The following is a 243,793-nucleotide window of genomic DNA, read 5'->3' as shown; positions in this document are numbered from 1 at the left end:
TCCCTAGCAGAGTGCAACTCCTTTGATAGACAACTACTAGTTAATTTGGTATTCCCTTCATTTCCATGGTCTATTGCTAAGTGCAACTTCTCTTTGTTGGCAATGCTAGCTCAGTGTCAGCAATGGATGGATTGTTTGCAAGATGTCATGAGAACTTTAGATGTCTGTTTCACTGATACTGTAAACCAGAGGATGTGCCAAGTAAGATGCTGACAGGTGGAACTTGCATTTTGATGGAAACAACACCAGGAAGAGGAAGAGGATAAAATAGGAATGGAACACCAAGAGTACAAAAAAAAACACCTTAATCTCTTGATACTGACTCCATACACGTAGAGAACTGTTTTTCTTCACATGCTGCCAACTTCCATGTGAGGTATAGACCCCTGTCGGCCCAACTTCATTTTGTCTTAGCTAGTATAGTTACCAAGAATGAAATGGCATATCTTTGAAAAAGATAATCTGAGCAAAACTGATATAACAATTCCTTCCTTGAATGAGTGAATTGGTGCAAATTAGTGTTTCTTTTTCTTTCAAAAGAGTTTGAAACAGTCAGATCTCTTTCTGTTTAAAAGCATATAGACTTAAATTCCTTCTGCAGTCTGCTGTACGTATCATTATATGATATTTCCTAATGTAGACTGATAGTATAAATCTTTTCACTGATACGCATGTTGATATCATCTGGTGAGTATTCCTACAATTCTACAATAAATCAGACAATAACAGCACTACGCTAGACTGAACTGAGCGAAGTGACAGTGGACGCATAACATAAGAAATAGGAGCGCATGGTGCGTGTGACCAAGTAATGGACATATAAATTATAATATTATAAGTTTTCCACCTATTCAATACATTATTTACAGTGCGTGTATTTACATTACATGGGCCTACAGTAGTTTCAACCCTACTCGGGGTCATCATCAGCCATATTTAAACAATACACAATATTTGATGAAATCCTAAAACGTTTCTATGCAGTAAGAACATTATGAATATATAATTAACACTATGATGTGTGGTTGAATTAGGCAAAGTGCTATGGTGCTCAAAATGTTGCAAATGAAAGTGAAATACAGTATTACAAGTGACATAGGTGAGCAATATATAATACAAGTACACCAAACCTGTTGAAGAGTCTGGGTATAAAAGTACAAATGAGATGCTCTATGTTGTAGATCAACTTGAGTAAAATTTTAGACACATGGTGTTTCAGATAGAATTCAGTAGGTCCTGGTAATACATTACAGTTGTGGACCGAGTGCTATGGTACTAAGACTGAGCACAATATAACGTGACACATGTAATAAAAGTATACAAGTATGTACAAATGTTTGAGTAACAAATATGTAGATGATACTGTCTAGAAGAATCTGTGAGGAGTTGATTATACACTGTACCAGCTTAAGCAGAAAATTTGATAAATGGTTTATCAGGTAACCAAGGTATGTTGATATGGCTGCAGGGTTAATTGTTGGAACTGTGTAGACTGAATACGAAGTTTTAGAATTCTTCTGGAGTTGTAAGTAGACACTGCGCGTGGTGATATTAATGGGTGGAACTCTCAGTTCATAGCGGAACAAATAGGACCTATTAAAATTGAGAAAAGCCAGGTAAAAACGCAAAGTACATGGAAAGAAGAATAGATGACAACAAAGCAAATGGACACTCACCTTGTGCGGCAGTGTGTGCAGCTTAGCTGGTAGTGTGCGACTGGTGGCAGAAGGAGGGTTTCTATCTGAAACACCATCTGTCTAAAATTTTCCTCAAGTTGATCTACAACATAGAGCATCTCATTTGTACTTTTATACCCAGACGTTTTAACGTGTTTGGTGTATTTGTATTATACATTGCTCACCTATGTCACTTGTAATATTTCACTTTCATTTGTAACATTTTGAGCACCATAGCACTTCACCTAATTCAACCACACATCATAGTGTTAATTATATATTCATAATGTTCTTACTGCTTAGAAACATGTTTTAGGATTTCATCAAATATTGTGTATTGTTTAAATATGGCTGATGATGACCCCGAGTAGGGTTGAAACTAGGCCCATGTAATGTAAAGACACGCATTGTAAATATAACTATGTATTGAATAGGTGAAAAACTTTTCTGTTTATAATTTATATGTAATCTCAGTTCAATACGGACCAACAACATGAAATTCATAACACTTGAAGTAATGGACAACAAAAGATACCAGAGTACAAGCCCTCTTTCTCATGAACTAATCGTTCCATTAACCTTGGAGTTGTGCTAAGTAAATCTTTGAACTAAAGAAAGTAAACTCGTGTCTTCATCCCGAGGTGGTGCAGCTCTTTTTAGTCACCCCCCAGTGGAGGTGAGCTGCATGTACCATTTCAACCACAAATCAGCCCTCCTGCCATTCTTAAATTTCTGGCAGTACCCGTAATTGAACCCGGGCCCCTGACGACAGCAGCTAATAACACTCACCGTTACACTTTGGAGATGGATAATCTTTGAACTACTGTTCCTGGTTCTTCCACTCAAAGTTTCCAAGGCAGTTTTCATTGCATTGTGAAACAAGCCATTCAAATACAAGAATGTCACTTTCATTCCGTATAAAATTGGAAGGTCTCTTCTCCATTAGTAAACTATGAGGTAAATACAGTCAATGAGTGTTAACTACATTCTTTCGAGTCTCTACTGTAAATGTTAGGAAATAATCCGAGCAAAACTGTTGTAACTGTGAATTTTTAAAGACATCCTTGCATTTTCTCAAGGCTCACACCTGAATTGCCTCCATCCACTAGGTAAACCAAATTTTACAGTAAATTATAATTTGGTACCAGTACTGGTGCACATTATTGCGCTTCTGACCTGGTTTGTTTAGGAAATAAGTATAAGAATAATAAGTTTATATGAATTGGTAATGATAATAATAAGAAAAAATAATTTGGTTCTATTGTAATTGCTGGATTAGGTGTTTGTGGCAGATGATCCTTCCCTTTTGTGTGTAATACCATGGCTGAGGTGTTAATTTGATAAATTTATGTCCCAGCGGCAAGGTTAAAGTCTGAATCGTGATCCATCCAAACAATGACCACGCCCAATGTAACTTAACTATTTGTGGACCTTGCCACTGGTTTGGTAGCAAGAATATTTAAATTCTATTCTTGTGTGTTGGTCTTTGTGACACAGGTATTACTTTAGAAAACATTATGTGGAAATTTGCAGCATCATGGTTTTTTACGTCATTGTGTTCCGCCTCGGCTGTACACGGGGTTCCAGTGCTTCTGTGGTGGATTCTTAATAGAAAACGAGAACTTTTAATGTGTCTTACTGGCTTGTTAAGCAGCACTCAAAGGATGGTACACTACGGTCATCAGTCCCAGTTCTGCTACACCCATCTGTTTGTTTCTGCTTCCCATCTTCATCAGGAGGCTGGGCATCAACACTTGGTAAGGGCCACCTTGACACATCTTCAGTCTTGATGTGGGAAGGGTAGGATAAAACGAAAGCTGGGTAAATATAGGAGAGGGGAAGAAATATAATCTTTGCTAATGTTCAGCCTAGCTGTTCAATCACATCAGCTCCTTCTCACAGTACATGTTCAAACAATCTTAATTAACTTATGAGCATTTTCTTTTCATTTTCTGCTGAATTGACCCAACTTTTGTCTACACTGAAGACACATTCCAGTCCATAGCTCATTCCATGTTATGAAAACTGTATTGCTCTTATGGATATATAAAACACACCACCTCTCAGGCACTCATAATTCCTCGTGATTAAGGAATATTATAATGCACTTTATATTGTATTATGAAAGAAAGAAAATGGATGGGGCATGCTTTTGTCAATGAGTTATTCAGATATCTACTGAAGCTTTTCTATTTCATAAATACATTTGCAGGGAGGAAGCACAATGGCAGGAACAGTAATCGCTTTGTTGCCTTCCTTACTTTTCCTTCTGAGTTGCTCTGGTACATGCAACGCATAATCCGTTATGCTGTGAATTGCCAACATCTTATCACTGTTGTAGAAAGCAGTGTACAAGTGGGGAGTGGTGACTGAAACATTTTATACAAAAAAAAGAGTCTGAAGCAACGAAGTGCATTGTCACCATTATCGTTTATTATATTGATGGATGAAATCATAAAACGTGTAAAACAGAGTATCAGTACTGATAAAGTGAATGCTTTGGTATTTGCAGATGATGTGGTGATTTGGGGAAAGGGAGAAAAGGAAGTACAAAGGAGACTAGACATTTAGAATGAAAATCTGAAGGAGTTTGGAATGTAATTAGTAAAAAAGAAAACTACAGTCATGCACTGTAGAAAAGAGAAAAAGAGAAGCAAAGTGAACATAGATGGAGAACAGTTAGAGAATGTAGAACAGTTTACATATCTGGGTAGCATTATTAATGGAAGTAATGGAATCAACCCTGAAATTAATAACAGACTAAGTAAAGGTACAGGATGTTATCATCAAGTCAGAGAGCTTTTATGGGATGACAAAGTAGTCAAGAGAACAAAATTAACATTATATAAACAGTATTTCATACCAATTGTAGCATACGGACTAGAAACACTGGTAACCAATAAGAGATAAGACAGTAAGATCCAAGCAGTAGAAATGAAAATTTTAAGAACATCAGTTAAAAAGACAAGAGGACATAGAATTCAAAATATTAAAATCAGAGAAGGGCTAAATATAGAACCGTTAGTACAGAACATACAGAAAGCAAGACTGAGATGGTTAGGGACATGTAAAAAGAATGGGAAAGGAACGTGTAGCAAGAAGGGAATTGGAAAGAAAAGTTAAGGGAAAGAGACCAGTTGGAAGACCGAGAAGAAGGTGGATGGATCAGATTTGGAAGGACATTAGAGAAGCTGGATTGGATGTGGCAGAAGTAATGGAGCAAGAAAAGTGGAAAGACAGAAAGGAGTTGAGGAGGCTTGTTAACCATGCCTAGGTGACTGGAGTGGCACATTGATGATGATGATGATGATGACTCCTTAACCAAGACCATGTTCATACCATTCAGCAATTTCTCCAGATCTTCCGCAGACTCTTTCCTCTTCTTGTATTATGACTTATTTTCCAAATTCTGCCTTGATTTCCTTAATCACCTGTTCTGTGTAAATACTGAAAAGGAGAGGGGACAAACTGAAGCCTCAGCTCACTCCTTTTGGGATTGCTGCTTCTTTTTCATGCCTTCAATTCTTATCACTGCAGACTGATTTTTGTACAGATTGTAGATAATTCTGATAAGCGGTCAGGGCTGTGTCATCTTCGTATTGAAAATGTTGACAACCATTGATGACAATGCCTTGGTGAAACCCTCCCAAAGCTTATTATTAAATTAATTGAAATGAATTAAAACTCACCTATCAGAGATCTGTTCCTTTGCCATGTGGTGGAGTAAAACAAATCATTGAAACTGACATGCAGGCAGTCTAAAGAGTTTCAAATTAAAATTCCTGCACATATGGCTGCAACCTTCAATGGGAGAGGATGCTAGGAAATATAAAAACAGAGATGTTTAATATATATAGTTGAATTTTATTTACAGAAATTGCAGGCGAGATAGAACTTGGAGCAGTCTCCTAGACGTACGCTACTACTTGCGGTCCCAGACTGTACTCCAGCTCTTGGTTGTTGTACAACATCATCAGCTGAAAAGAAAAAAAAATGTATATAATATTTCATCCATACCATGTTTACATATTTTTTATTTCATACTATGATGTAATTCTAAATACTTTCCACATTGTTTGATTAGGAATCATCTAATCAAGAAGTAAGTATAAATAACCACCTAATCCTGTTACATGTCCTGTAAGTGTTAATTTATATTCAATTTTGCCTGAGGCAATGATAAAGTATCTATTAGGTGGTTATTTATACTTACTTCTTGATTATAATCATCGATACGGTCATGAAATGGACAACTTGTAATAGGAATCATCTCCTATTGGTTGGAATTCACTTCACTGTAATGTGAATTATCGAGCACGTTGCTGAATTTTATCTCCACCTGACTGCAGCATCGTACCTATCTACACACAATAAATGATGTCTCTGCATTTCCAGATCAAATGTAATAACTTTCCAGTCGCTCAGACACACAACAATTTCAAATGCAAATTAAAACACTATAAGCATACCCGTAAAAATTACATATATACAAAGAATGCCGTTTCATTACATGGTGTTGGTCATTTCCCATGCAATCAGTTTTTACTCACATATGGTTCATATTATCACCTAACTCCATTTCATTGACAAGTTTACAATATGGAAATTCTAAGTTCCCATGGAGGGAATCAGATTCTTTTCCACCAATAGAGCATATAAAAAATCAGATCAAAAATTAGATGGATGGCTTTTCCGGCGTTTGCTCTATTAACCAGCGTTTCGTCTTAGGTCTGACACTAGACTCTTCAGAGTGGGATGTGTCAGACCCTACCCACTGACGCTGGGGTGTATGCAGGTGAACTTATCAGAAGCTTATTTATGAAGCACAGTCTGATAACTGCATACGGGAGATAAAACTCCACAATGGAATTAATGCCCGCCTAGCAATTCCAAATGGAAATTCTAAGTTCCCATGGAGGGAATCAGATTCTTTTCCACCAATAGAGCATATAAAAAATCAGATCAAAAATTAGATGGATGGCTTTTCCGGCGTTTGCTCTATTAACCAGCGTTTCGTCTTAGGTCTGACACTAGACTCTTCAGAGTGGGATGTGTCAGACCCTACCCACTGACGCTGGGGTGTATGCAGGTGAACGTCCGTCCGTCGTCCATGAGGTCATTTCATTCCTCCCGAAGGGGAGGCGGGCCATCAGCTGAACAAAGCAGCTCTTCGGCCATGAGAAAGAAGAAAATGTAACTGTAAGACATAATAAGAGAGTATGTATCGTACATACGTAAAGGACCGGGTTATAGCTGTGGCGCAGGGGGCCGTGAACCGCAAAGGGGCCCACAGGGCAGACCCACACCACACACACCGGGGCGGACCCCAACTGGGTACATATTTATTGAGGGAGGAGGTGGTATATCTCGGGCGCGCAATAGCAGAACATAAAAGTGTTACAGAAAAGAGACAAATATTCACAAGTATTGTGGAGGAATAAGGAGGGGGTTCGAAAAGGAGGCATAAGGAGAAGGACAGGGGTAGTATTGAAGAAGGAGGTAGTACAGATTAGTCGTGAGATTCGTAACGGAAGTGGCCAGGAGACGAAGAAGGTCTAAGATGGAGAGTGGCGGAAGGCGGAATGGAGACTGGGGAATTGGGGGAGGGATGGGTGTTGGCGGGGGGATGGGTGGCGGCGGGGGGACGGTTGGAGAGGGAGAAGGAGGAGACGTGGAACGAGTAAATCCAGCAAGCCGCGGGGGGGAGCGAGAACGCTCCACCCGATGGAGACGTCCCCGAAAACGGACGCCGGTGGTGAGAAGTCGGTCGACATCAGCAGGGGAGGCGAGGCGAAGGCGTACCATAAACGTCGGGCCATCGGCGTTGAGGATGCGAAATACCCGGCGGACAGGGAGTCCCTCCTGTTGCAGTTCTTGAAGAATATCCTGGTCCAAAACGTCAGGTGCAATCCCACGGACGACACAGCTCGGTGGGACAGATGGCGGAGAAGTCGATGTAGAATGGGCGGCAGGGCCTTGAGAGACAGACGAAGCTGCGAGAGTATCATCCAGGTGAGTTGCAGGTGACGAGTGAAATGTAGGAATGGACGGAGTGCAGGAGGTCGGGGCGGTGGACATGATAGGGGAGGAGTGACTGTATGTGACGGTAGAGGGAGAAGTAGACGGAACACAAGAAGGGACAAAAGAAGGGGAAGAAGAAACGGAAGTTATGGTGGTAGTGGCGACAGTAGTGACGGGAGGAGTGGTGGACACGGGAGAACAAACGGTGGTTGTGGGAGGCTGCGCTAGGGAGGGAAACTTAGTTAAGAAATCAGGATCGGAGGCGAGTTGCTCAAGAATATGGGCCGGAGTAGGAAGAACGGTATGATCAGAATAGAGGAGGTATAAATAGCCGGAGCGGAGAGCGCTATGCGCACAGGCGGATGAACTGAAGAACACCACGATGTCCGGTGAAGGTTGTCCCGAAGAGGCATCTTGAAGGCGCAAGACCACAGAAGTGGGAGTATTGTTATCACACAGCCATTGGCGAAGTTGAGCCAGAGTATAATGAGTGTCCACATTTTTAACTAGACAGGAGTTAGACAGCATGGTGAGGGAAGGCGACAGCCAACGAGGCGTCTGCCCATGTGATTATTCTTGGGCCGACTAAGCCGCAGCAAGAAAGAGCGCCACCCAGCCGAAAAAAATATGTGGACATGCGTAGTGCTGGAGTATGCAGGTGAACTTATCAGAAGCTTATTTATGAAGCACAGTCTGATAACTGCATACGGGAGATAAGACTCCACATTGGAATTAATGCCCGCCTAGCAATTCCAAATGGAAATTCTAAGTTCCCATGGAGGGAATCAGATTCTTTTCCACCAATAGAGCATATAAAAAATCAGATCAAAAATTAGATGGATGGCTTTTCCGGCGTTTGCTCTATTCTGATTTTTGATATGCTCTATTGGTGGAAAAGAATCTGATTCCCTCCATGGGAACTTAGAATTTCCATTTGGAATTGCTAGGCGGGCATTAATTCCATTGTGGAGTTTTTTTAACTCCCGTATGCAGTTATCAGACTGTGCTTCATAAATAAGCTTCTGATAAGTTCACCTGCATACACCCCAGCGTCAGTGGGTAGGGTCTGACACATCCCACTCTGAAGAGTCTAGTGTCAGACCTAAGACGAAACGCTGGTTAATAGAGCAAACGCCGGAAAAGCCATCCATCTAATTTTTGATCTGATTTTTGATATGCTCTATTGGTGGAAAAGAATCTGATTCCCTCCATGGGAACTTAGAATTTCCATTTGGAATTGCTAGGCGGGCATTAATTCCATTGTGGAGTTTTTTTAACTCCCGTATGCAGTTATCAGACTGTGCTTCATAAATAAGCTTCTGATAAGTTCACCTGCATACACCCTAGCGTCAGTGGGTAGGGTCTGACACATCCCACTCTGAAGAGTCTAGTGTCAGACCTAAGACGAAACGCTGGTTAATAGAGCAAACGCCGGAAAAGCCATCCATCTAATTTTTGATCCAAAGTTTACAATATGTAAACTATACTGTACATATATGCACGTAATTTGTTGATTTATTTATTGATGTCTTTATTTGTGGCGAAGTTAGGGCTCTTGGGGCCTCTCTTACACTTAGCCACATTATGCGGCTTGATAATGAATACAAACTTAACATTCAAACTTAATACACTGTATATAATATAATAACATTACTTAATATAGACTAAAACTAAAAGAACTACATCCTAAGTCTAAAATGAGCAAAAAAGTTCAATATTAACTACTCTATGTGGAATTCATATCATTTAAGTGATTTGATAGAATCTGAGGATGTTCTTGTAGAACAAAACATGTCATTCTTTGTACATAAAATGTTAATTTTACAGGTATGCTTATAGTGTTTTAATTTGCATTTGAAATTGTTGTATGTCTGACAGACTGGAAAGTTTTTATTACATTTAATAAGTCAACAGTGGAAAATATGGTTTCTTTCTTAACAAAATAACAAATTTCCAGTTCAAGTAATCTGCCATCATCACCGTGTTGACTAATGTATAGGGTAATCCACTTACTACAGAAAAGTGTTGCATATATTACAGTTTCAACTTTTGATTAAGTTCCCACCTTTCAATACTTTTATTTTGCCCTACACATATATAGGACTAAGACATTATACACATATGCAAATTTAGGATGTTTCCTCTCATTATGAGAGATCTTCAGCTAAAAAATATGTCTAAAATGGCTGTGTTAGTTGTTTCAAAAATAGTTCCACTTGCGTATGTTATTGCTGGTTGTGTAACTGTTTTATAGTGTTTTAATTTTCTGGCTATTGAGAGACCTAATTTTTTCACTCAGGGAGTTAATGTAAAAGTTTTGGAAAAAGCAAAAAACTTGATAATAGTGTTTTTGGATTTGGGAAAATCATATGACAGGGTGGAGAGAGGAAAAATATGGGAATGTTTAGAATAACATTACATCCCAGAAGCACTAATTAAAAAAGTTTAGATGTTGTATGATGGTTGCGAAATTAACGTGCAAGTAGGAGTTCTCTTTCCCCATTTCTCTTCATTTCACTCATGGATACTGTTATAAAGAAACTCAAAGAAATAGATAAGGAAGATCTTAATGCATTTCTTTTTTTGCTGATAATGTTGCCATTTGGGGAGAAACTGAGAGAGATGTTCAGGGGAGTTTGGATCTTTGGAACACCAAGTTTAAAGAATATAACTTAAATGTGAGCAAGAGAAAAACAGTGGTAACGAAAGTTAGCACGACAAATACATCTTGTACGCTCACCCTTAAGGGTGAGAAGATTGAATGTGTGAATAGCTTGACATATCTGGAGAGTACAATATCAAATTACAGAAGTGCCAAGAATGAAGTGTTGAACAGGGTGCAAAAAGGATCCAACTTCTTCCATCAAGTACGGAACATAGTATGGGACAACAGAGCTCCTCAGAGGACTAAACAGGCAGTGTTTAAGACTTATCTTCTGGCCAACATGACACAGAGTCTGGAGTGTTGCATCATAAAAAGAGAAGTAAGTCAACTGCAAGCTGTTGAAGTTCCTTAGATCAGCTGTACAGAAAACAAGGAAGGACAGAATCACGATTGATCAGATATAAAGCGACCTGCAGGTCAAACTGACCTGGGAAGAAAGGCTGAGTGTTGCAAGGCTGAAGTGGCTAGGACATGTTATGCCGATGCAGGCAACTCGAACACCAAGGAAGTATTTTGAAAAGATTGTTCTGGGACAAAGACCAATTGGACGCCCTAGATAAGGGTGGTTAGATCAGATAAGAAAAGAGAGAAGAAACATGGGATGCCCTAGAGAGTAATGAAGCATACCAGGACCATAATAAATGGAGGCACATTGTTCTTAAACATTCTACCGAGCTTGCTGGAAGAAATTCATGATGATGATGATTATGATGAGGGGTCTTTTTTACTTTATGTGTTCTTGGTGATATATTGTGCGCTGGTCAGTTTATTTATTCTATAATGCCATGTCTGCTTTTCATTTAGGTTATGCCTCCGTAGCATAATGGTTAACACTATTACCTGCCATTGTCGGGGGCCAGGTTCGGTTTCCGGTACTGCCAGAAATTTAAGAATGGCAGGAGAGTTGGTATGTGGTTAAAATGGTACATACAGCTCACCTCCATTGGGAGTGTGCCTGAAAAGAGCTGCACCACCTCGGGATGAGGACACGAGTTTGTCTGGCTCTCTTGCTGAATGGTCAGCAAAGTTGCCTTTGGTTCAGAGGTCCCTGGGTTCAATTTCTGGACAGTCCAGAGTTTTAATCTTAAAATGGTTAATTCCATTGGCCTGGAGACTGGGTGTTTGTACTGTCCCCAACATCCCTGCAACTCATACACCACACACAATTCTATCCTCCACCGCAGTAACAGGCAGTTTCCTACACACAGCAGATGCCACCCACCCTCGTCGGAGGGTGTGCCTCACACCGGTTGCACCAGGCTAGAAATTGTAGGATATTCTGAGGTTGAGTAAATGGAGTGTCTAGCAGTTCCAACTTCTACAGCCTCATAAGACATCTACTTTGGGATAACAAAATACCCGTGAGAACAAGATGACTCCGTATAAGTCATACTTTGTGCCCATTCTCACATACAGTTTAGAAACATGTACCCTGGAAGAGAGAGAAGTTAGTAAATTGCAAGCATGTGAAATGTTCTATGAACTACCCTCCAAAAAACACACAAGGACCATGTAAGGAATGATGACATCAGAATGGAATTGGAAGTAGACTCGATAGAAGAGAAGCTAAGTACTTCGAGATTAACATAGTACGGAGATGTAAAGTGAATGCCTGGCACAAGAACAGTGCATTCATGCTTAGAAAGAACAGTTGAAGAAAGAAGGCCAGTGGGAAGACCTAGAAAGAGATGGCTACACCAAATGAGAGAGACTGTGTAGAGAAGAGGAGGGAACTGGGAGTCAGTGGTGACAGAGAAAGCATTTCTGGACAGACAATGATGGCGAAGGCTTGTTCAACACCACCCTACCCGGTACGTTCGAGAGGTTCTGTGACGATGATGATTCTGAGGTTAATTTTCTGCGCTACAGTGAAACCTTGATTCTCCATTTTGAAGGGACCGCTGAGAAAAACGTACAATAGGGGAAAATGGAAAATCCAGGAACGAATTAAAACAATCAACAATTAAACTAAACAACATAAAACTGAAATATGTATAATTATAATCTTATAAACACCCCTAAACAAACCAAACCAAACCAAACCACATCAAACTTCAGCCGTAATGGACCCTTGCCTACCAAGCGATCGCTGCTCAGCCCGAAAGCCTGCAGATTATGAGGTGAGAAATCCTCTTGGCCATTATTCCTGGCTCTTTACACTGGGGTTGCCATCCCACCATTAGATAGTTCCTCAATTAACAGTAACCATGGAGGCTGAGTGGACCTGGGACCAGTCTTCACATCCAGGTAAAAAATGCCTGACCTGACCAGCAATCGAACCTGGGGTCTCTGGGTGAGAGACAGGCAAGCTAGACGGCAGTGCTGGCTTCAAACATTAATTACCGGTACATGAGTCAAAAATCTTGATACTTCACATTCAGTGTTACCGGAGAAACTTCATCAGTTTTCTGTGAAAACTTATTTCAGGTCAGCAATTTTAATCAGCCAAACTCATTTAAAAAAAACCTAACAATGCCCAGCCAAACAATAATTGACCACAGGTAGTTTTTAATTCTTTAATCTAACGAAATAAAGCACATTAGATACAAAAACACCCAACACGATGGCAAAAATCCCTTCTTTGTTTATCTCCCATTGTAATTTGGTCACCAGTATACTGTTAGTAGTAAGTCTCTGGATATCTTGTGCTACATAAATTAAGCCTACATCAATTTTTAAAGGTTATGTTGAACTCAAGAATATGGTTTCGAATTCAACTATCGATTCTCAAAAGTTCTCGAATGCATTGTATTCCGTTCTGCCTGTTACTTATCATAAGCAAATTGGAAAGAGAAAAATATCATCAAAACTCCAGAAATTTTCGTTATTCTCGACCTTGAGCTCAGCTGGAAAGCATGCTCATTGCACAAGCTAGTACAAGTAGAAAATTATACTATATAAACATTTTAAATGTTACATAGCACATATAAAACTACTGTAGTTTTTATAACAACATTTTAATGCAAAAATGTAAATGTCTTATATTGGGATCAAAAAGAGTAATAGGCAATCCCAAGACCTCCCATGGCTTTATGTATATAATGTGCAACATCTATTCTGGTCTCGAGAACATTATCGTGTCTGATCATATTAAAATACTAGATTTGTGTAAAGAAGGAGCAATTTCAATTCCTGTCTGAAAGCCCAGTCACTTTATAGTGCTCTGAGAGAAGTGCCGAAAAACTGTTTTGGCGATACAAACGAAAAAAGTCAAAAATAAATTTTTTTTTTTTTTTGCTATTGGCTTTACGTCACACCGACACAGATAGGTCTTAATGCGACGATGGGACAGGAAAGGGCTAGGATTGGGAAGGAAGAAGCCGTGGCCTTATTTAAAGTACAGCCCCAGCATTTGCCTGGTGTGAAGATGAGAAACTACGGAAAACCATCTTCAGGGCTGCCGACAGTGGGGTTCGAACCCACTATCTCCCGAATACTCTATACTGGCCGCACTTAAGCGACTGAAGCTATTGAGCTCGGTAACATAAAAATCTAACCATAGACGTAATGTAGATGTTTACAAGTACGAACATTTGACAAAATTCATTCCATCTTCAAGTAGAGCTGTCAAAATGTGCTCTGTCTCCTACCAACTGTTGTGGCCACTCTCTGCTTTATGATTTCTGAGAATTTCTTAAACAATATCAGCGAAATGCGATACTAAGATGGTCCCTTACGCAAGTTCACTGCGATTGCTTTTCCAGTAAGCTACAGTACTTGCTCCAATTATTGCAATGACGGGACGTTGATGCCAAGATCCATAGGTATGCTGTAATCATCCTTCCTTGAGACACTGTTCCTTGAAAAACACTTGAACAATGATTTAGCATTGATGGTTCTGAAATTTTTGGACGGTTGATCTGGGAAATGGTTTCTTCAAGGAATGGATAATGCAGGATTTTTACGACATGATTTACTTACGATAGTCACAGGACTACGCGATTTCATCAAATAACCCGGGAAAATGTAGTTTGGGAGCAGATAATCAAGGTTCCACTGTATTTCCTGTAGTGATTTAATTTCTTGTCAGATTTCCTGAACAAAATAAGCCTCTTGCAATAACCTCTGTGGACTTTAAGAGGCCTATGACTGTCTCCATGGACCTTCAATATTGAAAATCTTAAGAAATTTTGTACTCCACCTTAACCAGCACAAAATCAAAAGGCAAGTTCAGAGAGGAATTTCCTGAGCCATTCCTCATAAAATCAGGGTTACGACTGGGAAATTGCCCATCACCACTGCTGTTCGACTGTGTCTTGGAATGGAAAATTCTAAATTCCCATGGAGGGAATTAGATATTTTTCACCAATAGAGCATGTCTTGGAATACATAATCAGAGAATGGTACAAGGATAATCCGAAGAACATAAAAATTGGAAGATCCGAATGAAACATAAGTTTAAAAATTTTTTAATGATTATCTAAAAATATTAAAATTGTAGATGTATAAAGAAAGTGGTAAATAATGGTTCAGGTGATTTTTTGTTTGTGGAGCCAAGTAATATACATGACACTGAATATCTCGAATTTTTTATATCACGAAGTATTTTCAGTTCGACAAGCACTTTGAGATAGTGAAGTTCAACTGCAGTGCTCTCCCTAGGACCTTGCTGTTTTAACAGGCTGCCCAGCTAACATAGCCTAGATACATGCTAGTCAACGATATTAATACATATTTGAGTCATTGCGTGTTCCAAATTAAAATATAAATACTGTAAAACTGTTTATTTAAATGACAAATCTTCATTATTGTCATCATTATTGCATCGGAGTTCAAATGTTTAGCTTGACATAGTGGTGTGCGCGAGCGGTGTCTGGATTAGCGTGGAATCGCACAAGAGCACTTGATTCCTCATAACGTCACAAACCTGTATGGCATTCCACAGCAACCAAGTGGTACTCCGGTTGTTACATGATTATGAACAAGCAGTAGAACACTAGAAGTTCATAATACTCTGTTATGTCTTGTTCGTGATAACACTAAAATCAATTTTGCAATTAATGTTTACCTGCTGCCTGATATTACTGCTAACGCCCTCTGTGGATCAGTGGTAGTGTGTCAGCCTTCGGATCCCAAGATAGCAGGTTCAAACCCGGCAGACGTAGCTGGATTTTTGACGGGCGGACCGAAGTTCATTCGACACTTCATGTCGTACGATGTCAGCAAGTAAAAGATCTCTGGTGAAATATTTGGTGTTTACCCGACAAAATTCACTAAAATTCAGCCTTAGATCCTCAAGAGAAATTTGGTTTACTCTGCCATTTAGTGGGCTTAGAGTAAGACGGAACGTTGAAATTGATGTGCAGACAGGCAGATGGCATCAATTTGAAATGCTTGCACACGGTAGCCAAGGCTATATTATAATAATAATAATAATAATAATAATAATAATAATAATAATAATAATAATAATAATAATAATTATATATATATATATATATATATATATATATATTTATTTATTTTTTTACGAGGGATTGTGGAAAATCTTCAAAAAGACACTTGTGAAGGGTCCGCACTCCACAAGTGTGTGGGATTCTTACCCACTAAAAACCACACACCCTTTTCCCACGATGTGAGTCATCACCCCGGAACCGCTCTCGCATTACTTCAGGGTGATATCATGCTTTGTCTTTCAGACGTCTTCTTTCTTCATTTCTCCTTTATGAACGTTCGTATGCTTCCAAATCCTTCTTCTTCTGACGAAGGATGTCCTCCACATGTACTGCCACGCGATCCCAGGATTCCTGGTTTTGCAGCATCACCGAAATAACATTATCTGTTGTCAATTCTCCTACTTCAGTTTCCACACATCTTCTCTGAATCGTCCGATGGCCGCAAAAAAAAAAAAAAACCACATCATCATCATCATCATTATTATTTTTCATCGTTAGGAGCTCGATTGAACCAGCTTAGCTGATGTGTTAGCCCTCTTCTCCTCCCAAAATCTCTTCATCCTCTCACTGAGCTTCTTCCTTCATTCTTCTGTACAAGTTATAGTGGCTCTGGTGTTGTGTTTGTCTTCAAATTGGTGATTGTTGATTTTGGTTCTGAATTTACACCTGTCCTGTACAATGTCTTCCGAAATGTTGATTTCCTGGAGATCTATTTCAATTTCATGAAGCCAGCTGTTCTTGGTTTTAGATGACAGGGCCAGGTTGAAAATTCTTTGGTTAAGTCTGTTACTGTTCATTCTGATAATGTGTCCATAAAATTTCAATAATGTTTTCTGAAAAGTGAGAGTTCTTTTCAGAATGACAGTATATTTCCTGGGATGATTTTTCCCTCCATATTTCTCTATTCAAACTGGGCCACAAAGTTTTCTTAAAATTTTCCTTTCCTGTTTCTCTATGTCTCTGATTAGAGACCCACCACCTATGATTTAAGGTTTCTGAAGCATATTACGATTATTATTACTATTATTATTATTAATGCCCTGAGGAGAATAAACTGAAATTTTATCATATTCATTTTTTACATATTATTCCCTGCCCAGCCACTCATTCCTGCCACCCTGACAAAAATTTCTGGGGAGAACACTGAACTGTAATTCTCATAATCTTGTTATAAAAGTCCTTTGCTATGCTTTTGAGATGTGCCTACAAATGGCAACTCCCTCTCCCAGATAGGTCTGTTTTTTTTACTCTCACCATTAGAAAAAGAAAAGAGTGAATGAGAACATGACCGAGCTCGAAAGCTGCTCGCTTAAATGCAGCCAGTGTCCAGTATTCGGGAGATAGTATATTTGAACCCCACTGTCGGCCGCCCCGAAGATGGTTTTCCGTGGTTTCCCATTTTCACACCAGGCAAATGCTGGGGCTATCCCTTAATTAAGGCCACGGCCGCTTCCTTCCCAGTCCTAGCCCTTTCCTGTCCCATCGTTGCCATACGACATACCTGTGTCAGTGCGATGTAAAGCCAATAGAAAAAAAAAAAAAAAAAAAAAAGAGAGAACACGAACGGAAAATCTACTTGTAAAATTAGAGCACATCAGTGTTATGTCTCATATATGAAGTATCACATTCCAGGTAAAGTACAGTCAAATGAGTGACTGAATACTCTTAACTTACGTAGTTCATTTCAGCTACACAAGCCTCCCGTTGCTTGGCATGCTCGATCTTCAGTCGTTCACGTTCTGTGTCTTGTTTGATGAGCTCAAATCGTCTCTCTTCTAGGAATATCTTGGTGTTGCTATGTTTACGCTCCCGAAGTTTCCGATCTATTTCCAGCTTAGTGTTCTTATCCTTTGTGTTGGCTAGTTCTTTCATCGACTCCACAGACAATTTTGCTTGGTTGGATTTAAGAGCTTGCATCTCCCTGGAAAGGAAGCAAATCATAATTAAGATTGTTATGTCCATTTACATATAAATATACCAGCAGTTCTTATTGTTCAGCATCATGACATTAGCCACTCCAGTTTTAAAGTGGCTCAGTGCTGGTCACCTATTTCTCACACCTTTCCCAGCACCTAAAGGCCAGGATGTCACCTGCAGGGGATGCTCTAACCTTTCACAAGGCACCATATTTAAATTCATCATATAGGCTAGGGTAGCAGTACAATGGGATCACCACTCCTAAAGGCATGTTAGAGTAAGTGCCAGCAATTGTTCAGGTTGTTCCTACCATAGAGTACAGACGCCTCTCGCAGCCATCTCTGGCTGGAAACAGATGCCATTTAATAGGGAGGAACCATATTTGCCCCTATACAGCCATAGGTGGAAAATGGGAACGATGATGATGATGATAATGCCAGCAGTATTCATGTACAAATTGCAGGGAGTTTTAAGGGAAACATTAAACAATAATGCCTATTAACAATGGAATAGACTGTGTTACACATTAATATTAATTAACACATTGAGCGTTGCTTGGGTTACCATATTTACTACCATATACAGTGTGTCAGCAGTGCTCAGGCTTCGTTACCTTAACTAATAAATCATCACATGCTGGAAATACATATGCCTCTCTTCTGGTAAACATGAATGATACTTCCCAGATAGAATACAAACATTTGTTTTGAAGAATTGCAAACATGTGTTCTGTGCACTTTGTTTATCTGCTTGTTCCTACAATGGCATCATGATGTCTTGAATCTTTGAGCGATAGAACGATAGAAACCCTCATAAACTGGATTTCATCATCCGAACGGAATGACAGTGAGGATGATGAATGTTCTCTACCTTCCGTCAGTAATTCAGGTAATGATACATAGCCAGTTATAAGGAAATGAAATGGCATATGGCTTTTAGTGCCGGGAGTGTCCGAGGACAAGTTCAGCTCACCAGATGCTGGTCTTTTGATTTGAAGCTCATAGGCGACCTGCGCATCGTGATGAGGATGAAATGATGATGAAGACGACACATACACCAATCCTCCGTGCCAGCAAACTTAACCAACTATGGTAAAAATTCCCAACACTGACAGGAATCGAACTCGGGACTCCTACCGCCTGTGAGTGGAGGTGGCACCCACGGTAACCCCTGCCTGTCATAAGAGGCGACTAAACGGGCCCCCAGGTGTTCGTAATTTGGGAGCGTGGGTAGGCGATCATGGGGCCCTCAGCTGAGTCCTGGCATTGCTTCCACTTACTTGTGCCAGGCTCCTTACTTTCATCTACTCTATTCAACCTCCCTTGGTCAACTCTTGTTCTTTTCTGATCCCGACAGTATTAGAGGACTCGCGGCCTAGGGAGTCTTTCATTTCCACGCTCTTCGTAGCCCTTGTCTTTCTTTGGCCGATACCCTCATTTTTCGAAGTGTCGGATCCTGACCATTTTTTCTCTCTGATTAGTGTTATATAGAGGATGGTTGCTCAGTTGTACTTCCTCTTAAAACAATAATCACCACAACTACCACCCGTGACCCCTGTGACCAAAGGCCAGCACACTAACCATTTATCCATGGAGCTGGACACAAATTATAATGATGACAGCAATACACCTTTCTGTTCATCCAAATGTTTTTAACATTACCACACAAAGTCAAAATATTCTTACCTTTCTACCAATCACATTTTGTCTTTCAGACAGCATATTAATACTAATGTAAAATTTAGATGTGAATATGAAAAAATTAATTACAGGCATGGTTTAAAATAAATGGAAAAAATAAAAATCTCAAAAACATGATAAATTAATTTGTCGTATTTCATATTTTAGTGTCAAAGATAAAAGAACCAAATGATTTCAGTGCTAGACAGATAATTATAGTTTAGGATGCAAAAAAAAACAAAAAAAAGAATAATTAATTTAGTTCAAAAAGAGTTGAAGTTATAAAGTCTCAAAATATGGCAGTTAACATGCTACAAGTATTACCTACATAAAATAAGCTTCATGGTCCGTATCGCACTTCAATAGATTCACAACTTTTTCTTTCTTGGGAAAGTCTTGTGACTATGAAATATATCAGTTGATGCTACTGTTCGTGAATGATGATATGATGTAATAGAGTCTAAAACTGGGTGAGTTTAATTGTACATATCTTGCGTGTGCTTTCTTCTTGTAGTTGTCGTGCTGTTAATCATAGATTTGCATTGGTTAATACTATGTTTGTAAGCAATGATGAGTTTCTATGCCTGAAACAGAACACTACCCAACCACAACAACAGCAATAACCATAATACCAGACACGATATAGACAAGAAAGGAACCACCACTTCTGTCAGAATTTGAATGATACAAGACTACCGTCTTCATCTTATGCTTCTAACTCAAATAAACAAGATTTTATCTACCATGAAGCCAAAGTGGACCTTTTAACAACAAGTGTTTTATTACAATACACCTAGCTATTAACCAACTAAATTACAATACATCATAAAAACTCATCATTGCTTACAAACATAGTATCAACCGATGCAAATCTATGATTAACAGGGGCCGATGACCTTCGATGTTAGGCCCCTTAAAACAACAAGCATCATCATCATCATGATTATCAGCATGACAACTACAAGAAGAAAGCACACGCAAGATATGTACAATTCTCAACTCGTACTATGGCTGCCAAAAACACAAACGACGATCGACTACTTTTAGAGTTTTGCGAGCACAGAACACATTTATTCATGTTTCTTCACATTTACAATAATAGGCAATGAATTGCCTTGTTACATGAAATTACATCTTGATCATGGCTTGTTGGATTCCTATTTCCAAACAACAGGCAATGAGCTGCCTAATTACATGAAGCTCCTAGCAAGAAAGGTCCTTCATAAAACATGGTGGTGTGTTCCCATCCTCCTATATACGGCAATTCTTACCAGACTATAATGTTATAGCATCAGTCGTTGTTGCCTAGTGACAATCTGTCCTTCAAGTTTGATTCAATCTTGGTGCAACTTTGTAATTAAATTAATTCCACAAAATTTCTATCCTATCCAATTTTGTTCAAACCACTTCCTAAACATTGTATTTGAATGCAATGCTGTGTCAAAATTTCAAGTCAATCGACCTACTACTTTTAGAGTTTTGTGATGACAAAACATACGCAGGCTGAATTTTTATATATAAAGATAAGTATTTTGCACAATATGACTATTACAAAGTAATGCATGTCTTACTAGTATACACAGAGGATAATTAATATTAGTGCATGTAAAGAGGAGGAGGACCAATTATTAGGTTCGTCACCATAAGACCTATCAGTGTCGGTGCGACGTAAAGCCCCTAGCAAAAAAAAAGTTTTTGGGTTTTATAGTCCACATCAACACTACGTTATTGTTAGTCTTACTTGTTATGTATGAAATTCAGCTCATTGAACTGCGCAACCTGTGCTAATTCCAGAAGTCGAATTAGGGTTTCCGTCCTCTCCATCAATTGCCGCCGTCCCAGCTCCCACTCCTCCTTAGCATGCCGCGATAAGATCTCTGACCACTCTACTATCTGGTCCTGCACCATCACACGAACATCCCAGTCCGACAGCACACTCACTGGACTGTGAAGGAACAAATGAGAATTTTAGACAGGGTCTTAGAAACAAGGTCTCTTAAAATAAATGACTACCTTCGCATGGAACACAAACTAATTAAACAAGATTTGATGTACAAGAGAAATGAAGTTTAATAAAAAAATAAGAATGTCATGTTTATCCATACTGATTATGTTAACACCAAACAAAGTTAGAACAGATTTATCACGCCAGTACTTTTTCCTAGAGTTTAATAAATTTTGTTAAAATATTAAAATAGGTAGGAAAATCCACACAAATTGCCTTGGTTTTGCAGATGACATAGTGTTACTAGCCAAAGATTTAGATGAAGCAAAAACTCAAAGATCAGAGCTTCACACCATTGCACATAAAATTAGCCTTAAAATATCATTTGAAAAAACAGAAATTATGCTCTAAAAGCCAACATCATTAAAAGAAATGCATATTAAGGGTACTAAAATCAAAATTGTAACACAAGTAAAATATTTAGGTGAGTTAATAAGAAATAATTTAAATGAAAACCTTCAATTCAGATAAGGGCAAACAAGTTGTCTAAGGCACCAAAATTAACATGGGGAACTTACGAAAAGAAATGCTTATCCATTCATGCAAAAATCAAACATTACAATACAGTCATAAAGACAGAAGCCACATATGCCACAGAAGCGTTATTCCATCTAAACGAAACAATCCAAAACTGACAGATTACAGAAGTTCGAAAGACGAATTGGAAGAACTTGTATCAATAAAAGCTGTCAAAAAGATGGGCAATGGCGAATAGTACCTAATAACATTGTATATCAGAAGTTAGAACCCATTACTGATACCATGCGTAAGAAAAGACTAGGGTACTTTGGCCACATCCTGAAAATGCCAAATTCGTGAATTCTGAAACAGTTAGTGCAGTACAATCTTGTTTCCAAAAATACTACAACTGGATGCACATGGTTAAAAGAAATTAGGGAGGATTTTAAAGAAATTGGCCTTAAACCAGATGATACTATGGATAAGAAAAAAGTAAACTCAACACCTAAAAATATAACTTTCCATTCATACAAGTTTAAAAAAGTAAACTCAACACCTAAACATATGACTTTCCACTCGACACTCACAAAGAACCAATTAGAATATTCTCTACACAAGAAAGGGCAAGAATAGCAACACATATGAAGAAGTACTGGGAGGACCGCAAGGCTCGGACAGTTCCTACCAACAAATTGACAAACCACAGGGTTGATTAAAGAGATTCAATGTGATCTCAAAAGAAGAAGAAGAAAAATTATAGTCATTTCATCATATAATAGTTTTCATAGATGTGTTGACCTTATTAAGGGCTTTGTCACTAAACAAATCTTTAATTGAAATCAACATATCATCATCATCATCATCATCATCAGTGTTCTGCCCAGCAGCAGGTTTCCATTTGATTCCCCTCCATTCTTTTCTGTCTTCTGCCTTTCTCTTCACTCTTTCATAGCCTCCTTCTGGTTTGCTTATATCATCTAACATCTCATATCTTCTTCTTCCTCTGACTCCCTTTCCTGGTACCAGTACTTCGAGTATCTCCACTAGCAAGCATCCCCTTCTTAACACCATGATGCCGAACTCCATATGTCATACAGACCATTTTTTTCTCACAGGCTGCAGAACTCCATGTGTGGTATAGGCACTTCATTTTCTCCCAGCTTGCAAAGTTTTAAAGTTGTCTTTTTCCTAATGAAAATTATCACACATCTAAGACACTTTAGCATCTAAGGAAACAGGTGTTTTAAATGGGAAAGTCGGGCAGAGAAGATAAAGCACAAGAGAAAATAAAATTGGTCTTCATTGTGAGACCCTAACAGGTACTTACTCTCTTCCTTGAATGAGCTTCTCAATGGCCAAACACTGGCGTTTCTGTACTTTCACTTGATCCTTGTGCTGTGTCTTCTTGAGGATGTGGTACTCTTTCAGTTGCCTACTGAGCATCCTATGGAAGTTCTTGTGACCTTCTAGGTGTTTGTTGGTGATGGGAGAAAGGTTGAGATCTTCAACTGCAACACAAGACAAATTTTAATTTCATTTCTACCAAGATCTAAACTCTTCTTGGATGGCAGATATGGAAGTGGGCAATTCTTATGATCAGGATGAAATTAAATAACATATGACTGTTATGTCTTTTACTGTTCAGTCTGCAAGTCTCAGTGAATAAACTCTATTTGCAGCTAGCACTGTGACCTCATCTAATTCTATACCTCTTAGCTTACAAATTATTAAAAACTGAGTCTAACCACTATCACCTTGGTCCAGGGTCAGCTTGAGGCCTGTGTGACTCAGGAAACACCCCTGGGCACTGTGAAGGTCGGGGCACAAAGGCAACAAATTAAAAAAATGTTTTACATTGGTGATTTAGAATAGGTTTATTATGTTTTAGTACTTTGTATTCAATAACCAACAAAAAACATTTTACCTAATTGTAGCTAATCAATGGATTACCACAAAACCAAATTTAACACTTAGTCAATTGTAGCTTTTTTACCAAACCCATTTGCTCTTCCTGAATTTGATTCAATTAAAATACAGTGAAACCCCAGTTAATGAAACTCGGGTTAACCAAAACCCAGGTTTTCCGAAGTGCTTCCAAAACCACAAATCCAAAAGGACATGTAATGGGCTGCACAGGAATAATCGCAAGGGCGAGAGCACCCTGGGCTGTGTTTAGTGGAGAGGAGAACACCCAAGCTTGAGTTGATTCCCCAACCACTGACTCCCCAGTCCAGTGACAGCTGATGATGGTTTTAGAGTATTAGAGGTAAGCCTAAGTTATGAATTTGTTACGGCTCTCAATAACCTACTCTGCCAGCCCCACAGTGTAGGGTAGTGCACCTGCTTCTTACCCGGAGACCCCAGGTTCAATTCCCAACCAGGTCAGGGATTTTTACCTCTATACCTCCATCTGAGGGCTGGTTTGAGGTCCACTCAGCCTACGTGATTATAATTGAAGAGCTATCTGATGGTGAGATGGTAGCCCCAGTCTAGAAAGCCAAGAATAACAGCCATGAGGGTTCGCCATGCTGCCTACACAACACCTCATAATCTGCAGGCCTTCAGGCCGAGCATTACGACTGTGGCACCCAGCCCCCATAAAACATAAAGCTAACGGGAATACATTATTAAGAATAAAAGTGAGTGAGAAAATAAATTATTCACAGCTAAGGGATGGCACAGGAAGGAAATTATGGCCTACAAGGAAATACTCCACTGATCTCACAGTCACTTTCTTACCACTTGACCTTCCCGAACTACAATCACACACGGTACACACCGTCGAACTTGATACACTAACCAACAAGGATGTAAATAAAACTACAGCCACACTGAATCATTCATCATCATCATATTCTAAAGGCTAAGCCTTGTCGCTGCAGCCACAGTTGTCTATCTTGAGCCAGTCTTTTCAACTCAGCGTAGGTCTTGCACTTCATCCTCAGAAGCAGGTTCTTGAAGTAAGACACTCTAGGTCGTCCTCTTCCTCTTTTTCCAGCAATTTTTCCTTCCATGATATTACAAAGGAACTCCTCATGCCGCAGAATGTGACCAATAATTTTATTTTCCGCTTTTCAATGTCGGTTATCAGACTCCGTTCTTCTCTTATCTCTCTGAGGACTTTGGTATTGCTCTTCATTTCAGTCCAACTTATCCTCTGCATTCTTCTCCAGATCCACATTTCAGCTGCCTCTAGTTTTTTATTTTCTTGCATTCCTAATGTCCAGCTTTCGCAACCATACAGAAGCACGCTCCATACAAAGGTTTTTGCAAAGGCCTTCCGAGTTTGAATATCTATATGTTTGTTGGCCAGCAGATGCCTTTTATCTTAGAATGCTCTCTTTGCCATGGCTATCCTCTTCGAGACTTCTGATATGCTCTGATTATCACTCGTGATCAGGGTTCCTAGGTAGAAAAACTGTTTCACTTGTTCTATTTTATCAGGGCCAATTTTTAAGTATGTTACAGGTGTTTTCTTGTCTTTACATATTGTCATGGTTTTTGTTTTTCTGAGGTTCCATTTGCCTAAAGTTTCTGCTAATATGTTGATCATTCTCTGCGTAATTTTACCTGTTTCTGCTAGTATGGCAATATCATCAGCAAATCTTATAGAGTGTACTTGTTTGCCATTAATTTTGATCCCCGTTGTTTTCTCCTTCATGACTGCGATGGCCTCTTCGATGAACATATTGAAGAGATAAGGAGACAGTGGACATCCTTGCCTAACTCCTCTCCTTATTTTGTCATTTTTCTTTGTTCCACTGATTTCTAAATCAGTGTTCTGCATTCTGTATAAATTTAGTATGAGGCGTCTATCCTTCCAATCAATTCCTGCTTTTTTCATGGTAAGGAAAAGTTGTTCCCAGCTTTCTCTAAGTCGACAAAGGTCACATATACTTTCCTATTCTCCTCAATTCTTCTCTCCAGAATTAAACGTAATGCCAGAATCATTAAACATATAAAAACTATAGGCTATTGTATTCACTTATGCTATACCAAACTGTAAACTATGCAATAGCAGAGAAATAAAGACAAGAAATAACATTATGAACAAACACAAATTTCTGAAGAGAATGCAAAAGATCGCGACCCATACCAAATACCACACACGCCGAGTGACGTAGCTTAAGCACATGGTGAATGTACACAATACAGTTGGTAACAAGGTTCGGATATCATGCTCAGCAGATATAAATCAATATGAACTGCAGATTGGGATTGGTTGGATGGCTGTGTTTCCACGCACAACCACCAGACAGAGCTAAAACTGGCCATAAGGTCAATTTAGAAGCATCAATATTCAGAGTATAAGTGAGTCAACACTGGAAAGTGCAGCTTCCTTCTTAATAAACCTCCCTGAATAGTCATTTTAGTTTGAAGAACGCCGACAAGCCGCCACAGTATTTTGAACTTTTTGTGGATGAGAACACCTTAACGAATTCTATAGACAAAACCAACAGATTTTATAAAAAGCCAAAGTATCCATCACTGGGGGTGCACGACCTCATCTGAGAATTGAGGAGTGAAAGGGTTAACTTTTCAGTAGACACACTCATACATAGTAACTACCGTTCAGTTGTACATACTTCTCCATTCCAAACAATCCCTTTTCATTCTGCTTTGCCCAGTAACCAACATCCTAGTGCCAATATCCACTTACATCATGGAGAAATACCTCGTAAACTCCGCCACTGTTTATGGGTTGTCAGTGGGTGCAAGAAGTACCATACTGGGAATGATCACTGAGCTGTGGAAGAGATTTCCCCTCAAAGAAAGCTACTTAGCTACAATTGCCATGCGTTGGTCCATGCTTCTTGTAACGAACAATTTATATTCTTTAAACAGATAATAATCTTACAATACTGTGTCCTTTTTGTTGCAGATATTCCCTCAATATTGATAGATATCATTGCCGAATTTGGTCTTGAAAAAGACCATTTAGAGCAAGCAAGCAAGCAAGCAAGCAAGCAAGCAAGCAAGCAAGCAAGCAAGCAAGCAAGCAAGCAAGCCTGGCATACCCATAGAGGGCCATTTTTCTGAATAAAGGATTAAATATACATGGAACATTATCCCATCAAAACAATATTTAACAATTACACAGGCAATTTTTTGGTGAAGTGAAGTTATCTGCACTCCTCTCATACTTCACACAGACGAGTATGTCTCAATAATTTTTAACATCTCCCACCTCTGATATTACTCTTTCTAGACCTTACCACGTCGCACTTCCTTGCTGATCTTGCCAGGCTTCCAAGGTATGAATGGAGTTGACGATGGTATCTCTTTGAGCGTTTGGTCATTGGAGAGAGGATCTGAATCATCCAAATCCATTTGTTTTATCTTTTGTAACCGGTATGCTCGTGGATCAAATAAAGCTTTTGTTATATCTGAAAAAAATAAAACCTTATGTTAACAGACATTAAAAGAAAATACAGGCATAATAATAATTTATTTTATTTATTGTATGGGTTTTAGTGCCAGGATTGTCCGAGGATATGTTTGGCTATCCTGGTGCAGGTCTTTATATTTGACCCCCATAAGGCCGACCTGCACGTGTGGGTCTGAGATGATGATGAGGTAGGGAGTGGGTGGGTGGCCTCACAGGAGCAATAACCTGCAGCTATTTCTCGACCATCTCAACTCTATTCACATGAATATTCAGTTCACCATGGAAATCGAGATAGACGGAAAACTACCATTCTTGGGTGTCCTCGTAAAACGCAACACCAATTAGACTCTGAGTCATGCAGTATATAGGAAACCCACACACACAGATACGTACCAACACACCTCTTCTCACCACCATCCATCACAAAAGCAGGCTGCTTAAAATCACTGATTAACAGGTGCCACACCGATATTGGGTACAGAATACCTCGAAGAAGAGAAAGAACACCTGACCAGAACCCTCAGGAGAAATGGCTACTCACTCAATAACACCCGAGAAGTTTTTAGAAAAACAGAAGAAAACAAAGAAAAGGCCGCCATAGAAGAAAAGAAAGGAGAGGAGAACTGACCCGCCCGAAAACAGTGATACTTCCTTACAATAGAAACACTGCAGACAGGATTGGCAAGATACTGGACAAATATGATATAAAAACCATCTGTAAACCACACCAGAAGTTAGCCCGTTATCTACTACCAATAAAAGACATAATAGGACTACAGGCTACTGGAGTCTACCACACTGAATGTACCTGCAGAATGTGTTATATTGGTGACACAAAATGTCTGATATCTACCCGTCTTAAAGAACACATCCGGCACACCAAAAACCAAGACACAGATATTTCAGCTGTAGCCAAGCATTCCTACAAAACAAGACACAAAATATAATTAGCAGCGATCCCTTGGAACCTTAAAAGGAAAATCCAGGAGGCTATCAAAAGAAACACCCGAACAATATGAATTTAGAAGACGGATACAAAATCAGCAATTCTTGAATGCCTATCATACATAGATTAAGACATACAGACCACAACATGAACACGCAGGACAAACCTCTAGTTAGATAACAGCGTGGGCAAGTCCAACAACCTTGCTGTGACACACAACATTCCAGAACTCTCAAGAGACTGACAGGGGGCTTATGTCAGACAGAGAGGGTAGGATAGATAAGGCCAAGGTCAGGAACTACTCTTGTAATGTGATTCCTGCCTGGAAGACTGATTACCTCAGATCGAGTAGGGGTAATTAGAGTGCCTGGACAAAGAAAACTGCAATGTACTTGAAACATCGGCAAACTGTACAGAATGTAGAGAAAACAACAACACGGTTCAACCCAGAAGAAGAACTAAATAAAGTATTAAATTGCATAGGTTAGCCAATAAATTTAAGTATCGGAAGGTGGAATCTTCTTTTCATACCTAAGCTTAATAACTTGATATTGTTAGAATGCCTGCAGCAGTCAATTAGGTTGAACAGCATTCCTGTAATGGATAGGAATAAGTCAAAATATTCAATTATGCAGCAAGTTTTGTCAGTAATTATTGCAGTACTTTATTTTTAATTATGAAGTTACTGTATGCCATCTGAGTTTTGCTACATACCGTATTTCACGGCATAATCGTCGCATTTTTATACCAAAATTTTCGAAAAAAATTGTAGGGTGCGACCATTATACGATGAATATTTAATACCAGTATTTGTATTACTCAAAAAATGTCTTTATAACTAAATTGTATTTGATACAAATTTAAGATGCACGTAATACTCGCGTTTATACATCAAAATAATTAAAATAGTCTAAAACAAAATTCATAATTTTTCGCAACAATTCGGCGAACGTTTTTCCAACCTGAAAATAAAAATGAACGTATTAAGTTAATTTGTCATTAATTTTAGTATTAAAGTTAAAATATTACACTTGCAAAAAATTATCGCTTTGTTGTGAAATGCGGACTTACCGGTACGCAATTTATTCCAAATCTTCGGTGTCACTATCGCAGGTTTCCCTATCTGATGCGCCGTCCTCGCCTCTGTTAATACCAGTATCAGATTCTTCATCTCCCTGCCACACTGCGTCATCTTCGGAACCGTCTAGTGCATTCGAAATCCCAGTCCTTTTGAAGCTCTTGGAGACTAGTTCAGGTGGTATAAGATCCCAACTCTTCTTCACCCACGAGCATAACAAGTCCATGGGTGGACGCCTGATATTTCCGGCGGGCGTCAATTGCTGATCGCCGCTCATCATCCACTCGTTGTAAAATCGACGTAAGTGGTCTTTAAAGGGTTTATTAACACATACGTCTAGTGGCTGCAAAGCAGATGTTAGGCCACCAGGAATGACTATCTGTCGTGTCTTATTTGTAGTGAGAATTTGCTTCACTTCGTTCACGAGGTGACCTCGGAAACTATCTAAAACAAGCAGAGCTGGTTGTTTTAGTAGTGCACCAGGTCTTCTATTCCACACAGTTTTAACCCAGTCCAGCATGAGTTCTACGTCCATCCAACCCTTTGGTTGCACTCGTACATGAATTCCACGGGGAAACTGTATATTCTTAAGCATCGTTTTCCTCTTGAAAATGATGTAAGGCGGCAACTTTCTCCTGTCAGCTGTAATGGCTAGCATTGCCGTGCATCGCAACTTCTCACTACCGCTGGTTTTCATTAATACACTCCGTGATCCTTTTAGCGCAATAGTGCTGTTGCGAGGCATATCAAAAAAGATTGGAGTCTGATCGGCATTACCGATTTGAGAAAGCAAGTACGAAGTTTCCTTGCGCAAACGTATGACAAATCGGTGAAAATTTACAATCTTGTCCGTGTAATCAGCAGGCAACTTTTGGCTTAGTGTTGTTCTCCTTCGCACTGACAGATTGTGTCGTCGCATGAACCCCTTAATCCACCCACGAGTCGCCTTAAACTGAGTTACCGGTATGTTGTGTTTGCGCGCTACCCCCTGTCCCTTAATTTGTAACATTTCATATGATACACTGCAGCCATTGTTACGTATTTCACTGACGTACCTAAACACTTCTTCGTCAATTATAGGAAACTTCCCTGTTTTAGGACCTCTAAACGCGCGTCTAGAAGGGTTTGTGCTTTTTAGCTTTTTTTTTTACTTTCCGCCAGTCACGCACCAACTTTTCACTCACAGAAAATTTTCTTTCTGCAGCTCTGTTCCCGTGCTGTTCAGCGAAGGCAATTACGCTTAGCTTGAAGCCCGCAGAATAGTTTCTATATTTACCCATAATCACTTATAAATGCTTCACACGTTAATGTTTTGCGATATAAATGACTTTCCATAATTGTTCACTATTAAAACAAATTATTTCTGCAAACACCCAAAACACAAATTAAAAACTTAAATTTTCACGCACACATGTCTACAGTAATCACGTAAATCTGAAAGAAATAAATGCATCTGTGATCTGTCCATTCCAGAGCAGCCAATACTGTTAGGCAGCAAGGAAGCATGCAACAATTTATCAGTTTAGCTCGTTGGTTGCGACACACTACTGCGCTTAAAGATAAAAATTTCATTGTTCCGTATTGAAATTATTGATGTTAAAAATTAAATACTGATTTGCATCGTATATTTTTATATACGTTCTTAACTTCCTGCAACCGTGACAAATTCTGGACCTTCAAAACATTCTCCACTCTACTTTGGCGTTCGACCGCAGCGCATGACCTTGAATGTGCCGCGCTGATCACCAGGAGCTGGCGGCTTTCTACTACAAATCTATTCGTCTGCGACTTCAAGTTATTTTTGACCTTCGTATATTATTTGATATTGTTGTGACTTTGTGCATGACAGAATGTGGTGTCGTGTCTTTGTGCCTATCAGAGTGTGAAACTGACCTCCAATATTCATAAACATTGTACATGTTTTTACGGCTGATGATGACCTGGACTAAGGTCGAAACCGGTCCCATTTAAATAGGAATGTGATTACTGCATTTCTTTCTTTTAAGTATTGAATAGGTTGAACCTCCTTTTCAATTATTTAATTTTTAACACTACTGCGCTTGCGCAAAGCTCGCAAACCGGAGCTCTAGCTAGCGCGGTGTAAATCTACTGTATAGTTGACTGTATTCCGAGACGTCAGTAACAAACATTCATTTTTTTCAATTTCTTTTAAACATACGGTAATTAGGTTAATATTTCTTCCCAGTTATTGATGATTTTACATTACATTACTGACGAGTTTATAAAATAAAACTTTAATAGCATTGGATAATAATTATCTTGACTGCTTGGATAAAAGTTTTCATCCCATGCCCGGACACTTATGACGTAGTAGTAAGATAAGAGTCTAGCGATGACAACTGAGACATCGTAAATAATTCGGCTGAATAATTCCGTGGAAATCTGCGTTATCGTCTTGGATTTCACTTCGTGTGCAATAACACAGGAGCTGGCCCCATGGTGTAGGGGTAGCGTGCTTGCCTCTTACACGGAGGCCTCGGGTTCAATTCACGGCCGGGTCAGGGAATTTTACCTGTATCTGAGGGCTGGTTCGAGGTCCATTCAACCTACCTAGCCGGTATTTCCTGGCGACGTTGCCGATAAGCGATAACTTACAGCCTTACGTATTTCAAATGGGAACTCATAATATGTAGGTGGTGAATAAATAGTACACTGTCTCGCGACCACGTTGTCAAACTGCCGATAGTCTACCGGTAAGCCATGCGTCGTACATATACCGGTATTATTTATTTATACGTTGTGCAACATGTCGCAAACGGGACTGTGTTGCCAAATTGTCCATAAACCATACACGTATTTAAATTGCGCATTCATGTGCAACTTACGTTGCAGTTCCATTTACCTTTTAACCAGATTAGTGAACAAAATTTGGACGTGCGACGATTATGTAATTAAAGGTTTAAAGTCCGACTTTTGTATTGAAAATAAAGGATGCGACGCTTACGCGGTGGCGACGATTATGCCGTGAAATACGGTAAGTTAAACAGCTGATGCCAGTTATCAATCATTTGTTTGTAGAGAGACCATCAATGTGTTGTTTGTACAGTGAGTTGGCCGGCAGGTGCACCCAGCTTATCTGCCTCCCTTTGACTCATCACTCCCCGCTCCGCGGCATAGCAACAAGAACAGCACTTCACTCAGTTTATAAGTCATGACATGAGATAACAATTAAAATTAAATAAGAATTAAGAAATTTAGTAATGAAGAATTAAGAAAATAAGCTTGTACCTTATGACAGGACATGTTGGAAATTTTCTCCTCCTGCATCTATACATTTGGGGCATCGTCTCAGGAAACTCCGATTCACACCTTGTGTGGTTTCAGTTTTAACATTTTTGTAGCCCGCCATGTTGAGCTCTTCGAAACACTGGTTTCTTGTCTAAGTCATCTTAGAGGTTTTGTAGGTATATGTTCTAATCTTTCTGTGATTTCATTTACTTTTTCCTCATTAAGTACACGCAATTTTAATACTTTGCTTCCTTTCGAGTAAAGAACCAGTTCCTCTCAATTTGGTTAAGAGCTTCTGCATGGTCTCTCTACGTGGAGGATATACACCTGGAAATTGTGTAACAAATCGCCTAACGACTTCCCTGCAAGACGCTTGTTTTCACACAATTCTCGAAGATAACCCTTTTCTCTGTCGTGTACACATGTGGAGGTATTATGAGAATTATACCCCGAAGTAACACTTCACAACTCGAGAACAGCTGGAGCGACAGATCAACATTTAATACACCGTCTACGCACGGACCTGAACTGCAAAGTGCGGGCATTCTCGTGCTGTCGCTGCGCTGTGTAACGGGAAGTAATGAGTCCACGGGAGGCAGATAAGCCGGGCGTGACTGCTAGCCAACCAACGAGAGAAACTCACTGTAGATGCTATTGGTTTGCAATACTGCTATGGATGTTATCAATTAATTCACACCCAAGATGTAGTGTATTTTAATATGTCAATTTTTTCATTACATATTTACTCTTGCATGATAGATGAACACTAGATTTTTGTTATAAAAATTGGAAAATGAAAAGTGTGTTACGTGGATAAATTTTATATTTGCCTGGAGGGAGAGCACTTAACAGAAACCAGACATAAATATGCCCAGAGAGATTAACAAAGCTTTAAAAAATTGTGGACTGACAACCCTAGTAACAACTGAATATTGTAGCTGACTGTGTTACCTTCCAGAATTTCAGGTACGTAGATCTGGAGTTTAATGCAGCAAAACAGCATGGCGAATGGTAAAGGAAGGCTGTCCTCAGATCGAAGAGGAATGTGACGGTAACCAGCTTGCAGACCATCCAGAGGTAGGATTCGCTGACCGAGCAGCTTTCCGCTCTCCTCATATACCGCAAACCTAAGAACTGCCAGGTCAGGAAGCACCACCTGAACATCAGTATCAATTAGACCATATAACGATTCTCAAGAAGGACCAGATTTCATTTTTTATTGCAAGTACAGGGAACTCCCGAATCACATTTCTTCTTTAACATCCTCCTGCCTCTCATGTGGATCTCATTTCTCCAGTATTTTATTAACCTCTTAACATAGCAATTATTTACAAAATTGTGATTCTTTTTTGCCTAATTTTTTATTGTTAAAATGGACTCTTTATTGAAAAACAGTGACAGTGGTAACAACAAAAGTAAATTTCGCAAACTTAACAATGAAATATAAGCCGCTGAAAAGTTCTTGTTTTAAAATCCAGAGTATACTCGTGATATTTTTATGGGTTCGTCTTTAACTTACATATAAAATAAATAGCACAGCACTAAACAGATGGCAAGTAAGATAACATGACACTCAGTACTGTAAAGGAAGACATTGTTCATATGTTTGTGGCAGTGTGAAATGCCCTAAAACAAGGATCAATACACAGTGCTACATCGCACTCCTTACACATGTACCTGGACTCCCTCTGTGCCTTCTTCCCTCTAGCATCATGCACACAGAACTATCAGACTCACTAAACTCATTGTCAAACCCTTCTTTACTTTTCATTTTCACCTAACAGACGCAGAACACTTAGATAGTAATAAATATGGAAAGCCCGCAAATCGAGCTGCCTGAGTCATCGACATCCATTACGGTTGATTCAGAGACATCTTTTGGCAAAAATAGGAACCTGAAGTAATAATTTTATAAATATCTGGCAGAAATACTGAAAAACAACAAGAAACAAGTATATTCAGGCTTTAAATTAGGTACCGATAAGTGAGTGACATTCCCAAGTATACTCGGGTTTTTATTTTATATAAATATATAAAAGCCTGAGTACTCAGGCTTTTATGCTAAGAGGTTAACAATCAAGATCATGAAATTCAAATGATATATTATCATAGATGATGAGTTTTCCAACATTGAGAGGTTGGCAAGTGTTCAATAGAAATAAGATAATACTACTTACTTTTCGAAACAAGAATGGATCTTCATTGTAGACTGGATTTAGGCCATTGCAAGGAACTGTACGTGTGCGGAATTCTTTGCGAATGATGTCTGTCGGCAGCCCGTACATATCTACTTCAACGTACGTACCAACAGCTCTGTCCGTCAAGAACTGGCCAGATATCACCTGGAATGCGTCAAATGTATCATTTTATAATGAAACAGAGTAAGCAGTTCTTCAATCATCAGTGTAGTAAAATCAAATCAAATCAAAATCTTTATTTGCAAATGAGGTGTCTACCTCGGTGGCAAATGGTAGACTAAAATACATTATTGTCAAGCACTAAATAGTAAATTAACAAGAGAAGAAAATTTTCCTATAATACAATATTATAGGTTTAGTAATGACAGGATTGAGATCTGGATAGTTAACTCAGTATTGGAAGCCCTTCCGGGTAGAAAACCAGAGAATTACTAGGGACTCACAACAGTTTCAAAGAAATTTCTGATAACATTGCATTTTGCCTCTTTTTCTTCCCGATTATTCAACCTCCCTTGAACTATTGCTCTCTGATTTGGACAAAAGTCCCCCCCTTCCCTCCAATATTAACCAGTTAGACAGAGCAGTGCCCTTCTTTGCTGTCATTGTAAGGAACATACACTTCTTCTTTTTTTCAATTTGTTTTAATCAAACTGACACACATAAGTCTTAATGGTGAGGATGGGATAGGAAAGGGCTAGGAGTGGGAAGGAAGTGACCTTAAGGTGCAGTCCCAGTATCTGCCTAGTGTGAAAATGGGAAACCATGGAAAACCATCTTTAGAGCTGCTGACAGTGTGGTTCGAATCCACTATCTCCTGAATGCAAGCTGATAGCTACAGGACCCAAACCGCAAAGCCTCTTGCTCGGTGAACCACATACAGTAATAAGAAGGAACTTTGATTAGTATACAATTGAGGAGCAGGCAAAGGTGATTGGATAGAGTGGCAAGGTGCTCTTAATGCCCCTGTCTGGTTGGAACTGGAAAGGGGAAACTGAACAATAATCATCAGCATCATCTGCCAATCAAGTATTAGGCCGGGTAGCCTGTTCGGTCTTAATCCATCTTTTAGCTGGACGTCCACTAGATCATGCTCCCCTAGGTTAGTATCTGTAACGGTTAATTAAGTCCATTACACAAAATAGGAAATTAAAGACCATGTGGTAAAATTTAGAAATGTTAAAAAATCAAATTTAAATGAGGTTAGAAAACAATAACATCTAAGGTCAGGATGCGGGTAATGGCAGGAACCATACGAGGCGGTGGAATGAAGAATTCAATGGCCGAAACTTCAGAAAGAAAAACAATCTTCTTAAGAGTCCTGTTTATTGTATAAAAATATAGTTAAAAAATCAAAACAAAAACAACATTTAAGGAAAATCGGAACTGAATGACATAAAATAAAAGATTATTTAAGTTTTACCAAACAAATAAACCGTGCTTTATATCCACATGAGTGGAGAATAACATTTTGGTTCTAACAGCTCTACCTTAAAATGGAGGGCAAATCCCCTTACCTATTAAAGAAAAGATACTTTAAAATGTTCGAAACGTTTAGTTTAGATCACCAAGAACCTGATAAATAAAATAACGAAGTCACATACTTCACAAAATAGTGCAAAGTTGAAACACAAGTATGGAGGCAGTGTCATGAGGTAGGTTAGTTTTACAGTTTATATAAAAGGCTAGAAAAGACACTATCCTTATCACAATTAGGATAGAGGTAATTGAAAAATTACCCTGTCGACAATAAAACTTGGCCAATAGACCTCAGTGGGAAAATGCCTGCACATTTGAAATTAATTAATGTTACTTTAGCAATACTAACAAAAAACTAAGTCCCAAAAAGAAGCGAAGGCTTACCCCATGTGGAGTGGGACAGGTCACGAACCACATCCGCCCTCTACAAGAACCAGATCAGTAAGAAGACACACAAACACATGCCTCATGGCAGGTACGCTCGTGAGGCAGAAGAAAGGAAATTACCTCCAATCAAAAGTGCAGGGTTATCCTCCCTTCACATATATTGACCAATAACACAAGTTTTTATTTTGACCAATATGAGAAATCTTCTCTTTACGTTTTGCAGAGAACTTGCTCTCTGCCTTCAGAAGAAAATCTTGTTTGTTCACGAGGGAGATTTCTCTAATCATGAAGGTTTGAATTTAAGTTCTCTGCAAAACGTAAAGTATTTCACCTTGTTTTCTTGACACAGCAAAAGCCCAAAAGCTTATTATCATGTCTATAATAATAATATAAATCATCAATGAAGGAGCACTGAGCAAAGATCAAAGCCCAGAGAAGACAACTGAAATAACATGGTCCTCAGCAGGCCGATACGAACAAAGAAGAAGAAGAAGAAGAAGAAATCATCATCTTCTTGACGTGATTACAGGATGGTTTTGTGCTGTTTTGCAGCTACATAAATGACTGTATAATACTTACTTTAACTTCGCACTGAGCCGCTATCACCCCATCCACTGGAGATTCTGTGCAAGGATCAAAGTTACGATCTCTTCGCCTCATAACGTCTGGTTTAAGAAGATAGCCGCAGTTACCATTGTACTCAAATTTTCCTTGGTTAAGCTGCATAGGAAGATCTGGTGTCTGGAAATTGAGGGACACCATCTGGCAACCCGCATTCCAAAATATCTGAACAACAGAAAGATAATTCAGTATAGCAGTTTCAACCATGTAATGGCTATCCTAATAAATATGTCTGAAATTTGAGATGCACCATTAACACCATAAATAGCTACACTTAGTAGTTTTCATTTTCATCAGAAATATGTAATTAATAGGGAGCGGATTTTTATGTGGTAAAAATGTGAAAAATATTTATTTTTTATGTGCTGAAAAACTTTAAAATATGTGATAAAAAATAGACATTATTTTCGTTTAAATATCACATAACTAGTCGCGCTCAAGAAGTAAGTAAGTATAATGTTTTGTATTAGAATATGGTGCTACCAAACGTGCTCCTTAAGGCAAAATGATGTCTGTGTATGGAAACGGGCTGTATGGTATATTCATTTTTGATATGCCAGAGTAGATATTATGAATTGTTAAATTTTTAAAGGTAATGTTTTGTTTAAATATGGCAAAAGCAACCAACCTATCATCTTTGAAAAAATAGTACCAGTTCGTACTCACCCATCACACGCTGGAATATTAGTTGCTAGAAGTAGTCTCAGAATTGCAGTGAACAACAAAGGTCATCTCCAAATTGTCCATCACAAATGCATGCCGATTATCTCTAAAGAACGTCTTATACTGCGAAAACGATCGCTCCACATCACAGGAAGTCAGACGAGCTTAGTTAAAGAGCGGAATGTCACCAACAATAACGCCATCAATTTCGCCAACATGAGCACCTTCTAATACATTAGAAATTTGGCACATTGTTTGAAATCCTCTGTTTTTCCTGAACAAATTTTGATATTTGACCTTTAACAGTCTCTGTACCTGCGAAGCCGGGAGTGAATCTAATTTATTTTCAACAGCGCGCACTTCCTTCACTGTTTCGGACAACAGGTTAGTGGATTTTTCAAGTATGTCTATAGTTTTACACAAGAAGCTTAGATTGGCAGATATAAACGCCAAATCATTTTTCAAAGAGCTGTCATTTAGTATCTCTTGAAGAATATCAATTGACGACGCATCGTTTTTATCTAGTACCTTCACAACGGATGCAAAACTTTCGAAATTGTCTGCGTAGTATACCACAGCGCTAAGCCAGGTACCCTACCGCGTAACAATAGGCAGAGGAGGAAGCGCAAGATGCGGGTTTTTCTCTTTAAAGAGATCGATTCTTGAGGGTGCTTTCACGAAGACTTTCTTGCCATTAGACACTAATTTATCCACCTCCCATGTCGTAACGGAATTACGTCACCTTATCTCTCCGTGATTGCCTTTCGCTGATATTCTATAAACAAAACCCGAGAGGGCTGACTCATAAAGAGTTGGAATGACATCATGCAAAGAAACATCTTGTGCAGCAAATCAAATCGCTGTCTAAATGTAACGACGTAGCCAGCGACCAGCAAGTTTTAGAACTTATGGAGGGAAGTCCATAAATAGCCGAAACATTCAGATACATTGTATTAAATACACTGTTAAAAACAATACCGTAATTGTAAAATGAAAATATGAGCATTGTTTTATAACACAGAAGCATTTTAAATTTTATTGATCAACAAATATTGCCGATTTATGTGCTTATTATAGATTTTCTTAAAATATGTATTTACATTTAAAAATGTGAAAATATGTGTTTTTATGTGAAATAAGATTCAGTTTTTACACCTGGGGATGCACAATAGGAATAATGAACTTCGTAACTTGCGTTAAAACTTACGCAAAAAAATAAAAAAATAAAATGTAATTACATAAAAATCCGCACCCTAGTAATTAACTAGTGCAACAGTTTCCTCTTGAATCAGTGGTAAAGTGTCAGTCTTGAGATCCCAAGACTGCAGCTTCAAATCCAGGAGAGAAATTAAGATTTTTGAATGGTGGAAAGTCAAAATTCATGCAGAGGAAGTGTTTCTATTATTTACCATGTAAAATGAACCAATATCTCATATTAATAGTGTGTCACATATTAATAGTGTGTCAGGAAAAGGAAGAGAAATAGAAAGAACAATTAATAAGGATGTGGGCGCCTATCACGAAACTTTATATAAAAAACTTGCGAGATTGAGACACTGGTATTTTAGAAAACAACATTAATTAAATGAAAGATAAAACTGGGGAGACATACAACAGGGTGCAAAGAAATAAACAGCTTGAAATTCTCGTACGCACTAGTACCATGACTGTGCTCCTACGAATAACATGACCCCATGTTGTTGTTTGAGTCATCGGTTCAGACTATTCTCCGCATGGCTTTACTTCTAAATTGATGTTTTGCAAAACAAAAGAGCCTTACCTCTGTTGCCAGCGCACTTCTGCCACAAGAACAGCTGATACAATACGACTGCAGTAAACATCCCTCGTAAAATGTAATAACGTACTCAGAAATCTAATGAATCAGGATTGAAAACAACTTCATAAAAACTACACCTACTAACAACATCCGACACTAAAAAGAGAATACATTATTGAGAACGAGGAAATAACACATCAATCACCGCTAATGGTTGACACTGGAAGGAGGTTATGGGCTACAAAGGAAACACTCCTCTGATCTCAGAGTCACTTTCTTGCCACTTTTTTTTTTTTTTTTTTTTTCTAGTTGCTTTACGTCGCACTGACACAGATAGGTCTTATGGCGACGATGGGACAGGGAAGGGCTGGGAGTGGGAAGGAAGCGGCCGTGGCCTTAATTAAGGTACAGCCTGGTGTGAAAATGGGAAACCACGGAAAACCATTTTCAGGGCTGCCGACAGTGGGGTTCGAACCTACTATCTCCCGAATACTGGATACTGGCCGCACTTAAGCGACTGCACCTATCGAGCTCGGTTTCTTGCCACTTGTCCTTCCCAAACTACACTGAGACATGCTAAACACACACGAACCAAGTACACTACCAATACACAGATGTAAATAAAACTACAGCTATTAAACCTGTATTGTACTAACTTAGAGTATGCTAAAGTGTAAACTATGCTGTACTGTATAGTACAGAGATAAAGACTAATATGAAAAACACTAATTACTGAAGAAAAATGCAAAAGATTGTGAACCGTACCGAATACCAGACATGCTGAACGGGGCAGGTTAACCACGTGGTGAATGTAAATACTGTATGAGAGTTGGCGACTAGGTTTTTTAGATCGCACTCTGCCTATATAAGTTGATATGAATGGCAGCTTGGGATTGGTTGGATGTCTATGTTTCAGAACATAACCACCAGACAGAGCCAAAATCGGCCAAAACGTCAATTTAGAAGTAAAGCAGCGCAGAGTATAGTTTGATGCAGCCCTCCATGCCACCCTACCCTGTGCTAATCTTTTCATTTCTATGTAACTTCTACATTCTACATCTGGTCTAATCGCTTTGTCTATTCATTCCTTGGTCTACCTCTGGCGTTTTTACCGCCTACACTTCCCTCAAAACCTAACTGAACAAGTTCTGGGTGTCCTATCATTCTTTCTCTTCTTCTCATCAAATTTTTCCAAATCATTCTCCTCTCACCAATTCGATTCAGTATCTCTTTATTCGTGATTCGATCTACCCATCTGACTTTCAGCATTCTTCTGTAACACCACATTTCGAAAGCTTCTATTCTCTTTCTGAGCTAGTTATTGTCCACATTTCACTTCCATACAATGCCACACTCCAGGTGAAAGTCTTCAGAAACATCTTTCTTATTCCTATATCAATGTTCAAAGTGAGCAAACTTCTTTTCTTAAGAAAGGCCTTCCTCCTTACTTCTGCCATCGTTAGTTATTCAATATTCATCTACTTCCTTTAAGACTTTACATTTCCTGTACCACCTGACTTCATTTGACTGCACTCCATCACTGTTGTTTCGGATTTATCTATTTTTGTCTCCTACTCCTTCTCCATACCATTCAAAAATTCCTCCTTATCTTTTTGATCTTCTGCAGACTCAGATAAAATAATATTATCAGCAATCTTACAGTAAATTTCCTCTCCATGGATTGTGATTCCTCATGATACCACAACAAACAGAAAATTGAAACGCCATAAGGGCGGAAGAACGAACAACTCCCAATGAGGACATAAAATGTAAGATATAATTTCAAGGGAATTTACAACATACAACAATAGCAAATAGCATGACCACCGTGAGCTCATGATTCAGTATGAACACGATCATAGTTTTGACCCTAATTTGGAATGTAATTCCAATTCATATAAGGAGCTATTCCCCATGCTAAATCAGTCAGTGAAAAAAATAAAAGTTAACCCATTCTAGTACCATTTGTTGGAATAAATATGTGACTTAGAATACCATAAAATGAAATTCCAGCACCTTTATACAGTGGATTGAAACACTTATATTTACAACAAAATAACAACAGAAAATGGGTACCCTGTTCTCAAGTTTACTTTGATAAGTTCTTAGCTGTATGAAATACCATAAAACAGTTCTCCACATGTAGGGCCACCTTGCATTTATGGCATTCAAAAGACGATTCCTTCCACAACCCACGGCCAGTGAAGACTTTGCATTTCCTTGATGGAAATTTTTAATTCCTACCAGCATTGAGAAGGTAATGAATAACACTAGCATTCAATAGGGCCATATCCAACATATAATAGTACAGTTTCTTGTATCCTTTTACGTATTTCCTCATCAACAGGAATGTTGCTAGCCACTGATAGTGAGAATCTACCCCACCTATTCCACAATTGTAGTCAGTGATAAGATTGGATATTAGCTTCTTTCTACCATCATGCCTTTTCACCTCAACAAAATCTGGCCTATCATGAACTGTAGAAAGCATATGAACTGCCTTCTTGTCTGCCCATTTCACTGCTAAATTACCATTACTGGATAAAAATGTAAGCTCTCCCCTTCTCAGTCTTGTGTCACCAAATTTCTTAGGCATGAACGTACTGTTCCAACTGCATTAGTCTTGTTATCCAGCAGCTGTCTAGACAAGTGTGGGATAAGTATTCCAGTTGTCTCCAACTACCTAGAAGTTCTCTGCACATTTCCATTACTACTTTCTCATTTGCAAAACCAAACCAAACCAAACCCCATGGTACTACAGCCCTTGAAGGGCCTTGGCCTACCAAGCGACCGCTGCTCAGCCCAAAGGCCTGCAGATTATGAGGTGTCGTGTGGTCACCACGACGAATCCTCTCAGCCATTATTCTTGGCTTTCTCGACCGGGGCCGCCATCTCACCGTCAGATAGCTCCTCAATTCTAATCACGTCGGCTGAGTGGACCTCGAACCAGCCCTCAGGTCCAGGTAAAAATCCCTGACCTGGCTGGGAATCGAACCTGGGGCCTCCGGGTAAGAGGCAGGTATGCTACCCCTACACCACGGGGCCGGCTTTCTCACTTGCAAGAACAACAAAAACAACAACAACAACAGTAACCTGTCAGAAAGAGAGGCACACTTATCAAGAATCAACAAGATGAACTTGGCATATAAAGTAACTATGAACACCTACAAGATGATATCTCTATCAATGCAAAACTCAGACACTACAGACAGTGATCTGCTCAGAGGTTTTATATGCAACTGAATGTTTGAACCTGATAAAAACAGGATTTGTCAGGAAGTTGGAAATGGTGGTGAGAAAGATTCTGAGGAAGATACTGGGACCCAAAAGAACAGAAAGAAAGGAAACCAAGAATTATATCTCAAGATGGAAAAGATCTCTGATACCATCTGGAAGAGGAGAGCCATGTTCTTCGGACATATCTGCAGAATAAACCCGGGAAGACTGACCAATCAGATAATAAGGTTTTTTGAGATCAGGAAAATTACAGTGCGGTGGTATCAGGAGGTGAAGAAGGACCTGGAAGAAGAGGGAATACAAATAATAGAAATCAGCAACAGGGATGCTTACAAGTCCAGGATCAAAGCCACAAAGAGGTTTCAAGAAAAAGGTAGATCCCGTACCCAAGTGCCATGAACAGAAGAAAGGAGGAGATTGCAGACTGAAAGGATGAAGGAGAATTGGACGAGGATTAAAGTCCTGAAATAGATGAAGATGAATTTGAATTAACATGGTTCATAGTCAGCCAAAATGAACGAAGAAGAAATAAAATAAGTTAATACATAGTAAAACTGAAGTTAAACACTCAATGATACCAAAATTCAGCTTACCTTAATGGCCAAGGGAACCCAGTCCCCAGAACATGTTTACTCTCAATCAAATGGTGAAACAGAGTAAACCTGGCTACCCACATTGGGAGAGCAAAAGACTCATGGATAAGTACAAAAGACTAATTGGCAGAGAACCAATCAGTAATTAGATCACTCAAGCTTATTCCCCTCCATAAAAAAAAAAAAAAAAAAAAAAAAAAAAAAAAAAAAAAAGAAATAGTAAGTATTGATTATTTCGAGAACTCGCTTTAGTTGTTTTAAATGCACATTTGGCCCTCATAAGTTACTAGAGTGTATGGCACAGGATGCCTCAAAAGCACCATAGGGCCTACACACATTTAAACAAGGACATTATAAATAGCATTAAATATTGCCATGTTGCATACATCTGCGTTACTTCCTCATAATGGCCTATCATTTATCCTTATGCATGTTTTGAACACAGATTCATATAATGTTTATAGTATAGACTAGAACACGGTTCTTACTAGTTTCACTCTGAACAAGAAAAATAGAACAGATTATACCTCTGCATAACAGTCATGGGACCTCCAGTTATGTATGATATCCAAACTACAGGCACATGACATGACATTTCACTTCAAGAATTCCACGAGTGTTGGTTGATTTGGTGAGAAGCCAGCAACAATGTCACTCACTATCACATCCCCCTCAGCTTTGAGAGTATAAAAGTGATGAGGAATAATCAGTGTTGGCAACACCATTTCTTATGAAGCCAGTCCTTGTTTCTTGAATGGTCAGGTCGGATGGTAAAGAGCAGAAGCAAGCAAATTTGAAGAGCTGTTTTCTAAAATATGTTTTACTCTGGGGGTAACACGCAAAATGTCTAGTTTTATATTTGAATTTTCATCTCCTACTTATGTAGGCTGATTCTGTATGATGGAATTAGTCATCGAGTGTTAACATTGTTCTGTTATTTAGTGCCTCCTTATTACATTGCTCCTCATACTGTAATATGAAGCAAATATGGTCCCCTTGTGGGTAGAGCCAGAATAATATGTCTACGGTATCCCCTGCCTGTCACAAGAGACGACCACGGGACCCTTAGCTGAGTTCTGGCATTGCTTCCACATTCTTGTGCCAAGCTCCTCCCTTTCATCTGCCCTATACAACCTACTTTGGTCAACTCTTGTTCTTTTCCAAGCCCGACGGTATTACAGCATTCCAGGCCTAGGGAGTCTTTCATTTTCACACCCTTCGTTGCCCTTGTCTTTCTTTGACTGATACCTTCATTTTTCAAAGTGTCGGATCCCTTCTATTCTTTCCCCTTGGATTAGTGTTAATAGAGGAAGGTTGCCAACTTGTACTTCCTCTTAAAACAATAACTTTGTGAACCTATTTATTAGAGATGAGTTGGGAACATAAATATTTTAAATGTGATAATTAGAGCCCGGAAGTTAGGCAAACTGCCTTTTTTATCTAACTAGATATATTGAAGAATCAGATAGAGATAAATATGTTTTTGTGCATGTAGGAAGTGTAGAGACAATTTTTATTTTGCCTTTTTTGCCTATTTTGGCTTCCGTTGCCTATTTTAAGATTTAAAGCCCTTTTTTGCCTTTTTTGATCATTATGCAATTTTTTTTTCTGCGATTTACACATTTTAAAAAGCACATAATGAATGTCCATACATCGAAAAAAAAGTTGCACAAATTAAATTACATATTGCCTTCACAAATATCTATTTAGAATATTGTTCCCTGTAAATCGTTTATTTGTTTTCAGGCATTTGAAAGCTTATTTTCTTAACTCTAGAAGTGCCAAGTGTTCTTCCCTAAATGCCAGGCCATTTTCGCATGTATTACACATTTATGTTTTTAACAAATTTAAGCATGTTTAGATACAGAAATGTTAGGCATCCAGCACACCATATTACTCAGAAAGCTTTATTTAAGATGCTTATATAAGTATTAGATCATTCACTAGCTTATCTGGTGCATATCAGGTGATAAAAAATTTGGAAAAACTAAAAAAAAAAAAGTTTTTTATATTTTCAAGTTTACCATTAGTACTAAATAACCACTCATTTAAAAAAATCACTGTACATAAAACATGCAAAATTTCTTCTAATTTTTAAAAATGTTAAGTTCCTAAAAGTAAATACAGAAATAAAATCACAAAAGAATAACAATTTCCGGGCTGCACACAGTTCCGTCAGCCGCCGAGCACTACTGGGAGTCATTCTCGGAGAGTTTTCTTTTCCTGCCATGCCTCATAGGCCTCTAGAAATGCTGCAATTTATAAAAATATTCACTGCGCACCCTATATTTATTAGAATGACAATTTACTTTTTCATTTTGGAGACAATTACATCAAACCAGGTTTGCATACGAGAAAAGGCCTTCATTTCTCAACAATGTCTTTTAGCTTTTTTTCGCCACATAGTCATTACTTTCTTTCACCAAGAGCTTCTGAATCAAATCCGTAAAGAACAAGTAGAAATACATAATAGGTGTACTGTTTCGGGGCGGACAGATCCTAATGCCAGGATCCCTTACGTGGAACTTCTCGGAAACATTGAACTCCGCTTCAGGTGGATAAACCCTGCAGCTCTTTGGTGTTACAGAAACAGTATCATTCATTGAAACGTCGGCTGGCCTGCTCTCTTCATCGGAATCACTTTCAACTTCAGATTCTGGAATAAATTCTTCTCCACTCTCAGAAAAATCATCACGTAAAGAAAATATATCGCTCGAAGAGGAAGCATCCAAATCATTTCAAGAACATTGTGAATATGACTTGAATCACTTAGCTCATCATGCATGATGAAAGTTTACACTTCAAAAGAAACAATTTAAGAATAAACTCTATCTGTTGAAAGATAATGAAATATATTCACAGAAACTAACTGAAACAGCGAGCAAGCGCGAAGTTACATAGCAACTGAGATCACAGGGGGATGATGAAATAGTAGCTCATTTTATACCTACCCTGACCTTGACTGAGTCTTTTCCGGCTAATAAGGAATGTGTGATGGAAGACTTGAAGCTTCCTCTTCAATGACTTATTAAAATAGCGTAAGTGAAAGATAAACGATGTTATGACTGATTAAGCGAATGCATGTACTATGCGTCGCGTGTGCGACGTTGGCATTGTAGTGACATACTATTAAGTTGCAAGCGTCCGACTCGTTGACTGAATGGTCAGCGTACTGGGCTTCGGTTCAGAGGGTCTCGGGTTCGATTCCCGGCCGGGTCGGGGATTTTAACCTTCATTGGTTAATTCCAATGGCTCGGGGGCTGGGTGTTTGTGCTGTCCCCAACATCCCTGCAACTCACACACAACACATAACACTATCCTCCACCACAATAACACGCAGTTACCTACTCATGGCAGATGCTGCCCACCCTCATCGGAGGGTCTGCCTTACAAGGGCTGCACTTGGTTAGAAATAGTCACACGACATTATTATTATAAGTCGCAAGCGCGACCTTTGGCAGTTCTAGGGTTAACCCATTCATTTAACCTCTGTAAATAGCAGAACCTTCATTAGTGAAAGGAATGCACAAGCATAATGAATACCAGGAAAGAGAGAGGCTGAGAGAAGTACGTCTCTTCTCCTTTCTCACGCCCCTTTTGCTGTGACAAAGCGTAATTACCCGGTATTCCCGATTTTGAAATGATAAGATAATGCAGAGGAAGGGAGGAAATCACTTCTGTCTAACAGGTCAAACATAAAAGAAGCTGTTAGTCTACTGTTGAACTTGTTAAAGGCAACTCTGGTGTTCGCGCTGTCTTATTTATCATTCCGAAATTTTCATCGTTGTGTGGTAAATTACATAGCTATGTTCGCGAATTTGGTTCGGATACACTTTCTACTGATGGAGTTATACTCTTTTGCAAAATCTGAGAAAAATCTATTAATCACGAAAAAAAGTACTTTATAACTCAACATTTTGCAACAATGAAACATAAGTCTACGTAAAATATTGTTGGCCCTAAGATCAATTTAATATCAACAGCAGTTACAACATCCAGCAGGCAATCTCAGTTTTCCCTGGTTCTATGTAAAGCTTTCTTGGACTCCGGAATTCTGTTCTGGAAACTGGAAAAATCAATCCCTCAGGACATTTCTGCAGAAGTACACTAAAGAAGAAGTTCCATCGGAATCCACATTAAGAAAAACATATTTGAATATCTCCTTTGAAGAGGCCCTGCAGAGGATTCGAAGCAGAGTTGCAGAAAAGAAGATCTGGATCCCCACTGATGAAACTACGGATGCAATGGGACGTTACATGGCCAACGTCATCATTGGAACTATGGAAGCAAAGCAAACTGACCTATCATCAGTATTTCTTTCGACGACAGAAGAGATGGAGAGAGGAATTGGTTTCACAGTGGCACAGTTGTTCACAAATTCATTAATGTTACTCTGGCCGGATGGAATACGGCATGATGATGTCCTACTTTTTGTCACAGATGCGGCACCTTACATGAAAAAAGCAGCTACAGCCTTGAAAATTCTCTTTCCTAAAATTCTCCACCTCACATGCCTAGCCCATGAACTGCACAGAATTGCTGAAGAGATAAGATGTTTGTATCCTCACGTGGATAAGTTAGTTTCAAATACCAAGAAAATCTTCCTAAAATCACCCTCCCGAATCTGGGTTTTCGAGGACGTGGCACCAGAACTCCCTTTACCTCCACAGCCAGTTCTCACGAGATGGGGAACCTAGATCTCAGCAGTCATATATTACAGCAACAATTTGGACAAGATACATGAGGTACTTCATGCCGTATCAGTAGACGAAGTTGCTTCAGTTCGTGAGGTAAAAAAGTTGTTGGACCATGAAGAGCTTAGCAATGATCTGGCATTTATAACAGCACATTATAGTGTGATACCGGAAGCAATCTTGAAGTTGGAGAAAAGAGATGATTCGCTGGTATCATCTATGGTGATCTTCGAAGGTGCTGCAAGCACCAGGAGAAACAGGAAGCAGTGTTAGTGAAAATTGTAAACAGGTTCTGAGTGCTAATGTGGACATTGAGAAAATGAAAAACATTCTTGATGTTCTGAAAGGTGAAAATTCTGTTTTAACTGGCATGTGTCCTTCCGAAATAGCTTGTTTCAAATTTGCGCCAATCACTTCAGTGGAAGTAGAATGTTCTTTTTCCATGATGAAAAACATTCTTTCTGACAAGTGTCTATGAGAGTTGATACTTTGAAAATGCACCTTGTTGTTGCATGTAACCGAGGAGAACAAGAGTAAGTACACTAATTATGTGATAAATTGATAATAAAGAAATGAATGAGTATTTAAAATACATATGTTCATTAATAATGAGTGAGATTCCTCTTTGCTTTCACTCCTAATAAATGCCTATTTTCAGTATTTCAAGTTCCTTTTTGCCTGCCTATTTTAACCAAAAATAAATGCCTAACTTCCGGGCTCTAGTGATGATGATGATGATGATGATGATGATGATAATAAGAACCCATGTCACAACAGCTCCGAAGGATCCCGTTGTTCAGCCCAAAAGCCTCCAGATTACAAGGTGTCGCGTAGTCAGCACAACGAATCCTCATGGCCATTATTCTTGGCTCTCTACACCGGGGGTGCCATCTCACCATCGGATAGCTCCTCAATTGTAATCACGTAGACTGAGTGGACCTCGAACCAGCCCTCAGATCCAGGTAAAAATAACTGACCTGGCCGGAAATTGAACCCAGGGCCTCCAGGTAAGAGGCAGGCATGCTACCCCTACACTGCAGGGCTGGCTAATAATAATTTGCTGATAACTTTACTCTCCAGTCCAACAATGTACAGGAAGCCCGACAACAAATTAAATCACTACAGAAAATAGTGTAGAAAATTAGCCTCAGAATACCCTTTGAAAAGACAGAAATCATGTTAATTGATCCATCACCTGTAAATAAAATCACAACAGAAGAACAGGAAATCAAAATCATTAACAAATTTAAATATTTAGGAGAAGTGATAACATATACTGTAACCTCAGCAAAAAGCAGATATGGCATTATATGATAAATAAACTGACCAGAGCACAATAGAACACATACAATAAAAAAGTCCTCTTAATAGCCACAAAATTAAAACACTATAAAACAGTTACACAACCAGAAATAACATGCACAAGTGACACCATTTTCGAAATAACTAACTCTGCAGAAATGGACAGAATATTAAATATTGAAAGAAGAATTAAAACATAGAAACATCAAGAAAATGGTCAACTGAGAGTAGCTTCTAACAAAACAGTCTACAAGGAAATTGAACCAGTAATGAGCAGAATCAGGAAGAAACAAATCTCATTCTTTGGACATCTATTCAGGACACCAGAAAACAGGATCATAAGGAGAATTACATAAAAATTATGGAACGGTAAGAGAATCATTAGATGAATTACATAAATCAAGGAAGATATGAGGGAACTACAAATTACAATAGAAGATTTAAAAAACAAAACAGACAAAAGCAAACGGACAAGGTGATTGGTGATTTCAGGGAGACATTGAATTCAAACCCTGAAGATGGTCTCCTATTTCTACACCATGCAAATGCTGGAGCTGAAGCTTAATTAAGGCCAAGCCCACTTCCTCCCTATTTCTAGCCATTTCATGTCACATTGTTACCAAAACCTATCAAAACTGCAACGTTAAAAGACTAGCAAAAAGAAACCACCACCATCACCAAGAAATTTTTACTCTGGTAATGAGAATCCTTTACAGTACCTGAGGCAGATAGTTGGAGGAATCGACCCGAGCTCCTTTAGGGTAGATGCGACTCATCTGTCTCTTGTTATAGTTGACAAAATTGATGGCCTCTGTCTTGAGATAGTTTAGCCCAGTGTTCTCAGCAAACGATGACAAATTATGATGAATATTTCTTTCTGGAAAAAAGAAAAAGGGCAGCATATTAATTAATGATGATAATATATGTATAACAACAATAGCTGTGATGGGGATGATAATGTCACCAATATAATGAACATATAGTGCACTAACCGTGGTTTGGACAAACATTTCTGGGAGTCACGATGCATCCAACAGGGCCATAGGCCATGTAATGACTGCCTACCATTACTGTTAGTGACTTAACGATGTCATGTGGCCTCCAAAGAGGCCTGGTGTAGGTCTTTCTATAGATCATTCCATGCTAGGAAGACAGTATTGCTCTTAGGACAACAGGGTTGCCATATTGAAAGGCTCTGCTTAACAGCATCATGGGAAAACAATGGCAGGTAAATTTGTGAAACTCAATATTCGAGTTCAAGATAAAAGAAACTAAGGTGACAGTTATATATATGAAATCTAGGCGATTGGTGGTGGGGTGGGGGGTGGGGGGTGGGGTATATATAATTTCGTGTGGCTATTTCTAGCCGAGTGCAGCCCTTGTAAGGCAGACCCTCCGATGAGGGTGGGCGGCATCTGCCATTTGTAGGTAACTGCGTGTTATTGTGGTGGAGGATAGTGTTATATGTGGTGTGTGAGTTGCAGGGATGTTGGGGACAGCACAAACACCCAGCCCCCGGGCCATTGGAATTAACCAATTAAGGTTAAAATCCCCGACCCGGCCGGGAATCGAACCCGGGACCCTCTGAACCGAAGGCCAGTACGCTGACCATTCAGCCAACGAGTCGGATGGGAGTGGGGTGGGGATAAGAGGTTAGGGGGTCATTTTAATGCTTACAGCATAATGGAAAAACAGCAGAACATAAATTCGGAAAACTGAGTAAGTTAAGATACACGAGGGGAGAGAATACGCTGCAAATTAAGCAGTTTATTTTTGTTTCTTCCTCAGCTTCATCCATAAAGTAAATAAATCACTGTATTTTTTTTTTTTTTTTTTGCTACTTGCTTTACGTCGCACCGACACAGATAGGTCTTATGGCGACGATGGGACAGGAAAGGGCTAGGAGTGGGAAAGAAGCGGCCGTGGTCTTAATTAAGGTACAGCCGACAGTAGGCTTCGAACCTACTATCTCCCCAAATCACTGTATTAATGTTAAAGAAAGAATTAGTAACTAAACACTCACTCAACACAAGACAAGTATGCACTGATATAAAGACAAATGAACATACACAAGGGAGATAGTTGGTTTGAATCCCACTGTTGGCAGCCCTGAAGGTGGTTTTCCATGGTTTCCCATTTTCACACCAGGCAAATGCTGGGGCTGTACCTTAACTAAGGCCATGACTGCTTCCTTCCATCTCCTAGGCCTTTCCTATCCCATCATTGCTATAAGACCTATCTGTGTCGGTGCGACGTAAAGCCACTATAAAAAAAAAGAACATACACAACACATAAATAGATAACTTCTGTACAACAGTAATAAGCTGCCAGGATTCACAGAGTAAAGGACGGAAGTCAACAAAGCGATGGCTGTTTTGTGCTTCCTCACTGCAAATGTGTTTATGAAACAGAAAAGCTTCAGTAGTTATTTTAATAACGCATGAGCAAAAACTGCCTGATCCTTTTTCTTTCATTTATAATAAATATAATTACATTATAATATTCCTAAATCACAAGGAATTTTGGGTGTCTAAAACGGGGTATGTTTGCTCCTTGCAAGCCCATAAGACCAATACTGTTTACTTCACATTGAATGATCTAGAGTTGACACCGTATAGGTGACCTGCGTCTCTTTGAGGGTGGGGCCCTACCATTGATCATACCTAACGATGAAAGATGGCATACATACCTAGCCCTTGGGACCCACTGGACCAAAGGCCAGCACACTAACCATTTAGCCATGGAGCTTTTACGTCCCACTAACTACTTTTACGGCCTTCGGAGACGCCAAGGTGCCAGAATTTAGTCCCGCAGGAGTTCTTTTACGTGCCTGTAAATCTACCGACATGAGACTAATGTATTTGAGCAGCTTCAAATACCACCAGACTGGGCCAGGATCGAACCTGCCCAGGCCAGCGCCTCAACCGTCTGAGCCAGTCTCAGCCCGACCTATTTAAAGCAATTTTATATTTTTGTTCATATTGAGATGTTGTTTTTAACAAGGTACATGTTATCTGCATCGAATTCAAACACATGATTTCAAAATACTGTAGTAGATGTACTTTCTTTTCCTTTCTAGAAGGTGATAGGTAGCAGGTTCAGAAGACATGATTCCAAGAAAGACATGCTGTACAAACGTACATCAACAGATACCAAAAAGCATGCTAATACTTCATTTAAAAAAATTGTTTTTAGGAAAATAGAGTGAGAACTGCACCTAAGGGCTATGATACTGAATGAATCTATAGAGTTTTAATTTACCTACTGCAGCTCTGTCACTTTGTATGATTAAATATGTCTGGTGTGTTATCGCTAATCACTTTTTGCCATGTTTAATGTTAGTAACACTTGCTACCTATCCCTAAAATGTTTAAATTATATTTCACCTTTCTTATGTCATATTTAGCTCAATTTTAGGGCATATTTGCTTGCATATTTTGTACTTCTTTAGGTCATAAACTTCCAAACCCTAGTCATTGCATTATGGGAGTGTACGTTAGATCATGGAAATTTTCAGTTACTTGCTTATTTAATTGCTGGTCACTTTGCCAAAAGTATCTGGGTTATATTACCTCAATTTTGTTTCACGTCGGTTTTTCTTCTTTTTTTTTTTCCATTTCTGTTGATTTCAATAATTTACTTAAGTGTTTTTCTTATTTGTTTGTACAAAAGCAGTACCGAGCTCGATAGCTGGAGTCACTTAAGTGCGGCCAGTATCCAGTAATCGGGAGATAGTGGGTTCGAGCCCCCCTGTCGGCAGCCCTGAAGATGGTTTTCCGTGGTTTCCCATTTTCACACCAGGCAAATGCCGGGGAAGGTCACGGCCGCTTCCTTCCAATTCCTAGGCCTTTCCTATCTCATCGTCGCCATAAGACATATCTGTGTCGGTGTGACGTAAAGCAAAATAGCAACAACTGTACAAAAGCAGTGTTGCCAGGTCTCCCAAAATTTGAGATCTCCTGATCTTTTTGGCAACACACCAAAAAACCCAAAAACAAAAAAACAAAAAAAAACAAAATCCCCCCAAATTTCTTCTGATCCATATTTAAGGGAAATGAATAATAATGATTAATGGTACATAATATATTTGTGCCGAAAAACTCTTTTCTCGTCTCACTGCGTGATGTTTTATTGATAACATCACTCGTTAGGTAGTTCCCCGCATTATTTTAGGCTCGAATTACGTAATCTCTCCCCTCTTATTGAACTCAAAACTCACGCTTGACTGCATCATTCGAAGGAAAATCACCGACCCGCATATAGAATACAAAATCTGTATCCTGTGACGACAGTTTCTACGCCTGTTGAATAACTTCATCTACAGGAAGAGTGGGGAGAAAAAGAAGAATAGAGTATCCAGAGAGTGCCGGTGAGTGAAATTGTATATTTTTCTCATAATAACTTCAAATGACTATTGCATTATAACATTTCAGTGCTCGAGAAACTACCAAAATTTTCATTAAAACTCCCAAAATTTTTACGTACAATCTACCAATTTTTTATTTGTAGACCTGACAACACTACAAAAGTATGTATAGATGGGTAGAAGCATATAGTCAGCTCCAAGGGGAGGGTTACATTCACCACAGTGTGAAATATTCTCTTGAATAGAACAGAACAGCACAACAAATCCTGTAAAAAGTGGTGAAAATTATGGGATTTTTTAGCAGGAATCTAAAAGGCTTCATTTCAAGGGCCCTATGAACAGCGTGTCTCAGTATGGTGAGATCCATATTAACCAATGATTTTCCTGCCTGGAGTCCCACCACAGTCATAAATTTCAATAAGTTTCAGAGAATACCGCACAGAATACGCTCCTATCTTCATTCGGCTAATCTCCCCTCAATAGAAACTACGTGTTGTCAAAAGAAGTGACTTGATCTTCCTTTGAAAATCCCTCACAGGTTCCATTAACCTTGACCCTTATCTTCGTCTTTCCCTATCTTTTCGCCCTCTCCACAGAGGCATTAACCTTGTCCCTCCATTTGTCTGTACTACCTCCTACCAATCTGGTTACTACAGCCGCACCTTATAATCCTGGAATGGAGTACTGACTAAAATAAAAGTCTTGCCTCACCATAGTTTTATAGTACACATAAAAAAAATGTCATCAATCTCTGTGTGTACATGATAGGGAGTGAATTTCTGTAGGAGAGTAAATATGTGAATAATGAATTTTTTTAAAATATTAGCTTAGTGGGTCTGTGAGGCAGCTAATAAAATGGGGCTCACCCTTTTTTTCACCAGACCATCCATAAACTCTACAGGATTTATGGTAAATAAATAATAATAACAATGTTTAAAAAATCAGATCATAGTTTTACAAGAACATATGTGTTTGATATTCTTTAAGATACTTACGCTCTGCGGTGTCAAACCCCGGAAACTTGACAGGCTGTGCGTAGTTCACGATGGAAGACAACAGTGGGTGTACGTGAGTGGTAGATCCAGTATGCTGAATCAGTGGAACCTCTTCATCCTCCGGGGAGGTGGGGATTGTAATTTCATCAGTTGGAATCTGCTGAGTCAAAATGTAACATCATTTGCTATTCACACAACTCTTGGATGGCAGCTGAAATTTGCCGTTAAAAGACTCCTTAAAAGACTCCTTCTCTCACAAGTTCAGAAAAATGGAAATACACTGTAGGAATGTCAATACACACATGCAAGGTAATTTGGAAACCTATAAAGGCTTTTACCTTTTTATTTGATATTTAGAAAGTTATTTTAAATTATATTAATTTCTATGTCTAGCTGCATGTATAAGACTGATAATGAATACAGGAATGAACATTGAAACTTACTTTATTAAGTTTTGAATAAAAAATGAAATTGTGCCTCAAGTTATCCCCACCCTCTTCTTCTCCCTGTCGTTTATCTCGCACAATTGCAGGGTCTGCCCCCCCCCCCCTTTTTTTCCATGCCGCTTTCCATTGCTTTTGATCCTTGTATGCCTACTAAGCACACGTCCTCCCATGATATGGAGATATTGTTCATGTCTTTTTGTGACTGGCCAGCATTACGGCCCATATAGTGCTACTGGACAAATGACTGATCTCTAAATCTTTCATTTTAAGTACAATGGGAAGCCATCTCTTCCTCGTCTGCCTCCATGGTCGATGGCCCTCAGGGTTCAAATCTAGTGCCACCTTCGCAACTGAGGTACCAGTGCCACACAATACGTGACCTTACGATCTCAGACAAGTCTCCCGCATTTTGTCAGTAAGTGGAGCCATTCCACATGCCGTTCTGATATCCTGGTTACTTATGTGGACCAATTTACCGAGTCTGGAGGCCATCAAAGTATCCTCATTTCCATGATATGGAGATATTGTTCATGTCTTTTTGTGACTGGCCAACATTACGGCCCATATAGTGCTACTGGACAAATGACTGATCTCTAAATCTTTCATTTTAAGTACAATGGGAACTTCCGGTCAAAAAAAAACTCCCGTGACTTGGCGCCCCTTCATCCAGGCTGCATTTACTCTGTTCCTTGTACCTGGCAGTGTATCATAATCTGAAACAAGGACTGATCCCAAATATTTAAGCTGATTTGTTTTAGGAAGATAAACGCTGTCGATGTTAATGGACTCATTTCATTCCTGTCCATACTCCAGGTATTCCGTTTTCCTGGCGTAAAGTTTCAGTCCATATTTACCTAAGTGACTTTTCCAGTGTTGGACTAGCTGTTGTAATTTTTGCTGAGATTCGCAGGAAACCATGATATCAATCAGCATAAACAAGAGTTCAAGGATATGGTGTCTGCAACTCTGCAGTGATGGTGTCCAGACGTAGCATGAACAAAAACGGAGATAATGCCGATCCCTGATCCACGAAAACATTGATATTAAATGGTGCAGAGATTCCTGCAGCACATCGGACAATGCCGGTGACATTCTGATGTAGAAGCTGGATCCATCAAACATAAACTTCTGGTACAATGTGCGATCTGAGTGCATACCAAATAAGATCATGTGACACTTCGTCAAATGCCTTTTCAAGATCCAGGAATGCTATGTGAAATGCTTTCCATTTCTCTTGGTGGTGTTACATTACGAGATGTGCATCCAGAACACATTCTAAAACCTTCATAGTGTGGCAAACCGGGTGGACTGGGCTGTAACTGGATCATTTGCTGACATCACCGTTACCTTTCCATATTGGGACTGTAATGCTGGAAAGCCAGATAAGTGGGGCTTCATTTTCATCACTGATTTGATTGAACAGATCTGCCAGAAACCGAGTTGCTTCAGGCTCAAGCAGCTTCCATACTTCAGCCGGAAGGTCATCTGGTTCAACCACAGGTTCCCCCGTTGGTATTGGTGAATGCAGAAATTCTTTGTTACAAATAGCCTCAAAATGCCTGTTCCAACAGATAAGGATCTCATCTGAACTCCACAGTAGCTTCTGGTTTTAATCCTTTATGGTCATGACGTGCTCATCATCCTGCGCAGAGCGATGGCGATTCTTTGCTATCTGATAGATCTTTTTAGCACCCTCCAGCTGATCATAGACAGCCTTGTAGTGGTCGTCTTTTGCCATTACCACTTCTGTTTTTGCCATCGACTTTAACTGTCTGTACTTCTGACAATTCTCGTCGAGTCTTGTAGGCTAACTTCTTTGATTTAATGCTATCTACGTCTGATGAGAAATCGCAGTAGCTTGTAGGTACGGTACGAGTAACAAATACTACACTCCTAGCTACAAACATTAGTCATGATAGACAATCAATGCATATTAATTATGAAACTGTTGATTGTGGAGTACTTACAGTAAATGTGTAACTAAGGCATGATTGCGCTACCACTTTGAAACTTCATGACAGCACCTCACTTTGCAAGAGTCATAGCAGGCCTTGAGACATGAGATAGGTGCATGCGCGGCAGCCATGCTGACCCCTTGCATCACTTACCCTGCATGCACGCAACTTCTCATCATAGTAGTGTCTTGCACATGTTCATTCCACCAGCAAACCTCCTTGTTGATGAAACGACAACCAGGTCTCATTGTGCCCAAAGACTGCTGCACAGGTTTTTAAAATCCTGGTCACTACTGTCCAAACCATAACAGTATTTTTGAATATGGAGTAGATTATCCAAATAACCAATAGAGGTCTTCAGCGGTGTGCTATACTGGTTGAATTTCCACCACTTAATTTGCTTGTCTATAGACTTGAGAATTTTTAAGTAAATATCCAGGTGAATCCTGAAATATTAGGAAAAGTAGATGATATTGGAGTGTGATGATGTCTGATGGAATAACTTTTGTGTCAATGACTGTCTTCTTACCAACCAGTAACCAATCTGTGTATTTCTTCCATCGCTGCTGTAGGTTTATTTATTTATTTATTTATTTATTTATTTATTTCTATCAGAAGCATACATTTTATATAACATAATGGTACTTAATGACATACATATCAAATAGTGTCTGCCCAGAATTTTGCCAAATCACAGGCATTAGGTGTCGCAGCCAAAAGTCCTCCATTGTGCAATTTAAAGGACACCTACTACAGTTCATGAAATGGGCTGCGGTTTGCTCTTCACCACATTCACATAGCCTGGATGTGCCAGGAAAGCCCCACTTTACTATATTGATTCTTGATCTACCAACACCAATGTAAAGCCTGTTCAATGGCATCCAAGTAGACCAATGTTCCTCATGTCCTCGAGGGAGATTTTCAATTGGTAGCATCCAACCAGCAAGTTGGGGATTTCTAATTCTCCACAATTTCAACCTTGTAGATTGACCATATTCGTTTAAATTTTTTGTTGTATTCAGGAAACTACTCCTAGACATCAGTGGTTGGTGAGCAGGTTCATATCGATACAATGGGTGTGCACATAAGGCAAGTGCTTTAGATCTCTCATTCATGGATGTAACTTCTCTTCTAATATCTGGTGGGGCGATTCCAGCTGCTGTAGGTGATTAGATGCAACAGATATTTCTTGAAAAATGTGATGGTGAGAGCTAAATCATATGCTTCGACACACTCCAAGATTCAGTTTTTGTCCTAATTCCTCAATACAAAGCCCTGATCGGCAAGTATTCTATCATAACTGTCTCAACTTTGTTTGATGGGTCCATGAGGTTGCCACCAACAAATAAGAGGGATTGCAGATAGTTTTCAAGGCTAAATCAAAATTCCCCTTTTTCATTATTGGCACAGCTAGTTTGTGGAGCATATCAGACCACATGCAGGGCATTTTTTCCACTATCGACCTTAATAGACAAAAGTAGGTCAGATAAGCAGATGACTTCAGTGACACTGATCTCTGAGCTTCGAACTCACAGCAATGACTACGCCATTCTGGTTGGATGTCTTTCCATGGTAGAATAACTTACATTCTTCTCCTATTTCTATAGCCTTTGAGCCGGTGGTTTCTTGAATACAGGCTATGTACTTCAAGACATCAGCTAGTTTACAACTGTAACTCGTAAGAGTACCAATGGTGATGGTGGCGAATCACATTTGTTGGACTCGCTTCTTCAGCCCATACCACACTTGAGAGGATAGCCCTTGCACATTTCTCGCATTTGAGTGAAGATCAGTAGCAGCGATTGGGGGGGGGGGGTGAGAGGGGGCAGATGCTGCCCCAACCCCACTTTGTGGAGAAAATATTACATTTTAATTCCATTTTAGCCAGCTTAAACTAGGAATTATTAAAAAAAGCAATTTGTACAAGCCCTCTTGTCTTATCAGCTAATTCTTTCCTTTATTTTCTTAAATTATTAACAAAATTATTAGCAGAAATATGCACAAAATGTCGTTCATCCCACATAACCGATTTGTATAGCACTACAACAAGCAGTGGACACTTTGTATGTGCTGTAAGGAAGGGAAGCAGGGTATATTTTTTTGCCAAGGTCATTCGTTAGTTTGCAAGTCTCTTTAGTGTCGTTGGTTTTTAGTGTGTAGTCAAATACTAAATTATTTTAATTGTATAATCACGCCGTAAATAAATGTGTAATATTGTTGCTATGGTGAAAGTTTTTAATTGTTATAGCATTGAATCAAAATCTCACAAAACTATTATTACCGCATTTAAGTTGGTAAACTGTTAACCTCTACTTCTTTGTAGAAATTCGCTCAAAAGGCTTGCCATTTCGTAGCATTTTTTTCTTCAGTAATGATGAAATCCCCCCACCTTCCATCCGCTATATCCCGCAAACCCGGGTACTGATTGTTGTCTGTATTTGTTTTGCCCCCGCACTTTTAATCCCCATTCGCCGCTAATGGTGAAGAAGTTGCTCAATGTGGGGAACACCCTATCATCATCATCATCATCATCATCATCATTATTATTATTATTATTATTATTATTATTATTATTATTATTATTATTATTATTATTAAAATATACACTGAGGTGCAGACTAACCTGATGATCTGGAGGCAGCACGATGGTAGCTCTGGCATCTTCCTTCACTTCATCTCCTATGACCAGCTGACCTTTCTGAAATAGATCCAACTCTTGTCGCTCTACTTCTGGAGGGAGACGGACGTTCTTTACTAGGATCTTGTGCCGAAGTTGATTTGGTGATGGCATGGCCACGCCTGCCTCCAACTACACTTGACGAAAATCAGATTATTAGCGTTATTTGACAGTTACCTGTTAAAACACGTTTATTCACTTTGTATGACAGAAGTTCAGTAAAGCTCTTTCAGAATAAAGAGTGTCAGAATGATGGAACTTTAGCACAAGTATTTTTTAATTACTCAAACAAGACCTGAACAACAGGATCAAAGGGTGGAAAGAACTTCACAACTAAAGAATGTAAAAAATTTGGGCACAAAGGAAGGCAAATATTATTATATTATATTATATTATATTATATTATATTATATTATATTATATTATATTATATTATATTATATTATATTATATTATATTATATTATATTATATTATATTATATTATATTATATTATATTATATTATATTATATTATATTATAATTTTTTTTTAAACAAGGGATTGTGGAAAATCTTCGAAAGACACTTGTGAAGGCTCCGCACTCCACAAGTGTGTGGGATTCTTACCCACTAAAAACCACACACCCTTTTGCCACGATGTGTATCATCACCCCGGAACCGCTCTTGCATTACTTCAGGGTGATATCGTGCTTTGTCTTTCAGACTTCTTCTTTCTTCATTTCTCCATTACAAACGTTCGTATGCTTCCAAATCCTTCTTCTTCTGATGAAGGACATCCTCCACATACACTGCCACGTGATCCCAGGATTCCTGGTTTTGCAGCATCACAGAAATAATATTATCTGTTGTCAATTCTCCTAGTTCAGTTTCCACGCATCTTCTCTGAATCGTCCAATGGCCGCACACAAAGAAGGTGTGAAATACTACGTCAATGTCATCACAGTATATGCATTCTGCATCACTCGCTCTGCCCACTTTATACAAGAATTTCCGGAAATATCCATGTCCTGTTAGAAGCTGTGTGAGGTAGTAATTTACTTCACCATGGACTCTTTCAACCCAGATATCCAAACGTGGTATCAGTCGCTTGGTCCATTTGCCTCGAGAGTAACTTTCCCATCTGAGTTGCCATTGCCTCATCCATTGACTGAAGGCATGCTTCTTTGCACATTTTTTTCCCAGTTCTCCTCGGGTACGCCAGATTTCATGTCACTCCAATGCAAATAGGTCTATTGGGGCTATTGCTGCCACCGTGAGGACTGCAGGTTCGGAAACCGTGCAGTATGCACATGCAATACGTAAAGCTGCTCTCCATTGTACGGCAGCTATCCTTCTCCGATACCAAGCAAATCTCAAGGATTCAGCCCAGATTTCAGAGCCATATAGGAGCACTGACTGAACCGTCGACATGAGAAGACATCATTTGCTGGATTTCGAACCTTTAATATTTCCCATCAGTCTGTTAAGTGCAGTGCATTTTACTGCCTTGTCTGTCGCTCTCTGAATAAGATACCAGAATGTGAGCTTGGAGTCAAGTGTCACTCCTAGATATTTTGTGCTCGCATATGTTTCAATCACTAGCTCTCCAACAAGAGTTTCGATCCTTTTCCTCATCAGAAGAACTATGTCCGTTTTGTGTTCGGCTAATGTTAGACTGTGGCTCATCATCCATTCTTTTATGCGCTGCATCACCTGGTTCAGTTTGATTTGAGCCATTTCAACATTACGAGCTACTATCAAGGCGGCCACATCATCAGCGTAGCCCACAAGCTTCGTGTCCTCTGGCATCTCCAAACATCACAAGCCATCATACATTATGTTCCAAAGATCTGGACCAAGGATCGAACCCTGCGCTGCACCAGCCATCAGACGTTTTGTCTTTTGTCCATCTGCCGTATCATACAGCAAAGTGCGATCTTTGAAGTAATGTCTCATTATATGCATAAGATATTGTGGTAGCTTGAAAGTTTCTTCAAGAGCTACTAATATGTCGCTCCACCTTGCCGAATTGAAGGCATTCTTCACATCCAGGGTCACAAGAAGTGTCAATTTACAGGAATGATGGTTGCCCGTTTGTGCTCTTTCTGCTGTATTCATGACCTCCCACACTGCATCTACCGTTGAGTGTCCTCTCCGAAATCCATGTTGGCGAACAGATAGATCTCCTGCTAGTTGAAGTGCTGAGAGGATTCTGGGCTTCAGAAGTTTCTCCAGGCCTTTTCCAGCTGTGTCCATCATACATAAAGGTCTATAACTACCAAGTTTTCCTTTGCTGATCAAAACCAAACGAGCCATTTTCCATCGGGGACTAAAAACACCCGCTTGCAGGCAATGATTGTACATATTCAGCAACAGTTCTGGACAAAGTTCTAATATTATCTTTAGCACTTCTGTAGGTATACCATCTGGTCCTAGAGTTTTCTTGTTTCTAAGAGAGCTAATAGCTCTATTCAGCACTTATACTGTAAGAGGGGTATATCATCCAGTTATTTTTCATCGTCACAGTCAATCCTCTCTGGATGGTCTGGGAATAGTGTATCCACAATTTGTTTAATGGTTTGCGGATCCGCACTCGGGGTTGAAAATGTCCCGAGTTTCTTCATTACAATCTTATAACCTAGTCCTCATGGACCATCTTCTATTTCTTTAGGCAGTGCCAACCATTTATCGGCTTTACTTTTTCTAATTGCATTACGGAGTTCCTTCTTCACTGACTTGTACTCCACTGTGACTGAGGTATTTTCTGGACTACCTCTCATCCTCTGAGCCCTGCGTCGAAGTCGCAGACAATTCCTTCTCAGTTCAGCAATCTCTTCGGTCCACCAGTATGCTGGGCGCTTGCTATTTCGCGGTCTCCTTCAGGACATTGAGGCGTTGCATGCTTGATGGATTAGCTGCATAGTGAGTTCAACACATACACCAGCTGCTTCTTTCCCTCTACGAGCAAAACATTTTTCAGTTATGTTCTCCATTCCATTCCGTATTACATCAATGAACTTTTTCTTGTTGATACTGGCTATGTTCCAACGTGCTGGCCTGCGCAAGATGTTTCTTTCTTGAGGAGATTCTTGGAGCAGTCGACAGATGATATATTGATGATCACTCCCCATGTAGTTCTCGATCACTTGCCATTCAGTAATCTTATGCGTTATATCCTCTGATGAGAAGGTTACATCCGGTATTGTTCCCTGGCATCCTGGCCGTCGAAATGTTGGCACATTTCCAAAGTTGTTGACCACCAAACCCGTTCTGGCTGCCATCTCCATTATACGCCATCCTCTGGAGTCTGTTTGTGGCATGCCCCATTCTGACGCTTGAGCATTTACGTCACCAGCGACCACTAGTTTCTTTTCCATTCTGCGTATTACATCCTCAAGTTTCATCTGAAAGTTGGAAACAGATTCATTTGGCATAAAATAACAGCGTACAATAGTGATTCCCCCAGTCTGTACCCAGACAAAACCGTCATCGCATCCATGCTGTGTTACTGGAACTTTTCCTAGATCTGGTATCCAAATTGCAGCTGTTCCGAGGTTATCCACAAACCACCCTGGATGCTCCCTCTCTTGATATGGTTCGCTAATAATAATGATGTCTACTTCCAGCTCATAAATCAGCTGTTTCATAAGATCATTAGCTGTTTGACTCCTGTGCATGTTTGCTTGAAGTATTTGCATCATTTACTGTGATTTTTGGCCTTTTCCAGAGCTTCACAAAATATTGCACATGCTCCCAATCCAGGAATATGATTTCGTTTAGCTTCATTGACACCCTTGTCTGTACAAAGCATGCATCATGGATTGTTCTTTTTACAGTCTACTGTCTTGTAGCCAGATTCTCCACACTTAAAGCAGAGCTTACTTTTGTCGGAGCCTGTGCAGTTTCTTGCCAGGTGTCCATATGATAGGTATCGAAAGCAGCGAGGTAATGTGGTTCTAGTTCGTACTCTGCAGTATAGCCATCCTATCTTCATTCTTCCTGCTTCCAGTAGTTTCTGAGCATCCTCGTCTTTGGTTACAAAGATGGCAAGTTTCTGTCCCCAGCTGTTTAGTTTCGAGACCAATATTTTCAGCTCTCCATGGGGATTTCCGGAATCTTGTCTTACAGCTTCCTCCATGTCTGTAGCAGTAATGACGCCATCCATGTCTCGAATCTCCAATGTAGTTCGGGGGATTAAAGCCTTTACATCGCCATCTCGTCCGAGGATATCTCTCAGAGAATTACTGAATATCTTCCTGTCTTCAACCTTTGTTTTTTTATTGAATTCAAGAAGAACAGCTCCAGCTCTTGTTTTACAGATAGATCGGATGTCTGCTCCACTGTCTTCTGGCTTCACCCTGTTCCTGATATCCTTCAAAACATCAGCGAAAGTCTTACCATTCATTGGTTTGATGATTACGGCTTCTGAACAACTCCTAGATTTAGAATGAGGTCGTTTCCCACTTTCGTTAAACGCTGTACTTTCAGGATCATTACTGGCCTGTTTCGTTGGAATATCTTCATGCTTCCTATCCTCACTCTTCTTCTTTCTCTTCTTCTTGGACAGAAACGTTTCCCATTTTCCTTGATCTTCCTCCGAATCATTTGTCACTGGTGATGTGTTGGACAATTCCTTATTCTCCGTGGTAGTTGATCTCTGCTTTAGTTCTTCTGCAGATTTCTTCCATGACATCCTGCATGTTGCTCCAGCCTCTAAAGCTTCTTCCAGCTTCATGAGGCCATTCTTTATTTCCGTTTTTAGGTTCTTGAGAGGGATAGCCATTATGTTCTTCAACAGTGACCTTGCAGTCTCAGGATGCACCTCTTCTTTATGTTGATTCTCCATTATCTGCCGACTAATACCATCAATCATATTTAGGTCAATACTCCTACCGTTTCGGCCATTGTGGATGTTTTCCCTTCATACTCCAGGGAGCTCCACTGTATCACACAGAATGTCTGCTTCTGCCATTATGAAAATGAAAGAGTTGAGTTGGCCGTGTCTTGAGTCAAGGGGATGAAGATGTGAGTGGGCGCTGGGAGCGCTTACACTAGAAAACGATCGTCTATTTACCGCAGTGTTCCTTCTACGTGATTTTGATCTTTGGCAAGATGGCTGAACAGGATTATTTCACTGCAAACTTTTCAATATTTCACTCAATTTTCTGTCGTTCCAGTTGTAAACAAGCACATCTACCATGCAACAGCGTTTAAAATAACCATACAAGCTTGTTTCGGTAAGCACCTTCACAATATAAACCCACTTTCTTGAGCTATCTTGTAGCTGCGAATATCACGCATCCTTTCATGTCCAATAATCCCAAGGGAAAAAATAAAAATAATAATAATAATAGTAATCATCATCATCATCACTAGTTGTATTTTCAACTTGTAACCCTGGCATGATGGAACACACACTACCAATGCAACTACTCCAGGCCCCAGACGCATGTCCAGTTTCTCCCAATCGTTGGATTCTGGGGGATCGGGAACATCGTGCTTCAGAGAACGATTGGAGCTTCTCAAAATCTCTTCACCCCAAAAAAAGGAACTTCCTTGGTACTATTAACATCAACACCCTGCTGAAAACTGGAAAGCTTAAACAACTGACTGACACCCTGGACAAATTTGATATTCAAATCCTAGCAATCCTAGAAACCAGATTCCAAGATGAGAATCACTTTGACTCTGAAAACTTCAGGATATTTAAGGGTAAACCAGCCATAAATATTAAAGGGAATTTATCAATACTCGGGACAGCCTTTGCAGTAAGGAAAACCATCTTAGATTCAGTTACAGACTTTACATCACCATGTGAAAGAATCTCAGTGCTTACAGTGAAATCAAGCAACAAAGCTTATGCCTTGATAAATGCCCATGCCCCCACTAGCATAGACAATAAGAAAAATCCACAGAAAGTACAGGACTTTTGGGAACTGCTTGAAGAAACTACTAGCAAGATCCCTAAACATCATGTTAAAATCGTATTAGGGGATTTCAATGCATGAGTTGGCAGAGAGAAGAAATACAGATCAATCGTAGGACTTCATCTTGCACATCAGTGGACTAATAAGAATGGAGAACGTCTAATAAGCTTTTGTACATCATTCATGCTGAGACTCGTGTCCACGCACTTTATGAGACCATTACATAAAAAGAAAACTTGGAGATCACCTAACCCATTACTAGGGGAATTCCAGATTGATCATGTTGCTATTTCTGTAAAGAATATGCTTGAGGTTCAGAATGTTAAAGTACGGAAGGAAGTTGTCGATTCAGGTCGCTACCTTACGCAAATCAACCAAACAGATCCAGACCTAAAGGCAACCGATTTCCAAGAGTGGATCCGGACTGCCTGAGGAAGAATGCTGATGTTTTCATACGTGGCATACATGATCAAGATCCTAAGGTGTGGGCAGACATTTGCAACACATTGCAGTCATCAGCAATGACATTCCGACAACCACCCACAGATGGTGGAACACAACCTGTGATGAAGCTATCAATGACAGAATCACAGCATGGAATCAATGGAATGGACACCGAACATTCGAGGGATGGGAGAATTTTCAGAAGCTCAAAAACTGATCTCAAAAACAATCTACTGCAGAAAACGTACATATGAGAAAAACAGACTTGCAGAGATAGGATAGGATTTCCAGAAAAACAACACTCAGAATTTCTACAAGACATTATGTTAGGACTTATCAGGGTACAAACCACAACATTAAGTTTTTGTTGACCTAACGGATCACCAGAGACAAACAGTAAAGGGAACTGCAAGATACTGGCTGACCATTTCCAAAGTCTACTGAACTGCAATCCACCAATTGAAAGACTACAGTTTGAAAAACCACTACCAAACCCAGACTCACAGTCCCCAACAACTCAAGAAATAAAAGAGATAATTCAATCACTCAAAAATAATAAAGCCCCTGGGAACGATGGCATAACTGCTGAGATGTTGAAAATAGGAGGAGATGACCTCATCAGAAGAATTCATACACTCTTAACAAAAATATGGGAGATCGTGATGATTCCGAAGGACTGGAAGAATGCCATTATCCATCCGTTGCATAAGAAATGTGATCAAGTGGACCCCAACAACTACAGAGGCTTATCCCTTTTACCAGTTATATACAAAATTCTATATAAAGCGCTATTAAACAGAGTTGAACAACAAACAGATCATTTGATTGGTGAATACCAAGCAGGCTTCAGAAAAGGTAGATCGTGTTCTGAGCAAATTTGGAGTCTGAAGACGATATTAAGGACACGCCGCAGTACCACCACATTTGTCACTTTAAGAAGGCGTATGACTCTATCGACAGACAAACTGTTGTCGACATCCTAGGAGAGCTAAATGTGGACAAGGAGACCACAGAATTAATCCGCCAGACTCTCACAGACACAACATCTCAAGTGAAGTTTCTAGGTGAACTATCAGAGCCTTTTGAAGTGCATACAGGAGTTCGACAAGGAGATGGCCTCTCTCCAATCCTTTTTAACTTAGTGTTAGACAAAGTCATCAGGGAATGGGGAAAAGAAATCGAAGGTATAAACATTGGTACTCGGGGACAAAGAATTAACGTGAAGTGCCTAGCTTTTGCTGATGATCTAGCTATCTTTACCAAGACTAGTGAAGAAACCAGGTATGCCATAGAGAAGTTACATGAGATAGCATCAAAGACAGGCCTCCAAATATCGTATGAGAAGACCCATATCATGGCTAATGGACACCAGGATATCCAAAGATCCCCACTACAGACAAATTATGGAATAATCACACAGGTCCCTTCCTTCAAATATCTAAGGGAAATCATTGTACCATCCGGATTGGACAGGAAAGCTACTTTAGAAAGAGCCACCAAACTCCTAAAAGCATACCGAATAACATGGAATCACTACAATAAAAGAGTGATGTCACAAAATGCAAAACTTCGGCATTACAGGACTGTTGTTCTTCGGATAGCTTTGCATGCCTCAGAAACCACATCTCTAGGAGGCCACTGTAAAATTGATGAAATTGAAAAACAAGAACAAAAAGTTCTTAGGAAAATATATGGCCCCGTTCATGTAAATGGTATATGGATCAAAAGAAAAACTGTAGATTTGTACAAAGCAATTGACAAGTTCACTGATACCATACGCAGGAGACAATTGAAATTCTATGGCCGCATCTGTAGAATGGACAACACTAGATATGCAAAAATACTGCTTGCTTAATTCAAAGAAGGTAAAAATCAGCTGGTTAGAGGAAATAAAGCAGGACTTAAAAGAAATGAACATCACAAAATATACCATCATGGATCGCAACGCTTTTGGAACTCTGGTTGCAAAGCACACATTCACGGAAAAGGCTAAATGAACTACAGGGAAACAATGGACGGAAGAAAGCAAAAGACAGCATAGCGAGTTCATGAAGAGATTTTGGGAGGAGAAGAAGAAAGGAAAACCATCATCAAGATAACAAGTTCCAACACACTCTGTAAATAATAATAATAATAATAATAATAATAATAATAATAATAATAATAATAATAATAATAATAATAATAATTTTTTTTTTTTTTTTTTTTTTTACGAGGGAAGTGTGGGAAATCTTTCATTAGACACTTGTGAGGGTCCGCACTCCACAAGCGTGTGAGATTCCTACTCACTAAAACCCACACACCCTTTTCCCACGACGTATATCTCCGCCCCGGAACCGCTCTCGCATTACTTCAGGGCGGTGTCGTGCTAATTTGTTAAGTTTCTTCTTCCTTATTTCTCCTTACTGCCGTTCATGAGCATTCATATCTCTCTTTTTCTGACGCAGGATGCCTTCTACATATACTGCTATCTGATCCCAAGATTCTTGGTTTCGTAGCATCGCCTGCACAATAGTTTCTGGCGTCAACTCTCCTTGCTCAGTATATAAACATCTTCTCTGAGTTGACCAATGATAACATACGAAAAATGTGTGAAATACATCGTCTATATCATTGCAATAAATACACGCCGAGTCGCTCGCTCTACCTACTCTATGTAGAAATTTACGGAAGTATCCGTGACCCGTCAATAGTTGCGTAATGTAAAAGTTAACCTCGCCATGAACTCGGGCAACCCAATCAGTTAGGCGTGGTATCAGCCGCTTAGTCCATTTTCCTCGAGGATCTTCCTCCCATCTTTGCTGCCACCGCTCCATTCGTTGCCTATAAGCTAGCTCCTTAGCGCGCTTCTTTCCGAGCTCTCCGCGAGTTCGCCAGACTTCCTGTCTCTCTAAGGCAAGTAAATCAATTGGTGCTACCGCTGCTATCGTAAGGACCGCAGGTTCGGATACTGTGCGATATGCGCTTGTAATACGCAAAGCTGATCTCCGCTGTACCGCGGCTATCCTTCGCCGGTATTTTTCAAACTTCAGAGATTCAGCCCAGACTTCGGCACCATATAGAAGTGTCGAGTGAACTATCGACATCAGAAGTCGTCGTTTGCTAGACTTCGGACCTTTAACGTTGCTCATTAATCTACTCAGCGCAATCGTTGTTTTCACCGCCTTATCTGTCACCCGTTTGATATGATCCCAAAAAGTAAGTTTGGTATCAAGTGTCACTCCGAGATACTTTATACTTTTGGATGTTTCAATTTCTGTTTGTCCAATATACATTGGAATGACGGTCGTGATCCTTTTTCTTGTCAAGAGAACAATCTCTGTTTTATGATCTGCAAGCTGTAATCTGTGATTCGCCATCCAATCTTTCACCCGTCGCATTACTTGATTTAGCTTAAACTGAGCCAACTCCAAATTTCGAGCAACTATCAAAACAGCTATATCATCAGCATAGCCCACTAGCATTGTGTCTTCCGGCATCTCTAACCTCAACAATCCATCATATACTATATTCCACAGATTTGGGCCAAGGATGGACCCTTGTGCTGCACCAGCTGTGAGCCGTTTAACTCTCTGCCCATCTTCTGTGTGATATACTAGATTACGATCTTTCAAATAATTTCTCATTATGCGCATGAGATACTCCGGTAGTTTGAAAGTATTTTGAAGCGCTTCCAATATGTCATTCCAACTGATCGAGTTGAAAGCGTTCTTAACATCAAGGGTCACAAGGAGTGTCACTTTACGAGAGTGATGATTACCCGTTTGTGCCCTTTTAGCTGTATTCAACACTTCCCATACTGCATCGATTGTCGAATGCCCTCCTCGAAAACCATGTTGACGATCAGAGAGGTCCCCAGCTAGTTGAACTGCTGAAAGTATTCTTGGCTGCAAAAGTTTCTCTAATCCTTTACCAGCAGTATCCAGCATACATAAAGGCCTATAGCCCCCAGATTTTCCTTTGCTTATTAAAACTAGCCGAGCTGTTTTCCAGCGAACACTGAACACCCCCGATAGCAGGCAGCTATTGTACATTTTCAGCAGTAGTTGTGGACAGAAATCTGCTATCAGCTTTAATATCTCTGCTGGAATACTATCTGGTCCTGGGGCCTTTTTATTTCTAAGGGACCTAATCGCTCTCATCAATTCTTCTCGTGTAAATAGTGGCACATCATCTATGAATTCATCATCATCATCATCATCAGCAGACCTCTCAGGATGATCTGGGAATAATGTATCCACAATATCCTTCATTGCATTTGAGTCCATAATCGGGTTCGAGAAATTTCCAAGTTTCTTCATAACGATCTTGTATCCTAAACCCCATGGATCGTCATCCACTTCTTTAGCCATTTTCCACCATTTGTCGACTTTACTCTTTTTGATAGCATTTCTCAATTCTTTCTTCGCCGACTTATACTCAGCTGTAAGTGAGGTGTCTTCTTGGCTGACTCGCGCTCTCTGTGCCTTCCGTCTAAGTTGCAGACAACGTCTTCTCTGATCAGCAATATCTTTGGTCCACCAGTACGCTGAACGCTTCTTGTTTCGTGATGTTTTACGAGTCATGGAAAGATCACATGCTCTCCGAATAAGCTCCATAGTGAGCTCAACACATTTCTCAGCGGCTTCTTTCCTTTTATAACAACATATTTGTTCTGTTATACTATCCATTTCATTTCTTAGGATAGCAAGAAATTTGTCTTTGTCCATACTTTCTATATTCCACCGCGTTGGTTGATACGATCTAATATTAATCTGTGAAGTTTCAGGAAGAATACAAAAAGTAATGTACTGGTGATCACTTCCCGTGTATTCTTCAATCACCCGCCAGTCATTGATATTCGACACGATGTCCTCAGATACAAAAGTCACGTCCGGTATGGTTCCTCTACAGCCCGGTCGTCGAAAAGTTGGCACATTTCCAATATTAGTGACCGTCAAACCCAGCCTAGCGGCCATCTCCATAGTTCGGCGCCCTCTAGAGTCATACTGTGGCATACCCCATTCTAGTGCTTGGGCATTGAAATCACCAGCCACGATTAAACCGTTGTCAAAACCTTGTAATACGTCCTCTAGGCCGTCCAGCTTAGCCTGAAATTCAAATACTGACTCATTTGGCGTAAAGTAACAGCTCACTAAAGTATATCTACCAGTGCGGACCCAAACAAAACCGTCTCCGCATCCTTGGTTGGATACTGGGCATCTACCCAAATCTGGTATCCAAATTGCAGCTGTGCCACAATTATCTACGAACCATCCTGGGTGGTCTCTGTCTTGATAAGGTTCACTGAGAAGAAATACGTCTACTCCTATCTCAAAGGTCATCTGCATCAAAAGAGCATTGGCAGTTCTACTCCTATGCATATTTGCTTGAATAACCTTCATCATTTACTGCTAGTTTTAGCCTTTTCGAGAGCTTCACGAAACGCTGTACAGGCTTTTGAGCCAAGTACATGACTTCGATTAGCTTCGTCAACGTTAATGTCTGTGCAAATTATGCATCTCGGATTTGCTTTGCAACCTACCGCCCTATGCCCGGCTTCTCCGCACTTGAAACAAAGTTTGCTTCTATCTACACCTTTGCAGTTTCGTGCATGGTGTCCATACGAAAGACATCGAAAGCAGCGAGATACCACGATCCTTTTTCGGATTCTACAATCCAACCATCCTATTTTAATTTTACCCATATCTAAAAGTTTCTGGGCCTCCTTATCTTCTATCTCAATGATAGCAAGTGTTTGCCCTCTGCTGTTCGGATTATTAATTGACACTTTCAGTTCTCCTTCGAAATTCTGAAGATCCTGTCTTACAGCTTCCTCTACATCTAAAGCAGTGGTGATACTGTCCATGTCCCGAATTTCCAAGGTAGTGCGGGGAGTTAAAGTCTTCACATCGCCATCCGTTCCAAGGACATTCCTTAAAGATTTATTAAAATTGTCCCTGTTCTCGTTTTGCGTGTCTTTATTAAAAGCGAGAAGAATCGCCCCGGTCTGAGTTTTGCGAATAGATCGAATACTCACACCGCTGTCTTCAGGTTTTATTTTACTCCGAATACCCTTCAAAACATCTGCAAAAGTCTTGCCGTTTGTTGGTTTGATAAGGACAGCATCAGAACGATCCCTTGATTTTAAATGGGTCCGTTTATCTGGTTTTTTCCCACCATCAATGACCTCCATTCTGCCAGAATCTACCTTATCTGTTAAAGGTTGGATATCTTTATCCTCCTTCATTTCCTTCTTCTTGTTTTTTTTCTTATAGGAAATCTCGACCCATTTCTCCTTATCTTTCTCCTCCCCGTTCGTCACTAACGGTGTCGTAGGCAATTCATTTATCTCTACGGTTGTTTGTTCCCGTTTTAGATTTTCACTAGCTCTCTTCCAGGATGTCCTGCATGCTGCTCCAGCATCGAGAGCTTCCTCCAATTTTCGCAATCCATTCTGGATTTCCAGCTTAAGGTTCTTAAGCGGAATAGCTAGAATGCTTTTCACCAATGCCCTAGCGATCTCAAGATGTTCCTCCTCTTTACGCTGTTCCTCCATTATTATTTCCTCACTCCTCCCATTAAGTACTTGCGTCATATCCTGTGTCCCAATACTGGCACATTCAAGTACGTTTGCACTCCTATTCTGATGACACGAAAGAGAGAGCTCTACCGAATCTTTCTGAACTTCTGCCTCCGTCATCATGCAAGAAAGGAATCTAACTGGCCGTGACTGAGCCGCGGCGGCGAACGATCCTTTCTTTGATGTCGTATATTCCTTGAAAGCAACTTATAACCTAAATCCTGAATGATGAAACACTAATCTACAATTAATTTGTCTACAAGTCAACGAAATAATTTGATGAAGTTGTAAAACAATACTACAGGTGCTAGAGGAATATTCTAGTTCAACTTCTAATGGCGCATGTAATTAATTACTTACGAATTCAACATAAGAAGTACACACACATATTCACCCATCTTTCCATCACGCAATAATAATAATAATAATAATAATAATAATAATAATAATAATAATAATAATAATAATAATAATAATAATAATAATAATAATAATAATAATAATAATAATAATAATAATAATAATAATAATAATAATAATAATAATAATAATAATAATAATAATAATAATAATAATAATAATAATAATAATAATAATAATAATAATAATAATAATAATAATAATAATAATAATAATAATAATAATAATAATAATAATAATAATAATAATAATAATAATAATAATAATAATAATAATAATAATAATAATAATAATAATAATAATAATAATAATAATAATAATAATAATAATAATAATAATAATAATAATAATAATAATAATAATAATAATAATAATAATAATAATAATAATAATAATAATAATAATAATAATAATAATAATAATAATAATAATAATAATAATAATAATAATAATAATAATAATACCATGGCTGTGGATTGCCTGGTACTTTGCATGACTTCCTCTAGTTGGTCCTCTTGGTCTGACACTTACTGTGTAACATCCTTGAGATGAACAAGTCGCCCTTTCTTGGAACACTGCGTGGTCAGTTTCTTCCTGTCTAACAGCTTTCTTAGTGATTGATCACTTGCCTCTTCTTATTAAATGTCCATGTCATCTGAGGGTGCATACATTATGCAGTGGTGTCTCTTATGCGAATAAATACTTCAAGTCTCTCTTCCCCATTATTTTCCCCTCTTCCCATCTCGATTTATTTACTGGTCGAACTGACTGCTGGATGATCACAACATGAAAATACTCACTGGTATAGATGACAAAGGTTCCTTCAGCAGTAGATCTCCCAAAATCTCCTGACAATAGGTGGCCATCTTCAGCTGCTGAGCCTTGCAGCAATGGTTCTCGAAGGACAGAATGACAGGGAAGTCTGATGTTATGAATGCTGTGTCTCGAATGGCACAGATGACGTCCTGATAAATACAGAGAAAGAGTTTTCATTTATTAACACTTGCAGATAAAGACCTGCATATTTATACAACAAAATATCATCATTGTTATGAATACATTCCTTTTTTAACATTACATTGATGTAACTTAGTAAAATTCTAATAGTTTATGAAATGGACAAGCCTAAAATTCCAATTTTACATGAGACATTCTCTGATAGAAAATATTAGATTAGGACAATACAAATCACACAACAAATTATAATTAACTGTATATATGTCTAGCCCTTAGTCCCATTTTGCTGATACGGGGTTGGAGATGAGGAGAGATGAAATTACATGGCATGTTTTTACAGGTGGCTGCCCTTCCTGGTGCTATTGTCAGCTGAAGAGGAACTGTCCTGACATTAGCGAGGAAAGGACAGAAAACCATTCTCAGGACAACTGACGGTGGGGTTTGAACCCACTCGCTTCCCAAATGCAGAGTTTGGCTGGCTCCAGGACCATAGTGCATTAACATGCATGGCCACTTAGCTCATGATTCACTCAGGTAAACGATATAAAGGGTTAGGTGTTTTTAGAGCAAGCTGGGAAGCCTTGCTTTAGCATATAAACAGCTGCAACATTCTGAAATGGGAGGGGAACCATTATATTGAAGCTGCAGAAGATGCAGCGAGACTAAAACTTTACCTCACATCTTGGGTTCCTGTGCCCTTGGTGAACCTGTTTGAAACATCAGACATCACAACATCAGGTCGTCCATAGCGCAGTCGGTCCCTAAGAAAGGATTTCAAGCAAGTGAGGAAGTCCATGGCACTGGAATAAATAGCAGCATGAAAAGGATAGATATGATCGCCATTAAAGGGGAAGAAAGGATACATATTAGACCTCACAGTGAGATTTGAAATACTCTCTGACCAACCAGATGAAGTAGACAGAGAAAAGAAGTCTATCTACCTGCCTACAGCACTGTGTTATAAGAATAAATACGAGCTGGACGATGTAAAAATGAGGAGTCTCAAGATGGGCAAAAGAGCTGATGAAAACCTTCAACACAATACCAAGGAGTTCACCGACTGGGGGCTGAAAGTGCTCAGAGGTTCCATTCTGATACCCAGACACCAGTTGTATTTGTCTGACTGAGATCATGGACTCAAATTTATTTTTAATTTCTTTACTTTTCAATGACATTGTTTTAATGTATTTTTGTCTTAGGCAGACTCCAAGTGGAGGAAGATTTTGAAAATACAATAAAATATCTGTATATACTGTATATGTCCAAAATTAAAACATCTTGTGTACAATTGTGACTCTTGATTCAGAATTTGTTGGCATGACATGCAGAATTATATGTTACTGGTTTATGGTGTCAAGGATGGACAATGAAGGCTTCATCAATGAACCAACTGTAGGCCTTTGAAATGTGGGTGAATCACAGAGTGTTCAAGGTCCCATGGGCAGACTACTCCACCAACAAGGAAGTAATCCACTAGACTGGAAAATTATATGAAGTCTTAATCCTTGCAAATGCAGTAAAGCAGCCTAGTTTGTTTGCATCCTCCAAAATACGGACTGATACAACTAACCATAGAAGGAATACATGGGTGTGGGTGCATTTGATTATCCTGGGCGCAGAACATCTGCCATTAGTTCTACGTCCACAACCCTGTCGACGTATTATTATTATTATTATTATTATTATTATTATTATTATTATTATTATTATTATTATTATTATTATTATATATTTCTATCTACTGATGGGGAAGATAATTTATTATTTATTTAGTATATAAGTACATTTGACTTACTTTGAGTATTAGGATTTGTCTTCCTCTTCCCTATTGGTGGATTAATAGGAGTTGTATTAGCCAATTCCTCAATTGATATTACTTTACACGACACATATTATGTTGTTGCCCATTTCCACTACATTTTAATTCACCTCTTATTCCTTCATCAAACAGGATCAAATAACCCCTTAGGTCTAAACAGAAATTCAGATAAAATTCCATTCCACCCTTATTTCTCCTTCAAGGACATTTTTGGACACAAAATAGGGAAAAATACTGCATTACACTCACCAATCTTATGTGAGGAGATGACACTACAAGATTATGCATACTTCATTAGGAAATTAACAAGACCAAAAATCCCAAGGCACTACCCAACCTGAGGGGCGTTTCACCTACCAAGTGACCACTTCTCAGCCTGAAGGCCTATAGATTATGAAATGACACATCGCCAGCACTACAAATCGCCTCGGCCGTTAGACAGCATGTCTATCTCATCATCAGATAGCTCCTCAATTTTAATCATATAGGCTGGGTGGACCTCTATTCAGCCCTCAGATCCAAGTGAAAATTCCTGACCTGGAAAGGAATCAAACCCAGGGTCTCAAGGTCAGAGGAAGGCATGCTACTCTACACCATGGGGCTGGCTAGAAAATTAACAATGCAGTCAGAAAGGTAACAAATGACAACAAAAGATCAGATCTTTGTTGATTTTTAATAACTTGTTACAACAACAAGAGAGAAAAGGAAGTTTGACAGTGGAAAAGTGCTCCATTCGAAATTATTATTTCTGAACACTCATTTATTTAATTGTATTGAATCTCTCAACTTTTGGGTTTGATATAAACCCTTTGAATTATGCTGTTTCCAAATAGCATTGCATCCGGTTTCATCAGACTGCACTTTTTGAGAAAATTTTTAATTAACTTGTGTCAGCAAGAGAGAAGATTGATCCAATTGGGCGTAGTAAGACTAATTGATATTGACTGAAAGTCCTTTGTGAGGTCAATCCTGCATGCTTATTGGGTATTAAATTTTTATGTGCTAATTTCCTGATTGCTGACTCACTGAGGATGCGCATTCTCTCGCTTATTTCTCTCGGATGATGGACATGGTCTGAGACCACTTCCTCTCATGTTCAAGCATTCCTAGCGTAAGCACTTGCTTCTTTTCAGTCTTTGTCTTTAAATCGTGGTAACTTCAAGTGCAGACGTTTTCCCCCCAGAGGTCTATCGACCAAGTCTTTTAATATAAATGTCAAGGGAGTAATTTGACAATTACTGCCATCCTCTCTTTGTGACGAGGCAAGTCTTTTAAAACAACTTAGCAATTGTAAATGTAAATTTTCCTTATGACTTGGCCTCAGTAATTGCTCTCTAACCTTTTAAGTATGTTAACTAAAAAGATGTTTACCTTCGTCTTTCAACTTTGTTTACGATGTAAACTGTAATAATCATTTTGCAATTTTAAACATGATAATGAGACTAGCCTACTGAAAAATATATATTAATCATTTAAATAAGGTTTCTGATTTTGTGTGAGGACCACATGATTTTACTGCCTAAAATGTAACTTGTAACCAACCTATTTACACTTGTTATTTGGCAAAACTTTGTAGGTTAAGCGAGACTCGCACAGCATTTGTTCTAGGATTATGTCAGTTTTACCTTATCTGTTTATCCTTGCTTTCATTTTTTAGTTTCATTATTAATTTAATTTTTACACGGTTCTTTATGTCCTAATTTAGTATTTTTATAGAAATAAATTGTTCTCTTAGATAATTTCTTTTCTTGAAGTGCAATTCACAAAAGTCCTTCGATTCATGCCTCATAGGGTCCTTTCTGCCTTCCACATCCTGGCTTTTACTTGTCATTTGATTTTACCGATTTGATCTTTCAAATAATTTCTTTTAACTTTTCTAAAACAATACATTTCCATTCATTTCATTTTAATGTTGCTGTTAAACACTCAAGGTTACAGAAAAAAAAAAAACAGAGCATAATGAACAGCATAGTCTTCTTGGTTAGTGCAGGTTTGGCTCAAAGTAATCTGCTTCATCTGATGTAGACATCTGAGCTCCATGAAGTAATGAACATGCGAATTGGGGCAGGAATATGTCCACGTGATCTGCAGCAATGGTAACTCCCCCTAACAGTTGCACATAGACAACACTTTTAAAGTGGTTTCACAGGTTTCTAGGGGCTGCCCAACCAAGGTGGTCCATTATGGGTCCGTTATTAGACATTATAAATTTTCAGGCCAACTCATTCCGGTTGCCAGTGTTTTGCCCCAGTGTGTTAATTTGGGCTTGTCAGTTGCTACATAGCACACCTACCAAGATAAAAGCCATTGCATAGGCCGTTACAGAAGTTGAGGCTTGCCAGGCTATCAGATGATATAGATATATACAGTATTCATAATACCATTATATTGGTATTATAAATTTACTCATTCGGGATAAATAACGCAGGTTCCCTAAGGGAATCTATATCCATATCAAGGTGGTAAAGATGTGCTTGGTTCATCCAGAAGGCTGTGGATTCGATTCCCCATCAGGAAGTAGAAACATTTGATTTCTACTTCTGGAGATGCACATGGCCCTCAGCCTACACAAAAAATGAGTAACAGGTTAATTCCTGGAGGCAAAGGTGGCCAGACGTAGAGTTAGCCATTTAACCTCAGCAAGCGCCAAGGTTATGGATAGTGGAAGCCTTTTCCTTTCACCCCTCCAAGGGCCTTCATGGGCTGTACGGAGATGAATTTGCTTTGCTTTACAGGTAAGAATCTAAGGGTGAGAGATCCAGAGAACTTGGAGCCTAACACTGAAGTCCACCATAATTTGATTAAGGATTTGGATACCACCGTGGTTACATGTTTTATTTATTTATTGAAATGCTTCACAATTGTGGAAAAAGCAAGGGTCCTTTCTAGTGGGTTAGTCTCATCATGAGAAGAGAAGGCAATTCCATGGCTCAAACAGCAATCCAACTTTGTATATGAAGACTCTGACCCTGTGGCAAACCATTGACACGAAGGATGACATGTAGGTTGTATGTAGATCTCAAGTATGAAGATGCCTATGACAGAACCCTGTGGAAGAGACATAGCAGAATAGTGGACCCTGTGCAATGGGATAAATGCTAAGAAATAAGAAATATTTGTGTCCTTATCACAAAAACTGTCATTTAAAGTTCACACACCTTAAGGCTTGTCTATCTTGTAAATTATTACAATTCATACTATATACATCGGGTTAATTCAATGTCAATTTCAACACAGAATATGACCTTAAAATATTGTACAATAAAATTCCCGACATATGGATGTGAGGTTCGAATGACAAGAAAAGGTGTGAGGGAAAGAACTGACATAACAGAAAGATCCACAATATTATGAAGAAGATATTTGGACTACCATTTCACACTTAAACTAGAGAAATGCAGTCACTCTGTACAGACAGACAGGACTACAATAGTTAGTACTGTTCCAGAATAGGAAACAACAGACTAACCATGAATTGATCGCTGTAGCAGTTGGAAGAGAGCTGTGCCACATGGCTGGTGGACTGCCATAGCAGTCGTGTGTTGTTTGGCTTTTCTGTGCTTTTTCAGAGTAGAGTGCTGAAGAAGTTCACCTTCATGATACCTAGCAGTTGCCTTGTGAGTCGGTAGTTACTAGTAGAGTACCAGATGTCAGGGGGGAATCAGTTAGAACGTAAGGGTTTGAGTGACCTTCACTCTAATCATTTGTCACATAACTGCTCTTCACTGCCAACATATTAGCGCTTCTATAGGTAGCTTCAACGCATTGTAGTACCGTACTTCACAATGCATGAGCGACTGTTTACTGCAAATGAAGCTCTTATACTCATATCAGACAGTGACTTTGAAGAAAATGAAGACGGGAAAGATTTAACTCTGCAAATGCTGTGTCCAAAGCCAAGGATCTAAAAGAAGGATGGGAAGCTTTGCATGAATGAAAATAAGCCAAAATATATTTGAATGAACTGTATATAGTTTTTAATAGACAACCCGTCATATCTTAACAATGTGAACAAAGGTAAGTGAGAAGAACAGAAAGCATCCCATATAGCTGGCACGGCCAGCCCCCATAGGTACTCCTCCCCAAGGCCATATACCTGCTCTCACTTCGCCTGAGTGAAAAGGTTATTAAGTATTACAAGATCTGGAGGCACTGAGAGTTGCAAACTGGGAAAAAACTGCTAGGTTCAGAAACAGATTGTTGATCAATTCAAGTGGTCAACTGGGCCTTATCGTATTATGACTATTATTGGGTTCCTTCTCTCCTCCCACATTCCATTCTGTGTTGCAAGTCCTCTACTAGTGTTTTACCTTGAAGAGAATGTCAGTACACATTGCCATTCCATGTGTGATGATGGGCTCGTCCTCATCTCCAGCTTTGCCATCCCAACAGTCCAGCTCCACACACCTGTAACCAACAGCTAAATGTTAGAACTAAAAGGGTGAGAAGCACTCTACACAGCGAGAACAAACTGAACTACAAATGGTACAGTACTGTAGGTTTTTCCTGTATGAAAATAAATGAAGTGAAAAGCATATGGCTTTTAGTGCCGGGAGTGTCGGAGAACAAGTTCGACTCGCCAGATGCAGGTCTTTTGATTTGACACCCGTTGGCAACCTGCGCGTCAGGATGATAAAGACGACACATACACCCAGCCCCTGTGTCAGCAAAATTAACCAATTATGGTTAAAATTCCTGGACCTGCCAGGAATCGAACCCGGGACCCCTGTAGTCAAAGGCCAGCATGCTAACCATTTAGTCATGGAGTCGGACTCCTGTATGAGAACATGTGTCTATTGCAATAATAATAAAAATAAAAATAATATTAATAATAATAATGGCGTGTGGCCTATGCAGAGGCCTGATGCAGGTCTTTCAAGTTGACACTCTATAGGTGACCTGTGCATCGGTGAGGATGGGGCCCTTTCTAAGATGATACCTAATGCTGAAAACATTGCAAAAACCTAGCCCTCGAGCCATAGGAATTAACTAATGAAAGTTAAAATCCCCGACCCAACCAGGAATCGAGTTCAGGACCACTTGAACCGAAGTCCAGTATGCTAACCATTTACACATTATGATGTCTAGGGACTATTTTGAGAGAAACTTACTTTATATTTTTTTGTTTCTGTAACAAAGGTTGTACCATGCGCTATGATATGTATGCACCTTCCATCATCTATCTGTACATACAGGGTGACTGTAATTATCTTCTTCCTTAGTACCCATTCGCAGTTCTCTGCTGGGTAAGGTTATGAATAAAAGATTTCCATTGTTGCCTGTATCTCCACCATGTCATATGTACACTATCCTACTCATAACCTAACTCTTGTATAATCTTCAATTATTATCTATATATTTAAAAAAATTATTAAAACTAAAGTCAGTCAGTCCAGCCATTCTATCCAGTCGATTTCCTTCATTCTATTTTTTTTTTAACTGAAAGGTATTCATGCACAGATTTGTCATCATGTACTATAAATCACTTAACTTCTGCCTTCCTGAAATTATTTTATTTTTTCAATTTTTTGTCTCTTTGAAGGAATCATATCTTTGGTTCTAATTCAGGTACGGAGTTTGTTTTGGACTAAGAACACTCAGTGGATCAAGCTCTTTCATTTCAGCTCTTAACTAAATTGGTTGATTCTGAGGAAAGTTATGAGTGCACATTCAATTTGATGTCTCATTTCTTCAACATTTTTTCTCATTGAAGCAATCATATCTTTCGTTCTAATTGAGGTACGCAGTTCGTTTTGATCTAAAAACACTCAGTGGATCAAGCACTTTCTTTTGAGGTAATAACTACTTAAATTGGTAGATCCTGAGAAAAGTTATGAGTACATTTGTCTCTATGATAAAGATCTTTGAAGGACTTTTTAACAGTTCGGCATGTAGTGTTTTTCCAAGGAACGTTTCATTCAATTTCTTTGTGTGATGTATTTCCAAGTGTTTTGTTGACATAATATTACATTCTATTACCACAGCAGATCATGTGCTTTATTTCGTTAACTCGAAACTTTGCAAATACATCCGTGAGGATAGTAATGAACAAAACCATGCTTTGTACATTCGGGTGGAGCCGGCGGGAAACTGCTAGTTGTTAATATATTTTAATTATCTTTTATTAAATACTAATTGTGACTATATCCTGTAAATATGTACTGTACACTTGTATAACCTCAAATAGGTATTGTGAATACGGCTAACCTCAAAATCTGTGTAGTCAAAAACGGTAGAAGAGTCTGTAATATTCATATATTGTGTATAATCCACTATCATTCTGATACATATGGAGGTTTTGGAAACTTACTGTAATAATTTATTATTCAGATACCTGTAGAAACACAAGGAATTTTGTAGATTGTGTCACTGTGGTTTCTGTATACGTAATCAAACATTCGAGTTTGATCTACTCCACTCCAGAGGCAGGTTGATCGATCATTCCTTGTATGTTCAGATGTGTTCCATTTCAAGTGTTGCAAGAACATTTCCAGAAGTTAATATTTCTAAACTGTTTGTTGAACATGTAGGCTCTTTCTCTTTCCACTTACGTGGTTTTCTCCTGACCCTTAATACCATGCCTTAACACCACATACCTAACACAAACTCTGGCCTTGGTAGCATGTTTGACATGGAGACAGGCAGATACTCCTTGTATCACTTCCCACTCTTCCCTGCTATCTCTTTCTTCTCAGAAATAATAGCATGTCGGAGGTAATGTAGAATGAGTCTATTGCCACACGGGGTGTGCGGGCTTTGGCGGGCCCCCGAATAAAATTAAAAAAACCTGAGAAGAGTCGATCAGTGAGACAGTGCAGTAAGAGAATGTAGAGTGTGGGTTAGAGTGAGTGTAACAGTGAGCTGAGGAGTTGGCTGATATCTGTACTTTTCAGAATCGACTTTAGTGAATTAGAGGGTAGTCAGTCTTGCCTTGTAATGGCAAAGTGAATAATATTCAGTGCAAGAACTTGTTGATATCTGTACTTGACAGAATTGAAAGTAAATTGCTTCATTGTAGTTCTCTTAATAGTGCAGTGTTGTGTATAACTGTGTGTTGTTAAGGAATAGACATAGCAACAATAAAGTGGTTTTATGCAAGGAAGTGAACGTATCTCATGTGAAATTTATTTACACCAAAATAAAATCGCACTGAGAACGATAACCACTCTTTTCCTGCTTCCAATATTTCTTCTTTCCTCCTCGCTTCTCTATACTCTTTCCTCCACAGTATCCATCCACTTCTTTCAAGGCCTTCATTGAGGTCTCTTTCCTGGAACTCAGTCTTTTGCTATTCACAACAAGTGTCCATACAATTTCAGTTGATTGTTCCTAATTCTGTCCTGTATACATAAAACTCCAGTCAATTTGATGGCATCTGGCTGTCTGCTCATCAATTTCGACGTTCTGTTTTACTCTAGGCCTACTAGATGGCAGACCGAGTAAACCAAAACTCTCTTGGGCATCTAAGGCTGAAATTGAATGAAGTTTGTTGGTGAACACCAAATGTGTCATCAGAGATCTTTTACATGCTGACACTGTACGACATGGAGTGTCGAATGGACTTTTATCTGCCCTTCAAAAATCCGACTACCTCAGCCGGATTTGAACCCACTATCTTGGGATCCGAAGGCTGATACTCTACCACTGATCCACAGAAGCAGCTTACCCTATAATAATAAATAAAGTATATGATGAACATCAATGATGAACCAGGGAGGATGAAAACTGACCACGGAAGAGTCAAGAAATTTAAGTACCTGGAAGTAATCTTAGAGAATGGCCTAGAACAGTATCTGGATCTGGAAATTACAGCGGGTATACCAACTGACTAAAAATGTCTATAATAATAAGATGATGAGTATAGGAGCCAAACTAAGACATTACAGCAGGGCTGTAAGGCCAGAAGGTTTGTATGCTCCAGAGACCATGCATGAATTGAAAAGGACACTTCGACTAGTTAAAAGAAAATGCATGCTACTATGAAAGATCATGGGCAACAGATAGATTGACTGGCACATTTGATTAAGGTCCAACAAAGATGTATACAGCAAGATAGAACCTATAACAGCAATTAAAAAGAGAAAATTGCTGTTCTACGGGCACATCTTCTGTATGAATAACGAGTGGCTCACAAAGAAAATCTCAAATTTTCTGAATCTAAAGGCATCCAGGTTAAGATGGTTTCAAGAGTGTGAGAGATAGGCATTGCAGAGGATTAAATCAATGACCGGGATAGTTTCAGGGGGATTATAAAAAGTCATCATGGCTTTACGGCAGAGTCAGAACCCAGAAGATGGAGAGGGCCTTTACTAGAAGAGCAAAAGAAAGTGCTGATTGATGGGTTCAAAAGATACTGGCAGCAGATGAAAAAGATCTAATAGACACTGAAAATGAGACTGGTCATTAACACACAGTCTACAAAGGATCGATTTGAATGTTTATAGAAACAATAAACAAGAGAACTTCTTGATTCTACAGTATTTAACTCACTTCAAAACCTCTATTGGTTTTCCACCTCCTTCCTATCTCTTTCCATCACTACTGTTTTACTTTTCTCTATGCTTATTCTCATTTGAATCTTTTCTCTCCTTCCTATCTCTTTCCATCACTACTGTTTTACTTTTCTCTATGCTTATTCTCATTTGAATCTTTTCTATCACCTGATTCCATATAGCAATTTGTTTTTATATTCAATTCAGTTTTCTCCCCATACCACTAAGCCATCTGCAAACTGTAGGGCCTTTGCTGCATTTCTTCCCCTCTTCCATGTTATACACTTATGGATTTAATCCATGCCTATGATGAAGATTATGGGGTTCCCTACTGAAGTTCTGTTGTCACATCAAACTCTTTGGTTTCTCTTGTCGTTACCAACACATGTTTTGTACAAAGCACTTATCATTTGCATGTCTGCTCTACCTGCTTGCTTTTCCTCATTGCATCCCAAACTGCCTGCCTGTAACTTAATCATCCTCCTCCTTCCCCCTTATCCAGCTTATGCCGGGTTGGGGTATTTATAGTACTTCTCCACCTTCCTCTCTCCTCCCACCATTCCTCTTCCATCATTTTGTCCAAGATAAGGTTTCTTCTTCTTGCACTCCTCCTTATTCAATCCATCCACGTTGTTCTAGGTCTTTCTCTCACTCTCTTTCCCTCAAACTTCATCTCCATCAACTGTTTTGGTATTCTTTCCTCCTTCATCCTCTTTACATGTCCAAACCATCTTGGTTCACTCATATCAACTCTCTCATTTAGGTTTTGCATTACGACCTCTTTTCTCACATCTTTGTTTCTGAATCTCTCTTTCCTATCATACTTCTTAGGTATTTCATTTCGCCGGCTTGAATTCTATTCTCCTCCCTACTTGTCATTGTCCAGGTCTCAGTCGCATAAGTCAGTAGGCCTATGGGTGCATAACACATTTCGTACATTATCTCTTTACACATCGTTATTCCAGACAAGGTTTCTTACACTCTTTTGCCCCTTGCACCCTCATTCTAATCTCTACGTCCAGCCTTGTATTCTCAATTAATTCAATCCCTATGTATTTGAAACTGTCAACAATTTAAAGGCTTTGACCACCAATTTTAACAACGCTTTTCTGTTGCCCTTCTCCTCTTGATATCACCATGCTCTTGCTTTTCTCTGCACTGATTTTCATACCATACTTTTCAATTTTTTGTTCAGTGCATCAAGTTGTTCCTGTACTTCTCTGCTGCTTGTTCCCCAGATCACAATATCGTCTGCCTGTTACTTAATATTTTCCCCTGTGAGTGGGGGTGGTAGAATAACACTCACGGTAACCCCTGCCTGTTGTAAGAGGTGACTAAATGGGGCCCCAAGGGCTCTGAACTTTGGAGCGTGGGTTGGCGACCACGGGGCCCTCAGCTGAGTTCTGGCATTGCTTCCTCTTACTTGTGCCAGGCTCTTCACTTTCATCTATCCTATCCGACCTCCCTTGGTCAACTCTTGTTCCTTTCCGACCCCGACGGTATTGCGTATGGAGGCCTAGGGAGTCTTTCATTTTCATGCCCTTCGTGGCCCTTGTCTTCCTTTGGCCAATACCTTCATTTTTCGAAGTGTCGGACCCCTTCCCTATTTTCTTTCTGATTAGTGTTATATAGAGGATGGTTGCCTAGTTGTACTTCCTCTTAAAACAATAACCACCACCACCACCACCACCACCACCACCACCACCACTACTGTTACTTAATACAGTAAAACTTTGAATTACGTGATTTTGAATTAACCGCCAACTCCTAATTCAGAAGTGTCAACCCTTGCTGCGTCACAAGGTATTCCAAGAGCCATTAATGCATGCAATCTCCTTTATTCACAGTTTTAACCTTTTAAATGCCATGGTATAAACTATTTCTGAAATGTATCCAACAAGGTGCATTTACATCATTCAAATAATGCACTCGAATAAATCACTGGCAAACATATCCTCACACAACAAAAGAAAAAACTATTCAAAGATGAGGAAAAATTATCCTGGCTCCCTTGTACAAATGCTTTATTATTTTGGATTAATGTACTGTTTGCATTTTTTTAGATGCCTTGTACTTGCACGGAAAGTGCCCGATGCCCTTAAAATATCATGGCTTATCAAACTTTCCTATTACAAGGGAAGGAAGTCTCTAGCTTCTGTGTGCATTGCAACACAGTACAATGACTACCACCTTTGTACGATTTCCGAGCTGGCACTTCTCTCCTTCAAAACCAAGTTCATTTGGGCTCGGCATTTAAAAAAACAATGCAGTTTCAACGGCAATGACAATATTGTTCGGTGCATACGAACTGATTACACGAGCCACTGTCCGCATTGCCAGTGTTCGCGGATTCTGCTTCTCCGCACACTACTTGCTATGTGATATTGTGGCATTCCTTAAAACGCTGAATACAAAAGTATTATGATTTTACTTGAACTTAGCACACTGTAGACACACCGAAGTGAGTGAAAGTACGGAAAGCTACCCCAGCACGTTCTGGAAGATGTGTTCTATCATGACACGGAGAAATTTTGAATTTAAATTACTCTGAGAAATACTTAAATGTAAAGGCAGTTTTGAATTAAAAGTCTGAATTTCGGTAATAGGACTGACATTGTTCTTTGAATGACAAATTACCCGTATTTCAAATTAAACAATTTAAATAACATTCAAAACTGTACTTCATGCTTCCGGGAATGAGAGCTTCTTCGAATGAGGCGGAATTTTGAATGAATCGATTTCAAATTATCGAGGTTCTACTGTATGCATCAATAAACATACAGTAATTTCAGTATAACCTTCACAAATCGATTCTATTTCACCAAGTAATTCATATTTATCTCTCGGAATTCATATTTCTTCTTCATGTTCTTGTGTCGGGCCTTTCAAACATCTTCACTTCTCTTACATATTGTCTCTTAATGATTTGAACTTACTCATGTGGCTTATTAGACCTACAATGAACCAGCAATGAACCAGTTTCGTGCAGGGGCCTCCAGACTTGCTGGAGCTATTCTTTCAGGCGCCTCACCCTTAGCCTTCAGATGTTATCCTAACCACAGCGCAGTGGCCGTCGGTTTTTCCACCTCCTCATGCACTGGATAACAATGCAGTAATTTCAATATGACCTTTCAAAGCCTGTTGTCCTTCCACCAGGACCCTATTTACCATCCATTTTCAGCGTTCCTGTAGGGCCTTCATTGTTACTGTAGTGGTGCACACTGTTGTACTTCACACCTACAGGAAGTCCTATACTTCATGCCATTGCCCACCCCTCATGAGATGGATGAAGTGTTCAATTTATGGGGAACAACTTCATGTGGCCGGTATTGCTATATTCCACTTCTGAGAGGCAATTATCAAGTTTTAGGGCCTTATAAATGTATCAGAAGCAATAACAGAGGACTCACCGACAACCTGACAGTAGCACCTGCCGGTACATCTCGACAGACGACCTGCCACCCCACTGTCGGCCTGTCAAGTATGTGTTATGTGAGCTGTTAATGTAGTAGTGAGAGAGAGGCTGGTCCATATCCATGTAGATGTCCAGGCGATCCAAGCAGACAGGAGCACTGTCGTCTGACAGCAGGTAGCGGATCAGCCCATCTTTACTCAGTTTCCCTGCAACATAGAAAAGTGAAGTAAAATAAAGGAATTACCAATGTATTTCTTATCCTTTCTTCTAAGTTATTTATTTATTATTATTTATTTCCCCACATCACTCAAAGCAAACAAGCATATGATTTATGCCATTTATTTAATGTTGCATTATGAGGAAAGTTCACCAAGGGTCAACAGCAAATGATTATGAAAGTCATAACATGTGCAGATAATGTGATGACATGGGAAGAAAATGAACAAAAATTGGAAGAACAACTAAATACCTGGAAGAGGGCAATTGAAGAAGCAGGTATGGAAATAAGTTTAATGAAAAGTCTTCTTCTTCTTATAACGCCATCTCCCTCTGAAGGTTGGCGATCCAATTGATTATGATTACACGCGAAACAGCAGCACGGAAGATTTCTATCGACGTATGTCCATACCACCGCTGCAAGTCTTTCAGCCAGGAATGTCTCCATCTTCCCACAGATCTTTTCCAATCAATCTTCCCTTGAATGATCAGTCGGAGATGTTCGTATCGTTCACCTCTCATGATGTGCCCGAGGTAGCTGAGCTTACGCTCCTTGATGGTTATGAGAAGCTCTTTTTTCTTGTTCGAGATATTGAGGACTTTTTCATTTGTCTCCTTTTCTACCCAAGATATCTGGAGTATTCTTCTGTATAAGTACATTTCAAAAGATTCAATTCGCTTCTCCAATAAAGGGCTAAGCATCCACCCTTCGAAACCGTACAGAAGGACAGGAAAGACAAAACAACGTAGCATTCGAACTCTGAGCTGGAGGATGAGTTCTCGGCTGTTGAATAAGGTCCTTATGGTATTGAACATATTTTTTGCTTGTCCAATCCTGGATAAGATTTCACATTTTGAATCACAATGCTGGCTCACTAGAGTTCCAAGATATTTGATGGAAGATACTTGTTGGACGATGTTGTTGTTGATGTAAAGGGAGGCCTGTTTTGGTGTTTTCGAGAATACAATCAGCTTGGTCTTGTTAATATTGAAGGATAAACCATAGGTTTCACTGGTCCTCACAATGTTGTTCATAATGATTTGAAGATCACTAGGTTTGCTGGCTAACACAATCGTGTCATCAGCAAATCGGATGTTATTAATGACATAGCCATTGATCTTGATACCTAGATTAACATCTTTCATAGCCTCTCTGAACACAGCTTCAGAGTAGACGTTGAAAAGGAGTGGGGACAGGACACATCCCTGGCGGACACCTCTTCATATATCTGTGTCCTCAATAGTAGTTCTTTCTATTTTGACCTCTGCAATTTGATTCCAGTACAGATGGGTAATGATACGAAGATCACCAACATCTATACCAGTAGATTTTAAAATCTCAACAAGTTTTGCATGAGATACGCAATCGAAAGCTTTTCGGTAGTCGATGGAACAAGCGTGCACATCTACATTCATATCTAGGCATCTCTGGGTCAAAACATTCAAGGAGAAAAGAGGCTCACGAGTACCCAGTCCATTCCTAAAGCCAAACTGAGTATGTCCAACTTGGCGTTCGCATTTGAGGTAGATTCGAGTGTGGATGATACGCAGAAATACCTTTAGCATATGGGACATTAGGCTAATCATACGATAATAATCACAATGTGATGCACTAGCCTTTTTAGGTATGGTGACAAAAGTAGACCAGTCAGATGGAATTCTACCAGATTTATATATTGTGTCGAATAACATAGTTAGCAGCTCTAGTCCTCTGCCATGGCCTTCAGCAATGAGTTTGAGAGTTTCTGCATGAATCTTGTCTGGACCTACAGCTTTTCCATTCTTCTGGTGTTTGATTGCATACAGTACTTCCTCTTGGGTTATATTTGGACTTGTTTCGCTGCCTTCGCCAATAAAAGGTGGTTTGTCTGGCCTTATATCGCCAAATAGTTTCTCAACATATTCTTTCCAACACTTCAACTTGCCCTCAACTCCTACCAAAATGGTGTCATTGGCATCCCTCAGTACAGCTTTACATGGCCTGTGATATTTCCCTACAAGTTCCTTGATCTTCTTGTGGAGATTAAACAAGTCATGTTTCTCTTGGAGAAGTTCTATTTCACTGCATCTCTCCACGAGCCATAGTTCTTTTGCTTCCCTACACTTCCTCCTCACTGTCCTGTTTAGTTCTTGGTACTGGACTTTACTTACATGTTTCACTTTCCGTCTTTGGTCCATAAGCTGTAGAATATCTTCTGTCATCCATGGCTGTTGTTTTGAACTGTTCGAATGTCCTATATCATTCTCTTGAGTATCGGTGAGTATGTTCTTTAGTGCAGTCCATTGTGATTCAATATCCTCTGTTTCCAAGTTGTTTATTGTATTCATACGTTCTTCGAGCTTCAAGGTTGTTTGAGCTCGAAATACGGGGTTGTCAAGGTTCTTTGTATCGATGTGCTTAGGTCTGTCAGAGCGTATGTTCTTGACAAAACGATGAAGTGTTAAGTCCATGACAACAGGATTATGGTCGCTGTTAACATCCGCCCCAGGGTAGGTTTTGACAGCTTTCACATATCTTTTTAGATGACTTTTGATAAAAATGAAGTCTATCTGATTCCTGACAATATGACCTTCACAATCTGCAGGAGATATCCATGTATACAAGCGCTGGGGATGTAGCTTGAAAAGGGTATTAATAACAGAGAGCTGTTGTTCTGAACGAAACTGAACTAGACGATCACCTCTGGCACTCTTCTCACCAAGGCCATATTGTCCAACAATTTCATCCTCTGCACCTATCTTAGCATTGAAATCACCAAGGACAAGGGTTGCATCCCCTTTCTTTGTAAGGGACATTGCCTCCTCTAGAATCGAATAGAATTCTTCAACTAATTCGTCATCCTTATCGCCGGTTGGAGCATAGGCCTGGATAATACTCACGGGATGATGGAAAGTTTGCAGTTTAAGAAACATGACACGCTCTCCAAAGGGAATGAAATCGATGACAGACTTCACCAGATCAGATGAGAGGAGCACAGCTACTCCATATTGATGTTGAGGATTGTTACCACCAGAGTAATACAGAACTCCATGAATAGTTTGTTGTGTTCCTGACCCAGCCATCAAACTTCACTCAGGCCCATAATCTTGATTTCCAAGCGTTGCATTTCTGATTCAACATTTGCAAGTTTCCCAGCCATATATAGACTTTGCACATTCCATGTGGCGATTCTTCTTTTGTTATAAATTTGAAACTTATCAATACTTGACCTCGGTGGGATTCTTAGCACCCTCTCCCCACTTAAGGGGTGCCCCGGACTGAGGGCCATTTCTTTAGTATCTGTAACCACAATCATATTGAAAGATTTGGAAAGATAGCTCCGTAGGACTTCCGTTTCCTTTCTGTGCCACAGTGTGAGAACCGTGGAGGCTGTTACAGCTGCACTCTCACATCCAATGTAGTACCACTAATGAAGTCCTTCTTCATGTGCTACTACATGGTACTGTTGGAGCTGCTGCACTCCAACAGGAGATGTCCATTTAGCCCTGGACAATTAGGTTGCCTCTTCTGCCATCTATCCTGTACCGAAGGCTATTTTCTCCACCATAGCTGTCATTGAGGTCTTCACCGTAACCCTGGCAAGGGACCCTTACCAGATGCTGCACACCAGGTCAGTGTGCTCTGGGACTCACATAGGCAGGGGCACCACTCCCTAGGTAGGGCTGCCTCCAAGAGGGTCCCTACCTGCTACAAATGAAAAGTGAGGTAATGAAAATCAGCAGAGAAAACAGAAAAATGAAGGATGTTACTGCAGGTGTAATGGAAAAATTCATAAAGAAGTAGATGCTTTTACGAGGGGGGGATCAAATATAAATGACATTTTATGTTTTATTTAAATTCTTTTATTGAAAAACACAATTCAATTACAATTTATTTTTCCACATAGTTTCCTGCTTTGGAAAAGCATTTGTCCCAGGGCATGGGCAGCTTTTCAATGCCCTCATCGTAAAAAGAACAGGGTCGTATCACCAGCCAGTTGCACACAAAGTCTTCCATACTCTCTTCATCTTCAAATCATTGCCCTCCTAGAGCTTCTTTAAGTGGTCGGAACAAATGGAAATCACAGGGTGATAAGTCCGGGCTGTAAGAAGGATGATCAAGTGTAGTTCAGTGCATTTCCTGTAGCTTGGAGACAGTTGGAGCTGCATTATGGGGCCGCACATTGTCGTGGAGGAGGATGACCTGTCGAATTGGTTGGTCTTGTCTTTTGTGGCGATATGCAACCCTGGCCTTGTTCAACAGCTCGCAGTAGTAAGCAGCATTGATTGTGCATCGCTCGTGCAAAAAATCAATCAGCAAAATGCCTCGCCAATTGAAAAAAACGGTTGCAAGAACCTTGCCAGTTGACAGTCGAGTCTTAGCTTTCACTGGTGCTGCCTCCCCTTTCCTCTGTCGCTCCTTACTGGCTTGTTTGGATTTGAGAGTGTAGTGATGTACCCATCTTTCGTCGCAGGTGATGATCTGACTCTTCTTCCCCAAACCTTGCTGTAAGCCTCTGACAGACTTCTAAACGTCTCAAATTCAGATTTTTGGTCAAAAGGTGAGGGACCCATCTGGAACACACTTTATGGAACTGTACGTTGTTTGTGATGATTGCTTGACAGCTCCCATAACTTATTCTGATTTGTTCTGCAATTTCTGATACTCTCGCCCGTCGATCGTCATCAATAATGTCTTTAACCGCACAAACATTTTCGTCTGTAATGCTGGTCCTAGGACAGCAATTGTGTTGCTGATTTTCCACATGTTCTCGTCCTTCCTTCAACTTTTTATGCCAGGCACATGCGTCCTTGACAATGTTTGATCACCGAACTGTGCAGTCAATCTCTGGCAAATTTCTGCCGCTGTAACTCCTTCACGAGCACGAAATACACTTTTATCATTGAAAATCATTTATTCAAACATGTTTTGGGAACAAAATATATTCCCTTCATCAGCACACAGCATACTGTGAAAAATATAAAATTAAGCAATTTTCTCAATTGCGCTGAACACTGAAGGGCTAAAGGGCCCAGAAAGGTTTCAAATTGTGACTCGGGATACGTCGCACCGACACAGATAAGTCTTACGGCGACGATGGGACAGGAAAGGCCTAGGAGTTGGAAGGAAGCGGCCGTGGCCTTAATTAAGGTACAGCCCCAGCATTTGCCTGGTGTGAAAATGGGAAACCACGGAAAACCATTTTCAGGGCTGCCGATAGTGAGATTCGAACCTACTATCTCCCGGATGCAAGCTCACAGCCACGTGCAAAAAAAAAAAAAACGTAGAATTTTTTTTTCAAAAATCAGTTTTGGTAAAACAGCCTAAAGTTACTTGTTTCTTTACTCTTTTTCTTTTTGATTCAAATCCTAGAAAAATTAACTTATTTACATAGTTATTTCTGTAATGGGTTTCTTGGTTCAATACCCTCAAGTGATTTTTTTTTTTTTTTAAGTCCACACCGCTGAAGGTTAAAGTTGTGAATTCACTTTTTCTTTTCTGTTTCTCTGATTAAGTAGGATGCAGGTTTGTGTTTGACTTTATAAATTATTTTATTGATGAAAGCACTATTGAAACCATTCTGGTTTTTTTTTTTGCTAATTGTTTTACATCGCACCGACACGGATAGGTCTTACGGCGACGATGGGACAGGAAAGGGCTAGGAGTGGGAAGGAAGCGGCCGTGGCCTTAATTAAGGTACAGCCCCAGCATTTGCCTGGTGTGAAAATGGGAAACCACGGAAAACCATTTTCAGAGCTGCCGACAGTGGGGTTCGAACCTACTATCTCCCAAATACTGGATACTGGCCGCACTTAAGCGACTGCAGCTATCGAGCTCGGTAAAACCATTCTGTTTGACTATTGACATGATGACCTTTAGTTCATTCTGTAAATCTACTCTTGACACTTGGTGGGATCTTTAATTTCAGAGGCATGTTCAAAACACACAAACAAATATAAATACGGGTGAATGCTTCTGTAATGATGTTTATGGCTAGCCTACAGATGTACGTACTGAGCGCGCATGCTCTGAACTCCTGCAGTGGCCATATTACTTACTTAAAAAACATGCTTTGTAAATAATAATAATCAAATGGCCTCAGCTACCACGTACACACCTTATAATTTGACACCATCTGGCTGTCTGCTCATCAATTATGATGTTCCATTTTACTCTAGGCTTACTACATGGCAAATAAACTGATTCTCTTGGGCATCAATGGCTGAAATTTAATAATGAATTTTGTTAGGTAAACACCAAATGTGACATCATACCAGACATTATACGCATGGAGAATCGAATGGACTTTCGCCCTTCAAAAACTATCTCTGCCGGATCTGAACCTGCCATTTTGGACACGGAAGCCGACACTCTACCACTGATCCACAGAGGCAGTTTCCACAGCCATACCATCCATCAACTCAGAGTACTTTCCATCCCACACTAAACAGCAGTGATCAATACTACTGGCACCACCTTACCTTTCTTACGAATATCTTCATCCTGTTCATACGCATTGATAATCTCGGTTGTTCTTTTTTCATCATACTCAGGAAAAAGGATTTCGTTGAGTCGTGGGTCCCTCTGCTTCTTATTTAGAAAAGTTTTTAACTGTTCCACATTTATTGGTTTTCCTTTACCATTTCCTCTGAAAATAAAATAAAATAAAATAAAATAAAATAAAATATCAAATCATCATTATCATTAAATTATCATCAAAGTCATAAAATCTGTTCTACCCATCAATGCCTTGTTCTCCCTGTGCATATCTTACCCTCCATGACCGAGTCCACTATTCCCCTAGTTAACCTATCCTCTTCCATTTGCCTTACATGACCTCACAATCAAAACTGGTTTATGCGTACAGCTTCATCAATCATGTTCATTCCTAACTTCTTTCATCATCCCCCTCTCTACCTTCCTCTCTCCTTCCACCATTCCTCTTCCATCATTTTCTCCCAGTCCAGGTTTCTTCTTCTTGCACTCCTCTTTATCGAATCAATCCACCTTGTTCTAGGCCTTCCTCTTTTTCTCTTTCCTTAGAACTTTGTCTCCATCATCTGTTTTGGTATTCTCTTCTCCTCCATCCTCTTTACGTGTCCAAATCATCTTAGTTTATTCCTATCAATTCTCACATTTAGGTTTTCCATTCCGACCTCCTTTCTCACATCTTTGTTTCTCAATTTGTCTTTCCTGTCATACCTCTTAGGTATTTTACAGTATGCACCAAAATATACAGTATTGGAAATTATGTTAGTCATATTGTCATTACCTTACTTATTGAGATGATAGTGTAAATGTTCAAAATGTGCTCCATTGCGCTGTAGGCAGTGTTCATAACGATCACGCAGATTTTCCAACATATTCTGGAACATAGGTTGCTGCAGAGCCCCAAAAGACGAGACGATCTTCTGACGTAATGCAGGCACAGTTTTGGATGGATCTGGACAATTGAATATTTGCTCCTTTTACATTCCCCACACGTAAGCATCAGGTGGTGTGAGATCATGAGAATGTGATGGGTGGGGGAACTCAGCCCGTGGGAAATTACTCGTCCTGGAAAGGTTTCTTGCAGCATAGCCATAATCTGTCGAGCAGTGTGGCAGGTCGCCCCGTCTTGTTGGAACCACTGTCTATTCATCTGCATGTTCCTGGCACGACAAAACCTTCTTAGATCCTGAATAAAGGGCCTGATCACCATGTTCCTATAGCATTCCTGGTTAACAGTAAGAGGTGCACGATCATCTCATCATTCTCTTTGAAATACGGACCTAGCACACCGTTTCCTGGCACTGCACACCAAATCGTCATACGCACACTATGTAGCGGTTTCTGGACTATAGTGTCTGGCCTCTCGAAACCAAGAAAGCGAGTTGTTTGGCAATTGATAAAACCGTCCAAGTGAATGTGACTTTCGTTGGAGAACCACACGTTGAACAAGAAATCTGGATCCTTGTACATCATGGCCAAAAATCGTGCAAAATATTCCACCGACATGCCTATCGTGCTCCATCAATCGTTGCCCAACCTGTATTCGGTACGGAAATCCACCTATGTCTTTAAACAATCGTCAAAGTGTCGTAGGGCTGATGTTTAATTTCAGGGCTGTTCGCTGAAGACTTTGCTTTGAAGACTGCAACATCTGATTGAGGACACATCCATGATTTTTATTTGTGGACACAGTTACTGGCCTACGAGACCTTTCCTTGTGTTGACACAATACACTACCCGTACGACAAAATTTTTTAACAATAGATAGCATAACTGTGTTGCTAGTTGCTGGCTTATTGAAGTGTACATGATATTGTTCCGCCACTAACTTTAAACTCGGCCCACCTTGATAACCGTTTCCATACGAGCGAAAATAATACTCCACTATAAACAGTTTTTCCTCCGTCGCGAGATCCATTGTCACTTCCAATCACAGAGCACAATGTTCTTTACACAACTAACAATTCATCATGGCGATGTAACAACACGCAGACGCTCAGGCGTGCGATGCGAACTGCGTGAAAATGAGTACTGTATATTTTGGCGCATAATGTATTTCACTGGCTTGAATTCTACTCTCCTCCCTACTTGTCACTGTGCAGGTCTCAGCCACATTGGTCAATATGGGTGCGTAATATCCGTCACGTGAGGCTATGCACTAAAAGGCAGATATCACCGACCTATTCTTGCTTTTTTATCTTAATGGCTCATCACTTCTGCCTGTTTTAGCAAACATTGCTCCTCCAGATCTGAGGAGAAAGGCAGCAAAAGTACAGTTGCTCAAGAAGACCTTTGCACACAGGAACTCACTTTTGTTCAATGCCTTACGAGATCCACCTGTGATGAGGTTAAAATCCAGGAATCCACTCTGGACTGATCTACACTCCTATGAAAAATTCAGTGTAACAGCAGAATGGAGACAGCGATGGGAACAATGTCCACCCACCAACACCCTTCTGATTAAAGACCCAACGAAGTGCCAGGTTTCGATCTTCCTCGACATGAGTGGTCAAAACTCAACCGTTTCAGAACAGGCCACGGCAGGTGCCGATATATGATGAAAAAGTGGGGATATTGTGAAAGTGCTGCGTGTGAGTGTGGTGCTGAGAAGCAGACATTGCTTCATGTTGTTGAGAGCTGTCCACTGTTAGCATTTAAGGACGGTTTACGGACTCTGTATGAATTGACACCAAGTGCAGTGGACTGGTTGTCGAAGCTGGACATTCTAGTTTAATTACCTCTATATTTTAATTTGTATGTTAATTGTATATTTTTACAGATTATGCTTGTAAATGCCATACGATAATAATAATAATAATAATAATAATAATAATAATAATAATAATAATAATAATAATACCTCAATAAAAGTGTCAATAATGGAGGTTCCCATACCCAAGTAAATGATAACAAATTATCAATCAAGATATTCATAATTAAGTCAGTTTTCAAGCTTAATGGGGAATTAAAGAAATAAACACACTCTCTCCCACTTTATTTTTATATATACATTACTATATACAATATCTCGAGATACACTAGCCAGAAAGGAGGTGGCAAAGAGAGTGCAGAAGAGCTCTCACTTTTACCAGCAAGTACGAACACTCCTCTGGGATTCCAAAGTAGCAACAAAATCAAAGCTGGTGATGTTCAATCAGTACTTCATAACAATCTTAACCTATGGTATTGAAACCTGCACTCTCACTCATCAAGGTTGCAGGCATCTGAGATGAAGTTCCTTAGGTCCACAATTCAAAAAACCAAACTGGACAAGTTAAGGAATGATGTGGTTAGGAAGAAAGCTGGGATTGAGACATCATTGTTAGATCGGGTCAGCATTTCCAGATTGAGGTGGTTCAGGCAATGAGGATGAAGCCAACAAGGACAGCATATGTTAACTTGGAGCGACATGTGGCAGGGAAACGGATGGTGAGAAGACCAAGAAACCCACTGGGTGGACATCGTAATGATGGACATTGCAGATCGGGGAAGGACACTGGAGGATGTCGTTAACAACAGAATGTATCTCAATAAGACAGAATGGAAGAGGCTCACCAACAGTAACCGGGAAACAGGAACTGTAAAATGATGATGATGATGATGATATACATTACTATAACCGTACTGTTCTGTGTTTGCTTTGTGTAGCCTAAATAATTCAGCCCCCTTCTTGAAATTTGTTATTATTTGTTGGAATGAAGAGAAACCATGCTCTAATGATGATGATGATGATGATGATGATGATGATGATGATGATGATGATGATGATGATGCTTGTTGTTTAAAGGGGCCTAACATCGAGATCATCGCCCCTAATGATATGAAATGAAATATTAAAAAAATCAAATTCATCCACTGACCAAAATAAAATAAAAAATGTCATGAAGAATGAATGGATGGACATGTACCCTACCAAAAAACCAAAACCAAAACAAACAAACAAACAAACAAACAAACAAACAAACAAACAAACAAACAAACAAACAAACAAACAAATAAACAGACAAACAAACAAACAAACAAACAAACAAAAACAGTGGATCAGACTCATAAAGAAGGTAGTTAATTAGACTATTACTGACCAAGGGACCATTTATAAAGCACAATGATGCTTGATGTCTGAATGGGTGCTAAATTCACGTCTAAGGCGAGTAAAGTACAACCATGGTATTTGTCATATTGGGGTACTGATCAAAAGTAGCGAAGACTCACGGTGGTCCACACAAGATGGTACTACTCACAAGTATTGCAATTCATGCAGGGAACACAGACCTATGGTGTTTCTCACACAATGGCACCACTTATAGCCAAAGGAAATCGGTAAGTTTCCTCACCTAGGTGTACTAGTCACGGGCGCCAGTATTCCCGTGGTGTTCCTCACATAGTGGGTACCAATCACAGGCAACGCTGACCCACAGTGCCGCTCATATAGCGGTACAACTCACAGGCTACGCCCAGATCCGCGGTGTTGCTCACATGGGTACAACGCATGGGTACTGGAATCCACCAGGCCAGGCTTTTACTGCAACTAATCACAAACCTATTTCGTACCAATTTAGTGATACTACTCGCAAGTACATGCAACCCATGGTGTTCCCCGCATGATGGTACGAATCAAGAGTAGTTTCATGGTTCTAATTCAATCATCCCTTGGTCGCCCCTTCTAGTCGCCTCTTACAACAGGCAGGGGATACCGCGAGTGTATTCTACATGTGCGTCCCCCACCCACAGGGGGTAGTGTGTTTGGTTCGCGAAAGGTATTTTATTTCCCTCAAGTCCGCCGGCAAGCCGGTTAGGAACCCCCTATCCGCCACCTGGGACGCGTCACGTGGGAGTATCACCTCTCCCCCTGCTACCCCTGCGTACCAGGTTCGTGGTGCTCTAATAATACACCCGAGCAAATATATTACATGTACATATGCCATTAAGTCAATAAGAATACACAAAGGCTAAGTTAGGTTGACAACAAAAAAATTTTCCATTTGAACTGAACTAATCATTACAGAGGAGGTAATGTTGCTTTCCTTTTCAAAGGAGTTCTTGCAGATTTTTCTTCCTTCCTAGACATCCTCATCAAAGTCTATACGTAAGTATTGGACAAAATAAAACCGTAATTAATAAAATGCTCCGTTCATCATTTCACACCAACTACATTATTAAATGTATTATTCAAACATGCCACATTTCTAATTACCTGGTATTACCCAAACAGATTTACAATCCCACCAGAAAAGAAAATATGCTTTATTTATACCTGCAAATGTAACACTGGTGATTTTAACAATACGGCAGTGACAATATGTAATTCTTGCAAGTCGCAAAATAAACCATGACTATACTGCCAACCTGCAAGATGTTCTGTCAGCAAGTAGGGTCCCTAAATTGTATGGTTAGCGACACAGGGAAGAAGGAGTAAGGTTGTACCATTAGTGTATATGCTTACATACCAGGGAGAATATCTCTTTACACTTCCTTGGTACTTCCTTATTCCAGACGAGGTTTTTTACACTCTGGTAGAATTAATTGCCTTGTTACACCCTCTTACTAATCTCTACATCCAGCCTTGTATTCTGCATTAATTCACTCCCTCGGTAATTGAAACTGTCAACAATTTCAAGGTTTTGACCACCAATTTTCACAATGCCTTTCTTTCCCTTGTCTTTCTACTCTTGATATCACCATGGTTTTGCTTTTCTCTGCACTGATTTTGATACCATACTTTTCAATTATCAGTCAACTTTTTTTTCCCTCATTTTTTTTTTTTTTTTGCTAGTTGCTTTACGTCGCGCCGACACAGATAGGTCTTATGGCGACGATGGAACAGGGAAGGGCTAGGAGTGGGAAGGAAGCGGCCGTGGCCTTAATTAAGGTACAGCCCCAGCATTTGCCTGGTGTGAAAATGGGAAACCACGGAAAACCATCTTCAGGGCTGCCGACAGTGGGGTTCGAACCTACTATCTCCCGAATACTGGATACTGGCCGCACTTAAGCGACTGCAGCTATCGAGCTCGGTTTTCCCTCATTTTGAGTACCCTGTTTGTACCAGTGATAATTCTCACAATTTTCGTGCCTGTTACTTCTAACTTATGAATAAGATATCAGGGGTTAACCCAGTTTTCACTCCCGAACAGTAAAGATAGTTACATCCAAGATCTGACTTCCATCTTGCAGAAGCCGTTCATCACAACTGCAAGCTCACTGCATTAGCTTTGCTGTACCTTGATCCAATTTCACTCACCCACATCCTATATACAGTAAAACCTTGTTAAGACGTTTCTGCAAGGGACAAGGAAAAAGAATGTTTTAAGCAAGAAAACATACTACTGAATACACAAATAAAAACTATTATATGGAAGCACTAGATACTGTTTTTTTTTTTGACATGACGCCATTTTACGTCATGTATCCGCGGGTACAGTGAAAACTATATCTACCATTTCTAAAGATGAGAGGAGAACATTAAAAGGTGTGAAAAAACATAGCGGAACAAATATGAAAACCTTTTCTGCTGGGGATGATAACATAACAACAGTGCATTGAAAGGTGTGAAAAACACCAAACAACAAAAATATGAAAACATTTGCACGGAGGCCAGTAAAAATGAAGTATTATTGCGGATCACACCCTTTCTAAAATAAATGTTAGTAGAAGCCTTTTATTTTGCAGCAGTGAGCTATTAAGCATTATTTTCTGGTCAATCTCATAGACAATGAATTGTAGGTTACACTCGACCATGTGCAAATGCAACTTGGACTGCCATTTTGAAACGGACAAAACTTTGATTCAACTAACTTTAATGATCAATTCAAAACTCGAAGGTGCAAGTTTCAACATTCGCGCTACCTCTACATGCTTGAAACCAGAAACATTCCATCCCAATCTAGCGCGTGTGGTACAGATTGTTTGCTAATTATTACATCTTACTTTAATTTTTCACAACAACCAAACCATCTTAAAGCCATATCAAAATTAAATAATTCCAAAATTCATACACAGAACATATATACCATAAATAAATACATGATATAAAATTCCCCAATTTTCATTTCCAAACAATCACTACAAAGTACATTATTTGAGTACAGTAAACACACTTTGTTGGATAAATTTTGGAAATAGATATTTGCCATGGCATTTGAAAGGTTTAAACTGTGAATTAAGGTTAATTGCATGCAGTAGAATATTTTGTGATGCAGCAGGGTTGGCATTTCTGAATTACAAGTTGGCACTTAATTTGAAATTACGTAATTCGAAGTCCGATTTTTGAGTCTCAACAACTTTGAATTAATGAGGTTTTACTGTATAAAGGTGAAAGATTACAGTTTGTCTAACACTCGTAACTACGTTGAATAAAAAAAATGACATTGTGCAATATTTTTAAATGAACAATATTAATTGCTTCAAACCTAAAATTAATTAATAATTAATATTTTTTAATTAAAAATATTAATTCTCTAGTATACATCTTATGAGTATAGTTTATGAAAGACTGAATACTGGTTATACTTACATTGAATTAAACAGTTCATCAATCTCCTTCCTCGGACAGACCTTGTGATACAATTCGTAGAATTTCTCAAAAGTGAAGTCAGCAGGTGCAACAACATCACTCTTCGGATAAAACATAAATAATAGAGTTAAAATTAATTTTTAGTACATGAAGTTATAATTTTCAGCAAACTAGACACACCTTTTTAAATCCTTATTATGGTTTAAAAGAATATCATGTAATTATTAGGCCTATACAAAACTGAAGAACTGAACATAAGAACGGATGACTGTCATTCAATGGACGACCAGGGAAGGCAATTAGTTGATGAAGAAATGGATAAAGAAATTACAATGAATGAAATTGAAATGGCAGTAAGAAAGATGAAGAATGGAAAAACTGCTGGAATAGAGATGAAATTTCAGTGGAGATGATAAAGGCAGCTGGAGCTGTAGGCCTGCAGTGGACATATTGGGTTCTCAGGAATGTCTAGGAGAATAAGGAGGTCCCTGAAGATTGGCAAAAAGGAATAATCATCCCAATTTTCAAGAAGGGTGATAAGAAAGTTTTGAAGAACCACAGGGGAATTACTCTAATATCCCATGTTGCTAAGATAATGGAAAGGATACTGGAAAGTAGAATAAGGTTGAGGGTTGAGAATCAGATACAGGAAAATCAGTTTGGTTTCAGAAGTGGAAGGTCAACAATAGAGCCCATTTTCATTATGAGACAACTAATGGAAAAGCATTGGGAGTACGGGAATGATATGGTGATGACATTCATTGACATTGAAAAGGCATATGACAGTGTCCCCAGGATGAAAGTTTGGGACAGTCTGGTGCAAAAAGGAATTGGACAGGGATTAATAAAAATGATCATGGCATTGTATAAGGAATGTTGTAGTTGCGTACAAACACAAGTTGGCAGGACAAGTTGGTTCAAAATAACTAGTGGGCTGAGAGAGGGAAGTGTTCTATCACCAATCCTGTTTACAATAGTAATGGATGACATCATGAGAACAGCAAAAGCAGCATATGGAGGAAGAGAAATGAACATGATGTTATTTGCAGATGATATTGTTATTTGGGGAGAAGACGACAGGAAGGTTCAAGAACAGTTGAATGTGGTGAATGGGAAGATCGAAGAATGTGGATTGAAAATAAGTGTAGAAAAGAGTAAAACTCTTGTTATGACTAGAGGGGAGAAAGAAGGGAAAGGTCAGATTAGACTTGCAGACAAGCCCCTGGAAGTAGTGGAAACGTTTAAATACCTGGGGAGTGAATTAATGGAGAATGCTCGACTGGATACTGAGATTAGTAAAAGGATTCAAGCTGGAAGTTGTTTCTATCATAGTGTAAGAAACATGTTATGGAACAAAAATGTGCCAACGGAAGCAAAGGATACTATGTACAAGATGTATTACGTACCCATAACAACTTACGGAGCAGAAACTTGGACAATGACAAAGAAGGATGAGAGTCGAATACAGGCAGCCGAAATGAAGTTCTTGAGGAGTATGGTACAGAAGAGTAGAAGAGACAAAATAAGGAATGAGAAAATCCGGGAAAAAATTGGAGTGGAAAAATTGAATGATAGAATAGAGAAGAGCCGACTAAGATGGTTTGGGCACATAAAGCGAATGAGCGACGAAAGAATGCCAAAAAAAGTGATGGAAATGCAAATCCAAGGAAGGAGAGGCCGTGGACGATCACGATTGAGATGGAAGGATACCATCCAATGCAGCATTATAGAAAGAAACCTGGACTGGGACACAGTGTTGGAGGAGGAGTGGTGGAAAGACCGAAGAAAGTGGAGAGGAACCATATTTGCCCCTACCCGGCTACAGCTGGATAAAGGGAAATGATAATGATGATGATGATGATGATGACAAAACTGACTCATAAACGGACAAGTCATTACTAAAGGTAGGAATATTTCAACAGTGAAAAAAGCAATGAAAAAGAGAAAGCATTTTCTTTTTGTACCGTATCTCACGTATCTTAACATCTTGTCATAATTACAATACTTCATAGACAAATCCATTTTTGTGAATTAATTCTAAAAGTGGATATTACAGCAAAAAACTGTTTTTTAAGTAAAATGCAAGCAATTTTGAAGAATATTAAATGAATCTTTTAATTAAATTTGAAAAATAGTTTTCTGACAATTTGTTTTTTGATATGACATGGGTGAAAACTATCATGAAGTCAGCTGATGCTACAATGGATGCTAGAGAGCACATGGACCAGAGATTTTAACTCTGATGCTCTTACTCTCTGTGATGGAATTCATACCCTTGGAGGGATGAAGGCGGGCGCCAATGAGAAGGTGTACGCTGTTTGTAATTTGTAATATTTTGATTGTTGATTTTTAAAAATGCTGGTTATTGTTATGTATGTATGGTGAGTGCTCAGCCTGAGGGCTGGTTTGGACCTCAACAGCTCCGCCATCAGCCCAGCCATCTCTGAAGAGGCGTACTAGGAAAATGAGGAGCGAGATAGTTTCCCGTTGCTTTCCTCACTGAGCCAGATGTTGCTATTACGTATCAGTCTGCCAAGCCCACCGAAATACCTGCACCAACTGACCCTATGAGCAACATTTTCAAACCATTCATAACAGGGACTGGCTGCAGAAGGAATGGTGCTCATACCTTGAATCACTTTCATGTTGTCAAAGCCAAGGATGAGACTGTGACCAGTCAATGAAAGTAACAAATTTGTTCTAGCCCACACCTGAAGACATAGTGCACTGTAAACACCAGATCATGCCAGCAAAATCAAGGTTGTTGTTAATTTAAATACAAATGCTCATTCTGTGTTATACTGGAAAGCAAAATAAGTTGTCCACAACTTATAACTCTTCACAGAACCAAATTAAATTACTGCAACAACTCTGGGCACAATTTTGAGCCTCCCTCCCTTAAAGTTGAAAAGAGAAAATTGCAGTTACTATTACTTTTATATAATGAATGAAGCAATACAGTAAATGCCTCCAAGGTAAAATATCAGACATTAATCAACAACAGTAATAATTCCAACTGAGATAGCAGACAGCTGTCAACTCTGCTCAATTCACTACCCTGTCTTTTAAACATCAACATGTAACCATGATGACATTGGAAATTCTCATGATCCGTTAACCGCTGATTCCTGTGCTTCCAATCATTGAAACTAGTTGTTACAAATTGGGATGTCCTTCCAAAAAGTTCACAAGGGGCACAAAAAAAAAAAAAAAAAAACAGATTGTAGGCTGCAGAAATAAAACCAGATATTCACGTTTCATAATGTCTCCATTTAAAAGCTTCCTTTCAAACAACACTTTCGTCAGATATTGCTCACTGTCTGGATAGAATTACAGAAATTTTTATGTCTGAGAGAACAATTTACTTTCCTCTGGTTCTCTTCTGCTAATCTGCAATCATTTGTGCCACTTACCGTAATTGTTTTTGACCATCCATTTTGTGTATGTAACATGAAAATCACTTAATACAGCTCTCAAAAAACCAATAAAAATGGGTTTCACTTTCAAGGAGTTCCCCAGAACTCTTGGTATTATGGGATATTAGCGGCCTTCTAAATCCACTCAGCACCATATGGTTGTCCGGCTCCATGGCTAAATGGTTAGCGTGCTAGTCTTTGGTCACAGGGGTCCTGGGTTCGATTCCTGGTAGGGTTGGGAATTTTAACCATAATTGGTTAATTTTGCTGGCATGGGAGCCAGGGAAGAGCAGGCTCAAGATCGAAAAGGATGGAAAAGGATTGTGAGATCGGCACGGGAACTTCATGTCTCTCAGAAGCCTATGGAGTGAGTGAGTGAGCGAGTATGGGGGCTGGGTGTATGTGTCGTCTTCATCATCATTTAATCCTCATCATGATGTGCAGGCCGCCTACAGGAGTCAAATCAAAAGACATGCATCTGGTGGGCCGAACATGTCCTCAGACACTCCTGGCACTAAAAGCCTGAGTCATCTTGATACCTACACCAAACCAAGAGGGCTGTGTTTCAAAATTGTGGTGGTATTTATAATATTATTACCAACAGCTTTCATGTAAGTGGCATGAAAATTCCATTCTTTATATTGGAGATTTTGCTTTTTCATTACGTACTATGAAGGGGCATGCATTCTAAACACTCGTTTTCATCCCATTAGACCTCATTTTTACTGCCCCATAAATTTTCTGCCCTGGTTCCGGGCATATAAGGCCCATGTCTAAATATGGCACAGGACATAAATTTTATTTGAGTGATAGTATCATTTTTAGCAACATAACTACTACAGTTTTTAATATCTGGAGCCACCTCTTTTCAGTTTAGACTCGGTTAATTTATAACTGTTAGGTTCTTCAGTCTGATGAAACTAATTTTGACTAATAAATTTATTAACATCTGCCTCTGTGGTGTAGTGGTTAGTGTGATTAGCTGCCACCCCTGGAGGTCCGGGTTCGATTCCCGGCTCTGCCACGAAATTTGAAAAGTGGTACGAGGGCTGGAACGGGGTCCACTCAGCCTCGGGAGGTCAACTGAGTAGAGGTGGGTTCGGTTCCCACCTCAGCCATCCTGGAGTGGTTTTCCATGGTTTCCCACTTCTCCTCCAGGCGAATGCCGGGATGGTACCCAAGTTAAGGCCACGGCCGCTTCCTTCCCTCTTCCTTGTCTATCCCTTTCAATCTTCCCATCCCTCAGCAAGGCCCCTGTTCAGCATAGCAGGTAAGGCCGCCTGGGCGAGGTACTGGTCATCCTCCCCAGTTGTATCCCCTGACCCAATGTCTCACGCTCCAGAACACTGCCCTTGAGGCGGTAGAGGTGGGATCCCCTGCTGAGTCCGAGGGAAAAGCCGAACCTGGAGAGTAAACAGATGATGATGATGATGATGATGAAATTTATTAACTACATGAAAAAGAAATCATATGGTAACAGAATTATACTTAAAAAACAATTAAAATAGAATGACATCATCATCATCATTTCCCAACTCCAGTTTCCCGGATGTGGTGTACAAGCGCTCGCCATCTCCTTCTGTCTTCATATGTCTGTTCCAGTACATCCTCCCATTTGTGTCCTCTCTCCTCCACATCTGATCTTACCTTCAAAGAATGCTTCCAGTCACTATGTATTACATTCAGAAGTAAAACTTATAACATACGCTTGTGATAGTACATACATCACACCCTCGCACTATATGTAGAAGTGAGAGATATTATTATAATATTATTTCTTTATGACACTGGTAATAGGAACCTCAATACAAGCTACTTTCCTATTCACTTCATTTCTGATCTTGTCCTTTCTGGTAGTTTGGTTAATGGTTCTAATGAATCTCATTTCAGTTGCTTGCATTCTACTGAAGTCTTTGTTTAGTAGGGTACATGTCTCTACCGTACATGAGGATTGGTACAAAGTAAGTGTGGTACATAATTGTTTTTGCTTTTTGTGGTATTTTTCAGTCCCAGAGAAGATTTCTGACTTGACTGTAGAAGTTTGATGCTTTGTGTGTCCTGCTGAGTATTTCCTGCTGAACAGTGTTGTCTTTCGAGATTGTGCTTCTGAGGTACTTGAAGTGGGAAGCTGATTCGATTTTTACTCCTTCCAGAAATATATTTGAGCTTGTTCCTTCCCTATTGATTGTCATTTCCACTGTCTTTGTTTTGCTCATCTTCCGTCCAAAATTTTTGAAAGTATTGTTCCATTCGTTAAGTTTCTTCTGAACTTTAGCTTCTGTCTCTCCCCATAAAAGCACATCATCAGCAAATACCAGGGCGTTTGGTTCACTGTCCATTTTCATAAGTTATGAATGAAAAACATATATCCAAGTATCCCTATAAAAGAAAGCATAGATATAATATACAATAATTTAAAAAATAAAATTATCCATACGAGAAATTCAGGAATTTATGTCCATTCGGAAATTGGTTCTGAAAAACAACTACTTCAGTTTTAATAATGTTATTTACCAACAGAATTGTTTGGCCATGGGATCACCAGCCTCAGGGATATTGGCAGAAATTGAATTAGATAATTTAGAATACACAAAGATCTTAAAAAAACCGTATTCAATAATATCTGTTACTGGGCTCGCTATGTGGATGATGTTCCAGCTATATTAAATCAAGACCTTGGAAATGTGGCCTATACACAATCCGCTTTAGATGCCCTAGATCTGCATATCAATTTTACACTGGAATCTGAATCCCAACAGAATCTACATTATTAAATTTAAGTATTACTAGACATCCCATCTTTAGACATCGTATCTTTAGAAAACCAACTCAAACGGTTAGTACAATCCAATATGATTCTCTCCATCCCCAATCCCATAAAAAAAAAAAAAAAAAAAAGCAGCATACTATAGTAATAATAATTCCATGCAGCTATTTCTAGCCAAGTGCAGCCCTTGTAAGGCAGACCCACTGATGAGGGTGGGCAGCATCTGCCATGTGTAGGTAACTGCGTGTTATTGTGGTGGAGGGTAGTGTTATGTGTGGTGTGTGAGTTACAGGGATGTTGGGGACAGCACAAACACCCAGCCCCCAGACCAGTGGAATTAACCAATGAAGGTTAAAATCCCCGACCTGGCCAGGAATCGAACCTGGGACCCTCTGAACCGAAGGCCAGTACGCTGAACATTCAGCCAACGAGTCGGACAGCATACTATAGTATGGTATATAGTCGTAGAGCATTCACGATCGCCTTATCCAAAAGAGACCTTCAAAATGAACTAAATGTTATGCAATCAATAGCTAAATCAAACGGGTATAATGCACAATTTATCAATAAAATCATCAACATGACTAAAAGAAGTCATATTTCTACTTTAACCAGAGAATCAATAGACAAAAAGAAACGTATTCCTCCTTCTTGTTCAATAATATAAACATATACCAAATTACTAATATTTTCAAGAAGCTTGGAATTCTGTGATAGATACCATATTGTAAAATGCAGGAATAGACAGAAATCCATCGTAGCTTATAGCAAAGAAAAGTAATGTGTATATAATGTAAATGTAATGTAATGTAATGTAATGGTATTCTGCACGGCATGTGCGCATTTTTCAATAATAATAATATTTTCAAGAAACATAACCAACAAATAGCTTTTAAAACTAATTAATACAAATTTTCCCCGTTTCTTCAATACATGTACTATCAATCAAACTAATACATTTTCTCAATCAGATGTCTACAAACTACAGTGCAATAGCTGTGAAAGTACATACCATATTTACACACTGGCTTTTTGAGACAAAGAAAATGAAGAAAATGAAGAAAATAAATCTTGCATACAAGACCCCCCCAGCGTAATTCGTCAGAGAAGAACAACGATTCTGCTTTGAAGCGGGTACCAGCCTTACTGCAGCTCTGATGACATTGCACAAATTTGTGAATAGTTTCGTCCGTACAACCCACGCAATGAAAACACTTCTCAGTACATCTGTGTTTCGCATTTAAGAAATGTCGGCCTCTGTAACTTAAGCCTACTGCAGCTCCAATGGTGTCTCACAAATAGGTGAATAGTTTTGTGTCTGACCAGCGCATTGCAAGCACGCATCATTTATGAACTGTATTTGTGTCTGTGTTTTGTAGTTAAGAATGTCTGCCAGCGTAATGGTTAGGACAACTAGCTGCCATTCTCAAGAGCCTGAGTTCAATTTCCGGTACCATATTGCCAGAGATTTACGAACGGCAGGAAGATTGATATGCGGTAAAAATGTTACATACAACTCCCTTCCACTGAGGGCCTGTCTAAATAGAGCTGCACCACCTCAGGATGAGGAATGAGTTTACCTTAGTTAAGAAATATTCACAGATGTTGCTATTGATATAGCAGCTGAGATCATTAACAAAGTGATTGTTTAATCTCTCGTAACTCGGGCCAATATAGGTTTTTTTTGGAGAGAAGTAGGTTTAAAACGTGATAAAAATAATCCAACCATAACTGTTGTTTTACTCGCCAACGTACCTCACAAATAATAATAATAAATAATAATAAATAATAATAATTTTCCATCCCCACTTAACGATTTTTGGAGATGCCGAACACAACATACTATGCATTAATTATAAGAAATGGAGACAACAATCATATGAAATTAAACAGTATGATAATAAAATGCATTACCACCACACCCATAGATATCCATAAATGCGGTAAACTTTCCTGTTATTTATTTTTGATCTTCCTGTTGTGGAACTTCTGACACTATGCGGGCATTTGATAGCATACCTAACCTAAACAATGCGATCTCTCTTATCTCATTTACAGCTATTTAGGTAAATCCTGATGTGATAAATGTGGAGAACAAGCATGAAATATGCTTAAAAATAAGGGTTTAGCTTTCAACAGCCACAGTTATGCAAAGATGATATCATCATCATCATCATCATCATCATCATCATCATCATCATCATCATCATCATCATCATCATCATTATTATTATTATTATTATTATTATTATTATTATTATTATTATTATTATTATTATTATTATTTCATTTGTATATTTTGTCTTTTATATTTGTAAGCTGGGAGGTCTCCATATGTGGTATGAGTAATTTGTTTTGTATAACAGCTGGTAAAACATTGCTATATTGAACTCAGGAAATTTGGATGAGTCATGTGTACCGGTATGTGTTTGATGAGATGGACTTCTTGTTGTAGTCGGGAAGTTCTACGAATCATGTGAATAGCCCAGAATTACATGAGCTTGTTGATGTTGTAGTCGGAAATCTCCGATGAGTCATGTGAAATACCCTAAAGTTTGCTGATCTTGTGATTTCCTTGTGACACTGGAAGAAATTCAGGGTGTGATCTTGACATGTGGATCTACTCATGATTGAATGGCCAGGATGAATCCAGACATATCATGTGAGTGAAGGGGCAGGCTGAGGTCTATATATACTTCGACATTACAGCAGAAGGGAACTGGACACACTGTACGGGGATGAAGTAGTGCAGACACACGATATGGGAGTGAAACTGGATATACGGTACTGGAGTGACACTGCTGTACTATACTGGACTGGACTTCCAACTTTAGTGGAACGTAGTCTTTTTATGTTTGTGAAAAGTGACTGACATACAACCAAGTATTGTATCACTTTATGGCAGCCTGGTATTACAGGGTACTGAAAGCTGGAAGGTGCTATATCTCAGACTTTCCATAATTTATGTTCAGGAACGACAAGCGTGTGTTGCTCAAATGTATATATCTTTACAACAAGTGTTAAAGTCAGTGAACACAGTATTACGAGGTACAGTATCTGTGTGATATTATAAGTATCGATTATGGGATTAGGCAAGTCGTGTTGATACAGAGACAGTGAAGGGTTCTTATATATGTACATTGTTCAACAGACTTACAGCAAATGGTGTCTTAGTTCTCGCTTTCATTTTCCCACTGTTTTCTTTGTTGTTGTTGTAAATATAGAGTCTTCCAGTAATATTTTGTTTGTGTATTATAAGTGTATTTTGGTGTGTTGATGAGGTGCTCATGCACGGATTTTATTCAGAATATAGGTAGTTATTTTAGAATCAGTGGAGTTATTGATGAACCTAGGTGCTATTTCTACCTATTTAGTTGTTTTCAGAAGGCTAGGTAAGGCCTGAAGCAGATGTACCACTACGCAGCATTATGTACACGCCCTGGGATATAAAGAATTATCATGCTCTATCTAAATTCGAGAGATCCATTCTGGTGAACTATGGCGCCCATACTACGGACATTTTGATTGATTATTTTTATTAATTTAATTTATTTCAAGTATTTTATTAAGTTTTTGAGTAATTTTATTTATTCAGTTATTTATTTTTTAGTATTCACAGTAAAATTATAAATTGCACCCAAGTGTGGGACAACGAATATAGTTAATATTTATATATTATTGGTATTTTTATCAAACAGTTACACGCTAGTTATCAGCTGGTAGTTTGGCACGCTTTCTGCAGCATGTCTTTATTCAGGAGTGGCTTCTGCTATACATACATAAACTCTTCAGAAACAATTTGGGAATAGATTCTCACTGTTTGGACTCTATAGTCAGGAATTAAATTATTTTTAAAAGTTTCAAAAAAACGGGACCTCGAATGCTCTTGATGGCAGTGAAGATGACATCATTTGGAATAACAACATGCCGGTAGGAGCGAACTTGGCGACACAAGACGATAATTCAAATTAAAACAGTGATTAGATTTACTCAGGTTTAGTATGCGGTAGGCCTACTGCTCAACTGACAGAGACAAATGACTGGCCATTAGTTTTTTTCTATCAATATTGCATAATATGATAATATGATACCCTTATCCCTTTTCTCTACAGGATCGAGTATGAAGTGAGACGAATCTCGTAGCGAGTTTTTACGTTAGTATGCCCTTCCTGACATCAACCTAATCAAAGGAATTAATGAGATGAAACGAATGATGTAATATGAGTAGGCCTAACTACAACTGACTATATTTACTTATTATGTAGGCCTAAAAACCGTGTTCACCATTTATTGTCTTTTTACATTTAGAAATACTGCCTTCCAACAAAAATAGCCAGTATACCTCAAACACATTCACAAGTTTGTTAATGAATATTGTAGAATGTTTACATGCATATTTTATAGCTCCTTATAGCCTAGAAGCCATGTGTTCACTACATAAAATTTGAGGTTATTGCATATTGGACTCCGCTTACTTTCTTTTTGGCTGTAAAAGTGGAAGAAAAAGGGGTCTAATACATGAGTAAATATGGTATATAGGACAAACAGGACATAATTTTTCAATAAGATACATGGAACATGGCAATACTTCAAGATACAATTGTTTCTCTGCCATGGCACAACACATGACAGACTTAAAACATATTTTTACATCAACTGGCCAAGATTTAAGCATATTGAAAGTGGATAAGAAGGGCACAATGCTCAACATATTGGAGAACTGTTACATTCATTTAGAACAGTACTTAAACCCTAACCATAATATTAATGAAATAAATGAAAAACCTAATATTCTGTTTGATATAATCATTTCCATATACGCAAAGTATAAATAGAAAAAAGACACGTTAAGTCCACCTATCTACCCGGCCCCAACCCGCCCCTCCTCAAATCCCTCCTCCTACCCCTGCCACCATCCTGCTCCCTCTTAACAGTCAATATGGTGTTAGTGTCCATGCCCACGTTTCTACAATATGATGATCCATGAGGAAAATATTCCTGCTGTCTATAAAACTGTTACTTTTACTAAGAGTCAGGTACAAATGGCTGCTGCTAGACGCACGTCTCGCTTGCCGGCTTTAGCCGACTTCAGTGGCTAGTGATGTATAATAAAGATATGGACGTTGAAGGTCAACAAGTTTATTGTGCCATGGTATGGCTATTCCGCCCTTCCTTTTTTCACACAAATACCTTACAATTTCATCTTCGACGTCTTTAAAGTGTCTTTGTTGCTGGCCACTGAATGCATTTTTTGTACATTACGCATTTTTAAGCTATCTTTGTCTTCATGCAAACGCGGAACATTGGCTTTAGTTATGCCGTATTTTCTTGCGGCTGCACAATAATCCTTCTTTTCCTCGTGTTTTATTACCATTAACTTAAAATTTTCATAATAATATCAATGAGAACCTGTTGAAAATTTGCTGGCAATACCTGTTCCACGTGTCTTTACAATACGATGATCCATCACGAAAATATTCCTGCTGTCTGTAAAACTGTTAATTTCACTGACAGATGTGTTTTAACTCTGCCACTGAGTAGCCATGGCTTTTCTAAGAATTTGAAAGCACGCATGTTTTGATGCCATTCTGCAGATTCGAGAAATGTTTTTTTAGAGGCTAATAGAATGTAATTTTCTCTTCACTATTTCCCGAAAACCAGTGACATTGCACAGAGGCACTGTACAATTGGTTGCCATGGCTAGGGATGTATAGGCCTGACACAGATGCATACATTGATAGTTATCGAGTTTTGTGTGTGCAGGGAGTGAAGGGAAGCAGTGTGGTTACCATGGTAGCAGCCAGTGGTGTCCATTACTGTTAGGTTGCGAATGCAAGACGGCCCTTGATTTTTCACATGAGATACTGAGGAAAAAAAATGTTGTCTTGGATACAGAGAAATACGGTATATATTTTAACCCACTCGATCATTTGACATGATGTTCACGCAAGCACTGACCAGACCTTCAACTCAAATGATGAGACATTCACGTGCCTTACTGAGTCGTATATATTTTGATGACCCCGTGCAAGGGTTTCCCTTTTGAGAACGTTTATGAATAGAATAAGAATGTGGCTTCTTTACAGCTGTCCTCATGTGAACTTGTACCATAATTTATTGCCCAATTATAGCCTCTGAAAGTAGAAACATTTTGTCAGGTGTCCTGGCCATGGCTCCGGGCATAGTAAAGGCCAGTGACAGCAATGCTATCGCTGAGTTAATTGAAAGTGTTTTAGACAGTGATTTGGAGGACAGTGATGGTGATTATGACAATATTGAAGGAAATTTTGAGTGAAAGTGACAGTTCATCTGATACGAATGACTGTGAAATCGTACCTAAAGCACCGCGTGTGAAAGCAAAACATGGTGACTGGGTGTGGGTTAGTAATAGTCATAACCAACCAATTATTCATCACTTTACAGGCTTTCCATAGGTGGCAGGAGAACTGAGAGACAAACATTTAGATAATTCTGCATCAGACTTTTCTGTGTTTTGGGAGTTTATGGGCTCATTGTTTTCCCACATTGCGTAGGAAACAAATATGTACATTAGTTAGTTTGTCCAACCCTTGTCCCGTTTCCCTATGGGGTCGGGTATGAGGTCAGATGAATCTGTCGTGGTGGGTTTTTATGACCAGATGCCCTTCCTGACGTCAACCCATCAGAGGAGTTAATGAGATGATTGAATGACGTGATATATGATAGTAGGGAGAGGGTGAAACCCAGTGCCAGCACATAGCCTACTCCTGTCGAATAGCACGAAGGGGTCTGCTCAAGGCTTAACGTCCCTATCCGTTGGACGAATCACCATCAACAGTGTCATATACCCTCACTCCATATGGACACTTCGGAGAGGTTTGGAATTTAATCCAGGCTTTTGGCACGCAATCTAGTGATTCGAAATTGTATACTACCACCTCCCCTACCCTGTCGGCCAACATTCTGATGGTGAATTTTTTTTCGATCAACGGGACTCGAACCGGCTAACCTCGGTGTCAGGCCATTTAGACTTCAGCGCCTTAACAATCATGGCCACAGGACAATTATTGGGCACAGATAGAAAAAAAATGAATGGACAAAGACATGTAATTTGACACTAATGAGTATGAAATTAAATTCTACTTTGCCCTCTGCATTCTGACATCCCAGGTTTGAAAGCCTCGCATCCAACTGGAGCAAAGATAAATGTATTGAGACCCTAAAACGTGTGAAGCGCTTCTACATTCTGAAATGTTTTGAGATTTACCACATACAGTACTTGTTCTGATGTCATTGTTGGTGAGTACAATTATTTTTAATGCTTCACTGAAAACTGTGCATGAAAGTTCTGATTGCTGTTCCATTTATGACATTTATTTTGAAGCAGTGCAGTTGTTCTGACCAAGTGTTTACTCATGTTGAGAGCAATTAAAATCTCATTTCTAACCGAGCGCGTGAGACCATCAAACCTGAAGCAACTGAGTTAAGTACAGCCTTGAGCCGGTAAGGTTCTCTGTGTGCTGAGACCATATGGTGGGTCTTGTCATATACAAGTACTACCTGGGGTTGGCACGCACTCTGTGACCCAGCCAGTGACCTCACTGATAATGATGTATTGTTTGTTTCGATCAAATGTAGTCTCATAAAGACACTCAAAGGACTAATTAGTAATGAAATCATTAATCTGATATTGGTGGAAACAAATAGCAATGGATGATATCTTTAGCTTATTCTTTTATATTCATTATCAATTTGTAGAATTCTTACCTTCTTACCAACAACCTTGAGCTCTGCCAGGTACTGGTGCACCAATTTCTCGTTCTTGCCCGACGTGAATGTCCTGGCGATAGTCTTCACTGGAATTTTCCCGTCTTGATTCACCAAGAATCGTAATCTCATCCATCTGAACAACACACAAGTGACTACTCTTCATTTATTTGCATCAGTTCCAAGCAGTTTTCATAGAATGACAACAAACACAGGAGTGGGTGATGTTTTCTAAACTAAAACATGTAACTACATCCTGTCATCAGTAGGCGTACACAGCCCCAAGTCAGCAACGTGGTAAAGCAGAAGCTGACTGAGGGGAAGATAACTTCTTTTTAATCGAAACCGACTTTCAACCTATTAGGTCGTATTACGTACATTTAGTACGTGTTGAAGAGATGTTAAGTACAGAACAAAAATGGCCAACGTAACACGACCTAATAGGTTGAAAGTCGGTTTCGATTACAATGTGGTCGTGAAAATTCAATATTCAATAACTTCTTTCTGTTATTTTTTAAATTTTGTTTACAATTGGCTTTATGTTGCACCGACACAGATACAGATAGATCTCATGGTGACAGTGGGACAGGAAAGGGCTAGGAATGAGAAAGAAGCGACCATGGGCCTGGTATAAAAATGAAAAACCACAGAAAATAATCTTCAGGGTTGCCGACAGTAGTATTTGAACCCACTATCTCCTGAATACAAGCTGACAACTGTCTCCTCCTTCCTGTTCACACAAAGTGATACTCACTGTTTCTTCAGGTTGTTGTAAACACACAGATTCTTCATCTTGTTGTTGTGAGTGATCTGCAGCAGTCCATGCAGCCAGTCCTAACAACAATAAAACACACTCTATTATTCAACTTTTGAATTACTCCTACATCAGAGAATTTACAAGAATTTACATGTATTTTCATATGTTTACAATGTCACAAATACTAGTGAAATTACAAGGTGGTTTAAATATAAGTGGGAAAGAAGTGTGGATACAATAAAATTGACTGACATTACTTTCTCAATGGCTCATCATTTTAAAAATTGTTGTGAAAGATATGTTCTCTGCAAATAACCTCAGCCTTTGTGGGTGGGGTTAACTTCCAATAAGTAACCGGGAACCTAACCCCTACAGATCGCGTCCCCAGGGGGCGGATGGGGGGTCTCTACAGTACGTAGGGCTGGTTGAAATACCCAATACAACCCGTGCACCAACAGGTATCCCAATTGCTGCGGGCTTTAAAATACTGGGACACCTTCTCTCCAGGGGTCATAAATATGAAGGGCCCTTGCCCTGGGTTATGGGTGAAAAACTCAACGGCATCTATGATGGAGAAGATGGACTTTGGTATGGTAGAGATGGCGGAAGGTACAAACCTGTAGCGTCTGTACCCCAGAGGAGCAGCTACAAGAGGTTCCTGACTCCATGTTAGGGGTGGCCCAATTTGAACCTGGCAGAAAGTAATAAAATGCTTTTGGGAGTAGCGAACCCATCGTACAGCCTATAAAATGAGTGTGAGTGAATCGAGGCCTCGGAAAATGCTAGGGCATCACCCTGAAGTAACGTGCCGTTCCCGGTGCTCTGGGGGAACTGTAAGAAGTGGGCTATCAGACATCACAAGAATCGGTATCATCAATGTCATGACTTTGAATGGCAAGGTAGAAGAACTGATAGAGTATATGGAGAAGAAAGACAGAGCAATGATGAGAATAAGTGAGACAAAATGGAAGGGGAAAGGTCAAAAAGAATTGAAGAAAGGGTATACTGGAGTGGAGGAAAGATGGCAACAAATGGTGTTGGTGTTATATCGAGAGAAGACCTAGCGCAATATGTGGACAAAATTGACCAGATCAGTGACAGGATAATTAAAGTTAGACTTGGACTTGAGAGCAGAATCAAGAATTTTATACAGGTCTATGCACCCCAATCGAGGAATGCAGATGAATGTTTAGAAGAGTTTCTACAAGAACTGGAAATTTGTATTGAAGACTAAGAGGTTGTAATAATGGGAGACACGAATGCACATGTTGGAACAAACAGACAGGGAAAAGAAGAGATAATTGGCCCCTGTAGTTATGGAAACCAAGATGAAGAAGGAGATTTCATAATAGATTTTGGTAGAAGGAATGGATTAATTGTTGGCAATACATGCTTTAGAAAAAAGAACTCACAAAAAGTAAGTAGATATGGTTGGGAAGATAACAAGACAAAGACAATGATTGATCTTATTCTGGTGGAGAAGGAGAAACGTAGACAATGGAAAGATGTGACAGCAATGCCAAGAGCTGATTTTGAAGGAGACCATAAAGTGGTGGTAGCCAGATTAAGACTTGGTAATATAACAAATTTAACAGAAAAAAGGGAAAGAAAAATAAAGAGATGAAAGTTAAAAGAGAAAGAAATAAGGGAAAAGTTTCAAGAGGATCTGAAGAAAGAAATTTCCAAAGATGACATGAACAGTGTGGAAGAGGAATGGACATGTTTCAGAAATGGATTTGTAAAGTGTGCAGTAAACACCTGTGGAAGACTATCAGGGAGGAAAAAGTAAAAGGAGACTCCTTGGTGGAACAGCAGGGTAAGGGAAGCAGCTAAAGAGAAACAAATGGCTTGGAGGAAGTGGATAGGCAGCAACAGTACAGAGAATTGGCAGAAATATAAAGAAGTAAAAAAAGTATGTAAGAAAATAGTACAAGAAGAGAAACGGAAGAGCTCAGGAGGATATGGAGGATATGGTTCGGTGAAGAATAGTTTACGAAATAGGGAAGATACAAAACTTTTACAAACTGAAAAAGGGGAAAAAATGATACAAAGAGATGGCATACTAAAAAGATGGGAAGAATACTTCTCAGAATTGCTAAATATTAAATACAGTGAACTGGTAGATGAGAAGGAGCAAGAAGAAACAATGGGGAAAGAAGAAGAACAAGAAAAGGAGATATCGATGTTCGAAATAGAGGAAGCCATACAAAAGATGAAAAGCGGTAAAGCAGCAGGAGTGGATGAGGAAACTATGGAAATGATAAAAGCAGCAGGACCAATAGGGCTACAGTTGCTGTATAGATTATTTAGAATAATGTGGATGAAGAAAGAGATGCTAGAAGAGTGGGGAAAAGGTTTAATCATCCCAATATTTAAAGAAGGTGATAAAAAAGGAATGTAACAGCTAGAGAGGGATCACCCGTATTGCCCATGTAGCTAAGATATTTGAGAGAGTATTGGAAGGAAGACTGAGGATGAAGCTAGAAGGAGAAATGGAAGAAGAACAGTATGGTTTTACATTAAGACATATGATGGAGAAAAGATGGGAGTTTGGAAAAAACATAGTGATGACATTTATTGACATTGAGAAAGCTTATGACAGTGTGCCCAGACAGTTGGTATGGGACACATTAAGGAAAAAGAAGAAGTTAGCAGAGTGGAAGTGCAAATGATAAAAGCTATGTACAAAAATTGTGTTAGTAGTGTGAAGACTAGTATGGGAAAAACAAAATGGTTTAAAGTTGAAACTGGTCTCCGACAGCAAAGTGTACTATCCCCCATACTATTCATCATAGTCATGGATGAAATTCATAAGAACATTAAACAGAGATTGCAAAGACAAGCAACAAAAGCCATGTTGTTTGCAGATGATAAGAGTTATATGGGTTGATGATGAAACAGAAGATAAAAAACAAGTAGATATATGGAATCAAGAGATAGAAAAATTTGGGATGAAAGTAAGCACAGAGAAAAGTAAAACAATAGTGATGACAATAGGGAAAAAAGGAAGGAAGAGGAAAGATAAAACTGAATGGTAAAATTCTGGAAGTGGTTAAAAGTTTCAAGTAGTTGGGAAATGTTATCACAGAAGATGGAAAGATAACTGAGGAAATTGGGAAAAGAATACAACAAGCAAACAGCTTCTGCCAGAGTGTAAGGGGTATTTTGTGGAACCAGGATGTCCCGAAGAAATGTAAGAAAGTATTATATTCAACCTGTTATGAATCCACACTAACCTGTGCAGCTGGATCGTAGACTACAAAACAACGAGAGAAGAGTAGAATACAGGCAGTGGAGATGAAATTCCTAAGAGGTATCGAGGGCAAGACCAGAAAGGATAGAATTCGAAATGAAGAGATAAGGAAAAGGATAGGAATCTTGAAACTTCAAGACAGGATAGAAACAACAAAGCTAAAGTGGAATGGGTATATGATGAGAATGGGAGAAGAGAGAGAGTGCCAAAAAAAAGCTTTTTCAGAGAAGTTAACAGGAAAGAGACCACGAGGAAGACCTCGAAAGAGGTGGACAGATTCAGTGTGGGAGTGCATAGAGAAGGGGGAGAAAAACCAGAAGATGAACTTAAAAAAGGAGAAGAGTGGTGGAGAGACAGACAGCGATGGACGTACTTGATTCACAACCTGACCTAGGAAGCTGTAAACGGGAAATGAAGACGACGATGAGTGAAAGATATGTTTGTCCCATTCTGAGTTGGTCTTTTATCTCATATTATACTTCAAAGCAGTTTCTTTCCAATTCTACACATTTTTTTCATTCATTCTGACAACTGTATTATTTTATTCCCCCAAAAGTTTGATACAGACTCATTCAAGAACTCGTGTGTTATCCTCAAACCTTTGTCCTCCCAACTCACTTTTAAGTCTCCTAAACATGTAATAACTTTATATTTTTAATACTGATTTTATGTTACACCAGCATGGACAGGCTTTTATGGCAATTGTGGGATAGGACCAGGGAAAGTGTGTATGGTCTTAAAGTACACATCCCAGCATTTGCCTGGTATGAAAATGGAAAACCACAAAAAGCCATCTTTAGGGCAGCCAATAGGAGTATTTTGGGGTTTGAACCAGTCATCTTCCAAAACCCAGTTTCCTCCTATTTTCTTCTTAGACTGGGTCTTGATCTTCACTTGTCCCAAGAAAATATCCAAGTAATATTCTACGTTGATGGTCCTGCCTTCCTGATGGAAATCAACATGGACAACTCTCCAAAAAGCATGCTGGTGTTACTAGCATCTGAGACTGTCCTTCATTTCCTGGATCTTGGATATTTGTTAGATTGATGCTTTCATGGCCCGTAACTGTAGACATGATAAGATTTTTGGCTTTTGCTGTGTCAAAAAAAAAAAAAGTGAAATTATTTTTTTGCAGAGCACTTTGCTCTTATGAGGATATGTCAAAAAAACAAGGTGAAATTCTTTACGTTTTGCAGAGAACTTGGCTATTCTGAAGACATGTCAGAAAACAAGGTGAAATTTTTTACATTTTGCAAAGAACTTTGTTCTTCTGAAGACATGTCAGAAAACAAGGTGAAATTTTTTACGTTTTGCAGAGAACTTTGCTCTTCTGAAGACATGGAGCAAATTTCTCAGTGAAATGTAAAGAATTTCACCAAATTTGCTTGACATAGGAAAAGCCTTAAATCTTATCATCATGCCTACAACTCCTATGTTGTCACTTTATCATTGACTGTCAGGAATCAGGAAGGAAAGAGTGGACCTACCAAGATACATGGCTAGTGCGTACTGTGCTAGTTACCAGCTGACGAACACAAATCAGTGCAGTGGGGCAAAATGCTGATAACAGGAATGAGTTAGCCTGTATATTTATAATGTCCAATAATGGACCCATTATATTGGTATTATAAATTTACTCATTTGGGACAAATAATTCAGATTCCCTAAGGAAATCTGTATCCATATCTCATAATATCTAGCGATTGTTCTGTGAGTCCAGGGTTAATAGTAGAGTGCTCCCCATGTCAGGAGCAACAATCAGTTAAGAAGATAAAGATTCACGCTTGTCATTTGCTGCATAATTGCCCTTCATTGTCAATGAATTAGTGCTTCTCCGAATTGCAGTACGATATTTCATAACGCCTGAGAAACTGTATATCACAGATTAAATTCTTATTGTCATATTGGTTAGCAACTTTGAAAAAAATGAAGACAGGACAGATTTAACTCTGCCAAAGCTCTGTCCAAATCCACAGATCTAAAAGGAAGATTTTGCATGAATTGAAAATGACTAAAATATCTGGAAAGATATTTGACTGTACTATATATATTTCACAAAAAACAGTGAACCTGTTGTGTCTTAACGTGAACAAACACAAGTGAGAAAGCGGAGAGCAGAAAGTATCCCATACAGTGGACAGGGCCAGCCATCGTAGGCACTCATCCCCAAAGCCACGCGCCCACTCTCACTTTGCCAGAGTGAAAAGGTTTACAAGTGCGAGTACTGTATAAACTAGTACACTTCATAGGAAGAAAATTGCACACAATACAAATGCAATACAGTACAATGAGTCTCCCTTTGATAAATTTTAGCGGATTACAACATACCAATATAGTTGGTCCGTTATTGGATATTATAAATCTTCCTCACTTATTTGGAACAAATATTTCAGGTTCCCTATGGGAATCAGCATCTTTATCATTACAACATACCTCCGCTAGATCGGCATTAGGAAACACTGCATTCTGACAGTTGACATTGACAAAATCAGAACCATTTACGATTGTGAGAGTTTTGTTGGCAATATCAATTCCATGTTTGGTCGTCAGCTGGTTCAGCAGTCTGCTATCCTGTAAAAAAAAAAAAAAAAAAAAGTTACAGATGATTGTGAATTTTACAATATAGATTCAACTGTGAGGTTAAGTAAAGAAGTAAGTTTCCCTATTTTACTGCCCAGAAAGGCACTGGAAAACCAAACCAAACCCCATGGTGCAATAGCCCCGAAGGCCAAAATCACATATACCAGAATATTAATGAAAGTGTTAGTCGCTTAGCTACTTGCTAAGTACAGAATGTATTGTGATTTAGGGTAAGCCAACACCTGCAATTATTGAAATGATCATTTAATGATTTGATTTTATGATTACTCAAAGTTGGCTGAACTTAGAGACCTATCAATGTCTCACGATTCACCGACGGGTTATTCCAGAGAGAATAAAACAAAAATTAAGTAAATCGGTTCGATAGAACGGACAGACGGATTTGACAAATCTGTTTTTAGTAAACTCTTTGAATATATAGATTTTAACTTCTCCAGAGCAAAATACCAAAACATTAATATTATTATTATTATTATTATTATTATTATTATTATTATTATTATTATTATTATTATTATTATTATTATTATTATTATTGTTATTATCATCATCTTACAATTCCCTCTCTTTTAACACTTGATAATCTTTGTTATTATGCTCAGAGAAAAAGAGAGAGAGAGAGTGGTGGTGGGGAATCATTCTTAAATATTTTCATTGCATTTTTTACTCAAATTGAAATTTTATTGGAACTCTGTACGAACACATGTTTACCTTTGGAGTAGCTCCAATTCGGATGTCACTCACTTGACACAGCTCAATTACATCTCCACACTGAAATAAACAAGTAAATCATTAGACGTTTCATCATCTTTTATGAAATATGAAAAAAATTAAGAGCGAATAATGTAAGGATGTCTGAAATGACAGGAGTGATTATAAAAACGTACATTCAGTTAAATGCTCCTGTTCATACACAGTTCGAAGATAGACAGCTTGGAGCAACGATATATATAGTACAAGGAAATGTCATTGTGGAGAGAAAGAATAGAAAGGAAGAGGAAAACTGTAGAATGTTTTGTAGTCTAAAGTATTTGATAAAAAAGAGTCCTAGAATTTTAAAAAATTAGAAAGCAAGACCATCAATCAGTACACCATCCAACGCAAAATCAGAAGGTTGTGGGTTCATATTCCACTGGTGTCCCCTTCACCATTTTTTTTCTTTTTCTTTTTTTTTTGTATTCACATCTCTTCAGTATGTACTGAAGACAACCTGATAAGCTGAAAGGTTATTTCAAGTAAAATGTAGTGGTGGAAATTAAATATTCACAGCAATTCCTGCATTCACCCCACACTACCAGCCAAGTCAAGCCTGTTGGATGTTTTCAAGAAATTCACACTATATCTCAGGACATCTTATCTTACTCACCCCCTCCTCACTCTTCCAGTACACGAAGAAGCCATACTCGTCTACACGGAGAAGACAGCTTTGCTCGGAGCAGGCTACATCCTTGTCTTCCAGCCAGAGGTCCACAACACAGCCTTGAATGAGAACTTCAGGAACAGGGATGTGCCAGTGGAAATCATAACGTTTGGTCATCCTGTGCAGATAAAGATTTAAATAATATATAGAAAGACAGGAACATAAAAAAGGAACACATAACAGGATAGCACAATGGCAGGTCAGTGTGGAAGAAAAAAACACAAAAGGGTAAGGGTAAGGACATTCTCCACATCTTAATAATAATAACAGATGAGTTGACGGGCAGGTTCGACTGAAATCCAACAAAGACAGTAGCCGCGATTAGAGGGAAAAAAATATATTTTTATTCCATTTTAGCCACTTGAATTTATTTAGTTTCAGCAGACTGAAGAACCTAACAGTTATTTAAAAAGTCGCCTGAAACAGGGAGTTATAAACAAAGCAATTTGTACAATCCCTATTGCTTTTTCAGCTAACTCCTTCCTTTCATTTCTGTAATTATTAAGAAAAATACTTAGTGAAAATACACACAAAATGTTGTTCATTGCAGCTAAGCAATTCATACAGCATCACAGCCAGAAGTGGAGACTTGCACGGCAGTGTTTAGCATGTGCTGTGAGGAAGGGTAGCCAAGGTCATGAACACCGTGTATTTGGTATGATTCACCCGTTTGCCGCGCGCATTTTTCAGTCTTGCAGTCTCACTCAATAATGTGTCTATTAGGTACTTTGTTAGGCTAATATACAGTTAAATATTTAAATGACATTTTAACTGTATGAAATGAAATGGCATATGGCTTTTGATGCCGGGAGTGTCCGAGGACAAGTTCGGCTCGCCAGATGCAGGTTTTCGATTTGACTCCCAAATGCGACCTGCGTGTCGTGATGAGGATGAAATGATGATAACGATGCATACACCCAGACTTCGTGCCACCAGAATTAACCAATTATGGTTAAAATTCCCAACCCCACCGAGAATCGAAACCAGGACCCCTGTGACCAAAGGCCAGCGTGCTAATCATTTAGCCATGGAGCCGAACTTTTAATTGTATAATCAAGGCATAATACATATGTAATTATTGTTCCTTTGATGAAAGTTTTATCGTATAGTGCTATTATTCAAGGTTATAAACTTCATTATTGGTTCCGTATTTGAATTAAGATTACATATAAAATAAATACAAAGTTTAATCCACCTACTCAATACTTTACATAAATTGCGATGTTTACAAAAACATTACAATAAGTTACGAGGTACTAGTTTCGACCCTGTATGGTTCATCATCACCCTAGCCAAGATACATATGTATAAGTTATGCCAAAATCTTAAAACAGAATTACACGGTGGAATTAAATATAAAAGAATTAATTGAGTATGTGATGGAATGATGCACATAAAATGGTGAATTCCATTCATTATTCATTCAGAAAATGTGCCCAAAAAGGTGTACAAGTGCTCACCATCTTTTCCTCTCTGCATACATCTTCTGTTCCAGGACATCATTCCATTTGAGGCATCTCTCCTCCACATCTGATTTCACTGTGTCTATCCAGCATTTCCTTGGCCTTCCTCTTGGTATTTTCCCTTGGTCAGTAAGGTCAAAGTATTTTATGGCAGGTCTCTCACTCTTCGTTCTCATAATGTGCCCATCACTGAAGTCTACGCTTCTTTATTACATTGGTAATAGGGATGTAAGTTGATAGAGTTTCTAAATACTGATGTTTGAGTTCTATTGTGTTCTATACTGAAATGTGCATTTTTATCAAAATACCCTAGTTATTTTGTGTTTACAAGGGATGATTACATCTATGGTGTAATTGCCCTTAAGAGAAAGGGGTTGAAAATTGTTGAGGGGCAATGACTGTATTAAAGGGGTTACTAAGAAAATTGATTTGAAACTTTTAATGTATAGTTTTATTATTCTATACAAACTTGTTTCTGGATTTCTACTTGTTACCTTCCGGTATGTTATTTCACACAAGAGGATAAATCACATTATTTCCAATCATCATCCTGATAGTAAATGTACAAAGAATGAGTAAGTTTAACCATTGGGAGTGAGGATGGGGCACAACAGAATACATCCCTACAGAAACTGTTAAACTTACTTTTGAATCTCTGCAATTATATAAAATATATTTCTTGGAGTTAAAATATAGACTACCAGTACAGTCTTCTTGCCCGTCATGTGTAGAAAATGACAATGGAATGGTTACGAATTCCAAACTGCTCCACAAAACTACCATGTTGTAGAAAATGCTTGTTGTACTGTGAGGGTGAGTAGTCTTTTAGTCAAATGTGAGCACTGTGACGGGAATTAGATGAAACTTCCGTTAAACATAGGTTAGAGGTCCAATATAGTGCCACTGTGGCCTAGTGAGTGTTTTATGATGAAATAAATGTTTATAATTTTCTTTCCTCTAATAATGAATTATTTTGATTGTCTTTTATCCAGTACTGGATTCTTTAGAAAGTTATTAGCTGAGCATCCACTGTCTAATGTAATTTTACCTTGCTTAGGCTCTACTGCCTTTCCTTTGAATCAATCTGATATCAGAAGTTTTCTTCTCATAAAAGAGATACCTAATAATAATAATAATAATAATAATAATAATAATAATAATAATAATAATAATAATAATAATAATAATAATAATTTTACATCCCACTAACTACCTAGGTACCGGTACTTTTCTTTTAATACTCTGAGGTGCCAGAAATGAAGTTAATTTATGTGGCGGTAAATTTACAACTCAAGACTCGCGTCTCTGAGCACCTTCAAATGCAGTACTGGTACTACCATCTGAGCCACTCAGCCAGGCATTAAAGAGGTGACCTAGAGCCGTAGTAAGTGAACAGTCTTATTACCGACGTAAATTCCGCACATGAACAATCCGCTATGATTGATTAAGTGTTACAGAATCATTGTTTATTTCAGTAGCAGATTTCGTTCAGGGTAAGTAGAATGTATTGTTTTATTTAACTGAATTATCAACATACCGTCTTTTTCTTCTGTAGTGATTTCTATATACCCCCCACTATCAGGATTGTCAACAGAAAATCCGCCGCTATCGAGACACCTGTTGCTTCAGCAAATGTTTACTTATTGTTAAGGTTTAGTCCTGTTCCAGAAAATGAAAATAACTACTATAACACTATATTAACATCAAAACTTGACAATTATAGCACGTAACAAAACTTCCGGAGACAAGAGAACGATATGATTCGCTCCGAAGACGGAAAAACAGACATAAATAATATTAAAATAACGATCAACTGATTTTACCGCTCAATCATTATTTATTTGCAACAGTGTTGCCACTTACACAATTAGGAAAAACCTAGATTGCCTAACGAATTAAACCTACATCACAAAATACCTATCGAAATGCAAATAAAATATTATATTTAATGATTTTCCAAAAATATTTCAATGAAATGAAACGGCGTACGGTATGGCTTTAAGTGCCGGGAGTGTCCGAGGGCAAATGTCTCAATATTACTGCCAAATAATGACTTAAAATGTCAGTAGAATACAGCGGTAGGTATTATACACTACTTTAAAACTGTTCAACATACCACTTATTTTTCACTGGCAGTGAACTTAAATCAGTCATACTGAAAAGGAACACCGTCACATCTAATAAATAGAGCACACTTTACTTTTTTTTTAAATATATTTTGGGTCACGTAGCTATCAGTTTGCGTTCGGGAGATAGTGGGTCTTACATGGTTTCCCATTTTCATACCAGGCAAATACTGGGGCTGTATCTTAATTAAGCCCTTTCCCTTAGTCCATCGTCGCCATAAAACCTATCTATGTCAGTGCGACGTAAAGCAGATGTAAATATATATATATATTAGCCCCCTGGTGGCCATGATCGTTAAGGCGTCAAGTCTATATGGTCTGACATCATGATTAGCCGGTTCGAGTCCCGTTGGTAGAAAAAATGTCACCATCAGAATGTTGCGCAGCAGGGTAGGGAAGGTGATTGTATACAATTTTTAATCGCTAGATCGCGTGCCAAAGGCCTGGGCTCAATTCCAAATCTCTCCTCAGTGCTCATATGGAGTAAGGGCATATAACGCTGTTGATGGTGACTCGTCAGGTCAAAACCACATTTCAATAAATCACATGAGAAAAATATTTCTAACTACATCATTCATTCCACATTCACACATAAGACACCATACCCGGGGGCAAGGTGGGGACGCCGCCCCCCCCCCGCGCCCCCTCCCCTAGCACTCCGGGAAAGGAAAAAATCTAGTATAGTCAGGTGTTTTTCTTTCAAGAAAGTGATTTAAAATCGGTATTACGTAGAAGTGGTAGGGCATACCGTGTGTGGTACTCTACCGTGGAATAAAAGTCGCCATTCATCTTCCAAAATATTAAAAATACTACATACCCTCAGGTCTAGCCCCCACCTACGAACTATCCTATGGGCGCTCATATAAGACACATATTGTATTTATACTATTTCAGACGAATTCTAGAATATAATTTTGTATTCTGATTTCATCCTAACATCCTATCAATGGAATAGACAGATGACTTTGGTAAATTATCACGCTTGACAATCAGTGCCATGTGATGAAATAATGGTAATCACTTTAAAAATAATAGCAGGAGTATTACAACGTCGATCAGTAGAGACGTTAATCCTTGAGCAGACCCCTTTGTGCTATTTGATAGGAGTAGGCTACTGTATGTGCCGGCACCGGGTTTCAACCTCTCCTTCACTGAAATCATATTTCACGTTATTCATTGCATCTCATGAACTCCTCTGATGAGGTTGACGTCACGAAGGGCATCCGGTCGTAAAATCTCGCTACGAAGATTCATCTCACTTCATACCCGATCCCATAGAAAAAGGGCAAAGATCGGACACACACATGCTTTAACATCTCTAAGCTCGCAACACATACAAAGGCATGATGGCGTAGTGCAGAGCTAGTGGAGAGCTCGACTGGAATATGAACAAAGAAAGATACAAGGAAGGGCTTTCCCACACTAGCCATAAATAAGAGCCCACTGACGAAATACGAGTCATATTTATTCTTCTTTAAAAGATCTTAAAAAAAAACAATTCTGGGAGGAAAAGTAACTCCACACTCACATTTTCTCCACTGCACGGAAAATCATGGATATGTTTTTGTGCCTAGAAGATGAAAGAGCGAGTTCATATCCACAATTCTATGCTCAAAGTTAAAACACAGTGAGTTTACAAAGTTGACGGATCATCATAAAACACATTGTCGCAATATTTCTGCTGTATCGAGTTGCAACTCGATTTGAGGAACGAGGGATTCCGCCGTATACAGCCAAGTATTGTCCTCCACGGCAGAGGACATAATAAGCTCGCAGCCACCCTTCTTCTTACTTTACCGTATCGCTGCAGATTTTCGTGAGCTACAAGTTAAGTGTCTTCGTCAAGTTGTTTATTCAACGTGGTCGTATTTGAATAATTTCTAAAGCTGTTTGCGTTAGTTTCAGCCAACATCGAAACTCAAGAAGGAAGAGGACCTCTACAATTCAGGATAATCACCTACACCAGGATGCTTCGCCTACCTTCAAGAGGAGCTGATAAATCATCGATGGAAATGGACTTAGCTGTCATCATGCCCTGCTAAATGTAGGCATCTTATAACATGAGGGAGAGAGCGAACCAAACAACCTGTATCATGTGAGCAGATTCAATCACCCAGGAGGAGATCGAGTTTCATCGCAAATTTAAGTACATTTTTGTAACATTATTACTGTCCATCTATGTAGAAATAATACGCATATCTTCATTACAATAGATATTTCTATTAGATTAGTGCATTGTTGCAATATTTTCATACTTTCCTCTACTGGTGTCATGGTAGTGTTGGTGCATTGAGTGTGAATGTACGGTAATTTGGATTCTATTACTGTAGTTTGCTCTAGAATGTCTTCCGAGATTATCTCTAATTTCCATGCAAATACTTAAACTTAATATTTAAAAGTATTGGGCCTCTCGGATAAAATATAATTTAATTAAAATAATTCCAGCTTCATGAAGTCTTGTGGGATAGGATTTGCGTTGTGTCTTATATGATAAATTTCAGTGTGCATTTCATTTCATTTCATGCATTTCTATGGATTTATGCAGGTAGTGTCATCGAATTCAGAGTTAAATTCAGATTCATGGTAGAACTAAAAATCACCACCAATAATAATGATAATAATAATAATAATAATAATAATAATAATAATAGTAATAATAATAATAATAAATTTCAAGACCGGGTTAAACAAAAGATTAACGGTCATGAGTGATAAATAATATTTGCTGTTCTAGTGAGATATTTAATGCGTGTTCTGTTAATTAATTTTGAGCCTGGAATACGGCGATTCTGGGGGATTCATTTGTGAATTATTTTGGAGAAGCATGTTTCTTGGGTTACCATGCTTTCTGCGAATTTTGAGCACGTGTTAAGTGATATTTATGAGATTTAGGGATAATAATAATTTATCGTACGGTAACTAATTGACCACGTGGCCAGTGACATGTCTAACCCTGAGGTTCGTTCAAACACGAGTCCCTGACCGTCCGACGCATGCGCAGTTGAGAGAAAGCGTTCCAACACACACCAAACCAATCCCGGACTGATGCATGTACTCAAATGCGGCGTTCCAACATACCTCAAACTGTAGTTACTGACCGCCAGAACTCGTCCGAGGCCTGTGGCATGAACCGGTAGTACGGACATGCGCAAAGGAATACATGCGCGAGAAAGGAAACTCACTGCCTTGCGTTCACAAAATACTACTCTCCAACTCCGAGTAAACTCGGAGTTAACTCAATCCGTTCATAAAAGTAAAGAGTCAATTCTACAATGCGTTCAGAAAATGCTTTCGAGTTAACTTAGAGTATACTCTTTTTACTGTGCGTAAATAGGTGGGTAGATTTAACTCGACATGCGCAATAATGCATTCATTGGTGGCGGTGAGAAATATTAACTGCGGCTATATTGACATGGCAATGAATTCAAATTATTTTCAGTTGTTGACAAAGAAGGGCGTTATGTATTGAATAAAGAAGGGGATATTTTCGTTTAAAACAGGAAAATTAGGCACCGTGCCAATTTTAATAATCGGCGGAAATAACATGATTGAATTTTTATAAGAAAACCCATGTTATGAATGAGCAGCTGATTTATTAACCTCAACATTATGAGATTTCCTTGGGAAAATGCAACGTAACTTTTTAATATTTTAGATGACCTTCTGAATGAGACCATTTAATTATACGATCAGAAATACCACACAGTGCATTTATAATTCTCACGAAACCGATATGTACGAATCAAGAGCTAAGAGCCAAATTACAACCAGAATTTTTTTTTTTTTTTTCGTGGGTCTTGCAATGGTCTTCCTCGTTCCGCGATTTTGGATTTAAAAAGTTTAGGGCCAATGACTCTGAGTACACGTTCGAATGCTGATCCGGCAATCGGAAATGTTGTTTAAATTCAGTTTCGTCTTAGTTGTTAACAACATAATCTTTACAGTTAGTTGTCCTAAATGGCCTATCGTGCATCAGTGCGGAGCCGATGCACGCAGAAACACGTCGAGGTACAGAGTCAATAAGAGTGCGGATGGTGTCCTGAGGGATGGTTCTCCATTCTCTGTCAACCATTTGCCACAGTTGGTCGTCCGTACGAGGCTGGGGCAGAGTTTGCAAACGGCGTCCAATGAGATCCCACACGTGTTCGATTGGTGAGAGATCCGGAGAGTACGCTGGCCACGGAAGCATCTGTACACCTCGTAGAGCCTGTTGGGAGATGCGAGCAGTGTGTGGGCGGGCATTATCCTGCTGAAACAGAGCATTGGGCAGCCCCTGAAGGTACGGGAGTGCCACCGGCCGCAGCACATGCTGCGCGTAGCGGTGGGCATTTAACGTGCCTTGAATACGCACTAGAGGTGACGTGGAATCATACGCAATAGCGCCCCAAACCATGATGCCGCGTTGTCTAGCGGTAGGGCGCTCCACAGTTACTGCCGAATTTGACCTTTCTCCACGCCGACGCCACACTCGTCTGCGGTGACTATCACTGACAGAACAGAAGCGTGACTCATCGGAGAACACGACGTTCCGCCATTCCCTCATCCAAGTCGCTCTAGCCCGGCACCATGCCAGGCGTGCACGTCTATGCTGTGGAGTCAATGGTAGTCTTCTGAGCGGACGCCGGGAGTGCAGGCCTCCTTCAACCAATCGACGGGAAATTGTTCTGGTCGATATTGGAACAGCCAGGGTGTCTTGCACATGCTGAAGAATGGCGGTTGACGTGGCGTGCGGGGCTGCCACCGCTTGGCGGCGGATGCGCCGATCCTCGCGTGCTGACGTCACTCGGGCTGCGCCTGGACCCCTCGCACGTGCCACATGTCCCTGCGCCAACCATCTTCGCCACAGGCGCTGCACCGTGGACACATCCCTATGGGTATCGGCTGCGATTTGACGAAGCGACCAACCTGCCCTTCTCAGCCCGATCACCATACCCCTCGTAAAGTCGTCTGTCTGCTGGAAATGCCTCCGTTGACGGCGGCCTGGCATTCTTAGCTATACACGTGTCCTGTGGCACACGACAACACGTTCTACAATGACTGTCGGCTGAGAAATCACGGTACGAAGTGGGCCATTCGCCAACGCCGTGTCCCATTTATCGTTCGCTACATGCGCAGCACAGCGGCGCATTTCACATCATGAGCATACCTCAGTGACGTCAGTCTACCCTGCAATTGGCATAAAGTTGTGACCACTCCTTCTTGGTGTTGCATTTGCTCTGTTAGTCAGTGTATTTCCCCCGCACGGCAACTCGCCCGGTGCTACGAAATTAATAGTCAATCGACAAGCAAGATGCCCGTGCGGTTATACGCGTGTAGCGTGTCGTGATGTGGACCGGGGTCGCTATTTTCCTATTAGTATGTAGATAAACCTATAGCTGTGTAGTGTAGCGACAACATCACCTCAATATTAATAAAAATGCGAAACCATGGAAAACTATCTTCAGGGCTAGCGACAGTGGGATTCGAACCTACTATCTCGTGCATGAGCTGCACAGCGGAAAACTATGCACGCACGCATTGGTCTATATAACATCAAACTTTATACCACAAGTAAGCCGCCCTCCCTCGCACTCATACATATTTTTATCACTCTGCACGTAAAAACTTGTAATCACATACAGACGCATACACATTATTTTCATTTATTAGCTTACCTGAAATTATCAATACTTACATATAAAAGATAAGGGAATTGTTCATGTCAAAAATTGATTTGCATTCAGAGCACGAGGGGAGAGAGTTCTTCTCTTTTCTTACAAGTTGCTTTACGTCGCAGCGACACAGATAGGTCTTATGGCGACGATGGGACAGAAAAGGGCTAGGCGTGGGAAGGAAGCGGCCGTGGCCTTAATTAAGGTACAGCCACAGCATTTGCCTGGTATGAAGATGGGAAATCACGGAAAACCATCTTCAGGGCTGCTGACAGTAGGGTTCGAAACCACTATCTCCCGGGTGCAAGCTCACAGCTGCGCGCCACTAACCCCACGGCCACCTCGCCCGGTACAATTAAATAGAAGTACGGCATGATTATGCAATTAAAAATAATTTCGTATTTGAATACATACTAAGAAACTAACAGACACTAAAGAGACTGCCAGACTGACGAATACGCGCGACAAGCGGGTGAATTATAACTCAGTGTCCACGACCTTGGCCAAAAAATATCTACCCCTAGTACCCTTCCTCACAGCACATGCAAAGTCTCCACTACTTGTCGTAGCGCTATACAAATCGGTTAGCCGCGACGAACGGCATTTTGTGAGTATTTCCGCCAATAACTATGTTAATAATTGAAAAAAAGAAAGTAAAGGAAAGAATTAACGGATAAGGCTTGTACAAATAGCTGTTTTTAATAATTCCTAGTTACAACTGGCTAAAGTGGAATAAAAATGTAATGTTTACTCCACAAAGCGGGGGGACGGGGCTGTGGCTACCCCCCCCCCCCCCCTCCTCGGGAACCATCTAATCACCGCTACTGTTTGTAAACACGCCAAAAATGCAGAAAAGGAAATTGAATAACTTATTAATTTATACACGTGTAGACATTCCACTCAATAAAAGAGTTGCTTGTATGAAACAAAAACTAACACTGTTCGGCGAAATACGTGTGTAGAAAGCATACTTCTGTTTGGAGCTTCGGCTGCATTCCGATCAGGTTGTCCAGATTAACATAATGTCTGTGTATTTGTCGCTGCTGAACGCACTAGCCATTGCCGATATGCAGACAGCAAAGATTTTGCGGCTGTACGATACACCAGCCTAGAACTATGCGGTGGAAAACGAGGTTTACTAATGCAAGGGGTGCATTAGACCGGTAGCTCTGAGTAACATGCTGCGACGGACAGTCAGGTTCTTATCTCTTCATATTCTGGCGTAACTTGCCCGCTGGCAGTAGTGCCCCTGTGATAATCAGTTGGCAGAAATCCCATTCATCATTCGTGCATGCGGGACATTTATAACTAGAAAGTACGGCGTTCGGGAGCCACCTGGTACATAAGAAAACATAAAGGTCCATTAATACTGCCTTGAGGAATTAACCTTTTAATTATTACACGGTCAGATAAAGCTTCACCTACTCTAATTCTCTGAGTTCTGTTTTCTAGAAATATACAAACCCCAGTCACTCTTTTGTCTATTCCAATTGCACTCATTTTTGCCAGTGGTCTCACATGATCCACCCTATGAAATGTCTTAGACAGGTCAGTCCATTTGACCTCCTGAATCTAAGACATCTGCTATATCTTGCTGGAATCCTACAAGTTGAGTTTCAGTAGAATAACCTTTCTTAATCCCGAACTGCCAGTTATTAATTTCGCAAACATGTCTAATATAATCAGATATAATGTTTTCCCAAAGCTTACATGCAATGCATGTCAAACTGACTGGCCTGTAGTTTTCAGCTTTAAGTCTATCACCCTTTCCTTTATACACAAGGACTACTATAGAAACTCTCCATTCATTTGGGATAGCTCCTTCATGCAAACAATAATAAAAGAAGTACTTCAGATATAGTACTATATCCCAACATATAGTTTTTTGTATATTCCCTGAAATCTTATCAATTCCAGCTGCTTTTGTAGTTTTCAAACTTTGTATCTTGTTGTAAATGTCGATGTTATCAGAGGTAAAATTTAATACTATTTTAATATTAGTCACCTCCTCTATTTGGACATTATCCTTGTAACCAACATACTGCTGGCTGAATACTTCTGCCTTTTGAAGATCCTCACAAACACCCTCTCCTTGTTCATTAATGATTCCTGGAATGTCCTCCTTGGAACCGGTTTCTGCCTTAAAGTACCTATACATGCTCTTCTATTTGTCACTAAAATTTGTATGACAGTCAATTATGCTGGCCATCCTGTTTTCCTCAGCTGATTTCTTTGCTAGAATCAGTTTCCTTGTAAGTTCCTTCAATTTCTCCTAACTTCACACCCATATCTAACTCTGTTTCTTTCCCACCTGCACCATCTTCTTGGTCTCTTTACTTCTCTGTTATAATATAGTGGGTCTTTACCATTCCTTACCACCTTTAAAGGTACAGACCTTTTTTCACATTTCTCAACAATTGCTTTAAACCCATTCCAGAGTCTGTTTACGTTTTTATTTACCGTTTTCCACCGGTCATAGTTATTTTTTTAAAAAAAATCATGCCTGTTTAAGCAGCCGTATGGTACTGCCTAACAGTTATATTTTTAAGACCTTCTTTTCCCTCACACTTATTATTATTATTATTATTATTATTATTATTATTATTATTATTATTATTATTATTATTATTATTTTGCAAGTTGCTTTACGTCGCACCGACACAGATAGGTCTTATTGCGACGATGGGACAGGAAAGGGCTAGGAGTGGGAAGGAAGCGTCCATGGCCTTAATTAAGGTACAGCCCCAGCATTTGCCTGGTGTGAAAATGGGAAACCACGGCAAACCATCTTAAGGGCTGCCGATAGTGGGGTTCGAACCAACTATCTCCCGAATACTGGATATTGGCCCCACTTAAGCGACTGCAGCTATCGAGCTCGGTACACTTATTTTTAACTGCGACAAAAATAGCTTCGTGATCACTAATATCATCTAATACTTCGGTTTCTCTATAGAGCTCATTTGGTTTTACCAGCACCACGTCCAGAAACTACAATATTTTGGACACATCATGAGGAATCAGAAAAAAATATGAGCTGCTACAACTTATCCTGCAAGGGAAAATAGAAGGAAAAAGATCTCCTGGGCGAAGAAGAATTTCCTGGCTCGATAACCTTAAAACCTGGTTCAACAAAACATCTCAAGAACTGTTCCGAATTGCAGTGGATAAAGTCAGAATAGCCATATTGATCGCCAACGTCCGAGGCGGACAGGCACGCTAAGAAGATGATGAAGAAGAAGAAGACGTCCTGAATAATCTTCCCTCTACTTGGTTCCATTACTTCCTGAATCAGTTGCTCTTCCCATATAAACGTATTTGCCATGTGTTGGTTATGCTTTCTGTCGCTCACTTTACCTTTGCAATTGACATTTGGTAAATTGAAATCACCCGCAACTATCGTGTTCCTTCCCATATTGTTACGTGCCAGCCCCGTGGTAGCTCCTTTCGGTATTTCCAGAAAGGGGCTGGTGGCTCAGACGACCTGGAATCTCCTAGCCGGCCTGTGGGTTGGGGCCGTCCTTCCCGTCTATTGTTCTCTGCGGCCGGCTTACCTCTGAGTTTCTTTGAGATTCAACGGGAATGGTCTGCCCCCAGTGACGTGAAATTTCTGGATAAAATTACGTGAGCTATAAAAGGAGAGACTAGTGTGGGACTCGCAGTCAGTGTTGGACTCGGAGTGGCAGTAGGGCTCCGAGGTGGAGTCAGTGTGACACTCAGTGAGTTGAGGTTCGGTGGCTGGGCTGAGGGCGACGGAGTTGTTGGCTGTCGCTAGTGTCCCACCGAGGTCTGAACCAGGAGCTGTTGTGGTGTCGGAGTGTCCAGAGAGTAGCTGCATGGTAGACGGCGTACGGGACAGAAGACTGTGTACTGCCTTAGAGTACTCTCTCTCTCTCTCTCTCTCTCTCTCTCTCTCTCTCTGTGTGTGTGTGTGTGTGTGTGTGTGTGTGGTGTGTGTGGTGTGTGTGTGTGTGTGTGTGTGTGTGTGTGTGTGTGTGTGTGTGTGTGGATTGAGGACCGCCGTGAACGATTGAAGCAGTGAGTATGAGGATAATTGGACGAGTGTTAATATTCGCTGTTGTGAGTATCGCCCTGCTGTTGGATACTGTTGATATTGTTTTTCACTTGATATGTGTAAAAGCAATTATTATGTTCCATTTGTGACAAATTTTATAGTGATATTTCAGGGATAGGAATGCGCACTATACCCATTGGAATCGAACCGACGAAGAGTCGTCGTGTGTTGTATAGCCAGGGGCACTGTGTTCAAATCCAGCTGTCTATGCACAGTCGCTGTTTGAGTTGGTTGATTGATTGGACTTGGGGAGGTGAAAGTGAATCTTAGGAATCCGCAGGTAGACGAGCGGGCTAGACCTCCTACTGTGTGTACAGAAGAGAGATTTGCAAATAGACTGTAATTAGTGTGGCCATTCATAACTGGTTAGAATTGCTTGTGTTTAAATATGTGTGTGTGTGCATTTATTAGGTCATCCTGAAATAAATTAGAGTTTTGAAACAGATGGAGTTTTATATTCGTAACAATATCGTTTCCCAAATAGCTGATAGTATGTGTAGTATGCTGTCTGAATATGAAGAGGAAACTGTTGGGACAAACACAAACACCCAATCCCCGAGCCAGAAGAATGAATCCGACACGATTAAAATTCCCGATCCGCCGGGAATTGAACCCGGGACTCTCTGAACCGAAGGCCTCAATGCTGGCAATTCACCCAAGGAGTCGGACTAATAACATACTTTATATATTGGTAATAAAATATGTACAGAATACAGCTGTTACAAAATCGTCATTCTTTTGGCTTTGCCATTTCTTATCACACATTTTTGGCAGAAGTAAGGAGAACATGAACTATACAGTATGTCTCTCGGTCATGGCCATCCATCAACGGCTACTAATTTCAGATGACCGCCAGCCATAAGATATAGCCTGCACGGTAGCCAGGTAACATTAACTGCTCATCTATCCATCCTTACCAGTAATAACAGAAGAAGTTCTACACATGCCTTCTGATCATATGATACCAAAGTACAACTTTGAAAAACCGTTTGAGACCCAGATAATAAAAATTAAAAAAAGAAGACTGGGATATCAACAAATAGAATACTGAAAAAGAAGATATAGTGTGGTGATGAACTGATGGCTCAAAGACTGTGGATGGCACAGGAGGAGGGATCAACGGGGGAAGACCTAAGAAATCAATCCAGATGAGCCTGGGCAGACACACTACATTCTTTCAAGCTGAAATGATAGCTATCACATGTCCTGAAGAAAATCTGAACATGAACTATAGGAATAAGAACATTTTCATTTTTACGGACAGCCAAGCGGCCATTAATGCACTAGAGGCAGTCCGGATAATTGTCTGGTATTGCCACCCACTTCTCCTACAGTTCACAAAGTACACTATTGTCAAAATAATATGGGTACCAGGGCATGCAGGTATAGAAGGAAATGAAAGGCAGAAAAACTGGCCAGGAAAGGGGTAGAAATAGATTTTGTAGGCCCAGAACCTGTATGCAGGATTTCCTATGGACAAGCCCGATACTACATAGGAAAATGGGTACAAAAGAAACAAATGGAGAACTGGAAAAATACTCCAGGATGCAGGCTTGCAAAGGAACTGATAAAAGGACCAAACAAGAAGCATACTAAAGAACTGTTAAAACTCAGCAGAGAAAATATAAAATTGGTAGTAGGACTGTTGACAGGACAGTGCCATCTGTAAAAACACCTACATAGAATTGGAATTATAAGAGACAACATATGTAGGAAATGCAATGAAGCAGAGGAATCTGCTGTACACATACTTAACAAATGTGAGGCGCTGGGTAGAATCAGACTCTCCACTCTAGGACTACCAGGTGGAGAGAGAGAAAAATCCAAGAAGACCCAATAAGAACAACCTGCAGCTTTGTGAAGGGAGCAGGTATATCTAGGTGGGAATGAAGGAAAAACGTGGTAGCAAAAGATCTTAGAGGTCGACGCTAATTAGGAACTAATATTTAGAAGCCCCATGAAGAAAAGAAGAAGAAGATCGATCCATACCTATCACATCACAGCCTGTACGGTTGTTACAGTTACACTTCCGCCACACTAACTTTCAAAACCAAACCAAACCCCATGGCACTACAGCCCTTGAAGGGCCTTGGCCTACCAAGCGACCGCTGCTCAGCCTGAAGGCCTGCAGATTACGAGGTGCCGTGCGGTCAGCACGACGAATCCTCTCGGCCGTTATTCTTGGCTTTCTAGACCGGGGCCACAATCTCACAGTCAGATAGCTCCTCAATTCTAATCACGTAGGCTGAGTGGACCTCGAACCAACCCTCAAGTCCAGGTAAAATTCCTGACCTGACCGGGAATCGAACCCGGGGCCGCCGGGTAAGAGGCAGGCACGCTACCCCTACACCACGGGGCTGGCCACACTAACTTCCGTAACACAAATTTTCAGATGCCCCCCAGCCATCGACATGCTCACCTCGAACACTGATATATGAATTATACAGATTTCTTTGAACACTTTCGTCTGGAGCGTGACATTGCGTGGAAGTAATAATAATAATAATAATAATAATAATAATAATAATAATAATAATAATAATAATCGTATAGCCTCAGCTACCGTGTGCAGATATTTCAATTTGACGCCATCTGGCTGTCTGCTCGTCAATTTCGACGTTCTATTTTTCTCTAGGCCCACTAGATGGCAGACCGAGTAAACCGAAACTCTCTTGGGCGTCTATGGCTGAGATTTAATTAATTTTGTCGGCTAAACACCAAATGTGCCACCAGACATTTTTTACATGCCGACGTCGTACGACATGGAGAGTCGAATGGACTTTTTTCTGCCCTTTGAAAATCCGACTACCTCTGCCGGTTTTGAACCCGCTATCTTGGGATCCGGAGGATGACACTCTGCCACTGATCCACAGAGGCAGCTTGCGTGGAAGTGAAACTTGAACAATAACTAGCACGGAGAGGAAGAAAATAGAAGCTATTGAAATGTGGTGTTACAGGAGAATGCTGAAGATGAGATGGGTGGATCGAATCACGAATGAAGAGTCAGTGAACCGAATTGGTGGGAGAACTGTTTGGCGAAATTTGACGAGAAGAAGACATAGAGTGATAGGACACATCTTAAGTCACCCAGGACTTGTTCAGTTAGTTTTTAAAGTAACTTAAGTGTAGGACGGTAGGGGTAGACCAAGGCATCAATATGTCAAACAGATTAGGGTAAATGTAGGATGTGGTAGGTAGTTACGTAGAAATGAAAAGGTTAGCACAGGATAGGGTGGCATTGAGGGCTGCATCACAGCTTTCGTCACCTCCTACCCTAGCGTAGTGCATACTTTACTTCAAATAGCCCTGAACTTAAATAAAGAGTTCTGGAAAATTCTGTTGACCCGTTTTTCTGTGATGTAACAAGCGAACAAAGGAGCAAACGACAAAGAGACAGACACACAAGCAAAAACTGAATTAAACCTATCTTCGATGTTTATCCAAGAAAGAAGCGAAGTGTTAAATTGTACAAATAAAATGGTAGCTTTATTTATGTAGATATTAAAGAGTCGCCTCCCTTTGAAATTCCTATATAGTACTCGATGAATTCCGTGGACTCGAAGTACAGTCACAACATTTAGATGCTAAAAGAAAATAAATACCTGCTATATGTGATGTATTAATCGAAGAACAGCAGAACAGTGGCTAGAACAAGACTTATTATTGTGTTACGAGAGGGCCACATCCTATTTCCTCAAAGGAAATCGGTGAAGGAACACATAAACCGCACCCGGACAGTCCCCCACCACTAGCACGACAACCGGAAGACTACATCAAGTTCGTGAATGGCTCGTCCCAACAGTGATCCATGACCTATTCAGTTAACACTTTTTTTTTTATTCATGTCTTCATTTTCCTGATTCTATTTTTAGTCTGGCGACAGGTTTGTAGCCTGGAGGGGAAGGGAGCGGTATACTGCAACCAAGTTAATTCGCAAATCAACTACCAGTCACCTTCAACTTCATACTGCCCGTATGTTCAAGATAACTTCTTCAAGGATACATAATCGAACTCAGATACAAAAAATGCAAGTTACATTCGTGCGTCAAGATTTGCTCACTTGCTAGGCTATCCGATTTCTAGCCGGACGGCCAGAATTCGAATGGCAGTGGGTCCCGAGGACAAACTTTAACTCGAATAATCACGGGAGTGGTGGTGAAGTGGTTAGTGTGATAAGTTGCCACCCCCGGAGGCCCGGGTTCGATTCCCACCTCAAAGTAGTTTTCCGTGGTTTCCCACTTCTTCTCCAAGCAAATGCCGGGATGGTACCTAACCTAAGGCCATGGCCGCTTCCTTCCCACTTCCTTACCTATACTGTCACTTTCAATCTTCCTATTCCCCACAAGGAGCCTGTTCAGTCAGTACCTACTAATACTAGTAGGTACTGGTTCAGTACAGCAAGTGAGGTTGCTTGGGCGAGGCACTAGTCTCCTCCCCATTTGTACCCCCGACCAAAAGTCTCACGCTCCAGGACACGGCCCTTGAGGCGCTAGAGGTGGGATCCGTCGCTGAGTGGGAGGGAAAACCAATCCTGGACGGTCAATTGATTAAATAATACTGTGATAATAATTTATTATTTTTTATTTCTGTCAAACGAATATTTACACTCGTACATTGTAGAAGTACATTATCGCTTAAAATGAATTTAAAACCTTCACTTGTGATCGAAGGATTTTTCCTAATGCTTATCATCGGGTAGGTTTTCAGCGACGATAGGATAGGACAGGGTTGGGCTGAGAAGGTCACGGCCGTGGCCTTAATTAAGATATAGCCTCAGCATCTGCCTGGTGTGAAAATGGGAAACCAAAGAAAAGCATGTTCAGAGCTGCTGACAGTGGGGTTCGAATCCACCCTCCCCATTGAAAGCTTATGCGGACCACGCACCTAACTGGCTCGGTTTGACCGAAACAATAGGCTTACAATTTACAATAACTCTGACTAGATAACACTGAAAGTTATGGCTTTCTAAGCAAAGAGGGTTATATTTCGTTCAGGAATGTGTACATATTAATGTATAGCCCACTTATCTGCAGCGACTTCGTCTGGTGAATGATATATTGTTGATCCACGTCCGCGGGAGAGGAACGAACGCGCCAGCTCGTTCGTGTGCCATGTTGTATCATTCCTAGTATAAAGAATATTAATTTTATCATTGGAATCCTCCCAGATGTAAGGTGAATTCGCTGACTGAATTCAGTTTCTTTTCACAAAAGTGAAAGATAAATGAAGAGTTCTATTTAAAGCAGAGGTCGCAATTGAATTCTCAGTTTCAATAATCTGTTTTCTCACGTTCGTCATCCTCTTCCTAATAATAATAATAATAATAATAATAATAATAATAATAATAATAATAATAATAATGTCCGCCTCTGTGGTGTAGTGGTTAGCGTGATTAGCTGCCACCCCCGGAGGCCCGGGTTCGATTCCCGGCTCTGCCACGAAATTTGAAAAGTGGTACGAGGGCTGGAACGGGGTCCACTCAGCCTCGGGAGGTCAACTGAGTAGAGGTGGGTTCGATTCCCACCTCAGCCATCCTGGAAGTGGTTTTCCATGGTTTTCCACTTCTCCTCCAGGCGAATGCCGGGGTGGTCCCTAACTTAAGGCCACAGCCGCTTCCTTCCCTCTTCCTTGCCTTTCCCTTCCAATCTTCCCATCCCTCCGCAAGGCCCCTGTTCAGCATAGCAGGTGAGGCCGCCTGGGCGAGGTACTGGTCATACTCCCCAGTTGTATCCCCCGACCAAGAGTCTGAAGCTCCAGGACACTGCCCTTGAGGCGGTAGAGGTGGGATCCCGCGCTAAGTCCGAGGGAAAAACCGAACCTGGAGGGTAAACAGATGAATAATAATAATAATAATAATAATAATAATAATAATAATAATAATAATAATAATAATAATAATAATAATAATAATAATAATAATAATGCCTCAATTACCGTGTGCAGGCATTTTGATTTGACGTCATTTGGACTGCCTGCGTATCAATTTCGAGGTTCCGTTTTACTCCACCAGATGGCAAAGTAAGCCGTGTCACCCTTGGGCGAACTATGGATGAGTTTTAATTAATTTTGTCGAGACAAATGTATTATTAGAGATCTTGCACATGGAGTATCGAATGGCCTTTTTCTGCGCCCTTCAAAATACCGATCAACTCTGCCGAGTCTGAGCCCCGCGATCTCGGGACCATGGAGCCGGACATTTTCGAGTGATTAAAGACAGGATGGTTACCCGTCTGAACTTCCTCTTTTAAATAACCATCACCAGCCACCAAGGTCACCATATTCATAAATTTGTTAAGTCTGAACAGCTTACAGAACTGTACATAGACTATCTGGCTGTTACTGTGCCACTAACTCCAATCATATGATCCGCTAGCGCACTTCTGCACATGTTGACTCGCTTCTCTTTACAGCACGTAAATAATAATAATAATAATAATAATAATAATAATAATAATAATAATAATAATAATAATAATAATAATAATAATAATAATAATATATTGCTTTACGTCCCTCTAACTACTTTTACGGTTTTCGCAAGGTACGTAGAATACAAAGTAGGGATCACGGGAGAGATGGGCGGTAGCAAAGCAGCGTCTTTCTCGTCGGCCTCGCAAAGCAGAGCTGTGACGTCAGGCAGGACCTCGCGTTGAAGCTGCCCTGAATGAGGTAGAGGTTGTTCGATTCGAATAAGATCGCTATGGACGCCGAAGCTAGGAACTAATAATGCACGATAGTAACATATCTGTGGTGTATAAGAAACCGTGTGTGTTTATTTTATGTGATAAAACGTTAAAAGCAGTAATAGTGTACACTTTTCAGTACGGTTTGTTGTGCCGTTGCAGGCTGCACAAATCACGACAGGCACGCGAAGGAACGAAACATACGCTTTCATGTATTCTCTAAAGCCACTGACCAAAATAAATGGTGGCAGTAAGAAGTAATCAAGACATTATTGAAAGCTATCTTTCTCAGCTTCGAGGGTTCGGAAGATTTTATAACCATCCTCTTCCGACAGCTGTGACACAAAGGGTGAAATTATTGCTTCTCAACCTCAATGCTTCCGAGGCTTTAAGAAATTCCAGCTGTTATCCAGAAGATTATAAAACATTACGTCCAAATATGTTACATTCTACTGATGAAGTCGATCAAAACTCGAATATCGTGTGCCAGTCTAAGCCCAGCGTTGAGCCCACAACATCCTATTCTTTACCGGAGGATGAGCAGGGGTTCGTTAAAGCCCTTGAAGAGCTAGTAAAACAGCTCGAGGACAGTCGCGAAACCAAGGATTGTGATGAGCTGCTTGAAGACTCCACTGGCTATATAGCTTTTAGGGTAAAGAAGAAGAACCTTGATACAGAAAGCGGTTATGTAGAGAAAACAGGTCAACCTACAAGGGGTGGAAATTAGATTTCAAAGACGTCTAGAGATAGTTGGATGCAGACTACAGAGAGATGGTAAACCACGATAGTGCAGATGGAAAAAGAGTTCAAATTTTACCACGGGAAAGAACTGAAAGCTGGTTCTAACATCATCACAAACCTTACGGATATCCTGAAGAAAAAATTTCCCGAAATTTATGAGTTTGCAAGTTGCTTCGTGAGAAGCCGTTCTTTTATTCGAATAAACGCTTTAAACAAAAGTAAGACATTCAGGGGACCGCGTTTCAGTTAGTAAAATACCGATAAAGAAAGAAGAAAAGCAAAGAAATTCCACTGATGCTACAGATAAGTGTGTTTGATAATACTTTAAAAATATCAGCATTATTCTTTGTGTATAACACACCTATTCATGTTTTATGAAAGGCAGTTTATTATGCTGCATATGAAACCAATGCTAAGAATGTTAATATACAGACTCATTAATTTATATGGCCTATCTAATGTTAACGTGGAATTTGTCAGTTCCTGGCACTTGGAGGAGAACAGTGAGTGTACTGTTTGTGTTGTAGACAGTTATAGTTTATTAACATTCGCTGTTTGTGTTGTTGACAGTGTATATAGTTTCCTAATATTGTTTGTAACAATGGACATACTTTTTGCAGTCATCAAACGTTAATGTTCGAGTCTGTAACAATTAGAGCCCCCTTGTTTTATTATCATCATAAGTCTTGAGAACTTGAACACATGGGATGGCCATTCGACTGTGATCACAGTCTTAGCATTGTTACACCTCTTATACAGTACTTCAGAAACGCTGCTTGATTCGCACTGTATTTTATCTCCTACTATTACTCTAATATAATAGTGAAGTGGAATGCCTTTTCTGAGGTGATGTTAAAATATCAATAAAGTTCTCTTGTCTCCAACTTGTGGCTAAAACATAGAAGACAAGGCGTTGAGGGTGCTCGATGACGCCACCAACGGCCAAGCGTGGTGGGGAGACCTGCGCGTGATCCCTACCTCTTACTCTACCTTGCGGTTTTCGGAGACGCCGAGGTGCCGCAATGTAGTCACGCAGGAGTTCGTTTACGTGCCAGTAATCCACCGACTCGAAGCTGACGTATTTGAGCACCTTCAAATTCCACTGGACTGAGTCAGGCTTGAACCTGTCACTTGGCGTCAGGAGGCCAGCGGCTCAACCGTCTGAGCCACTCAGCCCGGCTCCACGAGCGGAGACTGTGGGTATTATTATTAGACTAATAATTTTTTTTTTTTTTTTTTTTTTTTTTCCACAACGTGCATTACGTCTTCGACACAGATAGGTCTTGTGGCGATGATATGGCGTACGGCTTTTAGTGCCGGGAGTGTCCGAGAACAAGTTCGGCACGCCAGGTGCAAGTCTTCTGATTAGACGCCCGTAGGTGACCTGCGAGTCATGATGGAGATGAAATGATGATGGAAACTATACATACCCAGCCCCCGTGCCAACGAAATTAACCAATGATGGTTAAAATTCCTGACCCTGCCGGGAATTGAACCCGGGACCCCTGTGACCAAAGGCCAGCTCGCTAACCATTTAGCCATGGAGTCAGAGCTTGTAGCGATGATGGGATAGGAAAAGGATAGGAGTGGGCGAGCGCGGCCTTACTTAAGATACAGCTTGCATAGTGTGAAAATGAGAAACTACGGAAAACCATCTTCAAGAAAGAAAACTGACAGCTACGTGACGCAAACCGCGCAGCCACTCGCTCGTTATTATTATTATTATTATTATTATTATTATTATTATTATTATTATTATCATCCGATTCATTGGCTGAATGGTCAGCGTTCATGCCATCGGTTCATAGGGTCCCGGGTTCGATTCCCGGCGGATCGAGGATTTTAATTAATTTTATTTAATTAATTATTCTGCTTCGCAGACTGGTTGTTTGTGTTTGTCCAAACCCTCCCCTCTTCATATTCAGAAAAAACACCACACTACCAACCTCTAGATAGGGTTGGCGTCGGGAAGGGCATCTGGCCGTAAAACAGAATCAAATCCACATATGCGACACAGTCCGCATCCGCGACCCCACAGGTTTGGGAAAAGCGTTAGAAGAAGAAGTTATTATTATTATTATTATTATTATTATTAAACTACAAATTTTACAAGGAAACGGAAGGAATTGTGGAATCACCCAATTTCATCGGCATATCTTCAAAGTGAATGAAGATAGGTCATGCGAAAGATCCAGACCCAAATTCAGAGAGAGAGAGAGAGAGAGAGAGAGAGAAAGTTTTTTCCTAACGTTTCACTGAAGTTCGTAAGGATATGGAGAAAATGGGTAGGTTATCGGACAGGATCGAAGCAATTTCAGAAATATGTTTATAGATTTCAAGGGTTTCCGAAAAGAAATTGGAAAGAAAACGTCTAACCGGAGAAACAAAGAAAGTAAATAACCACCCGAATGAAGAAATACTGGTAGAACATCAGAGTCAATGAAGGAAGAAGACGAATGTATCAATATGCTGAAATTGTTATTCCGCGGTCCAAATCCAAATGAAAATATTATGATTATGATTAAGTTTACATGCTCTTGTTCCAAGACATACTTACGATTCTGCTACTGCTGTGCACTGGTTGTATATTCTAGACCTCCTCAATGTCTGTTCTTTCGAAATGTTTACTATATCCGTGTACCTCTAATTTCCTTATCCTCAAGCTTTTCCTTCCTTACCGACCTACACACAGACGTCACCTTAAGCATCAACGAGCGAACGAACGACATTCAATTCGTTGGAGATTAGATAGCGCGGGTATCATCAAAGAATTTCCGGAATACCCGCACATTCCTCACAGCTCACAGCTTTTGTGAGTTCAGAGTTTGTTCTAATCAGTGGCGGTTTCTGGTATAGCGCAATGGAGCAATGCACCTCCAGTTTATATCAAATTGTACTCAGCTACTTAATTTTCACGATTCCCTTGTCATTCTCAAAGCTCGTGCTAAGCCCATCTGTCCGTAATATACTCGTACTGGCTCTTAATTCATGTGAGCTGCGCATAGTCTGTGGCTGGAGACTCGTCTGGAATGAACCCCCATACAAGGCTGCATCTCCGTCCGTACTTAGGCGAAGGGACCAGTGAGGTGCGGGGGGAAGTCTGTCAGCATTAAAGCAAGACCTGGATATCGCAGAAAAGAATATCCGTGGTGTAGGCATGCGCAGTATGCCACTCTCTCTCAAGTCTGTCGCAAGTCGTGTTGTTGGGGTAAGAAAACTGTAATAGTATGTGCCTGCCATCTGTTGCCCTTACAGGAATTTAACCAGGCAGCAGAGAATAGTGCACATAATTAGCGCTAGTGTTGAACAGCATCATTACTACCAAAAGTCATATTAAATTGCCAAATTCCAATTGATACCTTGTCCCAAATATATCAATACTTACTAAACATCTATTCATTTGCCTTCTTTGGAATAATTACTTTTTTGGAGAGAAACATAGCTTAAAAATCATTGAGGCAAAGAGTAGCGGGAAGGTAATACCAATGAAAACGCTAATTGACCAGCTCACACTAGTTCTTAAAATTAAGTTACCAACATTGTGAAAAGTGCGAACATTCATTCCTATAGTTTCCTCGTGTTTTTCAAGTGTGAAACTAGTGTTTGTAAACGTTTGTACTTAGCAATTATCATAATTCGTAACATTATTGTACGCTGTGCAAGCGTGTGAGTGTTTTTTTGCACCGTTGTGCCGTTCTGAAACTTAATTTTTAGGATATAAAGAAGTTACAATCTTTTGTCCGTGTGCGTGTGTGTGTTTTTGTGCGTTGTAGTTACGTCCACAATCTTTGTGCCCCGGAAAGGTAAGGAGCTACATAATGAGTTTGAACAGTGTCCAGATACTTAAGAAGACAAACTTTTCTTGTCTCTCTCTTGAGCGAAAACTTGAGATTAAGAATGCCGGGCGCCCAATGCCTGATCTTGTTATAACGAAGCAGACTAAAAGTAAAAGTAAAGAAATCGTGCGTAAATTCAGAATGGATATATACAAAAGAACCGAGTGGATCTGTGGGTGCGAAGTTACTAACAGGTTGTTTTGTTTTCCGTGTTTATGCTTCGTGAGTGATGAAAGCGAAGGGACTTGGACCAAAGTCGGAGTAGTAGATTTAGGACATTTGTCCCAAAAAATAAAGAAACACGAAAGTTCTAAATCTCATATGCTTGCCCAGTTAGAATTCGATCTTCTGGGAAAACACGATATCCGGCAGCAACTTGATTGTGCTTACAGGCAGTCTGTCGAAAGACACAACGATCAAGTACGGAAAAATCGTTATGTGCTGTCAAAAATTATCGACTGTGTAAAGTTCTGTGGCGCGTTTGAGTTGGCATTGCGCGGGCATGACGAAACAAGTGAATCGTCGAATCCTGGCATATTCCGAGGCCTCGTTAATTTTAGTTCTGAAATTGACGTTGCATTAAAGGACCATCTGTCCAAAGCTACTGTTTTCAAAGGCACCTCGAAAGACATTCAGAATGAACTGCTTTCGTGCATGTTTGAAATCTGTCGCGAGAAAATAAAGAAAGAAATCACAACTGCGCCCTTCATTTCGGTAATCGCAGACGAGACCACCGATATATCAACTACAGCACAATTAGTTATTGTACTGCGCTACGTTCTTCCCAACGGTAAGCCAGTTGAAAGATTTTGGGGTTTCCTCTCACCCGCTAGTCATGATGCTAAGACAATAGCAGAGTGTTTAAAATCTTCTTTGAGCGATGTTGTTGATAGCCCAGATAAGTTAGTTTCACAAAGTTACGATGGGGCGAATGTAATGAGTGGTCGCCATTCAGGAGTGCAAGCTCTCATCAGGGAAGATTTTAAGCATGCACATTATGTTCACTGTTACGCCCATTCTTTGAACTTAGTCATGGCACAAGCGACAAGCCAGAATACGGATGTCCGTATATTTTTTGCAGATTTAAGTGAAATCCCCAGCTTCTTTAATAACTCCCCGCAGCGATCAGGTGTATTGACCGAAATAGTTGGTAGAAGAGTACCTCATGCTTCAAACACAAGGTGGAATTTTAAATCAAGGACCGTTGAAGTAGTTTACGAGAACAGAGATGCCCTCATCGAATGCCTTGATCAACTGGAAACTACCTCTCGACAGCCTAACACCATATCGCAAGCAAGAGGTTTGCGTTTAAAATTGGAGCACCCGTTATTTCAGTTCTGGTTGGCTGTTTTCCATCAGATAATGCCTCATGTGGACATTTTATACAGTCAGCTACAAAAGCGAAATTCAGATCCGTTGGAAGTCAAAGGCGCACTTTCAGGTTTCGAGGCTGCTATAAAAATGGTTCGGGAAAATAAAATTGACCACATCGCTGACGAACATGATATACTGCCCCCGCCAGTGAAGGTATCACGAGGGCCGCTGCGTACCTCGAAACGAGTTGCGGCAAAAGAAGTTTGTGACACAGTCATTCTTCAAGCAAAGGAACGGTTTCAATTCACAAACCACCTTCTTGCAGCAAACTTGTTTCAAGCTGAAAATTTCGGCAGCTTTGAGAAGCAGTTTCCCCACTCACTTCTGTACAAAGCGTGTGAGGCCTACCCATTTCTCGACAAACCGAAACTGAGAACCGAACTTGAAATATTATACATGAGAAATGATTTTCGAACTGTTTCTGGGGCTACGACTTTGTTGCAGTTTCTTTTAGAAAATAAGTTGCAGAGTGTCTTTGGTGAAAGCATAAAACTTTTAAATATAGTTATTACTATTCCCATGACGACATCTGAAGCAGAAAGGTGCTTCTCAACCCTGAAAAGAATAAAGACTTTCTTGCGCAGCACAATGACCGAGGATAGACTTAATGCTCTTGCTATGCTGTCAATTGAAAAGGACTTGGTTCGAGACTCTGTGGACTTCAACGAAGCAGTTATAGATAAATTTGCATCCCTCAAGGAGCGCAGGATGGATTTTTTGTATAAGCTGTCTACATAGGGTAAGTCGATTGTGAAACATTTCTAATTTTGCATGTGGTAAATATCGGCATGTATTGTCTGCTTCTCTCGTATTCGATCACATTTTCAAAACTTCTATCATCTTATTTTGGGAGGTTACGGCCCACGACGGGAGAGGTGGAGGGGGGGGTGCAATTTTTTTCTTCTGTTGAACCCCCAGTGACGAAAGTCACGCGCCGCCACTGGTTCTAATACATACTGCAGTCCTTCCAAGTAGAGTACCAAGTAGTCTAAAGCAAAGAGCCTGTGGCTGGCTATACATGTTACTGTATAAAGTGTGCGATTTAACTGCAACGATGAACTGCGCAGTAAAACTAAAGGGAAGGCCCTATAGCGTCCACACTTAAGGTGACTACACACATTATGGTATGACTGTGCGATTTAACTGAACAAACCGAACTGCGGAGGGTAAATCGTTGCAGTTATTTCGGCTTGCAGCAAGTTCATTTTTCTAACCAATAAATCTGTGTCGATTGCGTTTGCACAGTTTTATAATATATATTAGACTGTGACCACACGCTGAGTGTCTTCTTTTGCTTTTTCATTATACACACACATAGCCCAACACCGCTAGTACGTCATCATCGTCCGTTGCTTTGATAAATGTCTGATGCACCGCCGTCTCAATTTCTAAAATACTGCCTGCTCCAAGGATCATATAGGAGAAATAGATCCGTCACTCCTGTATAATAAAGTTGGCTGAGAAAACAGGTCATGGAAGCTACAGTGGCCACTTTCTCTCTGCCAAGATAAGGAAATAAATCCCACGATAGTACCTCGTAGTAAACACGATGATGATAGTTGTTACTTTGTTAAAATTTTAATTGTGATAGAGATAATGATTGTATTTCGGTAGGAAAGTTGTATCTAAAGCTTCTCTCTTGAAAAGTAAATTGCAATTACCGTATTTGTATGTTGGCAATACTGTTATAACGCTAGCTTGTATCGTTGTTTCACCGTTCGCATTTTAATGTAAATTTACATCTATTAAGTGATAAATGCAACATTGATTACTGAAAATGTGAATGCAATTCATATAAAACCCCAAAACGCCCATACTTGCCTAAATCACGATCTAACATAACCTCATTCTTTCGTTCGTTCGTTCGTTGAACCCTTCCCACGACTTTTATGTATGGGAATGGAAAACACGAGAAGGAAAGGATGAAAGTAAAACACAGCATAATGCACACAGTTTATATTTTGAATTTATTTATTCCAAACAGCAGGTAAGAAGCACAATCACACAGACGTTTACTCGCAACAGCTAGGTAGTTCAATGTAAAGTACGTTCATGATCATACAGTAGCGTAGCCAGGATCGGCCAATGGGGGGAGGGGGGGGGGGTTGCAGTTACAAAATTAAGATATAACATAATGAAAGTGCTTGTGCTTGTGCTTGTGCGTGTCTGGTACGCGCATGCATGACTGTCATAAGGATACTGATACAAGAGTGAATTACTGTATGTGATATTCAGATTGCAATACACTACAAAATTCTTACTTTAAAATACAGAACAAGAACAATATGATCGAGGTCAGCAGTTTTATCTCAATCGGTATGTTCAGTTTACAATCTAAAATCTAATTTTCGAGGCTTCCTAGAAAATAAATTTAACACATCTGTTGGTTTTACAACTATGTCTCTGTGAATGTTCAAGGGAGCCAACCCGTTGAGTCGACTTTCACTTGTGGTATTTCTGAGGTAGGTTTTAAGGCGTCTTAATGTTGAAAATGATCTCTCACTGGCTGCAGTGGTGACAGGTAGGGTGGCAAACACTCTCAACAAGCAGTAGATTGCAGGGAGTTTATCTTGATCACATAAAAGAAGTTTATTGTTTCTTCTTCTTCTTCTTCTTTTATGACCATATAGGATCACTTTTGTCAGTCCGTCGTTCAGGTCTCTTTGAAGGGATTGTTCGGGCTTTGCGGTCCTCCCAGTACTTCTTCAGACGCTCCGATCTTCGTGCCCTTTCCTCAGTTGAAAATGTGCGTGTTGTTGGTTTGTTTTGTGTAAGGGTAAAGCGGAGGTTTGTATTCTTGAGTTTTGTATTCAATTTTATCTTATTTTTGGTGTCTTCTGTTGTAAGGCCTATTTCCTTCAGATCCTCTCTTACTTCTCTGATCCATTTACATCCTGTTGTGGTATTTTTTGAGACGAGATTGTGTTGTACTAGTTGTTTCAGAAGTCTCGAGTCCTGCATCCTCATGATATGTCCAAAGAATCCCAGTCTCCTCTTACGCATAGTATCTGTAATGGGTTCTAGCTCTTTGTACACGACTTTGTTAGGTATTAACCGCCACTGTCCATCTTTCTGATATTTTTTGTTGATACAGGTTCTTCCAATCCTCCTTTCAATTTTCTGAAGTCTGTCAGTCTTTGATTGTTTATTCAGGTAAAAGAGTGTTTCTGCTGCATATGTAGCTTCTGGTTTTATAACTGTGTTGTAGTGTTTTATTTTTGTATTTATTGATAGACATTTCTTTTTGTAGATATCCCATGTTAATTTTTGTGCTTTAGCTAATCTATTTGTTCTTACTTGGATTGAGATTTTTTCATTTAAGTTATGTGTTATTACTTCTCCAAGATATTTAAACTGAGTTACTATTTTGATTTTATTGTTTACTGTCAGTTTCTATTTATTTTCTTTTTGTGAAAGTTCAATGGGGGGGGGGTTCTAACCCCCCAGTAACCCCCCCCCCCTGGCTACGCCCCTCGATCATAATACTATTTCTTCACACTAAGAACGCGCATAATTATAATTTCACGCCATACTCTCAAAAAACTGAATCAAAAATCTCGTTCAATGCGAAAGAATCTCAACAAATTTTCGTCTAACAACCGTACGGCCAAGGTCCCTTCGCGCGCAACGATAACGGTGTTGTGTTTTGAATTTGCTGTACCACGCAACTGAATGTGTAATGCCAACCTCTGCCTTCTAAATTAACCCTCTAAAAGAGAATTTTAGTTTTCAGTAGTTGGCGGAGATCGATTGGCCCATCTCAGAACTGCTTCGGACGCTCCCTATGAAGTGTCACCCCCCTGGCCTGCTCTATGCTATGCGGTTAACATGCTTCTCAGCGTGAGCTCTTAGTGTCACGAACCTCCGCTAGGAGCGCCAGCTAACGCACCCAACTTATCTCCGTACCCACGTTGTTGTGTTCTAGTGCGTTTGCATCGAACATTTATGTGTGTGTCTGTGGTTGTAAAATGATTAATTGTTGTGTTCCTCTCTGTATATCAAAGCAGGAAATCTAAATTCTTCAGGTGTGAGGATTCCTGTTATCCCTCCAAGTAAAGAACTTTGGGAAAATTGGCTTAACGCTATATCAAGGCAAGGATCAACCAAGGGTAAGCAATGGATTCCATTCGATTATTCTCGTGTTTGTAGCCTAAATTTTAGAGATGGAGCTAAAAGATAAAACTAAAAGAAAAATATATTGAAGACAGAGAGCGTGCCTAGATGGTCTTCGAATTATCCACATTACCGTCAAACCAGAAAAACAGCTCCACGAAAGACCAGACAACGGCAAGATATTTCTTCGGAAGAAATCTGTGATAAAACAAGCTCTTCAACCGCAGGAAATACATTGGATGACGAGTACTATATTCATTTGAACTACGATGTATCAATCCAACTCAATATTCCAACGAGTAAGAATGACAGCAGTGATCAGAAAATTAGACATTAGAGGCTCCGATCAAGAATTCTGAGACTGCGATAACAGCTGATGAGTAACCATAATGAAGTTAAAAGACTACAGAGACAATTCGAAGACAACTCAGAAATTGATCGTCTGAATAAAGCAAAGGAAGCAGCCATGTATAAAAGAAAAACGACCTTTTTAATTAAATTCATAATTTTCGCAAGGCAAAACCCGGGCAATCAGAACAAATCAGGCGGTACTATGTGGTGTGGGGAATAGTATCCCAAACGGTTACGAATACGGCAGGACTCCTGGTCTAGTGTGAACTCCGTCACGAAGTACTCTGGACAGTTTGCCTAAATGGAAAATGTTGATAGTGTTTGTCAGGATTTCCCAGTTAGTGAAGGAAAGACTTAGAGCTGAATGTAAAACTTTCAGACCAACAGAGAGGAGTGTAACAGTGATCGCCGATTAAATGGCTGATTAGGTACGGCTCCTTTACGACCGAACCAGTGACAAGTTCGTTTGCGTGGTCAATGTTGAAGGTGTATGCGGTACATATATTGTAAAATCTCCTGCTCTCGCGAATAAAGTGTTGTGTTTTCTTGTGTAATCCGACTTTTAATCCGAGTTCTCTAGTCCTGCTGTCTACTTCCTCGTTAAAGGTTTAGAAGTCTCCGATCTACCCCTTTTAGTTCAGAAATGATTACTGTAATGCTTTTCGGCAAAACAATCCAGATTGTGTGCATTCTATTCACCAGCAGATACAATACTTACAATGGTTGAATGATGATTTCATCGACTACGTTAAAATATTTCGGTTGGAATCAAAACGTGAAAAGCTGAAGTGCCTGACTAATGAGACGGCAGATGCTGTCTCGCTAACTGTGAAATCTATAGTGGAATGTGTGTCTTATCTGTTACAAAAACGGTTATTTTATGTTCTGACTAGATTATTTTCTGGAGACGCAGTAGAAGCTCTATTTAGTTCAGTGAGACTGGGTGGTGGATTTAATGACATGACGAACGCACGCATTATGTGCCGTAAAACGCATCCTGAAATCTGGTTATGAACAAATGGTCAGCGAAATAGTGATAGAATTTTTTTTGCGTCCACTGCTGGTAAATAACAGTAAGAAAAGGACTGAAAAGGTGCTCCGTTACTCGTGTCGAGAAAATTCTGAAATATTTATGTACCATGCAGCAGTGGGATGATCCTAATATATTTACGGTAACTGGTAAGATTTTATGTATTTTACGTTTCTATATCTTAAGCCAAGCTCAAATATGAAATGCGAGTTTCTGTATGTGCATTATCTTTTCAGTTAGTAACATGTTAAGGATTATTTTTCATTTTATATTGGCTTTACAGACGAAGTCTCATTTAACCAACATGTGCTCTGGGTGCGGTAAGTGCTGCCATCTGCACTGTCGCTGTAAACGCATTTCTCGCGGCACAGAGCAGGCAGTATATAGAGATTGAGACGGCGGTGGTCTGATGAGTACTGTCGATCGACGCAGTTATCTGTACCGTAATGCTTCACGAATGAGTTACCCACAACCCCATACCAATACAGTATCCAGAAAACGCTTCTCATTTCTTTGTCAAATGAAGTGAGCGGCTCTCGAATCCTAAACCGGCCCGAGCATATTTTGGCACCCATGCCAACCCACGTCACCCCACTCCCTTCCAACCACAGGGTCTATTTTCTTACAATTTGATTACGTCACACCGACGCAGATAGCTCTTAAGGGAAAGGATAGGACTGTGAAGGAAGCGGCCGTGGCCTTAATTAAGGTACGGCCCCAGCAATTGCCTGGTGTGAATATGGAAAACCTCGGAAAACCATCTTCAGAACTGCCGACAGTGGAGTTCGAACCCACTATCTCCCGAATGTAAGCTCACAGTTGCGCGCCCCTAACCGCACGGCCAACTCGCCCGGTAGGGTCTAATTTAAGGGAGTGAATTTTAGAAAAGTAAACCGTTGCGTGTGGCCTTGGAATACATACATCCCAGTCCAGCCGTTCCCCAGTAAATGTTGAAAATCAGGCGTTTAAAACACCGCTTCCAGCCGATTGTCATCCAAAAATTTGTGTAACGCGACGAAATGTGCGACGGAAGTGACGACATATTAGTCGTTACTGTAGACCTTGGTCGCCATAGATGCTGCCGCTGTATAAATAGTGCGTGATGAAATAGAAAGTGTACCGTCATTGACGTCACATTAGTCGTTACCGTAGGCCTTGGTCGCCAAAGATGCTGCGGCTACATTGACGTAGAGTTGCAGTTCCGCATAGAGGCGGCAAACTATCGATAGTAATCGCCATCGATATTTTCCGATATTATGAGCTCTATATCAATAGTAATCGATAGTTTGTCCGGCCCCGCCGTGTGGGGAGCAACGCGCCCGCCTGTCACCCGGTGGCCCGGGTTCGAGTCCCGGCTGGGTCAGGGGTGTTTAATTGTAAATGCTTAATGTCCCTGGCCTGAGGACTGGGTGTTTGTGTCGTCCTTAACGTTCCTTTCCTCACATTCAACACTCTACACTTCCTCCATTCCGATTACACGCAGGTTCATATCACATAGTGCAAGTAGGGGCAAAATATCTCTATAGACCGACGCCCCGAACGAACAGCATTTAAAAAATCGATAGTTTTAAAAAAATGGAGCGAATCATACCATTATGCCTGAAAATAGAACATTTATTGAACACAATCTACAAAAAATCATTACATAACACAATTTCATGCCATGTCATTTCTGAAATTCAAATCGGAATCACTCATAAATCTCTTCAGTGGCACTTCCGAAATATTCTCGGGCTGCACGCGCTTGCCCATAACGTGGCGGCGTGGCCGCCCGAGAAATTCTTGTTCAGCTGCAGTGTTCATTTTGCGAACGCCTGACATTTTCTTGGGTATTTGTAAAAATGTTTTACAGCATTCTCAACAGCTGCCAGGAGAGTTTTCAGTTGTTTTCATTAAGTCTTTGACCTAAAATCTTTTCTCGCCAACATACAATCTCTGACAACTTATAAATCTGATTTTTCGTCCTGTATTGCTACCAACTCAACTAAGGTTAGGTTGAATGGAGAATCCCACCTTCCAAAATGCTAAATAAGTCTTTCTGGCGGCACTGAAGTCGCAGGTACACAGAGATACTTAAATGCACACCTTTGAATTGGAACAAACTCCTCACCAGTTAATTGCAAACTGCGGTACAATTTCTGTTAGGGTATAAAATAAGCCAATGAGGGGGAAAAAACTATCGTTGACTATCGATAGTGGGCAACTGACTATCGATATCAGACGATAGTGGTCGCTATCGATAACTATCGATAGCACTATCGATAGTTTTCTGCCTCTAGCTTCCGCATTTGAGTTTCATTTATTGAGAGACATATTCGTGATCATTAGCTTTTAACAAAGACAAAAGTTTCTTTTTGACATAAAAATGTCTTATGGTTGGTGGTCATCCGAAAATTTGTGTAACGTGACGCGACGAAATGTATGACGAAAGTGTAACCATAGCAGCCGTGCAGGCTAAGTTTTATGGCTGGTTGCCATCTGAAATTAGCCGCCGTTGATGAATGGTCATGACCGGGAGACATATTTATGATCATTTGATTTTCGAAAAAAAATGTTTCTTTTTGGATTGATTTCGTTCTAATCATCTCTAACAAATCTGCTTGATTAAAAATAAAGAGTTGATAAAAAGCAATTCAATACATAAGTTGACGCGTGCCCATTGCACACGACCTGCTTGCACGTATTCGACCAAACACGGCCGGGTGACGGACGGATGACGTTGAAATGGGATTTTTTTAAATAGTAGATTTCGCTCGGTTGGAGAACATCTACTACGCAAATCTTGAATTTTTCCTATTTATTTTTTGTTACTTGTTTAACGTCTCACTAACACATCGAAGGCTTTCGGCAACGGAAGGATGGGAAAGTGCTAGGATTGGGAAGGTAGCAGCCATGGCCTTAATTACGGCGTGAAAATGGGAAAGCACGGAAGACTATCTTCAGGGCTTCAGGGCTGCGGACTATGGGTTTCGAACCCACTAACTCCCGAATGCAAGCTAACACCTACGGGACTCTAACAGCGCGGCTAACTCGTTCGGCTTTCCTGTTAATGTTTTAAAACTTCATCATATACAATTTACACTTTTCCTTTCTTTTTTTCATTAATTCTTCATTTAGGTGAGGACATTCTCCTAGAACTCTTATTTTCCTTAAATTGGGACTGAGCGAATATTCCCCTCGCTTTCGCTGCATTCTTCCTCGTGTGCTTTTTCTAGGAAGTATGCGTCATTGCCCGCTCTATTAAGTAATCCGTTCAATTGGCGTTTGAAGTGATATTATTATTCATTCATTCCACTTCGCTAATCGGCCAACTAGGGACCAGTATAAGCCTCACTTTACATTCTGGCATTCGTTCATTTTTTTGCTTGATCCACATCGTCTTCATTAGCTCACTGTGTTTAGCACGACGTTCTTCTGTCCATTTAGCGCCAGTTGCCCGTTTTTTGTCCCGGAAAGTCCCAAAAGTCTTGATGGCTGCTCTGAAAAGATTTCGGTCTTGTGCATCTTCTGCTTGCAGGCCCAGTTCTTTCTTTAAGTTCTTTCTTGATATTAACGTACCGTGGAACTGCCGTTTTTGGTTATGAGTCAAATATACTGAAGATACGTTTCGTCCATCGAGAGTCGATCATCCGTCGTATATGACCGTAGAAGCGAACTCTGCCTTTACGCATTGTGTCCGTGATCTTCTCTGTCTTAAGAGTATACTTCTTGCCTGGATTTTCTAATGTAGATGCCATTTTTGTAGTTTGGGCCAAGTATGGTGTGTAGGATCTTTCTTTCTTTCCTCTCTAAATCCGCAAGCAAGCATTTCTCGGACAGGATAAGGCATTCAGATGCATATACCGATACTGGTTTTATGACAGTGTCGAAGTGACGAATTTTTGTGTTCAGGGAAAAGCACTTTTTGTTGTATATGTTGCGGGTGGTTTGGAAAGTGACTTCCATTTTCTTGATTCTTGCTGCTATGGCCTCTTTGTCTAGTCCATTTTGCTGAATCCATTCCCCAAGATATTTAAATTTACTAAATCGGTTTATCGTTCCATGCCGTATCATCTTTGATATTCGATATTACTTCTGTGTTTTGAAAGGACATTTGTAGACCTGTTTGTTCTGCTACTTCCTTCAATACATTCATCTATCTGTTGCATTTTCGAAATTTTCCACCATCAGGACTATACCATCAGCGAACGCTAAACAATCTATTTCCGCTCCGTTTTTCTTTGTTCCAGCCCTTACGGGTTTGTAAAGGTTTCTTTCTTTTAACGTATTTCGCCACTGCTGTATTACCTTCTCAAGTAAGCAGTGACAGCCCATCTCCCTGTCGAACGCCTGTCTTGATCTCAAAGGGTTCAGGGAGACATCCTTGGAATTTTACTTTGGATTTGGTATTAATTATTATCATTATATTATTATTATTATTATTAATATTATTATTATTATCATCATAAAGCTTTCATTCCCCACCCTAATGGGATGGGGCGGGCCACCTGAAGGGCAACACCCTCTCTCTGGAGTAGAAGCGATATTGACGGAGCAGCACTATATGTATCGGGTGTAATTCAGCTGCAGTGGAGAATGGGGTTTCAGTGGACGACTAATCTTATAATTCTTCATTCACCTCACGTGACCTCACCACGAAAGCCGGTTTGTACGTACAGTTTCAGCTATCGAGTTCATTCCTAACTTGACCTTTATCCCCTGCCTGTCGTAAGACGCGATTGAAGAGTAAACCTCACGTGCTCGTACCTTTAGCCTTACCTGTCCAGGACTGGCCGGGACAGTCCTGGTTTTGTAATGGTGTCCTGGATACTGCCCTGGATTAAAAAATACGTGAGGTTTCGGAAATCTGCAGGTGACCATTGCTGTTAAATATTCGTGACCGCCAAAGTAATTGTGGTGAAAGAATATTTTCTATTATGGGGAATATTTGGCCTGCATATACAGGTAAAAAGCAAAGCAAAGTCACCTCTGTACAGGCCATGAAGGCCCTTGGAGGAGTGGAAGGTAAAGGCCTCCACCATTGTTAACCTCGGCACTTGATGGGGTAGAGTGGTTAGCTCTACGCCCGGCCGCCTTTGCCCCCAGGAATTAACCTGGTACTCATTTTTGGTGTAGGCTGAGTGAACCTCAGGGCCATATGAACCTCCGGAAGTGGAAATCTCGTTTCTTAAATTTTGCGACTTCCTGACGGGGATTGCTAGGGTCTTTACGTCGCACCGACACAGATAGGTCTTATGGCGACGATGGGATAGGAAAGGCCTAGGAGTTGGAAGGAAGGAAGCGGCCGTGGCCTTAATTAAGGTACAGCCCCAGCATTTGCCTGGTGTGAAAATGGGAAACCACGGAAAACCATTTTCAGGGCTGCCGATAGTGGGATTCGAACCTACTATCTCCCGGATGCAAGCTCACAGCCGCACGCCTCTACGGCCAACTCGCCCGGTGTGTTAAATATTTGCTAAATGTTAAAATCAGTTCAAAACCTTCATGTTGTAAATTGTATTAACAGAGAAAAAACTTTTATGAAGAAAAGTCATGCCTAGTAAAGAATGGAACTGACAGAGAACAGTTGTTATGTTTCAGAGAGGTTTGCTAAGGGCATTCATTCGTTTAAAGATATAAAAATTGATAGATTGTAAAATACAATGTCAGTATTCTTTCTATGCAAATTGTAAGTCTTCTCGTCTTCAATTTCTTCAAATTTACGATATTTGTTAAAAATATTTAACTTAATTATTAATTTGTTGTGGGATTAATATTTTTAAATAAACAATTATTCCAAGTTTTTGTAATATTGCGAAATACAGTATGAACGTTTAAAAAATCTGAAGAGAAATTCGGAAATAACGAGTCCTGGATTACACCCAAAAACTTACCTCGAGAGCAGGGAGTTGGTGACCTCGTGACTCCTCACTGAGTCCAGCACTGGTCAATAATCATCATGGCCACCAAAATATTTGAGAAATTTGCTCTCTTCGACTCTTAAGTAACACTTCAGAGTAGTGGCGGTTGCTGCTTATGTTGGTAATTCTATCTTACAGAACAATCGTTCTGTGCGCCGTTCTGTAAAAGAAACTGACAAATCTGTGAAGCTCAGGCTTGACTTCAGCTCACAGGGAAGTACTCGCTTCACCGCGTGCTGAAACTCTGGTCAGAAGCTATGAATGACTTCATGCAAGAGTATCAACATGCTATTTGCGCATGCGTAGGCGATATATCACCCATTGTGCTGCCAGACTCGCAGACAAGAGTTGTGGGTTGTTTACTTCGCCTACTCAATATATGGGCCTATACAGACGGCAAGGTGAGGAGGCTAAGTTCATAGAGTCTGTGAAGGGATTTAAATGGTCTGAAAGCATTGGCTCTAATAATGTTCAAAAATGGACCTAGCGGGCATACGATGTTTTTGTCTGGAAATATGTTTCTTGTTTCACATACGATTAAAACACTGTCAGATGTCAAAGTCCACTTCTTTTTTACAATAATACGCTCATTCATCTGTACTTGATACATCACTGAAACTGTGAGTAGATTAGCTATGCATGTTCTAAAACAATGGGTGCTCCGTCAGCATTTTCCCACGAGGTCATTGACCCCTAGAGTAGAATGCAGCCGGAAAGGCGGTTTCGTATATTCGACTGCGCAGAGAGAGACAGAAGTATGAGGTACGGTGGTGCCAATCTGACTACTCATAACAGCACAAAAATGTAAACATTTTTTCATCCAGTTATATCTTGAATTCCAAAGCGATGACCTATATTTTCCGTGGACTTAAATGTTTCCTGAAAGTCTAAATTAATTTTTAAGATCAAACCCCGAGAAAGTGTTCGGAAATTTTCGAGATACTGAGGAAGGTAAATGGACCGGCCAGTTTCAATGTCGTAGGATATTCACCATTTTTATACATATACATATACATATACATATACATATACATACGCAGAACATTTGTATTGAAACCACCGAGGTCCATCCCTGGTTTCTTCCTCTTAGGATTCTTCGCTGGCGACCTGAACACTGGATTATTTTCATTTCCGTAGCTTGTTTTATCCTCTGTACTGTTTGCAGGCCGATACCACACGCGAGGGCTGTCTCCTTTTGAGGCGTGGCAACGTGGCGTTCCTCACCTTCCCCGCCTCTGAACGCCTGCTGCTGCATGCTTATAAAATACAAATATACACTAAATACTATTTCCCTCGCCTGTCGATGCAATACTTGTCTTTTTGCTCTTCCTGGATCCATCGTACACACGCAAATAATGACCTAAATTCTTTGATTATGATATTTACAAATAAAACTCGAAACATTCACTCGTGACCGCACAAACAGGCACCTCTTACTGAAAGAGGATAGTTGCCTAGTTGTACTTCCTCTTAAAACAATAATCACCACCACTACCAGTTATTGAAATGATTCTATTGGCTCAGCGGAAAACACGTCATACTACAAAGCGCGCGAATGTTACTGCGCAACCCTCTTCAAACCGCCTTCCCGGCTGCGTTCTCCTCTAGTTGAGTAGTAAGGCAATGTACATTCTAACGCGAGGTCATTGACCCCTAGTTGAGCAGTACGGCAATGTAGGTTCTAAACCATTGAACGCAGAATAACGTCATAACCTTGCGTACGAGAGCAAACCTAACCTCACAGACTCCATTGGGGGAGCCTAATTGGTCAGGGTATGATCTGGGGCGCTTTTGACCCCGCTAGGTGAGGTTATGACGTCATACGCATACGTACGAGGCCAATGCTAACCTCACTGGCCAACATGGAGTGTTTTTGACCGCTAGGTGAAGTTATGATGTTATACCCTTACGCACGAGAGCAATGCTAACCTCACAGGCCACTTTGGAGGAGACGCATCGGACGGGCCCCCGTTGGAGGAGCCGAGTCGGAAAGATCACGGACCACATTGGAGGAGCCGAATTGATCGGGCGCCCATGGAGGAGCCACAAATCGGTTAGGAGACCTGCAGATGAGGTTAAGATGTCATTATGACGTGTTAACCTAACCTTGCGAACGAACGCTAACGTAACCTCTCACACACAGGCTCCCCATGGAGGAGTCCAATCGGTTAGGTGACTGGTAGTTGAGGTTATGACGCGTTAACCTAACATCACTACGAGGAACGCTAACCTTGGAGGAGCCGAACTGGTGGGGTGACTTGTAGGTGTGGTTAACACGTGTGTTAACCTAACCTTGGCCACGAACGGTAACCTAACCTCACACAGGCTCTTTGTCGTCTCCCACTTGGAGTAGTGACGGAGCTGTGACGTAATAAGCGCTGGCAGTTTAAAAACGCATGCTTATCTTTCCACAACCGAACGCGCAGGCATTCTCCTGACAGAGCTGTGACGTCACAGCGTGTGTGATTTGAAATACGTACTACTGGCTAAGGGTGTATGACGTTATAGCCTAACGTGCGTCCATGTCTTGTCCCGTTTCCCTACGGTGTTGGGTTTGTGGTGACATGAATCTGTTAAGATGGCTTTTTATAACCGGATGCCCTTCCTGACGTCAACCTCATCAGGGTAGATAGTAAGATGGAATGAATGACATAATATATGGTAGTAGGAAGGGAGAGGGAGAAACCCGGTAGTGGCACATAGCTTTCTCCTGTTGAATAGCATCGAGAGGTCTGCTCAAGGCTTTACGTCTCCATCCGACGGACAAATAACCATCAACAGCGTTATATACCCTCACTCCATATGAGCACTGCGGAGAGGACTGGAATGTAATCAAGCTTCTTTGGGGCACACAATCTAGTAATTAGAAATTGTATACCACCACCTACCTTACCCTGCCAGACTGAATGACTCAGACGGTTGAGACGCTGGCCTTCCGTCACAAACTTTGCAGGTTCACCTCACCTCATACACGACACTGTAGAGAAACAGGACAAGGGTTGGACCTGTTTTTATGACCGGATGACCTTCCTGACGTCAACCTTATCAGGGAAAATAATAATATGAAATAAATGACATGATACGTTAGACTAGGAAGGGAGAGGGAGAAACCCGGTAGTGGCACATAGCCTTCTCCTGTTGAATAGCATCGAGAGGTCTGCTCAAGGCTTTACGTCTCCATCCGACGGACAAATAACTATCAACACTAGTCCTCTTCCTCCTCCTCCTAAAACGCATCTCTACTTAGTTGAGCACCTGTGCCAAAGTTGACTCCGTTTCAAGCCTTGTACCACCTTTCATATTTCGCAACAGAGCTGCGAATCAAACACATTGTGCACATTTTAAGTGTAGTTCTACAATAGCGGGACTGAGCATGTGCCATACTAAGGTAACACTGTTTTAACATACAGCGATCACGTCGACATCGTCATGCATGTTTAGACGTGTTCGTCATCAAGGTCACTCTCTAGTAAACTCATGTCTTTATACATTCTATAAGTGGGAATATTTTCTTTACACTCTCTAAGATACCGTGATAGAGAGAAAAGCGCTTTATTCCATCATGACAAGAACATTAATAGTTTATGTACAAGGCTTTAAAGTGAACGGCAACAAATTTGTGTTCAAAGAGATGGCTGTGTTGCGGGCGCCGAAACTCGTCAGTTTAGTATTCAGCCCACCTTTCCCTTACTGTTTGCAAACAGATGAAGACAAAAATCAGACAAAATGGATATAAAAACAATTAGTTCTGCCGAGGGAAGTAAAAGGAATACCTTATCGCTTTCTAGCTACGATCATGAACGCTCATTTTTTAAGAGGTCCGACTCGTTGGCTGAATAATCATCGTACTGGCCTTCGGTTCAGAGAGTCCCGGATTCGTTTCCCGGCCGGGTCGGGGATTTTGAACTTCATTGGTTATTTCCAATGGCCCGGGGGCTGGGTGTTTGTGCTGTCCTCAACATCCCTGCAATTCACACACAACACTATCCTCCTCCACAATAACACGCAGTTACCTACACATGGCAGATGCCACCCACCCTCATCGGAAGGTCTGCCTTACAAGGGCTGCAGTCAGCTAGAAGTAGCCACACGAAATAATAATAATAATAATAATAATAATAATAATAATAATAATAATAATAATATAATATATTATTATTATTATTATTATTATTATTATTATTATTATTATTATTATTATTATTATTATTATTATTATTATTATTATTATTTGTCAAGAGCAGATCTTGTTTTTTGAGGGTCGTGAAAAGAAGGAATGCGTGAGTATCTACCATCAACATGTGAAATTATCGACATGCATGAATTAGGATGTCCATCATTTAAAACTCTTCTCAAGGTGCGTAGTGGAGAAACAATTAAACAGTCTTCACGCCTTTGAGCATGCTCGAAGCTTCACGCCATGTGTGCATGCTCTTTGATTGGTTCTGTCGTAGTGCATGCTGGAAGGTGAACAACACATGTAAATTTCAGTGTCGAAATGACGACAGTGTGAAAGAAACATTTGTAGAGTAAAGACATCATGTCATTTTTATCTGATACTAAGTGTAACGCAGTTGAAAATGCAATCCTAAAGTTTTATGCTTGTAAAAAGAAACTAAACACTTTTACTGAAGAGGAGTTCAATGCATTACCAAAGGTATTTTTGGTTAATGTAGCTGCGAATGCTGTAAAGAAGATCTGGGATAAGGTGCCTCGTGAGTGGACTCAAGATCCTGTTTTCTCAGAGCTTCAAACGTATAGTTCACATCATGAAGAAGTGAGTTTAGCCAAAGCCTACTAGATACTAGAAGGCCTCGACAGAAAGCCAATTTCTTGTCTTAAAAGCGGGGTAATAGTTTTTCTCATTTCCACCGCTAGGTTCGCGTTTATGTTCTGTTGATTGGCGCGAATTCTACGATTATGTGTGTTACTCAACGACTTGCTGTTACTGCTGCATGTTTTATGAGAAGAAATAACATATTAAATTTATACACGTATCTCTTGGATGAGATAACGATATACGGTTATCTGACTCAATGATGTGGATATACTGCCCTCGAGAAGTCTGTATAAATATCGGTACTTCAATTTAAGACCAATTGGACCGTGTTATAATGTGTCTATTGTTTTAAAAATATGTTTCTGTGACTGGGCGACACGTCAAGAGTCCATAAATTTCCAGAAGAAGAAGAAGAACACATTAAATTCAGTTTATAAGGTAAGACCTTATCTAACATGAAATATGAAGAGTTTTCTCGTTTTTAAAATTTATTTGGTCTCACAATTTGCAATATATGGATGGGTGCTGACATGCAGTTAACATTTTTGTTTAGTTACGTGCTTCCAAATTACCGATAAGTTTCTCTTTCCATTCTGTAGGTTAAGATGGTTTATTGTTGCGGGCCTAACTGCACATCTGACACAGCGAAGAAAGACACAAATATACACAGGGGCGAAGCGTCAGGGGAGACAGGGTAGGCAGCGTGTACCCTTAACATTTTGTGAACGAAATAGTTTCTAGTTAATTCAATTACTTTTCAGAACATTAATTATTTCCACATTCGTGACGTTATGGTATTCCCCACTTTACTTATTTTCATCTCACTTCGGCAATGCTAGGGCTCGCGTCAGTTACACGAAGCACGTAGGCGAAAGTAGACGCTGTCCATTCTGTGTATGTTCCCTTTGATTTTCAAAGCTTTCAGATAGAGCAACACTAACGCTATCTGTAGGTGCTGACTGTGGAACTATGACTTTCCTATAGCGAGAATTCTCCGCCCAGTAGACAGACTTACCAGCGTCTCTTCTTGCTCTCATTGGCCAGTATTTGGATTTCAGTTATAACGGTGCTCTTAATGGCCACCATCTCAGACATGGTTTTAATGTAATTAATTTGAAATTACTTTATTGTAAGACACGTCTAAAATAAAATAATAATATTCAAATACGAAGTATAACAAACTTACACCTAATATATGCAGTGGTGTAGGTTAAGGAAAACTCAAAGCACTTCAAGTACATGCATTTTCTTGCCCGCCAATATTATTTACATCTAGCTGGCTGTTTGGTCTGGCACCTAAAGCCAATAAATTAATTTTTAAAAAAATATTATTTACGGTATTATAACTCCAACAACTATTGGCTTACATTCTTAAAAGTGAACTCCAGAGTGCGCATACGGAAACAACAAAATTGCTTAACTTAATGCTGTATATTCCGTTTACGCCAGTGTAATTTATAATGTCAAGTTCATGACATGAGCTTGTTAACATTGGCATGGCAGACTAGAATGTTCTATTGGGTCACTAATCATTGTCATCAAGGTTCTTAATTTACTGATCTCGCCAGTTTGTGATTAGAACACAATATTAAGCACAAGATGCACAGTTTATGCAAGTTCAGGACACATTGGCACGTTTGTAATAAATTAAGTAAATTAAATGGTACTCGGAAATGTCCTATTCCGTCGATAAACAAAATTAAGTGATCATTAAAGTAAAACTGCACTTGGAGAAGGCCTAACACTCTCCATGAAAAATAATTACGAAGCATAAATTGTAAGTCTGTTACGATGACACAAGTTTAAACACAAGTCCAGATGCGCACTCGAAAAATATTTAATCTTTCCACAATTTGTTATGAAACATAAATTCGAACGTAATACTCTGAAATACTCTAAGTTCCACAGTTTGTCATGAAACACAAGCTCAATGTGGTACTTAGAAAATTGTAACATTCACACGAGAAGTTTTATGTTTCCACAGCTTGTCCCAAAACACAAATCCAGATTAGACACTCGGAAAATTTCTATGCTCCCAAAGTCTGTTTACGAAACTACAAGTTCAAAATACGAGTTCAAATGTAGTACTTGTAAAAGTTACGACACTCACGAGAGAAATTCTAAGTTCCTTCAGTTAGTCACTGAAACACAAGTTATAACATGGCACTTGAAGAAAATCAAAGTTCCAACTCCGCTGGAACCGAACACTCGCAATGCAAAGACTCGTCCGACCATAGTTTCGGTCCGCACTCGTAGCGCTCCGCCCGTCACCCGTGTTGCAGAGACGGTAGAGTAACATACACTGACTGTAGTCCGGATCGCCCTCCTTTTATACCAGATTGTGGCGAAGCATCTAGAACGTTGGTATTATCCACCCCTATAATTCCTAAAGTACACGGTGGATTTTCCTGAGAATTTGACAGGTTGCGTCTATTACGATGACCTCCACTGTGGCAGTGTCAAAATAACATTTTAACGCTAAATAGACTTTTGCACATGGGCCGGGACATTACCATATATGGTCACGCTTGGCCATGTAGAGCTCACCCGAAGTGCCTACGTCACGGCTGAGTACGTCAGCGAGTTCGGCGGGCTGCCTATCTTCCGCCTCGCGCGAAGTTCAACCGTAGCGGCGATCCCGGTACTATATATCTTGCCTGAAATAAAACATGATGAAAGCAGACCCCTGTTCCTCAGTTTTGATTCCGTCCATGTTCCGAAAAATATTAGGTCTCAGTTTCTAGCAAAGGATCTTCGTTATGGAGAATCTTTGATTTCAAGTGAACATGTAAAAAGACTGTATAATATGCAGAAAAATCCAGTGTGAAACCAGTCCGTTGTTTAACAAGGAAGGTTGTATAACCCTCCAGTCAGTGTCTGATCCTGGATTTCCTCAAATTCTAGCAAAGGATCTTCGTTATGGAGAAACTTTGATTTCAAGTGGACATGTAAAAAGACTATAATATGCAGACATTTTTAGAATATGTAAGGAAAAGGCATGACATACACGATGTGTGCAACATAAAGCAAAGTTACCATTCCAGGAACACAGACAAGAAAATTTTCACCGAATTGACTGACGATAGGCTTTTGTGGTTAACAGAAAAATTTCCGCCGAACGTTGACATAATTCAAAAATCTGGTCATAAATTATATACATTCAGTCAAGAAACATATGAAGATCTTATGATCACAACACATTCAACGGTAAAGTGTATAAATTAATTACTTTCAAGTGGATTTCATTATATTACGGTATCAGTAGAAATCTTTCCAGTGATGACATTGAACTGTTACTTAGTCATTTAAGAAGGAATGGAGGATTCAATGATATGATGGATGCCAGGTCGTGTTTATATGCATTAGAGACGACTTTGAAATGTGGTATGATCAATCCTTCTGACACTTCTAATGTAGATTCTCAGAAGTTCAGATTAATGGACACAATTATGCGGAGAGCAGCCAGTGATATTTCCACCTCTACTGTTATTCCTGGAAGTATTTTGGAATTATTCGACGGTCCTATTCGAGGTAATTGGTTTATTTTAATATCGGTTACGCTGTATTATGCATGCGAGCTTAAACGTATTCAAGCAGACACTGATTTATTTTTGGAAACGCAGCTAGGTACACCACTGACAGAAAATTTTAATTTTACTTCATTGCCCAAGTCTACTACAAGTTCTGTTTCTCTGCAAACATCTCATTATAAAGAGAAGGAAGAATAAGAAAAGCCTGAAGAACAAGAAGAAGAGAAGCAGGATGAGGAAGAGGAGAAGCAGGATAGGGATGAAGAAGAGGATGAGGAAGAAGGATTTAATGATACTTCACTACCGAAGCTAGTTGTTATTGCTGAAACACCGACTACATCAACACAAGATCAACCTTCTTTGTCTGAAGTTATGATCACACCAGAGTATCGTAATCAGTCTAAGACTTTCATTCAAAATACCTATGGATCACTCTTTGTTCCTTATATAGAAAAACCTTTTACAGAACAAACTGACACAACCTACGGTATTCGCTATGAAGCTAATTATTCTGGATATGGTGGACCTGTTGAGGATCTATTCGGGCTGAATACCCAACATACAGGTAAATCAAATATTAAGATTAATGGTAACAGTCTCATCGTCGAGAACCTGAAACTCATTACGTTGCCTACGTAAAACGTAAATCTAAAGTATGGTACTTCGATAGCTATGGACACTTACCTCCTCCATTTGAGCTCAAACGTTATTTCGGAAGCAGTGCAGACATTGTTTACAATAAAAAACCGTGTGCAAAAATTAAATACACGCATGTGCGGACGATTATGTCTTATGATCTTATATCAAACCCAGACAGTAGGCAAAAAGCATCAGTGTACACGCGAAGACCGACGGTGTAAGAACGTTCGCTGTACGCTGAGATGGACCTGAAACAACCGTCTACTTTAATCTACCAATCGAACTCGGTCATCAGCCACATAGTCTTGGACTTGTGTCGTTTGAAATCTACAATAAAATCCATAATGTACGTGATGGCGTAAACAAGTTCTATTACGATGAGTATGTGCTAACGCTACCGTCAGGCACTTATTCAGTAGCCGATATTCATGACTACATTGAAAGTACGTTAATTGAACTGTTTAGTGATAAGAGTTTTAGTTATAATAATTACAAGTTCTCAATTACTGTGAGCAACATCACACATAAATGTTTTATTGAGGCTTCATTCAAGACTTCAAATCAAAACCTGATTCGATTGGACCGTTGCTTGGATTTTCACTAAGAGATATCTTACCGAACGTACGTTATGAGTCTGATCAACCTATAGCACTCTTCGATGATCATCATGTAAACATAACTTGTAATATTATTACAGACTTGTATAGTAATCAACAACCTCACACAACCTGCATGACTTTATTATTGCACAGGAAAGTGGTTATACTATTCGTGAGAAACCGTCAGTAGTTCTTTATCATCCTGTGTCTGTAAAACACATTAGTAACATCATGATTAGGCTTATGAATATACATAATCAGCTCATTAATTTAGATCGGCACATGAACGTAGTTCACAAACTTCATCTTAAACCAGTATGAAAAATCTATAAAACACGGTGTACATTCAGGAGACATACTACGTTTTGCGAAGACTCAACGAGTTAACAGATGACCATAAGTAGATTCTCCTAGATTTAGTTCATACGCTACTATTATAAAATGGAAGAAATGCTAGGCGTTATGAACACAGTAGAAACTCATGAAGGTATAGTACGAAGTGAGCTTCATTCCTATCAACCGTTTACGTTTGGACTCTATAACAATGATGAAATTCGCTTCATCATTAATCAGCAAGATGTATACACCCTACCACACGAAAGCTATCTCTATATTGAAGGACGCCTAGATAAGGCAGATGAAATTGGACCAAGCACATCTCAACTAAACAACCATGGTCTAGCTCAAGCGATTCCAACTGAGGTGCTCCCACGGCCCCGACCGGCCCCGGCAGCAGCTCCGGTGCTGGACTATAGCACCGCTGAGGTGGTGGGGAAGGAGGGGAAGTGGCAAAGGCAGAACCACAGATCGTCAAGTCAGCGCGCAGCTTATGAAAACAATATTATTTATGACAGTTCTGTGAACACATAAACACACAATTTATTCTGTACATACTTTGCGTTCACCTTAATGTACATTTAGCGTTAATGTCGATTGTTGACATAGTTTTGCGGCAACTAATTTGCCAATAATGGGTACAATCGATTTGGTAGTAGAAATTCTAATTACAGCCTGTAAGTCCGCATCAGACAGAGAAGTCCTAGTTCTCCATTTATTTAAATTCAGAATTGAAAACATCTGCTCACATGCATACGTTATACTGAACACTGACGTAAATTTTAAGGTAACTGTTTGAAGTTTTGAAAATTCTTGTGGTTGAATACCTTTGTAAAAATATATTAAACCACCACTGTAGTGGTAGTACCTGTCCTTCAGGACTGCGTCACACTGTAGTCTTATCAGCTCTGTTTGGAAATATGATGGTGATTTTTCAAGACGTGCTGAAAATGGGGTCATAAATTTCAAGTTGAGGTGCCATATCATACATTTCTTTGAATCGGGCATTGAGTTCAGAGTGCAAAGTCTTAACGACGTCTGATAATTTCCAAGATTTTCATAAGTAGACAAACGTAAGTTCTTGTACATGACGAGAGATGGTTTGTCTTGACAAGCTTATCGCCTAAAAGTGAGCCACAGCGCGTGGACCCAGTACTTCCGAGCACTCTATTAAACATTTTTTTTACAAATTCACCATCAATAAATGGTCGCCCGCTTTTTGTAATTTTCAGAGCAACAATAGCCCATAACGTGCTCGAACTGCGCCTTCTAAAGTGTTGGTTTCAAGTGTCTGTGGGACAGGGAGATAAAACAATTAAAATAATTATCGTTGTGGGTTTTTGCAATAGGTCTTATGGCGACAATGGGATAGGAAAATGCTAAGAATGGGAAGGAAGCGGCCTTGGCCGTAATTAAGGAACAGCCCCAGCATTTTCTTGGTTTGAAAATAGGAAACCACGGAAAACCATCTTCAGCGCTGCCGACAGTGGGGTTCGAACCCACTATCTCCCGGATAAAAGCTCACAGCTGAGCGCCCCTAACCGCGCCACCAACTCGTCCGGTGTGTTTTCTTAGCAGCACATCTAATTCTAAACAGTTCTTAATAATACAAAACCAAAAACGAAAAGATCTCCTAAATTGCATGTAAAACAATTCCTAATGAGGAAGTTATAACGTATCTCTGAAGAACTTGGCAATTCCGATTTTAACTTAGCAATTTGTTCGGTTCTTGCTGCGCCAACAATGTCATCATAGGTGGAAACATAAATATTGTGGTGGTAGTGTCGTCGAACGGTTGAAGACTTTACGCTTAAAATGTCATGACAAGTTAAACACTGGGCTTTCCCTTCGGTATTGAGAACAAAATATGAATCCACCCATGAAGGATTAAACGACATTTTTAACGTAGGAGAAACCAACAGACTGCTCCACTGTCTGTCCTATCGAATAGATTCTACTGAGAATGACACACACAGAGAGAGATAATGAGAATGAATGTACTGTCTCTTACGTTCACATGCACCGACCACTGCGTGGGGTAGGTGGGGAAGGAGGGGATCAATGCTGCTGAGGGCAGCACTGGTGCGCCCCAGCACTAAGTGCTCGAGTTGGAAAGGCCTGGCTTAGCTTTTCTATTTTCTGAAGCGCGTTATAAAGTAAACAATGTGGAAACAGATAGATCCAAGAATGCTGGTCTTACAAGTGCAACGAAACTCTACCCTTCTTATAGTAAGGAAGAAAGTAATATTTTACGGATAGCAGGATGGTGTCCGAAAGCTAATAACAACTGGATGATTAATCACAAGGGCATTTTTCTGGTATGTTACCATTAAAACGTATTCTCGGCTTTGCTGATTATTTTAAAAGTATTACAATCAACGCAAACAAGAGCTAATTCCGATCCGTGATCGAAGTGATCACAATTCTCTTAAAACAGCAGAATCACAAGGAGACTCGAAAATTGCTCTTCATCGAATATTGTGGAGGATTCTATATGTAACATTATCTGATCAAGAAAAACTTTGATTGCTCACGATTGTTGAAAATGATACACCATTACCTATAAGTTTTCGAAGTTGGGAGCTACATGAGTATCCTGTGTTACCACCTACAAACAAGCATAGCTGGTCTGTTAAAACGTCACGTTTTACTGAAAAGCCATTGTATATTATTTGTGGATTTCAAACCCATCGTAAAATCAACCATGAAAAAGATAGCTCACGGTTTGATCACTGTGAATTAAAACATATTAGACTATATCTCAACGGAATTACGTAGCCCTATGAAAACATGAATATTAATTTTGATAAAAATAAATTTGGGTTACTCTATGACATGTATTGTAAATTCCAATAATCGTGTTACCAGAAAGAAGATCGTCCACTATTTTCGCCTGAATAATTTAGAAATAAAGCACCGATTGTAGTTAGAGACTGTCCTTATCATGAAGAATCTATAAAAGAATCTCCTGTCGATATTCGTTTAGAATTTGAAAAATCTGAACATATTCCTGCTAACACAACAACCTGTTGTCTTATTATTCATCGATTGATGTGTCTTATTATTCATCGATTGATGTCACCATTCACTAACGAATATTGTTACAAGGCTATAAATAAGGATACCCGATCATTATGATCATTATGATCATTAGTGTGTGCTTCTTCGATATTCGTTTAGAATTTGAAAATCTGAACATATTCCTGCTAACACAACAGCTTGTTGTCTTATTATTCATCGATTGATGTGTCTTATTATTCATCGATTGATGTCACCATTCACTAACGAATATTGTTACAAGGCTATAAATAAGGATACCCGATCATTATGAGCATTAGTGTGTGCTTCTACACCGTACACTATGTAACTGAAAGAAGAAAATGACTACACCGTTACAGACAATCGTCTTGATAACAAACAAAACTGTGAATGTGTATCCTGTTCGAATACCAGCGAAACGAATATGCTAACTCTTATTTACCTCAATCAAATAAGTGAGGCTATTAAGATGTTCTATAAACATAGAACGTTATATCAGATGCCAAAATATCTGATTCAGTGTTTACCACCAGGATTTTTATCTACGTACGCTGCTCCCTTCGTAGATGCTTTTTGGGATATCCTACCTCTCCACAGTAGGATGTCAATCGATGTAACTCCATGCTGATGCTGTCGACGACATTACAAGTATCGAAGGAAAAATCACATCGAATGCGATTGCGATGACCTAATACGAAATTGTAAGCTATAGACAGTGTATGAATGAACTTTTTTACTTCTTTACAGTACCTGATAATGATTCAGGTAAGAACTGCATCAACTACTTTGCGAAGCATAATATGCAAAGTATAATATATTTTGAAAACTTAATTTCATAAACAATAAATATTTTTGTTTAATTTGCATGTTGCAGGGGGCATTACAATTTTAGAAGCATGCTACCTCTTCATAATAAGGTGTTAAGGAATACAGCAACCTTGTGGGCAGCATAACAAAGACTGATGTATAACAGGTAGCAGCTTAATTTTGTAAATATTTACACGATAAATATTTTATTAACATTAAAACGTTCTTCTTATTGCATTTTCTTTGCCTCCTCACACCTATCAAAAGTTTTCCTAGTCGAATTTTTTATATGAAAATGTAGGCTGAAGAACTTCTAGTTCTCTTTTTATCACAACCGTTCTTCGTCTCTTACCACGCTCCTATCCAAACTCCATTAGTCATCTCTTGTTCTTTTCGATGTCGACCGCACCGTATCCCCTTGCTTCTAAACGCATACGTACAGAAGTTTAAAATTTGCGCCTATATCGTCCGTCATGCATACATGCATGCGACACCTATCCGAATGATGGAGAACTGCTTGTCATTTCTTTAGATAGATAGCGCCCCTCGCAATCCTACTTTCTCGCGCGGTTAAAAGAATGCGTGAGTAATCTGTTTTACAGTAACTTGCACACTCGCCGTCAGAGTGTACCTTAAGATGGTATACATGCGCACAAAAGGTTACTTGTAACGTGCTATATCTTGCATAAGATAGATAGCTTTTAAAGGAAATGCGTTAACACACGTATTCTCGTGACAATCAGTTCTACTTTTAATAGAAAATCAGTTGTTATTATACTTCCTCAGTAAGTCGTCGGAAGAGCGGACTGTTACGTCTCTAGCGGGATATTTGTTTACAGTAACTCACGAAGACGCTGCGAGAGTGGGCTGATATATCTCCCCTTAAACCTCCCACATAGTTGAGTCAATATCGAACCTGCAAAGTTTTCGACGGAAGACCAGCGTCTCAACCGTCTGAGGCATTCAGCCTAGCAGGGTAAGGTAAGTGGTGGTATACCATTTCTAATTATCAGATTGTGTGTCCCAAAAAGCCTTGATTACATTCCAGTCCTCTCCGCAGTGCTCGTATGTGAGGGCATATAATGCTGTTGATAGTTATTTGCCCGTCGGATGGAGACGTAAAGCCTTGAGCAGACCTCTCGATGCTATTCAACTATCATATATCATGTCTTTCATTTCATCTTATTATATTCCCTGATAAGGTTGACGTCAGGAAGGTCGCGCGGTTATAAAAAACCATCTTAACAGACTCATCTCACCACAAACTCAACACCGTAGAGAAACGGGACAAGGAATGGACGCACGTTAGGTTATAACGGCATGTACCCTTAGCCAGCAGTCCGCATTTCAAATCACCAAGCTGTGAAGTCACAGCTCTGTTAGGAGGAGGCCTGCGCTTTCGGTTGTGCAAAGACCGGGCAAGTTGGCCGTGCGCGTAGAGGCGCGCGGCTGTGAGCTTGCATCCGGGAGATAGTAGGTTCGAATCCCACTATCGGCAGCCCTGAAAATGGTTTTCACACCAGGCAAATGCTGGGGCTGTACCTTAATTAAGGCCACGGCCGCTTCCTTCCAACTCCTTGTCCTTTCCTATCCCATCGTCACCATAAGACCTATCTGTGTCGGTGCGACGTAAAGCCCATAGCAAAAAAAGGGTTGTGCAAAGATAAGCATGCATTTTTAAATCGCCTGGTAAGTCACGAAGTCGCCGCGAGACCGCACTGATATGTCTGTAGCGGCATCCGGTAGTCATTTGTCACGCTGTGACGTCACAGCTCTGTCAGAAGAAGGCCTGCGCGTTCGGTTATGTTAAGATAAACTTGCGTTTTTAAACCGCCAGCGCTTATTACGTCACACCTCCGTCACTACTCCAAGTGGGAGACGACAAAGAGCCTGTGTGAGGTTAGGTTACCTTTCGTGGCCAAGGTTAGGTTAACACACGTGTTAACCACACCTACGAGTCACCTCACTAGTTCGGTTCCTCCTAGGGGAACCCGTCTGAGGTTAGGTTAGCGTTCCTCGTAGCGAGGTTAGGTTGACTCGTCATAACCTCAACTATCAGTCACCTAACCGATTGGACTCCTCCTCAGGGAGCCTGTATGTGTGAGGTTAGGTTAGCATTCGTGCGCAGGTTAGGTTTACACCTCATAGCGACATCTTAAGCTCACTTGCAGGTCACCTAACTGATTTGTGGCTCCTCCATGGGCGCACGATCGATTCGGCTCCTCCAAAGGAGCCCATGACCTTTCCGATTCGGCTACTCCAAAGTGCCCCGTGAAGTTAGTATTGCCCTCGTGCGTAAGGGTATGACGTCATAACCTCACCTAGCGGTCAGAAACACTCCAGGTTGGCCAGTGAGATTAGCATTGTCCTTGTACGTATGCGTATGATGTCATAACCTCACCTAGCGGGGTCAAAAGTGCCCTGATCATTCCCTGACAAATTAGGCCCCACCAATGGAGTCTGTGAGGTTAGACTTGCTCTCGTACGCAAGGTTATGATGTTATTGCGCGTTCAATGGTTTAGAACCTACATTGCCTTACTGCTCAACTAGGGGTCAATGACCTCCCGTTAGAATGTACATTGCCTTACTACTCAACTAGGGGCCAATGACCTCTTGGGAAAATACTGACACAGCACTCATTGTTTTAGAACATACGTAGCTCAAGTACTACTGTGTTCTGGAGTACCAGTTTGTCTTTAGACCAAGCTTTGATAAACGTCCTGATAATCAGTAGGAATGCATTTGTATTCGCATAAGGACAGCAGTTCGTTCAATTTCTGCTCGTTGGCTGTTCAAAAATGTCGCAGAGGGATGGCTGCCTTCCTCTAGATCACTTCTGGACAAAACTACAGTTTGCTTCTTCCTGGTAAGTGTACTTGAAGTGCACTTCGTATAGTCCACCTTATAAGACAGGAATTTCCCGTACTTTATTCCACATCACCTTATTTTTTATTGTTATCCTGCTTCCAGGTTTACTTCTGCTCCACTTTCTTCAAGTTCTATATTAAGTTCTGAGACATTTCATGGACTGTGTATGGCTTGCCGGTGACCTTACTCATCCTAATTATTATGACCCACTGATCTGGAATATACGCAGTTGGGATATTTTTTCTTCTTTCAGTCAGGGCATGCTTGGAGTCCCCTATATTCTGAGAGTGACCCCCATTTCTAGAAAGCGATGTGTGATTAAAATTCCGACGTTTCTGCATACAACAAGGAACCCAGAAAATAGGAATCTGTTCCTGTTTTGCACTCCAGATCTATCCGAGTATAGGTTGAAGGTTTTACCATATTTACAAGCTTGCATTTGTAGGAAATGGTAAAGGCAGTTGACTATTTAATTTGGACCACGGCGAACAATGATAACTAAAGAGAAAAGGATTACTTACGTTTAACAGCATTCGTAGGGTTGTCAGTCATAGCAATAATAATTATTAACATTCTACTGAAGTACATAATTATTTAAGAACTTAACAGATACCAGAAATACATAAATAGCGACCATGGAACCCGTTCTCAGCGAAGCCACAGGTTACACCCATACTGATGACGACGTATTCAATGGGCATATGGCTAGTGGCGGTCCTAGACGACAATGCTCCTAACTACAACGAGATAGTGGGTTCGAACTCCACTGTCGGCAGCCCTGAAGATGGTTTTCCGTAGTTTCCCATTTTCAAACCAAGCAAATGCTGGGGCTGTACCTTAATTAAGCCACGGCCCCTTCCTTCCCATTCCTAGGCCCTTCCTATCCCATCGTCACCATGTGCAAACATCGTAACTACAGATATGATTTCAATTGTGCTATCGTTCTGCCAGGAGAAACGTCGTAACATGAGTTGCGATTCTTTTCTTCGGTGAATGCGTTCCTGACATGACTTAACGATATTCTTAATATTTATTGTGCCCTTCTCAAGGCAACAACTGCGGTGAACTTCATCCTTCTTCTGTGCGCCGGCTGCTCCTGTAATAAATGACATTTAAATGATACTCACCGCTGCATGTAGACTCTTCTTCCTCAGGCGCGGTGCGTCCGTATATCCCCGAAGATAGGCCACACGTCGATCAGGGAGTGAGGAAATGAAAAGTTGGGGTAAACTAACTACAAATGACGGTACCCAAAGACTGAATTAAAATTTAAATAACAAACTGATTTATTGAATAAAGTGCAAAGTGCCAAAATTAAAATAAACTGGTGAAAAATAAGCAAAGTGAAATAAAATGGAAATTTAAAAGAAAGATTAAAGATCTACCTTACAATAACTCAATTATCTGCCAAATCAAATTGACTAAAGGTCAATCAAATTAATATATTCCAGGTTATGTTGGCACAGTCTTCAAAACGATGACGTGAATAAATTTAAAACTCTGGTCAGAAATATCACCTCATTTGAAATACTGAATTGAAATACATGGAAATGTCACTCAAAATAAATTAGTGTAGTTAATTAATTAATTAAGTCATCAAATCAACACTGACTCAGAGGTGTTTATCAAATTTTTAACACATGTGACTTAGTTGGGAAACACCCAGCTTTCAAATAATCATGGACTGCACTAACCATGTGTAACAAGTAAGGAATAATTCAAAGAAAACAGCCATGAACATCGTACTTCATTTTACCACATAACCACTGTCACATTCAAACTACTCATGGTTGAAAAGGAAATTATTGACACATGAACCTGGGTGTTACAATCACTCATCTAATTATTTAAACTTCACTTGCATGACTGTGATAGCCTGGACCTCTTTAAAATATAAATAATGATTAGGCCAAGTGCCTCATGTTTACAATTCAAATGAAAGCGATCCTTGTACATTAAAATTTTACTTAATTTGCCGCTGACTGCATTTCATTACGAACTCATTATTTGTGGTACCACCACTAGATGGAGGCAGACCCCATCTTATTTACCTCATTCATTGCAGCAGTTTTTATACAACTGGTTTATTAAAGATCGCTTCATTTCCTAAATAAAATGTAGTGGATTTTAAAGGTTTGGTAATTACTGAATGTCTGGTATGAGCATACCACTACTACTATGAACTAATCGATGATCTCTTATCCTAACACATGAAATCTTATTTACATAATTAAATCTGTTAATAGAGAAACACTGCTCCAACAAAAGAAATTACAGAAATCAAAACTAGCCTAACTACACCTATCTATTTACATCACATCAAAAATGCAAATAATTCACGTGCTATCACATCCTACAAATAAACGGTAATAAAAGGCACGCAAAGAAAGGATAATAAATAAACAAAACTAGATCCCAACATTGCTGCCTACTGAAAATTAATAAGGATGGAATGCGCAAAATATCGGAGTCTACAGAAAAATTTACCCCGCTACGAGTAGCAAAATATTGTGAATTTGACGGCAATCTCTAACCTCAGACGACAAATGTCTGGCCATGACACTATTTAACCTTTATGGACAATAATTACCGCTATTCCATGTCATCCATGACTCTACATGACTATCAAAATGCACATTGATTCGTTGCTCTGCTCACATGTACTACGGCTAGCATATTTGCCGAGCTTCTACTTTCCCTGGAACTATTTGAAACAAAATACAGGCTTCTGCCTACAATCATAACCCATGTCGTTACGTATTTAACACTCCTGGTTAAATTATTCATCTCTCAATTCTATTTACTCATCATTATTCTCGACGTAGTACCTCATAATACGGCCTCGCTCGTATCCGGCGGGCGAAATATCTGTCGTGCACATCACTATTTCTTACGACAGTTCATGACATGGTCCAAATATCACATTTCCATTATCAACGTAGATCATCAGGGATATTATTCATTTAGCTCGATCTCTAGATCATTCTCTGCTTCACTTGTTACAAAATATCAGAGCTGACTCATCAATAGCCTCCTGTCACTAACTGTTTACTAAAAATGACGAGATTGCCTCTCAAAACACAGCTATTGAAAAATGTGTAACCGCAACTACACAGAAATAAATACTCGCGCCCACGAAAAATCGTCGCAAAATACACGGTATAAGAACTACCGGAAACGGTCATCTGAATGATGATTCCACAACATAAAACAAGCTGAATGCGCAAATCTCCAAATAAGCATTAAAATCAACAAGGCGGCGTCTACAAGATCACAACTCCAACAGAAATATCGCTCAAAACTAAAGTTATAATAACATGATGATTATTATTATTATGAAAAATCGGCATTACACTCATTGAGATCTAATAACATAGCATCCTAAACTGTCAAAGTGACTTACTACAAATGATCCATAATAATACACAAACACATCTAAGTAAAGGAAGTGCGCAAATAACCCTAGCTGAAAGTGCAAAAATTATTATTATTATTATTATTATTATTATTATTAAAATGTGAATTATTTACAATCCTACCTAACAGTCTAAGCTACATTTGATCATCGATTAGTCACAGTCCTACATATTTATTTATACATTATTTTTATTGTTGCTCATACCTGGGTGCTGGAGGCATGTTGGATCACCCTCCGGGCTCCGTCATGATGAATTAGAATTCCATCTTGAAGCTGATGTGGTATTCCGAATTTTCACACACGCAAACTTGATACATTTTTATCATGGCGTTACACACGTTCATATTAACATAACACACGCATTTCTAGCACTTCAGTAAAGATGATACCACAGCATTGCATAGACTCCTGACGTGAAGTCGAAAGTTTCCTCTCCGCTACCTGCCTGAAGACACCTGCTGGTCTCAGTTTGTTTACCTACAGCTTACCGGTTATTAACCCTTTCGGAACATAACAGTTTGCTTAAGGTCTTTAACATTGCGGCCTTCCATTAATGAAAAGACATTCTGCTCCCTGTCTGCTTTAACTAGTTTCTCCCCGCAACCTCTTGCTTGCCATAACAGTTTATTGTATGTGGTAAAAGCAAGCTAAAAGTGCAGTTTCCAATGATATGGAGAAATTTATGCTGATCGTCCTCCAAAAATGAAGAATAAAATAGCTTTCCAACAAATGTCAAACTACACGTGGATTAGAAAGGTTTTATGCAGCTACGCTGAAACATGGACTTGTCCCTCTCGATTAGCAATGTGAGTTCATTTAAGCCAAGTGTTGAAAGTGTAGCTATTGCCTGTTATCTCTGCATAAATTCAAAGTAAAGTAAAAGTTTGTTAAAGTGTTCATTTCTCCTGAAATATTACCCTCCCAAGTAAAATACATGGCTCAGTCGCAATGCCAACAAGTGTCTCTGATCGCTTTCTTACCAGACAAAAGTAAAGTTCAAAGCTGACTAACTGAATTAGCTGACACACTCTAAACACACTGAAGATTCAACTAACCCACGAACACTCACTGAATACACTGAAGAATCACCATTCTGCTCGCTGGTTTTGTAATGAGTTCTCCCCCCACCTAGAAAATAGTTCTGTGGAAGGGATGTGGCGTAGTAATCCAGCACTTGGGAGCGCTTTATCATACATCCGTAGGTTAAAGCTTCAAAAATTATGTACAAAATCTTCCTAATTTCGGTCTGACTTACTTGTTATATTGCGCCGTGGGGAACGATCACAGGGTAATCCACACGACGGCGCGCGTCACCGGCGTTATTTCCTTCCAGCGAATGGCTTCTTCCCGCCATGACAGTTCAATTCCTGGGCGATACTACTCCTCCGTGTGAAGTTAAATTTTTATTAATTAGCCAATAATTAACCACACCTTCGCACCGATAAATTCTCAAATATTATTAGGAAGTCAGGACACTGTTTTTCCACAACTCTTCCGGGCTCCAAATAGCTAAATACTGACTGTAGATTCCCGCTATCACAGGACATTCAAATTTGGAATTTTGTGATTGGCTGAGACTTTCGCGCTCTTCGCAGCGTGGATGCTTCCACTTTCTCCCAAGGGTTGGTGGGTGTTATCGTTGTCTCCCTTGTCCTGCTAAGTAGGTCAAGCCTCAACGCGTGATTTTCTCGTGAGAACCAAGTAGAAAGTTGCCACTCCTAGGCGGTACCATAAACTTTATTGGATGCAGTACTCAAGTCGGTCTACAAGTTGTTCGTGCTCTAAGACAAGTTTCGAGGATTTCCTTGCCGACTGACTGGCGCCAGGATGTTCCTTTGTGACTGCTAGCTCTCACAGCCTACTGTAGTATTCGATATGCGAATTATTCAATTTTTTAATTCATAAATTAATTACGTAAATTCGCGTATGGGTGCAGTATATTGCTGCTAAGTTTAAGGCACTGTTGATACGAGTTTTATGCAGAGGAATAATATTGATGTGACGGTTTTGGCGTTGACCGTAACACATTTTGGCTGTTTTTGCTTACGATATTAATACTTGGAACCGTCGATATAGGCTATCAAATCTAAAAATTTTAAAAAAAGCTACAACAATCTCATTTTTATGCCCTCTGGGCGACTACTACTAAAATGTTTTCATTCCTCCCCTGAAGGGGGAGGCGGGCCTCTTAGACGGTGAAGCCGTCTCTCAGGCTGGAGATTTGTTGCGGTGAAGGAGATGCTCAGAGAAGGTGAGGAGGATGGCGGCTGTGGCCTGTACTAGGAACTGTCCCGACATTCGCTTTAGTGCAGGAGAATGGAAAACCAAAGAAAACCATTCTCAGGACAGCCGACGGTTGGGGGTAGCCATGAGGTCCAGCTCTGCCACGGCGAAGACCAGTGGCGGCTCGTGAAGTTTAATACAGGGCGCATCAGAACTATACCCACAAAAAATCAGGGATGCTCTCTTAAGAACGATAGTGCACTCGGATTGGCGGAGAATTGAGGTTATTTTGTTACTTCGTGGCGCGCGATTCAAATTGACGAACTCGTCGTATTTGCTATGCCATAGCAGAAGCCACTGCCGTGCTTCAGGGAAGAGAAGGTGAGGGAGGGGAAGTGGAGTGTACGATGGAGACAGAAGATAATGCTCAGCGCATATGCACAAGTTTCCTCGTTGGACTCGCACAGAATCGTCCATTTCTCTTACAGGCGATATCCACAGTTCGTTTATTAAACAGACGTAACTGCACACGCAGTTCAGGAACACACGGTAATTAAGACACACTTATCAATCAAGGAATGCACCAAATTGTTTCTCCTCTCGTCTGTTGGTCGCAGTAACGTTCCTTACTACTTAACACTCTCAAGGGAGAAGACCCAGCTTAACAAAGGAAAAACGGTTAATATTCATTCGATTGTTAAATATGCTACAATTCTTGTTGACAATTGCTGCACATATCCCAATATTGGCAAGCTTCATGGCAACCAGAAGCAACGTCAATAATGTCAAAATTCTAATTATAACGTTTTAAAATAATATGTTCAAAATTTCCCGCCTTTTTAACAATATATCACATTTTCCCTTATAAATTCCAAGTTTATAAGAATTTTCGTACTTTTCCTTTTTTAAAGTGTGTATCAAATCTCCACCTACAAAATAAACCTCAACCACTAACATAGACTGTATTTATATATTTTTGTCGAGCTTTTATTCCGAGCACCTCAAAATATTACCGTAATATTTTTGTAAATAAATGTTTTATAAAATCTAATACATATCTTATTTACCTTAATTAGGTACAGCTTGTAGTACAACACTTCGGGGGGGGAGGGGAACCCTGAAAAAAATCATAATTATCCGTGAAAAATAAAAGATTTATGAAGGAAACCGTGATATATTGTTAAAAAGACGGGAAATTTTGAACATTTTATTTTAAAATGTTATAATTGGAATTTTGACATTATTGAAGTTGCCTCTGGTTGCTAGAAAGCATGCCAATACTTGGATATGTGCAGCATTTGTCAACAACGTTTGTAGCATACTTAACAATCGAATGAATATTGGCCTATTTTCCCCGTGTTAAGCCGGCTTTACATTTACGAGTAACTCGTATACGAGCGCTCGTAGGCTATACGAGTAGGAAACGCGTTTACATTTATGGTGCTTACTCCTATAAGAGTACAGTTTCCAATATGGCTCCAAGCGGACGAAAACGTCTTGCTATGGCTGGTATCTTGATGAAGCGTAAAAAGTCAGGAGCTTTTGGGTTAAAGAATCCTTGAAGAAAAGACCCGTTTTTGGAATATAGGAACATTTACTAGTTGATTTATTAAACGAGGGAGGAGATGGTTATAGAGACTTCTTAAGGATGGATTTTAGTACATTTGAAATGTTGTAGGCCCCTACCTTTTGGTAAGTGGACGAAATGACTTTTATAATATCGGTACCGATATGCTAAATACTGGCATATTATTAGTAATTAATTTTTTCTAGGTTGCCCCTCATATCCCCAAAGAAAACACTCAGATGAGAAGTTGTATCAATTCTCAGCTGCAACTTGCAACTGGCAGTGACTCAGATTTTTAGCTACTGGAGATAGCTTCAAATCATTAGAATTCTTGACGCGTATATCAGCCTCAACTATTTTCCTTGTTCATTCCAAAAGTTGTTGATTTTCTTTTTAAATAGATCCGTAATTATGTTTAACTTCATAGGCCTTATTTCTCGCATTGATGTCCCGATATTGAGAACACTTAACATTCCACAGGCACTCCGCTCTGTAGTATAAATTAATGAACTCCTCCAGATTTGCACGAGACATCCTGCAGTAGGCTATTTAGTCTCCGCCATTTTTAAAGCAGTCTAACTCGGATGCAAGTCGGAAGCCTCTCTACTTTGATTGCTATTCGTATACGAGCTACGAGTACGTACGAGTCATCGTTTACATTTACGATTTCTTATCCGAGTCAGTCCGAATAGCCTACTCGTATAAGAGTTACTCGTAAATGTAAAACCGGCTTTAAACTGGGTCTCCCCCAATTTAAAGATGGAAGGCTGCCGCCCCACGATTGTGTATTCCTTCACTCAAAACGTTGCAAATAGAATGGAATACTGAACGAAGGGAACAATACGCTCAATGGTTTGATTACAGTAGATGTTCAATATGCTCCGCTCCTACTTCGATGCACAGTTCTACACCGGTATAGTAGTGAACTTTGGACTCTATTCAGGATGTGTGCCTGTATTCTTGGTACAATTTCATCTTCTCTTTCTATGGGGTTTAAATAGAAGTCAATTTGTGCAGAACAAACTGTACACTGCCTACTGGGGCTGGGAAGCGACCATACGAAACGAACGAGGAACTTGTGCATTCGCCCCGAACATTACCTCTGTCTCCCCCTTCCAACCTCCCCTCGCTCCTCTGATGCACAGCAGCATGCAGCGGCTGGCTCTCTGGTATAGTACCAGGTGAATGCGTAATTGTTTTTCCGTTCCATTAAGAGTTGGCGCCAGCGAACAGTACGCAGCGTTTGAATTTGACACATACGTCAGTTTGTTCGTCTGACATTAACCTACCAACACACACAAGTTTAGTCCGCCAAACACTAGCGTCTATCTTGTATAGTTCAGTGATCATGTCGGCGTTTGTGCCCGAAAAAGAACAACTGCGGCACACATTGCTTTTCTTATTTAATAAAAAAGAAAAAGGCTGTGGAAAATCATCGTTTGCGGTAGAAACATATGGTGAATACGCTCCATCGATTAGAATTTGTGAGACATGGTTTCGACAATTTAAACGTGGTGATTTCATTGCAAGGTCTATATGAACCTTGTGCGCACTCTAGTAGACTATAAAAGTGCGAATACGAGCAATTGCAAGCGTTACTGGATGATGACCCATATCAAAATCAACAGCAATTAGCACAAGCATTCAATGTGTCACACGAAACAATCAGCAGACCTTTACGAGCAATGGGGAAGATCGGTAAACTCGATAAATGGGTCCCACACGATTTGAATGAACGGCAAATGGAAAATCACAAAGTCACTTGTGAAATGCTGCTTCAACGCCACGAAAGAAAATCATTTCTGTACCGAATTGTGGCGGATGATGAAAAATGGATTTATTTTGAAAACCCGAAGCGGAGAAAATCATGGTTTGTCACCTGGCGAAGCCGGTCCTTCAACACTAAGGCCAAATCGCTTCGGCAAGAAGATCATGCTTTGTGTGTGGTGGAACCAGAGCGGTATTGTGTACTGTGAACTCTTGAAGCCCGGCGAAACCATTAATCCACAACGCTATTACCAACAAATGATTAATTTTAATCACGCATTGATCGAAAGACGTACCGGAATGGGCCAAAAGACATGGCAATGTAATTTTGTTACACGACAATGCGCCGTCTCACACAAAAAAACCTGTGAAAGACACCTTGAAATCGCTTAGATAGGACATCCGTCCGCACCATAGAGTTAGTATATTATACACTAGAGGTAGCATTGGCGCTGCAGTCGCGTGCGAAGTTGAACGAGCGCGCTGTTTGGCAAAAGCTGGATTGTTTGGCACTGTCACTACTGGAGCTTCCCGATAAATTGAAGTATATATTTCTCTGAAGGAAAATGCCAGTCTCCTGTGCAGCTTATGGCTGCATTGAGAGGTTCATAAAGGGCAGTGGCGTATCATTTCACAGGTACGTTTCCTTGAAATTTATTTCCGTGCGTATAAAATAGTACTTTGCGTGACACTTATTGTCATGTGAATTGTCCTACTTGGGTTGACTTCACGACTGATTCCCCCATCGGCGTGAATGAGATTCTTTGGATCTTTCTTTGAAGACTGAAATTAAAGTTTTAGGAAATATAAGGGATGACATTTTCCTTTCACTGAATGACCATGACTTTGAAAGCGAATATGCAGAAAAATCAAGTGCATGATACCGAGCGAGTGGCTGCGGGCTTTAGATCACGTACGAGTAGCTGTCAGCTTGAACCCACTGTCGGCCGCCCTGAAGATGGTTTTCAATTTTTACACCTTAACTAAAGCCACAGTCGTTTCCTTCCCACTCCTAGCCCTTTCTTGTCCCATAGTCGCCGTAAGACCTATGTGTGTCGGTGCGACGTAAAGCAAATTGGTACAAAAAAAGAAAATAAGAAAAGTTGTGCATGATAGCCTGGAATTGTTCTCCGTTTTTCAGTCTCTGTGTGTATTTATAGTATTAAAAGCTAATGAGTATATACAGTTTGTTGCTTTCCCTTCGTACAATGCGTGTAGCAGTCCCCATTCATACCTTACCAGACTTTAAAATTTAGAGCCTAAATGTGCAACACCGTGTCAACATCTGAGTCCTTTACTTTCGTGAATATTATTCCCTTAAATGGCATATAGGACTATATACAACCATAACATGTAAATTATTGACCGAGCGAGTTGGCAATGCGGTTAGCGCCACGCAGCTGTAAGCTTGCTTTCGGGAAGCAGTGAGTTAAAACCCCGCTATCGGCAACACTGAATATGGTTTTCCGTGGATTCCCATATTCACACCAGGCAAAGGCTGGGGATGTACCTTATTTAAGCCCATGTGCACTTCCTTCCCACTCCTAGCCCTTTCTTGTCCCATCGTCGCCATAAGACCCATCTGTGTCGGTGCGATGTAAAGCAAATTGTAAAAAATATTGTATTTTTTTATTTACCACTTCCCCTTTCCATTAACAGAAATCATTTTACAAGTTTAAATCTTAAGCAAATCATACATTTCAGGAAAAGCTAAATAAAAACTCTATAATACGCTGAAACCACAAGCGAGTGTCATATTTCCACTTGTAATCGCATTTAGAAAACATCGATAATAATAATAATAATAATAATAATAATAATAATAATAATAATAATAATAATAATAATAATAATAATAATAATAATAATAATAATAATAATAATAATACCGGTTACCTCCATCGGGCGCGTCCCATTGGAATTGGGGAAGCTCGCTGGCTCTGCCGCCAGCAGAGTCAGAGGGTAGTAGGGAAATAAAATACCACCGTGAAAAAAAACTGGTCCCTTGCCAGGGTTACGGCGAAGACTGGTAAATGACCAGAAGCCAGAAAACATCTTGAGGCAACCTCTAGGGCTAACAACCCTAGTTGTAAAAGGATGGGTACCCGTCCAAAGCAAAGTCAAGTCAAAAAGCATGATGGCACAACATTTCAAGAAACATACCCCAGGGGGTAAATCTTCGGATAAATCCCTCGTCGTGAACGCCACGGCGCACGAGACTCGTTCGGATTCTGGGGGAGACTCGACATCATGCAAGAGACGAGTCGGAGCGTCTCGGTGTACCCCGAAGAGTCAAAAACTCAGGCCAAAATCTAAAACCTTTCTAGCAACCAACATAAATTCACTTACACAAACTGGCAAGCTGAAAACCCTCACCAAAGCTCTTCACGAAAATCAGATATCCATAATGGCCCTACAGGAAACAAGGTACCCAGATTGAAGAGATTTTTGAATCCGAAGGCTACCGATTTTTCAAGAGCAAAGCGCAAAGAGGAATCCTCAATGGAGCTGTGATGCTTGGAACCGCGTTTGCTGTTAGAACCAAGATCCTTAAATCGGTTGCAAATTTCGAACCTGTGAATGACAGATTGTCTACACTCACAATTAAATGCGCGAACAAAACCTACGCCCTAGTTAACGCACATGCTCCTACAAACGATAAGAACAAGTCTGATCCAGACGAAGTTGATAATTTCTGGGTCCTACTGGATGAAAAATTATACAAAATCCCCAAACACCATGTCAAGCTTCTTCTGGGTGACTTCAATGCCCAACTAGGTCGTGAACAGAAGTAAAAGAGAGTTATAGGAAATTACCCTGCTCACAAAAGAACCAATCCCAACGGCAAAAGACTGGTGTCCATTTGCGAAAATCACAACCTGCAGATCATGTCGACCCACTTTCGCCATCTACTCTTATCAAATTCAAACCAATTCCCTCAAACACAAGGAAGACAACCAAACAGATCACACGCTTCGACAATGATAAACTTCGGCAAAGGGTCGAGGAGTTCCAGGAGAAGGCTAGACCAAATGACACTGACTTTAACAACGCCAAAAGTCTCCTTGTTGAGGCCGCCAAAGACGTTGCAGAAATCAAGAGAGGCAAAAAGCATGCCTGGTGGAATGGTACGTGCGAATCAGTCCTCCAAGAAAGACTCAATGCGTGGAAACAGTATTACTCTACGAAATCAGAAAATGATTGGGAAGCCTACAAAACCCAACGTGCCCAAGCAGCTAGGGTGTTCAGAACTGAGAAACGTAAATACGAAAAATCTCTCATTGAAAAGATAGAACAAAACTTTAGGAAGAATGAAAGCAGAGAGTACTACAGAGATTTCATACGCAAACTCACTGGCTATAAACCACCATCTCTATGCTTTGAGCGAAAGGACGGCACACTGGCGACATCAAATGAAGAAAATTGCAGCATTCTGGCAGATTACTTCAAGAATTTACTTAATTGCTCTAAACCTCAAAGCGCCATTGAGACCAAGGAACCCTTACTCAGGTACCCAGATTCCAGACCACCCGACAGAGATGAAATCAAGCGCCACATTGCCCGTCTGAAAAATAACAAAGCGCCGGGGGAAGACTCAGTAGTAGCAGAACTATGGAAATATGCCCCAGAGGAATCACTTGATATCTTGCAAAAGCAAATAGAAGAAATTTGGAACAAGGAGACCCTACCCGAAGATTGGAAAATAGCTTTGATCCATCCATTACACAAAAAAGGCAGCATGAAGAACATCAACAACTACAGAGGAATATCTTTGCTACCCGTGACTTACAAAATTCTATCATTTGCCATCCTGGAGCGTTTGGAAGCACAAGTCGAACATCAAATAGGTGAATACCAAGGAGGGTTCAGAAAAGGTCGCTCAACAGCTGAACAGATCCAAAATCTCAAAACGATCATCAGATATTGTACACTAAGGTCCAAGCAGTATGTGTCTGTCTTTGTGGACTTTAAGAAAGCGTACGAGTCCATTGACCGGGAAGTCCTGCTAAACATCTTAAATTAATTTGGAGTTGATTTGAAACTGCTGGCATTAATTAGAACCACCCTGACCGATACAAAATCCAAGGTGAAGTTCCACGGATGTCTCTCGCATTCCTTTGACATCAAAACAGGAGTCCGACAAGGTGATGGGCTATCCCCGATACTCTTCAACTGTGTTCTTGAAAAGATCATCAGAACCTGGCGGGTGAGATTACAGGAAACCAACTACAGTCCATTGAGAATAGGAACCAAATCCAAGGGGATCGCAACAGACTGCTTAGCATTTGCCGATGATATTGCTGTTCTCTCAAACGACATAGAAACCGCTAGAGCTCAAGTTGAAATTTTAAAGAAAATTGCCGAACAAACTGGTTTGCAGATATCGTTTGAGAAAACAGAAGTAATGACTAACATCAAAGAGGCTCCACCAAAACTCCATACAAAATACGGGGGCATCACCCGAGTAGATAAATTCAAATACCTGGGTGAGATCATCATGAAAAATGGACTGGACAAAGAAGCCCTTCAGGAGCGAGTACGCAAACTGGAAATAGCCTACCAAACATTCCGCACACTCTACAACAAAAAATGCCTTTCCCAAAACACCAAGATACGTCACTATGAAACAGTTCTGAAGCCAGTAGTTCTATATGCAGCCGAAACCCTGTCTCTAAATGCCAACAAAGGACTCCTTGAAGAACTGGAGAAAAGAGAACGCAAAATTGTGAGAGGAATCTTGGGATCAAAGTACAGAAATGGAATCCATCAAAAGAGATCCAACAAGGAAGTCTACAGCAAAATAGAGAAAATTACCGACACAATCAGAAAAAGACGGGCACGATTTTACGGTCATCTGAAAAGAATGGACGGAAGAAAGTTAACTAAAGAAATATTTCACTTTTTTGATTCAAACCCCAAAACCACAATTCCCTGGTTTAGAAATACCAAATAAGACCTGCAAATGCTACATATCTCAGCTGAAGACGCCCTTAACAGAGATCTCTTCCGCAAGAAAATATTGACGAACGGGCTAAACCGAGACGAGCAGCCGAAGAGAAGACACGGTGCCCCTTGGACAGAGGAGCGTAAGCAGGCCCACTCACAAAGAATGAGGGAAATTTGGGCTCGAAAGAAGGCCAAGTTCAGTGTCAAATGCGACAAGACTTAACGTGGTCCTTGATGGCCCCAGCGAATTATATATATATATATAAAATAATAATACTAATAATAATAATAATAATAATAATAATAATAATAATGGATTTACGTCCCACTAACTACTTACGCGGTTTTCAGAGACGCTGAGGTGTCGGAATTTTTTCCTACGTTTTTTCATGTGCCGGTATTTATCTACAAGAGGCTGACATATTTGAGCATCTTCAAGTATAACCGTACTGAGTCAGGCTCGAACCTGCCAACTTGGACTCAGAAAGCCAGCGTCTAAACCGGTGATGACAATAATTTGTCTACTTTACTCCAAAATCTCGCCAACGCTTTTAGGCCTAAAAACTCTCTCATCCGCTTCGTACGAGAGAGGACATTCGGTCATTTGGTAGAATTATAGCAAAGTCCTGGCCATTTACACAAAAGATAGCGAAATATACGTGGCCTCCTCCTAAACGTATGTTGTTAGAAGACTTAATATGAACAGCAAATTGATTTTATATTGCTTAACTGCAACTGAACACCGTCCTCTTTTATCACGCATTTCTCCTGTATTTATGCTTTTAGGGCTTTCATTTTTACTGGAGAGAAGCATCGCAAGTATACTGTAGTATCTGAGAATGTTTACATATGAGAAATTTAAACCGTATCTATATCCACATAGTTTTAAAAGTCTCCTATTTACATTGATGAGCACAGCAGAGTGAGCTTTTTGCCAAACAGCTGCGATTTCAACATGCTCCGCTCGCTACAGTGATTCTCTCGTAGACGGTGGCGCCAATGCTACCTCTAGTGTATTATTTACTAATTCCATGGTCCGCACCCACGGTACTGGCCCGACCTGGCGCCATCTAACTCTCTTTGCATCAATGGGGCACGCGCTCACAGAGCAGCACTTCACCAATTTCGAGGCAATTGGAAAATGGCTCGTCGAATGGGTTGCCGTATAAGACATGCAGTTTTTATGGCATCGTATTCATAACTTATCTGAAAGATGTGCAAAGTTTGTAGAAGCCGATAGCCAATATTTTGAATTTAAAAATGAATTTCCCTTGAAAAACTAAAAATTAGGTGTTTTCTTTACCACAAAACCGGGAAAAAACTTATGCACACACCTGGTAAATACGGCAAGTTCGTCAATTTGAATCGCGCGCCTGGATGTAACGAATTAACCTCATTTTTTTTGAAACGAAAAATTGTCTCCGCCAGTCTGATTGCGTTATCGTTTTAAACATAACACGAAGAGCATCCCTGATATTTCATCGGTATAGTTCCAATATACTCTGTATAGGAGAGTCACGTTCACAGATAATATAAGTCTAAAATACACATGCAAGTATAAACATTTCAAGACACCTTACAAGTCAAACACACCTCTGGGCTTATCTTATCAATACACTTGTGTCAGATCCACCCATTTCTTTAGCTGTAGCAAATTTCTCGATCAAGGCCAGAGTAAGTTTACCTGGCAGTTGCCATTGCACTTCTCAGACATGTATATTATATTTATTGTAGATAAAAATCGTTCTCTTTCCACAGCAGCCATTGGTGTGTTTATAGGAATACCTTCCACAATAGTACACTCGGAAATGAAAGTAAGTGAACTGTGGATCTTCCTCTTTTTCTTCAGGGAACTACCTGCTATGCTTATCGGTCACAATTTGATTGAGACCGAGACTCTCCCATTACAAGCAACATAACCAGCGGCAAAGTTTGGAGACCACACACTTTAGACGTCTGTTCTACATGAGTGTTGTGACCGGGGGCTGATATACTCTGAGTGGCCAAAACTCATTGGAAGACACTGAATGTGATGTTAATAACGAGTTGCTCCTACGCGAGCCCTCAAAACAGCACCAATACGGCGAGCCATCGACTCTACAAGGTGTTGGAATCGTTCTGGAGGGATCTGAACCCATGCACCTTGCACTGCTACCCACAATTCGTCTTATGTAGTTGGTGCGTACACCAGCATCGACATAATCCCATAAATGTCGATTGGATTAAGATCGGGCGATCTGGACGGCCAATCCATGGTCATAACTTCACTGGAGTGCTCCTCCAACCACCTGCGTGCCACCACAGAGAGGTGACATGGCGCACTGTCCTGGTGAAGCATAGCATCTCCATCAGGGTACTCTAAGGCCAGAAAGGGATGCAGATGGTCTGAAAGAATGTGCACATGATGCGCACCTGTCAGCGCTCCCTGCAGCGGGACAATGGGGCCTAATTGCGACCATGGTAACGCCGCCCAGACCTGAACCGAGCCACTTCTCGCCTGAACACAGCCTTGTTGACACGCAGGATCCATAGCTTCATGGGGGTATTCGCCACACTCTCACGCGCCCATCAGCTCGATACAACTGGAACCGAGATTCATCGTACCATAACACACGTCGCCACTGTTCCATGGCCCATTGCCGATGTTCGCGGGGCCATGCACGTCGTTGAGCTCTGTGTCGAGATGTCAGCAAAAGGACACGAGCTGGTCGTCGGCTGGTGAAGCCTATGCGGTGCAGTTGCCTCCTTACAGTCCTGGTAGAAATGGGTTCCTGACTCCCATCATTCAACTGGGCGGTGATCTGACTCACAGTAGCCCGTCGAGCGCCCAGTATGGTTCTGCGGAGGCGACGTGATGTACGTTTCTTAGTCTTCCCGTGCGACGGGTTGCGCGGGTGGTATCATTCACCATCAACACGGTTGACCTCGGAAACCCGAATTCACGTGTAATCTCCGCAATGCGCCGTGCGCCGATGATCATCCCACGTTCAAAGTCAGTTAACTCGTGACGGGTTGCCATCTTCACGACACTGGTGTCTGTGACAGGCTGCTCAGCTTAGCCGCAACGCTCAGGGGTCATACACGGCACATTTTCTAATGGGACACCCCTTCCCGTGACTTTTGGCCACTTTTCTTATTTTTCATTTTTCGTGTGGCTATTTCTGGCCAAGTGTAGCCCTTGAAAGGCAGACCCTCCGATGAGGGTGGGCGGCATCTGCCATGTGTAGGTAACTGCGTGTTTTTGTGGTGGAGGATAGTGTTATGTGTGGTGTGTGAGTTGTGGGGATGTTGGGGACAGCACAAATACCCAGCCTTCGAGCCAATGGAAATAAAATAACCAGTGAAGGTTAAAATTCCCAACCCGGCCGGGAATCGAACCCGGGACCCTCTGAACCGAAGGCCAGTACGCTGACCATTCAGCCAACGAGTCAGACTTTTGACCACTCAGTGTATAGTCTACGATTTTTCACACTATCCTGAAGCCAGATTTCGCCGTACTTGTTGCCTTCCTTATGAGTTTAAAACCTGTGCCTTTCTGTGTATACTGTAATATATTGAGAAGTAAATTACAATAGTCCGCCTCTGTGGTGTAGTGATTAGTGTGATTAGCTGCCACCCCGGGAAGCCCGGGTTCGATTCCCGGCTCTGCAACGAAATTTGAAAAGTGGTACGAGGGCTGGAACGGGGTACACTCAGTCTCGGGAGGTCAACTGAGTAGAGGTAGGTTCGATTCCCACCTCAGCCATCCTGGAAGTGGTTTTCCGTGGTTTCCCACTTCTCCTCCAGGCAAATGCCGGGAAGGTACCTAACATAAGGCCACGACCGTTTCCTTCCCTTTTCCTTGTCTATCCCTTCCAATGTTCCCCTACCCCCGCAAGGCCCCTGTTCAACATAGCAGGTCAGGCCGCCTGAGCGATGTACTGGTCATCCTCCCCAGTTGTATTCCCGACCCAGAGTCTGAAGCTCTAGGACACTGCCCTTGAGGCAGTAGAGATGGGGTCCCTCGCTGAGTCCGAGGGAAAAGCCGGCCCTGGAGGGTAAACAGATTAAGACGAAGAAGAAGAGGAGGAAGAAGAAGAAGTAAATTACAATATTAATGTTCATTGGGAGGGCACGTGAACTTGTGATTTTATGGTGCGGCCGCCACTGGCGAAGAATATCAGAAAAGTCTAAATTTGAGGAGTATTCAAGTCACTTTCCTGAGAGAAAACTTGATGTTGCTGCCCTGATATATAGCATGCTACAGAAACGTAGACAAGACCACTACTTCAGTTCTCTCAAATTACCAGGTCATTGAAAATGTTAGTCACAATACCTGTAACAACTGCTGAAGTGGAAATAGGGTTTACTTCTCTCAACAGGATAGATAGATAGATAGATAGATAGATAGATCTATTTACAAAACTTCCTTCTTTTTTAGTTGCTTTACGTCGCACCGACACAAATAGGTCATATGGCGACGATGGGACAAGGGAGGGCTAGGAGTGGGGAGGAAGCGGCCGTGGCCTGGTGTGAAAATGGGAAACCACGGAAAACCATTTTCAGGGCTGCCGACAGTGGGGTTCAAACCTACTATCTCCCGAATACTGGATACTGGCCGCACTTAAGCGACTGCAGCTATCGAGCTCGGTACAAAACTTCCCTCGGTCGAAGGTTGGCACAATGGACAAAGCATGACGAAACAAATTAAATTACAATTTTGATTTACAATAATTTTGTTGATTACCCTGTTTTCATAATGTCTTTAAATTATAAGCGTATAACACGTAGCAATGATTTCTCAGTAATGAAACTGAACCTCGTAATGGTAACAAAGACATACCTTGTAGTTCCGAAACCACTATATTAAACTGCTTCCAAAAATTAACAATTCACAATTCCCTAGAGTTCCTATTATTAATTCTATCACTTTAATGGCCTTCAATCCAAATTTATGTTTATAATAAATTATGGTCTGTTCATTTCATAGATAAGCTTCTTTTCTCTATCACCGTCTTCTGGCTGGTCTGTGGTGATTTCAAAACGAATTGTGGGGTCTATTATATATCCCACACCCTCTGATTCCTTATAGTCTATGATGTTAATTCTCCTTCTGCTACCGTTATCGGCAAGTTCGGATAGCCCTTCGGCGATCCTACACTGAAGAAAATGGAAATTGCAACACCCAGAAGGAGTGGTGCTACATTGCTGCAATTGAACATGCAGGACGAGTGTTCGGTAGTGATTCGATGACTACACTTTCAGGTCCCTCAGACCGCAAGTTTGGACAACAATCAATACAGGATGTGCCCACCACGAGCTGCAATACCTTGATGAATTCGTCGAGGCATGGAGTCAATAAGGACCTGGATCGCTTCTTGAGGAATTGTGGCCCATGATTGCTGCACTGCACGGGTCAGTTGTTCCAGAGTTGTGGGTGGCTGAGGACGGTTGGCCAGTGGTCGACCCATCATGTCCCACACATGCTCAATTGGACTGAGATCCAGGGATCTGGCGGGCCATTCTAAGGTTGTGATGTTGTGGAGAGCTTCTCTGGAGATGCGTGCAGTGTAAACCCGGGCATTGTCCTGCTGAAACATTCCATTAGCAATGTTCGCCATCATAGGGACAACCACTGGATTGAGTATCCTATCAACATACTGTCGAGCAGTCATAGTGCCCTCAACAAGCACTAATTGTGATTTCACATTAAAGTCAATAGCTCCCCAGACCGTAATGCTTGGTGTTGGCCCTGTGTGCCTCTCGACTATAAGATCTGGGCGGCCCCTCTCCCCGGTACGTCGGCGCGCACGATTCCGGCGATCACTGCGGGCAAGACAGAAGCGCGATTCATCACTAAAGGCGACCCTATGCCATTCGTCGACCCACGTCGATCTTTCTCGACACCAGGCCAGCCTTACAACGTCGCTGTTGTGGGGTCAATGGAACACCTTCTGCAGGGAAACGGGCTCGTAAGCCAGCTGCACGCAGGCGATTACCAACTGTTTGTTGTGTAACGTGGGGTGCCACAGCTGCTCGAATTTGCGCTGCTGTTGCATGGGATTCCATCCGGGCCATCCGAATGATGCGGCGATTCTCTCTCACAGTTGTCTGTCGCGCTGGGCCTGTGCCAGCTCTACGAGTGTGGGTACCTTCATTTGACCACTGCTGCCATGCACGTTGTACCGTAGATGCCTGTCGGCCAACACGTGCAGCGACAGTCCTTAGCGATAATCCAGCCTCACACAGCCCAATTATCCGAGCCCTCTCAAACGGCGACAGTTGTTGATAGAGTGCTCTTCTCTGTCGTCGAGGCATGTTTGACGGGGAACACTACACTGCACAGACTGCAAGTCAACTACGCTACACCAGAGTCCGTATACTGGAGTTGATTCCTCCGCGACCAATCACGTGGGGAGACCTGTAGCAACAATCCAATGGGTCTGAAACTTTGATCGTTTACATAATAATAATGTTATTTGTTTTACGTCCCGCTAACTACTCTTTTACGGTTTTCGGAGACGCCGAGGTGCCGGAATTTAGTCCCGCAGGAGTTCTTTTACGTGCCAGTAAATCTACCGACACGAGGCTGACGTATTTGAGCACCGTCAAATACCACCGGACTGAGCCAGGATCGAACCTGCCAAGTTGGGGCCAGAAGGCCAGCGCCTTAACCGTCTGAGCCACTCAGCCCGGCTTGATCGTTTACATACCTACATGGTACAGTTCCATATCTTGAAAATCAACACAAACGACAAATGCCTTCATGGTGTTGCAATTTTCATCTTCTTTACTGTATATTTTTCTTTCTGAGGGTATCTTTTTATGCTTGGCGTTCCGCAGTATCTCTCCATGAGGGCAAGATCCCAGTGTTTCTATCTCTCTTCGGCAATGCCGACAGAGGTTTCCATTCTGGAACCTGCCAGGAAGAGATCGAACAACGCACACATTACCAGTCATTTTTATTCCCTCACGCCATTCACTGTCTGATACACCAGTATGACTTACAACCCAGTTGTTTTCGGGTTTATGTTGTTCAAATAGCGCCACACCTTTTCCTCAGTGAGGTAATTTACACCATCTCTGGAATTCACGGTTTCTAAGCTATACTCTGATTTTGGAAGCCGAAGGTAAATGAGTACGTTTATCAAAAAGGTGTTCTTGTTCCTTTAATCCAAGCTCTGTGAGAAATATGTTGCTTTCTTTAATGACATTTCTTGTTGCAGATATGCATGGATTCCTTTCCAGTGTAAGTTATTTACAAGTATTGATATGTTGTGGTTTAGATTCCCAAGATGCGCAAAGAAGACTAAGACCTTTAACATTCTTCCTAGAATAAACCATGGCATCAGGTGGAAGGTGTATTATTTCTTTACCCGCATTCCTGATGAGGTTGTCTATATGAGAAAGAAAACCTGTAGTAATTAGTTCTTTACGAGTTGTTTGGAAAGGACGTACAAGAGCTGGTGATACTGAGGAATTTAGTATATGAAATTTCTGGTTAGACTGTAGTAATGGCGAAGACTTGGTTATATCTAATTTAAAATTAAGATTGTTAATTACAGAGGGTTCATTAAATGCCAACTCGTTCGTGAAAGACATTCCAATACAACGGATTTATTTTCCACTTTTAAGGACTTGAATAACATGGGCACCGGATGTGTACAAAGGATCTTCCATAAGTTCACCATTGTTGACGTTAATACAGAGAGATGTGTTCGCATTAACTGATAAGCCTATTTCTTGAAAACGTTCAATTGCGGTTCTGGTTATTGTGTAATTCATTAGTAATGATAACAATGTCATCAGCAAAGCCCATGGCAGTAATATTAGGTAGGTGGGATGTTAAGGAAAAGCCATAATATTTTGATAGTTTTTCCTCAGTTAACTCTTCTAACATCTGTTACGATGTTATGCAAAACGGGAGACAGTGGTAATGCTTGCAACACATCTCTTGCTATGCGAATTGGTTTAGATGTTCCACTGGCAGTTTCAATGTATGTTTGATTTGCTTCCTGCAACACTGGTGAGTTTCGACGGTATTCCATGAGAGTATAATATTTTCTGAAGTTGATTGTGTCCTATGTTGTCAAACGGTTTTGTGATGTCTAATAGGACAATACAGGCACTCTTCCTTTTTGACTTCGCTCCAATCGCTTCAGAAAGAGAAGAGGTGTTAATATGTGTGCCAGGCGATGATGTGAAACTTCTCTGATGTTGATTAAAGACAATATATCTCCTAATACGAGAATCAAATATTTTCTCAATGACACGGCGAACAACGGAACAGATTAAAATTGGGCGCCAATTTCCAATTTGTGTCGGATCACATTGTTTGAATATAAGAACAGTTCGACATTTCTTGAATCAATCAAGAAATTTCTCGGTACTGATCATCCTGGAAGCAATACTAGCTAAGATCTCATAAGCTATCTCTTCTTTGATCGCTCGCACTAATACATAGTCTGGTCCAGGCGCTTTGTCCACCGCGATTTTGTGTACTGCATTAGCCACCCTTCTTTACTAATCCTGCAGTCAAACGTGCCATTTATAAACGATTTGTCCTCATCATTTACTTTAGAAGGACAGGAATCACGCTCAGAAATATTGGCTACAGAGAAAATACTAGAAAAATGACTGTGTAATTCATTAAGGTCAACAGTGCAGGAAATGTCATTAGATCTCAGCACAGAACGAAATGCTTTACGACGTTGACTGTAATATTGATATTGAGTTAACTGGTATAAATACCTTTGTTTCCTTTTTTTCAGTTTCTCTTAGTTGCTCTTTCCGGATTACTTGATTTTGTGTAATAATACGATGCATGAATTTCACGCTTAAACTTTCGTACTTTATAGTAGTTCCTAGCGGGAGTAACATATCAACTGGAGTAGCAAGAAATTATTCTACTAAGGTATTAAATTCATTATCGTTAAGTTGATATTAACATTTCACTTTAAATACAGAGAGTTGTTGTTTATATTTTAACCGGTAACATAATTTGAATGATAAATAACTAATTACAAATCATTAAAAAGTAACGTATCATAAACTATGTAGTACTATGTATCCTTGGTCCTTACTCTCTGTACTTTGTATCGATGACATAATTCTTTGTACCCAAAATAGTTTTACTTCCTCTTGAATCAAACAATAATCATCACCACCATCATCACCACCACCGTCGAGGGGTTCAACGCTAAAGTCATGGTCAATGACTGACTAAGCCCTGCTGTAAATTTTCGCGGTTTCTCACTTGAAAATTGTAGTACACAATAGTATCTCGAGCCGTCAGTGTGTTAAAAGGCGACTTCAGTAGCAGCTATTGGGAATTAGAAGTGGGGGAGGGGGGGGGGGGTGTACAGACAACAAAACGTACCCGGGTTTGAGGGATATAGCGGGCGAGGGGTATACACATCAAAACTGGAGGGGAAAAAAGCTCCAAAATGGTAAGTTTTGTTGCTCTTTGAGCGAATTTCGACAGAGTGATAAAAGCTGACAGTTTACCAACTTAGGTGCGGCAATAATAGTTTGTTGAGATGTTGATTCAATCATCATCATCATCATCTGTTTACCCTCCAGGTTCGGTTTTTCCCTCGGACTCGGCGAGGGATCCCACCTCTACCGCCTCAAGGGCAGTGTCCTGGAGCTTCAGACTCTTGGTCGGGGGATACAACTGGGGAGTATGACCAGTACCTCGCCCAGGCGGCCTCACCTGCTATGCTGAACAGGGGCCTTGTGGAGGGATGGGAATATTGGAAGGGATAGGCAAGGAAGAGGGAAGGAAGCGGCCGTGGCCTTAAGTTAGGTACCATCCCGGCATTCGCCTGGAGGAGAAGTGGGAAACCACGGAAAACCACTTCCAGGATGGCTGAGGTGGGAATCGAACCCACCTCTACTCAGTTGACCTCCCGAGGCTGAGTGGACCCCGTTCCAGCCCTCGTACCACTTTTCAAATTTCGTTGCAGAGCCGGGAATCGAACCCGGGCCTCCAGGGGTGGCAGCTAATCACACTAACCACTACACCACAGAGGCGGACCCTGTTGATTCAATACTATACAATAAACCTTTCACCAAAGAAACGTCCGCCTCCGTAGCGTAACGGCTCGGAAGCCCGGGTTCGATTCCCGGTACTGCCAGGAATTTAAGAATGGCAGGAGGGCTGGTATGTGGTTGAAATGGTACATGCAGCTCACCTCCATTGGGAGTGTGCCTGAAAAGAGCTGCACCACGTCGGGATGAGAACACGAGTTTACTTACCAAAGAAACAATATTACACATGTACTACAATTAAATAGAAGTACGGCGTGATTATACAATTAAAAATCATTTAGTATTTGACTACACACTAAGAAACCTACAGACAGTAAAGAGTCTCACAGACTGACGGATGAGCGCGTCAAGCGGGTATATCTGGGTCGCTGAGGTGAATAGAGACACTCCGAATTTTTTATAAGTTCAGCCCCCTTTGGGATGGGGGCGAGGGGGCAGTGAGTTATACAAATAATCGAAAATAGTGTCGAATCCGTAGTTTTCTGGGTCGCTGAGGTGAATAGAGACACTCCGAATATTTTTATAAGTCCAAGTTCAGCCCCCTTTGGGGTGGGGGGCGAGGGGTCAGTGAATTATACAAATAATCGAAAATAGTGTCGAATCCATAGGTTTCTGGGTCGCTGAGATGAATAGTAACACTACGAATTTTTTAAAGTCAAATTTATGCCCCCTTGCTGGAGGGGGTGAGGGGGCAGTGAGATATAAAAATAATCGAAAATAGTGTCGAATCCATAGTTTTGGGGGTCGCTGAGATGAAAAGTAACAATCCGCTAGGGGCCGAGGGGGGAGTGAGATATAAAAATAATCGAAAATCTATCTATCTATCTATCTATCTATCTATCTATCTATCTATCTATCTATCTATCTATCTATCTATCTATCTATCTATCTATCTATCTCTATCTCTCTATATAAATGAAGGTACAGTTTGTATGTGTGTAAACAACACATCTCCTCCTAAACCACTAGAGTAATTTCAATCGAATTTCGAACACTTATTATTTGCTATCTGGAGACGAGCACTGTGGGGGTAAGCCATCTCTAGCCCCCTAGGGGTGGGGGTTCAAGGAAGTCGCTGAGATGAACAGTAACACTCCAGATTTTTTTAATCAAAGTTCAGCCTTCTTTGAGCTGAGGGGAGGGCGAGGGGGTGAGATATAAAAATCGAAAATCGTGTAGAATCTATAGTTTTTTGGGGCGGTGAGATGAATAGTGACACTTCGGAAATTTTTTATGTCGAAGTTCATCCCCCTTTTGGGAGCAAGTAGGGAGTGCGATGCAAAAGTAATCGAAAATAGTGTCCAATCTATAGTTTTCTGGGTCGCTGAGGTGAATAGTAACACACCGAATTTTTTAATGTGAGATATAAAAATAATCGAAAAAAGTCCAATCCATAGTTTTTGGGGTCGCTCCGGAATTTTTAACGTTTAAGTTTAGCCTCCTTTTGGGAAGGGGTGAGTGGGAGGGAGATACGAAAAAATAGTGTCGAACCCATAGTTTCCGTGGTTGTTGAGATGAATAGTAACACTCCGGATCTTTTAAAGTCCAAGCTCTGCCCCTTTTTGGGTGGGAGGCGAGGGACGAGTGAGATTTAAAAGTAATCGAAATCGAAAATAGTGTCGAATTCATAGTTTTCGGGGTCTCTGAGATGAATTGTAACATTCTGGATCTTTTGCAGTTCAAGTTCAGATCTCTTTTGGGTAGGGGGCGAGGGGTGAGTGAGATATAAAAATATAAAAATAGTCGAAAATAGTGTGAAATCCATAGTTATGGGGTTACTGAGATGAACAGTAACACGGCGGACTTTTTAAAGTCCAAGTTCAGCCCGCTTTTGGACTGTCAACGAAATTTGGTACAGATATTACTTACTATCTGTGAAAAATGTTGTTGGGGCAAGACACCTTTGGAACCTCCAAGGGAGGAGATGAAATATAAATAGAGCTCAAAACGACCGATATTAATGTCGAATCTATATTTTTTTCAGGGCTACTGGACCGATTTAAACCAAACTTGCTACACATATGACTTACTATCAGAAGACTAACCGCGTGGGAGTAAGACACCGCTGGTCCGGCCCCGCGGTGTAGGGGGAAACGCGCCCGCCTGTCACCCGGCGGCCCCGGATTCGATTCCCGGCCGGGTCAGGGTTTTTTAATTGTAATGATTAATATCCCTGGCCTGGAGACTGGGTGTTTGTGACGTCATTAATCTTCCTTTCCTCACACACAACATTTCACACTACCGTCATTCCAAGTACACGCTGGTTCATACAATATGGTGCCAGTAGGGGCAAAAGATCCATATGAGTCGGCGCCCCGAATAAATAGCATTTTAAAAATTAAATAAATAAGAAAAGGACACCACTGACACCCTTGTTGGTTGGGAGTGAGGGGTGAGTAAAAAGCGTAATCGAAAATAGTGTCGAGCCCGTAGTTTTCGGGCTCGCTGAGATGATAGTGACACTCAGGATTTTTTAACTTCCAAGTTCAGCCCCTTTTGGCATCGTGGGTGTACGTTCCAGCATAGCTCACTATCAATATTGATATAAGTATGACTTATTATCTGGAAAAATATTTTAGTCGAATGCATAGTTTTCGGGGTCGCTGTGACACTCTGGACAAAGAAAAAGTTCAGGCCCAATCGGCAGAGTGGGTGAGAACGAGTGAAGAAAAGATAATGTCCAAAGTGACCTAGTTTACGGACGTATGTGTATATGTTCTACCATACCTCTCAACCAAGCTTGGTACATAATAACAATTTCGTGTGGCTATTTCTAGCCGAGTGCAGCCCTTGTAAGGCAGACCCTCCGATGAAGGTAGGCGACATCTGCCATGTGTAGATAACTGCGTGTTATTGTAGTGGAGGATAGTGTTATGTGTGGTGTGTGAGTGGCAGGGATGTTGGGAACAGCACAAAAACCCAGCCCCCGGGGCACTGGACTTAACCAATAAAGGTTAAAGTCCTCGACCCGGACGGGAATCGAACCCGGGACCCTATGAACCGAAGGCCAGTACGAGTCGGATAGTACATAATGAATTACCTGATTGAAATTATTAGAGGGGTACGATTAAGCTAGCAGCGCTAGCGGCGGTGTTGAATTATAAAAAATACGGAAAGAGGGGTGAAATATTAAAATAATAAACAACGACAAATATGAATGTACCATCCACAGTTTTCGGGGTCCCTGAGGTGAATAATTACATCGTAGTGTTTTACTTTGTTGTTAAAATGTTCAGTGCATTGCTTTGTAGGATTTATCGTTGGTATTGTGAAATGGCTGACGTAGATTCTGAAATTCTTGTTACTCTGGTCCATACTGGGACATAACTCTAGACATTTATACAGTAGTGGCGATTGGGTATTGGACGTGTGTGTTGGGGGAGGGGGCGAAATGTACAAACAACAAAACGTACCCGAGTTTGTGGTGTATAGCGTGGGGAGAAGGAGGAGGTATATACACCAAAACTTTTTAAAAAAGCTCAAAGTGGTAGGCTAATTTCGAAAGAGAGGTAAAGGTTCAGACTACCAACTTAAGTGCGATAATAGTTTTTTTTTTTTTTTTTTTTGATATTGATTCAATACCATACAATAAAACTTTCATCAAAGGAACAATTTTACACATGCACTAAAATTAAACAGAAGTATGGCGTGATAATACAATACAAATTCGTTTAGTATTTGACTACATACTACGAAACTAACACAACAAAGAGATTGCCAGATAGACGAATGCGCGCGGTAAGCGAGTGAATCATACCTCAGTGTCCATGACCTTGGCAATAAAATATACCCCTGCCACCCTTCCTCACAGGACATGCAAAGTCTCCACCACTTGGTATGGCGCTATACAAATCGGTTAGCCGCGACAAGCTACATTTTGTGCGTATTCCCGCCAATAATTGTATTGATAATTAAAGAAAATAAAAGAGATTTATCTGATAAGAAAACAGGGCCTGTACAAATAATGTTATAATAATGTAATGTTTTCTCCACAAAGTGGGACGGGGGCGACAGCACCCTCTCGCCCCCCTAATCGACGCTACTGCATTTATAAAGATCGGAATGCGACAAGGAATGCCTGGCGTGAAGTTTACTTAGAAATGAAACCAGATTTTGATCTAATTTAAGACAAAGAAAAAATTAGTGTATATTATTACATAATACCGATTCACAAATATATATACTTATGATACAATTTCACAGTTTAATGTTCAGCCACAAACTACTAATATTAAGAAATCATCCTATTATTAAAATGACTCTCGTGTATGACTAGCATCAAGACATGCACTGAGCTTCCCACGGCAAAAAAAAAAAAAAAAAAACGTACGGCAAAAAACCGTTGCAGTGTGAAAGCAACATCTCCACGACAAAGACCCGTACGGTTTTTCTGCCGTACGGTCGAAACCGTGTAGTGTGGAATAACCGAGATTAGTGTTGAACCCACTGCTTTTGGGGTCGCAAGGATGATTGGTGGCAGTCCCAATGACAGTTGAAACCGTGTACATCGTGTCTAGAGTGTGACGGGTAAATACATATAGTTATCACTTATTATATTTTTGACAGGGTCAAATACTTCCCAGTCAATTCGAGCTTCCATAACGATAAAATTTTACTCGAGAATTAAATTATCTAAAACTTGAAATCAAACACATTTCAATAACTCTAAAACTACATAATAGATCATAAAATATCAATCAATATTTCAAAAATAATTCTATAAAAATTCACTTCACACATAACTAACTGGTAATATAAATCTTTAAGGTTAACATTAAAAAAAAAATAACCGGGTAACGCCCGGTACTACAGCTAGTAAGTAAATAAAATAAAGGAAAGAATCAGCTGACAAGACAGGAGGGCTTGCACAAATTGTTCTTTTAATAATTCCTAGTTTCAGCTGCCTAAAGTGGAATAAATATGTAATCTTTTCTCCACAAAGTGGGGAGGCGACTGACCCCCCCCCCTCCCCCTCGCCCTCCTTAATCGCCGCTACTGGGCGACTTGACTGTCAAGCACGAATCTCCAACTAGGAGTTATTCTCAGGAGCAAAAGAAGCACATAACGGAATTAAAACAAAATCCTTTTCATGTGTGAGATAAATCTATTGAGAGAAGAGTGTTTTTGCTGCTTTACCTGGGTGTTGGCTCTCGGGCGCTGTCCCACTCTTCCAAGCAAGCAATGTGTATGCGTTGTGACCGGAAGTCTGGTAGGATATTACGCAGAGGAAAACATTAACATTACTGTAGCACGCGCCTCACTATTCGAATAAGGAACAGGAACTTGAACAGCAAAGTATCGCAGTTATCAGCTGACAGCCTAATTAGATTGACGTAATGCTTTACGTATATTATCTCCGGGCCATTTCTGATTAATGTGTCTTCTTATATAACTAGGTATTAGTATCAGAGAGGTGTGACACCGATTTGATTAGACTAGTAAGTCATTAGTGACGCGACTGAACGGGGCTTCCCCAGTCTAGCGGTAACATTGTTTATAGTTCACCAGTTAGCTTTGTATTTGCATTTTGCAGCAGTAATACGATTTAACGGATATGAGTGGCAATTGGCAGCACAAGGGGCAAACAGGGAGTAAAGAATACAGGGAGATGCCTTGGAGCTCTGAGAGTGAAGCCCGTTGACAGTGGTCTACATAGGGGGCGTGGGCGTAAATAGGCGCGAGAACGCATGCTCTTTTTTGATAATCAAATCTATCACAGCTCATTGAAGTGAATACGGTGTACGCTAATTGTAAATGCGGGAATTTTCAGATGCTAACACTGTACGACACGCTAAAAGGTAAAAGAGATACTAATATTTAGTTGATGTAGCTTTTACAATGTCGTGTTGTGCATACGGTTGCAAGAATCCGAAATCCAAAAATATTCCTGGAATAACATTTCACAGTTAATATTCTAAGTACAGTATGTAGTTCAGTACATTTACCTCCATTGTTGTTTCGGAGTCTCAGAAGCACCGCCCACTTTTTGTAAGAATTTTTAGGTTAGACTTGTTGTTTATCGTCAATTTTCTTGAGATTTCCTGTTCATGAAGAAAGGAGAGCGGAGTGGATTAAAACCATTAGAAGGGAAAATTGGATACCTTCCCCTTACACCAGGATATATTCAGCACATTTCAAACCGGAATTATTTGATCGGTGCATAAAGAAAGTTGTTTTGAAGGTGAATGCAGTACCTACTATTTTTAAAGCGAACCCTTCTTACCTACAGAATTAGTACACTCGAGGCCTAGGGAGTTTTTCATTTTCACGCCCTTCGTGGCCCTTGTCTTCCTTTGCCCGATACTTTCATTTTTCGAAGTGTCGGATCCCTTCTATTTTTCCTCCTAATTAGTGTTAATAGAGGATGATTGCCCAGTTGCACATCCTGTACCGTAGAATAAGGCCCACGGTATCCCCTGCCTGTCGTAAAAGTCCCTGGGGAGTTGGGGTTAGTAGGACAACACCCACGATATCCCCTGCTTTTTGTAAGAGGTGACTGAAAGGGACCCCAGGAGCTCTCAGATTAGGAGCATGGTTGCAACCACGGGGCCGTTAGCTGAGTCCTGGCATTCCTTCCACTTACTTTTGCCAGGCTAATTTTAGTCTATCATATCCAACCTCCGATGATCAACTCTTGCTCTTTTTCGACCCCGAGGCTATAAGAGGATTCGAGGGCTAGGGAGTCTCATTTTCTCGGCCTTCATGGCCCTTGTCTTTCTTTGGCCGATATCTTCATTTCTCTCTGATTAGTGTTAATAGTGGATGGTTGCCTAGTTGTATTCCCTCTTAAAACAATAATCACTATCACGTGTCGTAAAAGGCGATTAAGGGCCTAAGGGTCTCTTAACTTCGGAGTGTGGGTTGGCGTCCAAGGGGCCCTTAGCTGAGTCCTGCATTGTTTCCACTTTTGTCAGAGGACGGTTTACTTGATGGTTTTACTTCCTATTAAAACAATCACCACCACCACCACTCCAAAATATGTAGTACCGTAAGCAATGTTGCTAAGCCCAGTTTGGTGATTTATTGCACATTCCCCTAAAGCATTCAGATTGCGGTATGTCATTATTAATAGCCTATTCCTTATCGTTACTGATATGTGGTGAAGATTTGCATCTACTGTTTTTAATATACTGGGTTTTTAGTACCGATATTCAACTAGCGAGAGGGTAGATTTAAGGCTGCGGGTCATAAGAAAAGCTTTCTTAGAGCTTAGTAAAAAAAGCGTTAATAGGTCTGTTTGCCAGAAAATTTTGTTACAGTTAATCGCCGTGTTATTTTGAAACGATTCTACTTAATTGAGCGATTCGAAGTTTCCCTACTCCCGAGAAAATGTCTTAGTTTGTATATATCCACAACATAAGAACTGTCATGTTTTGGTAACCATGGGGGGCGTGGCCATTGGCTTCAAGCGATAGCCACAGAGAGTAGTGTAGCGGGCAGCTCCCTGTATTCTTTACTCCCTGGGGGCAAAGCACTCCTCAACCTCAACTAACAATTCAGCGTAATTTTATTTGGTTTTCAAACTCGCCCCCAAACCCAAACCACCCTTTTGCGGTTCCTTTTCCTTTTCATCTTTCGTGTGTTCCATTCCTCATGTTTACTGTATATTCTCAATGCTGTAGTCATCCCCCCCCCCCCCCCCCTACAATTTGCTTGATGTCGCTCTGACACAGATAGGTCTTATGGAGAAGGTAGGGCCTACAGCCTCAATATTTGCCTGGTGTAAAAATGGGAAACCACGTAAGACCGTCTTCAGGGCTGCTGATAGGGGGACTGGAACCCACTATCTCTCGAATGCAAACTGGCACTACGTGACTCAAACTGCGCAGCCATTCGCTCGTTGACGGTCATTTTCATTATCTTCCTAATGAATAGATAATAATAATAATAATAATAATAATAATAATAATAATAATAATAATAATAATAATGTCTACCACTCAATCCCGTTTCCTGATGCGGGGTGGCAGATGAGAGAAGATAAAATGATACGGCATGTTTTACGGCCGGATCCCCTTCCTGACACCAACTTCAGTTCAGGAGTTAACGAGGATGAAATGCATTATGCTGAATGAAATTGTGCAAGGAGATGGAAGGAATCGGCTGTGACCTACGAATAGGAATTGTCCCAACATTGCCTGGAAGTGAAAATGGGAAGCCAAAGAAAACAATTTTCAGGACAGCCGACGGTGGGGGTTCGAACCCACTCACCTCCCGAATGGAGAGCTTGGCTCCATAGCCGTAGCGCGTTAAGCATGTGAGGCCACTCCCCTCGATAATAAATAAATAAATAAATAAATAAATAAATAAATAAATAAATAAATATAATAATTATTATTTATTTCGTGTCAGAGTGTTGAAAAAACTTAAAATACTTGAGGTATTATATACAAACAAAACAAGGTACATCTTATGAGACAAACGTATTTCACACAAAGTCTGCCCAGAAATGGGCAACTGCAATTCTCTCTTCAGTGGCTTGAGTCAAGTCTTGAAATGTACAACGAACAGGGCAGGACTGACACCCATAAAGGTGTAGGGTAGTTTGTTGTTCCCTGCAATCCCAGAAGTCTGACTGATCTTTCAAACAACCCCCTTTTTTTTCTCTCTCTCTAGGTTATCTTTGGATTTACCTACTCCACTCCTCAATCGATTTAGTGCCTTCCAGGTTGTCCATTCCAAATGATTACCAGGGGGTGGAGATACAGAAGACACCATCCAGTCAGAAAGATGCGCTTCGTATGGGCTGAGCTGAACCAGTCTGTACATGCATACTCAGCCGCAGAGAAACTGAAAGCAATAGCTGAGGTTCTTAACACAGTTGGATGGGCTCCCCATTTGCTTGAGCCAAGTTTCCGGAGGATGTTATTTCGGGCTGAGACTTTCTGTCCAGAGTTAACACAGTGTTTCTTGTATGTTAAGGTCCGATATAAGGTGACACCCAAGTACCCTGGTGTAAAACAATGCTCCAGTCGCTTACCCTCCCACGTCACGCCCAGCTGACTAGTAGCTTCTCGATTTCGAAGATATGTCATTTAGCAGTGAAGGTTAACTCGCTGAATTAATATAGTGAGTAGGAAGTGAAAATCTTCAGCTAGCATTAGAAGCAAATCGCAGCAAAACCAAGGTGATGGATGTTGATAGAGGAAAGAAGCTCCAATTTCGTGGTCATCTAGTAGGCCAAAATGTTGTTACTGAATTCGTCTATCTTGGCTCCTTGCTAAGCACCACCGGCAGCTGCGAGAAAGAGATCAGAAGCTCTTGGATAAATTGCTATGGATAAACTCCGAACGAGCTGGCGTGACCGAGCAGTCAGTAAAAGCATAAAGAAACGTCTGGTTTGTGTCCTCTTCAGTGACTGTGAATCATGGACGGTAAAGGCCAAAGACAAAAAGCCCATCGATGCATTTGGTGTTGGCGGAGGATGTTATGAACACCACAGTATCCCCTGCCTGTCGTAAGAGGTGACTAAAAGGGGCCCCAGAGAATCTTAACTTGAAAACGAGGGTTAGCGACCACGGAGTCCTTAGCTTCAACTTACTTGTGCCAGGTTCCTCACTTCCATCTATCCTATCCGACCTCCATTGGTCAAATCTTGATCTTTTCCGATCCCGACGGCATTAGGTTTGGGAATCCTAGGGAGATTTTCATTTTCACGCCCTTCGTGCCCTTGTCTTTCTTTGGCCGATACCTTCATGTTTCGAAGTGTCGGAGCTTTTTTGCTACGTCGATATGTTGCGCAAGCACTAAGATTTCATAATTGTTCATAAATGTTGTATATATTTTACTGTATGTTTATTTTTCACAAATGTTTCACATACTGTAGGATGGTGCGTTTTCTTATTGAATTGCAATTTTGAATTAGATTATTTGGATGCCCTCTAGTTCCAATTTGTCCGGATAATCCAGTTCCTTCTGTAGTTGTCAGCTACGCAGCGTACTGATATTTTGTTTCGGATTATGACGGTTAACGTACCAATAGCAGAGCTGGTGTTTGCTGCGAACAAGCCGTGGGCTGCCACTAGACTTAGACTAAAGGTTTAGTGAACGCCATTCGTTAAAAGCGTTTTGAACTGCATCCAGTAGCCAACGGAGCAGCCTGCTGTGTTGTCAAGGCTGTGCTTCACAAGCTACTGCCTTGGTCTCTGCTACAGTCAATAATCAACACCTGATCATTGGAGATGATCACCTAAGGTTTAACAAGTTAAAGTCCGGCTTTGTGGCTAATGGAAAGAATGTTAACCTTTGCCCCGATGCCCCAGTTCAGTTCTCAGAATTAACCCCCTTGTACTCTTAATTCCGCTGGCTTGGGGACTGGGAGTTTATAACGTCTTCGCCATTCATTTCATTCTCATTAGGTCACCACCAAGCCTACACACCTGCCATGCATTATTATTATTATTATTATTATTATTATTATTATTATTATTATTATTATAAAAATGTTGAATTTCACAGCATTGCTAACGGTGATACCCATCGTTCACTGGTTTATTAGCTTCCTCGGGAGATCAGTAGCGTTGTCCGACCCATGATCACGGGTTCGATTCCAACCAACCAAAGATAACACTAAACCTGAAAGATTTCATTTCATTTTAGCAGACCTACCTATCAGAAGAAAACTAGAACTGTATATTACTACTTCCTACAAGGATGTAGAAGTAAACGGGAGTGAAATTCCAGCACTCTGTTATCTCTATATTGAGTCAGAAGTATGAGATGAAGAAGTACATACGATGAGTAGGCTAACGCATGGTTGCTCATTAGCATTAGCGATCTGACGGAGCGATGCCTAGCACACCTATCCCCCCCGATCCCCGCACCTATCGGACATACAAAAGCAAGCCCCCCGAATCTCGTGCGACGGTTTTTCTCATTGCTTTCAAGTTTTGTAAATGGAACAATGTGTCAGATGCTTACATTATAACGTGCTTTAGATTTCTTTAGATTTCCCTCGTCCTCATTTGAGGTTTAGGCTTCACCGATAGCCTTGGTAGCCCTCAGTATAGCCACTACATGCCGTCATGCCATTATTTAAAGAAAGGGTCAAGGTGGAACGGGAATTAATAAAAAGGGACAATTTGGGGTTCCGTTTGAGTGTCACGGGGACAACGGGACGAGAGTCGGAAAAAGTGGCAGTTCCATTAAAAACGGATCTGATCACCCTACCTCAAGCTCGGACCTCCGCAGCTGCGGGTGATGCGGGGCCCTTAAACCGGCTGGTGCCTTCGTATCATTTCATTCCATCTTAACTCTGAATGAATAAAGGTTAAACGCCACATTAAGAAGATCATTCTGCTGGAGAGCGGACGGAGGAAGTGTGCTTATCACATCACAAACACTACGTGAGCTCTGCTGAGCCGGATGGAAGAATGATACTGGTATCTTACTTGTATTTATTAATTCATTAACTTGAGAGATTGATTTACTGTCTTATTTTCAGTGAGAGGGATTCCGTGGTTCAAATTCCGGTCACTCCATGTGAGATTTGTGCTGGACAAAGCAGAGACGGGACAGGTTTTGTCCGCGTACTCCGGTTTCCCCTGACTTTATTATTTCATTCTAGCAACACTCTCAGATATCATTTCATCTGTCAGCCATTAATCCCAGATGACTGCGACAGGCTTCGGCAACTGGCAAAATTCCCATCCTCGCCGCTCCATTCCATTTCTGACCCGGTCGATTGACTGGAAACAGGCTGTAGATTATAATTATAAAATTACAACTTTTGATCGTAACATACTTTATGAATATCTCGCACTCGGTTTAGAAAGGCCGGACATGATAGGAGAATCAATCAAGCAATCACTACTGATCTGCATTTAGGCCAGTCGCCCAGGTGGCAGATTCCCTATCTGTTGTTTTCCTAGCCGTTTCTTAAATGATTGCAAAGAAATTGAAAAATTATTTAACATCTCCCATCGCAAGTTATTCCAATCCCTAACTGCAAAGCAAAGCAAAGTTACCTCCGTACAAGCCATGAAGGCCCTTGGAGGAGTGGAAGGTAAAGGCTTACACCATTGTTAACCTCGGCACGTGATAGGGTAGAGTGGTTAGTTCTACGCCCGGCCGCCTTTGCCCCCAGGAATTAACCTGGTACTCATTTTTGGTGTAGGCTGAGTGAACCTCAGGACCATATGCATCTCCGGAAGTGGAAATCTCCTTTCTTAAATTTTTACGACTTCGAACGGATTCGAAACCACGTCCTTCCAGGCGAACCGAGCACGCCTTTACCGCCTCGGCCAGGCAGCCCCTAATCCCTACCTCCTCTTCCTACAAATGAATATTTGCCCTAATTTATTCTCTTGAATTCCAACTTTATCTTCATATCGTGATCTTTCTTACTCTTAAAGACACCAAGAAAAAAACATGGCGCAACAGCCCCGAAAGGCCTTGGCCTACCAAGCGACCGCTGCTCATCCCGAAGGCCTGCAGATTATGAGGTGTCGTGTGGTCAGCACGACGAATCCTCTAGGCCATTATTCTTGGCTTTCTAGACTGGGGCCGCTATCTCACCGTCCGATAACTCCTCAATTGTAATCACGTAGGCTGAGTGGTCCTCGAACCAGCCCTCAGGTCCAGGTAAATCCAGATAAAAGTCCCTGACCTTGCCGGGAATCGAACCCGAGGCCTTCGGGTAAGAGGCAGGTACGCTACCCCTACACCACGGGGCCGGCTTTTAAAGGCACCACTCAAACTTATTCGTCTACATATGTCATTCCGCGCCATCTCTCCAATGACAGCTCGTAACATATCACTTAGTCGAACAGCTCGTCTCCTTTCTCCCAAGTCTTCCCAGCCCAAATTTCACCACATTTGCAACGCTACTCTTTTGTCGGAAATCACTCAGAACAAATCGAGCTGTATTTCTTTGGAATTTTTCCAGTTCATGTACAAGAACACAAGTGCAGATGAAAGTGAGGAGCCTGGCACAAGTAAGTGGAAGCAATGCCAGGACTCCTTAGCTCAGGGCCCCGTGGTCGCCAACCGACGCTCCCACGTTAAGAGCCATTGGGGCCGTTTTAGTCGCCTCTTACAACAAGCAGGGGCTATCGAGGATGGGTGCGCCCACAAGGGCAGTCTAGGTGTGAGTTGATGAGAGTGAAACTCGGTGTTTGCACAATGCCTACTCCCGTTGAATAACGCCAAGAGATCTGCTCAAGGCTTAACGTCGCTATCCGACGGACAAATCACCTCGAACAGCGTCATATGCCGTCACTCCATATAAACACTACGGAGAGATTTAGAATGGAATTCAGGCTTTTGGTACGTAATCTAGTGATTAGAAATTGTGTACCACCACCTCTCCTACCTTGCCGGCCGCTGATGGAAAACATTTCCACCGATGAGACTCGAACCGGTTAACCGCGGTGTCAGACCTTTTATTAATTAAAATTCTGATCTGCCGCATTTTTAATTTGCTGAGTTCTGCCGTTCAAACTTGCTTGCATGTACACATCGCACGTCGGTCTTGTGCTGTCGCTACGGTAGGTTTCTCGCATGCAGTGTTGCCAACTCCTACGTCCAAATTCCCCCCAGATCACTTCTAAAATCCCTCTAAATGAGACAAAAAAAAACCCAAATCATAATTATTATTTTCGTCACCATCATATTGATTAAACACAATATTTTAAAAAATCTACAGAAATACTACGGTACACAAAAGGATGATTGGCAACATACAAGAAAATTATTAGAAACCGTGCATACTGTTGAAGAGAAAACTTACTCACAAGTTTTTCTTTCTTGTATTCCTGCTGAGTGATCCTTAAAATTTGCTGAGATCCTCTAACACCTCCTCTTATTCACTCATTTCAACGTTTTTGTAATGATGCATGGACTCACTGAACTTTTTCATCACTCGAGGGGATGGTTGAAAACGAGTACAAGATATTTTTTTCCTTATTAAATAATAACTAGATTCAAGTAGAGAATTTGTTAGTTCTAACGATAACCTGTTCCTTAATTTGTTTGTTATAATAGAAAAGGTCCGCCTCTGTGGTGTAGTGGTTAGCGTGATTAGCTGCCACCCCCGGAGGCCCGGGTTCGATTCCCGGCTCTGCCACGAAATTTGCAAAGTGGTACGAGGGCTGGAACGGGGTCCACTCAGCCTCGGGAGGTCAACTGAGTAGAGGTGGGTTCGATTCCCACCTCAGCCATCCTGGAAGTGGTTTTCCGTGGTTTCCCACTTCTCCTCCAGGCGAATGCCGGGATGGTACCTAACTTAAGGCCACGGCCGCTTCCTTCCCTCTTCCTTGCCTATCCCTTCCAAACTTCCCATCCACAAGGCCCCTGTTCAGCATAGCAGGTGAGGCCGCCTGGGCGAGGTACTGGTCATACTCCCCAGTTGTATCCCCCGACCAAGAGTCTGAAGCTCCAGGGCACTGCCCTTGAGGAGGTAGAGGTGGGATCCCTCGCTAAGTCCGAGGGAAAAACCGAACCTGGAGGGTAAACAGATGATGATGATGATGATAATAGAAAAGACTGAAAATGCGCGCTCCACTGTGGCATTTGATACTGGTAACGTTAGCAGCCTAATTGCAAAGTTACCAATATTAGAAAAACGATCATTTCCAGCTGCATCTTTATCCTGAAAAACCTCATCCCACAAAGGCGTAGTACTTGATGTGTTGTGCCATTGTTTATCTTGGGAGATTGTTCCACTCTGAGACAATGTCATCTATATTCCCAGCCACTTTAGGACCACTGAAATTGGAGACTAGTTGAAGTGTTTCATGTTTCTTCTCTGATATTGCTGTGGAAGGATGTAGCACTGCCATCGTCTGTAAAGTTGCTATATTTTCTGGTAATCCTTTTTGTAGTTCCTTGCACAAGTCAACTAAGAACTTCTTGCATCTTTCATGAACGTCGTTGCGTTCATCAGGTTTCAGAATTTGCACCAAACATTCAAAATCTTAAATACATACCTGAAGTATGCATCATGTACTTCTGAAAGTCAAAGTATGGGAGATCTACATCCTTCTGCTTTTCCAGCTGAGTGGGAACAACAATTTTTTCAGTACTGATTTAAAGAGTAGAAAGACACCCTTCACTGCTTTCTCTGCTTCAACTCGCTCACTTTGAAATATCATATTAATCCTGCATATAGCTTTTAACTCAGTTTTGAGGAACACCAGAATGGCTTTATAGGCTACGTAGAGCAGGCCATTATATTATAAAGTTGTTCAGCCATGAAACATTTTTCCTCAATTCTTGCTATGGAAAATTGCAATTTCAGATATTGCCATTGTTCCAGAGTTGTTTCAATGGTAGCATATCTCGCGAGTCACAAAGCCCTTGAATCCTTTTGAGGTTGCGGTTGCTATTCATTGTTTTAAACAGTTGTTTGTAATGGCGTAGTCTCTTAGGACTCTAGGAAAACCACTTGCGGGTTTCCCTGATTAGAAACTCCAACTGACAAGGAAAAGTTTTAGTAGCTTTCTTGGCACAAATATGGAGAGAATGACACACGCACTTCATGACGATAAGGTCAGGTACAGTGCGTTTCAGAAGAGCTGTTACAGAATTATTGATCTCCACCATTACACTTGCACCATTCATCCCAATGCCTACTAAGTTTTCAAGTTTAATGCCATCGCTTTCAAGCTATCCTTTCGGTGAATAGTAAATGGTTTCTGCATCACAAGTAGTCTGTTACAAAATACAATAAAATGTAGAAACAATGTCTTTTCAACAACAGAAATGTACCGTAACATAAAGCTAAGCAGCTTTTGAGTTGTAAGATCGGTACTTTCATCAATAATAATAGAGTAAGGGGAATTTTCAATTTCGAGAACCAAATTTTCTTGCAGAGAAGGGCCTATAACGTTCTTAATAAGCATGGTATATTTTGTTCTATGGATCTTTATACTATGTAAAGTAGTAGAAGTAGAAGTAGAACACTCTAACAGAGAAATAAGTTCCCCCAGATGATCAACAATCTTAATGGAAGAACGATGAGCTACATAACCAGCAATTTTAAGTTCCTGCCAATTTCTACAGGTTTGATCTCTTGGCACGATTTTGCGACCCTCTCCATCTGAACTTTATCGCAATCCTTTTTATGAGCTTTGAGTCTAGCGTGGAAATATCTGCAGAATGCTTTGGTCAGATGCGTCGGGTGTTAACCATTCTGAAAAGTGATGAAGAGATTTGTTACTCACTAATTATCAAAGATGAAAAAGAATGTGTTTATAACCTAACCATAACAGCAAAACTGATCCACTGTGTCCGTGTACTGATGAGCGATTTACAAACATCTCAAGACAGCTGTTTATAGTGACTTAATCTCTTAGGGCTGTAGGAAAATCAGTTGTGGGTTACCATTGACACCTCATGTCTAGCAATATCGTACCGTATTTTTAAATGTACACTTTTCTGTTTGAGATGATGACAAAATAAATATCTCATGAGAGCATTTTGCAATGTGGTATTTAACACCTTTTAAGTATACTCATATTGATTAACTTTCATATATAACTTACCTTCCGGTACGGGAAATGTTTCCCACGTCTTTCTATACTTCTGTACGTATTTCTTCTTCTATTTGGATGCCATTATATATTTCACCGGTACACTTTCACAAAAAAAAGAATACATCACTCCACAGAATTTAACACATCAAGCAAATAACATTACAACTGCATGAATTGCACAGTCACAGTGAAAACTGCTTCGAGTTACGCTATGAGACTGTTACATTCACATACTGCGGGGATTTTCTTCCCACATGACATTTTTTCGACAAAACAGACCAATGAACTATGTGCGAGACCCGAAGTCTCTGATTCCTCTCAACATCTACCAATAGGAATAAATGCTGCTGCGGTTATCGAGGAGAAGGAGATACAGAGAGAAAGTGAGAGATATGTAGATTTGCAATGTTTTGATGTATCGTATCGGTAGTTTGTAGTTCTTATTAATTGAAAAAGTCAGTAGATTCCATATAAATACATCTATCCGCTGGTAGTCAACAGAAATGTAAAGAATAAGGCGGCTGCTTGGTTCATAAAAGAGACAAGAAGAGGGAATCCCGAGGCACATGAAGGGATCGTACGTTAAGAGCTGCTAGAAGAGAAAATAATGACGTTGCGTGATTAACTGCAGTATCTGAGACAGCATGGCCAACAGTGAAAAATTAAACCTCAAGATAAATTTGACACACTAGCGGACCCAAGCATACTACAGCAAATAAATAAATAAATAAATAAATAAATAAATAAATAAATAAATAAATAAATAAATAAATAAATAAATAAATAAATAAATAAATAAATAAATAAATAAATAAATAAATAAATAAATAAATAAATAAATAAATAAATAAATAAATAAATAAATAAATAAATAAATAAATAAATAAATAAATAAATAAATAAATAAATAAATAAATAAATAAATAAATAAATAAATAAATAAATAAATAAATAAATAAATAAATAAATAAATAAATAAATAAATAAATAAATAAATAAATAAATAAATAAATAAATAAATAAATAAATAAATAAATAAATAAATAAATAAATAAATAAATAAATAAATAAATAAATAAATAAATAAATAAATAAATAAATAAATAAATAAATAAATAAATAAATAAATAAATAAATAAATAAATAAATAAATAAATAAATAAATAAATAAATAAATAAATAAATAAATAAATAAATAAATAAATAAATAAATAAATAAATAAATAAATAAATAAATAAATAAATAAATAAATAAATAAATAAATAAATAAATAAATAAATAAATAAATAAATAAATAAATAAATAAATAAATAAATAAATAAATAAATAAATAAATAAATAAATAAATAAATAAATAAATAAATAAATAAATAAATAAATAAATAAATAAATAAATAAATAAATAAATAAATAAATAAATAAATAAATAAATAAATAAATAAATAAATAAATAAATAAATAAATAAATAAATAAATAAATAAATAAATAAATAAATAAATAAATAAATAAATAAATAAATAAATAAATAAATAAATAAATAAATAAATAAATAAATAAATAAATAAATAAATAAATAAATAAATAAATAAATAAATAAATAAATAAATAAATAAATAAATAAATAAATAAATAAATAAATAAATAAATAAATAAATAAATAAATAAATAAATAAATAAATAAATAAATAAATAAATAAATAAATAAATAAATAAATAAATAAATAAATAAATAAATAAATAAATACCGATAATTACAGAAATAAATAAAAAATAAAAAATGTCATTCCCACAGCCCCTCAAAATTCCTCAAAAAATAATTTTCCCCCTAAAATTCCCCCCGACTCTTTTATACCTCCAACTTGGCCTCTAGGACGATTAAATCCCCCTAAATTTAGGGGGAAAACCCCTAAGTTGGCAACATTGCTCGCATGGGAGCTGTTTACTGCATGAGAAGTGCCAGAGCCATCTACAGTTAAAGCCGGAAGGTACGCTTGGCAACGCTGTATCTATCTGTCAAGCGGAGGCCGAAAAAAAAAGGGGCGTGTCCGATTTTGAATGACTTCACCCATATTCACTACATTTAAACCAACACGATGATTATGATAAATGCACACTCTTCGTAAAATGGTACTAAGAAACACACACATCAGTAAATGCATTCACTGAAGTTAGAAATAGGTACACATTTTACATGAATAAAAACAAAACACTTTAAGAACAGTACTCACAAGCTCAATTATTGTGGAGCGTTGGCAGCTTCCTCCGCTTAGTGTTTTTATCCTCACTGCTGACATAAGTCGTTTTCTTCATCTGCGTTCAGCCCTTATTTAATACGACATTGGAATATATAGACAATAAACAATCTATCGCACCATTATTGCCATGCCCACAATGACGGCGTTCAAACCAGAACTTTTGGTTGTCATCTCCTCCTAAAGCAGCTGAGGATAGAGAGAACAGAAATTCTTTATAATTTTCACAATCCAGGTAGTCTTCGTATACCACTGTTCTGCAGACACACACAACACAAAATGTGATGCACCACTAATCCACCTCAGAAGTTCTTCAAAATAGGGATCACCTGTTTCGTTACTCTGCAGGAGACCTAAATAAGTGTCACAGCTTATCCTTCTGGGTATTGTCCTTAGTGTATACCCAGAAATATACAGCATATTACCCTTGACATCTCAAAATGCCCACCAAAAAAATCCACATGATAAAAATGAGTCTAACTTGTTTATTACTTCCATACTGAGCCCAATAACATTTGTCTTGATGGAATCAGACATTTCTAATTGGCTATGGCCAAACCTCACTTTTCCATACCATCACCACCACCAACGCAACCCTAAAACACCTTAATCCTAATTTTCATCTCACTTTCCAGAACTTGAAGTGCAGAAACATTGTAGTTACAACCAATAAGCCATAAGTACTGACTAAACCTTCTTTCTAAGTTATCACCTTGAAACTTTCTTGACAGTAAATAATTTGCTTTCACAGTTCCAAACGAAGCATTTTGAGTAGGGCCTAACTCTTTTCCTTTTAGTGCTAATAATAATAATAATAATAATAATAATAATAATAATAATAATAACAACATTTGCTTTACATCTCACGGTTTTTGGAGACGCCGAGGTACCAGAATTTAATCCCTCAGGCATTCTTTTACGTTCCAGTAAATCTACCGACACGAGGCTGACGTATTTGAGCACCTTCAAATACTACCGGACACTAACACTACAAGAAGTGGTCCCTATATAATTTAATAAATATGCATTTAGTTGAGAGCAGTTTGATATTTTACCATCTGCTAAACATGTCATTTCTTTTACCAACACCTGATAACTTAACGTATACAGTGACATTCATATCTTGGTGAATTTTGAGTAAATGGGTTACATTTGGCACACCATCCGTCTTCTTGTTTACCCTACTCTATATTTCCAGGCTCCTATCTTCAGGATATTTTATTTTGACACTTTTCGATCACAAATATGTTGGCAAATTTGGGAAAATAATTGGATATGCATCAGGGAGAAGCTCATTAGGTTTAGGTGGTAGTATAGTTACGTTGATTTTAGAAATCCAGCTCTACAGTCCAAGCTACTCAGCCCTACTTAGCCTTCACATTATTTCGATAATATGCTCCACGTATGCTTATTCTATCACTTATCTTATTATATATACTCGAACCTATCCGTGAAAAATTAAACGAAACACGAGATGAAGTTCACTAGACATCAACATACGAGTACACGAATAGATCCCGCGCTTTCACCTTGGCCTCCACTGGACGTTGCCAAACTTACATGACTCCGGCTTGTAACTGTAGTCGGCTATGGAAGTGCACACATTCAACGTGCTCTTTCTTCGGAACTCCAGTAATCAAACCTTACTGCATACTGCTGCCATCTCTATGGATTTTGTGACTTCAGTTTCCCGCGCGCGGTCTCTAAGCTGGCGAAGACTACTTTGAGTTATTGTTAATGTTTAGGTGTAACGTGTCGTTGTATATATACGAGATTCAAAGAATTACAGAGTAATCGTGTCTGGCAATTGAGTTTTCATATATATACGTGCCCGCGATTTCGCCCGTATTTATTAATTCAACCGCGTTAGATGCTATTAAACCGTAAAAGTTGCTTGCTGATGATGCTGACAGCTTCATTTCTTGAAGCAAAAATCGCTCTTTGACACAGCCATGAGTGATCGGTGAAATGTTGTGCCCACGTATGTTAAAATTTTCAGATCTCTACGTCCCATAGATTTGGCTGAGCATCGCACACATACACACAGACAAACATTCCGGATATCACGGACAGACTTAAAATGGCTTCTTGACTGGTTTATGTATGAGTATTCCCCGTCCCCTTTTTTTATTTACAAAATTGGTTTGATGACGCACAAATACAGATAGGTCTTAAGGCGACGATGGGATAGGAAAGGGCTAAGAATTCGAAGGAAGCGGCCGTGGCCTTAATTAGGGTAAAACCCCAGCATTTGTCTGTTGTGAAAATGTTAAACTACAGAAAACCATCTTCAGGGCTACCGACAGTGGAGTTCGAGCCCACTATCTCCCGAATGCAAGCTCACAGATGCGCGCCCCCAACCGCACGGCCAGCTCCCTCGGTTTACTATTCCTTGTTTATCTATATTACCCCCTGCGGGTCGGGGACGCACATGTAGAATACACCCGCGGTATCCCCTGCCTGTCGTAAGAGGCGACTAGAAGAGGCGACCAACGGCTGACTGAATTAGAACCATGAACCTAATTTTGAATCGTACCATCACACGGGGAACACCATAGGTTGCCTGTACTTGAGAGTAGTACCACTAAATTCGGTACGAAATAGGTTTGTGATTAGTAGCAGTAAAAAACCTGGCCTGGTGGATTCCAGTACCCGTGCGTCGTACCCATGTGAGCAACACCGCGGGTCTGGGCGTAGCCTGTGAGTTGTACCACTATATGAGCAGCACCGTGGGTCTGCGTTGCCTGTGATTAGTACCCACTATGTGAGGAACACCACGGGAATACCGGCGCCCGTGTTTAGTACACCTAGGTGGGGAACCTTCTCGGTATGCGTTGGCTATGAGTTGCGCCATTGTGTGAGACACACCATAGGTCTGCGTTACTTGTACGTATTGCAATACTTGTGAGTAGTACCAGCTTTTGTGGAACACCGCGAATCTTCGCTACTTCTGATTAATACCCCAACATGACACATACCATGGTTCTATTTTACTCGCGACATGTACCATTCTGTGGGGCCTTAGACGTGGATTTTGCACCACTTTAGACACCAAGCATCACTGTGCTTTATAAGTGGTTCCTTGGTCAGTAATAATGTTATATTCGATCTGTTTTGAGTCTGCTCCACTGCTTTTTTTGTGTATGTGTTTTGTTGGGTTCCTGTCCATCCATTCATTCTTCATGACATACTTTATTTTTATTTTGGTCAGTGGATGCCTTTGAAATTTTTGTTCTTTCATTTCGTACCATTAGGGGCCGATGACCTTCGATGTTAGGCCCCTTAAAACAACAAGCATCATCATCATCATCATTATCTATATTATGTTTCCCCTGAATAAAATAAAAATAATAATAAAATATAAGATTGAGTAGTTGAAAGAAAATACGGTTCGCGTTTTATTGTTGATATACTGAAATTCTCGTAGTATTCTCTGGCATTTTAGCGAATAAAATGAATAAAAGGTAAATAAGAAGTAAATAAATAACTTACACAATTAAAACGATTAAAAGTATTAAACGAATAAAAACAATTAATGCAAACAGGTGTTTTGCCTGTATAAATATTCATCGAACAATAAGTCTATGTTAAAAAATTCAGATCTGTGCGTGCCGTAGATTTGCCTGGGCATCGCACACGCTTGCACACAGAGGTGCCGGGACAACCATGACAGATGCACCATCCTACTGCATAAATGGGGAGAACTTCCTCCTGCATAACATGGTTGTCGAACTACGAGACCAACAGTCCAGCTCACTTGTGGAACAGTATCCTCTCACAGCCACAAAAAACACCCAGAGACTTCTTATATCAAGTGTGGAGTATATAAATAGTTGTCTGTAAATTTGTATATAATGTGTTTCTATTTATATACTTTTTGTCATGCGTTAAATAAATAAATAAATAAATTGCATAACTTTTCTAAATCTTAGATTTACATTCTACTACTCACCCGAAAGACGAAGGACGCTCCACTGCATGTTAGTACGTCCTTTGAATGTTTCTGACTGCTGCTCTGAATTCATTTCACGGCGTGGTAGGTCGTTTGACATTGAAGGCAGTCGTTTCGCACTAACTTGTTGTTGACACGTTTCTCGTCTATTGACTGATCAGTTTAAAACGGCCGTTGCGTCACAGGAGCAGACGTCAAATCCTAAACGAACGGAACATGTTGTGATCAACTACAGTATTTGTTGTGATTTATGGCTGGCTCGAGAGCGATTCCCGGCTGTACTGACAAGAGGAGGCTACAGCTATGGAGTCACCGATTCAGTTCAAATTCCAGAATTCGTCGGAAATGTATCTGCCATTGATCCTTTTTTTAACGAGAAAGTGGCACTTTAAAGTTTTTTACTAGTTGCTTTACCGTCGCACCGATACTGATAGGTCTTATAGCGACGATGGGATAGGAAAAGACCGCCGTGACCTAAATAAGGTATATTTTCCTGGTGTGAAAATTGGAAATCACTGAATACCATCTTCAGGGCTGCCGACAGTGGGGTTCGATCCCACTATCTCCCGAATGCGAGCTCACAGCTGCGCGCCCCTACCCGCACGGCCAACTCGTTCGGTGCTCTTTAAAGTTAACAACTTACAGGATCTCTCACACAAACTAAGAGCGAACGCGCGGTGTTTGTACTCTGCACTCCGGCAGCAAACGCAAACATAAGTTATTTCATTCTTTCCCCGAAATAGGGTAAGCCGGCCATCAGCTAAACCACGTTATACAGCCGAACTTAGCGCGGCCGCCCTGCGTGAACGAGTATCTTACCTTATAAAAGATGCTGGAAGTGTCGTCTTTCCTGGGTTATACAGGCGTTGTATCTGGTAACCACATTCTGCACGACGGGAGTCAGTTCTGCCACTGTAATGTTTCTGATTTCATTTGTAACTAGCTGATGTACCCGTGCTTCGCTACGGAATTCTACATTGCATACAGAATTCTAGGTTAGGTAGTTTACACGTTGTGACCAAGATTGTATGAAATTGCGTAGCTCTTAGCGTTACCCTAGAAACGCGACGCGGAAGTCACCAAACACCTTTTCTCATATGAATACTGAGTTAGGGAATTTTCACTGTAATGGTAGACCCGCTTGCATACCATCAGTCACTATCAGGTTGGGGAGCTTTCATTATAATGGTAGACACTCACTCTCCACCTGCCTTTTTACATCCTCAGAAAGACTGTCTTAGTGGTTTTACCAACTGGAATGAACATACATTACAATGACGTCAGTAGGAATGGCGCGATAAAAAGCAATGCTTTCATATGAAATACTCGATCAAATGGAAAACCACACATTTTGTCACTTTTAACGAACAGGACTGCGCTGCCGATCTAACAGTCCAAAGTTCCAGAGCTGGAATGACCAAGGCGCAGACTGCCGTGGGCCGTGAACACTCTTCGTTCCTTTTCGGTGGGGAGAGGGTCGAATAGTGGCGACTCCCAGGACAAAAACTATACCCATTTACTAATCTCTTTCCTAGGAGTACCGATGAGTCGGAAAGTATCAATTCAGTACACTGGTGGCGGAAAAATCTATCTGACTTGGAGGCAAATTTTTTTCCTCCAAGCCAGGGGAGAAACCGCCTCTTTACTGCTAATTTGGAATAAAATTAATGTAGAATTTAATAAAAATGAAGAGGAAGAAGCTTTTCTTAAGAAAAGGCTCTTTTCAGGGTTGAATTTTGAGTTATTTAGTGAATTGTGCTGCTATAATTTGGAATAGCCCTAATTGTTATTCTAGACCAAGCCATACTACTACTATACCGAGCTCGATAGCTGCAGTCGCTGAAGTGCGGCCAGTATCCAGTATTCGGGAGATAGTAGGTTCGAACACCACTGTCGGCAGCCCTGAAAAAGGTTTTCCGTGGTTTCCCATTTTCACACCAGGCAAATGCTGGGGCTGTACCTTAATTAATTAAGGCCACGGCCGCTTCCTTCCCACTCCTAGCCCTTCCCTGTCCCACCGTCGCCATAAGACCTATCTGAGTCGGTGCGACGTAAAGCAACTAGTAAGCCATACTACTACTACTGCTACTACTAATACTACTACTCTACTAAGTGAGCCTCTGCCTTAAGTATGCCCACTGCTCATTCAAAACAGCGCTTCAGAGTAGGGATCGAATAGCTAGAATACTATGATGTACCACTGTGTGTTACGTACCAGCTGTATCAGAAAATGTATGAACCAGAGGAATGGCATGCTAAAGAATAAAGTTTCTAGCTCCCTGGCTATTTCCCGCCAATATTCAGTCAGGCTGTTATACTCGGTACGCAGCAGTAATCCCATCTATCGGAGTTGAGAGGCAGCATAAGAGACAAAGAACATCACAACAAACAATGGTCAATGTAATGTTGTTGTTGATCAATGTTATGCGCTTTCGATATTGTAGGCCTTCACATTTAGTTTTCTTCCGACTCTGAAATACCACTCTTATCATAGTCGGTGCGTTAAAACTGAATAAAACATAAATAACCTGAAATTGTGTTCTCTATAACTTTTGTTATGTAGTACTTTTCGATAGGACCAATGACATAGGTATTTAAAAATTACATTTTAGGCGCTTACCCTAAACTACAATTTCATCCAGGGCGAATACAATTGTTTATCGTTTAGACTGTAGTTTCTTATTCCCCGACTTTATATACCGATTTTCATTCAATTCTGTTTACCTATTTTCTCGTGGCTCGGCGTTGATATGGACTTGGCAACAAAAATACAAATTCATGAATATCTGTGTTATCATAGCCAGTGCGGTAAAAATATATGGCATAAATGGTCGGAAATTTAATTTTATATAATTTTGGTTATGTAGTATTTATCGATACGACCGCTAATAATATAAATATTTGAGAATTAAATTTTAGGCCTCCCACTAAACTACCATTTCACTCAGCGTTAATTAACTGATTTATAGTCTCATATTGTAGTGGCTTATTCTCCGACTTCGCATACCAATTTTCAATGAGATGCGTTTTAGGCCTTCCCCTAAACTACCCTCAGCGTGAATAAAATTATTTATAGCCTAGATAGTAGCGACTTATTTCCCGACTTTGTATACCAGTTTTTATCAAGATAGGACCACTAATAACATAAATATTTGAGAATTAAATTTTAGGCCTCCCACTAAACTACCATTTCACTCAGCGTTAATTAAATGATTTATAGCCTTATATTGTAGTGGCTTATTCTCCGACTTCGCATACCAATTTTCAATGAGATACGACTACTAATAATGCAAATATTTAAGAATTAAGTTTTAGGCCTTCCCCTAAACTACCCTCAGCGTGAATAAAATTATTTATAGCCTAGATAGTAGCGACTTATTTCCCGGCTTTGTATACCAGTTTTTATGAAGATGGGACCACTAATAACATAAGTATTTGAAAATTAAATTTTAGGCCTTCCCCTAAACTACCATTTCAATCAGCGTGAATAAAATTATTTATGGCCTAGATTATAGCGACTTATTTTCCAACTTTGCATACTGATTTTCATTAAATTCTCTTTAGCCGTTTTCTAGTGATGCGTGTATAGACAGACAGACAGACAGACAGACAGACAGACAGACAGACAGACAGACAGACAGACAGACAGACAGACAGACAGACAGACAGACAGACAGACAGACAGACAGACAGACAGACAGACAGACATTACGGAAACGTAAAAAGTGCATTTTCTTGTTACTGTGGACATGACCGATACAGAGATATCATCCTTTTCAAATTCTGAGGAATGTACAGACAAAACTCTTATTTTATGTATATATATATATATAGATAGACAGATATTTTCTTTCAGTTCCTGCAATGTGTGAGGATTCGTTCGATACACTTTTTCTTTCATTTTACCCCGCAAGTAAATATCACACACTGTTAGATCTGGAGAACGAGGAAAAAATGGACCGACACTGATCACTCAGTCTGCAAACACTTCCGAGATTGTAAGAAGAGAATCTTTTGCTGTATGAGCAGCGACTAAATCTTGTTGAAACCACCCAAGCGATTTTTTTTTTTTTCCGTTAACTGATGGAAAAACGGTGTCAAAATGTGATCTTGATACCTCTCTGCATTTAGTGACGGCCCCAAAGAAAGAAAAAAAAAAAAAAGGCCCAATTATTCGTCTCGCACTAACAGTACACCAAACACCAATCTTCCTGTCATAGTACGGGACTTCATAAACACCATAAGGATTTTCTGCACACCAATAGCGAGAGTTATGAGTTATGACGGTTCACGGACCATTAAAATGAAACCGGAACGTTTACATACTAAAATACGGTGTTCAATGATAACTGTCTCCTCATGTTCACAGCTGTGATTCAGACCGGCGACTAATGCTTGCCAGGTCGAACACGTGCATGCTGCTTGCAACTAGGCGCACGTCTCCCATACTGCAGCTTACGTATCGGAGAGTAAAGAGGCCGCTTCGATGGTCTTAGTTTATATAAGAGAACCTATAGATAGCCTATTAGAAAGAGCCTCCTCGAAAACTGTGTAGTATAACTCGGGCATTCCCTGGTCAACGGTACAAACAATCCGCGAGCCGTAAAACTGGTTGTCTGCCAAATCTTCATCTTGGAGGCTGGTTGAATTCTCAAAGAACACTACCAAATGTTTTGCAGTCATAAATACACAGCAAAATATAATGAGGCGCACAAGGAAAGATGAGAAGTCAGGTTGTTTGTCGTTGCTTTCCTCACCGGGCCACGAAGGCCGTTTGCATCACGACAGTTATTTGGCAGTTATAAATTTGACTTCAGTGGAAACTACATTGTGCTCTGGTCTGTGCCACGTGACAGGTGCAAAAATACTGCTATCCATCAAGAAATAAAGACACGCAGAAAAGTGGTTACTGGGACATAAAATTATTATTATTATTATTATTATTATTATTATTATTATTATTATTATTATTATTATTATTATTATTATTATTATCATCTTCCTTTCTTAATCTATTTACCCTCCAGGGTTTGTTTTTCCCTCGGACTCAGTGAGGGATCCCACCTCTACCACCTCAAGGGCTAGGAGTGGGAAGGAAGCGCCAGCATTTGCCTGATGTGAAAACTGGAAACCACGGAAAACCATTTTCAGGGCTGACAACCCACTAACTCCCGAATAGGGTTATCCTATGCAAACTTTTGCCGCTAGATGGCATGAGTGTACTACTCGGACTAGAATGAGATTAGGCCTAGGTTATGCATAGTAAAGTTATGAATGAGAATATGGATGATGCGAATAGTGCCGTATTTAATATTTATCCGAACATTGATAAAATGAATATGAACACTTTAAAAGAAGAGTTGAGGAAGCGAGGAGGGAGAGTTGGTGGTAATAAACAAGAGCTTTGTCAAAGGTACGATAGAGATGTTTTACACGCTGTCTGTGCGAAAGTATTTTAAATAATAAATACAGGGATATAATCAGTACCGTACACACTGGCACTATAATTATTTATGAATGTTTGTTCTATTTAGATTGCGGGCTTATATGAAAATGGGAATACATCGGACAACGGAGACACCAACAGAAAGTAGGGTTACCAGTAGGCCTATATTTCCAAATGACATGAACATTAAAGATTTATCAGTCTCCTTTCTGCCTCATGTGAAATTATCACATATTCACTTGATGGACTACTTCGTTTTCAGAAAATCCGAGATCGATGGAGCTCCAGTGAAGAATTACAAGTCGTTATGTGATGCCGGATATAATTTATTTAATGAAAAGTTCATTAAAATCATTAAGTGTGTGTTTGAGAGTGATAGGGTATTTGTACTGTCTTCTGTGAGATCACAATTCACCAAAAACAAAGAGTACACTGTTAAGTTGATACTAGATCGCTGTGGTTCTGGCATTCTAGCAGCAAGTTGTGAGTGTGTAGCAGGTATTGGACCCAAAGCCTGTTGTAAGCATACTGCTGCCCTTTGTTATGCCCTTGAATACTTCAGCAAAACTGGTTTGATAAAATGTTCAGAAACACCAACTGACGTTTTACAAACATTTCACCAGCCTGCACGAAAAAGGAAAGTACATGGAAGTCCCGTTAAAGTGTCAAATCTGCCCATAGCAACAGGTTCACGGTTATGTTTTGATCCAAGACCAGCCTCACTCAGAAACGAGGAAGGTTATAAATCATATGTGAGACATTTAATTGAAAATTCAGGAATGAAACTGTCTTATTTGTCATCACTTCCCAAATCAAATGTTAACATCTTGTCTGTTGCACATGATCATTTTTATGGAACAGACACAAACTCAAATTATTTATCTGAGTTAGTGTCTGTCTCTGAGGATGCCATAAAAGATATAGAAAGGGAAACAAGAGGGCAATCCAGATGTGCACTATGGTACAAGGAAAGGAAGTACAGGCTAACTGCAAGTTATTTTGGTAGAATATGCAACACTAAAGATGCCAAAACTTTGGCCCATACAATAATTGCAGGTAGTCAATACCAAAATAAATTTATGAAGTGGGGTTTGGATAAGGAATGTCTGACAAGGAGGAGGTATGAAGAAATTACAGATCATAGTGTATCCAAATGTGGGTTGATTATTCATCGCACCAAAAACTATCTAGCAGCAAGTTGTGATGGACTCATTGGGAATGACAGAGTGCTGGAACTGAAAGGTGTGCCAAGCCATGAATATGGCAAAGTATCTGCCAGTATTGCACCTTATTTAATTGAGGACAAAGATGGCATACATTTAAAGCAGTCACACAACTATTATTTCAAGTGCAAGGACAGTTGTTTATCACTGATAGACAGTCCTGTAGTTTTGCTGTCTACACAGCTGTTGATATGGTAATCATAAACATTGAGAGGAATGAGGAGTTTATTCAAGAAATGCTACCACAGCTTGAGAAATTTTACTATGAGTACTTTATTCCAGCTTTAATGGAGAACTAGGTCCATGAGCCTTTGGTATAAATGAACACTAAATGAACAATTATATCATGCTTCCAGCAATTGCTCACTTGTAACGTAATATAGTCTACCTACCATATTTTGCTTTAGTAGGCTTCATTTTATTGTAAATAAATACATACTACCTATCACATGATTGATCTGAAATTGCACAACATGTAACATACAAAAATAATCCTACCTGACAGAGGAACTTTGATTATGTGAAGCTTTGTTTGTAGAATTTTGTATGTTTTCCCTAAGCCTATAGCCCTTTCAATGTGTATTCTTTTGGAAGCAATTCTCCTTGTCATGGTATTTTCCATGGTGGAGAACTGCCTTTTCCCTTTCAAGAAGGGTGGAATATTTACACTTACTCCCTTTGAGCAAAGTAGGTCTTGAATTTGAAATCCTCGGTCAACCATTACTGAGTCACCTTCTTCCAACAAGTCAATAATATTAGATTTTATGAACAACTGCCTGTCTGAAACTGATCCACCATACGCATCTGATATAAAACACACAAATCCTGATGGATTTATTCCAATCAGTACCTTCACAGTGTTACAATTTTTTGTACGTAGAAAATGTTTCCTGTTGGGCACTAGAACTCTTAGGCTTCATTATTGGAATTTCAGTACAGTCTAAAATTACTCTTGTGTTAGGATATTGCTACTTAAATTCCATAGGGGAGTTTTCCCTCACAGTCTTCTGATCAACCCAAATATTTAATTCTTTGAACTGGCAATACATAAAATTTATCCATACAGAAAAAAATAGCCCTACCGTTGTTACATTTAAACCAAAATCATAAGCAAGTTCCTTATCTGTTTTGGCCATTCTCAATTTCATCATTGTTAAAAAGAAACAGTATTCTGGTGAAATTAGAAATACCTGCAGACTAAATCTACCCCTTCCCAGGGCTTGAAACACTAAATAAAAATGATCTCTGTTGTCAAAACCTGTGAAGAGTTGCACTGCACCAGATATTGTTAGAAGTCTTTCAATATCAAGTACACCCTCACTGTCTTTGGTTTGGCATGCAACATCCCTAAATAAGTTACCAGTACCGCTTGATAATGGAAGGTTCATATTTTCATTAACACTAGATGACTGACACTCTTCAAATGCTGCTATAGGTAAGTCATTGGTGTCGAGAAGCACAGCTGTATCTTGCCTTGTCATCAGATCATCCTCCTTTCCTCTGTTACGTGCCCTAACCTCTCTCATCTTTACATCTGAGCCGGTGTCAGGAGTCCAGGGAAATACAGATGGCACTGCATGTATTATCCGCACACTTTATCTTGGTGCATTTACACCCTAGTGCTGAATCGGTCGACCTCGGCGATCTTCGAGATTCGTACTGGCAACCTTTGAAACACAAACTATGAATCGCATAAGCATCGTTGTGCGACATCTGGCGAACACTTTACGAACTAGTACTATTGTTGTTTACACAACAAAGCCAAAGTATAGAATTCTTGCTATTAACAAGATTCGCATCGAGAAATGTTTTATAACGTTATATATTGTGTATGTGACATAGTTGTTGGCTTAAGATGATAACGGTTTAGAAATTTCATATCGATCGATCATATTCTCGATTCAATTCAGATTTCATTTTCATTCAGTTGGCAGCACCAGGCAGCACTATCGATACCGGGACAGCTTCCTCCTTACTCCTCACCCCGGTACACAAATGCACCAAGATAAAGTGTGCGGATAATACTTTCAACCGCGACCTTTCACCTACAAAATCAAAATATTCATAGTCATTCGAACGATAATATAATTGCAAGTGGCATGTACCTCTCTGCTGTACCTCTACACACACTTTAACACATTTAATTTTAAATAGACTATAGGCGTACTAGTAATCATTTATATACTTATCTACGTACCTAACAACGTCGTTCTATAATCATCGCTCCTAAAATGTGCTGAACAGACTCTATCATTCTTCGTAATCTGGCTCAGTTTAAGATTCTTCCTTCTGATAGAATGTATCCACTGTTTTCTAAGTTTTACATCCTTCGGAAACTGATGGAACGAAAATGGCATGTCTCGGTTTTTGCACAATGGCACACAACAGTAATCCGGCATTTTTATTGAATCTCAGGATACCACAATAATACTTATGAGTCAATTAAATGACAGCGATATTCTAACCTTCAAGCCCTGAAACAAATGAAGGTGGAATGGCGTAGTCCGAGTAGTACACGCGCGCTACCTATTGGTACTAGTTCAGGATAACCCTATAGGGACCGTGCGAATGGCGAGTGGTGTGCTCTTGCGACTACTTCAGAAAATGTTTGATGGGGTAAGCTGCAAGCCAGCGCTCGAGTTAGTTTATGACGGTGTTAACTGAAAGAATGGAGAGTCGAACGAGTAAAAGTAAACAAAACTTTCACTCATCTCCCAGCAAGGAATTGACATTAACATTTATTGTAGGGGACTTCTCCTTCAAATTAAAATGAATTAGCCTCGTTTTGTTCACCCTGTTTTATTATGAGACATAAGGTGGGTTTTACAGCATGGTAAGCCTCTCAATGTTGGCCAAAAAAGAGAAAGCAATGTCTCCTCAACCCCTGATAGCGTCTGGGACCGAATACAATGTATCTTTGTTACTGTTAGTTCTCTGCACTGAAAACTTTGAAGTACGTCAGTGAGCAAAATAAAAAGATAAAAGTGCATACGTGCCCCTCAATGTGACACTACCGGTACCCGTAACGACATATTCCGAATTAATGGCAGATAATACTGAAAATAAAACCTTTCCAGTAAGGGAATGGAAGTACACAGGAATTGCTCATGCCTTGAAATTTTCACAGTGATACTTCCTTTAGGAGAATATACAAACATTTCACATAAGTTGATGGTCAAAACATACATGGATATCTGCACTTGGGTGTAGTAGACGTGACTATCTCTAATATTATTGTTGTGTCACATACAAATACGGTACATTGCTCCGTTTCTTTTGAATAATAGGCTTTCTTTTTTTTTTTTTTTTTTTTTTGCTAGGGGCTTTACGTCGCGCCGACGCAGATAGGTCTTATGGCGACGATGGGATTGGAAAGACCAAGGAGTTGGAAGGAAGCGGCCGTGGCCTTAATTAAGGTACAGCCCCAGCATTTGCCTGGTGTGAAAATGGGAAACCACGGAAAACCATTTTCAGGGCTGCCGATAGTGGGATTCGAACCTACTATCTCCCGGATGCAAGCTCACAGCCGCGTGCCTCTACGCGTACGGCCAACTCGCCCGGTAATAGGCTTTCCTTTACACGAAAAAAGGACACTTAATTTCCAGGAGAGAAAAGTCTTTGGGATGAAATACTATCCCGTCTGGACTCGAACACAGCAATGGGTGCTCTACTTTGATGCACACTCCCACCTGTTTTACAAAACAGTCATTGAGTTCGCAGTATTCAGCCACCGCAAGTTGTTCAGTGTTCCTAGCGTACCTCATCGCAGGTGTGTTAAGGGATGTGGAAATTAGAAATGACCTTGCAAGCTGATCATAATCACCACTTCTCAGTGCCTTAATCTGATGAGCTTGCTGGCTGGCAGATAAGTGTAATTTTCTTTGTTTGAACCATGCAGCACAGCGATATTGAAACCTTGTGTCAAATGCAATTTTGTACATCTGTTCTGTTGTAAATGTAACATTTGCGATATAAAATATTTGCACATCTTGAGGCAAGAAATCGAGGTCATTCACGGGTTTGATTGATAATTTAACAGCGGACATTTTTGTAACAAATTAGCACCTATGGACTGCATGGGTATTCTGATTTTGTACTTCGTTCAGACACTTGATCAAATCCTCAATTTCGCTACGTTCTACAGCATCATCTGTCCGGCTTTACCTCTTTATTTTACAATCACAAGTCAAAGCTTACTGCCCTGGTTGTAATGAACTGCACTGTCAATGGTCCGTTGAGTGCCCCATCAAACGAGTGCAGCTGTTCCCGTTAGGAGCGCTAGCTACTGAAAATCTCGTGCGCGCACGGTCCCTATACAACCTATCAGTTACGTGAACCTGACCGCACAGCCACTTGCTCGGTATGTTCTGAAGTGCTATATCGTCCCTGGAGCGTCAGACTTTGGGTCGGGAATACAACTGGGAAGGAGGACCAGAACCTCACCCAGACAGCCTCACCTCACCTGCTATGCTGAACAGGGGCCTTGTGGGGGATGGGAAAATCGGAAGGGATAGACAAGGAAGAGGGAAGGAAGCGGCCGTGGCCTTAAGTTAGGTACCATCCCGGCATTTGCCTCATGGAGCAGTGAGAAACCAGGGAAAACCACTTCCAGGATGGCTGAGGAGGGAATCGAACCCCCCTCCTCCACGGTTCGTATCACTTTTCAAATTTCGTGGCAAGTAATCACACCAACCACTACATCACAGAAGCGGATAGACTATGATTATTTATTTATTTATTTATTTATTTATTTATTTATTTATTTATTTATTTATTTATTTATTTATTTATTTATTTATTTATTTATTTATTTACTTATTTTTTAACATATCGTTTCGGCCTCGGGGGACCACAGCTTAACACTTGTCGGCCTTTTCTGGATTTCTAATATTCATCCATGACTTTCAATTCAGAATTTACTCTGATTTTGAAATCATCGTAGATGTAAATGGAAATTGTGTTTGGCAAAACAACTTGCTCTACAGTTAATATTATAGCAAATACACTTAATCTTGCTTAAATGTAACAGAAATCTATACAACATATTAGGCCTACTAAACTCCTTGCTCATGAAGGAAAAGATGTGAAGGAAAGTACGAGTAGTTCAGAAAATCTGGGGAATATAAGCCTACTTGTTCACTGAGATAAAATCAAGAACTCATGAATTAGATGATGCTGGATTTAGAACGTTGAACTTAGTATTTCTTGTTTGTTTTTTTGTTTTTCATGGAATTTATTGTACTCTTGTTGTTGTTGTTTAATTATGTTTTAACTTCACTTTTTTATCACACTACTATAGGTGATCATTGCCACCGGGATATTTCCCAATCGCGATGTATTTGTTAGTAATAATAATAATACTAAGGTAATGGAAAAAATGTGGAGCCATCCACTATTGTGCGTACAACATATTACTGTTCACCTTGCGCATGAGGGAAAACATGTGAAGTAAGGTAGTTCAGAAAACCCGGCGAATGTACTTGTTCACCGGAGGTAAAAACAAGAACTCGTGATAAGGTAAACAGAAAAATACAAGAAAAAAAAAATGTGGAACGCTTCACGATTTTGCGTGTCATCCTTGCGCAGGGGCCATGCTAATCTTCTCTGTATCGTTCCAATTTTAGTATATGTACCGCCGAAGCGAGTACAACCTCTCGACCTTTTCAAGTTGTATATATACTTAGTGACGGCGAGTTCATATCACCTAAGGATCGACGGCATATTTGGTAACCACTTGTACTTTCGTCTTTGCCTATTTTTAAATTTACAAGAAATGAATTGGTGAAAATAAATATTTTCTATGCTATTTTGATCTCGTATCTTGCTATGAGAAGCAAACTAATTTGTTTGACGGGATTTAAATAGCTACTTTGCTGCGAATGTGATCACTCAGACCATTACTGGCATGCGCATGTGAGGCTAGTAGAACCATGGAAGCCAACGTTAACATTTTTCCTATAAGTCAGTAGGCGTATTGTAGGTTTCGAAATCCATCTGATGGAAGAAACTTACAGCTTACTAAGTTTGCACTATGATGTGACAGTAATGTTTGTACAATGATCAGGGCTTACTAGCTCTAGATATTCTGTTTCAAGCTGGCGGAACACCGTTATGTTGGTCATTGACAGAGCAGATATGACGCAGAAAGAGGGAAATGCGAAACGTCATGTCCCAGTGAGAACAGCATTACATAAAAGTAATATGGTCTGCACTACAGAGAACAGCGATCCATCCACCAGTTATTATTTTCAAGTTCCTTTTGTGGTTGTTGCTGTTGTTTGTGCTTTTGTAAATAAAGCAGAACTGACGTGTTACAAAGTACGTCTCTAGGAAAAAATGGGATTTATGTCATAGGCAGACATAACAAATTATCATTTCTGATGTTGACTACTGTTATATCTAGGCCCTATTTAGTCATTGTCTACCTTGTTCATATCTTTATTAAAGCAATTATCCCTTACTTTTTCCTTACTCATAGCTGCCTCTGTGGATCCGAGGTAGAGTGTCGACCTCCAGATCCCAAGACAGCGGGTTCAAACCCGGATTTTTGAAGGGCGGAAGAAAGTCTATTCGACACTCAATGCCGTGTGATGTCGGCATGTAAAAGACCTCTGGTGAGAGTGGTGACACATTTGGTGTTTACCCTACAAAATTCATTAAATGTAAGCCGCAGACGCGCAAGAGAGTTTCGGTTTACTCTGTCTGCCATCTAGTAGGCCCATAGCAAAACGGAATGTTGAAACTGTCGGGCAGACAGCCAGATGGCGTCAAATTAAAATGTCTAAGAAACTTACGGTTTACTACATCTCATTTATGATGTGACAGTAGTGTTTGTACGAAGATCAGGACTTACTAGCTATAGATTATCCATGTTTCGAGCTGGCGGGAACAGGTTTATGTTGGTAGCAGGCGTGACTTAGGAAGAGGGAAAATCTGAAAATGCCCCAACAAGCGCGGCACCACTTAAAATATGATCCGCACTACTACAGCCTTTTACCCACCACTTATTTTTTCAAGTTCTTTTGTTGTTGTTGTTGTTGTTGTTATTTTATAAACAAGGCACAAAGTACATGTGCTCATGTTACAGTACCGGTACGCCTCCAAGAAAAACCGCATCTGATTAATTTTTCTGGCTCGGAGACTAAGTGTTATGTGTCCGTTCCAACGCTCTCCTCATCATATTTAGACAATATACCACACTACCAACCACCACAGAAACATGTAATAGTGATTTCATCCCTTCATATAAGGTTGGCGTCAGGAAGGGCATCCGGCCTACAACAGGACCAAATCCACATGTACGACGCAGTTCGCACCTGCTACCCCTCAGCTGTGGGAAAAAACAGCGGTAGGAAAAGAAGAAGAAGAATGTAGCACACACAAGTCACTGTAAAATGTAATTAACTGTATGCTATTTTAAGTTAATTATAAGGCACCACAATATGCAGCCACGTAAATATTCAGGCACTTGTCGCGCAAGTGGGGTCAGGCGGGAGTGGGGGGGTAGTAGTAGGCAGAAAAAGCTATATGCTTCGTTCCTGTTCTGTAAACACGAACGTTTTACAGTATGATGGGGCGTAAAGGAATAAAATATAATCATTTGAAATGAGACAACTTGTTATTTTCCATCATGCTAAAGGGCGTTCTGAAAGAGATATCGCCGCATTGTTACAAATAAGTAAGAGTACTCTAGGTGATATTATAAGAAGATTCAACAGAGAAAATAGAATTGAAGACAAGCTAAAACATGGCAACCAAGGAAGCTGAGTAGAAGAGAGGAGTTGGAGTAATAAGAAAAAGTAAGAAAACTTAAGAAAAATTAAAAGTTACTGGCAACAAAAATTTCTGTCGCAGTGCTGTAGGAATAAGGGAAGGAAGTTCAACCTGAAACTTTTTGGAGAATTATCAAAAGAGAAGGGTATAATGGCAGAGTGAGCAGCAAGAAACCCATGGTAAATGAGAGAAATAGAACGGAAAGATTGGTCTTCGCGAATCAGCAAATATATAAACCTGTCGGTTGGTGGGCCGAAGTAATGTTTGTAGATGAAAGTCAAGTGCAGATGTTCTCTTCAAGCAAAAGATCTATGGTTTGGAGAAAACCAAATCAAGAGCTTCATTTGAAGAATCTGCAACCTACAGTTAAACACGGAGGCGGAAGTGTCATGATTTGGGGCGTCATGTCTTCATCTAGGCTGGGCGTATTAGCATTCACTGAAAGTAAAGTGGACAAGCATAAGTACCTGAATATTTGAAAAGAGAACTTACGGAAAAACGCTGAAAATTAGGGTTTTCGGGCAAGTTCAAATTATATCAAGACAATGACCTGGAACATAAATTGGATATTGTGAGGCTATGGAAGCTGTATAATTGCCCTAAAGTTTTGGATGCATCTCCTCAGAGTCCGGACTTAAAACCCTGTTGAAAATCTATGGGATGAACTGCAGAGAAAAGTAAGACAAATGCCAGTGACATCAACACAAGTTTTAAAGGATAGAATAATGTAAGAATGGAGACAAATAAGTCCAAAGTACACAAGAAAACTCATTCACAGCATGTCTAAATGCTTGGAGCAAGTGATAAAGCAAAATGGACTTTGTACAAAGTATTGAAATATACTGTGGTGTGTTTGATTCACATGTCACCCGAAAACATTTGTGGCTGCAATATTGGGCATGTTTCTTCAAGTATTATTGTTTATATTGTTTTTGTTAAAATTTCAAGTAAGAAAATAATTTTATGTTATTTATTACGTGTCCCATTTTAATTTATGCCAAGATTATTCCTATATTATTTTTTCTATTAATAAAGGACTAAAAATAGCACAAAACACTAGTGCCTGATTACATTTGTAATTCACTGTAAATAGGCGTAATTAACATCCCTGATGTTAACTATTTTTATATTTCCTCAGTCATTGTGTACCTTGTTCATATATTTATTAAAACTTTTTTTTCCTAATGTTCTTCTTACTCTTCACCACAGGCTGTAAGTTCACACCTTCTCCCGTTAAGATGGGGTCAGACTCATCCACTTTTCTCGGTCCCAGTCTTTTTGGTTGCTTCTCTTCTCTCACACATTCCATCCTACACCACCATCTTCTTGGTCTTCCTTTCCTCCTGGCTCCATCTACATTAATTTCAAATCGGTCTACTTTTCTCCAAATATAACCTTGACCCAGTCTCAAAATATATCCATGCCACTGAACTTTTCTTGCCTTTGACACTTCTCTCACTTTCACTCATCTTTTATTTCTTCATTCCTTAACCATTCCTTCCTCATAATCCCTCGTATCCATCTGCCTTAGTAGTCTTGCTGCGGGCGGTTAAATACTCCCATGGTATCCCCTGGCTGTTGTAAGACTAAGAGGAGTAAAACTCTGGGCGTCTCATTTTGGAAAAGTGCTATAGCGACCAGAGTTCCTCTAGCTTCCACTTGCTTCTGTCAGTCTCCTCGCTTTCATCTTTACTATCTGACCTCCCTTGGTCAATTCTTGTTCTTTTCTAATCCTGATGGTATTAGGTTTGGGAGGCCTAGAGAACCTTTCATTTTCATGTCCTTTGTGACCCTTCCCTTTTTTATTCCTACATCTTTGTTCTTTGAAGTGTTGGTCTTCCATTTTCCTTCTGTTTAGTGTTAATAGAGGATGGTTGCCCAGTTACAAGAATAATCACCACCACCACCACTACTACTGGAATCACTATTTCTGTATGCTCAGCTAACACACGTGGAGTATGGACAATCCTCTTTGCATGGGGGTGGTAGAATACATCTGCGGGATCCCCTGCCTGTCATAAGAGGCGACTGAAAGGTGTAACACTATTTGATTTGGAAGCATGATTTGGCGACCATGGGTGCCCCAGCTGAGTCTGGCATCACTTCATCTTACTTTTGTCATGCTCCTCACCTTCAAATTTCCTATATGACCTCCCTTCCTCAACTCTTGTTCTCTTTCGACCCCGACGGTATTATGTTTTCGAGGCCCTTTCTTTTGCCAATACGTTCATTCTTTGAAGTGTCAGATGTCCTCCTTTTTCCCCTCTGATTAGTGTTAAGAGAGGATGGTTAGGCAGTTAAAACAATGACCATCACCACTGCCTGACTTGCTTGGTGAAGGCTTGTCCCAGTCTTTCTTTTGATCTAGTCAATCTATCGTATGGGTCTAGTACTGCTGTGGGTGGGGGCTGTAGAATAACACCCATGGTATCCCCTGCCTATCATAAGAGGCGACTAAAAGGGGTCGCAGAGGCATCAAATTGGGAGTGTGGGTTGATGAGTATAGGGCCCGTAGCTGAGTCCTGGCATTGCTTCCACTTTTTTGTGTCAGGCTCCTCACTTTCAACTATCCTAGTCGACCTCCATTGATCAACTCTTATTCTTTTCTGACCCTGACGATATTAGGTATCAAGGTGTAGGGATCTTTCATTTACATGTCCTTTATAGCCCTTGCCTTTCTTTGACCAATGCCTACATATTTTGAAGTATCAGACCCCTTCATATTTTTCTTCTGATTAATCATAATAGAGGATGGTTGCCTAGTTGTACTTCCTCTTTTAACAACAACACCACCACCACCACCACAACCACCACCGGTACCACGAGTCACAACCACCATCTCTGGGTCTAACTGTCTATAATATATTAATAACATCAATGGCCTCCAATTATGGCTAAGATATGTTGATGACACTTTTGCTATTATTGATACTCAAAAAAATGATAGTCATAGTATTTTAACTTTCCTTAATGAACTTGACAACGATGTCAAGTTCACTAAGGAAGATGAAATTAACGGTTCCTTAAACTTCTTGGACTTAAACATCTCAAGAGAGAATAACAAGTTTAATTTCCAAATATATAGAAAGCCTTCCTGCACCCCCGTCACTATAAGAAATGATTCTTTACACCCGCAATCTCATAAACAGGCTGCATTTTTCAGTCTTGTTTATAGAGCATTAAAAATCCCGCTCACAACCGTAAATCGTAAAAAAGAATTAAATTACATCAAAGATTTGGCCAGAATTAACGGCTATAACCCCTTGATGATTAACAAAATCATCAATAAGGTAAAATTAAAAACTGCGACTAAGTTAATTCCGGACAAACCTAAAAAATCGAAATATGCCGCTTTCACCGACACAAACCCAGGCCTATTTCAAATCACCAACCCCCTAAAGAAATACGACATCAACATCGCCCATAAAACACGATACACGAACCGTAATATTTTTCTCAATTCAGACATAGTTAACAGTAATCACACTAAATTCTCGAACTCTGGTGTCTATAGACTTAAATGTACTCATTGTGATTTTTCATACATCGGACAAACCGGACGCAGTTTTTTGACTAGGTATCTTGAACATTACAACGCCTCAAAACACAAAAAATATTCCGCCATGAGTATTCACATGGAAGAAACTGGCCACAGTTTTACGACGATTGAAAAAGATCCTCAAATCCTAAAATACGTCAGTAAAAGCAAACTAATGACAGAGTTCGAGAACATTCACATATCCTTGGACCAACATTTCAATGGAAATCAAAACTTAAACGAAATTTCAGAAATCAAAAGCCCATTAATTGAGAAAATCCCAGAATTACTTTCCTTTTTTAATATAAATAACAACAACTTTATGAACATTTTTAATTATCCAACCACTAAGAGCATTTCCTCAGTAACAACAGTTACTACTCCATCACCCTCCCATCTGACACCCCCTCCACGAACATCTAGCGCGTCTAAAGAATCAGCTACTTCCCCTCCTCACATGACTCACTCCCCGCCTCTACGTATACACACATATAACACGAGAAGCAATAACAAAGCCGCTTGCCAGTTTGCCTCACGCAGCTAACGTCAGTGGACACTCCCTTTCTATCACAGCAGGTAAGCTTCCGTTTTCAATTTTCTCTTTCTCTCCCTTTTAATTTTCGTCTTAACATGGCCTCAATTCCCTCTTTTTTCTTCTTCTTTTCAGATTTAAAAATTTAAAGTTCATGCTTTCAACATTATCCACGCGTCAAATACGGACATATTTTAGTGTCTACAATATTATCTGTCTCAACCCAACACAATTCACTAGAGGCAATAACAAGTGGCCTGCCTTGTCCTATTCACGCTGTTACCGCTAGCAAATATCTTCACCGGTCTAATGGGTAAGCTTTCCCCTTTTACTATTTCCATCCCCTTTTTATTCTCTATTTTATTCTCGTTTTAAACATTACTTCACTCTTCCATTTTTCTTTCTTTTCAGATTTCAAACTTCAAGTTTATACCCAACAACTCTACAATTAATCCACGCTTCAAACATCGAAGTCTTTTTAATGTCTCCTATTACATCTTTTCTAATTTAATAACCCTTATGATTGTTTTTACTTTTCAGATTATCAATATTCATTGTACTTTATGAAAAATTCTTGATGCTAATCGTTATACTATGTTACAGTCTAATTTTAATACTATACAACTACTTTTATCACAATTTTACAATTATTTTAATATAACGACA

The 243,793-nt window shown here is 40.0% G+C and overlaps 1 protein-coding gene and 1 non-coding gene across 9 annotated transcripts; both read right to left on the bottom strand.

The window, feature by feature from the left end:
* Window positions 1–5,522: 5,522 nt before the first annotated feature.
* LOC136883163 (1-phosphatidylinositol 4,5-bisphosphate phosphodiesterase) lies at window positions 5,523–224,707 on the bottom strand. Of its 8 annotated transcripts, none has more exons than XM_068229634.1 (22): window positions 224,616–224,707; window positions 123,988–124,159; window positions 123,333–123,392; window positions 122,454–122,591; window positions 116,765–116,844; window positions 116,011–116,146; window positions 102,082–102,182; window positions 94,562–94,728; window positions 87,879–88,089; window positions 80,287–80,383; window positions 74,001–74,165; window positions 59,814–59,999; window positions 54,790–54,949; window positions 50,148–50,305; window positions 37,121–37,327; window positions 34,658–34,822; window positions 33,432–33,636; window positions 27,035–27,205; window positions 23,146–23,326; window positions 21,096–21,299; window positions 17,433–17,679; window positions 5,523–5,653 (listed from the first exon to the last, which is right to left on the bottom strand). In XM_068229634.1, the coding sequence occupies exons 2-22, from the start codon at window positions 124,156–124,158 to the stop codon at window positions 5,585–5,587; spliced, it is 3,279 nt and encodes a 1,092-aa protein (XP_068085735.1). In that variant the 5' UTR covers window position 124,159; window positions 224,616–224,707; the 3' UTR covers window positions 5,523–5,584. The 8 variants fall into 8 exon arrangements, with proteins under 8 accessions (XP_068085735.1, XP_068085738.1, XP_068085736.1 ...); XM_068229637.1 differs by lacking the exon at window positions 224,616–224,707 and adding an exon at window positions 220,640–220,729; XM_068229635.1 differs by lacking the exon at window positions 224,616–224,707 and adding an exon at window positions 207,071–207,194.
* A 12,118-nt stretch (window positions 224,708–236,825) lies between these two features.
* Window positions 236,826–236,932, bottom strand: LOC136883592 (U6 spliceosomal RNA). Its single transcript, XR_010861278.1, has one exon. It is a non-coding gene; the product is annotated as a U6 spliceosomal RNA (small nuclear RNA).
* Between the last annotated feature and the right edge of the window lie 6,861 nt (window positions 236,933–243,793).

Source organism: Anabrus simplex, chromosome 11 (genome assembly GCF_040414725.1).
Source record: "Anabrus simplex isolate iqAnaSimp1 chromosome 11, ASM4041472v1, whole genome shotgun sequence".
Classification (NCBI taxonomy): Eukaryota; Metazoa; Arthropoda; class Insecta; order Orthoptera; family Tettigoniidae; genus Anabrus; species Anabrus simplex.
The sequence above is the reverse complement of the archived record's forward strand: the minus strand, read 5'-3'. Positions and strand labels throughout refer to the sequence as shown.

Bases quoted from the DNA above. Each gene is read 5' to 3' on its own strand.
- LOC136883163 (XM_068229631.1), bottom strand. From the start codon at position 125,524: ATGTATGCAGAGAGGAAAAGATG. The intron at 50,306-54,789 runs GTAAGTATCTTA...TCTTTTTTCCAG, and splicing joins GGGGTTTGACACCGCAGAGC to AAAGAAATATTCATCATAAT. The intron at 21,300-23,145 runs GTAAGTACCTGT...GTTCCTTCACAG, and splicing joins AAGCTCATTCAAGGAAGAGA to TCCAGTGAGTGTGCTGTCGG.